A 284,702-nucleotide genomic window follows, 5' to 3' on the forward strand; every position below is an offset into this window, starting at 1 on the left:
TACTCAATCTTTTGTTGTTGGGCAACTTGTTTTGGGAACTTGTAAATTATGAAATTCGTTGGATTTGTGAAGAAAATTTCTTTCCGCAATGGTGCTGGATGAAGCAATACTCTTTTCTATTTCCTTGAAAACTTAACGATTATTGCTTCAAAATCGATAATTGATATCCAAAAATTCAAAGAAAACCGACGTGAGTTTGCAACTGCTGTAACTTCCTCAGTTTTGGGAACTTCACTCAGACACCGTTGGATTCGCGAAGAAAATCTCTTTCCGTAGTTGTGCTGCATAAAGCGATACTGTAAAGGTTGCTATCAAAAACATAGGAAAAACCAATTTATTTTGGGCGTAAAAATTCAAAGTCGTTTTCAAAGCCAACAACGCTGTAACTCCTACATTTTTTCGAATTTCGAAAATTTTTAAGCACTCGGCAGTTCGAAATTCGTAGACGATTCGTAAAAAAAACAATTTTACTTAAAATTTCACATTTTATTTTTTGCATTTTTTTTTAGCAAAGGCTAACCCCTTACGAAAATGTTCAATTTTTGATGCGAAAAAATTTTTCGAGTTGAGTATACAGTATTGAAAATTATGGCAAAAAATTCGGTTTAGTGCAAGCCCTTTGTTTTTGCTTCAAGAAACAAGCTCAAAATCGCATAATCAATATCCGAAAAATCTAAAAAAAAATCAACGTGAGTTTGAAATTGCTGTAACATCCTTAGTTTTGCGAACTTCAAAATTCTGAGCACACCGTTGGATTCGTGAAGAAAATCTCTTTCCGTAGAGGTGCTGCATAAAGCTATACTGTAAAGGTTGCTATGAAAAACCAATTTATTTTGGGCGTAAAAATTCAAAGTCGTTTTCAAGGCCAACAACGCTGTAAATCCTAAATTTTTTCGAATTTCGAAAATTTTTAAGCATTCCGCAGTTCGAAATTCGAAGCCGATTCGTAAAGTAAGCAGTATTACTTGAAATTTCACATTTTATTTTTTTTGCATTTTTTTAGCAAAGGCTAACCCCTTACGAAAATTTACAATTTTTGATGCGAGAAAATTTTTCGAGTTGAGTATAAAGTATTGGAGATAATGGCAAAAAATTCGGTTTAGTGCAAGCCCTATGTTTTTCTTTCAAGAAACAAGCTTAAAATCACATAACCAATATCCGAAAAATCTAAAAAAAAATCAACGTGAGTTTGAAATTGCTGTAACATCCTTAGTTTTGCGAACTTCAAAATTCTGAGCACACCGTTGGATTCTTGAAGAAAATCTCTTTCCGTAGAGGTGCTGCATAAAGCGATACTGTAATAGTTGCTGTGCAAAACATAGCAAAAACCAATTTATTTTGGGCGTAAAAATTCAAAGTCGTTTTCAAGGTCAACAACGCTGTAACTCCTTCATTTTTTTGAATGTCGAAAATTTTTAAGCATTCCGCAGTTCGAAATTCGAAGACGATTCGTAAAATAAACAGAATTACTTGGAATTTCACATTTTATTTTTTGCATTTTTTAGCAAAGGCTAACCCCTTATGAAAATTTTCAATTTTTGATGCGAAAAAATTTTTCGAGTTGAGTATACAGTATTGAATATAATCGCAAAAAAATCGCTTTAGTGCAACTCCTATGTTTTTCCTTCAAAAAACGAGCTCAAAATCGCATAATCAATATCCGAAAAATGCAAAAAAAAATCAACGTGAGTTTGAAAATTCTGTAACATCCTTAGTTTTGCGAACTTCAAAATTCTGAGCACACCGTTGATTTCGTGAAGAAAATTTCTTTCCGTAATGGTGCTGGATGAAGCAATACTCTCTTCTATTTCCTTGAAAACTTTACGAGTATTGCTTCAAAATCGCATAATTGATATCAAAAAATTTAAAAAAACCAACGTGAGTTTGCAACTGCTGTAACTTCCCCAGTTTTACGAACCTGACAATTTTTCAGGCACCGTTGGATTCGTGACAAAAATCCCTTTCCGTAGATGTGCTACATGAAGCGATACTGTTAAGGTTGCTATGGAAAACATAGCAAAAACCAATTTATTTTGGGCGTAAAAATTCAAAGTCGTTTTCAAGGCCAACAACGCTGTAACTCCTTCATTTTTTCGAATTTCGAAAATTTTTAGGCATTCCGTAGGTCGAAATTCGAAGACGATTCGAAAAGTGAACAGAACTACTTGGAATTTCACATTTTATTTTTTTTGCATTTTTTTAGCAAAGGCTAACCCCTTATGAAAATTTTCAATTTTTGATGCGAAAAAATTTTTCGAGTTGAGTATACAGTTTTGAAGATAATGGCAAAAAATTCGGTTTAGTGCAAGCCCTTTGTTTTTCCTTCAAAAACAAAACCAAAATCGTCTATTTCATGCAAATTTTGCTGTCATTTGATACAGTTAGCTACATTAGGCCCCTCGATACCTGTGCCGAGTATGGTCAATATCGCATTATACTTAGAGAGTCATATATGGTGTGTTGTATTATACCCTAAGTGTGTTGTATTAGATCCATATATGGCTATGAGCTCAAAACGGCCTCTATTATTTCCGGAAACTGACAAAATTAGGAAAAGTGAGTATATTTGATTCCCTCAAAATCCCTCTACCCGAAAAAGACCAATTGCGTGTATTTTGATTTAATTAACAATAGGTCTGTTCGCGTAATTTTCCTGTAAAAATGTGCAGCTGGGCAAGAGCCATTTTACTCTCTTTGAAAAATTTGCAAGCAAAAGTACGCGAACGACTTCCAGTGAATGACTTCCAATAAAAAACAGCTGATCTTTGTTTTGATTGGTTTTTTATTTGCTTGATTACGAAAACATTTTTTTTTTTAATATATTTAAAATGCTGGCGATACTTGTGAGGTATTTTCCTTAGACAAGGCTAGAAGGGGAGTCATTCGTCGTATCCATGATCTCTGTGCTACTGGACAGCCATCACAAATTACCATAAATCTAGATATGCCTGGAGTCGAGTACCTTACAACTGTCCTCAGCCTGTCTGAGTATTATAGTACCCGTTGCTTGGAAGATGGGTATTGTGACCTCGCTACTGATACCTGGAAAGGAAACGAGCAAGGGGGAGTCATACAGACCGATATCCCTTCTCTCATCAGAAGCCAAGACGCATGAGGGCGAATTTCCATTCGCCGAGCATCAGTATGTATATTTCAAAGGATGCATAGGACTACAATTTCTTTACATTCCATCACCGTATACAAAAGTAGAAACAATGTTCTCAAGTCACTTGCTGACAAAGAAACCTAGGACTAACCATCTAATGCTACTGGATATTTTTGCTAGACAATATGCTATGACCACTGATGTGAGGCTAAGGAAGCTTTCAATTTGGCCATGTAGCTGCTACGGATACTTTGTTATCATTGAATATATCTGTATTTGTTCATAATTGCCAGACTAATTTGCACTCATATTTTCTAGTCCCACTGTGTGTCACCTTTTTAACTGCCCAGCCAGATCCACTCAATCCCATTGCATCATCTTCCCTTCTTAACAAATTCAAAGGAACGGTGTTGGATACAATGTTTTAATTTTTCAAGATTTTCTAAATAATTACGTACATTTTACACTTACCTTCTATTGTATGACAACCGATTTGATGTAAAATTACATCATTTGGCGTGTTTTCTGTACCTGAACACTAGCTGCTGCCTTGAAACTTAATTAAAAGAAAATAAAAATTTAACAAACAAATGAAAACATTGTTTATAGGTAATTTTTAAGACCTATAAACAATATTTTTATTTTTTTACTTACCTCTCCCTTTTTTATCTATTTTGGTATTAGCTTTTTTATTTTCATGTAACGGCTGCTTTTAATAAAACAGCTGATCTCTACAAAACATCTGTTCAAAGTTGTAAATATCTGTTGGCAAAAAAGTCCAGTAGAAATTTGCAGGTTCTTTGCTCTCTCTCGCGCTCTCTTTTGTTGGCAAATAAAGTAGGCGAACGACTTCCAGTAAAAATTTGTGCAAATTTGCACAATTTTTTGAGTTCCCGAACACAGCTAATTTTTGTCGGCTGGGAGAGAATTTGACATAGCGAAACAATTAAAGGTGGTCTGTCTCATTTGTACAACAACCACAAATCATATGGTGCAATTCGCCATCTTACCATCAAGCTGATCGACGTTTGGCCAACACAGGTAAAGAAATTTTTTGCTTGTGTGTATACGTGTGCATACATGAGCAGAGAATATGCGAGAAAGAAGATAACAACAAAGAGAATCGAAACAAAAATCTGACATCTTAATACTGTCAAACCTGGCCAGCTGTTCGCGTGAGACCAACTTTTTAAATCCGCCTTGATTTAAATATAGCGGTCATATAAACCGATTGATTTGAGGTTTAGAGCCCATAGAAGTATATTTCATGCCCAATTTTGCTGGCATTTGGTGCAGTTAGCAACTTAAGGCCCTCGATACCTGTATGGTCAATGTCGGTTTATAGTTAGATAAACATATATGGTGTGTTGTATTAGACCCTTATATGGCTATAAGCTCAAAACGACCTCTGCTATTTCCCGATACTGACAAAATTAGGAAAAGGGAGTATATTTGATCCCCTCAAAATTGCTTGTATTTTGATTTACTTTACAATATTGGCCGGCTGGGAAAGAATTTGGTATGAAAAATTTTGTTTGGATTTTTTTTGTAGTGGCAACGCTGCTGCAGAGTTACCCTGTTTTTTTGTATTCTTAGCCTCAGTAGCACTACTGTTTGTGCCAGGGGTTTTATTTTGCATTTTCTACAGTGCGGCCTATGCTTTGCCGTTATTGGGATAAAGAGTGCTTTGTTCAAGCAGATGGGTCAGTTCAGTGGGCCATGTCGATGGTGTTTGTTATGTCTGCAGTTCAAGGACGACTAGCTAAAATGCTAAAAGAAGCTCATAATAAAATTTTCACAGTGATGTCAATTCAAAGTAATTTAATAGAGCACTCGATTTTCACTTACCTCACTTGCATTCTAGCTACCATTCGTTTATATCTAAATTAATTTAAGAATTTCCCCATTAACAACTCTTTCCATACAAATAAGCCATGTTCCAGAATGAGTTATCCATGTATACGGGAAATGAGAACAAATATTACGCACAAAAATGTATTCCAAAGATATTAAATTAATTTCAACGTACAAATTATTATGTTTATTATATATAAATATATATTAAGTTGTTCATTTACAAAGAAAGATATTTAAAAATATATATATACATTAAAAATAAAAAAAAAAATATTTTTAACTATGTAATTTTATTTAAACCGGAAGGTGGTATAAATGCATTTCTTATACAACACAACAAAAGCAAGCCATAATAAGTAAACACAACGTTTTTGGGCATTATGGGAAACATGGAGAAAAACAAAGAAACGAAAACTACACAAGAAACGTTAAGATAATATGAAATGATTAATTTTTCCTTCCCTCCTCCTTACCCCTCAAACTTAACTTCAAAAGATTTTGGCTCAATTCTTTCTAATTTAGACTGAACTTCTAATAAAACATACAATAAATCTTTGTCTTTCAAAATAAACCAACGAATTATTACTGAAAAAAACCAAGTAATTATATATATATATAAATATATTAGTTAAAAAAAATAATAAACAATTTACTTTTTTTGCTAAAAACAAACAATAAAATAAATTGAAAAGTAACAAAAATAAATAAAAAAAACCAACTTAACTGAAGAACAAAAAAAAGTATTTATTTTTCAATATTTAGTACCTTAAAATAATTTTAAAGCTAAATAAAATAATAAAATTCAAACAAAAAAATAAATATTCAAATTTTATTTTATTTAAAAGAAATTTAAACCAAAACAAGATTATTAAAACCTTATGCGAAAATATATACAACATTTAAAACAAAGAAAAAAAAACAGAAACAAGTATATATATATATATGCGAGTATATATATATTATCTAATTATATGTAGTTAATATGTTCTAATAACATAAACCTTAAAACAAAAAAAACACAAAATTTAAAACGAAAAAATGAATAAATATAAATACATATATATGTATATACCACCCTGATGATATTGTAAATCTCATTTGATTTAAACGCAAAGTGAAAAATCAAGAAAAAAATTTAAATCACGGTGAATACACAAAAACAGAGAGAAATATATACATATATACATACATAAAATTGACATTAAATTAAAAGCAAAAAAAAAATTTAAAACCATTTATTGTTTTATTAAACAAAACAAAAAATATAATTTAAGAAAAATAAGTGGAATAAACTAAAATAAAAATAAAAAAAAAACAACAAATTTGTGTTTAATTTTTTATTGGGTATTGACTCCCGGCACGAAAAATAAGCAAAATACCGTTTTTATTAACATGACAATTCGAAAACATCCCTGCTGACTTCGACTTTTCGCCCGAACAACCAAAATATATTCATTTACACGTTCGCGCTATCTTTCGCTGTTTGTATGTGTTATGGTTCTTAACTATAATACACACACACACAACCAAAACTGGTTGACAGATAGTGCACTTCACGAAAAAAATTGTACTCTGCTGTTTACGTTACACTACCTGTTATTTATGTCATGCGAACAACTGTCAAAACGCATTAAGGCTAGTACTGACTTCGTCTTTTCGCCCGAACAAATGTCAAAATGCATTATGAAAAAATGGTGATAATAAAAACACGAACACATTCCGCAGAAGTGGTACTGACTTCTATGAGCAAAATAGTAGCGACATGGCACTGCGTCAGTATAAATTTCGTTTCAATTTATTGCAAATGTAAATAAATGGGAATTAATCAACCCTACTTGAAGGCCGTTGTCTATGTTTGTGTTGTTGTTGGTTGACTTTTATTTAGGATCTGGCGAAGAATAATGTCTATTGGATTTCGCAATAGTTTAATAGGCATTTTCGCTGCAATGGAGCTAGTAGAAGGAATACTCACAATCAACGTTGCCGTTTTTGGTAGTTTCCTATCAAAATTTGTAGGTTTTTATTTTCTTGGTAGGTTGGTAGGCTAACTTCAATTTTTGGTAGGTTTTTCCCATCATATAAATAAAAAGTTAATTACTAAAAAAATCGCTGATGATAACTCAAAATTAGTTTCTGTGTAATCGTTAAGAGTGCAGAACAAAACCATGGATGTTGAGGGGCCAAATTCTGTTACAAGGGTTCCCATTTCAAAAAATTTCGGTAAAAACGTCGTAAGTTCTCATATTGACTGTAACTGGTACGAATGTTAAAGGATTTTTCCCAAACTTCGCAAACTCTGGGCAGAAAATGAGGCTTGTGCGTTGAATGCCTTTAATCGGAAATCAGGGCTATGTGGCAGCTGCATACAGATAAGGTCAGATTTAGTCCATGCTCAGACGTTTAGTAGTCCATGCAACTTACTGTAACAGCAAATATGGTTAGCAAAAGGACTTTTTGGGCTCAACTTTTAAATCGGAAGATCGCTTTATGAAATTCGGCGCGGTTTTTCCAATGAAATCGGGGTAAAACTACGACTTTCTGAAGATTTCTTATAAGGAGATCGCTATGAAGGATAATATATCAAGATATAGGCCATCTTTGAACGTAACGCTGTAGAGTGATTTGGACAAAAAGGCGAACGGACATGTCTAGATCCTATATGAATAACGATGATCTAGTACTTTGTAGCCTTGAAAATGTATAATTTGATGTGTTCCAAATGGAATGGAAAATGGCTAACTCTTCGGTGGTAGGTATAAAAACATATGTCACATTTTTGGCTTGTAAAATATTTGGTAGGTTTTGGTAGGGTTTAGTAGGATTTTCTTAAATTTTGGTAGGAAACAATTTCTTAAGTGGCAACACTATTCACAATTTTCTTTAGAAAAATATTCACGAAAATTATTTTTTTTTTCGAGTTAATAATCGAAGCATTTTTTAAGGTCGGAAACGCTGTAACTTCTTCATATTTTCCAATTTCGACACTCAAAATATTCCGCGATTTGAAGCCTTATAAATTTTATTAATTTTTGATGCACAAAATCTTACTGGCTGAGTATAATAACGTGAAGTTGGTGGTGAGAAATAGTGGTTAACCACAATTCCTGTGTTTTTTCTGCAAAAAACAAGCTCAAAATCGCATAATTGTTGTCAAAAATGCAAAAAAAAATTCTTGGGAAGGGAGTAATAAAACCATTCTTTCCTGGGAAAGGGTACCAAAACTACCCTTTCCTTGGGAAAACGGTTCTAAAGCGACCCTTTCCTTGGGAAAGCTACCCTATGCTTGGAGAAAGGGTACAAAACTAACCTCTTCTTGGGCAAATGGTATTTAAACTACACTTTTCTTGGAAAAAGGGTACTAAAACCACCCTCTCCTTGGGAAGAGTGTACTAAAACTACCGTTTCCTTAGGGATGTTGTACCAGAACTACCCTTTCCTTGGGAAAAGGGTTCTACAACTACTGTTTTCCTTTGGAAAGTGATATTTGAACTACCCTTAATTTGAGAAATGGTTAATTAAACTAACCTTTCCTTCTGAAAGGGGCACTAAATTTACCCTTTCCTTAGGTACAGGGTACTAAAACTACCCTTTTCTTGGGAAAAGGGTACTAAGCTACCCTTTCCTTCGGAAAAGGGTACTAAGCTACCCTTTCCTTCGGAAAAGGGTACTAAGCTACCCTTTCCTTCGGAAAAGGGTACTAAAACTACTCTTTCCTTGGAGAAAGCGTAATTAAACTTTCTTTTCCGTGGGGAAAGGGTACTAAAATTACACTTTAGTTGAGGAAATGGTACCAAAACAAACCTTTCCTTGTATAAAGGGTACTAAAACTACACTTTTTTTTGGAAAAGGCTACTAAAACTACCATTTCCTTCGGAAAAGGGTACTAAAACTTTCATTTCCTTGGGAAAGGGTCCTAAAATTACTATTTCCGTGGGGAAAGTGTATTAAAACTACACCTCAGTTGGGGAAAGTGTACTAAAACTAACCTTTCCTTGTATAAAAGTTACTAAAGCTACACATTCCTTCGGAAATGAGTACTAAAACTACACTTTAGTTGAGGAAAGGTTACCAAATCTAGCCTCTCCTTGGGAAAAGGGTACTAAAAATACCATTTCCTTGGGAAAAGGGTACTAAAACTACCCTTTCCTTGGGAAAAGTGTACTAAAAGTACCCTATCTTTGGGAAAATGTTACTAAAACTATCCTTTCCTTGGGAAGAGGGTACTAACGTCACCCAATTCTTGGGAAAATGGTACTAACACTACCCCTTTCTTGCGAACTAAGGGCACTAAGACTACCCCTTTCTGTGGAAGAGGGTTCTTTGCTTGGTGAAAGGGTACTAAAACTACATTACCTTTTCCTTGGGACTAAAACTACATTACCTTTTCCTTGGAAAAATGGAATTTAAACAACCCTTTTCTCGGGAAAAGGGTACTAAAACTACCCTCTCCTTGAGGAACAGGTACTAAAACTACCTTTTCCTTGGGTAAAACCCCGAATATGTTGCAATTCCCTCGTATTTTTGAATTTCGAAAGTATCCCTGTATTACAGAACAAATATACTTTCCACAATGTTGCTGGTAGAAACAATAATTCACTGTATTCTTTGGAACAAATTCGCAAAAATCATTCAACCAATGACAATATGGGGTTTAAATAAATGGTATTTGAGCACGATGCTGATATTTTTTTCAGGGCAAAGTATCTAGGGGATATTTAAAGCCATTTTCAAGGTCGAAAACGCTATAACTCCTTAATTTTTTCATATTACGACAATCCCAAAGCATTCCGCGATTTGGAATTCGAAGAGGAATCGCTAAATAAACTGAATTTCTTAAAATTTCATTTTTGATTTTTTTTTATTGCTAATTTCGAGGAAAGGGGATAGCCTTTCCAAAATTTTTTTAATTTTTGATGTAAAAAATTTTTTTGAGCTGAGTATACAGCAGTGAAGTTTATGGTTACAAATGCGGTGTAGATCAATACCTGAATGTTTTCTTTAAAAAACAAGCTCAAATTGCATAATAAATATCCACAAAATTCAAAAAAATATTTGTAACTTCTCTAACTTCCTTCTATTATGGATCTCCAAAATTCTGAAAACATCATAAGTTTGGAGAAGTAAAGCTCTTTGTATAATGGCGCTAACATGCGAAGCTCCTAATTGGCTTGGATTTTTGAAAAAACTAAATTATTCCCGGATTAAGGCTTTAATTGCAGTTATATCTGTTTTACTTGAGAAAGGGGTACCTAAACGACCCTTTCCTTGGAAGAAGTGTACTCAACCTACCCTTTCCTTGGAATACGGGGTACTTAAACTACCCTTCTCTTGGAGAAATTGTACTAAAACTACCCTTTTGCTTAGGAAAAATGTACTAAAGCTACCATTGCATTGCGGATATGGTTCCTAAACAACCCTCCCCTCGTTCTTTCGGTGGTTTGACAAGGTTGCCACATTTGATTTTTTTTTTGGGTTTCTTTGACCAAAATGTTTCCATTTACATAAAGGGTGATTTTTTTGAGGTTAGGATTTTCATGCATTAGTATTTGACAGATCACGTGGGATTTCAGACATGGTGTCAAAGAGAAAGATGCTCAGTATGCTTTGACATTTCATCATGAATAGACTTACTAACGAGCAACGCTTGCAAATCATTGAATTTTATTACCAAAATCAGTGTTCGGTTCGAAATGTGTTCATTCACCGTAACGTTGCGTCCAACAGCATTTTTGAAAAAATACGGTCCAATGATTCCACCAGCGTACAAACCACACCAAACAGCGCATTTTTCGGGATGCATGGGCAGTTCTTAAACGGCTTCTGGTTGCTCTTCACTCCAAATGCGGCAATTTTGCTTATTTACGTAGCTCATTCATCGATGAGCCTCATCGCTGAACAAAATTTGTCAAAATTTGAACACATTTCGAACCGAACACTGATTTTGGTAATAAAATTCAATGATTTGAAGCTTTGCTCGTTAGTAAGTCTATTCATGATGAAATGTCAAAGCATACTGAGCATCTTTCTCTTTGACACCATGTCTGAAATCCCACGTGATCTGTCAAATACTAATGCATGAAAATCCTAACCTCAAAAAAATCACCCTTTATAAAAATGAATATGGCATCAAACAATTTATCAGCTGCTTACGTGGATGCGTACACACAAATGAGAGTGTGTGGGTCGTACTGAAGTTCATGTATGTGTTGTAATTTCAACCAAAACCCACCCCTTCCTAATTAATAAATAATGAAGCACAAAAAATTTAAAAAGAGACAAATGCAGCATTTATTTGTAAAAATAATACGATTTTTATAGTATTTTCACTGTTATAAATAAAATAAGCACAACTTTCCAAAAGCCTTTGTCAGCATCTTCCAATTTTATTGTTGTTCCAATTTCAAGACCAAAAGCACAACATATTATTTTACAAACCTTATTATTTTGTGCTTGTTGTGAAAGAAATATTAATTTTTCTTTCGAGTATATTATTTACAAAATACTGTCTTATTTATGCATACACAAACACTTTATTTTTTTCCACCCAGAGTAAATACATGTGTGCAACACCACAAACACTAACAAACACTCAGTTACAATTAGAAGTTTGGCGATCGCGTTTATTTTGCGTAAGAAAATGAATTTTTGCACAGCGACTGTGGTTGTGAATAAAATGGTGCTAGTAAAAGCAATAATTCACGGTCTTTGGAAAAAAATCGCAAAAAAACAATTTTTTGGGCGTAAATATTCAAAGCCATTTTCAAGGTCGAAAACGCTGTAACTACTTAATTTTTTCGAATTTCGACAACTTCAAAGCATTCTGTGACTTGAAATTCGAAGAGGAATCGTTATATAAACAGCATTTCTTAAAATTTAATTTTTGATTTTTTTTTTGCTATTTTCGAGAGAAGGGGGTAACCTTTCTAAAATTTTTTTAATTTTTGATGAAAAATTTTTTTTGGAGTTGAGTATACAGCATTGAAGCTTATGGTTAAAAATACGGTTTAGAACAAAACCTGAGTGTTTTCTTCAAAAACAAGCTTGAATTGTATAATGAATAACCACAAAATTAAAAAAAATATTGTGAGTTTGAAATTGCTGTAACTTCCTGGTATTATCGATCTCAAAAATTCTGAAAACATTATAAGTTTAGAGAAATAAAGCTCTTTTCATAATGGTGCTAACATGCAAATCTTTTAATTTTTTTAAAATAGCAAAATTCCAAATTTTAATGACAAACGATGTTTCAAAATTCTACAACTAAATACTTCGAGGTTTAGCATATTGGAATATTTTATTCCCTCTTAAACTGCGGCTATATCTGTTTCCTTGTACCTTAAAAAAAGGTTTAGGTACCCTTTTTTAAGGTACAAGACCATTTCCTTGGGAAAAGGGTGCTAAACCTACCCATTCCTTGGAATAAGGGTACTCAACCAACACATCCCTTGGAAAACTACCCTATGCTAGGAAAAGGGGTACTAAAACTACTCTTGCTTTGGAAAAGGCTACTCAAACTTCCATATGCTTGTGAAAAGGGTACTGAAACTATCCTTTTCTTGGAAAAAGCGGACTAAAACTTTCTTATGCTTGGAAAAGGGTACTAAAACTACCCTGTCTTTGGGAAAAAAGTTCTAAAACTACCCTTTCCTTAGGAAAAGGGTACTTACACTACCCTTTGCTTGGGGAAATTGTACTAAAACTGCCATTGCATTGCGGATAGGGTACCTCAATGACCCTCCCCTTGGCAAAAGGGTACCCTTTTCTTAGGGAAAAGGACATATCGAAACCGAAAATGTTACAATTCCCTCATATTTTCGAATTCCGAAGATCCGAAAGTATCCCTGTATTACAGAGAAAGTATTCTTTGCGCAATGGCGCTGATAAAATCTATAATTCACGGTCTTTGGGAAAAATTCCCAAAAAACAATTTTTTTTTGCGCGTAAGGAGAAAGGATTTACAGGGAAAACGCTGTAATTCCTTAATTTTTTCTAATTTCGATAGTCCCAAAGCATTCCGCGATTTGAAATTCGAAGAGGAATCGTTAAGTAAACAGCATTTCTTAAAATTTAATTTTTAATTTTTTTTGTTATTTTCGAGGAAAGACTACCCCGTCTTTTTAAATTTTTTTAATTATTGATGTAAAAATTTTTTTGGGTTGAGTATACAGCAGTGAAGTTTATAGTTAAAAATGCGATTTAGAACGATACCTTCAAAAACAAGCTCTAATTGTATAATGAATATCCACAAAATTCAAAAAATTATTGTGAGTATGAAACTGCTGTAACTTCCTGGTATTATAGATCTCCAAAATTCTGAAAACATCATAAGTTTGGAGAACAAAAGTTCATTCCACATTCCATTCCAAAATAAGCTAATTTCAAAAACCATGTTCCAAAATTCTACAACTACTAAAGCTACTAATCCTTACCTTTCCTTCGGAAATGGGTACTAAAGCTACCATTCCATCGGGAAAAGGGTACTAAAACTACCCAATACTTGGGAAAATGGTACTTTATCTACACTTTTCCATGGAAATGGCTACTAAAGCTACCCTTTCCTTTCCGTTCCCTTGGGAAAATTGTGCTAATCAAAAAGGGTACTACAACTACCACTTTCTTAGAAAAAGTGTACTAAAACTAGCGTTCCTTTGGAAAGAGTACGAAAAATACCGTTTCCTTGGGAAAATTGTATTAAAAGTACCCTTTCCTTGGAAAATGCTTCTAAAACTACACTTTCATTGGGAAAATGAAGTTTAAATTACCCTTTCTTTGGGAAAAAGGTACTAAAGCTACCCTTTTATTGAGAAATGGGTACTAAACCTACCCTTTTCCTCGAAAATGGGTACTAAAACTACCCTTTCCTTGGGAAAAGGGTACGTTGAGTACCCTTTTCCCAAGGAAAGGGTAGTTTTCCCAAGGAAAGGGTAGTTTTGGGGAAACGGTTCTAAAGCTACCCTTTCATTGGGGAAAGGGTATTGAAACTACCTTATGCTTGGGAAAAGGGTACTAAAACTACCCTTTCCTTGGGAAAAGGCTACTAAACCTGCCCTTTCCTTGGGAAAATTAATGGCCGTGACGTTCACGCGGTGATCCCCCTAAGCTCTTAAATAGTCGCTTGTCAAGCTTTTAAATAGTCGCTCATCCTAAGCAACCTTCCAAACGGCATCTAGACCGATAGGGACACTTTGGTATGAAAGTAAAGAATTGCTAAATTGACATTATTTTTTTATTCACATAAATATGTGAAAATTAATTTCTAAAATTGTTTAGAACACACAGACAGAATGTGTGCCATTACACAAAAATAAATGCATTGGAAAAGGTACAACTAATAAGCAGTGTGGTCGAGCTTGGTTATTGTGGTAATTGTATCATAGATGCGTTTTCGCAATAAAATACGATTTAAATACAACATACCAACGCACGGCCCTTGAAGCCATCACACCTAATATGGTTGAAAAGTCTTCTTACCAAAGACGAAACGCGTCCCATAGTGGTTGGTGTGTGTTGCTACCTTTGACTTTACTTTTCCATTTGCATCTTCCATCATTCAGCTCGCCTCGAAAGAGAAACAAACAAAAATTGTTTAGAACTTTTGCAAGGTTGTTTAAGGATGGTCGACTCTTTAAAAAAGGTCACTCTGATATTAAAGTAAAAAATTGAGAAATTGACATACATTTTTTATCCACATAAATATTTTTGAAATTGTTTAGATTTTTTTTTATTATGAAAATGAAGAGCAGTTGGGGTCTTAAAAAACTCAACCATTTTTGTTGAATTAATCCACCATGCTTTTTTTGTTCCTGTAGCCGCATATATGAGATAATGGAGCATTTTTTTGATCACAAATGATTTTATTCTGATCCCCATACGTATACCCCCCCCCCATGTCTGTGAGAATCAAACGAATATTCTGCTCAAGGTTGCCCATTTAAAACAAAAAAAGTGTGATTATGAATAAAAACACAGTTGAAAATTCCATTTTTTCCAAGTGAAATTAATCCAATTTATTGCGTGAAAATTTGCAATATCAAAAAAAACAAACAGTCGAAATCAAAACTCAATAATAATAAACAAAGAGCGAGAGATAGAGAGAGAGAGAGAGAGAAATAGTGAATTGGAAAATATCAAATTACGACTAAATATGGTTTAACTTTAACAACTAAATACGTATATTGTATAAATGTTACCTTACACGTAAATATTTTAATATAATAATAATAAATTGCTTAAAGTCAAAAGTCTTCAAAATCTTAAGTATAATTGCGTGCAAGTCTATATATGTATAAAGAGAGAGAGAGAGAGAGAGTGAGATAAAGAGTTATGGGTAGGGGTGTGTGTGTTGGAGTGTTGGAAATTCGGCACTTGATATTCCCGTTACAGAAGGATAGAAACACAAATAATAAAATTTGCCAAAGATAACATCAATCCGGTCCATTCAGGTTCAAAAATATTATAATTGTTTTACCCTATAAATATACTTTAGAGTATACTTGGAGATATACAGCATATTATTAAAAAATACAAAAATTAAATGTACAAGTCTTATGCAGTCATAAAAAAATGTGTGACTGCTTTCAGGAGCTGCGACTGAGTGCGAGGAGGTGTTTGAAAATAGTTCAACACTTTAGAGAAACCAAGGGCGAAAGGACAAAAGTCACATTGGCAGATTCTAAGCACTAATAAACTATAAGGATTGAGAGAACCTAGCATTATAACTTTGATCTTGAAGAAAGTTAAGGTTTATATGGTTAATATTCTTTAGAGGAGATTTGGGTGTGTGTGTGTGTTTGATGTCTCTCAGCTATTTTTCGTTCAACGGAAATCTGTTAAATGAAATCTTAAATATCTTAAGTTAAGCTTTTATAAATATTGTTATTCATGTAAATTGTTTTCATGTATGAGGGGGTGCTGAGGGGCGGGCGTACTGAGGGGAATTTCTTTAAGAATTGTTTAATTATTTGGTTTTTTCTTTTGTTCTATGTTCGTTTCTTTTTCTTGTCTCAATGTATATGTGTAAATACATGTATGTACGTACGCATGTTCTGCTTTGCTGTCTGTTATCTGTCCATTTTTGTTACAATAAAACATTAATAAATTACTAATATATGTATGTTTCTATTTCTGCTTGTTGTTGTTGCTGCTGTTGTGGTTGATTCTACTTCTTCTTCTTCTTTTGCTTCTGCTGCTGCTGCTGCTGCTGCTGCCTCTCTTAAATTCATTATTTTTAACACAAATTTTGTGCAATACATATTTTTGTTTGTATTATTCTTATTATTTTAGATTACAATATTAAATATGTTATTTATTTATTTTGTGTATGTTCGCAATAGCTTCTTCTTTGTTTTGTTTTAAATAACTTTAATTTGTTCCATAGCAAATGTCCTCCTGTATTGGTGACACTTAAAATATGTGAACAATTCCAATGGAAGGAGAAAAAACAAGAAATTATCTGAAACGATATAAAGGCAGAAAAAAATATTAAATAAATATGTTCATTCAACAAATGACAAATGTTATGTTAGATTGGAAAGGGAGTTGAGAAAACTAAAGAACTATTATAAGAACACGTATCCAGGAGACAAAGCTGACCAACACCTGCAGCTTGCCCAGTTGTTACGGATACAATTTGCTACTTAAGGATCGCTCAAGGAATGGAGGTGGGGGATTGGCCTTCGTGATACACAATTCCGTGCAATATAGACCCATCTCGGCTGCGCCTGGTGCTAGTGACCCCTACATGAAGTGCATGGGGATAGCAGTCAGGTCCGGAACAGCCGAGATAGAGCTATACAACGTCTACATACCGCCGGTTGGTAGCTGTATCCCGATCAATGGCCAGGCTTACAACCCCGACATAAGTGGGTTACTATCTGGCCATAATCGTCTGGTTCTATTCTCCCCTAGGTAACGACTAGCGTGGCATAGCTTTGGCAGAGTAGATTGAAAGCTCCACGTTTTGCAGTTTGAATGAGGATGACCCCACTAGGATTACGAGTAGGTGCAGCAGCTCGCCAGACATTTCCATTGCATCCCCTGATCTCTTGATTGAAGTATCCTGGCAAGCCGTCATTTCTTTGGGGTCAGACCACCTCTCCATAATTCCCACCATCGACCGACCACCAGACTTCATAACTTCTGAGCGGCGGACTTTTATCAATCAGAAAAAGGCTGATTGGGCTGGTTTCAGAGAGTATACCAGTGAACTGCCTCCCCCCTCGAATGTGCTAGTGGCCGAGAGGAAATTCCGAGACATTATTAACGCAGCAGCCGCTCACTTTATACCAGCCGGTCGAACACCCCACGTGCGGATCAATTTCCCAGCGCAGGCAGTGGTACTCGCAGACGAGCGTGATGGGATGAGTTTTATGGACCCCACTAACCCCAGAATCAGCGAGCTGAATCTGGAAATAAAGAGGGTAGTCAATGTACTTAAGCGAAATTTGTGGCTGGAACACTTGGAGCAATGTAACTCAGGCACCGTTGTAGGCAAGCTGTGGTCTACTGTTAAATCACTCTCAAACCCCGGTAGACGGGATGTTACTTTTGGCGAAATAACCGTGACTGATCCGAAGAGATGCGCCAGGTTGTTCAACCGTCAATTAATTGTGCATCCCGAGAATGACAGGGCAAGGAGGAGAGCCATTCGCCGTATTCGTGGTCTCCGAGGCGATGAACAGCCATCACAATTTACCGTGGGCGAAGTTACGAATGTCATCCGTGGCGCCAAATCATCTAAGGCGTTGGGCCCCGACGGAATCTCTACATTGATGTTGAAGAATCTGAAGTTGAGTATCTTACTTCTGTCCTCAACTTGTCTTTGAACACTCTTATAGTCTGGAAAATGGGCAGAGTGATCCCTCTACTGAAGTCAGGAAAGGACACGAGTTTGGGGGAGTCGTACAGACCGATCTGCCTTCTCTCACCAGTAGCAAAGACGCTTGAGGCATTACTCCTCCCATGGATTTCGAATACTGCATAGCACAACAACAGCTTTGCATGCCATCACCGCGCACATTTGCCGTGGCATCAATCAGTCCAGGCCATGCGATAGGACGGTCCTCGTGGCACTGGACCTATCGAAGCCATTCGACATGGTCAACAATGACAAATTATTTGAGGACATCGCCAACACGTCGCTCCAGCCAGGCCTGAAACGCTGAGTCGCGTATTATCTGTGTGGTTGCCAGTCATTTGTGGAATTTAGGGATAAGAAGTCGAAGCACCGTAGAGTAAAACAGGGAGTTTCCCAAGGTGGGTGATATCTCCGGCATTGTTTAACCTCTACCTATCCTCCATTCCACCCCCTCCAGACGGCATAGAGATCCTATCATATGCGGACGATTGTACGATCATGGCATCAGGCCCCCCACTCATTGTTGACATCTGCGATAGGTTGAACGTCTACCTTAACGAACTTGCCTCATATTTCGCTGCAAGAAATCTCAAGATATCTGCCACCAAATCTTCAGCCACATTGTTCACTACAAATACGCGTGAGGTGAATACTGAGTTGACTGTGATGGTCGATAGAGAAATGATTCCAACCATCAAGTGTCCCAAAATACTTGGCGTCACATTTGAAAGCTCTTACATATTCTCCCCTGATGCCACACCAATTTGCAATAAAGTTAAAAGTAGAAACAAGGTCCTCAAGTCACTTACTGGCAGCACTTGGGGTGCAGACAACGAAACCTTGTTGACCACGTACAAAGCAATTGTCCGGTCTGTGGTAAGTTATGCAGCGCCAGTGTGGTCTCGAAAGATAGAACACAATAACACGCTAAGGACTGCCAGACAATAATATGGGCCTGCAGGCAGAGATCCAAACGATCATGAATGCGTGAGGTGATATAATTTTAACGCGACAACGACGTAGAATGTGAACCAGAGACGCAAAATGTGACACTCAATAACCACTTGTGTTAAAGCAGTTGTTTGTTACGCCTGCTACCTAAAAATTACAGCCGCTACATGGTACAATTAGGAGGTAGCGTCATTACCACAACAACAAAAATCTACTCCCAGCGAAACTACCTTGAGTGGTTATTATAACTCCACTACTATATCCGTAGTTATATCTTAATAGGGGCTGGTCTCGATCATATTTTATTCAGGTCCCGAGAACTAATCTACAAGTTAAATTTTCAGACAATAAATCTACTTCTTATGGGATTAAGTAATCGAAATGGTCTATATGACAGCTATATCTAAATATATTCCGATATTTACTAAACTCTATCGACAGATCGGTCTATATGAAAGCTATATCTAAATATAGTCCGACCTGAACCATATTTAGGTCGGATGTCGGGATGCTTAAAATAAGCCAAAAACCATTTTCTATATTTTCACAATAAATCAGCTTACCTTTCCACCTTAAACATGAATTCTATGTCACGATACCGATGAGGCAAAAAATTCCTGTAATCGTTGAACTGTGCCCCTATCCAATTTGCACAAATCGAAATCAAATGTTTTTGTTGTAATTTCATAACAACCAGTTGCAGCTATCATTTCAACAACGTGCTGCAGATCTTCATTGTCTTGCAATGTCATTATTTTGTGATGTAACTCCTGCAGCTCACTTAGATAATCTGAGGGCAATGGATGTGATGCCAGTGAATTGGTAGTGGATGCATTGGCAGTGGCACTAGTCGCATTACCCACCGCCTCAGTCGCACTTAAGGCAGGAGAGTGGGCAGCCGAGGGTGCCACCAACGAAGGAGGTGGAAGTGGTGCTGCCGCCGCCGTGCTAGAAGGCGATGCTCCAGGCTGTAAAAATGTTGATGTGGCTTCAGAGATGCTTGCCCTGCTGCCCGTATTGCGAAGGGAAGGTGATTTGGATTTTTCGCGCACCGATTTTGTTTCTTTTTTCATTTGTTTCAGCGGCGGTTCTATAAAAGTATTGGCTGCTTGAGAATTTCGTCGACGCTTTTTTTCCTTTTCTTCGTCGTTTTTGGATGGTTTATCCGATGAGATCTTCTCCTTAGAAGACTTACTGCTGAACTTCGAGGGAGCATCTTTCACAGGGGGTGGTGTGGGATTTACAGGCTTTGCTGGTTCTTGTGATGTTGGCTTTTGTGTTTTGGTTATGCTTAAATCCGGAAAACTGCTGTTTGAGCTGTCAGAATGGGTGATGATTTGTGGTGGCTTTGACGCATTGCTGTTTGCTGCTTGATTGGAGGCAGGTATTGCGGTTGTTGTGGCGATTCCAGCTGCTGGCGGTTCCATTGGTGCAGACGATGCACTGTCATTATCGCTTAGGTCAAAATGTGTACTATTTGTCGAAGTCACATTTGGCGCTGTTGGTGCAATGGGAGGCGGAGGAAAAGCTGAATTTGAAGAATTTGCCGTTATGCTGTTGGCATTGGGGGTGTTACTGCTGTTGCTGCTTGAGTTGGAAGATGACAACTTAGCTTGTTTGGCTTTGCTTTCGGACGATGCTTCGGCATCATTCGATTTGTGTTTCAGTTTGTCCTCTTTTGATGACTTATCTTTGGATTTTTTCTCTTTATTTTTGGATGATTTCGATGACGAGCTGCTTGTTGTAGTCGAAGAAGTTGTTGAAGAAGGTGTGGTATTGATACCAGTTGAATCTTCGGCACTGTTGATACGAGGACTATTGACGGGCACTGTTGCTAGCGATATGCTGCCTGACGATGATGAGAGATTCAATTGCTGCAGTGGATTTGGGGCTGAAAAGTTTTCCAAATTCTTCTCCTCCACCACCTTCTCTTTTACTTCCTTATCCCTCTTGTTATCCTTCTCTTTGTCCTTTTCTCGATCTTTGTCTTTATCTTTATCACGATCCTTGTCTCTTTCGCGATCTTTATCCTTGTCCTTGTTTTTTTCCTTCTTTTTATGCTTATGCGACCGCTTGTCTTTCTCAGGTGGCGGAGCTGACGTTGAAGAAACAGTGCTAGAAGATACCTTTTTATCATTTGTTGCCGGCGCTGCAGGAATGCTTGTAGGCGCCAATGAAGTCGTCAACGCTGTGATATTTCCCGCAGTCTTTTCCGCAATCTTCCCAACTTCTGGCTTTGTCGACTTCTCAAGCTTCTTTGACACATCCTGTTGTAAGGCTGGGTTTATGTTATTTTTTGAATGTTTGTTGTCAGCTACTGGGGCTGGTGCATTGGCAATGGAATTTGAGTTTCCATTGTTTGTGGGTTGCACTTGCTTTTGCTCATCTTTTGGTGGAGCGATTATTTTGGAGGATGATTCCGAAACCTTTTGTTTCTCTTTTTCTTCGTGCCGTCGCTCCTTGTCTTTGTCTTTGTCCTTCTCTTTATCTTTATCTTTATCCTTGTCTTTTTTTTCCTTTTTCGACTTCTTGCCACTTGACGAAGAAGAGGATTCTTTTGTTTTCGACTCTTTGGAGGATGAATCTTTAGAAGATTTGGATGATGGTTTAATATCGTCCAACTTTCCACTTTGCGAAGATGATGGACGAGCCGTTGCATTTAAATTATTTGAAGATGCTGCAGTGGCAGTTGTTGCTGCTGCCATCACAGGCCCAGATTTTTGAGGACTAAGTTCCCTGGGAACCTTGGGACTTGAAGGTTTCTTGTTATTGCTATTTGCAAGGTTTACATTGCTCCCTGTTGATGATGATGTTTTTTCTCTATCACGATCCCGATCTTTGTCACGATTTTTATCCTTCTTTGATTTTTCTTCGCCTTTATCCCTTTTATCATGCTTACCCTCGGATTTCTTCGAATCACTTCGGCCATCTTTGTGAGGACTTGTTCCAGATTGTTTGTGATGTTTCTCCTTTCTTTCGGAACGCTCTTTAGATCTTTCTGAAGTTGATTTCTCTTTATCTTTCGATTTTTCTTTAGCAGTGGAGGGTAAACTAATGCCAGCGTTCGAAGCTTGCTGTGAAACTTTATTCTCTGGCGAATGCTTCGTGTTGGCTCCCAAAGCATATGAACTGCCCACAGCTACCGTACCTGTTGCACCACTTGCTGCTTTACTGGATGACGCTTTTGTTATGGGGGGACCAAAGAGGTCAGCGAACGCATCCAGTTTCGATTCATCGGGAGGCCGATTCTTGTGTTTCTTTTCAGCAGACATACTTTTGTGCATTTCCCCAGGGAGATTTGTTACCGTCGGTACTGAGCTATTCTGCATTGGATTCGACGAAACTACTCCGGAAACCGGAACGCCGCCACCTCTTAAAAGTTTCTGGCGAAATTCCTCCGATGGATTTTCGAAAATGTGTTTTTTCACCTCAAAAGAATGCGTGGGCGGACCAGTTTGTTGTAGAAACAAATCATATTGATATAATACCCTTTTCGGCTCATCCCGGTTGCGAAAGAAGATCTCTACTAAGACTGTAAAACCTGCATAACCAGACTCTTGAATTTGATATGGTGGATCTTTGCACACTGCAATGGGTAGAAGAATAAAATCGAACATTAATAATTTATTTTTCACTTTTTTTAAAGGCAGCCGCCACTTACCTCTTTTGGGTTTTGGGAATGAATCGTGCAAGACAAAAACTATTTTCTCAACGAAAGCACTAATGTCGCCCTGTTGACTACCCTTGACGTACAGCTCCCAATCATGAGTAAAGCCTTCAACGGTCTTCTTACTCCTCAGCCTAGAGGTATGGCCTATTACGAATTCCACTTTAACCGCCATCATTGCCCTATTATTTTACGGGTAAACACCGTCCCAGTCAAACGACCTCAGCTGAAATATGCAAAACAAAAAAAAAAACAGACAGGCGCGCGGGGGTACACAAATTATCATCATCATCATGCACACAACATCAATCAATGCGCTGGAATAAGCACAAGTGTAAAAAAAAGAGAGGGAAAAGTGGGGGATAGGCACCGCGAAGAGAATATCCTCTACCCATTGGCTGGCCCAATATGTGTTGGATCACTTTCGCAAATTTGGAGTAGTCAAAAATAGAATACTATGAAAAAACGTAAATAATTGACATTATTGATTTATTTTGAACGCTTCAAATAAGATTTTTTAAACTTTCTTTTCTTCAACTTTGAGGTACATTTCCACTGACACTCCACACACCCGCTCACCCCTCACAATATTTTTTTTTTTACACTTTGATTTCCTAATTGTTTTCAATTAGAAAATGACATATGTTATCCTCACTTTAATTGCTGCTTGATAAATTGTCTACTCTTTCACTTTATATATCGTTCTGACTGCTTTAGTCCTTTATAAACTTGTATTTTAGGAATTAGTTCTTCGGCAATATGTTTTTCCATTTCATTTTTCCATTATTAATTTCACATCCATCTACTAGAGATCAGACTTTCGACTAATCGGTTAATCGACTTTTTGTGTGAGAAAGTCGATAAGAAATCGAATGAAAGAATCGAACTTTCGATAATACCGTTGATGGCAGCAGCACAAGGTGACACAACATTTTGCTTCATTACTTTATACTCTTTTTAGAAAGGACAAAGATGCATTTTATTTTAGATCTATATAGCACAGATGTTGAATATATGTGGCTATATTATGCGATTTATGACTTTACCTTGTTCACAGTTCTTTTAAAATGTCCTTTTTGTTTGGTTGGTTTGGACCAAGGTCATGAAACGATAATTTAAAACTGGTGTTTTTGAAGCTTTTTAAATTTGTTTAATTTTGAAAACTCCAATATTGTGAACACCGCCGGTGTTATTTTTCATGTAAATTAAAATTTTAACAATTACAAATGACTTTCTTATGACGATTTGACATATCGGATCAAAGAGAACATCTTTTTAAGATTTTAGAAAACATCACAGCTGTGTTATCAAGCCTTTGCTATTTAGATTTACTGCAAAATCAAAATAAAAACAAAAAAATTGTACTCAGCTGTTCGCATGACATCTCCTTATAAGTGCATCCTGTTAAAAAACTCAGGGTAGTTTCGTTGGGGGTAGATTTTTGTTGTTGTGCTAATGACACTCCTCTTAATTGTACCATGATTTGACATTTAGATTTATTGCAAAATCAAAACAATAATAAAAAAATTGTACCCGTGATCTCACCTTATAAATGCATCCAGCATACTTCCTGGAAAAATCCTTCCAGCAAAAATTTGCAGCTCTCAATTTCACCTACTTTGGCAAATGAAGTAGGTGAATGACTTCTAGTAAAAACTTGTGCATATCTTCACTATGGCTTTGGCAGTTTGACTCTAGTTGATTTCAAATTCCACCATTTAGTCACCAAAAATCGACTTCGACTTTTGGTGGTTTGTTTATGGTAAATAACCATGCTTTAATAGAACACATTACATTTCCACATTTCGTACAAAGTTAAACTTAAACTGTTGAACTGTTGGTTTATTATAAATTTGTTAACACAAATACTATAGTTTTACAATGCAAACAATACGAGAGTTTACTCGGAAAACTAAAAGGGGCAACATATTAAAAGTAACCAATCCCAAAGTGAAAGTAAATTTCATATTAATATTTGAGTCTTCTTCATTCCATTAGATTGTCCGTGAGCATTATTTGCGTATTGACTTGGGATGCGGCTCCGATATATGTCACCGTTGCCAGCAAGAGGAGGATGGTATTCCACTCCGTAGTGATCGCATGAATCGTAGTAGCCTTTTTGATTTCCCTCACTATGTTGTGCTTGATACTAATGTGGTACTGCAGCAGATCGATGTTCTGGAGGAAGATGCTATACGCAATGTTATAGTTCTGTCAACCGTCATGCAAGAAGTAAAACATTGCAGCACTGTGATCTATAAAAGGTTTCACGAAGTTGTCCAGCATAAACCACGTGGTTTCTTTGTGTTTGTCAATGAACATCACAAGTAAGTGAAGTAATATATTCCTAATCCTAAGTCATGCGAAGTGAAAACCGAATGCTTAAGCTTTTCATTTCATTAAATATTATTTTGTCCTCTACAGGGACACCTATGTTGAGAGGAAACCTGGTGAAACTTCCAATGACCGCAATGATCGTGCTATACGTTTTGCCACCTCATGGTACGATGGCCATATTTTGGATGTGCAACAATCATCAACGAAAAAGCTGAAAGATAAGCAAATGACAAGAGTAGTATTAATCACTGATGATGCTGCTAACAAAGAAATGGCCGAAAAAGAAGGTATCCTAGTAGCCACAGCTGAGGAATACATTAAATCCCTTATTGACTATCCCTTGTTAATTGACAAGTATGCTCGTAAGGATATTGAAAAGGATCGTGATTCACAAATGCCTATGTTCCCGGTGCATTTAAGTATGAATGAAATCATCGAAGGTGTACGAAATCAAAGACTTTTACAAGGCCAATTTCAAGCATCCAGGGAAAATTATCTAGAAGGTTCCGTCTTCATAGAGGGATATGAAAATCCAGTAAGTCAAGAAATATTACATTATAAAGATTTATCTGAAGCTATAAAAAGCTTTATATTCTTAATAGATACTCTTACAAGGCCGAGAGTCTTTAAATCGAGCAGTAGATGGTGATCTGGTGGCTATTGAATTATTTCCGGAATCCAAGTGGTCGGCACCTAGTGAAATTGTTTTGGAGGAAGCTGAAACTATTGATGTGGGAGAAGAGGCCGAAAATGAACAACCCGAAGATATCTTGGCCGTTGCTGCATTAAAAGCTGCAGCTGGCAATGAAAAACGTCCTACTGGCAAAGTTGTGGGCATAATCAGACGTAAACGTCGCCAATATTGCGGAATATTGCAGCCGGCACAATTACAGGGTGCAACGAAGCATATATTCATACCAGCGGACCGTAAAATACCTCGTGTACGCATTGAAACCAGACAAGCTGATAAGCTACAAAATCAGCGCATCATAGTTGCCATTGATACCTGGCCACGTTCCTCTAGATATCCGCATGGCCACTTTGTGCGCTCACTGGGAGCTTTGGGTGATGTGGAGACTGAGAATGAGGTCATTCTGTTGGAACACGATGTGCCACATAGCAAATTCTCGGAAGAAGTTCTAAGTTTCTTACCCAAAATGCCTTGGACTATAACGCCCGATGTCAGTATTTAAAAGTTTTTGTTTTTCCAATTATTGAAAATGAAAATATGTATATTTTTTAGGATTATGCTGCACGTGTCGATTTAAGAGATATTGACATTTGTTCTGTCGATCCACCTGGTTGCACAGATATTGATGATGCCTTACATTGTCGTGATTTACCCAACGGCAATTTGGAGGTGGGAGTTCATATAGCCGATGTTAGTCATTTTATTCGTCCCGGCAATGCTTTGGATAAAGAGGCTGCATCTCGCGGCACTACTGTCTATTTGGTTGGCAAGCGCATAGATATGGTACCAGAACTGCTAAGCTCAAATCTTTGCTCCTTGCTAGGGGGTGTGGAAAGATTTGCCTTTTCCTGCATTTGGGAAATGGATCATGAGGCGAATATAATTAGCAAAAAATTCCATAAGAGTGTCATTAAATCCAAATCAGCTATGACATATGAAATGGCACAAATCATCATAGATGATAAAACGCAGAACAATGCAATAGCAAGATCTTTGCGCAATTTAAATAAGTTGGCAAAGATATTAAAAAAGCGGAGAATGGACAATGGGTTGGTAACAATGACTTGCATAAATCACTTTTTTTTTTTAATAACCCATTCTATTTCCTAGAGCTTTGGTTTTGGCTTCTCCTGAAATACGTTTCCAGGTGGACAGTGAGACTCATGAGCCCTTGGAGGTAGAAGCAAAACAAATGCGTGATACCAACTCAATGGTAGAGGAATTCATGTTGCTGGCCAATATAACAGTGGCCGAACATATTGCCAATGAATTTCCCGAATGTGCTATGCTGAGAAGACATCCAAGGCCAGCACCTAGCAATTTTGAGCCGCTTATAAAAGCCGCCCGTCATCAAAACTTTGAAATTTGTTGCGATACTGGATTAGAGTTTTCCAAGTCATTGGATTTGTGTGTTAAACCGGACAATCCATACTTTAATACAATGATACGTATTCTGGCTACTCGTTGCATGATGCAGGCCTTGTACTTTATAAGCGGTACATTGCAAAAGGATCAATTTGAACATTACGGTTTGGCTGCTTCCATATATACGCATTTTACTTCACCCATCAGAAGGTAAGAGGTAACATTTTTTAAAATGCGAAAATAATAAAAAACGTTCTTGCATTTTTAGATACTCTGACATTATTGTACATCGTTTACTGGCTGCTTCTATAGGTGCTGATAGCACTTATGCACAATTGCTGGATAAAAATGCCAATGCAGAATTATGTCACAACCTAAACTACCGTCACAAAATGGCTCAATATGCCGGCAGAGCTTCAGTGGCTCTTAATACTCATCTGTTCTTTAAGGGCAAGGTGCAGGATGAGGAGGGGTATGTTCAAATGAAATCATATTTTCCCTAACGTTCTAATTTTATTCCTTCTACAATCCCTTTCACAGTTATGTTCTATTTGTGCGCAAAAATGCTTTACAAGTTCTTATACCCAAATTTGGTTTGGAAGGCACCATATTCTTGAATGCTTTAAAAGAGGACCAGAAGAAATCCCCAAATGGTGTTGTCTTTACATTTAATGAAGAGGTTTAGTGGATACATTCTTCTATTCTATGCATTTTTATTACTTAGTTTTCTCTTTGCTTTGTAGGATTATACTCAACGTTGTGGTGATGTTGTTTTCCATGCTTTTGATCCTGTTACCGTTCGTTTGAGTTTAGACTCGTCCAATGTTCAACATGAAAAATTAGTGTTTCAATTGGTAAAACCTTACATCAAAGGTTTTAGTGTTGAAGAGAATACGAATGATGACAAGAATACTTTAGTCGATGTCGAGATGGCAACTGCAGCTCCTCCGCAAAAGAAAATGAAAAAATCAAAACAAAATAAGAATAAATAACAACAAGAACACCATACCTATGTATTTATATAACTGGTGTAGGCGCCATCGTTGGGGTGGGTGGATCTAGGTTAGAGCTGGCCTAATATAGATGGCAATATCGATATTTTATATTTTGTCTGATTATCGATTGTTATTTTTCCTATCGCTAGTGTCGGCAAAGTTCAATATTTCGTAAAATTGAACAAAAATAAGAGATCAGACACTGAATGTATCCTGTAAGAAACATTGCGCCAATAGAGGGCGCAATTTTCATCGGATTGGGCTCACATTTTTTTACAATGATTTCTCTCATGACTTAAAACTGATTGGTTTTTTTTCTTCTTTGATTCTCATTTTGTTTGAAATATAGGTGATGAGAAATTGACGATAGTATCGATATTTATTTTTAGAAATATCGAATGTTGGGATTATCAATAGTTTGCCAGCTCCACTAGGATGAGAGCCATTTGTTGTATCCGTGGTCTCCGAGCCGATGGATAGCCATCACAATACCGTGGACAATGTTACGAATGTCATCCGTGGCGCAAAGTCTTACAAAGCTTTGGGACCCGTCTGAATCTCTACATTAATGCTGAAGAATCTGGATCTACCTGCAGTCGAGAACCTTAGAACTCTCGTCAAACTTTGTCAAACACTTATAGTACCCGATGTCTGGAAGATGGGCAGAGTTATCCCTCTACTGAAGCCTGGAAAATATCTAAGTAAGATGGAGTCGTACAGATCGATCTCCCTTCTCTCAACCAAGGCGTCGCCAAGATGCTTGAGGATCTTCTCTTCCCGAGTCTCGTAAGAGAATTTCCATTCGCCGAGCATTAGCATTGTTTTCGAAAACTACATAGCACAACTGCTTTGCTTGCCATCACCGCTCACATTTGCTGTGGCTTCAATCAGTCCAGGCCCTGTGATTGGACTGTCCTCGTGACACTGGACCTATCCAAGGCATTCGACCCGGTCAGCCATGCCAAAATTTTTGAGGAAATCGCCAACACGTCTCGCCAGCCAGACCTGAAACGTTGGGTCGTGAATTATCTGTGGGTCACCAGTCATTTGTGGAATTTAGGGATAAGAAGTCGAACCCCCGTAGAGTAAAACAGGAAATTCCCCAAGACGGGGTGATATCTCTGGCACTGTTTAACCTCTACCTATCCTCCATTCCAACCCCTCCAGACGACATAAAGATCGTATCATATGCGGATGATTGTACGATAATGACATGAGGCCCCCCACTCATTGCAGACATCTGCGATAGTTTGAACTGCAAGAAATCTGAAGATATCTGCCACCAAATCTTCAGCCACAATGTTAACTACAAATACGCGTGAGGTGAATGTCGAGCTGACTATGATGGTGGATGGAGAAATGATTCCTACCATCAATTGTCCCAAAATACTTGGCGTCACATTTGACAACTCTTACACATTCTCCACATATGCCGCAGAATTTTGCGATAAAGCCAAAGGTAGAAACAAGGTCCTTAAGTCACTTGCCGGCAGCACTTGGGATGAAGACAATGAAACCTAGTTGACCACGTACAAAGCAATTGTCCGGTCTGTGGTAAGTTATGTAGCGCCAGTGTGGTCTCGTCGGCTCTGTGACACGCAGTGGAATAATATTCAGATCTGTCAGAATGCCGCCCTCCGAAATGAGACGGGCTGTCTCCTCAGTTCTCATGTGGACCACCTCCATCAGGAGACAAAGATCCTACCAGTGCGAAGACATAACTATATGGTGTCTAAGCAATACGTTTTGGGCAGAGACCAACCAAATCATCATCTTGTGTATAGGTATCCATCGCCCGGAAGTCTTTAGGTAGATTCACATGATCTATTCATATGACCCAGCCACCTCAACTCCTACAGAGCAAGGATTGATGCCAACGTGCATCAATCGAGACGTATGTCTCGATTGTGACCAGAAGACCATATGATATACGTTACCTGTTTAACAGTCCAGCCAGACCCAGATCCCTCTGGACGCACCCCATCTTAGTCGCAGAGCTCCTGTATCTTGACACTCAACAGAATCAAGCAGACGAAAGATAGAACACAACCAACTGCCGCAACAACAACTTAGGGCGCGTGCAAAGCAATTGGCCGGTCTGTGGTAAGTTATTCAGCCCCATTATGGTCTTGTCAGCTATATCGAACTGCGATGGCTGTCTTCTCAGATCTCAAGTGGACCACCTCTATCAGCAGACAAAGATTCTACCCGTGCGAAGATGCTACCCATGCTGTTTAAGCAAAACATTTTTGGATGTTATCGCATGGATCATCCAAATCATCATCTTGTGGATAGGTATCCACTGCCCAGAAGCCTTAAGGTGGATCTTCATGATCTAAAGCGTGATGTTCAGCGCTACAAGAGAGAATCTCTAGATCAAGCGGCATATCAATTGGGTCTAGACAGCGTTCATGCAGACACGTTAGCAGATGAGGTGAATAAGTACCGGGTGGATGTGGTCCTTGGGGAACGACCGCATCCCATTGCATCTGAAAAAATTGACCTCCCTCGGCAAACCAAAGTAGTACTGGCTCAATTTCAAACCTGCAGATGCAGCTGCCTCAACTCCTACAGAGCAAGGATTGATGCCAACGTGCAGGATGTGTATACCGGTCTGGATATTCAATAGAACCAAGCTGACGAAAGATAGAACACAAGGCACTGCTACAACAACAACAACCTCAGATTCCAGTTACCCTGGAATACATAAGGTAGCCCCCCATCTAGCAAACTCGCCTGCTCTACATTGCATTTGGAACAGTTCAGGTCTGGATATTCAATAGAACCAAGCAGACGAAAGATAGAACAAAAGACACTGCTGCGACAACAACAACAACCCTCAGGTTCCAGTTACCCTAGATGCATAAGGTAGCCCCCATCTAGCAAACTCGTCTGCTCCACATTGCATTTGTAACAGTTCAGCTATCTCGTTGAGAGATGTGTTCAAAGTTTCAACTCAATATTTCTATTTTTAAAGGGTCGGAAATGCATATTTCAGTTTGTTGTTGTTGTTGTTGTAGCAGTGTGTTGTACACTGAGGCGGCAGCCCTTGCCGATGGAGAACTCCATCGGTTCAATCTGGTACGTACAACCGGCTGCCATGGGATTGTTTGTTTGTTCAGTTTGTTGTAAACGGAATGGCAAAATGATTATACTCCCATCCTTGGGTGGTGGTTATAATTACGTGGTCAACCTGCACTCTTCGCTTTTTTTTAGAGGATTATGTGGCAAACAAGTTCATCGTACAAAGTCATAATGGTTTTAAAAGGGGGGTATAGAATGCAACTAATTTACCAATGAAAATTTTAAATTAGTTTTCGGTTAATGGATTTCTTCCGTTTAAGGTATTTAAGATTAATTAAAGTAATTGAAAATAATTGTTATGTATGTAGATCTTGTTTAATTAAATATATGAAAAATTATAAAAGTTTAAATCGACTAACTAATTCATGTTACCGCGTGAATTGGTGGGAATATTGGCAACAAAAAACTGTTAAAAGTGCATGCACCCAAACACAAAACAGCTTGACGCTTATCCCAATGCTTTGCAAGTTTGGTGAATACAGTGGGCAAGACCATCAGCAATGAAGGACTTCTTCAAGACTTCCTAAAGTATTTTAAGCTAAGTTAATATGTGTGAATTTTTAGCAGAATCCATGGTGGTGAGTGCCTAAGATTCGTTCCGTGGCTTCCGAACTTACTTGTTATTGTTAAACCCTACGCCACTACAGGATATTATAAATTTTTGCATTTGTTATCAACTCTAAGAAGGAGAAAAGCTAGACCTAGTGTTAAGTATATCGATCAGCTTAGAATCGATTTAGCTTTGTCCGCCTGTCCAGGCCACATTTCTTGTCCGATTACTTTTTAGAACATACCTTTTTATTGGCCCAAGGACGAATGCCACTAATTTTGGAAAAATATAGGTCCCGCACACAAGAAAGGAGACCAGACGGAATGTGCCAACTACAGCGGAATAAGTCTCCTCCCCATCGCATAAAAGATATTCTCGAGCGTACTGTGTGAAAGATTAAAACCTAAAGCCAATGAGATAATTGGGCCCTATCAGATATTCACACTGCGCCAAGCTGATGCATACGCCTTATCAGCGTGTCGCCTACGTTCTTTAATAGTTCAGCGGGTAACCCGTCGGCTCCTGCTGCCTTGTTGTTCTTCAGTCGGGTCGAATAAAGATATCCACATGAAATTTTGTAGAGAGACTTCTTATTAATATAGGTCTTTGGGGATTGGAAATGGATCATATCGGTTCAGAATTGGATATAGCTTCCATATAAGGTGGGCCTTCGATTTGACATCTTGAATCCCTGGAAGTGGTAATTATTATCCGATTTGGCACATAAAGTCTGAATCGGTCGATAACCTAACATAGATTCCATATAAACCTACTCAGTGTTGTGTTAAGAATTCCAACCTGCTATATAACCTAATATAGCTCCCAAAAAAACCCGATTAACGGAGTATAATAGGGTTAATTTGTGAACTATACACTGCAGTTTAAATCCAGATTTTTTTTTATCAACCAACACGCATGGGATGTCCCCTATGGATGCAGTGCATTGCGTTGGAAAATAGGAATTGGAGGGTGGGAGGATGGTTTGTTTACTGACATTTGCCTCAAATCTCTGGATGTCATAGTGGGTGGGAAAACCTTTAGCCGGAAGACGATTCCACATACGAACGGTTCGGGCGAAATAAGAATTCTCTCTATAATGCATTGTGCGGTCCGCTGGCCAATCAATTACAAACGGGTGTGAGTTCCTGGAATGTCTAGTATCCCTGACGAACACACACCAATTTGCAAAAGAAAATCTCCGATCATTGAGCTCGTCTCGAAAGAGAAACAAACAGAAGTGGTGAAATTTAATAATCTTCGCCCTAACAGGCAAAAAACTTGAAAATGAAATAAAAATTCGGCAGATCCCGGCCGCGATTCGAACCTGGGCACACGTAGGAACAGCGAGAGCCGTTACCGTTGTCAGTCTTGGTTCTTTTTTTCTCTGGGTGTATGTATGTAACTGTAGTGACATAATTATACCCTACACCACTACTGTGGTAAAAAATGCAAATTTTGCCCATGAATAGTGATGGGCGATGGGTAGATACCCAAAAAGTATATACCCGGTAAATTGGGTAAATATCCGGGTATTTACCCATTTATAACCAAAAGCTAAGTATTTATAATTTTTCAAAGATCTTGGTCATAAAAACATTTTTCAAAAAAATGTTAATGATTTCGTATTCTTTGTATATAAGCCTGACCTTCTGATCTCATAAAATCGGATTTTAGTTATATATAGCCGCTATATAGACCGATCTCCAAACTTAAAGTCTTGAGGCAATAAATTGGTAATTTTTCATCTGATTCCGAGTAAATTTGGCACAGTGAGTTCTGGTAGACCCTTATTAATTTTTGTGAGGTGCAGTTCAGATCGGACTATATTTGGATAAAGCTGCCCTTAGACCCGATCTCCCGATGTAGGGTATAGAGGCCATAAAAGATCCATTTATTACCCGAATTCTATGAAATTCGGCACAGTGTGTTCTGGTAGACCCGTATTCATTCCTGTCAAATGTGGTACATATCGGACCATATTTTGATATAGCTGCCATATATATCGATGTCCCAATATTGTGTAATGAACCCATAAAACGAGAATTTTCATCCTATTTCATTGAAATTTGGCACAGCGAGTTCCGGTACCCCTCTTAATCTTTTTGTTGAATATCGTCTAGATCGGACTATATTTGGATATAGCTGCCATATAGACCGATCTCCCGATATTGAGTATTGAGCCCATAAAAAGAGCATTTTTCATCCGATTTTGATGATATTTGAAACAGTGAATTTGATACACCTGTTTCATCGAAATAGAATAGGCTCATTGCACAATATCGGGAGATCGGTATATATGGCAGATATATCTAAATATGGTCCGATCTGTACCACATTTGACAGGAATGGGTAGGGGTCTACCAGAACACACTGTGCCAAATTTCATCGAATTCGGATAATAAAGCGATTTTTATGGCCTTAATAACCTATATCGTGAGATCGGGTGGTCGGTCTAAGGGCAGCTATATCCAAATATAGTCCGATCTGAACCGCACTTCGCAAAAATTAATAGGGGTCTACCAGATCTCACTGTGCGAAACTTCATCGAAATCGGATGAAAAATTACTAATTTATTGCCTCAAGACTTTAGGTCTGGAGAACGGTCTATACAGCGGCTATATATTGCAAAAATCCGACTTTATGAGATAAGAAGGTCAGGTTTATATACAAAGAATAGGAAATCATCAAAAATTTTTTGAAAAATTTAGTTATACCCACGATATCTACAAAGTTATAAATACCCCAATAAATACCCAAGCGTTGGGTATTTAACCGGTAGAAACCCATCTCTAGCCATGAACATTTCACTAAGGAACAGGGGCAAACTTCTCACATATTAATGAGTGCAGTCCGATTCAAGTTCATCCTCAATGATAAGGGGCCTCCTTTTTATAGCCGAGTCCGAACGGCGTGCCGCAGTGCGACACCTCTTTGTAGAGAAGTTTTACATGGCATAGTACCTAACAAATGTTGCCAGCATTAGGAGGGGAAAACTACAGCTGAAAATTTTTTCTGATGGTCTCGCCAGGATTCGAACCCAGGCATTCAGCGCATATGCGTATATGCTTACCTCTGCGCTACGTTGGCCTGTCACTACTGTGGTACAGGGTATTATAACTTGTGCATTTGTTTGTAACACTCAGAAGGAAGAAAGAAAGGTACCATTGACAAGTATACCAATCGACACAGAATCATTTTCTGATTCGTTTTAGCTGTTAATTTGTGTACAAAGTACAGGTCACAGTTTTCATCCGATCGTCTCAAACATGCCTGTATGGTTTTCGGCCCAGAGACGAAGCCTATTGAAATTGGAAAAAATCGGTTCAGATTTCTATATAGCTCCCTTATATATTTGGTTGCCCAAAAAGTAATTGCGGATTTTTTAAAAGAAAGTAAATGCATATTTAATAAAACTTAGAATAAAATTTAATCAAATATACTTTTTTACACTTTTTTTCTAAAGCAAGCTAAAAGTAACAGCTGATAACTGACAGAAGAAAGAATGCAATTACAGAGTCACAAGCTGTGAAAAAATTTGTCAACGCCGACTATATGAAAAATCCGCAATTACTTTTTGGGCAACCAATATATGTTCATCCGATTTGCAGTAATAATGCAATAAAATGATCATTTGTTAGCCGATTCTCGCGAAATTTAGCAGAAAAGATTTTCTAATAGCTCTCGACATTTCATGGAAATCGGTTAGGATTTAGATATAGCTGCCATATATGTATATTGCCAGATTTTCACTCCAAGAGCCACTGCAAGCGCATTTATTGACCAATCTTGGCAAAATTTTTGCACAAAACTTTCCTCGACGACTACCACAAGATCTAAGAAGTTTGGTCAAAATCGATTTAGATTTAGATATAGCTCCCATATATATGTTCATCCGATTCGCAGTAATAATGCAATAAAATGGTCATTTGTTATCCGATTCTCGCGAAATTTAGCAGGAAAGATTTTCTAATGACTCTCGACATTACCGGTGAATTTCATGGAAATCGGTTAGGATTTAGATATAGCTGCCATATATGTATATTGCCCGATTTTCACTTCTAAAGCCACTGCAAGCGCATTTACTGACCAATCTTGGCAAAATTGTGCACAAAGGTTTTCTAGACGACTACCACAAGATCTAAGAAGTTTGGTCAAAATCGATTTAGATTTAGATATAGCTCCCATATATATGTTCGTCCGATTTTGAGAAATATTGCAATAAAATGGTCATTTGTTATCCGATTCTCTCGAAATTTGGCAGGAAGGGTTTTCTCATGACTCTCGACATTACAGTTGAATTTCCTAGAAATCGGCCCTTATTTAGATATAGTTGTCATATATTGGGTTGCCCAAAAAGTAATTGCGAATTTTTTAAAACAAAGTAAATGCATTTTTAATAAAACTTAGAAGCAAGCAAAAAGTAACAGCTGATAACTGACAGAAGAAAGAATGCAATTACAGAGTCACAAGCTGTTAAAAAAATTTGTCAACGCCGACTATATGAAAAATCCGCAATTACTTTTTGGGCAACCCAATATGTATATTGCCCGATTTTCACTCCAAGAACCACTGCAAGCGCATTTATTGACCAATCTTGGCAAAATTTTGCACAACGCTTTCCTCGGGATAGGGATTGTTTAATAACCCATCTGAAAACATCTGCCGACGTCCATCAAAATTGGTTCAGAATTGGATATAGCTCCCACATTGCACTTATAGGGTAGGTGTTGGGAATTATACAGACTTTTGCCCTTCCTTACTGGGTTTTGAAATGCTTTTGCAAGGTTTTCCTGCAATTGAATTTTTGATTTATAAACACATAACACACTTTCTACTTGAATTAATGAAAGAAACAAAAAAAGAAAACATTTTTGTTTCATATATCCACATAACTAAATATTTACATTTTTTTTTTTTACCAACTATAGTTTAACTCGTAATTCTGTTGAGGTTTTCCTAGGCAAAGTGAATGCTCATTATACATGGCTTTTGTCAAAGAATAGATAGAGGTTGCCGCTCTCCGCTACACTTGTCTGATGGATTGATTGATTTAAGAGGTAATTTTGAATTATTTTAATTTTTAGCAAATATTGAGAGGGCTTACCTTTGGACTATTGCCACCAGCATATGTATAGAGAGAAAACCCATGGATAGAGAAAAACCCATGGCTCTGAATACCATGCCAAACATTGTATACCACCATACCCGAATATATATATAAATGTCTATAGGGTATATCGTATCGAAATTGTTTATATTTGCATATATAGAGCCGTACTTTAATTGTATTTCAAATGCTTGAAATTTCAAATAAAGTTTTCAGTTCAATTCCTCCATTGAAGTGCGACGGTTGTGTGATAGTGAAATAAACGAGGGCAAAACATTTGTTACTTAAAAAAATTTTAACGGAGACGTTCCAACGTTGTTTAAGAAATATTTTGTTGGTGCCTGCAACCTATGGATATGGATAACTATATAGTTCAAGAAAACGGCAATTACAGTGGTACTTATTCATATTCCATACTGCTAATTGGATTTATATACCAAAAACAAAAACAAAAAAAAAAAACCATTTGAAATGAACCTGAACTCGTCGGTGCTTTTGTTAAATAACAATTAAATTAATATGAAAAATATTTTTTATGACAATATCTGGAAAAAAATATAATTGTATATGAAAAATCTTCACCAAACTTAAAGTAGTCAAGACAAATATTAATGGTGATAGATGGTATCCATTCAATGCCAATTTTTCATTACCTAACCGCATAAAGGACTTTTCAATACATTTTTATAATGATCCAACATACAGCGGAGCTACTGTCTCATTTCGCATTTAACGAGTAATGAAAGGCTAAAGTTAGGCAGTTTTCGACTTTTTTTGTTGTTACTATGATGTTATAAGTTGTACATCATGCGGTGCTTAATCCAAATATAAACCGGGAGAAGCCGTTGTACGAAATTTCAGCCAAATCGAATTGCGCCCTCTAGTGGCTCAAGAAGTTAAGATCCACGATCAGTTTATATGGCAGCTATGTCAGGTTATGAACCGATTTAGACCATATTTACCACAAATGTTTTAAGTCACAACAAAACACTTCATGCACAATTTCATCCAAATCGGATAAGAATTGCGTCCTCTAGTGGCTCAATAAGTCAAGATCCAAGATCGGTTTATATGGCAGCTATATCAGGTTATGGACCGATTTGAACCATACTTAGTACAGTTGTTGGAAGTCATAACAAAACACTTCATGCACAATTTCAGCCAAATCGGAGAAGAATTGCGTCCTCTACTGGTTCAATAAATCAAGATCCAAGTTCAGTTTATATGGCATCTATGTCAGGTTATAAACCAGTTTGGACCATATTTACCACAAATGTTGTAAGTCATAACAAAATTCTTCATGCAAAATTTCAGCCAAATCGGATAAGAATTGCGCCCTCCAGAGACATAAGAAGTCAAGATCTGGGTTCGTTTTATATGGCAGCTTTATAAGGCTATGTATCAATTTGAATAATACTTAGCACAGTTGTTGGAAGTTATAATAAACGACTCATGGAAAATTTTGGCAAAATCGGATGAGAATTTCGTCCTCTAATGGCTCAAAAAGTCAAGATCCCAGATCGGTTTATATGGCAGCTACAGTTGGTTATATACCAATTTGAACCATACTTTGCACAGAAGTCATAATAAACCACTTGGTGCAAAATTTCAGCCAAATTGGATAAGAATTGCGCCCTCTAGTGGCTCAAAAGCCAAGATCCAAAATCCTAACAAAACAATTCATGCAAAATTTCAGCCAAATCGGATATGAATTGCGCCATCTAGAGGCCTAAGAAGTCAAGATCCAAGATGGGTTTATATAACAGTTATATCAGATTATGATCCGATTTGGACCATCCTTGGTACAATTATTAAAAGTCAAAACAAAATACCTTATGCAAAATATCAACCAAGTCGAATAAGAATAGCGCCCTCTAGAGGCACAAGAAGTCAAGATCCGAGATCGGTATATATGACAGCTGTAGTAGGTTATAGACCAAAATTTGAACCGTACTAAACACAGTTGTTGAAAGTCATAAGAAAACACCTCATGCAAAATTTCAGCCAAATCGGATAAAAACTGCACCCTTTAGAGGCTCAAGAAGTCAAGATTCGAGATCGGTTTATATTGCAAAAATATCAAGTTATTATCCGAATTGGACCTTTCTTGGTAAAGTAGTTGCATAGAACACCTCGTGCGTAATGTCAGCCAAGTCGTATAAGGGTTGCGCTCTCTAGAGGCTCAAGAAGTCAAGATCCGAGATCGATTTATATGGCAGCTATATAAGGTTATGGAACAATTTGGTCCATACATACCACAGTTGTTGAAAGTCATTAAATTTGGCGTAAGTTGCTTTTTTATGACTTCCAACAAATGTGCTAAGTATGGTTCAAATCGGTCCATAACCTGATATAGCTGCCATATAAACCGATCTTGACTTCTTAAGCCACTAGAGGTCGCAATTCTCATCCGACTTGGCTCAAATTTAGCATGAAGTAGTTTATTGCGACTTCCGACAATTGTGATAAGTTTGGCCCAATCGGTCTATAACCTGATATAGCTGCCATATAAACCGATATCGGAATTTGATTTTTTTTAACCTCTAGAGGGCGTAATTCTTATCCGATTTTGTCAACATTTTGTTCGAGGTGTATTGTTGTGACTTCCAACAACTGTTGTAAGTATGGTCGATTTCGGTTCATAACTTGATATAGCTGCCATGTAAACCAATCTCGGATCTTGACTTCTTGATCCTCTAGAGGGCGTATTTCTAGTCTGATTTGGCTGAAAATGCACGAAATGTTTTGGTTTGACCATCAGCAACTGTGCCAAGTATTGTTCAATTCGGTGGATAACCTGATCTTGTGCCGCTAGAGGGCGCAATTATTATCCGATTTGGCTGAAATTTAGCACGAAGTGTTTTCGTTAGACCATTAAACACTGCGCCAAGTATGGCTCAAATCGGTTAACAACGTCATTTTGCTCAAATATTGTATAAACCGATCTCCCGATTATACTCCTTGAGCCTCTAGAGGGAGCAATTCTTATACGATTTGGCTGAAATTTTGAACAACGACCTGTATGACGTTTAACAAAGTGTAATATATGGCTTGAATCGGTCGACAACCTGATATAGCCCCCATATAAACAGATCTCCTAATTTTATGTTTTTCAAGCCGCTATAAGGCACAATTCTTATCCAATTTGACTGAAATTTTGCACAATGAATTCCTCTTTGGTCTCCAACAGCCAAACCAAGTATGACCCCAATCGATTCATAACTTGGTATAGCTGAAATAAAGGGTGATTTTTTTGAGGTTAGGATTTTCATGCATTAGTATTTGACAGATCACGTGGGATTTCAGACATGGTGTCAAAGAGAAAGATGCTCAGTATGCTTTGACATTTCATCATGAATAGACTTACTAACGAGCAACGCTTGCAAATCATTGAATTTTATTACCAAAATCAGTGTTCGGTTCGAAATGTGTTCAAATTTTGACAAATTTTGTTCAGCGATGAGGCTCATTTCTGGTTGAATGGCTACGTAAATAAGCAAAATTGCCGCATTTGGAGTGAAGAGCAACCAGAAGCCGTTCAAGAACTGCCCATGCATCCCGAAAAATGCACTGTTTGGTGTGGTTTGTACGCTGGTGGAATCATTGGACCGTATTTTTTCAAAGATGTTGTTGGACGCAACGTTACGGTGAATGAACACATTTCGAACCGAACACTGATTTTGGTAATAAAATTCAATGATTTGCAAGCGTTGCTCGTTAGTAAGTCTATTCATGATGAAATGTCAAAGCATACTGAGCATCTTTCTCTTTGACACCATGTCTGAAATCCCACGTGATCTGTCAAATACTAATGCATGAAAATCCTAACCTCAAAAAAATCACCCTTTAGCATAGCAATTCTTATCCGTTATCCTTTGTTCGTCTATAACGAGATATCGGCCAAACAACTTGACAAATTCGATCCATGGTGAAGGGTATATAAGATTCGGCCCGGCCGAACTTAACACGCTTTTACTTCTTAAAGGCTAAATTTCAATAAATTTATTTTATAAAGACATAATTTTGATCAAATATTCTCCAAAGAATAAAATATCGATCAAACTTTGTCTAAAGACAAAATTTTAAAAAAATTTTTTCTAAAGACTAAATTTTAATACATTTTTTCTAAAGACAAAATTTTAATAAATTTCTTTTTTAATATATTTTTTTATCGTTAAAACATTTTTTTCTATTTCGTCCGGAGTCGAGGGGATATTCGTGACTCCAACCCCAGGGAAAATTGTACAAGTCATTGTTCAAATTTGTAGAAGAAAATATTGGTCTTGTTGGTAGCTATATCCAAATCTCGACCATATACGTCACGGATGTCGAAAAGCCTAACATAAGTCACTGTGTCAAATTTCTGCGAACTCGAATTATAAATGCGCCTTTTAGGGAGCCAAGACTTTAAATCGAAAGATCGGTCAATATGGCAGCTATATCCAAATCTGAACCGAACTGAGCCAAATTGAAGAGAGATGTCAAAGGACCCAACACAACTCACTGTCCCAAATTTAGGCGAGATCGGACAATAAATGCGCCTTTTATGGACCTAAGACCTTAAATCGAGAGATGGTCTATACGGCAGCTATATTCAAAACTGGACAGATGTCGAAGGTCATTACACAACTTACTGTCCCAAATTTCGGTGACATCGGACAATAAATGCGCCTTTTATGGGTCCAAGACCTTAGATCGAGAGATCGGTCTATATGGCAGCTATATCCAAATCTGGACCGATCTGGGCCAAATTAAAGAAGGATGTCAAAAGGCCTAACAAAACTCCCTGTCCCAAATTTCAGCAAAATCGGATAATAAATGCGGCTTTTATGGGTCTTAGACCTAATCTATAGCTATATCAAGATATAGTCCGATATAGCTCATCTTCGAACTTAACTTGCCTATGGACAAAAAAAGTATATATGTGCAAAGTTTTAGCTCAATATCTCTTTTTTTAAAGACTGTAGCGTAATTTCAACAGACAAACGGACGGACAGATCGTCTAGATAGTCTCAGATTTTTACGAAGATCAAGAATATATATATTTTGTAGGGTCGGAAATGGATATTTCGATGTGTTGCAAACGGAATGAAAAAATGAATATACCCCCATCCTTTCGGTGGTGGGTATAAAACATGTTTTTTTAATCGTAAACAAAGTCCAGCGTTTCTGAGAACAGAAGTTTACTAGTCGAAAATTTCGTTTATGTGAAACGAATTAATTTTTATGCGTGTATGTACTGCAGTTGTTAAACCTTTGATGATATATGGTGCTGTGGTCTGGTGAATGGCATCTCAAAAATCCAAATACTATTGAAAAATCAGCCGAATCCAAAGGACTGACTTGTTTGTGTATCACATCTACACTGAAGACCAAATATAATCTCCATGAACCGACATAAAACGCCGTTTACACTGCTTTTTAAATCCGGATTTAATGGCTCGATCATATGTTTTTCCTTTATAAAATCAGCTGACAAGAGCCTTAAATTCGGATTTAACGAGCAGTGTAAACGGGGGTTTAGCCATTTGCAATGCACAACGACCTATTCCAATAAAAACTCTCTGGAGTTTTGGATCCGTGGGAGATCTAAGGGAACGTAAAAGTTACGTTCTAAGAAATTTCCAACATTTTAAACTTCTTGACCAAAAACTTACTGAGAAAAACTGATTTTTCTGTTGGTACATGAATATATATCTCTTAATTCATTGCTTATTTTCAGAAGGTTTACCCGATGGTGTTCATGATCCGGTATATATAGACTGTTATCGCAATTCCATTAATCATCCAGAAGATTTTTGGGCTAAGGCTGGTCAAATGATCGATTGGGTTATACCATGGAATCAAGTTTTGGATAATTCGAATCCTCCCTTTACGAAATGGTTTGTGGGTGGATATCTTAATGCGTGTTACAATGCCGTGGATCGTCATGTGCTAGCAGGGAAGTCCAATAAGGTGGCTGTAATACATGATAGTCCTTTAACAAATACCGTGAGACATGTCACATATGGTGAACTATATGAAAAGGTAAGATTTCAAAGCTATTGAAATAGACATAAGAAAACAAAAGAAGGTTCCACCTCAATTATTGGGTTGCCCAAAAAGTAATTGCGGATTTTTTAAAAGAAAGTAAATGCAATTTTAATAGAACTTAGAATGAACTTTAATCAAATATACTTTTTTACACTTTTTTTTCTAAAGCAAGCTAAAAGTAACAGCTGATAACTGACAGAAGAAAGAATGCAATTACAGAGTCACAAGCTGTGAAAAAATTTGTCAACGCCTACTATATGAAAAATCCGCAATTACTTTTTGGGCAACCCAATAAATTAGTATCTCGATTTTTATAACGAGTCCTTCATAAGCTTAACATTAAGTATTTATTTGACAAAATTCGTTTATTATTTTTTTTTCTCTTTAAACCCCGTTTACACTGCTTTTTAAATCCGGATTTAATGGCTCTATCATCTGTTTTCCCTTAATTAAATCAGCTGACGAGAGACTTATTTATTTGACAAAATTCGTCTATTATTTTTTTCTCTTTAAACCCCGTTTACACTGCTTTTTAAATCCGGATTTATTGGCTCAATCATCTGTTTTCCCTTAATTAAATCAGCTGACGAGAGACTTAAATCCGGATTTAATGAAATGCAGTGTAAACGGGGTTTTATTTCTTAATAATAGGTTAAGACTTATATTAGGGTACTCCTTAAAAAAGCTTCTCTAATTTTTCGAATATGTCCTACCACCAATTATCTCACAAAATAATAAAATTTTTTTTCCTTTTATTTCTTCTTACTTTAAAATTAAATTATTTAATTAGGAATAATTTATGGATGCTTCTCAGGAAACTTCTTCTCTTTAGCGCTTAGGAATATGCCAGTCGGTCCAAAAACTTCTGCCAACTTTTTGTCTACTTATGAATTGTTTCAAACACTGTTTGACTTCTTTGGCCGTTTGTAGACTTTAGTCATTGAACTTTTCCTTATAAGGAAACGGTCTTAAAAATCTTGCGAATTCAAATGCAATTTTTGACAAATCTATTATTTCTCCAATTTTTTTTTTTGATTAAAAAAAACAATCATTTGTGAGATTGATTTAATATTGGGTTGCCCAAAATGTAATTGCGGATTTTTCATGTAGTCGGCGTTGACAAATTTTTTTCACAGCTTGTGACTCTGTAATTGCATTCTTTCTTCTGTCAGTTATCAGCTGTTACTTTTAGCTTGCTTTAAAAAGAAGTGTAAAAAAAGTATATTTGATTAAAGTTCATTCCAAGTGTTATTAAAAATGCATTTACTTTCTTTTAAAAAATCCGCAATTACTTTTTGGGCAACCCAATATTTATAACAAATTATTTAGTTATAGTTTTTATGGAAATTATACTTATAGAGTAACATCGGTATTCACAAAACTTAATGCAGCCTTTGACTGATTTTCTTTACAGAATAGTCAAATATTCGTAAACCACGCTGCACAAAGTTGTGTGTATACGGTCGTAAAACTGTAAAATTTTTTTTTTATTATTTATTTTTTTGTTTTCACTTTTTTTCCAGATTTCTGTATTGGCTGGTGGCATGGCCAATTTAGGTGTAAGTCGTGGCGATAGGGTCGTCATTTATATGCCTCTGATTCCTGAAGCTATAATGGCCATGTTGGCTACAGCCCGCCTGGGAGCCGTCCATTCGGTGGTATTTGGTGGCTTTGCTGCCAATGAACTTTGCTCTAGGATAGAACATGCTAAGCCAAAAATTGTGATAGCTGCCAATTGTGGCATTGAACCGGGAAAAGTTATACCTTACTTGGACATACTACACAACGCTGTGGAGATGTCAAAATGGAAGCCCGATATGAATATAATATTTCAACGAACAACAGTAATGGAATCACCATTAGATCCAAAAACTGATATTTTGTGGAGCTCCGTAATGGCGCTGGGCAATCCCATCGATTGCATTCCCGTCGAAGCTAATGATCCACTATACATACTATATACATCGGGTACCACGCAAAATCCCAAGGGAGTGCAAAGACCCGTGGGGGGACATTTAGTGGCCCTTATGTACACAATGCAAACTTTATATGGTGTAAATACTGACGACGTTTGGTGGAATGCATCGGATTTGGGTTGGGTCGTCGGTCATTCGTATATATGTTATGGACCTTTGTTGTATGGTGCCACCAGTGTAATGTATGAAGGAAAGCCCGACAGAACTCCAGATCCTGCTCAATATTATCGGTTAGTATATTGATCGATTAGTGACATTATTGTTATCACTTAAAATGTTTTTTAAATCTTTTCAGTTTAATTGATCAGCACAAAGTATCCGCCCTTTTCTCAGTGCCAACTTCATTTCGTGTCCTGCGTCGTGTTGATCCTGAATGTACATTTGGTAAAAAATATTCGCTAAAATCATTGCGTGCTGTTTTTGTTGCCGGTGAACATTGTGATTTGGAAACAAAAAGTTGGATTGAGAAAATATTTAAGGTACCGGTCCTTAACAATTGGTGGCAAACGGAAACAGGTTCAGCCATAACAGCCACATGTTTGGGTTTCAATCATAGTTTGGATCTACCTCAGTTCACTACAGGACTTCCATTTATAGGATATAACAGTAAGTAAATGATATGCCAATTTATTGAATACAGTGTAAAATGGGTTAAGTTTGTAATTTAATAGGCACAGAGCAAACAGCCCTTAGCTGGTCTAAACTGAAATAGCAACGTGATATCCTACAAATTAAAAATATATGAAACAAATAGATACAATATCGTGGCAAGATAGGATTTGTGTTGCAAATGTAAATTTTGCCCATGATCATTCCATTAAAGAACAGGGGCAAACTTTAAACATATCAATGAGTGCTGTCCGATTCAAGTTTAAAGCTTAATAATAAGGCGCCTCCATTTTATAGCCGATTCTGAACGGCGTGCCGCAATGCGAAACCTCTTTTTGGAGTAGTTTATACATGGCTGCCACACCGAATGGTACAGTACCACACAAATGTCATCAGTATTATGGCTGGTAAATTGCAAATTTTGCCCATGAACATTCCACTGAGAAACAGGGGCAAACTTCTAACATATCAATGAGTGCAGTCCGATTCAAGTTTAAGCTCAATGATAAGGGCCCCCTTTTTATAGCCGAGTCCGAACGGCGTGCCGCAATGCGAAACCTCTTTGTGGAAAAGTTTATACATGGCTGCCACACCGAATGGTACAGTACTTCACAAATGTCGCCAGCATTATGGCTGGTAAATTGCAAATTTTGCCCATGAACATTCCACTAAGGAACAGGGTCAATTAGTGCAGTCCGATTCAAGTTTAAGCTGAATGATAAGGCGCCTCCTTTATATAGCCGAGTCTGAACGGCGTGCCGCAGTGCGACACCTCTTGGGAGAGAAGTTTTACATGGCATAGTACCTCACAAATGTTGCCAGCATTAGGAGGGGAAAACCACCGCCAAAAATTTTTTCTGATGGTCTCGCCTGGATTCGAACCCAGGCGTTCAGCGTCATAGGCGGAGATGCTAACCTTTGTTTGCTTTAAAATCTATTATCTAGAAAAAGTAATCGGCGAAAAAAGCGTATATAGTACCAGCCTTTAGGAGGGGAAATCCACCGCTGAAAATTTTTTCTGATGGTCTCTCCAGGAATCCAACCCTGGCTTTCAGCTTCATACGGGAACATGCTAAACTCTGCGCTACTGTGTATTTACGTTACGATCAATTCATTCATTTTAAATAGTCCTAGGTTTGAGGTAAAATTTTTTATAAAAATTTTTTTCCATTACTCTTCTCAAAAGCAAAATACAATTTTTTTCTTTTTACTTCTTAAGCCTAGTACTAAAGTCATTTCCACGTAAAGTGTTTATTAATTGATTGCGAGGTAACACAAAAATAAAACTTATACAACGACACCCAGCAAAGGCAACTACTATGAAACAAATTTGCTTGTGGCCCAGTTTGTGAGCAAATAATTACTATTGCAATTGCAATGAATTGAAGGGAAATATGTATTGACGCAGCGACATGTCGCTAAGATTTTTCTCAAAGAACTCAGTACCACTTCTACGGAATGTGTTTGTATTTTCTTCGTCGCCATTTTTTTACATAGCGTTTTGGCAGTTATTCAAGCGAAATGTCGAAGTCAGTACTAGGCTTATTATAGCACAAAATCCTACGATATCAATTTCATGACAAGACATTGAGTTGAGATATTTTTATACCCACCACCGAAGGTTGGGGGTATATTCAGTTCGTCATTCCGTTTGCAACACATCGAAATATCCATTTCCGACCCTACAAAGTATATACATTCTTGATCTTCGTAAAAATCTAAGACGATCTAGCCATGTCCGTCCGGCTGTCTGTTGAAATCACGCTACAGTCTTTAAAAATAGAGATATTGATCTAAAACTTTGCACATACTCTTTTTTTGTCCATAGGCAAGTTAAGTTGAACTAAATCGGACTATATATTGATATAGCCCCCATATAGACCGATCCGCCGATTTTAGGTCTAAGGCCCATAAAAGCCACATTTATTATCCGATTTTGCTGAAATTTGGGACAGGGAGTTTTGTTAGGCCCTTCGTCATCCTTCTTCAATTTGGCCCAGATCGGCTCAGATTTGGATATAGCTGCCATATAGACCGATCCGCCGATTAAGGGTCTTAGGCCCATAAAAGCCACATTTATTATCAGATTTTACTGAAACTTGGGACAGTGAGTTATGCTAGGCGCTTCGACATCCATAGTCAATTTGGCCCAGATCGGTTCAGATTTGGATACAGCTGCCATATAGACCGATCCGCCGTTTTAGGGTCTTAGGCGCATAAAAGCCACATTTATTATCCGATTTTGCTGAAATTTGGGACAGTAAGTTACTTTAGACTCTTCGACATCCTTTGTCAATTTGGCCCTGATCGGTTCAGATTTGGATATAGCTGCCATATAGACCGTTTCTCTCGATATAAGGTTTTTGGCCCATAAGAGACGCATTTATTGTCCGCATCCCCGAAATTTGGAAAAGTATGTTACGTTAAGCCCTTCGACATCCTTCTTCAATTTGGCCCAGATCGGTCCAGATTTGGATATAGCTGCCATATAGACCAATCCGCCGATTAAGGGTCTTATGTCCATAAAAGCCACATTTGACAGTGAGATGTGTTAGGCCCTTCGACATTCTTCTTTAATTTGGCTCAGGTCGGTACAGATTTGGATATAGCTGCCATATAGTCCGAGCTCTCGATTTTAGGTTTTGGGCCCAAAAAAGGCGCATTTATTGTCTGATTTCGCCGAAATTTGGGAGAGTGAGTTGTGTTAGGCTCTTCGACATATATCTGCGACTTGGCCCAAATCGGTCCAGATTTGGATAAAGCTGCCATATAGACCGATCTTTCGATTTAAAGTCTTGGCCCCATAAAAGGCGCATTTATAATCCGATTTCACTGAAATTTGACACAGTCACTAATGTTAGGCTTTTCGATATGCTTTTCGTATCGTATATGGTGCAGATCGGTTTATTTTTAGATATAGCTACTAAAAAGACCGATATTTTGTTATACACAATTGAACAATGACTTGTACTTATTAGTATTTGGTCCAAATCGGAACATATTTCGATATAGTTGCTATGGGGCATAAGGTATGCATTTTTCACACGAATTTGACGAAAGGTGATTTACATATATACCCGAGGTGGCGGGTATCCAAAGTTCGACCCTTTTACTTGTAATTATTAATTTATTTTCTTTTTCGATGTCACTTTTTAGTATTCATAGTGCACAACAAGCCGATTAATGGCTTAGGTGTATGTCCATAGTGGCATGGGGCGGATTAATATCCGTATCCTCTTTTCAACCTAACCTAATTTCATGTTGAATATAATTTTCCAATTAATGTTTCTATCCTAGAACAAGAATGTAGTTTAATTAAACTTACTGCACATTATAGTCTCTAAGGCTTCTCCGTATTACTATTTTTAAAAATAGCCACACAATTTGTTTTTTATTTCGTTTTACTTTTGTGATTTTACATAATTTCCTAGAACAAGAATGTAGTTTAATTAAACTTACTGAAACCTGCACATTACAGTCTCTAAGGCTTCTCCATATTATTCTTCTCAAAAATAGCCACAATATTTTTTCTTTTTATTGCGTTTTACTTTTGTAATTTAACATAATTTCTAACTATTATTTTCAGTTAAAATAGTCAAATCAGATGGAACTGAATGCAGCCCACTTGAGCTGGGACGTATTGTAATTAAACTACCCCTGCCACCTGGAAATATGAGCACACTCTATGAGAATGATGAGCTGTTTAAGAAACTATACTTCACCAAGTATCCGGTTTGTATTTGCAACATTTTGATTATGTGCAGAAAGTATAATGGTATTATTTTTTTTGTTTTAAACCTAGGGTTATTATGATACCATGGATGCCGGCTATAAGGATGAAAAGGGCTACATATTTGTTACAGCTCGAGCAGATGATATTATCAATGTGGCTGGCCATCGTATATCGACTTTGGCCTTAGAAGATGCTGTATTGAGACATGCCGATGTTGTAGATGCCGCAGTATTTGGTGCACCAGAGCCCACAAAGGGCCAAGTGCCAATATGTCTGTATGTGCCCAGGGACAATTGTCAGAAAGCCCCTACAAAACTTTCAGCAGAAATTATACAAAAAATTCGAGAAGTGGTTGGACCCATAGCGTCATTCCGCTTAGTGGCACCTGTGAAGGCATTACCACGCACCCGTTCGGGTAAAACAATGCGCAAAGCCATGGCTGATTTTGCCAAAAACGAGCTGGTCACATTGCCCGCCACAATTGAGGATCCCAGTGTCTTTGCAGACATACGAAGAGCCTTGCAATGCCTGGGCTATGCTATGCATACTCCCGATCCTGTATTGGCTAGTAAGAATATATGAAACGTTGTTCCCCCTAACTCTTAAGAGTTAAGTTGTGCTAATATTCGTACTTAAATATTTGTAGTAACTTTAATTTATATCAATTAAACATAAACCCTAATACTTTCAATTTTCTTATGAATTAGGTATGTATTCTCTGTAAGTGTATGTATGTATGTATGTATGTAATCTAAAACAATCAATCAATAAAATTTGTGTTTGATTAATCGACAATTACCACGGCCCACTCATAAAAAAGAAATTAAGCATTTTCGATATCGCAATTTCCGTTCGCATAGACCATCAAACGCAATTGATTTTTAATTTTAGCAATATGTTTATGGTCATGCCGCATATCTTTAAAATATTCAAAGCAATTTACATAGTATTCCTGTACTAAGCATACCCGGGGGATAAATGTGACACAAGTTCCTAAGTCTGTCCGCTCAACAAATTCCCCTATACACAGGCCCATGCGCCGCGTAGCAAAAAAAAAAGGGAATATATCACATAAAGTAATTTAGTTATTCAAATAGTATGTAAATAATAAATTACTTACAGGCAAATTTTGTCGTTATTCATATCCACTATAAGAATGTGTCGGTGCGTATGTATATGCAGACCTTAATGCAATGCAGTTTTTTGAACTTTCATTGTGAATCGTTCCTCTTACCCATGGGGCGTTTACGTAAAAGCAACATATGAACCGAAAACAAACAAACTGTTGAATTTCAATAGCAATTTCAAATTATATCACCAAATGACATTGTTTAAAATAATATGATATTTGTAATAAAAAGGGGAATTTTTCTCGACTATGCTAAAAATAGATACATTTATTTTTTTACCCATAGTTTAAGCATTTGAATTTCGATTTGAACAAAGCACGCCATCAATGCAAAGAAAATTTGATTAATAATCTTTAAAACAGCTTAAAATTCCGCTAGAGGGAGCAGAGTGCTCCTAGTTTAAAATAATATGATATTTGTAATAAAAAGGGGAATTTTTCTCGACTGTGCTAAAAATAGATAAATTTATTTTTTTATCCATAGTTTAAGCATTCGAATTTCGATTTGAACAAAGCACGCCATCAATGCAAAGAAAATTAGATTAATAATCTTTAAAACAGCTTAAAATTCCGCTAGAGGGAGCAGAGTGCTCCTAGCGTGATAGAACGAAGAATACATTGTCGGCAAGCAATACCGTTTTAAAGAGGCCAAAACTGGACCCTAAGCTAAATGGCTACATGAAGGCATTGTGGATGAATCAGATCTAACAAAAGGTTAAATGACGCGCAGTGGAAAGTAGTTGAAGGCAGACTGATATTTTCGGTGTCAGACTGCATAAGGAACGTTACGAAGGAGGTTTCCTTTTTTGGTAATATTGCCAGAAAAACCGCTAGAGGCTAGAAGATACACGTCTGCAAAATAAGTCAGACACTTGGTTGGTTGAAAAGTTGCGGGCAAGGTATGGAATTGTGGAATGTTTGTAAATTCCTAAATTGAGATTCATCCCGCAGGATGAACTTCTGAAGAAGGCAAGATTAAGAGTCTTTATAACAGTTTCAATCTTACCCACAGATTGGCTATAGGAATTTATAAGGGCCCAAAACTGCAAGATATAACCATCCTCAGGTTGGCAAATTCTAATAATGGATCTTTCATCGGAGGCTACTGGCGATAATTGACGAGACGGTCAGTATGCTGGAAGGCAACGGATATCGTATAAGCGTTAGAATTACAAACTTAATCGCAAGCCCCATTTGGATACGGAGAATAGGGGCTCGATGATGTGAATTATACTTTGATCTTTAAAAAGGTGAGACTTAATAGAACCTGCATCTAGGCAAAATCGGGTTCAGTTCTGCGACAAGGATCAGACCGCAGTGTCTATGTCTTGTGGTAGGAAAGAGCTCAATAATTCTCTTCCACACTTCCCTCACGAAGATTACCTGCTACCACCTCCTTTTGAAGTGAGGAACCTGGCCCGTTATGGTAACCATAGGAATGCTGACTTATTACTTGGTTGCAGTGCTTAGGCTCATCATGATCTTTGAAGCAGCACAGACACTAATGCTGGAAGGTAACGGATATCGTATAAGCGTTGAAATTACTAATTAATTCACCAGGCCCATTTGGATACGGAGGATAGAGGCTAGATGATGTGAATTATAGTTTGATTCTGAAAAAAGATGGCACTATATAAAGAATCTGCATCTGGGCAAAATAGGGCTAAACTTGTTTTATTTTAAATCAGTTCTGCAACAAGGATCAGATCGCAGTGTCCATGTCTTCAAGTTTAAGCTTAATGATAAGGGGCCTTCTTTTTACAGCCAAGTCCGAACGGAATGCCGCAGTGCGAAACTTCTTTGTTGAGACGTTTTTACATGGCTGCAAATGTCGCCACCATAAGAGGGGATAACCCGGATTCGAAACCAGACATTCAGCTTCATAAGCGGACATGCAAACCTCTGTGCTACAGTGGGTGTACATAAAAAAATTAAGGTCTAAAAAGGATTATGTCAAATTGATTGAAGAATTATCGAGCGTGAAGGATACTTTAAGACTGCCAGATGAAGAATTGGCGGAGTCTCCATACGAACGGTTCCATCATTTGTTGGAGACGAACTTTACTGGCTGCGAGTTAACGTTGTTGAGTTGATGAACGAGTTTGTGACTCGGGACAGCGTTCACTGGGCACTATACATCTTTGGCCTCACATGTCTCTGGGGCCCGATGGCTTTTACCCTAAGATGTTGCAGAAGGCTTTGGAGTCTTTTTCATACTGGCATGTCTGTTTGTTGTGGGCATGTCTAAGGCTATCCTATTTGTCCCAGTTTTGGAACAGGGTCAAGGTGGTTTTTATACCCAAGGATAGGAGGCTTAATATTTCAGGCCGTTATGTCTTTCTTTCCATTTCGTTAAGACGTGGGAGAGGATTCTGGATTTGCATTAAAGGAACAAGCTGGGAGTGTCAGGAGATTAACAGTCGTCCCCGCTTTACATAGCGTTGTTCGTCGTTTCTCGAAGACAAGGATATTATCTTGGCTTTCAATAATGTCCATTCGTCTGCCATAGAGGCGGCTTGAGGAGGGAGTAATGAATTGAATAATGTACATGCTTCTGAATAGGACTTGTTCCCTCGTTAGTAGGTATGGCTTCCATGAGGGGGACGCCTCAAGTTGGTGTCATTTCACCGCTCTAATGGATCATGTTGGTAGGCCAGAACTTGGAACTTGGCACAAAGTTTCACAAGAACTGCAGTGTGTATCACTCTGAGATCCTTGCAATTAAGGATGTGGTGGAATGGCTAAGATATAATGCCATAACAACGATTGGCATAAATATCTTCTCAGGCAACCAGGCAGCCATTAAATCCCTGGAGAACATATTTCTGTACACAAAAACCGCCCTCGACTGTCGCTCTCTCTCAACGAGTTGGCTGAAAATTCACCTGTTCTGGGTGCCACAGAGATATCCCAGGGAATTCTAAAGCAGACGAGCTTGCGAGACTAGGAACTACCTTACACACTCCAGAAACACTGGAATTTGTGGGTACATGCTGACAGACTGACTTTTCCAGAAGCTGTAGGGACATCGAGGAAGAAGAGACTATAGAACACCTTCTGTGTATACGTCCCGCACTAACAGTTAGAAGGAGTTACACTTTAGGTTCTCATTACATTGACAAACTGTCTGATTTAGGGGATGTGAACATTAGCAAGTTATTGGGCTTTTTAAAGCGATCTGGATGGTTCAACGGTAGGAACTAGAAGGTATCTTCCTTCTTCTGTTCCTGTGGTATTACAATGGACGAAAACGTCTAAATGAGTCTGATTGCAGATTGCCACTTAAACCTAACCTAGCTCTTCATTAAAGAGATCTATAGGAAAAATACGCTTTATTATGCTCAAAACTATAAATCGGGATATTGGTCTATACAGCGACGAAACCTTCCCCTTTGGGTGTAGTAAAAGAGTTGAAAGCATTTTAAGTTTTCAAATTTTAAATTTTGTATGTTATGAAGTTTTCCAAATGGACAAATAATAATCAATATGTGTTTATACGCACCACCATATGAAGTGGGTATACTAACCTAGATATTCCGTTTGTAAAATCTCGATATATTTATCCGCGACCCCATTAGGTATGTACATTCTTTTTAATATTTATCTATATTATGCTCAAAACTGTAAATCGGGATACAGGTCAATACAGCGAGGAAACGTCTAATTTTTTGCGTGTAGTTAGGGAGTTGCAAGCATTTTAAGTTTTCAAATTGTAAATTTTGAATGATATGAAGTTTTGCCAAATGAGGGAATAATAATCAATATGTTTTTATATCCACCACCATATGAAGTGGGTATATTAATCTAGTTATTCCGTTTGTAAAGCCTCGATATATTGATCTGCGACTCCATCCATAAACATTCTTGATGGTCTCCACATTGTGGAAAGATCTAGCTTTGTCCGTCCGTCCCTCCGTCTGTCAAAATCATGATAGCTGTCAAAGGCGTAAAGCTAGCCGCTCGTAATTTTGCACAGATGCTTCTTATTATTGTAGATCTTTGGGGATTGCAAATCATGCATATCGGATTTGGATATAGCTCCCAAGTAAATTGGTCCTTCGATTTGACTTCCTGACAATTGCTTTCCGAGTGGGCTGAACTTTTGCACGTAGTGTTCTGTTACAACTAATGCTCCTGCCAAATGTGGTTTAAATTGGTCTATGAACTGATTAAGCTCCCATATAAACCCGTTTCACGATTTGAGGTCTTGAGCCCCTGGAAGCCGCAGTTGTTCTAAAAATAATATCAGATATTTAAGTTCATTGGCTTTGAAATTTTGCCTTTAATCTTGTATTCATGAAGTATGAGAAATTTTATGCTTTTATATGAGCATGTTCTTTAAATGATAAAGTTAAACATTTCGCACTTCAAAAGAACAACAACTTGCATATACCGAAAGTAATAAAAATTTAATATGTCATTATTAGTTTTATTAAATATTTAAAATCGATTTGTTTTTGCTAAGGTTTATTTTGACAATTGTTCAAACAATTTGTTATTTATTAGAAAATATTTGAAAGCTTTTTGATACAATACAAATGCCCTGCATAGTCACCGGCAGTCAGCTCAAGTGTATATATAAAAAATTCTCTGAATCTAAGGTAAGACATAAGTGTGTACAAAAGAATAAAGAAAAGTTTAGAGATTGGTAAATAACCAGTCAGTAATTGGGGACTGAGTTCTTTCGGGAGTAGAGTCTCAGTGTGGGGCCAGGTGGCACTTGATAAATTGCAAAGCTGCAAATACTTAAAAACTGAGTGGCATCGAGGACACATGTGCGATCCCACAAAACCCATGCTTGGGGCTGTGGGCCAATAACTCGCCCCTGGAAAGCTATAAAGAAAGCCCTGAGAAACAAAAGAATATTAAAAACGGTCACCATGATTTGAGGACCTGCACCTGGAATATGCGGACTCTATAGGATAGAAAAAGTGCAGTATACGCATTGACGTATGTATTGGAGAATTATAAGGGAGATATTACCGGCTTATAGAAGGTGTGATGAAACGGGAATGGCGTCACAACAACACCAAACGTTGACGAACTATATAATAGCTGTCATAACGCAAGGCATGAATTTGGCTGTGGATTTGTGGTTAGTCAGAGACTGAAACACCTTCCAGCTTTACTCCGGTGGATGAGAGGCTAGTTACAATCCGCATTAAAGCCAAATTTTTCAACATCAGCCTTGTTTGTGTTCATGCTCCGACGAAAGACAAGGACGAGCAGATCAAGAATATTATCTACGAGCGTTTAGAGAGAGAATACGGCCGCTGTCCCGCCCATGGTATTAAAATCGTTCTGGGAGATTTTCATTTATCATCCCTGAGATAAAGTTTAATAAAGGGTTAAGGGTGATAGATTTCGCCGCGGCAAAAAAAAATGGTAATTAGCATTATCTGATTTCTATATAAAAACAATTACAAAGCTACATGATTGTCCTAAGATCAAGAAGTAAGAAACCAAATGGATCACGTTGGGGTAAATGGAAGGCATTCATCTGCGTGTGAGATGTACAATCAACCCGAGGAGCGAATAAAGATTCGAATCATTACCTTGTTGTAGTAAAGTTCCGCAACCGTTTGAGCATGGCGAGAAAATTTGATCTGACATTGAAGGGAAGCTGTACATTGCAAAGCTGCAAATACAACTGATGCCAACGGGATACTCATTGTCCCGATGATATGACAGCGCAGTGGCAGTCCAATGCCCACTCCATGGAAAATATTGCGAAATTCGTATTTGGGTACCAAAAGTCTCCCCCAAGAAACCCATGGTACGACCAAAAGTATCAAAATGCTAATGAATGAATGAATAAAGACCAACAGTAGCAACGCAAAAGATGAAGGAGAGGTATCGGGAGAAGAGAAACGTCTATTCTGCAGAAGTATGAGCAAATCGATATGTACAGGAGTCAGAATGAAGTCCGGAAGTTTTACCCAAGAATCAAACATCAAACCAATGGCTTTGATACAGCACTTCCTTCTTCAGAAACAAAGAAGGAAATCTGGTAACTGATACATATACTGTGCTTGGGATATGGAAAGAACATTTTTCCCAGTTTTATTATGATGAAATAGTATAAACATACTATTCCATCATAAGGGATAGGTTCTGCGGTCTCCTAGTCAGAATGAGGTCCAAGTAGCAGTGACCCGACTGAGGAACAACAAGGCAGCAGGAGCTGATGGGTTGCCCGCTGCCCGGGTTAAAGACCGGAGGTAACATGGTCATAAGGCGTACCTATCAACTGCGCGATCTCGTCCGATGATTAGAACCTCAGCATTCTATATCCCATAATTCCACAAAGGAGACAGGTAATGTGCAAATTCAGAGGAATAAGTTTCCTCCCTATCGCATACAAAATAATCTCGATTGTAATGTGTAAAAGATTAAAATCTAAAGTCAATGAGATAATTGGGCCTTATCGTTATGGCTTTTGACCTGGAAAATCCACCATAGATCAAATATTCTCACCGTGCCAAATCCTGGAAAAGACCAGATAAGGTCAAGTCAACTCTTACCCATCCACATCGACAGCCCTATACGTTCAAAGATATTTCAAGCCATGAGAGATTAGTATCCCTGCAAAATTTACAAGACTCTGCAGAATGACACTTGCTGATACACGTTCCACAGTAAGAATAGGAAAGAATCGTTTCGAACCATTTATATGATCTCTTTAGGATCCTGCTGGAGAAGATTATAGGAAATGCAAATGTGAATAGATATGACACAAGACAACACATGCTGATATCATGTGTCGGTCAGCGGAAGTAGTAACTGCAGCCTTTGAAAGTATCGAAAGGGAAACAGTGAAAGTGGGCCTGGCAGTAAATGAAGATACAACACCTTGTTCAGATGGAGAAAATTGAGAAAGTTGGTAACCACAACCTTGTGATAGTCAGCAACTTTGATTAAAGGGGATCACTTTGAAACATGCAAATCGGGACGACAAAAAGTTCGATGGAAAGGTCAAGTTGACTTTCACATCTCGAAACTTGGTATCCGAGATTTTATAAGGAGCACAGATGACCGAGGCGCTGGGAACGCTGACTGAGGAGGTATTGGTTCGGTATCCAATTCGACGCCAACGTCGGACACTAGCAGTTGGGTAAAATATTCTTTCCATATCCTCAGCATGCTATCTGTGTCAGTTATCAAATTTCCTTCTTTGTCTCTGCAGGAGGATGTGTCTGCATCAAAGCCATCGGTTTGATGTTTAATTTTTGGTAGAATTTTCGGACTTTATTCTGACTCCTGTACATCTCAATTCGCTCACACTCACGGCTTTCCATTTCTTTTTTCTTTCTGCGGAATAGACGTTTCTCCTCTCTCCTTCATCTGGCGCGTTGCTACTGATTGCAGGGTTGCTCTATACGCCGCATTCTTAGCTTCAGTAGCGTCTCGACACTCTTGGTCGTATCATGGGTTTCTTGGGGGAGGCTTTCGGTACCCAAGTATGGATTTCGCGGCATTTTCCATGGAGTGGGCAATAGTTTGCTACTGCGCCATTATATCATCAGAACAAGGAGTGCTTTCATCAAGCAGTTGGGTCAGTCAAGTGGAGTATGCCGCTGCCATCTATTGTGTTTGCAGCTTTTCAATGTCCAGCTACCAGTGTCAGATCAGATCGTCAGAAGCTTTTTACTCTCCTGCAAATTTTTACAGGCAGATTGTTACTGGATAAGTATGCGAACACACCCTTATATTATGCAGCAATCGGTAAGCAAAAATAAATAATTCTTTGGGCGGGTTTCTGGTAGAAAAAATAAAGTTCATGTTAGCTATCCGGAACATTAATTTATCATGAGATTAAACCTCCTGTTAACAAATTTGGTTTTCTCGTACACTTTTAAGGTAATTTAGACGATATGGCAACATTACGCAGCAATCAGCAATTGGAGTGTTCGCGTACTCAAAAATTTGCACAAACGTTTAGGGAAAGTCGTTCGTTTTATAGTAAAAGAGAGTGTGGGAGTGAAAAATATTTGCAGAGTTTTGTAAATGAGAGGTTGCAAATTTCTATTTGATGTTTTTCCCCCGCAAAAGTTTATTTCCCTTTCGAAAATTTTTATTGGCAAATTATTACTGGATAAGTACGCACACACCGAAGGCGGATTTTAAAAGGTGGTCTCACGCGAACAGCTGTTAACAGCCGACCAGGTTTGACGGTATTAAAATGTAAGGTTTTTGTTTGCATTCTCTTTGTGGTCATCTTCTTTCTCGTATGTTCTCTGCTCATGTATACACACTCGCACACAAATTTCTTTGTATGTGTTGGCAAAACATCGATCAGCTTGATAGCAAGATGGCGGATTGCTTGTAGTTGTTGTATAAATGAGACAACCTTTAATTGTTTCGCCATGGCATACACCGAACACCCCGTTATATTTTGCAGCAAAACAAAACACAGCTGTATATATTGGGACGATAAGTCACTAACCGTTTTATGGGCCCAAAACCTTAAAGCGAAAGATCGTCTTTATGGCAGCTATATCCAAATCTGTACCGATCTGAGCCTAAATGCAAAAAGTTGTCGAAGAGCCTGACGAAACTGACTGTCCAACACTTCGGCGAAATCGGATAATAAATGCGACTTTTATGGGCCCAAGACCTTAAATCAAGAGATCGGTCTATATGGCAGCTATATCCAAATCTGAACCGATATGAGCCATATTGCAGAAAGATGTCGAGGGGCCGAATTTAACTCACTGTCCAAAATTTCGACGATATCGGATAATAAATGCGCCTTTTATGGGCCATAAATCGAAAGATCAGTCAATATGGCAGCTATATCCAAACCTTGGCCGATCTGGGCCAATAGAAGAAGGATGTCGAATTTTGCCAAATTTTGGCAAAATCGGATAATAAATGCGCCTTTTATGGGCCATAAATCGAGAGATCGATCAATATGGCAGCTATATCCAAATCTGAACCGATCTGAGCCAAATTGAAAATGGATGTCGAGTGACCTAACGCAACTCACTGTCCCAAATTTCAGCAAAATCGGATAATAAATGTGGCTTTTATGGGCCTAAGACCCTAAATCGGCGGATCGGTCTATATGGGGTCTATACCAAGATATAGTCCGATATAGCCCATCTTCGAAAATAACCTGCTTATGGACAAAAAAAGAATCAGTGCAAATTTTCAGCTCAATATCGGTATTTTTAAAGACTGTAGCATGATTTCAACAGACAGACGGACGGACATGGCTTGATCGTCTTAGATTTTTACGCCGATCCGGAATATATATACTTTATAGGGTCGGAAATGGATATTTCGATGTGTTGCAAACGGAATGACAAAATAAATATACCCCCATCTTTCGGTGGTGGTATAAAATACGATAAAGAATATACAAACCTTATATGGTCGCCGATCGATATATCGAACGGTGTAAATTTTAATACAATTTTAAGGAAGTTATTTTTATTTATGTTTCGAAAAATTTTTGGAATTTTTTAGAATTTTTTTTATATAAAAATTCAACCAAAATCGCTCTAAATAAAGTAAAATGTCCTTAAAAATTTTTCAGAAAAATTTGAATTGTTAATTGTTCCTTTAGTGAAATATATTTGCTTTTCTTTACATTTATACAACCAAAACTCGAAAAAAAATTCAGATATAAGTGAATATGTCAACAATCTTACAAAATATGTGATTACAAACTAGATTAGCCATAATGGAAAGCATCACATTTAGACAAAATTCAATTATGTATGTGGACATATGTCTATTGAGGTACATATTTATAGACATCAAAGTCCGCCACCGCAACGACAATGAATAGTTGTCACAAAATATTATGTGAAACTTTATGCTTGAGATGAGAACTAAGTAGCCAACGTAGAGGGATGATATAACTACTTTAATATTGCCTTATCAAAACTCGAAATTATGTTATGCTATTCTTATTAAATAAAGTTTGGACATCTCACATAATACAAAAGTCAGGATCTTCAACAGTAGTATGAAATATATTGGGTTGCCCAAAAAGTAATTGCGGATTTTTCATATAGTCGGCGTTGACAAATTTTTTCACAGCTTGTGACTCTGTAATTGCATTCTTTCTTCTGTCAGTTATCAGCTGTTACTTTTAGCTTGCTTTAGAAAAAAAGTGTAAAAAAAGTATATTTGATTAAAGTTCATTCTAAGTTTTATTAAAAGTGCATTTACTTTCTTTTAAAAAATCCGCAATTACTTTTTGGGCAACCCAATATTTTATTATATGGTTGTACAACTTGGAGCTTGACACAAGCGACTACCCGTAAAGTCCAAGTTTCCATAAATCGCTGCCTACGACAAATACTTCTAATTTTCTAGCCAAACCGTTTTTCAAATGAAGAATTGCAAATAAGAATAAACACTTCTCCTGTGGATGTAGATATCCCTAAGGGGGAATGAACTTGGTTGGGTCATGCCCTACGCCAACCGCGCGATGATATAGCGAGAAATGTGCTAGACTGGAACCCGCAAGGACAGCGAGGGTGGGGGGAGGGATCCCAAAAAACACATGGATCCGCTGTACGAAAAGAGAGTTAGAATGAACCCATATATCGTGGAATCAAGCCAAGGCTTTGGCCAACGATAGAGCTCGATGGAGAGAGCTTGTTGATGTTCAAACTGAACACTTTAGCTTAGGTTGAAAAGAGGCCCCATGCCACTATGGACATACACCTAGGCCAGTAATCGGCTTGTTGTGCGCTATTTAAACCAAAAAAGTAAACTCGAAATAGAAAATTTAAGTCTAGAATTTCGTTCTACTTACAAACTCCTCAATAGTTATCCATACCAATTCCCTAAGTTGGTTCATGTCTGGTATCGTGTTCCCACCTAAGAAAATGCTTTAACGTTTCATCATCTTCCCCACATGCTATCACCTGTCGCATTGATTTTACATAGTCCTATGTGTTCCGTTACGACACCAAAAGCTATACTATACCTCCTTCTTACTTCCTTTCAGTAATAGCCTCGTCCTCTCACGATCCGGATCATCCCATAGGATTTTCGGCGTGTTACCGACGGTTTCGATGTTCCACAATCGCCCACGCCCTTAAATCAGAATGCGTCGACCCGAAAGGCTTCGGGTTAACCAAGTTTATCAACGGCAGTTCTCTGACCTTCACAGCCAAATCGTCTGCCCTTTCATCGGTTATGGCCCGGCACCCAAACGATGCGGATTGTGCCATCCTCAGAGAAGTCGTTAATCTCCTTCTTACACTGCAAGACTTGTCGTGACCTTACCTTTCTGAACAGTTTACTATTGGCCATATTTTATTGTAATATCCCTACGGGAAATGTGAGGTCAATTGCCCCAAATATACCGGTCCTAAATTGGAGAATTAGTTACCTGTCACAGGACATATCCTACAGGGAATAAAAAGTTTCAATTGCCATAACTCAGATTCTTAATTATTGGGTTGCCCAAAAAGTAATTGCGGATTTTTTAAAACAAAGTAAATGCATTTTTAATAAAACTTAGAATGAACTTTAATCAAATATACTTTTTTTACACTTTTTTTCTAAAGCAAGCTAAAAGTCACAGCTGATAACTGACAGAAGAAAGAATGCAATTACAGAGTCACAAGCTGTGAAAAAATTTGTCAGCGCCGACTATAGGAAAAATCCGCAATTACTTTTTGGGCAACCCAATTTTTATATACCCTCGACCATATATATGACGGGGGTATGCTAAATTCGTCATTCTGTTTGTAACTCCTTGAAATATTTTTCTCAGACCCCATAAAGTATATATATTTTTGATCGTGATGCCATTATTAGTCGATCTAGCCATGTCCGACCGTCTGTCTGTCGAAAGCACGCTAACATTCGAAGAAATAAAGCTAGCCGCTTGAAATTTTCCAGAAATACTTTTTATCCGTCCGTCCGTCTGTCTGTCGAAAGCACGTTAATTTCCAAAGGAGTAAAGCTAGCAGCTTGAAATTTTGCTCAAATACTTCTTATAAGTGTAGGTCGGTTGGGATTGTAAATGGGTCATATCGGTTCATGTTTTTATATAGCTGCCATAAAAACCGATCTTAGATCTTGACTTCTTGAGCCACTACAGGGCACAATTTTTATTCAATTTTGGCTGAAATTTTGCATGAGGTGTTTTGTTATGATTTCCAATAACTGTGCTAAGTATGCTTGAAATCGGTCTATAATCAGATATAGCTACCATATAAACCGACCTGAGGTCTTGACTTCTTGAGCCTCTAGAGGGCGCAATTCCTATCCGATTTGGCTGAAATTTTGCATGAAATGTTTCGTTATGACTTTCAACAACTATACAAAGTATGGTTCAAATCGGTCCATAACCTGATAGAGCTGCCATATAAACCGATCTGAGATCTTGACTTATAGAGCCTCTATAAAGAGCAATTATTATCTGATTTGGGTGAAATTTTGTACAACGGCTTCTCCCATGACCTTCATCATACGTGTCAAATATGGTCTGAATCGGTCTGTAACCTAATACAGCTTCCCTATAAAACGAGCTCCCTATTTTACTTTTTGAGCCCTTCAAGGGCGCAATTCTTAATCGATTTGGATGAAATTTTACACAATGACTTCTACAATGGTCTCCAACATTCATTCCATTATGATCCGAATCGGATCATAACTTGATATATCTCCAATAGCATAGCAATTTTTTCTTCTATCCTTTCCTTTTCTTTTGTTTGCCTAAAAAGAGACACCGGAAAAAGAACTCGACAAATGCGTTCCATGGTGGAGGGTATATAAGATTTGGCCCCGCCGAACTTAGCACGCTTTTACTTGTTTTAACTAATGTTATCTCCCCTAGAAATACTTGAAAAGTTTACTCACACTGTCCCAGGACCTATCCTACGGTGTTTGAATGGTGGCAATTCGTCACCTCAAGCGACAAACCTTAATAAAAGTGATAGGTTTTTTCCATGTAATGGGACGAGACCTTATCACCAGGGGACCTATCCAGTGCTGCATCTCTTCCTTACACTTTTAATACACGTTGTTTCTATTGTCTTGAAGCAATCAATGAGGATTGTGTAAGGCTCAAAGAAGGCGTTAATATCTTCCTAACATTCCGAGGCTGTACTTGACTTGGTTTTCGCACTTTATGATGTGGTCAGGCAGCCAGCCTGGTAATATGTAGGCGGGGGTTTCCCGAAAAAGAACAAACTTACGAATTCCAGGAAAACGGTACTCCATTCGGACTTTGCTATAAAAAGGACAGCTTATTACAAAACCAAACAAGTAATAAGGCGTTAAGTTCGGCCGGGACGAACTTTGGATACCCACCACCTCGGCTATATATGTAAACCACCTTTCGTCAAAATCCGGTGCAAAACTCATAACTTATGTACCATAGCAGAAATATGTGGAGGGGCTTAACTTAACTCTTTGTCCCAAATTTCGGCAACATCGGACAATAAATGCGCTTTTTATGGCCCCAAAACCTAAAACCGAGAGATCGGTCTATATGGCAGCTATATCCAAATCTGGACCGATCAGTGCGATAATGCAGAAGTATGTCAAGGGACTTAACTCACTGTCCCAAATTTCGGCGACATCGGACAATAAATGCGTGTTTTATGGGCCTAAGACCCCAAATCGGAGGATCGGTCTATATGGCAGCTATATCTAAATCTGGACCGATCTAAGCAAAATTCACAGAGGACGTCGGAGGGCCTAAGACAACGGACTGTCCCAAATTTTAGCAAAATCGGATAATAAATGTAGCTTTTATGGGCATATAACCCTAAATCGGAGGATCGGTCTATATGGCAGCTATATCCAAATGTGAACCGATCTGAGCCAAATTGACGAAGGACGTTGTAGGGCCTAACACAACTCACTGTCTCAAATCATAGCAAAATCGGCTAATAAATGTGGCTTTTTTGGGCCTAAGACCCTAAATTTGAGGATCGGTCTTTATGGCAGCTATATCCAAATCTGAACCGATCTGAGCCATATTGACGGAGGATGTCGAATGGCCTAATGCAACTCACTGTCCAAATTTCAGCAAAATCGGATAATAAATGTGGCTTTTATGGGCCTAAGACCCCAAATCGGAGGATCGGTCTATATGGCAGCTATATCCAAATCTAGACCGATCTAAGCCAAATTGACGGAGGATATCGAAGGGCCTAACACAACTCACAGTCCCAAATTTCAGCAAAATCGGATAATAAATGTGGCTTTTATGGGCCTAAGACCCCAAATCGGAGGATCGGTCTATATGGCAGCTATATCCAAATCTAGACCGATCTAAGCCAAATTGACGGAGGATGTCGAAGGGCCTAACACAACTCACAGTCCCAAATTTCAGCAAAATCGGATAATAAATGTGGCTTTTATGGGCCTAAGACCCTAAATCGGCTGATCGGTCTATATGGGGGCTATATCAAGATATGGTCCGATATAGCCCATCTTCGAACTTAACCTGCTTATGGACAAAAAAAGAATCTGTGCAAAGTTTCAGCTCAATATCTCAATTTTTAAAGGCTGTAGCGTGATTTCAACAGACAGACGGACAGACGGACGGACAAGTCTAGATCGTCTTAGATTTTTACGCTGATCAAGAATATATATACTTTATAGGGTCGGAAATGGATATTTCGATGTGTTGCAAACGGAATGACAAAATGAATATACCCCCATCCTTCGGTGGTGGGTATAAAAATTTAAACAGATATTACTCACTGATATGGGAAGAGTATTCCAGCCGTTCGTTAATGGTATTTTAATGGACAATGTTGCAATTGTGCTGTCTAAACACATAGAACATACCTCATACCCTCTTTCAATGTTATCTACACCCATGTCCGATTTTATTATAACATTAATATGAACTTTTCTAACTTCTTAGTACTGAAGCAGGAAAACCACGTTATGTTGGAGGGTGTAGAAATTTCTCAATTTTTTTATTTTTTACGCCACTAGGAATACCTGTTGTTTAACTACCAGATGATTTGATGACACAAAGTATAGAAAAGTTTGTTATTAATTATGTACTTCATAAAATAATAAAATTGGCAATATTGATAAACCAGAGTGAGAGGGGGAGGGGAAGAGAATTGCACATATGGTAGGTAATAGACTCGACAATAAAAAAAGCTACTCTTGTTCTGTTTAAAGAAGACATTTTTTTTTTTGAAAACTTTTAAATAATGGCCAAGAGCAAACTGAAATTATTTGGGATTATAAGCTCAAAAGGACATATAATGGTACATAAAACTAAACCTCTAGAAAACGTGTGCCCCACACGTAGATGGGATACATTTTAGCTAAAGGACATCACAAATTGAAGCATGACGACGCGTAGTTCGACGTCATCAATATCTTCCCACACACACACACACTCAACTATCTGTATGTGCAGTAAAAAAGTACTTGAATTGGGCTAACACACACACCCAGAGCACTTAGGGTCCTTTTTATGGGTGGTTGGGTTTGTTCAAAAAAAAAAAAAAAAAAACACCTTCTTCATAATCATTGCTCTCTTCCTCAATTTAAAGCAACATGTTGACAATTTTCTTTGATGACACGAACTGTGTCGTTCTATTCCCCACATGACATCGTCTATGCTCGTGAAAATTAAACGACCAATAAGAAGTTTGCATTTCATCTTTAAGGATTCGTAAATGAATAAAAGCGGATGTCCTCTCATTGAAAGTCATCAGAAGAGTTTTGCTATTCAACGACGATTATAGTTAACGGAAATTTATATTTGTGTTGACACATTCGCACTATTTGCCAAAAGAACATACAAATTTCAACTTTTCTACACAACCAAACGGAATTTTAAACAACAACAGAGGTAAGTTTTGGGAAATTCTAATATAAAAAAATCATTGTTAGAGAAGTGAGTTCTAAAAAAATATTTTTGTTAAAATAAATAAAAAAAAAAAATTAAAAAAAAAATTGAAATTAAATTTGTAAATAATTCTGCTATAATAATTTAATAAAACTTAATATCACATTTACGAAAAAAATTGTACAAAATTAAAGAAGCCTTTCTTGATATTATGACATTTGGCTTTAATTCAAAGCTAATTTTGGTGATTGTGCAAAAAAAAAATATTTTACAAAAATCAAACACCAGCATAACTGAAAAATTTAACTAAAATTAAAAAAAAAAAAATTATAATTTTTCAACAAAAAAAAAAACCTTTTTAAAAAGCTTAACATTTTGAACAAACAATAAATTCTTTATCTTTTTATCAAATTTCATCAAAATTGCTTATCATATTTCTGTAAAATCTGAAATTGTCTATGAAATTCGAATTTGAAAAAAATGTTTTCAAAAATATTCTTACAATAATATCTAAAAAGATGTATGCCAAAGATTTTGTACATAAGTTTTGACAAAAGACTTGAAATTATAACAAAACGATTTCGATATCCAACACAAGATCAAGTACCATAGACAAAGGAAATCTGCAAAACTGTAAACTTGCCCATGAACATTCCATTAAGGAACTAGGACAAACTTCCCACAAATCAATGAGTGCTGTCCGATTCAATTTTAAGCTCAATGATAAGGGACCTCCTTTTTATAGCCGAGTCCGAACGGCGTGCCGCAGAACGACACTTCTTTGGGAAGAAGGTTTTACATGGCAAAGTACCTCACAAATGTCGACAGCATTAGTAGGGGATAATCAATGCTGAAAATTTTTTTCTGATATTCCTGTCAGGATTCGAACCCAGGCGTTCAGCGTCATAGGCGGACATGGTAACCTATGCGCTACGGTGGCCTCCCAAAGGAGGACAAAGGAAATCTATAGACTCATTACATTATTTTCAAACCCGTAAGGACGGGCAAAAGTCGGGCGGTGCCGACTGTATAATACCCTATACCTACCCAATCAGTACAATGTGAGAGCTATATCCAATTTTGAACCAATTTTAATGGACCTCGACAGATGTTTTCAGATGGGTTATCACATTTCGAGCATATATGTTCAAATCGAAATACCTACAGTTGACAAATGACAACATTATTGCAAATAGCACAAAATCTCACGAAAATATATATGGGAGCTATATCTAACTCTGAACCGATTTCGGGCAAACTTCTCAGATATTGTAAAAGTCGTCGAGGAAAGCGTTGTTCGAAATTGTGGCAAGATTGGTAAATAAATGCGTCTGCAGTGGCTCCTGGAGTGAAAATCGAGCGATATACATATATGACAGCTATATCTAAATCTGGGCCGATATCTATGAAATTCACCAATAATGTCGAGAGTCATAAGAAAATCCTTTCTGCCAAATTTCGAGAGAATCCTTTAACAAATAAGTATTTTATTGAAATATTTCTCAATATCGGACGAACATATATATGGGAGCTATATCTAAATCTGTACCGATTTCAACCAAACTTCTCATATATTGTGGTAGTCACTGAGGAGAGTGTTGTACAAATTTTCGGCAAGATTGGTGAATAAATGCGCTTGTTGTGACTCTAGAAGTTAAAATCGGGCGATATATATATGTGAGAGCTACATCTAAATCTGAACCGATTTCTATGAAATTCACTAGTAACTTTAAGAGTCAAGATAAAATCTTTCTTGCAAAATTTCGAAAAAATCGGCTAACAAATGACCATTTTATTGCATTATTACTGCAAATCAGACGAACTAGGCCGAAAGACATGCCTGAAAACTGTGACCTGTAGTTTGTACACAAATTAACATGGACTGACGGACAGACAGTCAGATATAGCTAAATCGAAAGAAGGTGATTCTAAGATGATCGGTATACTTATCAATGGGTCTATCTCTCTTCCTTCTGGGTGTTACAAACAAATGCACTAAGTTATAATACACTGTACCACAGTAGTGGTGGAGGGTATAAAAAGCTCTAACAGATGGAAGAAATGTCAAATTCTCAATCGTTTATATGTGAATGCGCAAGGATCCGGGGCGACATGGCGTGGAGAACTTTTGAGTTATTTTATTAACATTTTGAGTTTAAAAATCTATACCTTTCCTTTGTCTATGATACTTAGTGTTCTAGGACAGCAAACCATAGACAATGGAAAGGTATAGACTTCAAAACTCAAAATGTTTGGTAAAATAATTTAAAAGTTCTTTGTTCCATGTTGCCCGGGATCCAAGCGCACTCACATATGAACGACTGAGAATTTCACACTTCTGCCATCTGTTAAAGGTTTTTATTACCTACACCACTACTGTGGTACAGGTTATTATACCTTAGTGCATTTTTGATTGTAACACCCAGAAAGAAGAGAGATAGACCCATTGATAAGTATACCGATCGACTTAGAATCAGAAATTGTTTGTGTTTCGACAAAGAAAAGAGTTCGACGGATTTCACAATAATTAAATAGGCATTTTCGCTGTGAATGAAGTCCGTACTAGGCTTTAGGGCGAAGATCATTAAATTTCACAATTTTTGTTTGTTTCTCTATCGAGACGAGCTCAATGATCGGAGATTTTCTTTGCAAATGGAAAAGGAAACGATTTGGCCCTGATCGATCAGAGGTCTTATTTTACTTCACTTTAATTGGCTATGACAAAACATTTATCCCATTAGCGTACCAAGCGCCTCGATGTTCTGCGCTCCTTCTTCAATCTCTGACACCAAGTTTTGAGATGTATTTCATCACATGATCTTTCCTTCAGACTTTTGGTCGTCCCGGTTTACGTGTACCACTGTGATTGCCCTCAAAAGACGTCTTCGCTTAAGCCTCTTTATTTATTACGACAACGTGGCGTAGCCAACGTAACTGTTGTATTTTCGTAAACTTTGGCCCGCAAAGTATTAGCAATTTTTTCCAAGTTCTTTCTCCATAGTCCCTTGAAGGTTGAAGAAGTGGAGGGTGGTCAGACAGAGAAGCCCCAGATACTTGGCACCTTATATTATTATCAGATTCGTACTATACTTCCAAGGCCATTCCTTACTGCCCCGGTCAACCTGCTGTGGGTTTTGGGGTTTCTTTTTTGGAGGAAAGTCAGCATTCCAGTAAATGGCTGCCAAGTTTAGATTTCATATTGTACTCAAACTTACAAACACCATTCATTAGAGTCTTATATTATCCTGATCGATCTAAACCAAACTACCCTCAAATGGATAGGGGGGAAGTTTTTTAGGGCGGGGCACTCCACAGAAGATCTGACCCCTAATTTAAGTATGATATTCGTATACTACTGCCCATTAACATTCATTTTAACCCCATATTATTCCGATTGGCCCACTTTTCAGTTTGGGCGGTATTGCTCGGGGTAAGGGGGAGGGACTGCCCCCTTTCAATATCAAATAAATAAAAGCGCCTTAAGTTCCTATAATCGTATATACCCTCTACCATTGATACCATCTGACAAGTTCTGTGAATAATTTTTGGTAATATCGCCCTATAGTAGCTTAAGAAGCCAAATCTGAAGATGGGTTTATATGGGAGCTATGACAGTGACGGACCGATTTGGATCATACTTAGTACGATCACTTGTATAACAAAACATCCCGTGCAAAATTTTAGCCAAATCGGATAATAATTGCCCCCACTTATGGCTTAAGAAGTATAATTCGGAGGTCGGTGTATACCAAAGCTATATACGATGATGAACCTATTTGAACCATACATGGCAAGCTTATTGAACATAGTTATAACAAAACATCAGGTGCAAAATTTCAGCCAAATCCGATAATAATTGCCATCTAGAAGCTCAAGATGTATATACGTGATATCGGTATATATGGGAGCTGCATTAAATCATTCTTCTGCTCTCCCAGGATTCGAATCCAGGCGTACAGCCATTTTAAGTGGACAAGCATTTATATCTACGGTGGCACTAATAGGAAGTATTTGTGGAAAATTTCAAATGCTTAGCTTTACTCCTTCGAAATGTAGCGGAAGCACGCTTTACTTTGTTGGGTTTCAGATAAATATTTTAATGTCTTATAAACGGAGTGACGAAATTAGTATATATTGGGTTGCCCAAAAAGTAATTGCGGATTTTTCATATAGTCAGCGTTGTCAAATTTTTTCACAGCTTGTGACTCTGTAATTGCATTCTTTCTTCTGTCAGTTATCAGCTGTTACTTTTAGCTTGCTTTAGAAAAAAAGTCTGAAAAATGTATATTTGATTAAAGTTTATTCTAAGTTTTATTAAAAATGCATTTACTTTCTTTTAAAAAATCCGCAATTACTTTTTGGGCAACCCAATACCTTCAGGGTATTGTAACCTAATGCACTTGAAAGGAAGATATACCCCGTTGGTTGGTATTAGTTCAAACATTTCTAGAAATGTTCACGTAACGTATACGTAACTGCTATACATCCTTTTTAAATAAGTTTCACATACGCCCCAATGAACCTTTAATAACGTGATTCATACGCACCAAGGGTATTTAACTATTAAATGTTTGTAAATTCCGTACCATGCTATTGTATATAAATTTCGGTCCTAACAATGAAAATGCCAGCTTTTACATCAACATTGGTTTTATTGCTTCTTAAAGTATCCTCCAGCATGATTTATAGACTTTTGCATGCGCTCAAACCAATTTTCGAAGCAAATTTTCCACTCCGATTGAGACACCTCGAAAATATGGTTATTGATCGCTTTAACATCGTCTTCTGGCGACAAAAATCATTGGACAAGCATTTTTATCTAAATGTACGGGAATAAAAAGAAGTCATTCGGTGCCAAGTCAGAGCTCTACGGCGGTTTATCCATCAATTAGACGCAAAGTGGGCCAAACGCCGAAAAATTTAAGTCCACAACTTTTTACCTATTGATCTGAGCGGTAAAAAATGTTCTAGACATTTGTAGAGGAGGACATAGGCTTTCAGAGAAATTGCGTTGACGTATGGCGGATTGCCCATCAATTTGACACACAGTGGGCCAAATGCCGAAAAATTGGAAATAAGTCAACAATTTTTTACCTGCTGTTTTGAACGGTAAAAAAAATGTTCTAGACATTTTCAGAGGAGGACATAGGCTTTCAGAAAAATTGCGTTGGCGTTGTTGGTCTATATTTTTAATACAGGCTGAGATACCGGATATCAAAGTTGACCACTTACCACTTCTCCAACCTTCAAGGGCCATAACTTTTGATGTACTCAGCCGATGATTAAATTTAAGACTCGGGAGAAAAAACTTGACGAGATCAAAAAACATGAATAATTTAAAATGCCATCGTGTACCATTAACGAGGTATGAATTTTTTAATTTCAAAATATCAAAACATTGCCTTGTTTTTTTTTCAGTGTTTTCTTAAAATTTTGAAAATGACCATTATTACAAAAAGGCCGTTGGGAATTCAATAAAAATATTACTTCATTATCTGCTTTTGAAATGATTTGATTTGAGATTCATATTGTCCAAACCGTCAAAACCTTTCCGCTTGGTGAAATTTTGGGGGCGGCACGGATCTATTGGGTTGCCCAAAAAGTAATTGCGGATTTTTCATATAGTCGGCGTTGACAATTTTTTTCACAGCTTGTGACTCTGTAATTGCATTCTTTCTTCTGTCAGTTATCAGCTGTAACTTTTAGCGCACTTTAGAAAAAAAGTGTAAAAAAAGTATATTTGATTAAAGTTCATTCTAAGTTTTATTAAAAATGCATTTACTTTCTTTTAAAAAATCCGCAATTACTTTTTGGGCAACTCAATAGCATTAGATTATGAATGCCGGACATAAATGCTGGTGACATAAATGACCCTAAATCGTTTAAGCCCGCTTTAGCCTGCCCTTAACGTCATTCAACACAATCTACTACCAATCCCCTCCAGTGTTACCACTCTAGAAAATTATTTTCTACAAAATTTAAAAAAAATCCCAACCAAACTCGACTAAACGTTCTACAAGCCAAAAATGGTGTATATGTTCTTATACCCACCACTGAAGAGTTGGCCATGTTGCATTCCATTTGGAACACATCACATTATACATTTTCAAGGCTACAAAGTACTAGATCGTCGTTATTCACATAGGATCTAGACATGTCCGTCTGTTAAAATCACTTTACAGCCTTCAGTTGATCTAGAAATGTCCGTCTGCTAAAATCACTCTACAGCCTTAAGTTCAAATATAGGCGACATCTTGATATAGCACGCTTTATACCGATCTTCCGATAAGAAATCTTAAGTTCATAAAGTTGTATTTTCCCCCGATTTCAATGAGCAACTGTGCCGAGTTTGGATAAAGCTTTCCACCGATTCAAGTGTTTGAGCGTTGAAATGCGCTTTTACTTCCCATTTTCGCTGTTACAGTGAAATGCATGTAACCTTCAACTTTTGAGTATAGACCAGATTTGACCATAATTGTATGCAGCTGCCACATATCCCTGTTTTTCCATTGAAGGCATTGAACGCACAAAAGTCGAATTTTCGAAGTTTGGAAGTTATTCCCTAACACTCGTACCAGCAGTCAAGATCAATATCGGCGCCCCGGTTGCCGAGTTGGTAGCGTGCTTTACTTACCAGAGCAGGGGTCATGGGTTCGATTCCCGCCAGAAGCCTTGGTCTGTCGCTACTGTGGTATCACAATGGACTTTTGCAAATTTTGCCCATGAACATTCCACTAAGGAACAGGGGCAAACTTCTCACATATCAATGAGTGCAGTCCGATTCAAGTTTAAGCTCAATGATAAAGGGGTTCCCTTTTATAGCCGAGTCCGAAATGCGTGCCGCAGTGTGACACCTCTTTGGAGAGAAGTTTTACATGGCTTAGAACCTCACAAATGTTGCCAGCATTAGGACATACTAACCTCTGCGCTACGGTGGCCTCCATCACAATGGACTTAAAATTGTCTATGTGAGTCTGCAAAGGACTGCCACTCTTGCCTAACCTAACCTAACCTACGGTCAATATCTGAACTTACGCCCTTTTTCTTGCAATTTTCAGCAATGAGACCCTTTGTAACCCCCTTCGGCCCTCGCTATCCTTGGCTTAAATCTGCATTGTTAACGAATCCACAGAAACGACACGAAGTGAATTAATTTCAAGTCATCCCCGTCGATTTTTTTGATAATTAACTTGGTATTTATATGTTGGAAAAACCTACCACAAAATTGAGGTCGGCCTACCAGCCTACTTAATATTGGGTTGCCCCAAAAGTAATTGCGGATTTTTTAAAAGAAAGTAAATGCATTTTTAATAAAACTTAGAATGAACTTTAATCAAATATACTTTTTTTACACTTTTTTTCTAAAGCAAGCAAAAAGTAACAGCTGATAACTGACAGAAGAAAGAATGCAATTACAGAGTCACAAGCTGTGAAAAAATTTTTCAACGCCGACTATATGAAAAATCCGCAATTACTTTTTGGGCAACCCAATATAATAAAAACCTACCAATTTTGGTAGGAACCTACCAATAATGGCAACACTGTTCCCCTCAACTACTGTAAAATTGCAAATTTTGCCCATGAACATTCCACTAAGGAACAGGGGAAACTTCTCACATATCAATGAGTGCAGTTCGATTCAATGATATGGGACCTCCTTTTTATAGCTGAGTCCGAATGGTGTATCGCAGTCCGAATGGATGTATCGCACACCTCTTTAGGGAGAAGTTTCTACATGGCTTCTATGCATGGCATTGTATCTCACAAATGTCACCAGCATTCGGAGGGGAAAACCACCGTTGAGAATTTTGTTCTGATGGCCTCGCCAGGATTCGAACCCAGGGGTTGAATGTCATCTGCGCTAGGAAGCCTCCTACACCACTACTATAAAAAGTCTGCTTTGTCCATACTTTCATACTTTTTACTTAAGTTTATTAAATTTTGCATATTCTCTGCACATCTCTGCCATAAACTATAGCAAAGCCAAAGTACGGAGGCATGATAATTGCAGTAATTATCATCAATCTGCTCTATTGACACTTTTGCTTCCTTTTCCTTTGGGCCATCTTAATTAAGCCTGCATAAAACAACCACATCACGTTGTAAACACATGAACGAATTGCAGATAATATCATGCCCAAGTTGTGTTTGACCTTAGCCAGAGGTGAGCATGTATGGGGAGCGGCCATAACATTTTGTTTCGTTTTTTTTTTTCCTTTTTTTTGGGTGCTCACCTGCATGGGGAGATAATTGAGGCATTTCAAATTTCAAATGGAAATGATATACGAACTGTGATATATTTCTTTGTGTTTTGAATGCATTTGCATGGGATTTTAAATTCTAACCGCAATGATTAGGTAATTTGGCAGACCATCCGATACTAGGGTATGTGTGGCAAAGTGGCTTAATCTAATATGCGGCTTGCTTCCTGGTGTTTGTTATAGATTTTAGACTATGGGCTGAAATATCATGACACGCGAACCTTAATTATAAATGTGATTAATTGCCTACAATATGTTTTCATTTGGCCTGCCATTAAAGGAAGATGATGATGATGATGGAAACGAATGAAGCATAGACAGACAGGTAAGGTAATGTCGTCAAGCATTCATACATTCACACTTCAATATCAACAGGTTTGTTTTTTTTTCATTTGTTCACTGTGGAATGTAGAGAAGTAAAAGGATGCTAGACAGAATAAGGGACTCATGACACATTGCCATCAGATTGTTAAACAGCAAATGACACTCACACACACATGAAAGATGTGTTCTTGTGAAACTTGGCAGAGAAAAGTATAGAATGCACTAATACTCCTTGCTCACACACACACACACACATTCCGTCAATCAATGTTAATCAGCCTTAAAGTCCTTTTTATCAACGATTTTGTGCTTACTTAACACACATAATAGATAAAAATGTCGACAATATGTTGCAATAAGTGGTGGCAGGACTTTGTGCATACCTTCAAGCATTTCGTTTCGCTTACCTCTAGTCCTCCCTCTTCTGTTGTAGTAGTAGATATGGCCAAAGCTACAGCCAGGATTGTGATTTATAAGGATCAGAGTAAATTGTTCAGAATGCCTAAGGTGTGAATAAAGATTACAATGGTGACACTGTCAAGGTAATGTAGAGTAATTGTACTTGATGCTTAAGCATTATTACACAATACATTCGTAAATACTTGCAAGGAGAGTGTGCACATTATTACCTTGCTTATAGAAGGATATTACGTTATTGCCATTTGACATTTTTACCAATGGAATTTTTGCAATGAATTTCATTTAAAGGATTTCAAAGAAAAAAACTAACAAAATCTCATATTGAGTCCAAAAAGCGGATTATGGAAAAATATTGGGTTGCCCAAAAAGTAATTGCGGATTTTTCATATAGTCGGCATTGACAAATTTTTTCACAGCTTGTGACACTGTAATTGCATTCTTTCTTCTGTCAGTTATCAGCTGTTACTTTTAGCTTGCTTTAGAAAAAAAGTGTAAAAAAAGTATATTTGATTAAAGTTCATTCTAAGTTTTATTAAAAATGCATTTACTTTCTTTTAAAAAATCCGCAATTACTTTTTGGGCAACCCAATATTATTGACAATATTCAAAAAAATTCTATGAAGCCTTCAAAAAGGTTTATTTGACAGTTCTATAATGGAAATCGTAGGCCACCGCAGCGCGGAGGTTAGCAAGTCTGCCTATGACGCTGAAAACCTAGGTTCAAATGCTGGCGAGAACATCGAAAACGTTTTCAACGGTGATTGCAAATGCCAATTTGCCCATGAACATTCCATTTAGGAAAATGGGCAAACTTTTCACATATCAATGAGTACTGTTCGTTTCAAGTTTTTAAGCTCAATGATAAGGGACCTCCTTCGTATAGCCGAATCCGAACGGCGTGCCGCAGTGCGACACCTCTTTGGGGAGAAATTTTTACATGCCATAGTACCTTACAAATGTCGCCAGCATTAGGAGGGGATAACCATCGCTTAAAATTTTTTTCTGATATTCTCGCCAGGATTTGAACCCAGGCGTTCAGCGTCATAGGCGGACATGCTAACCTCTGTGCTACGATAGCCTTTCAATGGTTATTCCCCCCCTCTAACGCCATTTGTGAGATACTATACTATTTGGTATGGCAGCCATGTAGGAACTTCTCCTGAAAGAGGTGTCGCACTGCGGCTCGCCGTTCGGACTCGGCTATAAAAAGAAACTCATTGATATGTGAAAAGTTTGCCCCTGTTCCTTTATGTAATGTTCATGGGCAAAATTTGCATTTGCATAAAGGAAATCTTTCGAATAAACCTATTAGACCTGACCTATAATAACCTGATATAGTCTGAACGGCGGGCCGCAATGCGACAGCTCTTTGGGGGGAAGTTTTTACATAGCTTCTATGCATGGCATAGTACCTCACAAATATCGCCAGCATTCGGAAAAATTTTCTGATGTTCTCGCCAGGATTCGAACCCAAGCGTTTAGCGTCATAGGCGGACATGCCAACCTCTGCGCTACGTTGGCCTCCATTGCGCCTATAGAGGGCGCAATTTACATCCGATTAGGCAAACATTTTGATAGGGCTAGATCGACTTACAAAGTCGAGACTATTAAAAATATATATACTTTATGGGGTCGCAGATCAATATTTCTAGGTGCTACAAACAGAATGACTAGATTAGTATACCACCCTTCCTACAGTGTTAGATATAACAAGTAAAAGTGTGCTAAGTTCGGCCAGGCCGAATCTTATGTAACCTGCACCATGGATCGCATTTACCGAGTTCTTTTCCCGCTCTATCTTTTTAGGCAAACAAAGGATAATGGATAAGAATTGCTATTGGAGGTATATCAAATTATAGTCCCATTCGGACCATAATTGAACTGAATGTTGGAGACCATAGTAAAAGTGATTGTGTAAAATGTTTATATTTTAAAGATTTGCAACCTTTGGGGGCCCAAGAAGTAAAATCGGGAGATCAGTTTATATGGAAGCTGTCAGACTATAGACCGAAACAGTCCATATATGACACGTATGTTGAAGGTCATGGGAGAAGCCTTTGTACAAAATTTCAGCCAAATCGGATAAAAATTGCGCCCTCTAGAGACTTAAGAAGTAAAGGGTGATTTTTCAGCTATTATCTTTTTGGCAATACTAATTTAAACAGCTGACGCACGTTTCCTGTTTTGTTTCTTTGTCAAACATCTTTAGATTGGTCTGTAACTTAGTCATGAATCATCTTACAAACGAACAATGCTTGCAAATTATTGAATTTCATTATCAAAATGCGTGCTCGGTTAAGAAAATTCATCGCACGCTTCTTCCACTGACCGATGAAGCTCACATTTGTCTCAATGGGTACGTAAATAAGCAAAATTGTCGATTTTGGATTGAGGATCAGCCTAAAGCATTGCAAGAGCTACCAATGCATTCAGAAAAAGTCACAGTATGGTGTGGTTTATAGGCTGGTGGCATCATTGGACCGTACTTTTTCAAAGATGAGGCGAATCGTAACATAACTGTGAATGGTGAGCGCTACCGTGAGATGATATGCACCTTTTTTTGTCCAAAGAGCTTGTCTAGCATGACACGTGGTTTCAACAAGACTATGCCACATGCCACACAGCACGCGTAACAATGGACTTTTTAAGAGGCGATTTCGGTGAACATTATATTTCACGTTCAGGACCAGTCAATTGGTCACCTAGATGGTGCAATTTAACGACTTTAGATTATTTTTTTCTGGAGCTATGTTAAAGCTCACGTCTCTACAGACAAGCGCGCTTCAATTGACGCATGGGAAGACAACATTGAAGCATCTATTGGTGAGATACCGGCCGAAATGTTGGAAAAAGTATGCCATAAATTGAACTAAGCGGATGGATCATTTGAGGCGCCATCATGGTCAACATTTTTATGAACTACCGTCTATATAATTTATAAACATTAAATTATATGGACGATACTATCGATTCATATTTTTTTTTTTTTTGAAAAACTTTGCTATAGCTCTTAAAAAATCACTTTTTATAATCGGGAGATCGGTTTAAAAGGAAGCTATATCAAGTTATGAACCATACTTGGCATAGTTGTTGCGAGACAAAATAAAACCCTTTAGGCAAAATTTCAGCCAAATCGAATAAGAATTGCGCTCTCCAGAAGTCAAGACCTAGATCGGTTTATATGACAGCTATATCAAAACATGGACCGATATGGACCATTTACAATTTCAACCGACCTATACTTATAGAAAGTATGTATGTAAAATTTCAAGCGCCTATCTTTACTCTTTCGAAAGTTAGCATGCTTCTTATAGGCAGACGGACGGACAGACAGACGGGCGAACACGACTAGGTCGACTTAAAATATCATGACGATCAAGAATATATATGATTTATGGGGTCTTAGACGAATATTTCCCGGTATGGGCCATTTACAATCCCAACCGTCCTATACTAATAGGAAGTATTTGTGCATAATTTCAAGTGCCTGGCTTTACTCCTTCGAAAGTTAGCGTGCTTTCGACAGGCAGATGGACGGACGGACGGCCGAACATGGCTAAGTCGACTTAAAATAGCATGACGATCAAAAATATATATTCTTAATGGGGTCTTAGACGAATATTTCCCGATATGACCCATTTACAATCCCAACCGGCCTATACTAATAGGAAATATTTATGCATAATTTCAAGCGCCTAGCTTTACTCAATTGAAAGTTAACGTGTTTTTGACAGGCAGACGGACGGACATGGATGAATCGACTTAAAATGTTATAACGATCAAGAAGATATATACTTTATGGGGTCTTAGACGAATATTTCCCGATATGACCCATTTACAATCCCAACCGGCCTATACTAATAGGAAGTATTTATTCATAATTTCAAGCGCATAGCTTTATTCCTTCGAAAGTTAGCGGGATTTCGACAGACAGATGGACAAACATGGATGGATCGACTTAAAATGTTATGACGATCAAGAATATATATACTTTATGGGGTTTTAGACGAATATTTCCCGATATGGCTCATTTACAATCCCAACCGGCCTATACTAATAGGAAGTATATGTACATAATTTCAAGCACCTAGCTTTACTCCTTCGAAAGTTAGCGGGATTTCGACAGACAAATGGACGGACATGGATGGATCGACTTAAAATGTTATGACGATCAAGAATATATATATACTTTATGGGGTCTTAGACGAATATTTCCCGATATGGCCCATTTACAATCCTAACCGGCCTATACTAATAGGAAGTATTTGTGCATAATTTCCAGCGCATAGCTTTACTTATTCGAAAGTAAGCGTGCTTTCGACAGGCAGACGGACGGACATGGCTATATGGACTTAAAATTTTATGACGACAAGGACGTTATGTGACCCTAGACGAATCTTTCCAGTTATTACAAACGGAATGAGGGAATTGGTATACTCCCATCCTATGGTGAAGGGTTTAAAAGGATATCCTTTATCATCGAATAGAATAGCGCTCATTGATATGTGAAAAGTTTGCCTCCTGTTCGATCGAACTTTCGAATTTCTAGCAACATATTTTGAAATATCTCCCTTCACTTGATCTTTACCTCAATATTTCGGTGTTTACTGTTTGCATAAACCATCGATTTAGATTTCTTTATGGCAGCAGCTTTATCTTCCATTTGTTTCACTGCAACTTAATCAATGTAGTCGTTCTATTTGAAAACCTTTCACTACTGCATGTATAAATATTTTAAGTTGTTTAAAAGGCAACTATTTCTTACATTGTAACACTACGTTTTTTTATTCTGTAAGGAATGTCTATACAAGTGTTTTTACTACAAATGACTTTGTGTAAGTGAGAAGTTTGGAAACAATGCAACGAAAGCAACACGTACAACACGGTTTAGTTTTCATTTGTTCCAATTCCCTTTGGGGGAAAAGAGGGAAAATGAAAAATGGGTTATGCATTTTGATATCTTGCTGGTAATTTCCATGGCAACTCCCTATTGTTAAAGAGATATAAAAATTGCAAATCAAAACCAAACACAAAAGGACAGACTATTACAAGGTGATTGAAGACCAAAAAATTAGTTTGAAAGTGGATTAATGGTGAGGTAATTTAAGAAAATACTTAGTCAATTTATTTAAAGGCCAAGTAGAACTCAAAACAAGCTGAATGAAGAAGAATTGAACCGAACCCTGATGATTGGAGCAAATTTGTCTAATGCTTGAAAAAAAATTCCAGTATGCAATTTTTATACCCTACACCACCACTGTGGTACAGTGTATTATAAGTTTGCATTTGCAACGCTAAGAAGGAGAAGAGCTAGACCCATCGATAAGTATACCGATCGGCTTAGAATCACTTCCTGATTAGATTTAGCTATGTCCGTCTGTCTGTCTATCCATGTATTCTTGTAATCAAGGTACAGGTTGCACTTGTTGTCCGATTTTCAAAAAATTTTGCATAATGGTGAGGTTTGGATTAATGGTGAGGTAATTTAAGAAAATACTTAGTAAATTTATTTAAAGGCCAAGTAAAACTCAAAACAAGCTGAATGAAGAAGAATTGAACCGAACCCTGATGATTGGAGCAAATTTCTCTAATGCTTAAAAAAAATTCCAGTATGAAATTTTTATACCCTACACCACCACTGTGGTACAGGGCATTATAAGTTAGACCCATCGATAAGTATACCGATCGGCTTAGAATCACTTCCTGATTAGATTTAGCTATGTCCTTCTGTCTGTCTGTCCATGTATTATTGTAATCAAGCTACAGGTCGCACTTGTTGTCCGATTTCCACAACATTTAGCATAAATCTCTTTTTTGGTCCAAGAACCTCTATTGACGAACGCTATTGATTTTGAAAGAAGCCACAATTTTGCTCCGATCCTTACAAAATTTGGCACAAAGTATTTTTTTTTGACGTCCCAATATATGTGCAATATTTCATTAGATTCGGATCAGATTTAGATATAGCTGTCATATATATCTTTCATCCGATTTGACCTATTAAGGCTGTAGAAGCCACAATTTTGGTCCGATATTTACCAAATTTGGTATGAAGTGGTTTTGTGTAATAACAGACATTCTATCTGTAACAAATTACACTTCTTCCGCACTATACATGATTTTGTTCATCTGTTGGAAGTTGTATTGATGGCTTCGAACGCTAAGACAACGACAATGGCTCTCGCTGTTGTCTTAGCGTTCGAAGCCATCAATACAACTTCCAACAGATGAACAAAATCATGTGTAGTGCGGAAGAAGTGTAATTTGTTACAGATAGAATGTCTGTTATTACACAAAAATATTGGGTTGCCCAAAAAGTAATTGCGGATTTTTTAAAAGAAAGTAAATGCATTTTTAATAAAACTTAGAATGAACTTTAATCAAATATACTTTTTTACACTTTTTTTCTAAAGCAAGCTAAAAGTTACAGCTGATAACTGACAGAAGAAAGAATGCAATTACAGAGTCACAAGCTGTGAAAAAATTTGTCAACGCCGACTATATGAAAAATCCGCAATTACTTTTTGGGCAACCCAATACATGCATTGGTAAAAGTACAGCTAATAAGCAGGGTTGTCGAGCTTGCATAAAATGCTAATTATATCATATATGCATTTTCGCTATTAATACGATTCAAATATTACATACCAACGCAAGGCCCTTGAAGCCATCACACCTAATATGGTTGAAAAGTCTTCTAACCAAAGACGAAACGCGTCCCATAGTGGTTGGTGTGTGTTGCTATCTTTGGCTTTCCTTTGCATCTGCGATCATTCAGCTCGTCTGGAAAGAGAAACAAACAAAAATTTCATCAGATTCGGAACAGATTTAGATATAGCTTCCATATACATCTATCAGCTGATATGGCTTTTAAGGCTGTAGAAACTGCAATTTTGGTCCGATCTTTACAAACTTTTGCAAGAGCTGTTTTATTTAGCGCTCCAATACGATTGCAAAATGTCATTAAAATCGGGTCAGATTTAGATATAGCTTCCATATATATATTATTCAGCCAATATGGCATTTTAAGACTGTAAAAGCCACAGTTTTGGTCCAATCTTTACACAATTTTGCATGATGTGTTTTATTTATGTTTTCATGAAAATTGGTTCAAATTGAGATATGGGTTCCATCCCTCTCATCCCATATGGCCTGCTAAGGCTGTAGTCGCCACAATTTTGGTTTGATCTTTATAAAATTTAGAGTGAGATGTTTAACGTCCTAGCACGTGTGCTAAATTTGAGATATGGGTTTCATATATATATATCTCTCATCACATACGGAGCGCACCGTAGCGCAGAGGTTAGCAAGTCCGCCTACGACGGACATAACATAAAAAATCTTCAGTGGTGGTTTTCCCCTCCTAATGCTGACAACATTTGTGAGGTATTATGCCATGTAAAACTTCTCTCCAAAGAGTTGTCGCACTGCGGCACGCCGTTCGGACTCGGCTATAAAAGGAAGGCCCCTTATCATTGAGCTTAAACTTGAATCGGACTGCACTCATTGATATGTGAGAAGTTTGCCCCTGTTCCTTAGTGGAATGTTCCTTGGCAAAATTTGCAATTTGCTTATATCTCTCATCCTGTTAAGGCTGTAGTCGCCACAATTTTGGTTTGAACTTTATAAAATTTAGCGTGAGGTGTTTAACGTCCTAGCTCGTGTGCTAAATTTCATTAAAGTTGGTCAAGATTTAGATAAATATCCGATACATCTTTCATCCGATATGGCCCTTAAAGTCTCTAGTAGCGACCTTTTAAGTCCCATCTAAAAGAATTTTGCCTTTTCTCACTGGTTATTTAGAAAACAGTTCTATCTAGAAGTACGTTCACATTGGCCACTAAATCCACATTTTAATACATTTTTGATATTTTGCCCTTTCCTCATAACACCTATTTCACATATAACTACCAGAAACAATTGACATTGAGTATCGTCATTCAAAATAATGAGATTCAGCTTTCCTTATTTTTTCTGTAAGTTTATTACGTCTTTTTCTACTGCTACATGCTATGTCACGAATTTTCTTTTTTTTACGCTTGGGGGAATACTAACGTCGTCATTCCGTTTGCAACTCCTCGAAAAATTGGTCTAAGACCATATAAAGTATACACAGTTGCACAGAAAAGTCTACATACGCTACTCAAAAAACATGTTTTTTACAAAATAAAAATTTTTTAGGAAAGTTTTTATTGCCAAATGTTTTTTGTTGCTAAAATTGTTCAGGATGGTTCCCAGTATTATAATTAGTTAAAATTTTTAGAATGTCACCTTATCGATTTACTTACTTATAATTTTTTGTTGCTGGTGTCATGACTAAAGAACCACATGACAGCAGGAGCCGATGGGTTGCCCGCTGAACTATTTAAGACCGGAGGCGATATGCTAATAAGGAGGCGACACGCGCATACCCGTGATTGGAGAAATAAGTCTCCTCCCCATCACATACAAGACACTGGCGAGCGTACTGTATGAAATAATAAAACCTAAAGTCAATGAGATAATTGGGCCCTATCATTGCAGTTTTTGACTTGGTAAATTCACCAAAGACCAGATATGAAATTGCAAATTTTGCCCATTAACATCCACATTAATCCACTAAGGAACAGGGGCAAACTTCTCACATATCAATGAGTGCAGTCCGATTCAAGTTATAAATTCAATGATAAGGGGCCTCCTTTTTATAGCCAAGTCCGAACGGTGTGCCGCAGTGCGACACCTCTTTGGAGGGAAGTTTTACATGGCATTGTACCTCACAAATGTTGCCAGCATTAGGAGGGGAAAAGCACCGCTGAAAATTTTTTTCTGATGGTCTCGCCAGGATACGAACCCAGGCTTTCAGCGTCATAGGCGGACATGCTAACCTCTGCGCTACGGTTGCCTCCAACCAGACCAGATATTCACACTGCACCAAATCCTAGAAAAGACCCGAAAACGACAGGCCATCTTCGTTGACTACAAAGCCACTTTCGACAACCCTATACATTGAAAGCTATTTCAAGCCATGTCTGAGTTTGGTATTCCCACCAAAATAATAAGACTCTGCAGGATGACGCTTGCTGATGATACACGTTACTTAGTTAGACTAGGAAAGAGTCTATCTGAACCATTCAATACCAAACGTGGTTTCAGACAAGGAGACTATTCATCGTGTGATCTCTTTATTATACTGCTGAAGAAGATTATACGAGATGCAGATGCAAATAGATATGGCACACACTCACCTATTCCGACCAAATCGATACTATGGGTCGGTCAGCGGAAGAAGCAATTGCAGCCTTTGAAAATATCGAAAGAGAATCAACGAAAGTGGATCTGGGGATAATACAAAGTGGTGGATATCAATTCGCACAAAGCCCTGTCAACCCGAGCAGATGCAGAAAGTTGGGAACCATACCTGTGATATAGTCAACAACTTTTTCTGCTTCGACATCACCGTAGCCGAAACGAATAACACCAGTTTTGAAACAAACCGAAGGATAATGTTGACAAAAAGATGATAGTTTGGATTAAGCAAGCAGTTTAGAAACAAGGCCACCTCTCGACAGACGAAAATTACACCATACAAGACACTGATGCTACACGTGTTGTAAAATAGGTCCAAGATATGGAAACGAAAGCAGACGAGGCATTACTTAGAGTGTTTGAGGGGAACGTGTGATAGTACGTACAGATGATAGTTTGGATTAAGCAAGCAGTTTAGAAACAAGGCCACCTCTCGACAGACGAAAATTACACCATACAAGACACTGATGCTACACGTGTTGTAAAATAGGTCCAAGATATGGGAACGAAAGCAGACGAGGCATTACTTAGAGTGTTTGAGGGAAAGATTTTTCTTAAAATTTATGAACCAGTTTGCATTGATGGAGAATATCGCCATCTTATGAACCACGAAAATTATGACGAAGTTAAAGTACAACGATTGTGTTGGCTAGATTATGTTGCCAGAATTAATGAAGAAGCTCCAGCGAAGAATTTTTTTTTTAAAGTGATCAAAAATTCTTATGGAAAGATCAAGTAATGAAGTATCGAAAATTCGTGTCAGAGATTGGAAAAGGAGCGCGAAAGTTCGAGGCTCTTCGAAAGATATTCTAAGTTCGGCTTATGGCACAAATGTTCTGTCACAGCCAATTAAAGTAAAAATAAGCAAAAGCCTGCTAAATTTGGCCGGGCCAAATCTTATATAACCTGACAAATCACATTTACAATCCTAAACGACCTACACTTACAAGAAGTATTTGTGCAAAATTCTAAGAGCGTCGCTTTGTTCCTTGGAAAGTTAGAGTGTTTTCAACAGACAGACGGATGGGCATGACTAAATCGCCTTAGATTATCAAGACGGTTTAGAATATATAGGGTTTTTCAATAAGAGCGCTACAACAGTTATTTTTTTAACAAAAGAAAAACGGTTGTGGATATCGTTGAAATTCTTTATTTATGTGATAGTACGTACTATCGTTGCCATTATGTATGGAACTCGATTTCTTTTTCATGGCCACCACGGGCACGATTGCAGAAGTCCAGACGTTGAATCCAATTTTCGACGGGTTTCAAGCATAAATCGGCCGATACTGCTGCGATTTCGCGTTGGGTATTCGTACGAAGTTCATTAATCGTCGCTGGCTTATTGGCATTGATTTTTACATACGCTGTGTGGCTTATTGCGCCGTTCTGTTTGAACCACATGTCCTCCAAGTCCATATCATCCAATTGTGCCCTAAAATATTCTGTTATCATTGAACGGTACCGATTCCTAATCACAGTAACGTGCCAGCCTTGAACATCACGGAAGAAGTACGGCCCAATGACGCCGCCGGCCCATTAACCTTACCAAACCGTAATTTTTTCGGAATGCAATGATGACTCATGGAGTACGTGTGGATTGCTATCTGACCACAACGCATATTTTGCTTATTGACGAAGCCATTTAGCCTGAAATAAGTAAGCACCACTTAAGTTGATTTTTTCCATGAAAATGATGAGGCCACTGACTCTGAATTTCGGTAGTAAATTTTACTAATGTCGTTGTTCCATTATGAAATGGCAAACCTTGCGAAAGGGAAATGGCAAAGCAGCGGCAAAAAATATGGCGTTGTTTGCTGTTCCCATCGGTCTATTATTGTAACATAGCTGAAAAAACCCGTGTATATACATTGTTAGGTATCAGATCACTATTTCGAAGTGTTACAAGCGAAATGACGAAATTAGTATACTCCCATCCTATGGTGGAGGATATAATAAACTAATTTTTCGATTTGAGATCTTGAACACCTACATGAAGTTATTCTAGCAAAATATTTAAAAATCGTTGTGAATTTTTCATTATGACCTCCAATTATCTCTCTACCTGTAAGGAGAAACCTTGTAAACAACGCGATGGTGTAGGGTATACAAGATTCGGCCCAGTCTAACTTTACTTGCGTTCACTTGCTTTTTTAATGGAACTTGTTCGTTGTACAGATTTAATAGATTATATAACAGGAAAGATGATCTGTCGTCAACCGATTGAAGGTGAGAAATTGAATCCCAGTTGAAAGTTAACAGGCGGTATTCCAACAAATCGAGATTAAGTCGCGGTATGAAAAATTTGGTATGAATAAAAGTGTCAATAGATCAATATACTTAATCAGTTTTCATAACACTGGAGCCGATATTTGCTTTTTGATATTTGCCTGTTTATAAAAGACCTAGCTGTAAAATAAGAAAGGGAGGAATAATAGGGAGGAAAAATAGTTAAATTGCAACACCTCCTACATGCCCTCTTCTTCTTCAGATATGTAGGGGCTCAAATCGTTTAATATAACCTAATAAAGCTCCCACATAAACCAATTTGACTGATTATCCTTTGGAGGCCCTTATTTCTCATTTGATTCGAATAAAATTTTGGACGAGAACTTCTGTTATTATTTCGCACTTTTATGTGTAATATGGTCTAAGCGAGGCCATATCGAATAAAATCGTCCTGAGACTATCAACGATGTTCCAGTTTTCGAATCTGCAAAAAAAATGTTTTGCTTATATTTGCTAAATCCTCTACTTTAATGTTTTGAAATCACTTAAGTTTCCCCTTATTATACGAGTATAGGGATTTGATTAGAGTATGCATTCAAACCTCGACATTTTCAAGAAATAAGGCTAAGAAAATCTTTCAGTTTGTTTTTTCGAAAATCGAAACAGGAGTATCACATAAGATTCCCTCCGGCCAAACCTAGCCTGCTTTTTCTTATTCATTTTAAGCATAAGCGCCATTTTTTTTTAATTTGTTTTTCATTTTATCTCACTTCTAAATCTTGTTGTTTCTTTGCAGTAAAATGTCAAACCAAATCGTTGCCATCCTTGTCTGCTCCCTCGTCTTCGTCAGCGTTTTGACCACATGCTATGCCTCCACAGTGGCACCTTTGTGCCAACCTGGCATTATCGAAGAGATGCCACCACACATCAAGAAAGTCTGCATGGCTTTGGAGAACTCCGACCAATTGACATCGGCCCTTAAAACCTACATCAACAATGAGGCAGCAAGTAAGTTCAATACCAAATCAAAACATATGTAGAAAGTTGTTGGACAAAATTAAAAAACAATAGCCATATAATAAATCTATGAACCTCTTTCTAATATGATGGTCACAATACAACTGACCTCCCTACAGTATTATCAGTTTAGACGCGAAAGATAAATAATTATTGTAAAAAATTGAAGTTCATATCAGCATACAGTGTTTGCTAATAACAGCAAATTTTTTCCATCCCACACAAAACGTTTACGAAAAATTAAAGATTTTTTTCCCGATCGAAGGATTTTAATAATAATGTCGAAGCAAGAGGGAGGCTCAATAAGTCGACATGCGAAGTCGGTTTGTATAGCAGCTATATTAATTTATGAACCGATTAAGACCATACATGGCAAAGTTGTTGGAAATCAATACAAAATACCTGGTGAAAATTTCAGCCCAGGCAGATAAGAATTGCGCCTCTAGCGGACGAAATATCAGAAATCGGTTTGCATGGCAGCTATATCAGGTTGTGAACAGATATGGACTATTCTTGGCATGACGCCCTCTAGAGGCTCAATAAATAAGATCCGAGATGGGTTTGTATAAATAAATTAAGATCCGAGATCGGTTTGTATGGCACCTACGTATATTAGGTTATGAACAGATTTAGACCATACTTGGCACAGTTGTTGGAAATCAAAACAAAAGACCTTGTGCAAAACTTCAGCCAAGTCGGATAAGAATTGCGCCCTCTAGAGGTTCAATAAGTCAAGATCCGCGAACGGTTTATATGGTAGCTATATTAGATTACGGGCCGATTTGGACCATTCTTGGCATAGTTATTGGAAGTTAGAACAGAACACCATTTACAAATCGGATTAGATTTGCGCCTTCTAGAGGCTAAAGTAGTCCAGATCCGAGATCGGTTTATAAGGCATCTATATCAGGTAATGAACCGATTCAGACCATACAGTTATTGGAAGTCAAAACAAAACACCTCATGGAAGATGTCACCCAAATCGAATAAGAATTGCTCCCTCTAGAGCCACAGGAAGTCAAAATCCGAGATCGATTTATATGGCAGCCATTTCAGGTTATGAACTAGAATGAACCATTCTAGGCGCAGTAGTTCAAAGTCAGAACACCTCTTGAAAAAATTAAGCCAAATAAGATAAGAATTGCGCCCTTTAGAGGCTCAAGATGTCAAAATCCCAGATCGGTTTATATGGCAGCTATATCAAAACATGCGCCGATATGGCCCATTTTCAATCCCAACCGATTTATACTAATAAAGAACTTTTTTTAAATTGGCTTTGACAGAACATTTGTTCCACTAGCCGAAGCGCCTCGATCTTCTTCACTCATTCTAAAAACTCTGACACCAAGTTTCGTGGTGTCTCCCATCACTTGATCTTTCCATCGGGCTTGTGGTCTTCCCGGTTTGCGTGTACCACCGTGTTTGCCTTCAAAAGACTTCTTTACTGGAGCTTCTTCATCCATTCGTCGTCATTCAGCTCGTGGTTCATACGTCGCTTATATTCTCCATTGATATATTTTAAGAAGAATTTTTTCTCTCAAATACTCCAAGCAGGAGCCGAGGTAGATACAGTTGCCGACTATCTCAAAGTTTTTCTTATTCTCCATTTTCTTTATTTGCTCGGCTGTACAAGGCGTTTTGGGAGTTGAAACCATCCATTTCGTCTTACTCCATTTCACAGACTCTCTTTCAATTTTTTCAAAGCCTGCAGTTACTACTTCCGTTGACTGACCTATGACGTCGATGTCGTCGGCATAGGCGAGTAGCATGTGTTCTCTTGTGATTAGTGTGCCATATCTATTCACATCTGCATCTCGTATACTCTTCTCCAGCAGGATATTAAAGAGATGACACGATAGGCTGTCTCCTTGTCTGAAACCTCGCTTGGTATTAAATGGTTCCGACAGTTTGTTTCCTATTCTTACTGAGGAACGTGTATCAGTAAGTGTCATCCTTATTCATTTTGCAGGGATACCAAACTCAGATATGGCTTGCAATACCTTCGAACGTGAAGGGGTATCGAAAGCGGCTTTGTAGTCAACAAAGAGATGGTAGGTGTTGATTTGTCCTTCTCGGGTCTTTTCCAGGATTTTGCACAGTGTGAATATCTGGTCTTGGGTGGATTTACCAGGTCTAAATCCGCATTGATAGGGCCCAATTATCTCATTGACTTTAGGTTTTCGTCTTTCACACAGTACGCTCGGGAGTATCTTGTATGCGATGGTGAGGAGACTTATTCCTCTGTAGTTGGCACATTCCGTCTTGTCTCCTTTCTTTTGTACGGAACATATTATGCTAAGGTTCTAATCATCAGTTATGCGTTCTCCTAGCCAGATTGCGAAGACAAGCTGATGCATACGCCTTATCAGCGCGTCGCCTCCGATCTTAAATAGTTCAGTGGATAACCCGTCGGCTCCTGCTGCCTTTTTGTTCTTCAGTCAGTTCAGTCGAAGGTAAACATTCTATACCATCATCATTGGTTGTGCAGTATCCGCTTTACCGCCAACGTCGGACACTAGCAGTTGGGTAAAATGTTCTTTCCATATCTCAGCATGCCATCTGTGTCAGTTACCAGGTTTCCTTCTTTGTCTCTGTAGGAGGATGTGCCTGCATAAAAGCCATCGGTTTAATTCTTTGGTCGAATTTCCGGACTTCATTTTGACTCCTGTACATCTCAATTCGCTCAAACTCACGTCTGTTACCTTTTTCCATTTTTCCATTTCTTTTTTCCCGATACCTCTCCTTCATCTGGCGCGCTGCTACTAATTGCAGGATTGCTCTATATGCCTCATTCTTGGCTTCAGTAGCATCTCGACACTCTTGGTCGTACCATGGGTTTCTTGAGGGAGGCTTCCGGTATCCAAGAACGATTTTCGCGACATTTTCCATGGAGTGGGCAATGGTTTATCACTGCGCCATTATATCATCGGGACAAGGAGTGTTTTCATCAAGCAGTTGGGTCAGTCGAGAGGAGTATGCCGCTGCCATCTATTGTGTTTGCAGCTGATAGAGAGCATTCGTGCAAAATTAAAAGCGCCTAGCTTTACCCCTTCGAATGTTTGTGTGCTTTCGACAGACAGACAGACGGACGGGCATGACTTAATCGACTCAGATGTCAAGAGGATCAAGATTATACATATACTTCGATGGGTCTCAGAACAGTATTCCGAAGTGTTACAAATGGAAAGAAGAAATTAGTATACCCCCATACTATGGCGGAGGATATAGTAAAAATACTTTCACAAAAGGAAATTTTTCCTTAAAAAATTTGGGCATTCTTAATTTTAGTTCTTAAACTTTGGTTAAAAAAGTGTGGATTTTTATTCGCTCAATCTCCATACTAAACTCAAAGAAGGAAAAATAATGTTAAGGAAAACTATAATAGCAAGAATATGTGCATATTAATAACTTAAAACTTTTGTGTTTTCCTTCTCTTTTCCTAGCTTTAGTTTCAAAATCTGAAGATTTTACCAACAACTTGGGCAAGCGTACCGATGTGGATCATGTTTTCTTGCGTTTTGGCAAAAGGCGTTAAATTCTTTGCATTGATGGCCTAGGAAAAAAAACCCACATGGAATATGCTTCAACGACTTCATACCTGGACTACATGAATCATGATGCGAACTGGACCACCACATAAAATAAAACCAACAAGCGCCCTCTTCTACTACAACAAAATCTTTACAAAAATTAAATTATTTAATTTTCTTTCAAAATTGTATTCAATGTCTCAACTACTATGTATACTAAAACTTCCCTCAAAAAAACCCCAATTTAGCATTGTAAGACTAACAAAAATTAAGCAAACCAACAAATAGGAAAAAAATTAAAGTTGATCTCTTTGTAATATTACATTTACACCATTTCCCATGTAACAATAATCAGTATTGAAAAATAAAAACAAAAACAAAAAACTTGCACACATCTCTCTTAAGAGTTTAGCGGATGCCTAGCACAACCAAATTCCGCATTGCACGTCTTCTTAAAAAAACATAAAAACAATTAAATCTTAAATGTGTATATAGAAAAAATAAAATGTCTCTTTTTTTAATAAAAACTAAATCACAATACTTCTTAATTTCCAAAGAACCTAAGTACATACAAATATATTCATACGTAATTAATGTACTTAACAATGGGGCTAAGCGGTATAGACTGCATGCGTTTGATTTTTCTATTGTTTCCAACTTGTCTTTTGGTTTATTTTGACAACGTTTTGGATTTTTGTAGTGCATAAGTCATACCAATTGTAGTGTATCAATTCCAAATGATCAATTTCAGAATAAAAGCATTTTAAATAATAAAAATAAAATAAATCATACCATATTCCTCTCAAATTATTTATTGATGTTATTTGATCGATTCTTGCTTTAACCCTTAAGCCTAGTACTGACTTCGATTGTGCGGAAAATGTTGCTAAAGATCAATTAAATTTTATGAAATCTCACAATATTTACAACGGTGTTGCTAATTTATTTAATTGTAATTAAACTTTTTTATTTGGCGTGTAAAGCGTTGTTTTGGTAGAAAACAGTTTTATGTTGGCATCATTGTTATCATATGACTGTCAGCCTAGCTAAAAACAAATTTTTCTACAAACTGGTAGTTTTAAGTACAAAGCCATCCGTGTAGAAGTCTATGCTACTTTTATTGCCAGTGATATTGTATTGGGTTGCCCAAAAAGTAATTGCGGATTTTTCATAAAGTCGGCGTTGACAAATTTTTTCACAGCTTGTGACTCTGTAATTGCATTCTTTCTTCTGTCAGTTATCAGCTGTTACTTTTAGCTTGCTTTAGAAAAAAAGTGTAAAAAATGTATATTTGATTAAAGTTCATTCTAAGTTTTATTAAAAATGCATTTACATTTTAAAAAATCCGCAATTACTTTTTGGGCAACCCAATAGTTCCAATAGATTCTATCAGGAATAGAATACAGTGTTTTTTTACCAATAAGCTGCTCAGGCAGTGTGTAATCCATAATGCCTGGGAAATCGGGCTTTGTATCAATAATAACACCACCGTAGCGCAGAGGTTAGCATGTCCGCCTATGACGCTGAACGCCTGGCTTCGAATCCTGGCGAGACCATCAGAACAAATTTAAAGCAGTGGTTTTCCCCTCCTAATGCTGGCAACATTTGTGAGGTACTATGCCATGTAAAACTTCTCTCCAAAGAGGTGTCGCACTGCCGCACGCCGTTAGGACTCGGCTATAAAAAGGAGGCCCCTTATCATTGAGGATGAACTTGAATCGGACTGCACTCATTGATATGTGAGAAGTTTGCCCCTGTTCCTTAGTGGAATGTTCATGGGCAAAATTTGCATTTTGCATCAATAATAACACAGTGTCCATAGGCGCAGCATCACTAAAGAGAAAGCTCCCTTAGCCTCACAGCAGTGGTCGTAGAAATTTGTCTAGCCACGATGTCCAAAGGCATTGAAGCGCGCGTCCAACAGACCACAACACCACATAACTTTATAGGTATGACAACTACAGTATATACCCAGTGCATGGCACGGGGTTTACACCCCTAACACCTGCCTGCCAAAGAGCTGCAGGTGTATGTGGCAAGAGTTGACTTTTTTGCCTTTTCCAAAATGTTGGATTTGAAGTTAAATTTCCTGTCTAGCCAAACACTCAGGTATTTTGCGCTTTCAGTAAATAGAACATTCTCTCCCCCCAAGGAGACAGACACCACTGTAACTTGTAACTTCTGCTGAAAAGACCTACTGCTGTCGTGTACGGATTTACGCCTACACCACTTTCGATAGCCGATTTCGCTGTCGCACGTAGAGCTTCCTGAAGTATATCTCTTATAGTGCAGGGAAACTTTCCCCTAACCGCAATTGCCACGTCATCACCATACGTCATAGACAATAATATATTGTTAATGGCTATATTCCAAAGTAGAGGAGACAGTACACCTCCTTGAGGTGTTCCTCTGCTGACCCATGTTTTTAGATCCACAGATCCCAAGCCTACCGTAATGCATCTTTTAGTAAGTTATTAATAAACGTAGTCCGCAGATTGTTAAACGCCCCCTCTATGTCAATGCATACCGTCAGGGTCTACGTTTTAGCATCGAAGAATTCTTCTATTTTATACACAACCTCGTACAGGGCAGTCTTCGCCGACATTCCCTTGACATAGGCATGCTGTTTGTATTTGAGCCGTTCGCTGCCCTACTCCTTATAATGGTGTCCACAATGAGTTTCATGGTTTGGAGTAGAAGGGACGTAAGGCTTATAGACCTGTAGGCCTTTGGTGTCGCATAACTTGCCTTGCCGGGCTTTGGTATAAATACCACCCTTGCCTCGTGCCAGGATTTCAGAGTATATAAGTCCCGGGCACGCTGTGAGTAAGTAAGTTATTAATAAACTGTCTTACGATTGTGTTGATGATGGAGAAAGTACAGGGTATTGTGACGGTGCTGATATAGGGGGCGACGAGAAGTGCTCCAAGAGTAGCACTGAATACGATACTTGATCTGAGACCTTTGCACTTGTACGTGGAGGACGTTGCGTTGAGTACAGTCTTCTGACCGAGAGTGTCAGGAACTCGAGCTCCTCGGATTTCGGGCATTCTTTTGTTGAGCGGTAGGTCGATGGCTTTGTTGGGCGACTACATGGCTTTGGCATTGCCAAACTGATCTAGTGGACGGCGCTTCAAAGGTCCACCTACTGTTCAATAATCAAGCGGATCCAAGGGATGGCTTTTTTGTGCATCACAGCCGCAATGAGGAAGACACCATCTGATGCTCTGATTTTAATTATACATTTAATTTAATGCTCTCGTTGAGAGATCTGTAACAGTCCGGTGGGGTTTATCCGAAATATCCAGGGAAACTGAAATCTAACATGTCCATAGAGGAATAACCGCAGCCTCTGGCGACATATTAGCAAAGTCTTCAGAATTAGGACCTAAGGGCAACGGTCACAAAGTGGAAATTGTGAACATTCCAAAATTATGTGGCTCAATCTAGACTTGAAGAGGACTACCTCTTTGCTGTCGCTGGCTCAAACAGACGTTTCAGTCATTGTGTCCGTCATGAAGGGTCACTGTTTGATGGGAAAACATGACAAATGCGATCCATGGTGGAGGGTATATAAGATTCGGCCCGCCTGAACTAAGCATGCTTTTACTTCACTCATAGAAAAAAGTTTGCTGAAAATAGCAAACACTGTCTGCTGAATATTAGTAAATAATAAGTAGTAATATTTCACAAATTAAAATCATCTCTTCCAACAAAATTTCTAAAAAATGCCTAAATTAATAAAAACAAGTAACAGGCAAATTTAAGAAACAGCATAACATTTTTTTTTTTTTCAGCAGGTTTTTTTACTTAACACAGCAGATTTTGGTTACTGATTTAGCTGGCCGAAATGTTTGCTAATACAGCAGCCCTGTGTTTGCTGAAACAGCGGTAATGTCTGCTGTCCCATTTTCAGCAGACAAAAACTGCTGTTTTAGAAAGCATTTTTGCTGTTTTCTATAACAAATTTGCTTGAGTGTTGTTTTTGACTTTATTCGATTTTTGTTTGACCAAACAAAATGTGTCAAATAAATCTGTTTAATGTGAAACCAAAATCAAACCTTTGTGGAATTGACATTTTTTGGACAAATAACATAAAACCAAATTGAGTGAAATATTTACCTTGTGTGGCCATAGTTTAAACGTAAAGGATGCTGTATGTTTAATTTCTCAAATTAATTTAAAAAATAGTTAAAAATAACTACACTTATTTTAATATTCGTTCAAAACTACAAATGAATACTCACCCATTTATTATCCTTGACAATATTCAATTTTGTTTTCAACTACAACCTGGCAAAGTAAAACTCTACGTGACATAGAAATATTTGAAAGACTTTTCTGTTTTGAGTTTAGCTTTCAAAAGCTTCTTTATTTACTTCATGTTGTTCATCACAAATTTTTTTCTAATATCATTTCACTTAACAAAAAATTCAAGAAATAAGAACAAAAAAAAAATGTAAAACATATGGCAGAAAATTCAAAGAAATTAAATGCAAATAACTTAAAACAAAAATAAGTTAGGTAAACATATTTTAAACAAGGATCATCTTTTAAGATGGCTTTGGCAATTTTTGTGTGTCGTTTATATTTTCTTTTTTTTTTTTTTTTTTTTGCAAAGGCATCTCTTTTTCATTCGAGACTTGAGGTATTGGTTCGTTATATATTGATAGTTATGGATTAATTCAAATTGGTTTTGAATGCTCTTGTAAAATATTTGTAGCTAGGTTTTTTGTTTGATTTCCTTTGCAATATACCTTTACCCTTTTGTATTGGGTGCAGAGCATTTTTTTTGACTAATTTTAGATTTTTGTATGTAGGAAAACAACACTTGTGTCAATATGATGGTATAATTTCTATTTGCTTCTGTTTAATTTAGTAATTAATAGCTTTCTAAAGTATTTTTCAGGGTGAAGGTATAGACTATTTACTCCCGGTGTTGAATCTTTTTTTATTTATTATTATTTTTTTTTTTTTTTCATTTTGTGTATCAAACGATTTTTTGATATTTTTCTTTAGTAAATATATGGTTTTTTTGTCTTTTAAAAAATTAAAACATTAATAGAAAACAAAAAAAACTTTAAACAAAAACATAGAAAAAAATCAAAAGTATTATTTTTTTTATTCGTATAAGTTTTTTTGTTTCGCTTTATACGAAAACTCTATCTAATTTTGTTTTTAAAATGATTTCAAATGTTATTTTATACCAAATCATCAAAAGTTATTGATGGGTTAAGTGGGCGCACAGAAAATATTCCTTAACAAACTTTTGTGTTTGCTATCGTGGTACCTATTATGTGATTCTAATTTCATTTTCTATGAAAATCTAACTCTAAAAAATAATAATTTAATTGCAACCAAAATCAAATTCTTAGGAGTTTATTTTAAAAATATTTTTTTTATAGATTTTCCAATTGTGTACATTAAAAAAATATGAACAATTTGTAAGGAAAATTAAATTTTCAAAAATCGTTTTGGAAACATAATTTTTGATAAAAAGGTGATTTTTTTTTGAGTTAATGTTTTCAGGGTGGCACCACTGGTTGATAATTGTCATAGATAAATTATATATGTATAGATAAACAATTTGAACCTCGCACATAGATTGGTTGGTGGCGCTTGTGAGTATAGATAAATGAGAATTTTCTAAGAACATGCTGCCAGCAGAATTCTGCTCTCAATGGTATGCTGTTTGCATTTTCTAAATATGGATTATTTCCTTTCCCATGAAGGAAACTATGGCGTAGAACAAATTACGGTGCTTTGCCAATACCGCCTGGTATTATTTTGTTCGCGTCATTGGCAAAGATTTTTAATACCATTTGGTATAAATTCATTACCAGACAAAGGAGGATATTAAGAATTGACGGCGTCACATTTGTATTATTTTCATTCCGCCAGTTGTGTTGTTAAGCTTTGTACTTAAAATATTGACGCCATTGTAAAATACTTGTTAAAGAAATAAATAAATTGTTGTAATACCATTAGAGTGCGTAAAAACGTGTTCAAATACTCGAAAGCAATGAAAATTGAAACAGTACAAAATCTAAAACGATGCTGTGTTGGTGAATTCATATGAAAACCACTTCTGGGAATCAATGGATAAGGAATCAATTGCTGAATAAAAAGAAATAAGGTTGGTGGTGTAACATTACTCTTTGTAATTATTTTCAATTGTTTTTTTTTTTCGTTCAATAGGAGGAAGTACATTCAATAACGGTTTGGTACTTAAAGCAAAAACGGTCTGGTGCTAAGACCAATAACAGATTGGTATTAAAACCAATACTAGTTTGGTAATAAGGCTAGTATCTAACGGTACTAATCATTTTATGTTTCATCCGTACCATCCGGTATTGTTTTTGTATACCGTATGGTACTGAAGTGAGCGCGTTTGGTATCAACTTTTCTCTGGGTGCAATACTATACTAGGAATTCCTGACTTCGATTTTTTTAGGATACTTTACTTTAGTATTATGAGTGCTCAACAAGACGAAATACAATTAGATTAAAATTATTTTCAATGGTTTTCGTACTAAAATGTTTGGTACTAAACCCAATGACGGTCTGGTGCTAAAGCCAATAACAGATTGGTGTTAAAACCTATACCAGTTCGGTAATAAGGCTAGTACGAAACTGTACTAATCATTTTATGTTTCGTCCAATACCAATACGGTATTGTTTTTGTATACCGTATGGTACTGAAATAAGCACGTTTGGTATCAACTTTTCTCTGGGTGCAATACTATACTAGGAATTCCTAACTTCGATTTTTTTTTGATACTTTACTTTAGTATAAGGAGTGCTCAACAAGACGTTCACTGAATAAAGGTGTATATCCAAAGTGGCGTGGGGCGAATTAATATCCACATCCTCTTTTCAACCTAACCCAATCTAGGATGAACGATCGAAGCGAAAAAAGCGATAATCTACTATTAATGGAAAGAATACAAATATGACTTTACATAGGCATTAGGAATGATGATAACTGTCCTTGGTTTCATTGAACTAACACCATAATCCTGTCATAATCTTGGTACGCAAGGGTGCATCGATGAAGCCTATTCAAACCTCAGAGAGAAAGTAGATTGTGGAAACAAACTGAGACATGGAGACCTCTGAGGTTACCTCGCCTGCTCATGTCTGGTAACTATCTTAATTTAATCTGATCTAACCTTAATTACTGTTCTAGTATTGTTAAGTCTATAACAACGAAATAACCAATACATGTATAAAACACTTATCGTATTACAAAATTAACGACATAAGAAGTATATTAGCAACTGTGTTAGACATTAAAAGCAACAACTCTGTTAACACATGCATTTTATGTATTACTAGCTGGACAGATCCCGCTCAGCTCCGCTGGGGACACTTCGCCCTGAATGTGAATAACGTGCTACTGTAGCTTATGTCCGCCTATGACGCTGAACGCCTGCATTCGAATCCTGGCGAAACTTTGGACAAAATTTAAAGCGGTGGTTATCCCCTCTTAATGCTGGCGACATTTGCGAGGTACCATGCCATGCGTGGTCATGTAAAAAATTCTCCCCAAAGAGGTGTCGCACTACCGCATTTTTCATTAGAGTCCCATATTGATAGGAACGTCGAATATATCTGTTTAGAGGAGTTTTGGGATTGGGGCGGCCCGCTGGGTACTTGGACCCAAAATTTAATACGACATTCATTTTCTAGTCTCCAATACCTTTTATTTGATTCCCATATTGTGCCTATCAGTCCTCTTTTGGTTTTGGGTGGCGTTTTTGGAGTAAGGGGTGGGTTAGCCACCATCCGATATCTACAAATTATATAACCTCTGTTTCCTTTTTTGATTCTACGGAACAGACAAACAAACCGAGTCTCATGTATTGATGATGGGTCATATACCCATTTGAGGCGTTTTTGGGAGGTGGGGTGACTCCCTACACTTCGATCTGATTTTGTATGCCAGATTCGTAATCTACTCCCAAATACCTTTCATTAATATGGGCGACCAATTTGTCTGCTTTTAGACATTTTGGGGTTAGGGCGACTTCCTGGGTACTTGGACCCAATTTTTAATACCATATTCGAATTTTACTCTTCAACACCTTTCATTTGATATCCATTTTGGGGTAAGGGTTGATTAAAATTTTGGGGTTAGGGCGACTTCCTGGGTACTTGGACCCAATGTTTAATACCATATTCGAATTTTACTCTTCAACAACTTTCATTTGATATCCATATTGTCTTTATCGGTCCACTTGTGATTTTGGGCGGTATTTTTGGGGTAACGGAGGAGGTTCCGCCCCCTTCCGATATCAACAAATTATAAAGCCTATTTCTTCTTTCTGTCCATATTCGTAATCTACTCCCGAATACCTTTCATTAGAGTCCCATATTGTCATGCTCGTCCAATGAACCTATTTTAGGGGGTTTTGGAGTTTGGGCCTCCCCCAGTTATTTGGACTCAATTTTTAATATGAAATTCGTATTCTATTCCTGAATATCTTTCAATTGAATCCCATACTATCCTGATCGGTACACTTTTATCTTTGGGTGGTACTTTTGGGATAAGGGGAGAGTCAGCCCCCTTCCGATATCAAAAAAATTATATAGCCTATATTTCCTTCCAGACCAACCTACACAATCTGTGAAAATTTTAAGATATTCAGATTTATAAACACAATTTTATGTTTATATATGTGATATACTGGCGTTACCATGCATATGTAAAGATTGCTCTTGTGTTCTCTTTAATTCTTAGGCTGGCAAGTCCATTCAACAAAAACAAATCATAGTGAGTACCGTTACTAAATGAACGTATGCTTGGGCTTCCCATCACAAAACACAAAAGTCAGTCTCACTCATCATTTGTTAGGCAGAGTCATAAGTTGTAAGCAGATAAAGCACTTATAAAAAACCAAAAGACCTGCGTTTGTATAGTTGTAAAGAATAAATACTGAAGTTTTAGATCTTTATCTTAATATTTAACCCATGATGCGTTGATGTTGTTGTTTTCAATTTCTTTGTAGATGATGCTGAACAACCAAATCTCTATTATCCACAGCAGCGGGCAACTCTGCCGCAAAAATTAAAAATATCAAAGAAAATAAATAAAAGAAAGAAAGATATACATATTGGAACGTAACACTGCGGAAACCCTATATACGTGCATTAAGCCATAGTTTCCTTCACGGGAAAGGAAATAATGTATATTTAGAAAACGCAAACATCAACATTGAGACCAGAATTCCTCTTGCGGCATGTTCTTACATAACTCCCATTTATCTATAATCACAAGCGCCACCAACCAAGGGTCGAATTACCGCAAACGTCAACGAGTAAAATCTTTCAAAATCCCTCTATTGTGAATTATGCGTTTCTTTATTGAATGACAACTTTTGAAATTTAGGAATGCGATTATAATTTATAAACAAATTTAAATTAAAATGTGTATAAAAGTGGTATAACATTCATTAAACACGAGATGAAATTGCATTCGAAATGAAAGCGCACTCGATTACGTATGCGGCAATTTGGCCGCAGTATACATCTATGATATTTATTTAAGTGGTGGCGTAGCCAGTTGAAAAATCAGCTTAAGTTGAAAAAAAATTAAATTTTGTTCATATACACGATAAAGCATATAATCATATTTTATACGATTTTAAAAACATATAACTGATATTTATCCTGGACGTAATGTCACAATATTCTGTTTATCCCACTTTAGAGCTCAAAAATATTTTTTTTTTAACTTTATATAAAAACTTTTGATAATTCATTATAAAATATGTACATTTTGAAATCATCAATTACCGAATATGATGTAGAGTTATAGATGTGTGTAATTCATTTCATCATTTTGTTATCATGTGATTTTCATTTTAAAAAATTGTTCAGCTGAAATAGAATAATCAGATCAGTATTATTATGGTATGGTTTGTATATATATAAAAATAAATGGGAAAATATATATAAAGCTATTAAAAGTCTTTCATGTAAAATAGTTGTGGTATAGGTGTTTGTCATAATTTGTTATCCTTTTTGTTGGTTTTCTCTGGATTTTTATTTTTAGATTATCACTTACCACTTGAAAAATGTTTGCAACTTCTGTTTGTCTTATTTCTTCTCTTATATGTTTAGTTTGTTTGTTTTGCAGTCATGCGAATTATTTGGTTTTTTTCTTCAACTATATTGATGGCATAAGTTTTTTGTCGTTTAACTTTTTTCATAGTTTTCTTTTATGGTTTACTCGTTTTGTTTAGTTTTTTTTTATAAAGAAAGAATTAAAATAAAAATATAATTTATGAATTATAAAAATTATTTTATATCTTTTTGACTTTTCAAGCCCAATTTTTTAAAGAAAATTAAAAAAATTATTTTTTTTTTGTAAAATGAAATGTGAATTAAAGCAATAACAAATTAATTATTTTTTGTCTCTTTTTTGTTTGTTTAATAATTTTTAATTCTATGGACTTTCCACTTTTGTTTTTTCTCTTATTCTCGTTTTTTTTATATTTTGGGTAATTTAAATAAAATAAATAATAAACAAAAAACATTAAAACTATATATAAAAAATTATTTATTTTTTTAACATTTTATTTTTGTAATTGTCTTTTTGCAGACGTTTTCATGTTTATGAGTCTTTTGTCTAGTTCAAGTATATTTTTGTTCTTTGTTTTAATTAACCTTTTTTGTTTTATGTATTTATAAATTTGTTTTTTTCGTTTGTTTTTAAATTCGTTTTTCTTTTTTTCGTGTATAAAAAAAACACCAACGTTCATTTAACTTACTTGTGTCTTAGGCACCTTACCTTAATGCAGTTCTAAAGAATCGAAATTAGAACATGTTATAGCGTATTTTTTTACGTATTCCTTCTTTGTTCCGATATTTAAAAATCGATGTTTTGTTTTTTAATGTTTTTCTAGATTAAAAAATGGTATAGGTAGTAAAAAATATAAGCATTTTATAAACCGTAAACGGGATCCACTCTATCGATTTTTGTGTTATAATACCATATATAATTTCATTTTATTTTTATATATCATCCTTATGGTCATGATGCAGCATTTTTGTTTTCTCATTGTATAGTAAAATTTATATATTTACGATATTTGTTAGAAAAATTTATTTAATTTTAATAAAAAAAGGAACTCCAGATTAAGTCGCGTTCCGTTTTAGTTATACTATAAAGCCTAAAGGGAGGAGCGTTGCGTTAAAAAAAAAACAAAACTCTGCAAACATTTCATACAAAAGCAACCTGCAAAAGTTCAACTTTGACGACTGGAATCGAGCGTCATTCTGTATTGCCATGCGTGAAGTAGTGTTTTAAGGCGTCAAAGATAAAAATTGGTCAACTTTTGCGCTGTTGCTTTTTTGATTGTTTGCAGAGTTGCATTTTCAACGCAACGCGCCTTGAATGCCAAAAAAGAATGAGCTTAGTTTTTGAGCATTGGGTTGAAAAACGCAACTCTACAAACAATTGTCAAAAAAGCAACCTTAAACAAATTTTTAACTCTCACTCCTAAATCCTAAAAATACTGCTTCACGTATGGAAACACAGAAAGACGCTCGATTTTAGTCGTCAAAGTTGAAATTTCTTTAATTTTGCGCATTGCTTTTGTGGCATTTTTTTGCAGTGTTGCATTTCTCAACGCGACTTTCAGAAAGCTCTCTCTTTGGCCTTAACAGCTCTCTGTTTGGTTATTGCATAAAGGTGGTAGGTGTTAAATAATATTAAGTGACCCATTTATTGATTACTTTATAAATTAAGCCTACTTTACAGTCTAACAAGTAAAAGCGTGCTAAGTTCGGCCGGGCCGAATCTTATATACCCTCCACCATGAATCGCATCTGTGAAGTTTTTTTCCGGTATCTCTTTTTAGGCAAACAAAGCATTAAGGAAAAGATTTGCTATGCTATTGGAGCTATATCAAGTTATGGTCCGATTATAATGCAATTGAATGTTGGAGAACATAGCAGAAGTCATTGTGTCAAATTTCGGCCAATTCGAGTATAAATTGCGGCCTTAAGGAGCTTAAGAAGTAAAATGGAGAGATCGGTTTATATGGGAGCCGTATCAGGCTATTGACCGTTTCGGACCATGTTTGACATGTATGTTGAAGGTTATGGGAGACGCCGTTATACACAATTTCAGACAAATCGGATAATAATAACGCCCTCTGAAGGCTCAAGAATTTAAGATCCCAGATCGGGTTTCAAATGGCAACTGTGTTTAAGTTTATGGATCGATTTAAACCATACTTAGCACAGTTGTTGGAAGTCATAAAGAAACATGTCATGCAAATTTTCACCAAATCGGATATGAATTGTGCCCTCTAGTGGCTCAAGAAGTCAAGATCTAAGATCGGTTTATATAGCAGCTATATCAAAACATGGATCGATATAGCCCATTTACAATCCCAAGTATTTGTGAAAAATTTCACTTTTACTCTTTCAAAAGTTAGCGTGCTTTCGACAGACAGACGGACAAAGGCTAGATCGATTTAAAATGTCATGACGATCAAGAATATATATAGTTTATGGGTTCTTAGGCATATATTTCGAGGAGTTACAGACGAAATTAGTATACCCCCATTCTATGGTGGAGGCTATAAAAAACTTTGTTAATATTTTTGCAGCACATGAATGAAAAGAAATTTCATGACGGCAAAATCATGGAAAAAATTTATCAGTGTTAAAATGCAATATGTATCTTACATATTGTAGTGTCACTTTCTTTCCAATATCAATTTTTCATATCAAATGTTTCGTAAGTATCACACGATGTGTACAACTTTCATAGTTGCTATATTCGAAAATACATATCGTCTAATAGCACCTTAACTTTTTAGCATTTTTAAACCACAACTTTTCGTGGGCCATTAAGTATAATCTTAATCTTAATTTAACGACATATTACCAAAGAGAATAAAGTCAGAAATTGGTAGGCAACGGAATTATATGCAAAATTAAAAGAACAAAGTGATTATATCAATTTTCTTAGATACTTAAAAATTTTATACAGCCTAATTCTGAAAACTACCTGCGAATAAACTCCCTGAGAATTAATTTTTCCCTCGAATAAAATTCTCCTATTCTGATTAAACGGGGAGAGGAAAATTTTGAGAGAGAAAATTTTGAATTTTCGAAAACAGCTGTTTTGCTTCTGCGGTTTTGTTTTGGCTTTACACTTGACCATTATTTTTTGGTGAAAACAACAATAAAGGGAAAAACAAACAAAAAGCAGTTATAAAAGTTGTTAAAATAGTTTACAAACATGTTAAGTATTGCTTTGTAATGTTTATTTTACTTTTCGTATTTTAATAGTGCACACTTATAGCCTACAGCTTGTCACGATATTTCTTCATCCAACAATTGTTGGCCAAAATGAGATGCTGCCAGAGTGGTCTGGTGGAGAGACAGATAAATTGTGCAGTTTGTTGGCTACGAGGACGACGTTTTAATCTTGGTGTGCGTCCGCTCGGAGTGCATATAGTATGCAGCCAAGTTTGGCCAATGGGCGTGGCCTAAACCGCCGAAAGATACAGATGGTGCTATTCAGGGGACCGCTCCTACATGTGGTGGAGCTGCCGCTCTCACTACTGACAGGGGTCCTTACAAGCCATTGCAATGTCAGAACTGGAACGTCGCGCTGAACCCATGACGGATTTTCGCATGATTTGTGTGGATGAGGAGGAGTTATAGACGGCCGAGCACCTATTATGACACTGTCCCGAAATTGCGGGAGTGGGCGCAGGACACCTGGCTAATGAACAACTTTTTTCTTGTCTAAATTATGTCCAGGCACATGGTACTTTTGCCATTCTTGACTACAATAGGGGCTTGAAACAGCAGATAGGAAGGAACTTTTCCAGCACGCTGGTCTCCATTAATATCATGCATGTTGGTTCCTTATCTTCTTCATTCTAATGTCTGGCATTACACTCCCGTAAATTTTGTGTGTTCTTCAGCGCTTTTTAAATCTTTTTCGGGGGCGACAAATGGGCCTAGTTCCCTAAGTTCCACCTAGTTCCACCTAACTTTATAAATAACAATTTAATTGTTGAACTTTCATTACAACTAAAAAGTTTTTTGAATTGATTTGTTTGTTTACATTTTATGGCTGATGCCAAAACACCGTTATCGACATCAAATTACCAGAGTTACCATACGAGGTAATAATAATAGGTATTTCAAAACTATAACTCAAGTACAGCTACAAGTACAAGTACAGTTGCAACTTTAATAATCTATCCATAAATATTTGTAATATTTATGCATATATAAAAACAATAAAAAATAAAGTAAAATAATGAAATAAATAAATGAAAAACTTCAGCGGACCAATTATTATTTTCTAGTTTCAAATTTAAAATATTGTCTTTGTTATGCTTGGTGACCTATTGATTAACAAGCCACACATACGAAGTTTTGTTGTAAAGGCGGTATTCGTTTAGCGTAAAAAAGCCATTCCTATATTATTCGTTTTTTCCAATGTTCTCCGCAAAGAAAATAATTATCTTTATCTTAACTAAATAAGCTTTTCAAATTCTATTAATATGGCACAGTGCCCGTACGCAACTATACTTATAATTTTCTTTAGAATAAAAATTTTCTCGCATGACTTTTGTATCGTAAGAGAAGGGGGTTAGTAGTATTTTGTGTTCGATAACACTGACAGGATGGTGACATCCAAAAAGTTGCATGGCAAGTGGTGTGATTTTACAATTTTTCTTTTCGTTTTGTATAGAAAACTTTAAAAAATATGTATATAAATTAAATTACAAAAAAAAAACGATAAATTAAAATTATAAACAATAATCAATTGTTGGAATTTCACATTGCATAGCAATATTATTTTGTTTTTGCTGTAGTCTTTTTATAAAAAGAACATTGAAATTTCATTTTCTGCTAGGTATAATAGGAATTTTAGTTATTCTTTGAAAACGTTTACTTTCTTTGAAAGGGAGTTTTTTATTTTTTTTGGATAATCTTCCTTAGGAAGTAATAAATACATTTGAAATAAACATTAAAAAAATTATAATGGAAAAAAATATTTTTCTGAAAAATAATGTAAAATATCTCAAATTATGTGCTAAAAGCACGAGTTTTGGGCTTTCTATAACTTCAGTCTTTGGAATATTTTTGGTAAAGTTGAATAACACATTTCAGTTAGTTTATAAAAATTTTCAGTTCATTTGGGTTTTATGCTTGGGCAAGCATTTTTATGATTTTTTTTTTTCAAACTATCACTATATCACAGTCTTGGGTTGAACTTTTAAAGTCTTTGGTTTTTTAGCCAGGATGGTTTTATCATATTCGATTGCTTTTAGCAGAATAATATCATCAATAAAATTCTTTTTTTGTTTTGTTTTTTGGTATCTTTACTTTTTAATATTTTATATTTTTATTTTTTTCTTCATGAGTAAATTGATAATAAGAAAAAAAAATATTAAAATGTTTTTAGCATTTTATGTGTTTGGTATATTGTTTTAAATCATTATTATCGTTTAACATTCATATTTTTGCATTGTCTCTGAAAATATAGAAATTTATATTTGTTATTATGCTTACTTTTTACCTGTTTGATCTTAAAGGTATCTTTCTCTTTAACATACATAAATCGTTTTTTATGCCTTTATTTATTGTTTTTTTTTTTTATTTAAAGAGAGATATTTTTTTATTAACTTAAAGCTATATATAAGAAATACAAAGGAGTTTTTAAGATTGACTTTTATAATAGCTAAAAGAGGGAACATCTAGTTAAATATGAAATATGCATATATACACAGAGAGAAATATCACAAAAAGTTTTACTTTAATCAGCCAATATATTATTTGTGTAAAACATTAAGAGTGTCTGCCTGGTATGATTAGTCATGCTCGTACTTTATTATCCAGCAGAAGAGAACGTGAGAGCGAGAAAATTTTCAAAGTTTGGCAATTGCGAGCTTGCAAATTTCTGCTGGAGGTTTTTTTCCAGCAGCAATTTGCAGAGCATTGAACAAACGTTTTTTTGAAAATCAGTTTTATTAAAATAAATAGCAAAATAATGTAAAGAGAAACAAGCAAACAAGAATTTAAAAGTTGTTCTTACTCTCTTGCAAATTTTTACTGGAAAAGTACGCGAACATAGATATACTTTACTGTTGTTCGCTTTTGCTAACTACTAATGGTTGTTGTACACATACCTGATTTTACCTTTAATTAAATCTAGGTATAATTTTTGCTCATTTTCTGATTTGAAATTTCTTTAAGCAAACGGCATTGTCAATTTTTCCAAATTTGCCAGATAAATCTAAAAATGTGAAATAATAGCACTCTCTCACACTTTTCTCTTATTTGTAATATTTGCTAAACTTTTTTAAACACACTTTAACATTTATAAAGTTCATTGGAACTATTCCATTTTTTGACAAGTTATGTTGACCTTTTCTGCTGTATCCTGGTAATAATTAGTATACAATTGCCATTGTATATTTACCGCCAGAAAAAAAACACATGTCAACAGAGATTAAGGGTGTTACCAGACTTGTAGTTTATGTGTAGTCAAATTTTGCATCTGTGAGAGCTGATACATGTGAGGCATTGAATGTGGATTTAAAAAGCAATTTTTTCGATCAGTACAAATGCAAATGTATATGAATAAAAATAAAATACAGCATATATCGAGCTCTGAACCACCAAAAAGGTGAACAAAGAGTCAAAGTGGTGGAATTTCTGTTTTAGAATAAAATCAATAACTGTGTCCTGGTAAGTCCAGTACACAATTGCCGTTATATATTTATATATCGTCAGAAAAAAAACATTTCCACAGAAATTAAGGGTGTTACCAGACTTGTTCTTTATGTGTAGTCATATTTTGCATCTAGGAGAGTTGTATACATCTTCTGATACATGTGAGGCATTGAATGTGGATTTAAAAAGCAGTACAAATGCAAATGTATATGAATAAAAATAAAAATACAGCATATGTCGAGCTCCGAACCAACAAAAAGATGAACTAAGTGGCAAAGTGGTGGAATAAAATTAATAACCCAGTTAAGATTTTTGCAGTTCGGCCTGTTTGATTAAATCAGATTATTTCGATTGAAACTCCAAGCTCTAGGCAAATTGGTAAAATCAATAAGATTTGACTACCACACCCGTTTATACCACTAATGCACATCGTTATGATTTTATACTACATGCAAAATTTGCATTTTCGGTGTCTTTAAGTTATTTACGCTGCTCAATAAATCGGGATTTATGACTCACGTCAGCTGATTTTATAAAGGGAAACCAGATGACTGTGTTATTTATTATTGTAGACGTACTTTAAGCTTGATTTTTTACATACATACATCTTTCTGATGAAAAGCGGATGATATGTAGCAAAAGGCGCTTTATTCTTATCTGGCATATAGATAAAAAAACCGACAGCACATATCTCAATCCCAACTCCTATGAGATAGCATTTTAAAAAACTAACATCAAAGAATATTGAAAATTAGGCCCTTAACATTTCAGGTGACAATGCAGTTTAATTGTTTTTAAGGCCGATAATTAAAATGTTTGTTTAACCATTTAGGCTGTATATATTAAACTGTTAGTTATAATTAGTTATATATCAAAAAATATTTATAATCTCTTTAATCTTTGCATTATTCCATAATTAAATGATGGTCCATCTTTTAAGTATTGCCATACTTAACAAAAACTCCCTAGGTATATATTTAAGAGAAAAAAATATAAGATTTTCATATTCTTATATATATAAATTATGATTATATATATTTGTGTATATATGATGCAAATGTCGGGGGATGCGAAAATAAAACAGTAAACATAGTTTTTAGTCTTAAATTTACAAAAAAAAAAATAGTTTTTATGATTTTCCTTTTTCTTTCTTGTTGTATACAACAATAAGCTATTATTTTTAATTTATTGATGTCAAAAAAATTACATAATATATGTATTTGTAGATATAGTATTGCAAGGCGAAAGAATTAAAAAAAAAAGAAAAAAAGTTGCATACAAGTGTTAGAAAAGAAAAGGGGGAAACTAAAGGCAAGAAAGTAAAAAAAAAAAACAGAACATCATTGATTTTGTCAAAAAGTAAAAAATACAAATTTTTACAGTATATATAGTATAGAAAAACAAATATCGATATCGATTGTGTGCAGAAATGCACTGCTTTGTCCGTTACTTCTATATGTGGGAGAGGGGAAAAAGAGAGAAATGGACGTTTTAGCTTCCCATAGCTTGTGTTAAAGGGTCAATTTTAAATTATAAACAAATGTGCTATTTTGTCATTGGTTCTTCTTTTTTCTTGTATAATAGATAAGTTGATGGTATAGAATAATTTAGACATTTTATGCTTATATATATATATATTAAGAGAAAAAAAGCTGAATTCCACTTAAATAAAAAGTGTGACAAAATATATATGCAATTGTTGCTGGATGTTGTTGGTGTTGTTGCTGTAGTTGTTATATAGTATACTGCTACTAATCTCTAATATCTTTATATATATTTAAAGTTTTACTCTTTCATTTAGCATTTTTCTTTCAATAATGATTTTGTTGTTGCCGTTTCATTTTGTTAATTTTATTAAGTATGTTTATTTGGTATGCAGCAACAGACAGACGATGGACGACGATGTTGTCTCTTATTCCTTGGTTGTTTTGGCTTGATCATAATTGTTTCGCAGCAAATATTTATATATCATCGGCACGCACAGCGTAATGAAAAGAGGTTTAATTTAAGATCTAAATTTATATTTTATGAATATGGTATTTTTTTTTTTAATTTCCTTTATTTTTGGTTTACTTAATAGTATCCTGCATTCGAGTAGCTTTGCTGATATGACTGTGTGTCTGATTAGGGGGGAATAGATAAAGAGTTTTTGGCACAATGGTGCAAGATATTTATATGTTAATACGATAACAATATAATTTTAAAATATATTTTAAATAAGACTATTTGTTTTGACAAAGTAATATATATAAATGTAGATATGTGTATATGTTGAAATAGAAAAATAAAAAATCGTTAAAATGTGTATATCTTCTCTATAGTACTTTCCACAATAACGGATTGAATTTATTTGTTATGCGTAACAAGTTACCCTCAATCCTAGTTCGACACATGCCTCAATCCTAACTTTGAGCTCATACAAAGTATTATCAAGTATATTGTTTGGTATATGAGAAATAAAGTCAACCAGATATTTAACCCCTATCACTGTGATTGATTGACTTGACAAATCCACAGTTGATCAGAAAGAGACCATGGGAATGATTATATAAGAAACAGCTTGGCAACTTTCACAACTTTTTGTTGAATTGCGGCAGCTTCCAAAAGTCATGACATGACATGACAATTTTGCAAAATTGCCCATTAACTTTCCATTATGGAGCATATGTATATTCAAAGGTATTTGAAGTTTAGTCTGATATCAACATTATGGTTGGATTAAAGACACCAATTGCTAGCAGCCTTTTAAAAGTATGTGAAGTAATCTATTCAAGTGTTTCTGGGTCTGGGTTTGGAGTTAAAGCGCCCACTACATCCAAGGCACGCTGATGAAGTAAACATTTCAATCCAAGAACCACCTATTTACTATACAACAGGGTAGATGACACGAAGTTTTATCAAGTTCAAACTGTTTTCATATCTGTTAAACTAGAAATGATAGCTACGCGAAATTTATTTTATTTACAGCTCATTATATTGTTTAAAAAGAGTGTGATGGAGTTCAAACGCAATTGTGTAATTGCCTTATATATGGCTAGCAAATCACAACCGGCTATTGTTGCCGATCTCTATCTAAACACTTCGAATTTAACAAAATGTTTGTGTATTGAACAATAAATCGTTATAATGATATAAGTAATAGAACTGGCAAACTATAGATAATCGCAACATTCAATATTTTCGATAGTTTTAATAATAAATATCGATAGTATCGATACTATCGTTAATTTATTTAAAACGAAAATGGGAAGTAACCAGATAGGAAAGGCAAAAGGCGGACGGAGCCGACTATATAATAACCTGCACCACCGAGTCAACATACATACTACATTCAATATATGAAAACTACTTTGAAATCTAGCCAGACTTTCATTTTGTATACCTATTGAAAAACTGATTTAGATATGTATGAAATGATTTAGATATGTATGGAATGTATATCTAAATCTGAACCATTTTTCATAAAAACATAAATAAAACATTTCATGGCAAATTTTGTAACAACCGGACCAAAATTGTGGGTACGACAGCCTTAAAAGATGATATCGGACGAAAGATATATATGGGAGCTATTTCTAAATCTGATCAGATTCTTATGAAATATTGCACACATATTGGGACGTCAAAAAAGCACTTCATTTTGAATTTGGTAACGATCAGACAAAAATTATGGCTTCTTCGGCTTTAAAAGGCAAATCGGATGAAAGATATATATATGGCAGCTATATCTAAATGTGATCCGATTTTGATGAACTATTAAGATTAAAAAAAAAAAAAAAAAAGATTTTTACAAAATTTAAAATTTTCAAATTTCGAGGAAAATTTTGATTATATTTTAATGAAAAATTTTTCTTAAACAAATTTTTTTAACAGACTTTTTTTTTAAATCTTCTCAGTCGAATAAATTCGATAACATAATTAAAAAAAAATTTATAAACGTTTTCCAATAAAAATATTTTAATTAAATTTTCTATATAGACAAAAATTTAAAATCCGAAAAATGGCAATATTCAAGAAACCAATTAGTATTGGGTTGCCGGATTTTTTAAAAGAAAGTAAATGCATTTTTAATAAAACTTAGAATGAACTTTAATCAAATATACTTTTTTTACACTTTTTTTCTAAAGCAAGCTAAAAGTAACAGCTGATAACTGACAGAAGAAAGAATGCAATTACAGAGTCACAAGCTGTGAAAAATTTTTCAACGCCGATTATATGAAAAATCCGCAATTACTTTTTGGGCAACCCAATATATTGAGATTGAGCCCAGAAGGAGATGGGCGGGACGCCCCCATGCCAAGACTCCCCCCCGTGAAGACAAACTTCAGGTTCGCCCCAGAACATAGTTCGGCGCTTCGTCAATGCCACGTTGTTGTTGTACTGTGTTGTACACAGGTGGCAGCTCTTGCCGATCGAGTCAATTCGGTACGTACAACCGCCTGCTATGGGCCGGTCGTACGTACCGAATTGGCCCGATGGAGTCTTTCATCGTCAAGGGCTGCAGCCTCAGTGTACAATAAACTGCTAGAACAACAACAACTCCTGGTTTAAGTCCCCATTTCCACCCTGTCGAGTAGCGACATGAGTAGAACGCTTTCAGCACTCGTTTGGCAAAAGAGTGCCAACTCCACTCTATCCAGGACCGAAACTCGCCATACATCCTTCTTCTGATGAGTCAAGTCATTGGCCCTCACTCATCATGACACAGCTTCCTCAGCGTACCCTGAAGGAAATCCGTGATGGTAGAGAGAAAACGGCTGGCAACCAAAACAAAGACGTCATCAGCATAGGCAACCACCTTCACTCTCTCTTCTTCGAAGAACCTGAGGATCCCTTTGTTGTTGTTATAGCAGTGTGTTGTACACTGAGAATCCCTTTGATTAGTAATCCACAGAGCCACAGGAAATGCAACTAATTATCTGGAAAACATTTTGGAATCTGCTTAGGAGCCGAGAGCCAAGGCAAAGTGTGGTCATATCGAGCAAGAGATTGGATTTCCAGCACTCCTAGAAATATACTTTAGGAAGCTCCAAGTGCGTCAGCAGTGGGCCTCCAAAAGTGGTCTAGGTGTAAATCCATGTAAGACGGAAGTAGTTCTTTTCAGCGGGAGACACAGCTTATATACAGTGGCACCTGTCTCCTTCTGAGAGGACAATGTTCCATTTACTGAAAGCGCAAAATACCTGGGTTTTTTGCTGGACAGGAAATTTAACTTCAATTCTCTTCAAAGAGGAGTCGCACTGCGGCATGCCGTTCGGACTCGTCTGTAAAAAGAAGGTCCCATATCATTGAGCTTAAACTTGAATCGGACAGCACTGATTTATATGTGAGAAGTTTGCCTCTGTTCCTTAGTGCAATGTTCATGGGCAAAATTTGCAATTTGCAAACCGCTTGCTATGCAATGGGTATATATTGCAGCTGTCAGACCCATAAAGCGAACCTCGTCTAGCTCCTGTAGTTGAGCAAGCTCCGTCTGGTCCAAAGGACCGATCGCCGCGGGAACAGGGTGGCATTGTTTGAAGTTAAGGGATGTTTCTCTTTAGTGGCGGCTGTGAAAGCATAAACTTTTAAAAACGGGCATATCTAGCCAATGAGACACGTTAATCCCATATATATAATATGTAGGCTACACAAAAATAATCATTGATATAAACCGATTAAGATATCAAATTCACACGATCGACCATTTTTTGGCAAAGTGTCCATGTAGAACTTCACAATAACTTTATTTTAAAATCTTAAAAAAGCAGAGGTGAGCCTTGTGGAAAGTACTTCAGCATAGAGAAATAATAAAAATATATGAAGAAAAAAATCATAAAGGTTTTTCGAACTCACCATAACCAGCGTATGCACGCTCATCGTATGTTTGGGCATGTTGAGAGTAATCTGCTTGCGATGTATTGTAATCAACAGCTGGCGCTCCATACTGTTGTGTATAATCTTGGCCATATGTTTGATAGCGGGTATCTTGTTGGGCATACGTAGAACTGAAGAAACAAAGAAAATGTTACAAGTCAATGAAAATCAATAATGAAAATATTGATAGTATTTATTTTAAGAATATTGAAATAAAATTAAAAGGGTATTCGTTTATTACTAAATTATTTTCGTTTGTTGTTTGTTAATTAAATGATTATTTACGTTTAGGTACAAATAAAAAAAAAATTATCTCGTTTGAGTGATATTCCATCATCTCACTAGTTTTTTCCTAAGAAATTTTATAGCAACGTTTTAAAAATTTATGGTACTATATTCACCACTTGGCTAAGTAATGACCAAAAACAATTGAATATGAAATGAAAATTTATTTGTCTTTTTACGTTACCTATATCCTTGATATTGGCTTTGATCATATTCGCTACCGGTATAAGCTGTATTTGCTTGATGTGTAGTCGAATGAGCCGGAGCTGTATGCGCATATGTTGCTGTTTGACCATATCCATTGTATGCGGTTTGCGTCTGTGGTGCAGCATAGGACTGTGCATAGGGATCCATCGTTTGAGCGGGAACATGTGGGGGATAACCATGGTGGCTATTGTACAAAAATAAAAATAAAGAGAGGCTTTAAATATAAATCACTTTAGATTTTTCACATTGCATTATTACCTTTGAGGTGGTGGTGGTGCTGGCTGATGTGTTACACCATAACTAGATGTCTGTTGTGTCATATGTGGTGGCTGGTGATATTTAGGTGCTGGTGCTCTTTGTGAATATGGACCAGTTTCATAACGTCCACGTTTAGGACCAGGAGGTCCACCAGGAGCACCTCTCTTCAGTGACACCGGTGCAACCTGTGTATTGGGCACATGGGGTGATGGATGCTGATGTTGATGCATGGGAGGACGCGTCATACCTGTACCTTGGTAGGAACCACGTCCCCGTGGTGGTCCACCGCGACGCACCATTCCGTGTTCTTGCATAGGTGCACCGCCATGCATTGACATCATGCCTCCAGCACTGCCATTGTGGGGATTATATGCACCACGACCACCTCCTCTTGGTCCACCGCGGCCACGACCCCTGTAGTTGGGCGACGTCCCTATTAGAGGGGGTTTGCTGACCAACGGCGCTGTAGGTGCGGCCACTACAGTACCATTGGGATCAGCACTTTCCTGAGCCACTGCAGCGACATCCGTTGTACTGGCTGCAGAATTATCCTCTTTGATGGCCACAACTTGGTTATTGGCTGAAGCTTGTACAGGTGAGATAGTTTTATTATTATCCACTCCAGTATGTTGTTTAGGTTCTGCAGCGTCCAAAGGCAGCTCTAATCAAATCAGTAGTTTTCAATTATTCTAATAGATTATACTTACGTTGGGTATACAGCGGCATACGTCCTGTTCCTCTCATGGGTGGACCGCCACGGGGAGCTCCTTGATAACCACCCCTGCCCATGTATCCACCTGGACCCCCACCTACCCCAGGTCCACCGCGCATGGGTGGTGCCCCTCTAGGTGCAAAACCCCCCCGACTTGGATATCCCATGGGTGCTCCTCCCATACCACCCCCACGTGGTCCATAGCCACCTCTACTGGAAAAACCACCAGGAGCTCCCATACCAGAGTACTGACCTCTGCCCATTCCCCTGCCACGTCCGCGTTCAAATGACCCACGCATACCGCCTCCACGGCCACGTGTGGGAGCTACACCGCCAGTTATTGGCACCGTATCTACTGTTGTAGGAGCTTCCATATTCTTGATACACACTATTTCCTCTCACAATTTAATTTCAACTGCGGCTTTTATCCGTCAATTGATTTTCCCCAAATTATTTATTGATCAATGCGTTTATTGTCTGAGACTTAAGTTTTCATTCACTTTTATCAATTGAATAACATTATTTTCCTCCTATACAATGAGAAATTATCAACTTTATTTTAACTTTTTCTCTACACGGCTTTTTTTGATGGCAAAGCAAAATGAATGAAGAAAAGTACTTGGTAATCATACACTCAATAACGATAACAACCTATGCACTTATTTCGTACCTGGGCACATTTATACAAGGTAAACCATTAGTTTTTTATTTTTGTATTTTCATCATTATAACACTGTTTTGGTCCTGTTGTGTGGAATATGGGATGTAATAGAATATTTTTTTTAAGATTTAAGAAAAAATTTAAATTAAAAAAACAGCTGTGTTTTTAAGCCTTAGACATTTAGATTGACAGCAAAATCAAAACAAACTCAGCTGTTCGCATTATCTCACCTTATAAGTGGATCCTGGCCATATCATTAAAAACTCAGTTGAGAAATACCGGGTGCGTCCCCAGGATGCGTATAATGGAATTTCACATCGATACAGTGCAAAACCCGTTTTTTTTTGACCATTAGTTATTTAAAGGCGCCATAACTCGCTTTGTCATATCAAGCATCAAAGTGCCGGTGCCACCCGACCTTTCAGTAAGACTCTCCGCTCGACACCGCTGATTGTCCGCGACTGCCGTTGCAATATACCACTATCCGCAACCTGTGGACGCGCCCGGTAGCTCGCAGCTAATTTTTTCGTGAAACCAATGAACACCTTACAGATCGGACCTCAATGTTCCAACCTGTGTTGTGCACACAGCTATCCCATGCCGGGCCCAGGGCAACATGACAGCCATTGGTTACTTAAAGACGCCAATTACTCGCCATGTCTGATTGAGCATTATTAAGCAAGAATAGGTGCTGCCCGATATCTCACTAAGAATCTCCACTCGGTACCGCTGGTTGTCCGACTGCAATGGCATCTACTCCATATGGATCATTCCTCTATCCACAAACTGTGGATGCGCTCGGTAACTCCCAGCTAAACTGCTCGTGATAATTAACAACACTACCATCAAAGTTCCATCTTGTATGGTGCTTATAGTTATCTCGTGACGGGCAAGTGTAAAGTCCTACTTGTAAGCTTTCGATCACTACATAGTACTAAAATAAAACACAGCAAGTGTTATCAGCTTTAATCGTTTTATATCCGAGCAGCAATAAAAAACAGTGCTATTATCACGACCAGCTGTTTCGCTTATCGATTAATATTTCCATTTTACTTGTCATCAATACACAGTGAATCAGTAACGATTAAATTGATGTTGTTTTGTGGACTCGGGGCTCGAAAATGCCAGGAAAAGTCGGTGTAAAGATTAAAGCTGGGCGAAATTTGCCCATTATGGACAAAAGTTCGGACACAACAGATGCTTATGTTGAAATAAAATTGGGAAATGTGACGCACAAAACGGATGTATGTAGGAAAAGTTTGAATCCAGTTTGGAATTCAGATTGGTAAGTTGCTGGTCAAACCTTATCTTCGTTGGGTATAATCTTAAAGAGATAAACGAAGTAAAAGACTATCTAAAGTTGTCTAGTTTAATATAAAGTGGTCAATTGCGTGAATATTGAAGAGCTGCTTACGACACCCAATCAAATAGTTTTGCACCCTACACACCACGTTAGTGGCATATTTGATATGACCTTGGATGAGGATACCACAGAAATATATTTAAGCTAATTTCGCAAAATATCCGTTAGATCCATTTGTTTACTTTTTCTTATTAAGCGTTTCCTATTTTCGTTATTAAAGGTTTCGTTTCGAACTGGATGATGCTGAACTGCAAGATGAGATACTTCAAATACGTCTTATGGACTATGACACCTATTCAGCCAATGATGCCATTGGCAAGGTGAATATTGGCTTGAATCCTTTATGCTTGGAAACTTCTGGACAAATTTCCGGGTGGATACCAGTATTCGATACTATGCATGGAATCCGCGGTGAAGTCCATGTTATTGTCAAAGTAGATTTATTCTCAGATGTCAACAAATTTAGACAGAGTTCTTGTGGCATACCCTTCTTTCATTGTAAGTCTTGTCTTTAAAATTGAAATTTGCCTGACACGAATGTGTTTAAATATACGTGCTCTTTCTATTTTCTTAGCTCCCTGCATTCCCAATGGATATCGAGCTCAAGTCATACATGGCTTTGTAGAAGAGTTGGTTGTGAATGATGATCCCGAATACCAATGGATTGATAAAATTCGAACTCCCCGAGCTTCCAATGAGGCTCGCCAGCTTGTTTTTCAAAAACTATCTGGTCAAGTAAGTCCTATGAGAGCTTAAGGGTTTCTTAAAACCTGAATCTTATCTTACATGTATGTGTATTGCTTTCATAGGTCCAAAGAAAAATGGGCCTAAAGGCCATAAATATGGGTGCCAATGCAGTTATAGCATATACACAATGCTTTGATTTGGAAGGTGATGTAGGAGTTGTTGCTCGAGGAGTTGGAACGGCAGTATCACTAATAAAAGATACAACCAATCAACCGACCTCAGCCGACAGTGCTCTCATCGAAGAGTGAGTATCGTTGCTTAAATGTCTTTCTTGTCTTTTTTTTTGCGTTGGAAATGAAAATTTTATATTAGATCTTAAATTGGCTTGCAATGGAAAAAAGTTTTGGGAAAAAATCCTTAGTACGGACGTGGCATAAATTCTACTGATTTTTACAAGACCCTTTGTTTGCCACCGCACTTCCGATCTGACAAGCTTGGGACCTTTTCAGGAAATGCAGTAGGCTGCATTTCTGGATGGTCAAAGTCAATTATTTAGCTACTAAATCCGTAATTCCAAATTTTTTGTCAAATGCTTCCGCTACCTATGTTCAGATCTACTACTAAATACTGCCAATTTGTGTTTGTAATTCGTCGTTTGTTATAGTTTTGAATACGAATTTCATGATAACAAATTATTTCTAATATAGTTTTAAGTGCCTTTAGGTGTGGGTGAAAAAGTTTTTTCAAACTCACAGTGTTCCTCTAATTGCAATTTTGTAAATATTAAAAGAACATTTGAAAATACTGTTTGCACCACATGCCTGCAAATAGTTAACAACTATCCCACCAAAAAGATTTCCCGCCCTGTTCGCATTAATTAGCTATGCTGTCAATTAGGAAATAAGAAGCAAACATCCTGTCAAACAAATTCTAAATAATCTTTTTCCATTTATCTTTTCGATCGTCTTAACTCCGCGTAACACCAAACTGTATAATACAATTTTCCCCCTAATATTTTCATGATCGTTGCTTTTATGCGTTTCACCCCTTTCAAACTAAAATTACTTTTTCATTTGTATGCTGTTTATATGTTTTAATAATTTATTTATGTCGCTGTAACACCCCTCTGTAGACGTACTCTCAAATATTTAGAATTTCTAAGAGGAGGAAATTTTGTGACACGACCCCCTCAATCTTGTTCCACACCTTCCTTAAATAGGTTGAACTTTGAAAATTATACGCTTGGCGTTGATGAGATCACTGATTCTGAATCCGAGTTCGGTTCGAATGTTATGCTTGATCTAATAAAGCAAGAAGAGGGTCGCGGCGATAGGCCATTGAAAAAATTCACCTATAAAATGCTTAATATCACCAACTCGTCGCGTAATGTATTCAACGACAAATGCGCCACATTGATGCGTAAAATCGACGAAAATTCATCTTCCAGTGGTTCTCGATCATTAAGCAGTGCTGGCATATATTTTCCGGGTAAAAATCTTAAAATTCGTTCTGAATCCAATTCTATGTTGGATGTACGTAAGATATCGCCTCGTAACAGATGGACCATCAATAGGTATATGAGAGAAGAAGACAACCTTCAAGAGCATCACAAAGGATTGCAGCGTACCATGCATCCCATTGTGCGCTCAGTTAGCGATGATTCGGCCATGAAGCAAACATCATCTTGTGCAGCCAAACGAAATCAACATGAAATTAAAAACTCATTTTGCATTGAATCGGAGTCTGCGCTAAATTCTCTTCAAACACAGCAGTACTGTATGTGTAAGGCTAAGCAAGAGGATTGTTTGGCCACAATAGACAGTGAGGTGTCTGATGAAAATGAAAGGACTGCAACTAATAACGATGAGGTTTATTTATACTTCGATGCAAAAATATTTACAGCAGGTAGTGGCAGGTGGTCAAATTCAAATTATTGCGAATTTTGATTTTCATGAAAAAGATTAGCAAATTTCGAGTTCGGTTATTAAAATTTTATTATTCAAAACAACAACAAAAACATGATCCGATTTGAACCATACTCGGAACGAACGTCGTAGGGCCTAACAATCTGTAATAAATAAGTTTGTTGTTGTTGTTCTAGCAGTGAGTTATACACTGAGGCAGCAGCCCTTGCCGAAGAAGAACTCCATCGGGTCAATCCGGAACTTACAACCGGTTGCCATGGGATGGAAAGTTTTGTTGTTGTTGTAGGAGTGTGTTATACACTGAGGCGGCAGCCCTTGCCGATGAAGAACTCCATCGGGTCAATCCGGTACGTACAACCGGCTGCCATGGGATTGAACGTTTTTTGTGATTCCACGAAGCTAAGTCGGGTGATCGCTACATATGATAACTATATTCAATTTATGAATTTCCAAAGCGCAAAAAATTGTTTTGCCTACATTTTCCAAGTTCTTTTATTTTAAGATTTAAAATCACTTGAGGTTCCTATCACTATATAGATTGGGTATACATTCAAATACCGACGTTTCAAGGTTTGCTAGAAATAAGGCAAATAAATTCTTTCGTTTTGAAAACTGGAACAGGCCGAAACGCCCAGTACAACTCATTGTGCCAAAATTCAGAGAAATCGGAAAATGGAAATATGACTTAGATGGCACCAAGATCTTCAAAATTCATAGAAATCGGAAAATCGAATTTTACCAAGATCTTCCATCGGGAAATCGGTATATATGGAAGATATATTCAATCAGGAGATCGGTATACATGGCAGGTATATCTAAGTATTGTCCGATGTAGACCATATCCCGAACGGATATCGCGCAGGCTAACACAACCCGTTGAGCCGAAATTCAGAGAAATCGGGTAAGAATGCGCTTTTATGGCCCATGACCACAAATCGGAGGATCACAATATATGACAGCTTTATACAAATAAAGGAAAAGTGTAGTTTTAGAACACTTTCTTTGGGGAAGGGTTGTTTTTAAAACCTTCTATTTGGGAAAGTGTAGTTTAAGAAACCTTTCCTTTGGCAAAGGGTAATTTTAGAGCTTTTTCCTTTGGGAAAGGGTAGCTTTAGAACCTTCCTTTGGGAAAGGGTAGTTTTAGTACACTTTCATTTAGAAAAGAGTAGTTTAGTACAATTTCCTTTGGGAAACGGTAGTTTCCGTACCCTTTCATTTGGGAAAGGGTAGCTGTAGTACCTATTCCTTAGGCAAAGGGTAGTTTAAGTACCCTTTCCTTTGGTAAGGGTAGCTTTGGTACCATTTCCTTTGGCAAAGTGTAACTTTAGCACCTTTTCCTTTGGAAGAAGGTAGCTTTAGCACCTTTTCCTTTGGAAAAAGGTAGCTTTAGCACCTTTTCCTTTGGAAAAAGGTAGCTTTAGCACCCTTTCCTTTGGCAAAGGGTAACTTTATTACCCTTCCCTTAAAAAAGGTAGCTGTAGTACCCTTTTCTTTGGCAAAGGGTAGCTTAAGTACTCTTTCCTTGTGTAAGTGGAGCTTTAGTACCCTCTCCTTTGGCAAAGGGTGGCATTAGCACCTGTCCCTTGACAAAGGGTAGCTTTAGCATCCTTTCCTTTGGAAAAGGGCAGCATTAGTACCCTTTCTTTTGGGTAAGTGCAGGTTTAGTACCCTTTACTTTGGGAGGGGTAGTTTTAATACCCAATCCTTTGGCAAAGGGTAGCTTTAGTACCCTTTCTTTTGGCAAAGGGTTGCTTAGTACCCTTTCCTTTGGCAAAGGGTTGCTTTAGTACCCTTTCTTTTTCGTTTTAGAAAGGGTCATTTCTATAGACCTGAGATGGACAGCAGCACACAACCGCACATACTTTCCCATGCCCACGGGCATAGCACAAGCACAGTGTTAACAACTTCGTGCGCCTTTGTCCGGCCGACTTAGTGTTTCTATCTTACATAGCATTGTTTGTTATTTAAGACTTGGTTGACTGTTCAGCAGGGACCAAATTTTTAGAAGAAAAATATTCTCAAGCTAATCTTCTATAACCATTATTTTTATACAACACTATTCAGAGAATTAATCGGCCTGGCCAGCTGTCACTACCTGTATATACGGCACCATGAAACATTTCATGTGTGTGTTTTTTGTGTGATTTAAATTACGCACAGAAGAGTTACAGTCACATATTCTATTTCAGATTGAAAACGATTTCGACTTAAGTCCTTCAACATCCATAACCATAGAAAATGTCGATGGAGATGATGGCCATGCTTGTTGTCCTAAGCGCTTTTCGATTTCACAAACAGATTTAGTTAATTTTAAAAATAATCCCAACTACAATCCCATAATACACTCGCAATCGTTTAGCAATGTAAATGCTTCATCAACTGCCCTAACAGCTAGCGCCAGCAATCGTCCATACAGTCGCCCAGCGTCCATAACTTTAGTAACAACTACGTTTTCCAATAGTACATATCCAAATCCGCAACTTAGATTATGCCCCTCTACCCCTACACCTTCGGAATCCCACGAAGTTGTCATCGAAGAACAAAATTCTAAAAGCGCAAGCGATATTTTTACCTTTCCAACCGTTAGTGGTGGAGTTGGCAATCCCCTGTATCCGCCAGGATTTGTAAGCACTGATAGTAAATTATTATCTCCTACAAACTTGGATTCAAACTTTGTAGCCGTCCCCCCAAATACGAATCGTTGTTGTACTAGTACTAATAGTAATGCCAAAAATTCATTGCTTGTTGTCCCATTCATTTCTAACGCTGGATTCACCATCACCAACACCAAAAATCATCGTCAGCACAGGTCTTTAAGCGAAATCACTGGCAGCAATAATCATTCGAATAATGGCAGCCCGCATCTAAAAGCAGGAGGCCATGTTTCGCCTGGCGTAGCTATGCATGCCGATGAGGACATTTCTGCAGCTAAACCGACAGCTTCTAGTGCCACCATAAATCCTGCTTTAGCAAAACTCACCCCAAGTCCAACGCGATCAGGTGTGACATCTGCAACGCCAGCCAGCATACAATCCCAATCGGATAGTTTATCATCAGCCACCACCATATCAACAGCCACAACCATTATTCCCAAAGAAATTGGAGAAATGTGCAGACGTTCTTCCGACTCGGATTTAAGTGTTACACCCAAAGGTATGTATGAATTTTTAGTAATTAAAAAACTTGGCATAGCGTTATTTCTACCAAAGCGACACATTTCCAGCATTTAGCCCAAATGTGGACAAAATATCGAAAAAAAAATTCCTCGTAACTTTTGTGTATGAAAAACGGATGGTTCTTGTGAAAAAAGACTTCTTGCATAGATCATTTATTATGGCCATTTGAGTCTTATCATGATCGGGCTTAACGTTTGGGATTTTATGGAAGAGAAGGGTAACCCCAACTCTTCACTTAATTTTTTTTATTTTATGTTTCTTTTTTTTTGGATTAAAATAAATAAATAACCTTTTTGAAAATTTGGTAGGTGCTGATTTCGGGTGAAAGTTTTTGTGCGAATAATAACTTTTTTGGCGGGTCAAAAATTGCAAATTTGCCCCTGAACATTCCACTAAGGAACAGGGGCTAACTTCTCACATATCAGATTACTGTCCGATTCAAGTTTTAAGCTGAATGATAAGGACCTCCGATGTTTTTTTTTATATTCTCGCCAGGATTCGAACCCATGCGTTTAGCGTCATAGGCGGACACGCTAACCTTTGCGCTACGGTGGTCTCCAACAGTACCGCCTAAAAATCTACACTCTCTCACCTCGAGGGATTAATTCCACCACCATACCGCTTTCGCATTACTTCGAGATGGACTCCATATCTGGTGGTTATCCAAATCATCTTCATTGTGCCTGCATTCAGGTCTAGGTTCGGCGTATCTCATCACAGATTCCCAGTTCCTCTCGTTCTCCTACATAATATGGACCATTGTCCCAAGCGAAACGTCACCAATCGCTGTATTCAATTCCCTCAGTCTTTTGACTCAGCGCTCGCTACATCGTCTGCAACTTCCAGCGCCTCATAAATGCATTTGCTAGAAGAGCATTTTCCCATTCCATTCCATGGCCCATAGATCTATCAGAACCAATGCAGCTATTATAAGGGCCACGGCTTCAATTTTGTCAGGTCAGATAATATGATCCTTACAACCGCCGTTCTCTACACCGAAAGCAGGGATTTTCGCTTGGCATGCTGTATATATAGGAGGGCTGCATCTGCTGCAGAGAAGCCCACATATGTTTGAAATCAGCCGATTGAGTTGTGCCGTTGTTCTGACCAGGAAAATAACCATGGGCTATCATCATCTGTTTAACGTATAGTTGACTTGGGAGTGTTTTACTATCTCTCCCCATTCTTACATCGGAGATAAGTCGTCGCGTCTACATGCCCCGGCTCGAATCCTTCCACATTTGTTGCCATCTTTCAACAGTCTCGTGGCCCGTGTATGATTCGTTTGAATTTCACTCTTTTCACCCCACTTCCACTGGGGCTTTTTTATCGTTAGGAGTAGCAACACCGTCTTATGCATAGCAAGTTGCAAACTGTGGGAGTTCAGTAGTCCTTTGCTCCTAGCATCACCTGCCGCAGTTTGCACTCTGCCATTTGCGTGTCTCCTGCCGTCATAACTTCAGCAATATATATAATATTTCCGTCTGGGATATCTGTTCTCAGTATTCTATTATAATTGGCATTCCAGATATCCGACCCAAGTATGAAGACCTGCGCAGCGCCTGATGTGACCTCATATTCACTCGTTCTTTTGTGTTAGTTATAGATCAGTACCCTGTTATGCAGTTAAATTCTCATTATTCTAATTAGATACTATCTCCACCATATCTCTTAAGAGTTCCGATGGTGGACGTTCGTGTCCTGAAGCTATGTTGCCCAATTGACAGTCAACATCCATCAATGATGGCGTTCGGTAGCAGTGGCATTATGAGTCGCTCCATACAGAGTGTCTTGCATGGGAATGTGGGAGCACCTTTGCCTTATTTATGAGCACTAACTTTTGTTTCTTCCGGTTAAAAATTCTCAAAAAAAAAATTGCGGCCTGTTTCCAGTTATCTACCCAATGACCTCGACCAGTATTCCGCCTTCGTACCGGAGGTTTTCTGCTCAGGAGGCTTTGAGCCGCATTCCTTAACTTCTCTATCGTGTACGGGCTTATGTTGTCAATGGGCTCTTCATAACTTTCATCTTCTCTACGGTCGTATTGGGGGAAGAGTATGTGAACTATGTATATTTTCCATTGTTCTTCCGTCCATCACCGCCGTTGGCTCCGTGTGCAGAGTTTTTCTCATCCCTATTTTGTTTGCTAGGCCCCAAAGGATTCGCTGTATGTCTTCTCTTAATTTCTCCTAGTTTTCTTTCTTGCTCTTTACTCTTACTTTTGCCTTATTGCATAGAGCTACCTAAAACCTAAGTGTAATGCAAAATGCTAATTTGTCCATGAACATTCCATTTAGGAACATTAAGGGATAAACTTCTCATTATTAAGGGACAAAATTCTTATATATCAATTATTGCTGTCCGATTCAAATTTAAAGATCAATGATAAGGGTCCTCCTTTTTATAGTCGAACACGAACGCCGTACCACAGTGTGACACCTCTTTGGCATAGTACTTTCCAAATGTCGCCAGCATTAAGAAGGACATTTTTGTTATGTTCAGGCATTCAGCGTCATAAGCGGACATGCTTACCTCTGCGCTACGGTGGCCTTTGCCATTGTCATTAACATTTTGGGAGGTCTGCAAATGGAAAGTCATTTGAGACATTCTGTTTTCTCATGAAAATTCATAAATATTTGAAAAATCCCTTGTTTTGGGTTAAATGACATGTTGTTCGGTTTAAAATAACGCTACGCCGCCGCCTTTAAAAATTTACCAATGAATTATTTTATAATCCTATACAAATCTCAATCGAACATATGTAAATACATATTTAGAATTTTTTATTTCTCTACATTCATAATCTCTTTAACGATAGTATGAACCACTCATCCCAAAAGGTCTTAGGGACTACTAGCTTTGCAGTTAATAACTATTGTCTCTGTCCCGATTATAGGTTTAGGCAAGGAACAACAGAACAAATAAAAATTTGCAATAGAATAGAATTTTCTACAAATATCTATTACATGTTTTTTTACTCTTTCTGTTATTATTATTGTTATTATTGTGTGTTCTAATATTCTGTCATGCTCTCCTCGTCGTCTTCGTCTTTCGTTCGTTGTCATCGTCTTGAACTGATCCTCACAAAAGTTATACAACGTAAAAGTAAGTAGAGTTTTGTACGTAAAACTAGATTCAGTGTGCTGATGTGCCTTCTATACATATTCTATATATTTTTGCCGTTTTTTTTATTAAAACAAATTTTAACAAACACAACTCCTAAATGTTATCTTATTGTGTAATTTTTGTGTCTACATATAACTTCGTCGTTCTTAATTTTTCTATCTCTCACTATTAGGATAAGAGAAGGCAGTGAAGTGAAACAATTGATGTCATAATCGTATTTTCTCTTTTCTAATAAGTAAACGTAAAAACTATCCTCCTTTTTGAAAAAACTATCAATTTTATATACACATAGCCCATAAAGTCTGCGTTCACCTGACAAACTTTTATGATTGGTTAAAGAACACAAAATAAAATTATAAATCAAATCAACTCTTTTACATATATTTTTTCTTCATTTCACTCTAGAGCGATTTAAATATGATAACAATTAAATATAAGCACAACGAAATCTGCGTTCAGTAATTAAAAATAAACAAAAGTTATTTAAACACAAAATAAAAACATATAGAAGCCAAAGCCTAACAACCTCCGATGTATGCTTGGGATCGTTATCTTGTTGGAACCAAAATGTCGTTGCTAACCCTAGTTTAGCAGCACTTGGTTCCAAATTTTTTTTTTTTCAAAATATTTAGATAACCCCATTTATCCATTTTGAACTCAATAAATTCGAATTGACCCACTCCACTAGCAGCCATACACCCCCACACCATAACTCCACCACCACCGTGCTTCACCGTTCCAACTAAATTTTGTGTTTCCAGCTCAGTCCCGGACTTGCGCCACACTATTTGCCGACCTTTAATGCCAAAAATACAGAATTTGCTCTCGTCGGAGAAAATAATTTGTTTCCAGAATTCAGGAGGCTTATTGATGAAGGTATTAGCGAATGCAATCCGCTTTTGTCTGTTTATGACTGAAATATACGGCTTTCTTCGAGCAACTCTTCCATGAAATCCAGCTCTATGTAATATTTTTCTGGCAGTTTCGGCACAGATGCTTTTTTTAAACATTGTTTTAATATTTTCAACAATTTTGGTTGATGTTATACGAGGGTTGTTGATTGCCATAATTAGCACTTTGAGCTCTTCTCTAACGGATAATTTTTTTGGACGCCCAGGCCGAGACTTTGAAGTTATAATGCCGGTTTCTTTGTAATTATTAATTACGCGCTGGACAGAAGAATACGTTCTTCCAACTGTTCCACCAATATTTCTAAAGCTTTGTCCTTCTTTCCACAATTTAATTATTATTTTTCTTTCAGATATGCATATTTCCTTTCCTTTAGTTTCCATGTTTCCAAATTTATTAATTAAAAAAAAAACACGTGGAATTATCACTTGTTATGATAATGAACTGAAACTGATCAAAAATAAGAACAAGCATCAGTAAAAGTAACGGTACCTTCGAAGTAAACAAAGTGAACGCAAACTTTTTGGTTGTCATAATTTCTTCTTATGAGACAAAAGTACCGTTAGAACAAAAAAGCAAAAGCATACTTGTATTTTTGTTTTTGTTTTCTAATTTAAGAAATATAAAGAAGCAACATATACAACAAAACTTAACTTAATTTATTTTTTTGTTTTGTTTTTTAATCATTAAAAAAGAAATTGCCATATGAACGCAGACTTTATGGACTACGTGTATATAAGTACGACCTACCAATGTATGGCCCTTAAAATCTCCACACCTGATATGGCCGCTGAGTTATTCTAACCAAATGACGAAACGCGTCTTTACTCGTTGGTGTGTGTTATCACCAGTGTTGCCACTAAAAAAATTTATTTCATACCAAAACTTAGGAAAAATCCTACCTACCAAACCCACCAAATGTTCTGCAAACCAAAAATGCGGTCATCGACCGATGAAGTCCTTCACAACAAAGCTTACGGTTTTTTTCCAAGAAGTGAAATAATTTTAGTTATCAGTAAATAACTTGGCATTTTATGGGAAAACCTACCAAAAAATGAGTTCAGCCTACCAACCTAGCAAGAGAATAAAAACATAAAAATTTTGGTAGAAACCTACCAAAAACGGCAACCTTGGATGTGATTTCCGGCTTTCCTGTTCCATTGCAAAAATCTCCGATCATTGAGCTCGTCTCGAAAGAGAATCAAACGAAAAATCATCGAAATAAATTTGTTTCTTACATGTTTCAATGTAACCACAAAGCATTAACCAATTAGCAATGTTTATTCTTTCGAATTTTACTGATTTCCTTTTATTTTGTTAAATCTTTATTCATTTTCTGAGAGCGCGAAATTCTTAGCAGCTGATAATGCCGACGTTACCAGATCGTCTAAAACAATTTATACTAAGGGCTCACAGATGCAAATTATGTTAAAAATATCAAATTTTAGAAAAATCGCTCAAAAAGATTGGGTCCATTTTGACCAACGACAACTGTTGACCGCTACTGGTAACTAAAATATAACTGAAAGATGGTGCCTATATTTTACTAACTGAAAGATGGTGCCTATTTTTACTAACGACATGTGTCATCGAAAAGGCGCAATTGAAATACTGTCTCTTTACGTATTGTTTGTCTTTGATTTATCTATATCCCCCTGGAAGTGAGTAACAGACATCGATATTTCAATTCCGATAACATGTATAATTTTCCATTTACTTTTCGAGTTAATCGAAGAACCAAATTTGCTGAACTAGTTTTCAGTTTTCGCAGCATTTCGGCAAAACTGTATTTTACAGGGCAGTTCGGAAAAAAATCTAATACGCAAAAAATCAGGAACCCGGATATGAAATCTGTTTTTGGGGCTCGGGCTTATGGACTACCCTAGGGGACCAACCCCCCCCCCCCCCCACCCCTTTGGGGAAGTAATCCAACCTAAGCAATATGGGTATCAAATAAAAGGTATTGATTAGTAGATAACGAATATGCAATCAAATGTCCATAATTTTGACCCCTATTTGAAAAATTTACGAAATTCGTATTTTAAATAAAAATTTATTTGCCTTCCCAACTTAAAAAATTTGGAGGCCTTCGGCCGGATTTGAGATTTTCTCCTCCTCCATATGTTCAACAGTGGGAAATAGCAAAAGTATTTTAAATAAAACTATTTGCCTTCCAAAGTTTTTTGTAAAAAAAACCCCTTTTTTTTTTAAAAAATTTAAAAATTTTTTTTAAATAAGTATTTTTTTTTTTTAATTTACAGTCCTCCTAGAGCATATTCGTAATGTACTCGTTCATACCTTTAATTTGAACCCATATTGCCTGTTTGCATATTCCAAGCCCCAAAAACGAACTTCACATTCGGGTTCCTAGGGTCAAAATTAAGGGGTATGTAAAAAATTAGATTTTTCTGCGAACTACCCCGTAAAATACAGTTCAACCTATAAAATAATTAATAATGAAAACAAATTAGGCCCCAGATGACTACATCGTGGAACTCCAGATACAACCTTAATAGTTAAAGAAACAGAATTATGAAAGAAAAATACGAATATATTGATAATGGAGAGGTCATCATCAGCTTTAATGGATCTAAATTTAGAAACCTTTGAAAATATATTTGATTGACTTTTGAAATTTAGAAATTAATAAAAAAGAATTAGGGTTAATCTGTTGTTGGCTTCTTATATTTGATAAATATGATTTCTACGAACTCCTATTCAGAATATGCAACAATCCCAAGGTAGCCGGTTGTACGTACCAGATTGGCCCGATAATACACACTGCTATAATAACAACAGATACAGGGATACATAGCAAGCAAAGCAAAAATGCATCGCCTTGAAATATATATATTTTTAAAATTGATAAATAGAAAATTATTTTTATTCTGCAAATACTTTGAGGCAAAATCGATAATGTGGATATTGATATTCTAAAACATCTTCTAGTTTTATTTCTTTCCTTTTGCTTCTGTAGACACTTATGTCCGTTTATTGAGTAAGGTCATAGCTATAGTTATATTCCTTAACTATTTGAATAAGGGTAAAACAAAGAACACACATTCCAATCCACAATATATGCTTGAATATGGAATATCTACTCCCGCATGGAAGAATCGTTTTTTGATTTTTGTCTACCTACCTACATGTTAACATAAAAAACGAGGCACGGAGCCTCATATGCTTGATCTATATTCCCTTCCTAATTGTTTCCTTTTATTGTAAAAATTTCAAATAGATCATTTCCTTCTTTAAGACTTTATCTAGCTAGTAGTCATCATAATGCATACATTCATCCATCCATTTTTTTATCTTTGTACGTAGTACGTACGCCAAAAAGCCATTTTTTATGACGAATATTTAGTGATATATTATTATTTTTTGACCTCAAACACTTTCTCAAACATTTCTCACGTTGAATGCAATGTCAAATAATACGCATCAAAGCAAGGTCCAAACAGAGGTGACTTACGATGTAACTCTAGGTCTACATTAAGTAACTTGAGTAGATGTTTTTTTTTTCGAATGTCATGAGACAACGACCAATAAGGATATTTGGCCTGGCCCGGCCAATGACAAGGCGAGTTTTTGGCGCCTTTAAATAACTAATGGACACTCTGTTCCCGTGGCGATTAGTCCTTTGGACCGAGGATCGCCAACAAAATGTGGCTACAACAACAACAATAATAAAAACTTAAGCTGCCACCAGGAAAATCACTCGAATTTTCAACTCACTAAGCTGGAACCGCCTCCGAGACATATTAGGAAGAGTAACAGGATGCTGAAGGACGCAATCCGACACATTACATCCTCATACAGTACAGGCTTGCAGAATAAGCACAAATTTACTTCTCGCCATATAAAAAATGAGAAAAAATCTTCGTATAATTTAGGCACCAATCAGCATTGATGGACAATTGTGGACATTGAATTAAAATTGAGTAATGTTTGGAATGTTGTTGAGAAAAATTTTTCGAAAATGGTCACGTATACTTTCCCTAGTATGTTTACACGTACACCAACTACCCAAAAGGACACTCTTAAATACAACAGGTTGTGATTTTATGTTTCCTCTTTCATGTCATAACTTGCTCGTCTCTTTATTCCAATCACGTATTGTATATGGCAATAAAATCAATAAAACAAATTTAAAATAATTTTCCATGTCTTTTTCAGGAAATTCATTTTGTGTGACTAGTGATCGTTTAATGGCAGCCACGGCAATGATGCGTTTGGGTCAACCAACAGTGGGAGGCAAAAATGCCACAGCAGAGGGCTTGGATATGTTGGAATATCCTTTTCTTACAATGACAAAATATCCGGCAGGATTAATACTTCACATAGGCGCCACGGTGGCGGCAAGATCTGTGAAGTTATTGGAACGAGTACCAAATCCAGATGAACCAGAAATCAGAGACTCATGGTGGACCGAACTGCGTATGGAAATAAGATCACATGCACGCTCACTAGGATGTAATGTGGTTCTGGGATATTCCGAGTCGACAACCATTTCGTATGTATTCTTTAAAACTTTCCTGGATATTGTAACGCCATGTGATATAGAGAGGTTAAAAACTTATTTAAAAAATAACCGAAATAAATTTTTTAATTAAACAAAAAGCAATAAAAGATGGATTCAGTAAGCGCCATATAAGTGTTAACCTCTTTTGCGTATCACATTGTAATGTCGACCTTAATTTGGTTGTCACGGAACCCTATTCAAAAAAAAAGCAACTTTTTTTAATATATCCTTTATTTACCTTTATCATAAAACTTTTTAAGTGATGACGTTTGCGTCCTTTCTGCCACTGGCACTGCAGCTATAATTAATATGGGCTACAATCGTTCAGTATCACAAAGTGATATTTTTAATATTGCGAAAAGCACAGGTGTAAATGCTATGTCCGCTTCACTGGAAGAGAGAATGGCGGGCAATAATGAAGGTTCCATCAAGGATTCGGTTGGCATATCAAATGGATCAGTGGGTAAAAAGTATGGCCTTTCCTCGCTAATGATGGTAACGAAAACATCATGCACCATATGTCATGTCCCCTATAATGCAAGCTCCATACCATTCAGTGTGAAAATGCGAAAATGTGCAATATGTTGTAAAGGTCGAGTTCCGGATGTATTGTTAGCTACCCTTGAGGTACCTGATTGTGTTCAAGTAACAGGTTGAAGACTACCCCTTAACTCTGTGTAAAGTTTAGTGTAAAACATAAATTTTTTCTTGTATTTTTTAACTAGGCCGTGGTTGTTTTCTTCAAGCTCAAGTTGTAAGAGCCAAAAAAGATTTACGCTCCGAGCTAAATGCTAAGGAAATTTCAGATGGTCTACCATTTTTGGAATATGAACTACACCGTGTACTCATCAATAAACTCAAAGCCAAGGGCATGAATGCAATATTTGGTCTGAGGGTTCAGGTCTCAATAGGAGAACGTATGCTTGCCCTGGTGGCCACCGGAACGGCTTTGTTTATAACAGCTTTGCCCGTACCACAGGTACCGAAAATAGTTGCCGGCAATTCGTGGACTGACAAACAAAAACTCAATGAACTACAAAAGAAACTGCAAGAAACGTTTGAACGTTACCAAGATGTATATCAGTTACGACCTTTGGATCATGATATGTTGGACAAAAGTTCAGATACCGATGATTCGGATGAGGAGGGCGTTGATATCGATTTGAATTGTGGCAATAAAGATACCTGTGTTCTGGAGGTAGACGATATTGAAGATTTAGAAATTATTTCGCTATTAATGGAGCAACAACCGCCTGAGGGCTTTCATGTAGTGAGCACCGAAAAAGTGCCGGGCATGGTAGACATGGAAGCAGTAAAGAATTTACAAATGTTTACACAAGTGTGGAGAGCGAAAGCAGACGGTGGCCAAAGTGTAAGTGGCTTTCCAAAACATTTTCAAAGGTAAGTATTTTTGGAGACAATGTTTTTCAGGAATTTTTTGTAATATTTATTTGGTTTTGCTCTTTAAGACTGTTGCAGACAATATACTTTAAGCTGCGTACCATGATTCCCTGTGCCATTTGTGATTTAAGATTTAAGCTGGACTTTCCAGAAAGTGTAAGTACTAAAAAAACTATTCTACAAAGTAAAATGCTTTCTTTAAGCAGAAGTAAAATCTCCATTTAATTTAATTTTCCATACGGAGTAGCTGCAATTGCAGTCGCGAACAATCAGCGATATCGAATGGAGAGTCTCAGTGAGAAACCGTGCAGCACTGGCCTAAAGGCGAGTTGTTTTCGACTTTAAATAACCAATGGCCATAATGTTCCCACTGTGATCGGTTCTGTGGACCAAAATGTGCTTGCTTACCTATGGAGCTTGACAAGGATTGCTTTCTCTACATAAAAAAAAGAATATTCTGAACCAGCTACCATCTCCAGATCTGGCTCTAGGAATATGGCCGATTCGATTGGAGCAGCCCATAGTGATTCTGGAGTCAGATTAGTAGGTTTCACCGTGCATATAAATATGTTGTTGTTGTACACTGAGGAGGCAACCGATGAATTACTCTATCAGGTCAGTCCGGTACGTACAACCGGCTGCCATGTGATTGATTGTTGTTGTTGTAGTAGCCACATTTGCATGTGTGGCTAGCGATCCCCGTCAAGCTCTTCTAGGAGCTAGTTTATTTCGGTCTATTCGATCATTTATTTAAAGGCGCCAATAACTCGACTTGTCATATCAAGCATCACAGGCACTCAGTATTTTAGCAAGAGCTGGTGCCGCCCGTCCTCTGACTGAGGCTCTTTATGCGATACCGCTGATTGTCCGCGATGTACTTTCTAATGGCGTCCCAAACTCCCCCGGACATGTCTTGCAGGGGGTTCTAGCTTAGTGAGTTGGAAATTCGGATGATTCTACCGGTGGGAATTCAGGAAATACTGTTTTCAGAGCAGCTTACTATGATGTTTAACTGTAAGGTTCTTGGACTTCTTGTGTCAATGGTCGATGTTTGTCATCTGTGGGCAGCCAGTGATTGTACTTAGGGCTGCGTTATGACAGGTCTGTAGGTTTTTGTTGTCCACGTTGGCGATGCATCTGCCAACTGCCTTATAAGTGGTTAATAATGTCTCTTTGGCCACCGTGGAGCAGAGTTTAGCATGTCCGCCTTTGATGACGAACCCCTGGGTTCGAATCCCAGCGTGAATATCAGAAAAATTTTCCCCCTTACTAATGCTGGCTATATATGTGAGGTATTCTACCTTGTTAAAACTTCTCTACCTAGTGGTGTCACCCCTGGAATGTTCGGGTGATTTTTGTCGAAATTCTTTACAAACGAACAAGTTCAATTGAAACCTCTTTCATCCAGATGGTGAATAGTGTGGCTGACGATTTCGTGGGAGAGATTTTCGAGTTGCGAATGCAGGTCTTGGAGATAAATTTATATTCGTTCACAAAGCTCATTGATTTTATTCACCTGCACTAGGGGATTTGATATTACCTTCACGCCAGCCTGTGCTGGGGGATTTTTGGAAGGTATGGTTTAATTAAGAACGGGGTGACTCGAAGGGGTTTTGACTTGGTGTTTCTAACCCAACGAATGACTGGCGACCGCACATGTAGTTCGCAGTCCACCTCTTAGTCGTGTTGGGGATATAAGAATCGATGGTGTGATTAAAAAGTTTGGTGTGGCTGACCATATCAAATGGCTATGAAAAATCAAGGGACACGAGTACGGCTTATTCACAAGGCATTTTCTGGTACAGGCCGTGGCCGATATATGTGGTAAACCGTTGTAGTGCTGGCACGAATTTAAACCGAATAAGAGTATCGCCTCAAGTGTCTTTGCAACCGAGGATGGGAGAGAGATCGGTCTGTATGACTCTCCTTGCCCTGCATATTTCACTGGTTTGAGAATGGGACCACCCGACCTATTTTTCACACCTAAGGTATTACTAATGTGGAGATAGATAGATTGAGGGTGTTCGTCATGTATTTGACTCCTTATTCGCCTAGTTGTTTGAGCATTAGCATTGATATTCCTTCAGGGCCCTTAATCCTCGATGATTTGGCCCTCGTTATGGCTTCGTCTAACTGAACAAATTGGTAGGGATAGCCAGTACAGAGACAGTTGTAACATGAATATCGATATATGAATGGTAGATTGCTTATTTTCGATAAGAGGAGCGAGCACGGCTTGAACTTCGATCTTGGATCTTCATAACGAGATGCTCAAAAAGGAGCTTCGTGGCCATCCTAAGGTTACGCATGGTGGGATGCTTTGTATACGGAGTAGCTTCAATGAGAAGTTGGGCGGCACAAAAATGACAAAAAATTAATTAGTGGCACCTTTAAATAACCAATGACCACGATTTTACCGCGGCGCGAGCTTATTCACATTGAATCTTGACGAGGATCGCTAACTCCACATGCGGAAATGTGGCTACAACAACAACTATGACAGTATTCATAACAGGGCACTGTGCAGTGCCACAAACTCTCCGGTGTCTTAAAATTTGGCATATACATCGACAACATGGGAGGCGATAAAATCCTCCACCTACATAATCATGTATGTAGAGGCGCGAGGCTCCTGATCAGCACATACTTAGTGGATGTGGAAACGTGCTCTACCATGAGACTGACATATATGTGGGCATATGGGATAGGCATTAAACACTAGGGATTCCCATCTGTTTATTTCTCACCTTGACTTATCTCGCCAGAGTATTACAATGGCGAGTGAAATCACGTTCACCCATAAATTTGCGCAATGAGATTTTTGTGCGTGTTTGTGGCCGTTCTTGGTCAGGGAATGCTAAAATGTTTGCTCAAATTTAAACATATTCAGTTTAAAGTTATAAAGGCATAGCTAAAAACCAATTTTAACATCCCATAAACTTGTTTTCTTTCAGGATCAAATTCAAATTTTAGTTACTGGCATGGCCTTAGGTTTGGGTGATCCAAGCAAATCTAAATATAAACGTAAAATGCAGGCTAACGGACAATTAGATAGCAATAATACTGATAATCATCATCACTCTAATGATGGCCATAAGAAAGCAACAAGCGATGAGGACTATATATTTCCCCTGGATGAAGATCAAATGGTGGAGACCCCAACGCCAGCCACAAATATGCCACTGTTTGGTGCTCAACTCTTTAAGAACCGCAAATCTTCGCCAATTCAATTAACAACAGCACCCGGTTTAATAAGGCAGCGATATGTATGTATAATCGATGAAAACATTTCAAATATGTCATATATTCTAAATTCTGCAGAATCGTTTGTGCGAACGCAATGGCGTTGATATAACACCGATGAGTTTTATTCCTGGTGGAAGAATTGAAAAATATTTGGGAAATTTAAATTTCTTTTTCATTCGCGAAAGCACCTCTGTTAGGGAAAATGGTGGCATAAGTGGTTTTGTGCATGGTTTTATAACAGAGGTATGGAAAATATCATTAAACGCAAATCTACTTGATTGATTTTTCTTTTTTCTTCGAATTTAAACCTATATCAGTTGCTGGCTGTGGTACGAGCACATATAGCTTCATTGGGTGGCAATGCAATGGTGTCCTATTACATCAATGAATTAATCCTATACGATAATCAACACAAAAACCAGGTAATTTTTTTTTAATTTATATATAAAAACAAATTGCTCAAATAAATTACTTTGACAGGGCCAATGTTTAATAAGTATTGGAGGTGATGCTGTATACGTATCATACCACAACGACGACTGATACGTCACCAAATGTCTATAACGCATGTCAATCATCACAATAAGACCTAAAAATTGTTACAATTAAACGAAACCTTTGCAATATTTCCTTAGCTAATTTATTCTCTTGTTCTCTCTATCTATAATTAACAAATCTACCTAGCTATCTACCTTGTGTCTCTCTATTTTAACTATTTACCTTTATGTTTTGTTTTTGACCTTTTTATACCTATATACTCGTATGATGTACTACTACTTAAAACTACAACAATTTTGTTGATTCTTTTCACAAATGTGTAACAACTTTCTGTTTGGTCCTTTACGGCTATTAATCTGTGACTTTACATAGAATGTACTTGAAGTTTTGAATTCTAAAACCCAAAACTTAATTTTTATTATTTTTTAATGCTGAAATACAATTTAAAATTGAAAGCTCCAAAATGTTTTCTTTAACTTTTACCTTATAGTTAAGAGCCCAACTGGTACTTCCTGTGTCCACTTTATCCCAAATTTGGGAATAAGATTCGTACAATGGCACATAGAATCCACTCAGGATACTGAGGAACTTACGCACTTGTAACATAATTGACCTCAAACGTTATCGAGATCGACCTTCTTATACGCATAAGAATTTTTTTCTGAGTGCGGCGAATATGCCATCCGTGAAATCGTCGCTATTTGCTGGCAAAATCCTATTTTAAAAAAGGATATTAATGGCATGGAATACCAAGTTACATATTTATAAAGTCGCCAAATAAAACGTTCCAATAAAATCCTGAAATCCCTTTGTTAACGTCGTATTTTTATGCCAAAAATACGTTTTAAAATAGGTTCGGTTTAACATCATGATGTCATCTGTTATCAATTCTCGTGGATTGCTACCATAACTAAGAAGAAGACAAAGTGAGTAATATTTATTATTTTTTTTCTTTAAGACCTAAAACCTTATGATCCAAATTAAGGCTCCACAATAATAGTGTTTTTGGATCAATTGATTACAAGTTTTCCTGTTCAACGAAAAAAAAAAAATAACTAAATAAACATGGATTGGTTATTTGGTAAGAAAATCTCACCCGATGAGATGCTGAGGAAAAACCAAAGAGCGCTTAACAAAGCTATGCGCGACTTGGATCGGGAACGTATGAAAATGGAGCAGCAGGAGAAGAAGATTATAGCCGATATTAAAAAAATGGCCAAAGAGGGTCAAATGGATGCCGTAAAAATAATGGCTAAGGATTTGGTGCGCACAAGACGATATGTGAAGAAATTCATGCTAATGAAAGCTAACATACAAGCGGTCTCACTGAAGATACAAACTTTGAAATCTCAGAATACTATGGCTGAAGCCATGAAGGGTATGTCGGCAAAAATTATAGGCTGAGCTAAATATTACAATTTTCCTTTTTGACATTTTCCATGCACAGGAGTCACCAAGGCCATGCAGAATATGAATAGACAAATGAATTTACCTCAAATACAGAAAATTTTACACGACTTTGAAAAGCAATCCGAAATTATGGACATGAAAGAAGAGATGATCAATGATGCCATGGATGATGCTATGGAAGATGAGGGCGATGAGGAGGAAACTGATGCCGTTGTTTCTCAAGTATTAGATGAGCTAGGCTTGCAATTGGGAGAACAGCTAGGTGATTTGCCCACAGCCTCCGGTTCTTTGTCCATTGCTGGTGGCAACAAAACTACTCCCACAGCTATTGCTGCTGGTGCGGCCGGCGGAACTGGTAACTCAGGAGGAAATGGTGGGGCCGCAGGCGGCAGTGGTCCATCATCTCCTATGTCCGATGCAGATGCCGACTTACAAGCTCGTCTGGATAAACTAAGACGAGATTAAGTTCATTTTCACGTTGTAAAGATAGATAATTAACAAACTTTTTTTGAGAATTTTAACTGTGTTTTGATATTGATCACCTGCATATAACCAATAAATATATAAACCGCTAAGCATAGGGCAACTACACCACATGTACACGATGCGTTTATTTTTGTATCATCCCCCATAAACAAAAGTGTGAATATGTATTTTAAAATGGATGAGTATACGTTTTGGGACTTCTTTTATTGCAATATACCATAATTATTTCATTTTTTAAAAATCTCCTCGTCCACAAATTTGAACTAACTTTACAGCGATAGGATAAATTCTAAGCATATCAGCAATAATTTAAGACTTAAGGTTCATAATGCAGCAAAAACAAACAGTAGCAACTGTTTCTATATTTAACTATAATAGCTTAAAATCCACTTTGGGTAAACACCTCCTCGACCTTGGAGAAAACTTCATCCGAACTGGGACTGGCATCGATTTGTTTCACTTTTCCAATCTCTTCAAAATGCTTTATAATGGGAAGTGAATCGTTGTTATAGGTTTGTATACGCTTTTTCAAACTCTCCATATTATCATCAGAACGTCCAGAACCACTCTGTCCACGACTCAAACAGCGATTAACACATACTTCTTCGGAGCAGTTGAAGAACAAAACAAATTGAAAATCCACTTTATCCGACATTTGCCTATTCCAACCATCCAAATTGTCTTGGTTACGGGGAAAACCATCGATGAGGAATTTATTTTTATCCGATTTTTTCATAGCCGCTTCTAGTAAGGAACACGTCACCTCAACCGGTACAATTTTTCCATTACGTATATAGTCTTCGATTAAAGCTCCAACCTCAGACCCCTTACGAGCCCTTTCCTCCCTGAGTAAGTCACCAGCTGACAGATGTACGAACTGGAAACGTTCAACGATTTTCGAACATTGTGTTCCTTTTCCAGCTCCTGGACCACCCAACACAAAAACAATTTTTGGTTTTTCCTCAGACATTTTTAATTTAGTTAACGTTGGAATTGTACTTAAGAGATTTGTAGATGTGTGGGTGGAATGTTTACTTTGAACTAGGAAAAGATTACACGACCTTGCGAGAACTTTGTACATTAAAAGAATAGCACGAGGGATGAGTAGCTTATATACTTTTTATGTATTCATTGAGTGGCCTTTTGCTACCACAAATTAAATAATTGCCGATGCTTCTTCTAGTTTGTAAACGGAACTCACTACAAAGTGATTACACTTTAAGAAGCCAGATTGTGAAAAATCGCTATGCATCCCCGGAACATTTGAGATTAAAAACATAACATTGTCCCTTTGCCAAATGTTAAAAAAATTGTTCAAATTACAGACCACAAATTCCTTGAAAGTCTAAACTCTGAAGCGTTTACATATTTAATTAAAACTGCATTTTAAGAATCCTAAAATGCCCATCTCCTTTCTGAGATCATATCAAAGGTCTGGCATCTCAAACACCGGGCCACATGGCCACATTTTTATTTATATATTTTGTTATTTTGTTTTGGTACCTTCTTTAATAAGACTTGAGAAAACAATTAAAAATGAGTTTCCTTATACCCAAGGATGTTATAGATGAGGGCGATACAGTTATCTTATATATAAGTGTTAATTCAATGCATGTTATAGAGGCCACTCCCACCATAGTTAATAAAAAAGGGGAAACGATAGAACACATATTCCAAACCTCATTCGGCGCTTTAAAGGTTCGCAATATTATCGGTGTTAAGTATGGAAGCCGCGTGGAATTATCTAAGGGCTATGCATTTGTTCTCCTTCCCAATCCTGAGCTATGGACACAAACCCTACCTCACCGAACGCAAATTATATATACCCCTGACATAAGTATGATTCTACATCAACTCGAGGTTAGGCCAGGCTCGATTGTGGTGGAGTCGGGAACAGGATCGGGTTCATTATCACATTACTTACTTAGAGCCGTCAAACCACATGGTCATTTGCATACATTTGATTTTCATGAAGCCCGAGCGAATCAGGCTCGTGATGAGTTCCAACATCATGGTTTGGGAGACTTTGTGACTGTCTATCATAGAGATGTTTGCGAAAACGGATTTGGCGAGGAACTCGATGGTAAAGCTGATGCTGTGTTTTTAGATTTGCCAGCTCCCCAATTGGCGGTACCACATGCCTTCAAGGCATTAAAAGCTAGTGGCAAGTAAAAGAAGCATTTATAATGTATACAAAGATATTTTAATGTTCAATATATTTAGGTGGACGTTTCTGTTCTTTCTCCCCTTGCATTGAACAATCGCAACGCGTCTGCGTTGCTCTACAAGAACTTGGTTTCACGGAAATACAATCTTATGAAATTCTGCAACAGGAAGATATAGTTAAAACAAAAACATTTCCCATTATGGATTTAGAGTTTCTTAAAACAAAGGTCATTATTACTGGGCTTTCGATTTGAATTGGAATGGCGTTCATTGTTCTCAATTTTGTTTTGTTTTTTTTTTCAGAAAACTGCATCTTCCGAGGAAGAAAACAGTGAAAAGGACCTCACAAAAATTTTGAAACAACCAAGAGATACAATAAAGGTATTAACATCATCAGCACCACCTACCCAACCGGGACATACAGGATTTTTAACATTTGCCACTCTACAACCAGCGTTTGCAAGATAATTTTTTACGATCTGCATTTTCCCACAAATAATAATTGCATTGCATAGATGGTAGTTACGTATACTTTTTTTTTAGAAACTTCGAGAATAAGTATGTAACATTGGTTACTGTACAAATCTAAGCCGATTTGAAGCTTTCCTTTGTAATATTCTATTAGGGAACATGAGCATTCCATTAAGGAACAGCGGGGATACTACTTTCATATCATAAGTACTGTCTGATTCAAGTTAAAGCTCAATTATAAGGGATTCCCTTTTCGTTGATAAGTGGGAACGGCATATCGCAGAGTGGCACCACTTTGTAGATAAGTTTAACACGGCTAACTGCAGAAATGTAGCCAACATTATGGGGTGGGGGGACAACTACTGGTGATTTTTTTCTAATGTTCTCCCCTGGATTTAAAACCTGGCGGACATTCAAACCATATGGTGGGCTCCAGCTTTCCCTAAACATCTCTAGAATGAAAATATTGAGTTGTAACTAGGTTGGAGTAAGATTTCTTCTGATGACCATTTTACCAACCAGGTAGGCTTGGCGGGGCAATTAAAAATCTTACACTATTCCATTCATTTTAGGCGTCTGATTTAGGCAATAATGGCAGTGCTTGACGTGATAAAGTTTCTTTCTCTGAAGACACAGATAGAAATTAGACTCCTAACAGGGATTTTAATGTATACGAAATCTGTAGAAGGCTCCCTTCGCAACAATGGTATTCCGTTCAGAACTGCCTGATATGCAAGCTGATTTAGAGTTTACCTTTTGTATTTTTGGACCCCCGCTCTATATTGTGAAGATCCTTCCGGACATGGGTGAGCGGTGGCTATGACGGCAACAATTCAGTACATACTACTTTGGCACTTCAAATTCGCTCGGTTGTACTGTTAACGTCTTTCATGTCTTATTAAAATGTGCAGTCGAAACTTTAGAAGGTACCGTGTTTTGGTTTTCAGGTCACGTGCTTTCCGTTATAAACTCTTAAGTGTTTCCTGGTTATAAGCTTTATAGACCACATATACTTAGATTCACTTACAAAAGACCTTATTTTGTTCCTTAATGTCTGAAGGAAACTTTTTAAATATTTAAGCCGGGATTTACTATTTGTGTTCCCTGTGTTATACCTTTTATTTTGTATATTTCAGGACAAAGTGTGCCTATGTAGAAACCTGAAATAAAATTTTTCCGAACGCCGAAATGGTTTAACGAAAAATTCCAATTTAGCACAATTAAAATGGCAACACCCAATGTCATATAAATCGGTGCAATGTGGCAACTTTTTAACGTCAGCTGAAAGTTGTATAAGCCGAATAAATAGGTGAAAAACATTAAACATTGTAGAATATCTGAAACATGGCTGTGCATCTCAAAGGAGTCCGATACGTTTTATTCGTGGGTGCAATCGTTGGAGTTATTGGAGCTGCTCTCTATCCCATTGTACTCAAGCCTATGATGGGAGTTGACGAGTACAAAAACATAAGAAAACAAGTGTCTGGTAGTGCGAGCAAGCAATAGTGAAGCGCAAATCAATTGGTTTTATCTTGTTCCAAATATTACCAAATGTAAAATAAGCTAATGTAGTTTTAGCAAACATTTGCGAGTGCATATTAGAATAGTCAAGCATTTTAAAGAATTGTTGACTATGGAGATGTATTTTGTTTCGTACATGATTGAATTTTTATGTTATTTAAACTTTGTCGGAATTAATAAACAATTTTAATATTTCTTATAAAGAATATATATACACTTACATCTTGATCTCCTCAGTCCATATAAGCTCTAAGAACATTTCGTCACAAAGAAGTACAGAGGCAAGAATATTGTATTCTAAGGTGAAGTTTGAGTGGCTGAAATTATTAGAAATGTAAACAGTATTAGCAAGGCGATTAAAATATATCTTCGCCAGGATTTTTATTCACGAGTTTTGGATAGTTGGGTATGTGCTTGATAGCATATATACTGTATGCATATTTTTAATAAATTATTTTTATAAAACAAGTTAAAGATCATGGCTCAAGGATTGATTAGTGGTTCAGCCATGGGTTAAAGTTCAAAGGCGAACACCGAAAGCGAACATAGTTTGACCTCAATGTTTGTTTTCCACTGGCGTCATTTTATTTTATAAGAAATAATGAATGAAAACTATCATATTTCTGTAGACTGTATACCTTGTGGTATGCCCACGTCTAAAACCAAATTGAAAAGAGCTTACGAATATGAGGACGTCAAAATGTTCATACGATTTCTAAACGTGGGAATATTATTCATTATATGGTCGTGTTGTTGTAGCCATATTTTTTCTTATTTAAGCTCCTATAGGGAAACCAGGTCGTTCATGTCCAGAGGACCACTTCTCGTGGGAACGCGATAGTCATTATTTATTTAGAAGCTTTAATAACTTCTCTAGTCCTATCGAGTATCATAGGCACCCATAATTACGCAAGAGCCGGTGCCGCCTGACTTATCACTGAGACTTTCCACTCGACATCATTGATTGTCATCGACTGCATTTACGAAGCATCTTACTAACCGCAACCTGTGGACGTGTTCGGTAGCTCTCTGCTGAGCTTCTCGTGAAGACGATGAACACCACATAAATCGGAGCTCAGAATTCCAACATATCTGGTGCTCACAGCCATTCCATGCCGGGGGTTGTTGCCATAGCCACATGATTTCATGGTAGCCATCGATGGCAAGCTCTCTTTGGGAAGCAAGGTCATTCCGAGCATAGAACCAATTGCATTATATGTTTGGAGGATATGCATGTTGTTTTAAACTGAGAAGCTTCATTCTTTATTGTTGTTATTGTTGTTGTAACCACATTTTCATGTGGATGTGGGGATCCTCGTCAAGCTCCTATAGGTGAGCAAGATCGTTCCGGTCCAAAGGACCAGCGGTACGTAAATCCGGCTGCCATGGAATTGCATCTTTCGCTTGTGACACAAAAATGCTAAGTTGCGTTATACATATGGCATTTTCTATTTCATCAGCGTTATTCGACAATAAGTCAAATTTTTGGATCGCAACCACCTAGTGAAATGATCCCTTTATGCAAATCTACCGCTACAACAACGAAGTTGATTCAAGGCCAGTTTGACTTTGTTGACTGTCATCGACGCTGTAATTCTTATTTTAGCTACAGGCCTAAAGAACGTTGTCAATGTGACAGTTGACATGGTCGCTTTTGTTTAATTTTTCTTCCCTATTGACATTTATTAAATATTTTGTCGGATTATAATGTAACATTTGGTGGTCGAGGAAGCCGATTATTTTACAACATTAAATAATACAACAAATTGGCAAATGTGGTTTTTATAAATTCCCTTTAGTAAGTAATAGGGAAAGGGACTTCCGCTTACAACTTCCAGCATTGCAACGAAAGCTATATTCTCTATATAGAAAATTTCTGGCATCGGGGAAAGAAAATAAAAAAGCGATTTCTTTAATAAAATTCCAATCAAATGGGAGTCCTGGAAAAAATCTTGCACATACGGAACGTTTCCCCCGCCATAATCAATTCCAATTGTATTTTAAGGAGGACAATCAAAAAGCCTGCATCGCAAACCAGGTATGTAGTTCCTATTGGATACGTATTTTAGATGTGTTAACACGTAATTGACTTTTGGGCGAACAGCGAGCAAGGAATACTATATTCTAGAAATTTGGCGCCCATCACAAAATACACTTGCAATTATGGCTATTATTGCAGTTGCATAACAAACACAACTTTCATACGTATACATACATACATACGTTGTTGGCAAATTTTGAATATATTGTCTTTATTATAGACTTGCCGAAGTGGGACGCTTGGAGCCAACAAAATTAGACAGTAAATATGAAACTGGTCAATTGTTCCTGCATCGTATCTTCGGCTATCGCGGCGTAGTATTGTTTCCGTGGACTGCAAGGGTCTATGATCGAGATGTCCACAGTACAAACAAGCCAAAGTCTGTGGCTCCACAAACAACTTCATCTAATTCAGGTACTAGCAGCGGTGCGACGAAAGGAAAACCATCCTCCACTGAATCTTCAAATAATTTGGGATCTAGTAAGCTTAATAGAGTAACAATCACTATTCAATCTCACCTAAATGATGCTGTTAAAACATTGAATATAGCAACTACGGTAAAGGGTTCACTTGAGGATGCTCAGGCTCCAGCAAAATCCCCTTCAGCAGACAATTCGAATACGAAAAACGCTAGTTCGTCAAGTGGAGGAGAAGCAGGCGAATCAAATACCAAAGAAGTTAAGGGAAAAGTCCACACGTTTTATCAAGTTCTAATAGATTCAAGGGATTGCCCGTATATTGTGGGTATTTGTTAACTGAGTACTTTAACAGTTTAATTTACATGTTTGTTATTTTATTACAGCGCGCCCAAACAGAAGCTGTTACCTTTTTGGGTAATCAAGATTCAAATCGAAGTCTTTATGCAATTCCCGGTTTGGATTATGTATCTCATGACGACATCATGCCCTATTCAACGGGAGAGAAGATGCCTTTGCAACATGAACTATTTGAAAAATTCCTATCGTATTCCGCTGATAGGGACCCACCCTTCGAAGCAAAAGATACATTGAAAACGTGGCAGGAAAAAAATCATCAGTGGCTGGAATTAAGTGATGTTCATAAGGAGACCACGGAAAATATACGTGTAACTGTGATACCATTCTACATGGGCTGTCGAGAGACTCCAGCCTCTTCTGTATATTGGGTATGTACCGCAACTAATTATATACTTTCAAGTAATTAAAACAAATTGTTTACTTATAGTGGCGGTACTCCATACGCTTGGAAAACCTGGGATCCCTTACAGTTCAATTGCGAGAACGACACTGGCGTATATTTTCACTCTCAGGAACTTTGGAGACAGTACGTGGGCGCGGAGTTGTTGGCCAAGAGCCCATATTAAGCCCCCGATTGCCGGCTTTTCAGTACAGCAGTCACGTCAGTCTCCAAGCACCTAGCGGCCATATGTGGGGAACTTTCCGTTTGGAGCGCGAGGATGGTCACATGTTTGACTGTAAAATTCCCCCATTCTCCCTGGAAAGTAAACCTGAGGAAACCTCCTCCCCTGGCCAAACGAAAAATACAGACGAATAGTTTTATATGAGACAAGTAGTTATATGGGCTTAACGTATATTTTTTGATAAAGGCGGTAAATTCAGTGTAGAGGAGATATTGACAATGCTTTAATAAATATGTAGCATAATTTATGAACTCAACACAATAAGTAGGTAATGATAATTTTAAAATTGTAAATTAATAAAAATTAACGTTTAAACATACTCACGTTTCAAAGAAGAAAAAAAAAATGCAATTGCAATTCAAATCGATCGGACTGTAGCGTTTATTTGTTAATTTTAGCAGTTTTATTTTCAACTTGTATTTTAAAATTTAATGGTTTCATATTATCGTGTATGCCAAACAAAGTTTGCAACGCATCCAATGAAGCAGTTTTAACAGCAGTGGGAATATCCTCGCCAAAGCCTAAAATTAAATTTGTATAAAATATGCACATTTTCAACATATGTCTATCCAGCTCACCTTTGCCGATTAACTTTTTATCACAATATAAACCAACGTGGTAAGCGGCCAGCACTGTGTTTTTACCGCAATCTCCCAAAAGGCGAGGTTCGGGTGCAGCTAATTTTCTAGCTTTACATTGTTGTTGCAATAAATCTTCCGGGTTTTCTATGTTCCATAAATCCAGAATATCTCGTTGATTCAATAGCGTGCATATAAAATCCCTTACAAACATATAGGACCTTTCAATGCCTGAGGATTTTTCTAATGCACCTATAACAGCTTTAAGGGATTCTGCCATGGACTCATTAGAAGGTGGATAGTCGGCATCCAAAAGTAATTCCTTCATACCCAAATGTAAGGCTACATGTGATAGGGTATCAGTACTCATTAAATAAGAAACGATAGCTTTGTGACCTTCGGCCGGCAATTTAGGCAATGAATGGACTACAAATGCTTCAACATACTCTTTGACAATACGGTCACCTACAGCAGCTAGTTCATTATTATGCGACATTTTAATGTCGACATCTTCTATACCAAGCTCTCTCTGTTTTGCCTCTTCTTTGGCGATATACGACTGTTGTGTGAAAGCAGTTTGAAGCAGGGGTAATTGAAAGTCTTCTTGCAGTCTCTTGCCAAAAGCAAATAATTCAGCTCGATAATTCCATTCAACAAATCCCGACCTTGGTTCTGGTTTTTGAGGTCCAAGCTTTTTTGCTCTTCTATTCAATTCACGAAGTGTTGGTGCCACCCATCTTTTGATTGTGCGACAGCCCACTGGAAAAGCAGCAGGTTTAAAGTCACATGTGGGTATAGTAAATATCGCTTTGAACTTACCCAGATTTTGAGTTGGAACTAACGTTTTACTCAAAGCAAGAAGAGTAACAGACGTTCTTAATATAGACATATTGAAAATTTTCATTAACAACTTAATAAATTACTTTAGTAAAACCGCAACACAAGCAGCATATTAAATAACGAAAAAACAGCTGACTATTCTGCACCCATTGACTTTTGAGGCTGCCCCCTAAATTGGAACTTACAGCTGTCATATTGTTATACGCTGACAATAAAGCCAAGCAATATTTTTTCGGCAGTCTGTTATATATTTTGTAAATCGTAATAAAAATTATATAATAAGAAACTTAAACTTACTGAATATTTTAACAAAATCTTTGGTGCCGCTTCGCACATTTACATGCCATGACAACCCTAGAGAGAGAGAGAGACGTTCTGCATAATCCTGCACTAGAACAAAACTGGGCTATGAACTATATACAAAATAACCGCAACGGGCTCATTATTAGTGAATCCTGGCCTGAATACAAGCCACTTCAACTGGCAATAAACGTTTATTTGCAGAAACCGCTAAGTTTTATAAATGACGTACTCGATACTTGATTTTTGAGGAAATTCGATTTTTCATTTATAATCGATTTGCAGAAGTCGACTAATCGATTAGTCCAAAATCGACTTTTAGATCCCTAATACATAAAGACGCCACCAGAGAAAGGCAAAATTATTAAATTATTTTATTTAATTAATTTAGACATTTAAAATATTAAAAATGTCTCTGCAAACATATGGTGATAAGCCCGTTGCCTTCCAATTGGAAGAAGGAGGAGAGTATTATTATGTTGGCTCAGAGGTTGGGAACTATTTGAGACTATTTCGTGGCATTCTCTATAAAAAATATCCGGGCATGACAAGGATTGTATTATCAAACGAGGAACGAAAAAGATTAGCTGACTCTGGCCTAAGTCCACACATTCTGGCAAGCTCGGTTTCCTTGCTAAGAGCATGTGAGGTTGATGATATCATGTCCGGTAATGATGAGAAGTAAGTTTTAAAAAGCCGGTTGCATTCCATATTCTACGCTTTGTTTGGAATGGTCTTCAGTTTTTTTTGCTTTAAAAAAGACAAGTCTGTTTTTTTCATATACATATTCATAATAAAATCTACGATGTATTTTATCGTTTTCATCTTATGTTTTTAGATATCGTGCTATATCAGTAAATACATCAGATGCCCCCTTGCCGCGAGAAAGCAAATCGAAAAAACAACCACAATATGTACCCACTATGCCCAATTCAAGTCATTTGGATGCAGTACCGCAGGCGACCCCAATAAACAGAAACCGAGTACACACAAAGAAAATTCGTACATTCCCCATGTGTTTTGACGATACCGATCCAACGGCAAATCTAGAAAATGCCGCCCAAAAAGAGTGTTTGGTTCCCATACGGCTTGATATGGAGCTGGAGGGGCAAAAGTTACGAGACACTTTTACATGGAATAAGAACGAGAGTATGATTACCCCCGAGCAATTTGCCGAAGTTCTTTGCGACGACTTGGATTTGAATCCCATACCTTTTGTTCCTGCAATTTCGCAGGCCATTCGTCAACAAATCGAAGCCTTTCCCAGTGAACCACCCATTATTGAGGAAAGTTGTGATCAAAGGGTTATTGTGAAATTGAATATACATGTGGGAAACACCTCTCTCGTCGATCAAGTAGAATGGGACATGTCCGAGAAGAACAATAACCCAGAAGAATTTGCCATCAAACTTTGCGCTGAGTTAGGTTTGGGTGGAGAATTTGTGACGGCTATAGCCTACAGCATTCGGGGTCAGCTGTCTTGGCACTGTCGCACATATGCCTTCAGCGAAGCTCCCTTATCTACAATTGATGTACCATTCCGTAATCCCAGTGATGCAGATGCTTGGGCACCATTTTTGGAAACTCTAACAGATGCTGAAATGGAAAAGAAAATACGCGATCAGGATAGAAATACCAGACGTATGCGACGATTGGCAAATACAACAACGGGATGGTAAAAATTTGAAAGAAACAACTCCTAACTTAAGGCAATTTTATAAGATATCAAAATAGATGTAAATTAATCTTCTGGAAATTTCATGAAGTAAAGAAAAAAAATACAATTTTGAGACATAAAACAAAGCAAGAGATGACTACATTCAAGTCTTATAGAATTTTTAATTTGTATAATTTTCTTATCAATAGTTACAAGATGCATTTTAATCATAAAAACTATCACTACATATAAAAAGACGAACTTAGCTTTCTGTGTTTGTTTCTGCCCGATCATGATCCTGATCTCCGTCGTAAAACTCATTTTTAGGCTCTACTAACTTATCCTCCTCGGCTTGTGTTGCACGGTTATCAGGATCTTCCTTTTCCTCTTTGATATTGCGCAGTTCCTCCATGTCAACCACATCTGGTGGTACTTGTACCATCTGTACACTGGGAGAATGCTGACAAAGTTTAAGATTCTCATAAACATGCTTCACTATGGCTTCCAAATATTGTTTTGAGTTGGCGTTTTCTTGCCGGGAATTAATATCGGGATGCAATGTAAAATCAGGAGCAAAAAATTCCAAATATTCAGTCATTGGTAATTCATTGTTTATTGGCTCATCAACCAATAGGGATGTTTCATGTGTCCAGCATCTAGCAACATTTCGCAGTGTGTATCCTCCCCCACCAACAACCAAAGTGGGTACGTTAAATCCTTTAACAAATTCTACACACGCTCCATGACCCCTGGTGCTTAAAGAGAAACAACCCAGCCTGTCGCCAGCCAGTGAGTCTGCTCCACATTGCAGCACTATTGCAGTCGGACGATAAAAGTCCATGACGGCCGATATTATGGGTTTGAAAACTTGAAAGTAACTTTGATCATCTATACCCTCTTTTAGTGGAACATTGACACTATAGTATCTACCAGATTCGGAACCGATTTCGTACATATCTCCAGTTCCGGGGAAAAAGTAATTACCATACTTATGGAATGAAACCGTCATAACTCGATCGGTAAGGTAAAAAGCTTCTTGAACGCCATCGCCATGGTGAACATCAATATCAATGTACAAAACCCGCGGATGGTATTTTAAAAGTTCTAAAATTCCTATAACAATATCGTTGACATAACAAAAACCCGATGCTTCGAATTTCTTGGCATGATGCAAGCCTCCGGACCAATTTATGCAGATATCGCTGTGATTATGATTTAGTTTTTGCGCTCCTTCCAATGAAGCTCCTGTGTACATAGCACAAAATTCGAAGAGGCCATCAAAAACAGGACAATCTTCACCCACACTGAAATGTGATAAATATTTGGTGTATCCCACGGCTGTAAATAGATGTTAGATATATGTAGGTACTTGGCAATCGACTATAAACATGGATATTGCATGTACTAACTTACAGTTGCAGTGAATATTTTGTGGTGTAACCTGTTGCAAAAATTCTATGTATTCTTCGCTGTGGAATCTCAGCATATCTTGGGCGCTAGCTCTGTAAAGGTACGACTCAGTTCATAAACTCAACTAAAATTGTTTACAAAATGTAAATGCCTACTTGTAAGGTCTGTATATTTTCATCTTCTTGTGCAATCCATAGTTCATTACCAGACTGTGAGTCACTGAGAGCCGATGTGGTTTCATGGGGTGCCCCGGGCCATAATGGAAGTTGCCCACATCCGGATTATAGAAATAGGAAACACGTCTTTTACTTGTACTCGTCATTTTAGTGCTTCAAAAACGTTTCGTTTCTATTCCGCTGACAATTTTTGTTTAATAAACAATACAATGACTAAAACAACAACCAATAATAATAATTTTCGTGTGAGTGAAAAATCCAAATCACCACTCATGCTACGAGTCAATATTGGAGGCACCGGAACGAGTAGTAACTTAATGTTTAGAAATTTATTATATCAACAGGAAGAAATAAAATTATATTCCATTTGTTCATAAACTAGTATTGTAAATAATATAGGCCGAATAGGGATGGAATCTTATAAGCCGATTCTCGACTAATCGATTATTTGAAAAAGTGAGTTGCTAAAAATATCGAAAAATCGATTTTAGTTTTCCGGTTTTGTTTTGGTTTACATGTTTTTCGTCAAGTGAAGTGATATCATTCACCAAAATTAGCGTCAAGCTTAGCTGGGAGCTATCGGGCGCGTCCACAAGTTGCGGATAGTGGAATGCTCCATACAGTGAGATGCTGGACGCCACGGACTCTTGCTTAAATACTAATTGCCAATGATGCTCGGAGTAACCAATGGCTATCATTTTCCCCCGGCGATCTTGAAACGAGCTTGCTCATCTATGGAGCTTGACGAGGATCGCCATCTCCACATGCAGAGGTGGCTACCACAACAACAACAGAATATCATATATATGTTAGCATGTCTGCTTAAGACGCTAAACGCCTAAACTCGAATCCTGACGCGAACAAAAAAAAATTTTCAGAGGTGGTTATCCCCTCCTGGCTGGCAACATTTTTGCAGTACTTTGCTATGTAAAAACGTATTCTCAAAGAGTTATCGCATTGCGGCACAGGTTACTATAGGAGAGCACACAAAATTTCTCTTAAAACGCACCACTCATCTCCCAGATCCGGCGTTTCTGAAAATTAGGGTAAGCATGAGCGTCCGCCTCCCCTCCAGATATCAACAAATGTAGTACCCTATTTTTAGGATTATTATGCACCATCTGCGAAAATTTCAAAAAAATCGGTTTAGCCGTTTTCAAGTCTATACGGAACAGACAAACAAACACAAACTGATCTTTGTATGTAAGAAGACTAGTTAGATAGGGCCCGCTCCGCTGCGCCTTTCATTCTCTTATTTTATCTAAGCCCTATATTGGCACCGTCAGGAAATAAGTCCAGTTTGGGGGTGCTCATACGGCCGTTCAGATATTTCGCCCCAATGTGGATATCATATTGATGCTCTACTCCCAAATACCTTTCATTTTATCCTTATATTGCCCCTTGGTAATTACACCCAATTTTTAATACTCGATAATCATATTCGTACTCTTCTCTCGAATACCTTCCATTGGAGTCCAATGTGGTCCCGGTCGGTCTACTTTTAATTTGGACTGTGATTTTGATGCGGTTTTGTGCTTGGGTCGATGCCCTTGGTACTTGGATCTTGGACACCATATTCGTATTCTACTCCCGAGTTCCTTTCATAAGAATCCCATACTGTCCCTAGATACTTACAGTTTCATACTCTACTCTTAAATACCTTTCTTTGGGGTCCTATATTGTCCCGATCGGTACACGTTCTATTTTGGGCGGTACTCGTGGGGGACAACCTAGGTATTTTCATCCAATGTTTGACACCATATTCGTATTCTACTTCTGAAAGCCTTTCATTTGAAATCCATATTGTCACAATCGCCCCCCGGTGATTTTTGGCGGTACTTTTGTGGTGGTTTGGGCTTGTCACTGCTCGCTAAGTACATGGACCCAATTGTAAATATCATAATTCTATTCTACTCCCAAATACCTTTTAATTTGAGTCCCATATTTTCCCCATCGGTTCACTTTTGAATTTTGGCACTACTTATGGGGTAGTTTTGGTCCTAGGGCGGCCCCCTAGGTACTTGGAAAAGTGAAAATCGATATAAAAACATCATCGTCAAAACATTGACTATTGTGCGAAATATTTTGCCAAAAAAGAATTGTTTATATCAAGTTCGGTAACATATTCTTTTGTCAGAAAATTTATTAGGTTAGGTTAGGTTTAAGTGGCAGTCTGCCATCAGACTCGCTTAGACGTTTTCGTCCATTGTGAACAGAAGAAGGAAGATGCCTTCTAGTTCTTACCGTTGAACCATTCAGATCCCTTTAAAAATCCCAATAACTTGCCAATGTTTACATCCGCTAAATCAGATAGGTTCTCAAAGAAATGAGAACCTAAAGTGGAACTCCTTCTAACTGCTAGTGCGGGTCTCTGTAGTCTCTTCTTCCTCGATGTCCCTACAGCTTCTGCAAAAGTCGTTGCTGGCAACTTTCAGTCTGTCAGCATCTTTTCCGATTAGACAGTGACCTGTCATGACGGACACAATGACTGAGATATCTGTTCTAGCCAATGACAGCAAAGCAATAGACCTCTTCAAGTATAGAAGATACCACATAGTTTTGGAATGCTCACAGCCCCCTCTTTGTGACCATCTACATTGGTTGCCCTTTGGGCCTGGTCCTGAAAACATAGCTTACATGTCGCAAGAGGCATACCCACAGATTCCAGTGTCCCCCGGAGTGTGTAAGGTAGTTCCTAGTCTCGCAAGCTCGTCTGCTTGAGAATTCCCTGGGATATCTCTATGGCCCGGCACCCAGAAGAGGTGAATTTTGAACTGTTCAACCATCTCGTTGAGTGATCTGCGACAGTCGAATTAATTACTTTACTAAACTTTCAATTTGTGCAATTTATATATTTTTGAAAAGATTTTTTTTGTTTTGTTCAGCTTCAATGAATTCAAATTTTTCATATGGGTTAAAATTGAAATAGTAAAACCAAAATCTGTTGTAATACTGCGAGCTTACAGTTTTGTCAATAACTTTATCCATGAACGTATTGGGGCATACGACAAACGAGTGTATACTCCTGGATAGTACGGATCGGCACAACCAACACCCCAAGAAACCAAACCAATTAAAGTGCCATTACGTTGTATGGGTCCGCCACTGTCTCCCTGACAGGCATCTGTATTTCGTGCAGCGGCACAAAACATTCTAAAAGGAAAATTCAACACGATATGATAAGCCGCCGGTAAATTTCAAAGTTATCCACTTACGCATTCGTAATGCCACCATGTGCTGATAAGCTCTTGTTACAAGCTGTTTGATCGACCGTGTACACCGTTGTGTATTTTAATTCCGCTGATAAAATATGAAGGGATGAACTCTGATGGCCCCAACCAGAAACTATGGCAGCCATATTATCCGACATAGTTGCCGAGAAGGTAGGTAGTTTGATAGGCTTTACAGGCAAGTCATTTCGACGAAAAGATCTAGCGCTCACTTTCAATAAAGCCACATCGAAATTCATGGTTTCCGCATTATAACTAGGATGGTTATAAATTTGTATAACAGGTACTATTAAGCCCCCCTTAGTTCGATATCTACTGCCAATGCGTAAAGTTATCATTTTGGGCTTCAGCTCTACATCATGAACACAATGTGCTGCAGTAATGGCCCAGGCATCGTTTAAAACTGAGGCACCACATATGTGTATGGTTCGTATTCGCAGTGAAAGCTTTGGATTTTGAATTAGAAGTGAAACCATACAATTTAAATATTCCAATTTGTTATACATTTCAACTTACCTGAAACGGAAAGTCTTTGATTAAAGCATTTTTGCCATTAACTATGCGATAAGTTTTGGCTGTTGTACCCGAAATATGTAATAGATAGACACATATAAGCGTAACGGCACAAAACTTCTGCATTTTTTCGCTTAAAACCAAGGAATGAATCAAAATATCATCTTGGTCTTTTTACTTACACATAGGCTAATATGAAAATACATGATCTGTTTTTCTTATCTTTGAATACATATTTTAACGTAAACACGTAACCAATTTGTGAGATATCATTCATTGGCTTGAGGAAGATTTCGTAGAAATGTAGATAATATAGAGGAATACAAATTTTAATTTATCAAAGATAGTCATTCAAACGTTATTCTTGTAAAGACATTGTCGCAGTGCTTCTAGTTGCCGGCCAGGATTCTGATGCCGTCATTTGCCATACCTTTCTTTTTCGAATGCAATCGCAGATGTGTGTCGAAATGTCAGGTCGCGACTTTTATAACCATCAAAGCTTTTGACTGTAACAATGGAATGATTTGGAATGGACTCCGTGGAATTATAATAGACTTGAGTGCCCAAGCAAATCTGTTCAAGAGGTATTTCGGCGTAAGGTATTGACTGTAACAATGGCATGATTTGAAATGAACTCCGTGGAATTACAATAGACTTAAGTTGGCTAAGGCTAAGGACACTACCTTACAATGACACCTTGTAACAAGCCTTGATGTTCCATGTAGTGTGGAATACGAATTGCCTGAGCCGCTTTTTGATAAAAAGTACTGTACCACCAAACCTGATAGAACCGATTGAAACTACAAATGCAAATTTTGCCCATGAACATTCCATTAAGAAACAGGAGCAAACTTCTCACATATCAATGAGTGCACTTCGATTTAAGTTAAAGCTTAATGATAAGGGGCCTCCTTTTTATAGCCGAAGCATGGCATAGTACCTCACAAATGTTACCAGCATTAGGAGGGGAAAATCACCGCTGAATATTTTTTCTAGTTCAAAATTAATATAGCTTACCAGAATAGGAACTGCTCTACACATTACCGTGAACTGGAATCAAAACTTAGCTAGAGGCATACCCACCTCTAGCTAAGTTTTTAGGATGAGCCCCGAAGGGCAACGAATGACAAACCGATGGCCAGGTACGGTAAAACTATGAGAACCACACAGTCTGGAAACATGAGTTCCTGTTTGTGTGGTGGTCAACGTTATCACGAGAGGCTAAGCTGAGAGCTACCAGGAGCGTCACAGATTGCGAATAGTGGGATTGCTCCACTGAGTAACTTCAGCTGCAGTCGCGGACAACCAGGGGTATCCAATGGAGAGTCTCATTGAGAAATTGAGCGGCACCGGCTATTGCTTAAATACTGAGTGCCTGTGATACACGATATGACAAGGGGAGTTAATGGCGCCTTTAAACAACCAATGGCCGACATATTCCCGGAATAGCAGTGAGCTGCACACAGTCTGGAACATTGAGGTCCGATCTGTGTGTTCATTGCTGTCACGAGAAGCGAGCTACGGGGCGCGTCCACAGGTTGCGAGTAGTGGCATGCTTCACGGAGAACTTCAGCTGCAGTCGCGGACAACCAGTGGTATCGAGTGCAGAGATGAACACTCCAATATGGGCCAATCTAGACTAGAAGTGGTTTATTGCTTTGCTGTCGTTGACTAGAACAAAAGTATCAGTTATTGTGTCACTGTCTGATCGAAAAACATGCTGATAGGCTAAAGGTTGCAAGTAATGACTTCTGCAGAAGCTGTGAGGGTCATGAGGAAGACCCTTTTAGTAGCTGAACTTTAAAAATGCTGATATTAAATGAAATTGACAAAATATTTCAACTTTATAAAAATGTTTACCTTTTTGTTTTGTCTTCTGGGAACTCAACTGTAGTCGAGTTGCATTGCATAATCGACCCATAAATAAGTCTGATTGCAGATTGCTTATTAAACCTAGCCAACCAAATTGAAAATTGTATGATCAACGAAGTGAATTTTTTCCAAACGCTTCGGCATTGTAATTATCTTCTCCATTTAAGCTTTCCATTGAGTGTTTCGACTGGAGCTTCTTCCAATCTAACCACAATAACTAGACAAACTGAGCGTTGCATAGGCTTAACTATTGAGGCATATCAAGTCACTATGCCAGATACAGCATGGGAAAACAGATCCCTATGTCTATGTCTGACATATCTGTAGATACACAGAAAAGCTTGAAGCTTACAAGGCTTACAAGTTTTCCGTGTGCCTATTTTATATTAAGGACTTCTTGGAAATTGAAATTAATTTACGAAATTTTAATATAAAATTGTTAAGTTGTATATATTTTTAAAAAATTTCTTTGGATTTAGAATTTTTGCAATTAATATAAGGCGAAAAACGCAAAAACAAAATGCATAAAATTATATGGAAAATACCAAACATGTCATAAAGACATTAATACATAGCATACAGTTTAAAAATGTTATAAAGGAATATTTAGTGTGTACATCTAGTCATTTAATGTACAAGGCTTGTAAATTTGTATCTAATTTAGTTAGTAAGTCAGTAACATGACGATGTATGTATGTTACCCAAGTACTGTTTTTCTTTCATAATACTATGACAGTACTATGACAATCATTCCATTTTCTCTTTGGCACAGTTTCGAACAACACGTTCAAAGTGTAAATGCAATATATAACCAATGACGCGTAGAGGTCCCAAAATTATAGCATGGATAATATTTTGAAAAATGCCGCTCCAACGAAAGAGTGCTCCACCTAATAGTGTTATGAGCCATGATTCAAAACCCAGGATGGAGATAAAGTTCCCTTTCTGCAATAGAGTAAAAAGGGCATTTTGATTAATGATTTTATAGATGTAAATTATTGGTTAAAGGCATTCAATGTATGAAATTACTAGAGAACTCATCAGTAAGACAACTATACAATTAATAATATTTTATTTTCATGTATATATTTTGAGCTTACCAAAGCATCATTTAAAATTTGTTTTGCCACTGCATCGGGATCTGCTAGTCCTCCACCGCCTGAGATGATCTTTGTTTCTTGAGGTTTTGTTTTTTGTTCATTTTCAAAACCAGGTGTATTTGTATCGGCTGGCAGTGCCAAAGTTACTGAAACACCCAAATGTTTGCTTTCCATAGCTATGGTTTCTGCCATTGCACGCAAGGCATACTTAGAAGCGGCATATGGCCCATAGCCGTATATACCAAAAAGTGCGGCTTGCGATGCTGTTATAACTATTATGCCTTCTTTGGCTTTTTTCATTTTTGGTAGCACATACCGAGAACAATTGTATGTTCCCCAATAATTGACATCCATAAGTTTTCGGGCATCTTCCACGGCCACTTCTTCAAACACACCACAGATTGCCAGACCAGCGCAATTTATCAACATGTATATATCTCCAAAATCTTTTTCGATATCAGTTAGACATTTTTCTACTTGGTCATAGCTGGATGATATATCAAGACTGCGATATTGGAATTTTTGTTCAGGCCTTTGTCGAATAACTTCCATAAGAGCTATGGCGCCACCTAATTAACAAAAACATACAAACATTATCATTAAAACACACATGTTCGCATATACCTATATGAACATAAAATAAACAAAATTCTATGATAGATATAATCGGCCGCACGTACTTAAATTGAAGGTGCGGCCAAACATACCAAATTGCTACTACTTACTTAACATTTTCTCATCCCGTGCTATAACCGTTACATTCGCACCCCTAAGGGCGCACTCAACTGCTAGACACAAACCAATTCCTTTGCTTCCTCCAGTAATGACCACATGTTTGTTAACGATACTTTTAGCCCTTTTGCGGGTGACAAACACGAAAACCAATATATGTGCCAATACAGCTAGGAATACGTACATGGCTATCTCCCATGTAAGCGATGACATTATGTTGAGCACAGTATGCAATCTAGAAAATTAGGTAGATTGTAGTTTCCAGGTTGTAGAAAGTTAATGAGATCTTGCAAATCTACTTTCATTTAAATCGATCCACTTTCTTTTAATGCACTCATCTTTGTCCAAGCAAATTCTTTCATTGATAAGAATCGAACTTAATACTTACATCTAACAATAATAGTTCTGAATTAAATATTTTGTGGTTTTACTATTATTTATTAATGTTTTATGTGGACTAGACCCTGTTATTGTTGTTGCCTTTTTAAATCTTAAGCCACGACTTACACGAAGCGCAAACACGCGGGAAAGAGGATTAACCCAATTAAACAGTCAGCGCCAACGTGTAGTAAAGTTGCTATTACACGATATGTGCGTTACAAATATGCTACTAGTTTCTGTATCCAGAAGAATTTTCTTATGTACGTCAAAAACGAATAGAGCGCGCTCTATTTGGCGTGTATTCTCATATGTATTATACTTTTTTTGCATACAAGTGTCTACATGTATCTTCCATGAAATTAGAGCTCGATATAATCGAAAGGGTTGCGATTGTGATAGAAGCTTAAAAATGAGGAATCGTATCGTAGGCTTAAGCCTAGTAGTGAAATCCGACGGACTCTTCTTTGTCAGAACACCAGGTGGATTAATAAAGGTGATCTCACGCGAACAGCTGAAAACAGACGGTCAGTTTGACGGTATTAAGATGTCAGTTCTCTGCTTAAATTCGAAGCAAACCCCCCATCTTTTTGCACGTTCTCTTTGTTTTTTTTTTCTTTCACTCGTTTCTTTAGTTGTGTTGAGAACAATGTCATTTTTGAAATAACATCTTGGTGACGGATTGCACCATATGATTTGTTGTTGCTGTACAAATGAGACCACCTTTAATTGTCTCACCATGGTCAGAACACAAGTCAAACAACAACACACAACAAAGGCAATAGTATGGAAGCAGAGTTGATTCGGCCCATTACAACTGTAATTAAATGCTCACGAAATTTATCCTGATGCAGCGACATGTCGCTACTTTTGCTCCTAAAACCCCGTTTACACTTCTCCATGGCGAAACAATTAAAGGTGATCTCATTTGTACAACAAACACAAATCATATGGTGCAAGATATATTCATGTCCAGGTAGTGGCAGTTGCCCAACAACAAAATATTGAGTTCACTATCTGTCAAAATCAGTGATTAGTGCAACTCTGATTTTGTGTATGTTACTAGTTCGCGCCATTTTTCGTTGTTTGTGTGTGGCATGGTTTTTAACTTTAATACACACACAACCAAAACTCGTTGACAGAGAAAAAATTGTATTTAGCTGTTTACGGTACACTACCTGGTAATTATGTCATGATATGGTGCAATCTTCTCATCAAGCCGACCGACGTTTTGCCTACACGCACAAAGAATTGTGTGTGTGTATACGCGTGCGTGCATTAGCAGAGAAAATTTGCGAGAAAGAAGATCACAACAAAGAGAATGCAAAACTGTCTAGCTTTGTCGACTGTTAACAGCTGCTCTCATGAGAGCACCTTTTCAAATCCACCTTGACATTGCTCATTAAATTCGGATTTAAGGCTCTCATCAACTGATTTTATAAAGGGAAAACAGATGAGAGCCATTAAATTCGGATTTAAAGAGCACTGTAAAGAGGATTTAGAACTCAGTACCACTTGTACGGAATTTGTGCACATTATCTTCGTCACCATTTTTTATAGAGCTTTTGACAGTTGTTCGTGTGAAAATCGAATTCAGTACTAAGATTTAAAGCCAAAACTAAGGTGTTGCAGCGTGACGACGCTGCGATTTTATTCAAATCTATAACCAAATCCGTCGACAAATGTAATTTTTTTAGGTAGTGGCCTCTGGCATTCTCTGTAATGGATATCCCTGAGCTTGCAAGAAAAAACCCAAACAAACCAATAAAATGAGTTAAAATTTGAGGCGAATCGGGAATCTAATTAACAATTACTGCTCAATTTGTAGTAAAAGTTTCTTAATAAATTGTCCAACAATCAAACGAAATTGTTTTGGCCTGACCGCATTAAATATTACTTCTCCATAAGAAATTGTAAGGTGTACATATCGACGAAGGACTTCAAGGAACATTGTGTATTGGGAGGCAACATAGAAATCTTGCTTAAGTTTTATGAAAATCAGCAATGCAAATGAACTCGAATATATCTATAGAGCGTAAGAGAATAGATTGCAATGCTCTACCCAAAGGATGGCAAAGAGAAGAAGTCTTGCGAAAATCTGGAATCTCAGCTGGAAAAGTTGATGTCTACTACTACAGGTAAGAGATAAAAAAGTTATATACCTTAAATTGCAACAGCATAAAGTGTAGTAACTCCAAATTTTGTGATTTTGAACACCTTAATCGCTTTATCAAATAGGTCAATCATATGTCTAAGACTGTAGCTTCGCAGCTACAGAAAACTTACAATTTTGAGTTACTGGGCTATAATGTAACAGTTGCAATAGGGTCAATTTACGAGTAAATATCAGAAAGCACGTCACGCATTAAAAACCAAACAATAATTCCTCATAATTACACATACAAACACACCCACCAAAAGCCTTCATTCACCCTTTTGTACAAATAAATCATCATGTACAACTTACCACCTTTTTTGATTCCCCTACCCCTCAGTCCTACTGGAAAACGTATTGATAGTAAGCCTCAATTAGCTCGACATTTGGGAGATGCCATAGATCTAAGCAGTTTTGATTTTCAAAAGGGAAAGTTTATACTGCATTTACCAGCACCGTCAATATCTTTATATCGTTGTTTGCCAGGATCCGGAACGGGTGCTAGTGCAAGCACCTCTGGTAGTAGTGGTAGTGGTGGTGGCAGCAGTATTACTATAGTACCGCAAACCGGAAACTCATTAAAGCGTAAACACAACGTTTTAAGTTCTGGTACAACGACGTCATCGTCGTCGTCTTCGTCGAATGTCTCCGCATCTAATACCAAGCAACAACAACATTTAGAATTCAGGTAGAAAGGAGCCTAGAGGCTAATTGTGTTGCATGCCAATAAAGAAAAAACAAAATCATCATATTAGTGTTGAAGAAATACATACCATTTACAAAAAACGATAACTTATCTTCATTTATGTTAAAAAAATATATTGGCATTTCTGTTCTTTTTAACGGTTAGCCCATATTTTTGTTTTTGCACTTTTTCGTTTACAAGTTGCATGATGTGTTCTCTTTTATTGATACAATGATGCAAAGACACACAAATTGGCTATAAAAAATCTATGCAGTTTATTAAGTCTTTGCAACATTATGTATTAATACAAATTTAAGTCGCTGTGTTTGTAATAATTAACTTAATATTTCGAATATTTTTATGGTTTTTTTTCTAATAACTTCCATTATCATTATTAATAGCCGAGCAATGAGGACAGATGTATCATTGGTGCCACCAATACGACAAACAGCATCCATCTTCAAACAACCTGTCACAGTGATACGCAATCATGAGGGAAATAAGGTGAAACATGACGCGAAACATGGTGCCCAAGACAAACCAAAACAGTTGTTTTGGGAAAAACGCTTAGAAAACATGCGTGCATGTCATGCCACCGGCGAACAATTCGATGATATTGTTCTTCCTAAAAGTCTTAAACCTCTGGGGCCAAACATTCACGAACAGACGGTAATGCAATCGTTGGCTACAGCCTTGCACGTGCTTAATACACCTGTGACTGGACAAACTGCCGCAAAGACTGATTTTCAAAAAAACGCAGCAGCTTTTATTAATCCTGACCAACCTCTTATGCAGGGTATACTTATTTCAGAGGATGATATACGTCGACAAGAGGATCGGGTGACAATGGCACGAAGAAAGTTACAGGAAGCTTTAAAGGCTTGAAATGACTTTTGGATAAAATGCCTACTTATAGTTTAAATATTAAATTACAAATAGTTTCATTTTCGTTTTAAGTTACATTTTTTATATTGAAATCACCTTTGTATTGGGCAAGTAAAGTAATTTGCTCTTTCGTTCTTAAATGAATAAGTTTTTCCTGTGGCAAAAAATTTCAATGAAACATAGTTTAATTTTCGTTAAGTAACATTTTTTATTGAAATCATCTTTTGTATGGGGAAAGTAAAGTAATTTCCTCTTTCGTATTGCTAAATTTATATAATTGGATTCGATTTTGCTATGGCAAACAATTAAAAAAAAAGTTTTAGAAACCAACATTTCAAGAACAGCATAAAACAAATTTAATAATTAAGGCTTAATTTAAACCAAAAAAATGTGGTTATGTTTTCTGTCTTTTTTTGAAGAAAAAAGAAAAATTGTGATATAAGTTGTATGTATAATATAACAAAAGCACAACTAACTATACCTATCACTTCAAAAACAACATTGCGCGACTCAACAACTCCTCATTCCTGAGTGTGGACTAGTTTTACTTGTCCCCCACTTCATTTTCAATAAATGCAATTTTCCCTCATACAAAAAAAAAAAAAAAAAACATTTTTAAATTATAATAGTAACAGGATTTCTAATGATAAAACACGCCACATATAAAAAATGAAGGCAGTTTATTTTTTTAAGACGGATTTGCTTGTTTAGTCCATATCTTCTTCATCTATATCATCGTCATCATATTGTATGGGGCCATCGTAGTAATCATTTGAACTGGAAAACTAAACGAACAAAAATAAATTACAATAAAGTTTCTGTATAGCCCAACAAGTTTACCTTTTTGTAAAATATTTTCAGTGCTGCAAATGTACCCATGGCCAAAACAGCGCCTATACCCGCCAGTATTTTTGTTTTCTTCTCAGACTCTAGGAACTTGCGTTCTGTTGCCGTCAACATGGGATCGTTAGGTGATGCATTGTCTTTGCTGGTGTTTATAGAATTGAATGCTTCTCGTTTAAAGATATCCCTCGATATCCGATTTATGAAATTTACCAAATTTGGACAGCCTTTTATATGATTTTGAATGGGATTAGTGGGTAGATTGATTTTAAAAAGTATTGATAAATATGAAAATACGATGGCATCAAATTCGCTGTAATGGTCTCCAAAGAACCACATATTCCTGCCCAAACGTTTTGAGAGAACATTTATACATTTTTTTGCATTGTTTGTTATCTGAAAATAGAAAAATAATGTACATTGACATCGATATAGGCAAGGGATAGTTGGTACGAGATATAAGCCAAATAATTTTTTAATAAAAACAAGTAAGAGTGTGCCAAGTTCGGCCGGGCCGAATCTTATATGCCCTCCACCACGGATTGCATTTGTCGAGTTCTTTGCGCGGTATCTCTTTTTAGGCAAACAAAGAATAGTGAATAAGAACTTTTATGCTATTGGAGCTATATCAAGTTACAGTACGATTCGGACCATAAATGAAATAAATGCTGGACATTGTAGAGGTCATTGTGTAATATTTCAGTCCATTAGTATGAGAATTGCGCATGTAGAGGCTCAAGGAGCAAAATCGGGTGATCGGTTTATATGCAAGCTGTATCAAGCTGTATTGGACACGTATGTTGAAGGTCATGGGAGAAGCCGGTGTACAAAATTTCTACCAAATCGGATGAGAAATGCGCCCTCTAGAGACTCAAGAAATCAAAATCCCAGATCGGTTTATGTAGTAGCTATATCAGGATATGCACCGATCTGCGCCATACTAAGCACAGTTGTTGGAAGTCAAAACAAAACACCTCACGCTAAATTTCAGCCGAATCGGATGAAAATTGCGCAGTCTAGCGACTCAAGAAGTCAAGACCCAAGATCGGTTTATATGGCAGCTATACCAGGTTATGAACCGAATTGAACCATAGTTGGAAGTGATACTAAAACACATTTGCGCCAAATTACAGCCAAATCGGATGAGAATTGCGCCCTCCAAAAACTGAAGATGTCAAGACCTAAGATCGGTTTATATGGCAGCTATATCAGGTTATGAACCGGTTTGAACCATATTTAGCGCAATTTATAGAAATGATACCAGAGGACCACTTGCAAAATTTCGCTGAAATCGGAAAAGAATTGTGCCCCCTAGAGGCTTAAGAAGTCAAGACCCAAGTTTGGTTTATATGGCAGCTATATCCCAACCGACCTACACTAATAAAATTATTTGTTCAAAATTTCAAGCGCTTTGCTTAACTCCTTTGAAAGTTAGCATGCTTCGACAGACAGGCGGACGGACATGGCTAGATGGACTTAATATGTCATGAAGATCAAGAATAAATCCCATGGCAGCCGGTTGTACGTACCGGATTGACCCGATGGATTTCTTCATCAGCAAGGGCTGCCTCCTCAGTGTTTAACACACTGCTACAAGAAGCTGAATTTTTAGAAATAACGGACTTTCTTAGTAAAATGAACGTTAAAATATCGGAATAGCGTTTTTATTCAACAAAGCTCTTCACAATTCTCTTTCCCGGCGAGGGATAACTGTGAAACACTGAGGTCCCATCTGTGTGGTGTTCATTGCTCTCACGAGAAGCTTAGGTGCGAGCTACCTTGCACACGTGGCGGATAGAGGAATGCTCCATATGGAGTAATTGTAACGGCACTCGCGAACAAACAGCGATATCGAGCGGAGTCTCAGTGAAAGGACGTGCGGCAACGGCTCTTGCACAAATACTGAGTTCCTAAAATGCTCGATACGACAAGATGATTTATTGGCGCCTTTAAATAACCAATGGCCAAACCATTCCCGAGGCGATCGGATTTGGACCAGAACGAATTTGCTTCCCTACAGGAGCTTGACGATGATCGCTACCTCGGCATGAAAATGGGGCTACAACAACAACGTTGTACGTACCGTATTGTCCCGATGGAGTCCTTCATCAGCAAGGACTGTCACCTCAGTGTACTGCTACAACAACAAATTTTGCACACTGGAAGATGCACTATTGGTGAAATTATGGGGTGGTTGCAACCACAGTGGCTTCGCACGACAATATCCCATAAGACAATTAGACAGGCTGTCCCGTCTAACTGCCATGTTATGCTTAATATAGAATTATCTTAGTTTGAAACTTTAAGGAATATAACTTACATAATCTACATTATGGTGTTCCAATTTGTCATCTAAATCAAAGCCACCCATTACGGATATAATATCGTGGGCATCCTTTTGGTATGTTGATGGGTAGTAAAAATTAAATGGAAATGGAGTTCGTTTTGCGTATAACGCTCGAGTGACGTCGAAATTGTTTGGTTCTCCATACAGATAATAGTGGTAATAAACATGTAGATTTGTAAATACCCAATTAGCAAAACATTCTGATAGGTGACGATCTTTCAGTCGCAATTCATGATCTATGGGATAACCCTATAAGGAGGAGAAAAAAGACAAAAATAATTGTAAACAGTTCATTGTACGAGATACGACATAATGCAATGAGCGCAATATTCGATGATATCTATATATGGTTGTCTGTGTATAGGCCACATGCCGACGACTCACCTCTCTGTCTAGTAACTTCTTTATTTGTCGATATCCTACAAATTTCTCATCGCCAATTTGTAGATACGGTAATTTGCCGGCTCCAGAGCGTAAGGGGTTTGAATTGGTTTCAATTTCCACAGGGCAACGGGTGAATTTGATCAAACACTAATTTGCAAAAGAAAATATGAAATAAAAAAAATAATAAATTTAACGTTATAATCGAGTGAATGAAATCATGCCCTGAAACAAACTTTTATCTTATGTGTTATGTTAAATTAACTAAAGGATGGATGATGAGGCATGATGCAACTTTAACGAAAATTCATGTTATTCAGTAGCACATACCAAAACTCGACAACATTCGAAATCTATTGAAGGCAGGCCAAATTCCCCTTTATATACATATAAAACAGCACCTAATTTCATATTCCTTTATTGTTTTCAATTAAAAATGTGCTTCTTTTGTAAAAACATTTATATTTATTCCTTGTTTACACAAAAAAAACCACAGGTCTAGATTACACTTAATTTTGTGAATTTTTTGTTATCAACTGAGATTTTACCCCTCAATGTATGTGAGGTTATGACCATGGATTTTATGTCAAAATAAATGCTTCTTCTTTTTAAGCAAAGGAAATCAATGCGGCCGTCATCAGCTGTTGTGTGTACTAGTAGGTGTTGCGCTTTCATTTGTGTTGGGTTCGAACAGCAAATAAATATTGAAAAATGTTGGTAGATTATAGCAGCTCTTCCGATTCCGAAACTGAGGATGATAAAAAAAGTTCAATGCGTCAGAAAATGGAAACTAATTTGGAAACACAAACGTAAGTGCATTTCTTTATATCATTTGCCGGTATAACTGCATAGTGTTTTGTGTGCATACAAATTATAAACATAGGCTTTCATATAGAAAAGGGTGGAACGAAATTTGGAGGGAAAAATTATATATCTACTGTTTAAAATTCATACATTTTTGTAAATGCTAACTTTGGTGTTCCGCCTTTTGCTTTTAACCAGTGACCTCACGACATACATATATATGTTAATATAATGGAACAATTAAGGGATGAACATATAGCTATAGGTTCTAAAATCCGGCTATTAAAGAGATCCTCTTTTATTGAACTAAAACTTGAATCGACCAGCATTTTTTAATGCGAGAAAATAGTTCCCCACAGTAACTTAGTAACCTAAACTAACTTAGTTGTATATTTGGATGTATTTTTATACTCACCAACATAGGATAAGAGGTTGGCAGTTTTGTAATTCCAACTGCATTACATCTAAATATGTACTCTTTTTTTTCTACGTATAATTCAAGATTTATCTAAACATTTTTGTTTGTCTGCCCTTGGTTATTGTGTTTCCACATATTTTATGTGGGGGTAGCGATCCTTGTCAAGTTCCAAAGATTAGTAAGCTGGTTCCTCTTTATAGAACCGATCGATGCTGGGACGTTATGGTCATTAGTAATTTAAACAAGCAAAAAAATCTCCTTCTCATATCGAGTATAACAGGTTCTTAGTATTTTAGTGAGAGCCCGTGCCGCCCGGACTTTCATTGAGACTCTCCACTCGAAATCGCCGATTGTCCACGACTGTAGTTGCAGTTACTCTGTATACGGAGCATTCCACTATCTCCATGGGGACGCTCCCGGTAACTCTCAGCTGAGCTTCTCATGATGCTGATGAACACAACACAAATCGGATTTTAGTGTTTCAAAACGTGTGCCGAGACTTGTAGTTATCCTGTGATGTCTGTCCGTGGTAATAACGCTACAATCTCTAAAAATTAAGATATAGAACTAAAATTTTGTGAAGAATCCTTTGGTCATAAGTAGGTGGGGGATTGGCCTTCGTGATACATCATTCCATGCCAATTCGATGGCAGCTGGTTGTACGTAACGGATTGACCCGATGGAGTCCATCATCGGAAAGGGCTTCCGCCTCCGTGTACAACATACTGCTACAACAACCACCATTCCATGCAGTAATGACCAATATCGCCTGGTTTTAGGAGACTTTAATACGCGCGTTTCTTGGAATTCTCTCCTAGGTAACGACCAGCGGCCATACCTTTGGTAGAGCATATTGAAGGCTTCACATTTTGCACGTGATGAGAATGTCCCCCCAGTATTACAAGGAGTTGCAGCAGCTCCCCAGTTATTTCCAATGTATCTCCTGAACTCCTGAGTGATGTATCATGTCAAGCCGTAATTTCTTTGGGATCAGAGCACCTTCCCATAATACTCATCATCTAACAAACGCGGAATCTTTACACTGATATTGAGGATATCGCCAACACCTCGTGCATCCAGGCCTGAAATGTTGGGTCACGAATTATCTGTGATCGCCAGTCATTTGTGGAATTTAGGGATAAGAATTTGAAATACCGTAGAGTCAAAAAGAGAGTTCACCAAGGGGGGTGATATCTCCGCCACTTTGTAATCTCTACCTATCCTCTATTCCACCCTCTCCAGACGCCAAAGAGATCGTTTCAAATGCAGGGAATTTTACGATTATGGCATAAAACCCCCACCCATTGTTGACATATGCGATAGGTTAAACGTCTATTTCTATGAACTTGCCGCATATTTCGCAACAAGGGATCTTAAGATATCTGCCACCAAATCTTCAGCCACATTGTTCACTACATACACACATATGATGATGGTGGGTAAACAGCTGAATGTGATAGTCGATGGAGTAACGAATCTGACCATCAAGCATCACAAAGTACTTGGTATCACAATTGACAGCTCTAACACATTCTTCTTATATACCACTACAATTTGCAATAAGCCCAGAAAAAGAAACAAGGCCCTCAAGTTACTTGCCGGCGGCACTTGACAAAAGTGCTGACAAAGAAACCCTTAATCCCATGACAGTCGGTTGTACGTACCGGATTGACCCGTTGGAGTCCTTCATCGGCGAGGACTGTCGCCTTAGAGTACACACACTGCTACAGCAGCAGCAACACTCAGCATGGGATAGCTGTGAACACCACACAGGCTGGAACAATGAGGTCCAATCTGTATGGTGTTCATTGCTGTCACGAGAAGCTTATCTGCGAGTTACCGGGCGCGTCCACAGGTTGCGAATAGTGGAATGCTCCATACGGAGTAGTTGCTATGGCAGTCGCGGACAATCAGCGGTATCGAGCGGAGAGTCTCAGTGAGAGGTCGGGCGGCACCGGCTCTTGCACAAATACTGACTGCCTATGATGCTCGATATGACAAGGCGAGTTATTGGCGCCTCGTCTCGTCAGCTATGTCACACGCAATGGAATAATATTCAGATTTGTCAGAATGCCGCTCTTTGAATGGGACGGGCTGTTTCCTCAGTTCTCACGAGGACCATCTCCATTAGAAACAAAGATCCTGCCCGTGTGAACCCATAACTACATGCTGACTAAGTAATTTCTTCTGGGCTGTTAACGAAGGGACCATTCAAATCATCATTTTGTGAAAAGGTATCTTCCGCCCAGAAGCCTCAAGGTGGATCTTCACGATCTATAGCGAGAGAGAAACTCTAGATCAAGCGGCATACCCTATGAATCTAGTCCTTGGAGAACGACCCAAACCCTTCGCACCTGAGAAAATTGACTCCACCGGCAAACCAGAGTTGTTCTGGCTCAATTACAACTCTGGTTTGCTGGCTCAACCGACAGATGCAGCCATCTAAACTCTTACCGAGCAAGGATTGATGCTTAAGTGCAGGATGTGGATCCCGATTGTGACCATACGGCACATACCACATTGTTTAATTGCTCAGCCAGGCCCAGTCGACTCAGATCCAGATCCCTCTGAACACACCCTAGCTTAGCCGCAGAGTTCCTGGGTCTGATTATTCAACAGAACAAAGCAGACAAAAGATAGAACACAACACACTGTTACAGCCACAATAACATCTCCAACATACGTGCCAATGTCTGAATCGGTCTATAATCTGATTTAGTTCCCATATAAACCTATTTATTTCTTGATTTGACTTCTTACACATTGACAAAAAGCAATTCATGTTATTGCAAGACTTCCGATTGAGAAACTGTATAAAGAACTTGATATATGTCATCCCTGGTGGAGGGTATATAAAATTCGGCCTGGCTGAACTTAGCACATTTTTATATGCTTAGTGAACCGATATCTTAGAAATTAAAGGATTATTAAAGTATATAATCTTACAGTTATATCCCTATTGATGTAAAGTCGAAAATGTCTTCTTTCATCGTTCTTACTTCCTTAAAATTCCGATTGCTATCTACACAGATCTATTTTGCCAAAAGCCACCACCTTACTTGGAAAACGAAAATTGTACTCTTGCGAAGATCCCTTGGCGGATGATTCGTCACTTCATCAAGGACGTATACGAAGTTTTAAACATGAACGTGGCAATTGGGCCACATATGTGTTTATTGGTGTGCCCCTTTATATTTTGGAAGATGTACAGGATGTATGCCTGACACATTTTAAGGATATCTATGATATAAAATCGACCCCAGATCTGCATATAAGTCTTAGTAAGACTGTGGTTTTACAATATCATTTCATAGAGTCGTTTGTAAAAAGTCTGGAAGAGATTATTACACCTATATCCAGGTAATTATCGAATTGGCAGTATTGTTCCACCCTTAAAAGTATAATGTTTAACATTTACCTTCCAGTTTAACAGTCTCGCTCAATAAACTGAAGGTTTACACAAATGCTGAACGCACTCGAACTTTTTTAGCTGTTAAAGTTGATGACATACATTTAAAGCAGATGTTCGATATTTTACATAAAGTCGACAATGTAATGCTGAATTTTAAACTGCCGGAATTTTATGAGGTTTGGGTTGCATTTGCTCTAAAACTTGTATTGTTCTCAATTGCTTTTGTTTATTTCAGGATCCATCATTTCATATAAGCATATTATGGTGTGTTGGCGATCACGCCAATGGGATGAATGAGAGATTAGCCGAACTAATGGCAATTTTAAAAGATCATTTTCCTATTGAGTTAAGAATCGATAAAATTTATTGCAAAAGTGGTTTCAAAGAATTCTCTTTTCAACTTAAATAATAAAAATACTTTTTTAGACTTTTTTCTTTCCATTGCCTTGTTTAGCTGCTTGCGCTTGTTCTTCTAGACGGGCTTCTTCCTCCATTTCTAGTAGTTTTTGTCGTCTACGTCCCAATGGTGTCTTGGTCCACCAAGACTCAAAGGCCTCCTCTTCTTCTCGATAGACGGGATCCCTGGTGCTATAAATAATTAATGTTTTAATGGTTTTATTGTTGCAGTGGGAATTATGGGGGTCGATTATGGTTAGCAACCCAACCTCAGTTGCGTTGCCAACGGGCAAACTTATAAAAACTTCAATTTCTTTATTGCATACTTTTTTACAATTTTCGAAGTAAAATTGCAAATTTTGCCCACTAAGGAACAGGGGCAAACTTCTCACATATCAATGAGTGCAGTCCGATTCAAGTTTTAAGCTCAATGATAAGGGGCCTCCTTTTTATAGCCGAGTCCGAACGGCGTGCCGCAGTGCGACGCCTTTTTCGAGAGAAGTTTTACATGGCATAGTACCTCACATATGTTGCCAGCATTAGGAGGGGAAAACCACCGTTGAAAAGTTTTTCTGATGGTCTTGCCAGGATTCGAACCCAGGCGTTCAGCGTCATAGGCGGACATGCTAACCTCTGCGCTACGGTGGACAATTTTCTAAGTAGCTGATGTAAAATCGGTGCGGCAAGTGATAGCATGTGTAGGGCATGCGGGGAAGATGATGAAACGTTGGAGCATTTCGTTTGTCATTGCTCGGCTTTCGCGTCTAACAGATAGCGGTACTTAGGTGGGGACACAATACCAAACATGAACCAACTAAGGGGAGTAGTATTGAAAACAATTAAGGATTTTGTAAGTAGCACGGAATTTCTAACTTAAAATTTTCTTTTAGGGGTTCTTTATAGTTTTTAGAGCGCACAACAAGCCGATTCCTGGCGTAGGTGTATGTCCATAGTGGCATGGGGCGGATTAATTAATAGCTTCTAATCTAACCAAACCAAACCTAAGAATCTTCAAAAAACGCTGATATTGACTGAACTGAAAAAAATTTCCAACGTTATACTAATTTTTATTTCAAGGTATTATCTCTTGCTAACACAACTTGAGTTGAGTTGCAATCCATGACCGACCCAAAAGTTTTGTTAAAACTACAAAATAAAATTACGATGACGTTTTCAATCCCATGGCAGCCGGTTGTATGTACCGGATTGACCCGATGAATACCTTCATCGGCAAGGGCGGCCGCCTCAGTGTACCACACACTGCTACTACAACAACAACAACGATGACGTTTTGCTAAAACAAATTGAAATTGGCTGTGCAAATGAAAATTTGCCAAAAGGCAAACTTCTCACATATTAAAGAGTGCTCTCCGACTCAAGTTTTAAGCCTCCTTTTTATAGCCAAGTCCAAACGGCGTGCCGCAGTGCGACACCGCTTTGGGAGGAAGTTTTTATATGGCTGCCAGACCATTTTTTCAAATGGCATAGTTCCTCACTAATGTCGCTAGCGTGGAGGAGGGGATAACCACCGCTGAAAATTTTTTCTTATGTTCTCGCCAGGATTCGAAACCAGGCGATCAGCGTCATTGGTGGACATGCTAAAATTTGTATTTGTTTGCCAGTTAGGTCGAGGATCATTTTTTCATGATGTGTTTATTTCTCTTTCGGGACGAGCTCAATAGTCGAACATTTTTTTAATGTAAAGCAAAATGAAAACCAGAGAATACCACAAACCACCGAGATATGGCGCGTTTCGACCACTTGGTAAATGAGGCCATCATCAGTTGCCGTTTTGGTGTGGGGTCTTCAAAGGCCGTACACTGGTAGGTTGTACTTATATCGAAGTCATTGCGAGAAAGACTTTTACGAAATGAATGCAACAACAACCAAGTTCGACTCTTTGTCACACTAGCTGTCTCTTTCCAAAGAGCAAAAATTGAGCGGAAGAGCAAAAGTGGGGCGGTCCCGAATGTGTAATACCCTAAACCTACCCTATCAGTGCAATGTGGTAGCTATATCCAATTCTAAACCAATTTTGATGGACTCGGCGGATGTTTTCAGAGGGGTTATTAAACCATACATATCAAATTTTTCCAGCAAATATGTTGAAACTGTAATTTACGTTTGACAAATGACAACAAAATTACCCAAAACCTGACGAACATATATATGAGAGCTATATCTAAATCTGAACCGATTTAGAGCAAACTTCTCAGATATTGTGGTAGTCATCGAGGAAGGCCACCGTAGCGCAGAGGTTAGCATGTCCGCCTATGACGCTGAACGCCTGGGTTCGAATCCTGGCGAGACCATCTGAAAAAATTTTCAGCGGTGGTTTTCCCCTCCTAATGCTGGCAACATTTGTGAGGTACTATGCCATGTAAAACTTCTCTCCAAAGAGGTGTCGCCCTGTGGCACGCCGTTCGGACTCGGCTATAAAGGAGGCCCCTTATCATTGAGCTTAAAAAACTTGAATCGGACTGCACTCATTGATATGTGAGAAGTTTGCCCCTGTTCCTTAGTGGAATGTTCATGGCCAAAATTTGCATTTGCATCGAGGAAAGTGATTGAGTCTGTAATAGTTTTTACAGACTTTTTGATCCGAAAAAATAAAACACAACAACAAACTTTCAAACTAATTTAAGTTCCGAATTGAACCACTTTATTGACTTGCTTGTTGCTAACGAGAAAGACTAGTAATTATATGCAAAGCTAAAAATGCAATTGCAACCAAAAATGCAACTGCTTATATGTATAAAAAAAGGCTTCATGTACAAAAAAGGTTTATGTACACACACGCACACATACATTAACGTGCATCCCCAATCTAATGGAACAGACAGCGGCTAGACAGCGACCAGACAGACATGCGTAGGCGTGTGTGTGAAAGTGCATGCGAACTTAGATTCTTAGGCAGGTAGTAAAATTGAGATGATGCACAAAACAGCAACAATAACTTGCAAACAATTTTTGGGCATGAGCAACAGCCAAACTAACAGGGCCGGACTTGCAGTTAACATCCTCCCCCCGTTGAAGGTCTTGGGGCTTCAACTGATTCACTTATCGGCAGTACGGCTAGTTTGGTTATGGCTCGCTTAAAGATTCCGCTACTTGTTCGAACATTCACCACTCGAACTATTCCGTCTTCGCCCTTTATAGTTTCCTCCACTCGTCCCATTTGCCACTTTAGTGGAGCAAATTTTCATCTTTTATTACGACCATGGCACCAACAGATATATTGTCACTTTGAGCCTGCCATTTGGATCTCTCTTGTAGCAGCGTTAGGTAGGACGTACTCCACTTTCTCCAAAAAATCTGTTGCAATTCCGATACCTTTTGCCAACTGTTGAGACGACCGAAATTTATCCATGACATATTCGGCTCGGGTATTGAAATAAGTGGACCACCCACTAAAAAATGGCCAGGCGTCAATACATCTAGGTCCTCAGGGTCCTCGGAGAGCGGGCACAATGGACGAGAGTTTAAGATTGCAGAAATTTGGCAGACTAGTGTGCGTAGCTCGTCGAAAGTAAGTTTGTTTAGGCCAACTGCTCGATAAAAATGGAATTTAGCAGACTTTACAGCCGCTTCCCAGAGGCCACCAAAATGTGGGGATCTGGGTGGAATAAATTTCCAATCAATGCCATCATCAAGACATTGATCATGAATGGCATTTAGATGTGATTGCCTCGAAAACATCTGCTTTAATTCATCCAACTCATTTTTTGCGCCCACAAAATTTGATGCATTGTCTGACCAAATCGTTTTGGGTTTGCCTCTCGTGGCAACGAAGCGTCGAAGCGAGCACAAAAATGAAGGTGTTGATAAATCCTGGACAACCTCGAGATGGGTTGCCTTTGTTGAAAAGCAAATAAATATGCAAATATAGCATTTCACAGGAGGGCGGCTCTTCACCTCCGACTTGTAAAAGAATGGCCCACAAAAATCGATTCCAGTTGTATGAAAGGCTCTATTTGGCCTTACTCGGTCTGAAGGCAAATTTCCCATGACGTTTTGGAGCAATTTCGGCTTCATTCTAAAACATCGGACACACTTCGAAATAATGGAAGCTATCAGCTTTCGTCCTCCAATTGGCCAAAATTGCTGTCGAATTGCAGCCAGCAAACACTGAGCTCCGGCATGAAGTAGCTTGTGATGAAAATGCATCACCATTGATGCAGTAAACGGATGCTTTTTGGGCAGAATAATGGGGTGACGAGCATCAAAGTCCAGGGTTGAGTTTTGGAGACGCCCACCAACTCGAATTAACCCAAACTCATCAATAATAGGTGCCAACGAATACAACTTGCTAGACGATGCAATTTCCTTATCTGATTTCAACGCCTTGTATTCCTCAGAAAAATGTACAAGCTGAATGTTTTTAACCAGGAGGCGAGTACCAGCTCTAATGTCGTCAGGGGTTAATACTTCGGTATGGGCACTCAATTTGGAATATACAAATTTAGAAACATACGCAAAAATTCGTTGCATTTTCAAAAAAGAATTGCGATACTTACACTGTATCGACAAATCAGTAAGAGAGGTCGTCAACAATACATGTCTTCTACGCTCAGGTAAGTCATCCACATAACTTGCAGTATCAGGCCAGTTTGATGCTTCATTCAGCAGGAAGTTTGGACCACCTTTCCACAGTGATGAATGGAGTAGCTCCCCAGGTGTCGCACCTCTCGACAAGATGTCTGCTGGATTGAGTTTTGTTGGAACGTAGTGCCAGGTAATTCGAGTCCCATATGACTGAATTCGAGAAATTCGATTGGCAACGAAAACGTTGAAGTTGGATGGCAGCTCTCGAAGCCAGGACAACACCACCATCGAATCGGACCAACAATGGATTTCACAATGAAAATCTAGAGATTTCACCACAGTATCAATCAGCTCAGCTAGAAGGCATGCAGCTGAAAGTTCGAGTTTTGGTACAGTGAGCGTCTTCAATGGGGCAACTCTCGATTTAGAGCACAGAAGTTCAGATTTAATGACGCTGTTGAATTGGGACCTCACATAGACACATGCGCCGTAAGCAGCCAAGCTGGCATCGCAGAAACCATGAATCTGCAATGATGCCGACGCCATTGAAACATGCCGTGGAAATGTGAAACGGTGCATCAGATCGAATTTCGAAATATATTCAATCCACAATGAATGTAGTGATTGAGGCAAGCTTTCATCCCATTGAAGATTGAGTTTCCACAGATGCTGCATAAACATTTTTGCCTTTGTAATGACTGGACCAATCAAACCCAATGGATCGTAAAGGCGGGCAATCGAAGATAAAATGGACCGCTTTGTCACCACCTTCCAGTCATCAATGGGGGTAAAAGAGAAAATGAAATTATCACTCTGGGGATCCCAAGTGAGCCCAAGAGTTTTGGTGACATCTGTACCGTCATGAAATTTTAACAATGTTTCACAGTCTTCTGCAGGAACATCCCGTAGGGCATCTGGATCATTGGAGCACCACTTGCGAATCAAGAATTCGCCCTTTTTAAGCAAAGCTGTTACTTGATGCCTTATCTCTTCGACCTCTGCTATGGTATTGCCACCAGAAAGCATGTCATCTACGTAGAAGTCACGTCGAACCACTTTGGAACCCAGTGGAAAGTTCTCTTCTTCATCGATTGCAAGTTGATGCATTGCACGGATAGCCAGGAATGCAGCGGGTTTTGTACCATAGGTGACTGTGTTCAGTTTATAGGTTTTGATATCATCCGCCTCGTTCTCTCGCCACAGAATGCATTGGAGGTAATCGTCAGGGTGTGACACTCGAACGCACCTGTACATTTTACAAATGTCTCCACTAAGGGCCACCTTAAAGAACCTGTACCTCACCAAGGTATTGAACAGCTTTGGTTGTATGGTAGGGCCGGAATGCAAAATATCGTTTAATGATAGCCCAGTTGCGGTTTTTGCCGATCCATCAAAAACCACTCTAAGTTTGGTCGATGTGCTGTCCAACTTGTGGACACAGTGGTGTGGCAAGTAGTACTTCGATTCGGGTACCTGTGGCGAGATTAACGACATATGGCTTAATGTGGCATACTCACGCATAAAAGTTGTATATTGAGCCTTTATTTCTGGACTCCGACGAAACTTTCTTTCCAAAGACATTAGACGTTGTAATGCACGCTGATATGAACCACCAAGTGATGAGACACCCCTGCTTTCGATTTGCGGCAGCCGAACAGAATATGACCCAGAAGGCAAACGAACGAAGTTGGTTAGAAAATGATTTTCGCAGTAGAGTTCATTGTCAGATCTGGATTCATCATAAACAAAGTTGGTCTCGATTTCCCAAAAGGATTTGACGACGGTTGAAAGCTTCTCTTCTTCTTCCTCAAGCTCGGAATACGACACAGCAAGTGACCAGGATTTACATGGCTGAAAACTACCACCTGCTACGACCCAGCCGAATAATGTTTTTTGTAAAACAGGGAGGTTGACACCAATTTTTATTTGCCCCACTGACATCAGATTGAAAAACAATTCGGCACCAATTAACATGTCGATATGATCCGGCTTGTTAAATGCAGGGTCTGCTAATTGAATGTTCTTGGGCATATTCCAGTTGGAGGCATCGAGATTTATTTTTGGCTTGTAGTCAGTGATGCTTGGTACCACCATGGCAGCGAACGAAGTGGTGAAATCACTATGGCATGATTTCACAACCAAATCAACAGATTTTTCAACCAGCATACTTCCATCACCTATGCCGTAAACTGTGGCTGAGACTCGATTACAATTTAAGCCAAGAGTCTTTGCAAAACGATTTGCAATCATGTTCAACTGGGATGCAGAATCCAAAATTGCTCGACACGGCACAAAATTCCCAAACTTGTTTTTGGCGAGGACAATAGCTGTTGCCAACAGGACGGTTCCACCCGTGGTTGCTGACCTTCCAGATGAATCAGCTGACGAAACAAGAACTGATTGGGATATAGATGGTTCCACTACAACAGATGGCTGGGCTGACGGCGTTTGGTCCATATGCAACATTGTGTGGTGTTTTGAAGAGCATTGCCTGCAAGAGCCCGAATTGCACTTTTTTAACACATGGCCCTTCCGAAGACAATTGAGGCACAATTTCAAACGCTTTGCCTCTTTGAAACGAAGAGATGGGGAGAGATTGCTGAAAGGTGGACAATTGACAATGTAGTGGTCCATTGAATCACAAAAAGCACACAAAGGAGAAGAGCTTCCAGAGGCCACATGTACGTGGCGATTTTTAAATGATTGCTTTTTGTTGTTTTGCTGAATAGAGCCGGCACAAACCACGGAATTCTCCAAGTTCTCCAGCATACGACATCTTTGCTCTAAAAAACTTGACATGGACTGCCACGACGGCAATTCATTCACAGCCAGACTCTCCTCCCACTTAATTTGGGAATCTCTATCCATTTTAGTGGCAGCTAAATATACTAAGAGCCCATCTGCAATTTGGTCTCTACTGGCAATCGTCTGCATGGCTCGCAGGTGCGAATTAAATTTGTCACTAAGCTGGCGCAAACCAATGGCTGGGGAAACTTCCACAGCTTTCAGCGAAAAAATGGCCTTTATATGGGTCTGAAAATTTAACAATTTATTATCAAAACGATTCTTCAACAATTTTACCGCTTCCATATAATTTCTTTCGTTTAGCTCCAACGATGAAATTGTGTCCAAGGCGGCACCTGTTAAGCTTGAGCGCAGATGATGGAATTTTTCCAGGTCACTTAGTTCTGCGCTGCTGTCGACAATTGTTGAGAACAGTGAAAAGAAATTCGGCCAATCAGCATAAGCTCCACCAAACTTTGGCAACTGGATCTCTGGTAGGCGTGTTTTGCGTGTCGAGGATGAATTTTCAGAAAATGGACCTCCATCAACAGAAAATTGGCGCACAGTCGAAGACCGGGGATTTGATTCCAATCTACGGATGGAATTCATCTGTCGAGTCAATTTGGCCTTGACATCCAAATACAAGGCGGTAAATTTCATCCTTTCTTCACTTTCCATTTCGGCCGTTACCATCTCTTCCAATGCTGACTGAGCCTCTTCGAATGAGGCGCCTATCTGCTCTACATAGTCAAGACGGACGGACAAATCTGCCTCATCATATTCACTAAGCTGCGCCGTTGCAAGGGATTTTTTCAACATTCCCAACTGTTTCAGCATTGATGCAATTTTTGTCATGTAGGGCAATAAATTTTTTGAATTTCCGCCATCACTTGTATTGTTGGTAGGCTCTGTGTCTGGCATATTTTTTCGTGGCAATTTAAACTTTTTCACAAACAACTTTTGAATATAAAACAAATATTATCCGAGTTGATAATATTTTTCTAGTGATCACCAAGTAGATCACGTCGGGGTCACCAATGTTTGAGTCTGTAATAGTTTTTACAGACTTTTTGATCCGAAAAAATAAAACACAACAACAAACTTTCAAACTAATTTAAGTTCCGAATTGAACCACTTTATTGACTTGCTTGTTGCTAACGAGAAAGACTAGTAATTATATGCAAAGCTAAAAATGCAATTGCAACCAAAAATGCAACTGCTTATATGTATAAAAAAAGGCTTCATGTACAAAAAAGGTTTATGTACACACACGCACACATACATTAACGTGCATCCCCAATCTAATGGAACAGACAGCGGCTAGACAGCGACCAGACAGACATGCGTAGGCGTGTGTGTGAAAGTGCATGCGAACTTAGATTCTTAGGCAGGTAGTAAAATTGAGATGATGCACAAAACAGCAACAATAACTTGCAAACAATTTTTGGGCATGAGCAACAGCCAAACTAACAGGGCCGGACTTGCAGTTAACAGAAAGCGTTGTGGAAAATTTTGGCAAGATTGGTCAATAAATGCGCTTGCAGTGGCTTTTGGAGTGAAAATCGGGCAATATGCCAGTCATGTCGAGAGTCATAAGAAAACCCTTCCAGCCAAATTTCGAGAGAATCGGTTAACAAATGGGCACTTTATTGCAATATTTCTCAAAAACGGACGAACATATATATAGGAGGTATATCTAAATCTGAACCGATTTCCATGAAATTCACCAGTAATGCCGAGAGCCAAGAAAAAATCCTTTCTGCTCAAATTTTTGAGAATCGGTTAACAAATGACAATTTTATTGCATTTTTACTGCAAATCGGACGAACATATATATGAGAGCTATATCCAAATCTTAACCGATTTTTTAAAATTTCAATAGGTTTCATCCCTAGGTCGAAAAACATGCCTGTACCAAATTCTAAGATGATGGGATGAAAACTGCGACCTGTACTTTGTACAAAAATTAACATGGACAGACAGACAGACGGACATAGCTAAATCGAATCAGAAAGTGATTCTGAATCGATCGGTATACTTATCTATGGGTCTATCTCTCTTCCTTTTGGGTGTTACAAACAAATTCAAATTATAATACCATGTACCATAGTAGTGGTGTAGTTAGTTTCTTTTTTAGACTTACCACAATACATTGATTAATTCCGCATGAGTTAAGGGTTGCGAACGTAATTGCAGCTTACGTTTGCAGGTCAAAACTTCTTTGAGAGTAGCATTAACCGATCCTATTGTATAGCCATCTGATATTTTAGCCATTACACTGCAATCCAAATTTGACAAACCACCAGAGTATTCACTGAGAGTATAAATAGCAAGAGGAACCTTATATTGGAGCATATTTTTATAATAGCTTTTTTTTTTGCTTACCACAATAACGTTTTCCAAGCATGTGATAAAGCTCCATAGTCTGGCCGTGGTATGTATATGAAACGATTATAGGTTTGTTGCAATAGTTTTTGATCTGCCTCCCATGGTAAACTGGAGGTACCTATAAAGAGCACACGATCTTCGGGTGCTATGTTTCTGATTAGTTTTGGTAAATCTTTTTTCAGACGTTTGGGATCTGTTCGATCTGTTTTCGGTATTTTCTTCATGAAAGGTTTCTCCGCATCGTCCATAAATATAACCGCAGGCTGCAGCAGACGTGATACTTTTAACACCAAGTGAATAAGCATAATCAAGCCTGATTTGCCTGGATATTTACCCACAATATTCGCTGGAGTAAGATCAAATAGAACTGCTCCAACTTCAGTGCAGATGGCGTGCAACAATGCTTTTTTGCCTGACCCCTTTGGCCCGGTGAACAATACAGATCGTATTAAGGGGCAAGTGTTGTGTATTTGCTCCGAACCCAGTGGCAGTATACAATATTCTATCAAAAGTTGTCTTATATCTCCGGGAGAAGGATTTATGCCTGAACGCGTGGTCAAAGCTTTATCGCCCAGAAAATGACTTAAACGTATTTCAGGGTATTTCCTTATAATGCCATTCGTTACAAGTTCTTCGTACAGCGATTCTGTGGTGCGATCTGGTGTTAAATCTTTTTCTTTTTTCTTTTTATTCTTTTTGCCCGACCTGCGAGCCTTTTTGTTGTTTTTCTTTGCCTTTTTACCTATGGCCGTCTACGAATGTAAAACAAGCGATGGCGTTTTAGATATTAGAGAAGCAAAAGAATTTCTATGGGTTTTAGTTATATGTACCTGTAGTAATTCCAATTCTTGTCTCATAACATCATCGACTACTCTTCGAAATTCTTTTTCCACTTCATCATATTTTTCGGCGTATATCATGTCATCATATTGATGTTGCAGTAAATTACCAGTCTCGTCCTTTTCGCGCCAGATTTCATTGAAACTAGCAAAGTGAAATGTAAAATTTATAGAAATTTCATTATTTTGTTAAGTTAAGTTGGACTGCATCTAATAAACCCTTCACCATGTATTGCAGTTGCCATGGTCTTTAGAGGTTTTTATTCTCCTAAGATGGGGTCATACTAAAATCAATTTATTCCGTTTGGGATCTACGACCCCATAAAGTATAAATGTATATTCTTGATCGTCTTGACATTCGACCTCCGTCTGTCGAAATCACGATAGCGGTCGAATGAAAAAAGGTATCCGCTTGAAATTTTGCACACATACTTCTTTTGGATGTAGGTTGTTATTGTTGTAGCAGCGTGTTGTATTCTATATTTCGTCTGCTTGATTCTCTCGAGTATCCAGATCCAGGAGCTCCGCGACTAATGTGGGGTGCGTAGATAGGGATTTGGGTCTGAGACGAGTTGGTCTGGCTGGGCAGGTGACGTGTGTCGTGTGATCCCAATCGGGACACACGCCCTGCACCTTGGCATCAATCCTTGCTCTATAGGATATGAGGTGGCCGAACCTGCCGTATCGTAATTGAGCCAGAACTACGCTGGTTTGCCGGGATTCTTCAGGTGCAATGGACCTCATTGACCCGGTGGCTGTTCACCTCGTTTGCATGAATGTCGCACAGACCCGCTTGATCTATAGGTTCTCTTTTGTAGCGCTGAACCTCACGATCTAGATCGTGTAGATTCACCTTAAGGCTTCTGGGCGGTTGATATCTATTCACAAGATGATGATTTGGATGGTCCTTCCGATAACAGCCCAGAAGGTATTGCTTAGACAGAATGTAGTTATGTCTTCGCACCTACGAATTGGAAGACAACCCGTCACAGTTCGAAGAGCGGCATTCTGACAGATTTGAATATTATTCCACTGCGCGTTACAAGGCTGACGAGACCAGACTGGTGTTGCATATCTCACCACAGATCGGCCAATTTCTTTGCAAGTGGTCAACAAGGTTTCTTTTTCAGTGCTGCCTTGTGACTTGAGGACCTTGTTTCTACCTTTTACTTTATCGCGAACTGCGATAAAGCGAATTGCTGTAAATGTAACACCAAGTATTTTAGGACACTTGATGGTCGGAATCATTTTACCATCGACTATCATATTCAGCTCATTATTCACCTCATGCGTATCTGTAGTGAACAATGTGACTGAAGATTTGGTGGCAGATATCTTCAAATCTCTTGCAGCGAAATAGGCGGCAATTCGTAGAGGTAAACGTTTAACCTATCACAAATGTCAACAATGGGTGGGTGGCATGTTGCCATGATCATACAATCATCCGCATATCATACGATATCTATGCCGTCTGGAGGGGTTGGAATGGAGGATAGGCAGAGGTTAAACAGAGCAGGGGATATCACTCCGCCTTGGGGTACACCCAGTTTCACTCTACGGTGTTTCGATTTCCTATCCCTAAATTCCACAAAAGACTGGCGACCACACATATAGTTCGCCATCCGGCGTTGTAGGCCTGGCTGGAGGGTCGTGTTGACGATGTTCTCTAATAGTTTGGAATGGTGTCGAAGGCCTTCGATAGGTCCAGTATTACGAGAACCGTCCTTTCACATGGCCTTTGAGGCGATAGCAGAGCAGAGAAGTTGTTGTGCTATGCAGTCTTCAATATCCATGCTGATGTTCGGCGAATGGAAATTTTCCAACGTGGATCGGTAGGGGTAATCCCTCAAGCATCTTGGCTACTGGTGAGAGAAGAGAGATTGGTCTGTACAACTCGCCCTTACCCTGTTCCTTTCCAGCGTATAGATGCGGGATCACTCTGCAACTTCCAGACATCGGGTACTAAAAGTGTGTTCAAAGACAGGTTGAGGTACTCGACTCTAGGTGAATCCAGATTCTTTAGCATCAATGTAGAGATTCCGTTGGGTCTCAACGCCTTGGATGCCTTGGCGCCATGAATGTAGTTCGTAAGGAATTTCAAATGGGTCAATTGCAAATTTTCCCATAAATATACCATTAAGGAACAGTGACAAACTTCTCACATAACAATGAGTGCTGTATGATTCAAGCTTTAGCTCAATGAACGGGGGGGCCTTCTTTTTATAGCAGCGTCCCCAAAAGGCGAGCCGCAGCACAACACCTCATTCGGGAGAAGTTTTTACACGGCATAATACCTCATAAATATTGCCAGCATTACAAGGAAATAGCTGCCGCTAAACATTTTTTTGGGGTTCTCGCCAGGATTCGAACCCTGTCGCTCAGCTTCGTAGGCGGACTTGCTAACCTCTGCGCTATGGTCGATTTGCCTTCTTGAGCCTCTATTTTTATCCGATATGGCTGAAATTTTGTACGGAATGTTTTGTTATGACTGTAAGCGGCCGTGGTAAGTGTGATCACAATTGGTCTACAATCTCCTGTAGCTCCCACATAAACCGATATACCGATTTTACTTCTTAAGACCTCAGCCGCAATTGTTTTCCGATTTGGATGACGTTTTACACGAGGAGTTCTGTTAAGACTTTTACCAACCTAGCCAAGTACGGTTCTATAACCTTATATAGCTCCTATATAAGCAGATCTACCGATTTGCCACCTAGAGCCCCCTAAAGCCCCCTAAAGCCGTAATTGTTATCCAATTTGGTTGGAAATTCGTTGTAAGTATTGTCCAAATCGGTGCATAATCTGATATAGCAGCAATTGGAAATGGTCTCTACGACCTTATAAAGCTTTAAATTTAGCCTCAGTGTGGGGTCTGGGGTTCGATTGTTCTGGCCTTGATGACGAAACACAATGGACAAAATATGTCCACTATAACCTAATCATACCCATATTAGATCAAAGACCAATTTGGACCATACTTAACATGAGAGTTGAAGTTTTAATGGAAGTCATTGTGCAAAATTTTGGATAAGTCGGATAAAATTTAAGGTATGAAATATGTGGGGCGCCGTTTTGATCCATTAATGTTTACAATATTATATATATGCTCCACGGTGGCCATTGTATCTTTAACATACTTACATATGAGAGAAATTAAAACTCACCGCTCAATTTCAATACGTATATCGGGCAAACAAACAGACTGTGCCGGTTGTAGGCCATTGCCATCTTCATCTTGATTTTCATTGACATTAAGATCTCCGCTACGAGCTGGTGATTTGGATTTATCTTTTGTTTTACGTGATTCCTTGGAAGATCTAGCCGATGATCTGCTCATTTCACTTTCTGTGCCAGGTCTACTGAAAATATGCAATGAGCCTCCCTGATCTTCTGAAGGAAAATCTGGCAATTTGCCAGTTTTGTCGTAGTAATCTTTTATCCAAGCACGAATTTCATCAGCAATGTCTTCGGTCATATTTGCCCCATGCTTCGTCCTAATTTCCTCACGTACTAATTCCAAGGTGGCTTCAAACTTTTGCTTAAAAGCATCTTGGGTAGCATAACGTCTTTCATATATCTGTATCGATTTAAACAATGACAACAAAACACTCAGTGATTTTTCTTAACTAAATTCTTATCTGGTAAAAGTACCTGATTTAAGGCATTTGCCTTTTCTGCTCGTGCCTTCACCACCGTTGCTGGGGGTGGCAACATGCCTATCAATATCATTTCATCCAATTTTCTTCTCCTGGTTTTTCTACGGTCTGTGTGACCACGCCAAATTTTTTGAATCTTTAAGGCCGCCACTAGTCCCGAGTCATTGCGATCCTTGTCTTTTTCTTCACATTTTCCCTTCTCTTTCAGCATGCGTATCTCCTTCATAAAATGTGCCCTCAATCGGCCCTGACGAGCCCTTTCATGCATTTGTATGAGCCGTATGGCCTCAATTTCAGTGATTTTTTCTCTCACTGGGTTCTCCTCAACCCATCCTAATTTTACCAAAATCTCATGCATTGTCTTGTTGCGATGTTCAATTTCCGCTCGCCTATCTCTGAGAAAGTAACGTGGTATCTTCAGTTCAGTTTCTATGGGTGTTAGTTTCAAACGTTCCACAACTCCATCATTATAGCTGAATTCCATGAGATCGATATTGACAAGATCATGTTTGAGTTCCACAATGCGACCCAAGCAGGCATTTAAAATATTTCGTATCAGCTGTCTCTTCTGGGGTTGTATCATTTTATCGTGTACCTCTTCCAAACGATTGGCAATGCATATATATTTGAGATAGAACTCATAAGTGCTGGCTTGGACAAGAGCTTTGCGAGTGGCCTCATCACAAGTTAAATCCGAAGTCTGTGTCGCTATGGTAGTATCGACTTCCTGATTCTGTCTTTCGAAATCTTCAATGGCCAATAATTCGATTTCGTGTTGAGATAAATGCCATAAATCATTGTAATAATTGTTGGACATCTGGGCGAGAGTAAGAAACCAAGGTCATGTGCCTTTGATTTGTTGGTTAGAACTGTTGGAAGTTGTTTAGTCTTTAGTTAAAGTATTATTCTGGACATTGCAATATGTTACCATGGCAGTTTGTTTATTTTTTAACAACAAACTAAAGTTAGCCAGCTGGCCCGTTTGTAATGACAACAGGTGCAGTAGGACCAGCTGCTATCAGTGATGATTTGAGTGGGCTAATTTTTGCCGGTCGCCAAAACCGTAAGCTAAGAAAAATTTTAAGAAGTTTGGTCCAAGAAGTCATAGGTTTAAAACCAAAACACAGTTTTGATTTTTGTTTTGGTTGACCTCATCTAGCGTGTTGAGAGATATCAAACAAGTAAAAGCGGCCGAGCCGAATCTTATATACCTCGCAATGGATCGCATTTGTGTAATTATTTGCGCGAAATCTTTTTATAGGCAATCAAAGGATAATGGATAAGAATTGATATGCTATTGCAGTTAGCTATATCAGGTTATGGACCGATTCGGGCTGTACTTGGTTTGGATGTTGGCGATAATAGTAGAAGTCATTGTGCACAATTTCACCCAAATAGGATAAGAATTGCACCCTTAAGGGGCTTAAGAAGTAACATCGGAGATCGGTTTATGAGGGAGCTATATTAGGTTATAAACCGATTCAGAATTTGGCACGTATGTTAAATGTCATAGGAGAAGCTTAGGTTAGGTTAGAGTGGCAGTCCTTTACAGACTCACTAAGACTGTTTTAAATCCATTGTGATACCACAGTAGTGACAGACCAAGGCTTCTGACTGGAATCGAACCCACGACCCCTGCACTGATAATCTAAGCACGCAACCAACTCGGCTACCGGGGCGCCCACATCGGTTTATGTGGGAGCTATATTAGGTTATAGGAGAAGTCGTGGTGTGAAATTTCAGCCAAATGGGATAAGAACTTCTCTAGACGCTCAATAATTATAATCGGGTGATGGTTTTATATGGGAGTTGTATTGGGTTTTGAACATATTCGGACCATACTTGCCACATCTGTTGAGTGTCATCGAAAACGTCATAGTACAAACTTTCATCCAAATCGGATAAGAATTGGGCTCTCTAGAGGCTCAAGAAATATAATCGGGAGATCGGCAGGTATAGGAGTTATATCTAAATATGGACCGATACCCCAACCGACCTGTACTAATAAGAGGTATTTGTGCAAAATTTCAAGCACCCAGTTTTACTTCTTCGAAAGTTAGCGTTCTTTCTACACACGGGCAGACTTAGAATGTCAAGATGGTCAGTGTGTGTTGCGTTGAAAAATGCAACTCTGCAAACAAATGTCAAAAAAGCATAGCGCAAAAGTTAATCAATTTTAACTTTGAAGCCTAAAAACACTACTTCACTTATGGCAACACAGAATGACGTTCGATTTCAACCGTCAAACTTGAAAATTCTTAACGTTTTGCGAAATGGAAAAAGTTTATTGTAATTTAACCTTAGAAAAACTATTGGGTTGCCCAAAAAGTTATTGCGGATTTTTCATATAGTCGGTGTTGACAAATTTTTTCACAGCTTGTGACTCTGTAATTGCATTATTTCTTCTGTCAGTTATCAGCTGTTACTTTTAGCTTGCTTTAGAAAAAAAGTGTAAAAAAAGTATATTTGATTAAAGTTCATTCTAAGTTTTATTAAAAATGCATTTACTTTCTTTTAAAAAATCCGCAATTACTTTTTGGGCAACCCAATAGTTGCCATCAAGACCGATCTTCAGCTTTAGGGTCTAAAAGCCATAAAAGGCGCATTTACGTATTCTCCGATTTTTGCTGAAATTTAAAACAAAACAAATTTGTCAACTGACAACACAATGGAACTAAGTTTGCCATCCATAATCGACCCATTAATAAGACCTCAACTGGGATTTATTGAATAATACACAAGTATATATTTTTTGGTTTTACACTAATATTTTATTTTGTTGTTGTTTTTTTCTGTTTGTTAAGTGTTATTTTTGTTTATAATTCATAATCGATTTCATGCTCCCGGGTAAGGAGTATTGCAATATGTTATTTTGTTGTTGTTAATTTTCTTTTCCAAAATGGTAGTGTTTTTTTAGTCGTTTGCAAGTTAATGTCGAATAGTTTTATTATTATTTTTTTTTTGTTTTAAATGAATTTCCGAAAAAGTTAATTTATACTTTTTTTTTATACATGTTTTAATGTTTTGATGTTAATCTTGTCTGTAAATATTGTAATAAAAAACGGATGAAAAATACCATTGCAATCAGAATTAGTAAACGGTTCAAATCAAGTATGTATGTATGTTAGTATGTATGTTTGAATGTAGGAAAGGAGGGATAGGGGAAAGGATTGTTATAATTAAAGCTGTGTCAAACAATATGATGTTTTTTTTCTGTTTGGCAACTCCTCTCAACGTTGGCAATTGAAATTGAACTTTGTTTTAAATGTATAGACAGAAAAATTGTTATGTATTTTTATTTGGTTTAAATTGGTTTAGGAGGGCCGTAGAAGTTTAGGGTATGTATGTACTTGTATGTATGTTTTATCATCTTGTTACTAGTGTAGGCTATATTTATAAATGGTTTACATTGTTTATGTTTTTTTTCGTTTCGTTTGTTTTCAATTTATTAAAGAATGAACTTAAATACGCTTAGAACTAAACATAAAGAGACAATTATTTTATGTTATTTATATTAACAACAAATAAATATAAAATCAACATTTTAAAAAAAGGTGCTTTTTAATGTTTAAAACGACGAAAAAATAAGGCTTGAAGCTTTAAAATTAGAGATTCTTATATGAAAAAAAAAACATCCGTTAAAAATATAAAATGTACAATCAATAAGTTTGCTACAAAATATTATTTTTTGTTTTGTTATCTAAAAAAAAATGATCTAAATTAATATTTGCATTTGCAAGTCGAGAACAACACTTAATAAAAAATAAGTGTTTTTGCCTTTTTGTTTTTGTTAGTCAAAATTTTGTTTTAAGGATACAGTCATGTTTGCAATTAAAAGATTTTTTGTTTTTTATGTTTTATGTTTTTGTATTTGTTTTGTTACAGCATTAATTTCAAAATGAACAAAAGACTGGATATAAAGCAAAAACGAATTAGATAAGCATGTCCTTTATCCTCTCTGTAGATTTTAGAGAAGTTTACCAAATGGTTTTAACTAAAATCATGTGCCATATTTTTTAAAGATTTGTTTATTGTACACTTTTTTCACATACCTATATAATATGTCATTGTTATGATTAGAAAGCAGTTATATTTTCTTGATGATCTAAATATGAAGTTCAATGCGATTCCCTTTGGTCAAAAAATGTATTAGAAGTGTCGAAAGCAGTTTTTTTTTTTTTCTGTAAACGGTTACAGAAATATTTAGTTTTGTATTGAATGATTCTTGATCGATCGAAGCTGGTGCGTAAACCCGGGCGATTCGGTAGTAGAAATAGAAAAATGTAACTTTTCCCTTGATGAGTGGGCATAATTCCACTCATTTCAATGAGTGCGGCCCATGAACATTCCACTAAGGAACTGGGGCAAACTTCTCACATATCAATGAGTGTTGTCCGATTCAATTTTAAGCTCAATGATAAGAGACCTTCTTTTTTATAGACGAGTCCGAAAGGCGTGCCGCAGTGCGAAAAGTTTTTGCATGGCATAGTACCTCACAAATGTCAACAGCATTACGAGGGCATAATCACCGCTGAATTTTTTTTCTGATGCTCTCGATAGAATTTGAACCAAGGCATTCAGCGTCATAGTCGAACATGATAACTTCTGCGCTACTGTGACCTTAGACTGTCTGACCATAATCCGCTAATGCAGGCGGAGATACGGGCGATCACGGAATGTGTGAGGGGTATGGCGTTAACGCGAAATAGTCAATCATGAACACCTTTAGCGACAATCAGCGTTACCGTTGTGCCACTTTAGTATCAAATTTGACACTTTTTTGGACGATGCCACATGTGTGCCATTTTTTTTGTTGTGCTACTTAATATCATACATTTTGAGTTTTTGGGCCACTTTTCCACATTTCAAAAATTATTTCGCTATTGTTTGTTTTCACCATTAAATAACCATGGTACATAGTTCAAATCTTGACGTGAGTGTCTAAAGTTTATCCAGCGGTGGTACTCACCTCATCATTGCTGACGACACATCATCAAATAGAAGATTTTTACAAAGAGGTGTCGCGTAGCAGCAATCAGTTCAGAGTAGAAATTGAGGGTTATTGGGTTAAATCATGAATATTTATAGGAAAATTTCCATGTGCAACTATTCAGACCTTCCCATTGGGGTCATTCTCACTTCATCATTTACCATGTAGCTAATCGAAATAATGATCGTGTGTATACTATGTCGACCGTTCTGAGTATGCTTAGAGATTGAGTATGCCGCTCGAGATTTTCCAATCATTGATATTTTAAAAGCTTGCTCTCCGTATCTTGATGCAAATTTGCAAATTCACATTCTTGTCGAGTATGGTTGAACAAAGAAATTCATTCAGAAATTCTGTTGCTGTCCGTCCGTCTGCCAAAGACCTATTTTCCGAATCTGCATCGCTTTTTTTACCCTCCACCACAGAATTGGGTATACCAATTTTGTTATTCCATTAGTAACCCCACGAGATATTCGTCCAAGACCCCATAAAGTATATATATTCTTGATCGTCATGACGTTCTAAGTTGATCTAAGCATGCCCGTCTGTATGTCGAAAGCACGCTAACACTCGAAGGAGTAAAGCTAGTCGCTTGAAATTTTGAACATATACTTCTTATATATGTTCACGGTTGGGATTGTAAACGGGCTATATCGGTCAATGTTTTGATATAGCTGCCATATAAACCGATCTGGGATCTTGACTTCTTGAGCCACTAAAGGACGCAATTCTTATCCGATTTGGCTGAAATTTAGCATGTTTCTAATAACTGTGCAATGTGTGGTCCATAACCTGATATAGGTGCCACATAAACCGATCTGGGATCTTGACTTCTTGAGCCACTAGAGGACGGTTTAAGTCTTAAGCTGCTGGAGACCAAATCCTTATTAATTTGGCTGAAATTGTCTATATGATTATTGAAGTACATCTACTACTATGGCCTTCAATAATCATGGCATGGTCTGCAGAGAACTTGGAGTACATAGTGGAGGGCATATACGAATAGGCTTAACCGAACTTTACGCTCCTTTTTTGTGCCCCTTTTTGAAATATTTCAACGGTAACGCTGGCGACAATAGATAGCCTTTTATAAAATGCAGAAAGGTGAGGTCACAGATGGTCATAGAGTGTAAAAAGAAGAGTAATGCCTTTTTTGAGCAGTGAAACAGTCGGTTGAACGACGAAACTAATTTGGCGAAATCGGGATCATTTAAAGACGAGGCTAATACTGAAAGGATGTAAGAAGAAGATCAGTATAGCTTCCATTATCATTACAGGGATCATTTATGCAGAATACGAGGGCTGCTGTATATATTTCTGGCCTAGGCAACGCTAAGTGTTGCCAGGTGCAAATTGAGATTTGTATTGGAAAGCTTGTCATTTTGACGTACGAATGTTCCCAAAAAAGTTCACGGATGGTCTTGGAGTGTAAAAAAGGAGATTAACGACTTTTTTTAGGGTGGCACGATTCGCATCGTTTGGTTGCCGTGTCACAGAGGATTGAGGAAAAAATCAAAGGACAGACGAATTGGCCGAAAGTGGCACCAGAGGACTGTCATCAGTAAACATGGTGAATGCAAAAATTTTCAGGGCGACGAACGCGCTTGTAGTACTGCGGTACAATGAAACAGTCGGTTGGATCACGAAATTCCTATGGCGAAATCGGGATCGTGTGAAGACGAGGCTAATACTGAAATGATGTAAGAAGATCAGTATAGCTTCCGTTATCATTACGGAACACATAGGACTAAGGGTTCATTTATACAGAATACGAGGGCTGCTGTATATATTTCTGGCCTAGTCACCGCTAAGTGTTGCCAGTTGAAATATGAGATTCCCATTGGAAAGTTTGACATTTTCCAGCATAATCGTACTTAGAACGTTTTGACGTATGAACGTTCCCAAAAACATTCGCACACGGCATCAATGCTCTTTGCTACTATTGCCGTTTTCGGCGGCCTTCACCGAATTCGTCTTTGAGCACGATTGAATTCATTAAGTCAATTTTTCAAATTGTATAAGATGGATGCCACCGTAGACATAGGCGTGTCCGTCTATGACGCTGAATGATCTTCGCCCTTAAGCCTAGTACTGCCTTCGACTTTTCACACGAACAACTGTCAAAACACACTTTAAAAAAATGATGACGAAGATAATGCCAACACATTCCGTACAAGTGGTACTGAGTTGTATGGGCAAAATAGTAGCGACATGTCGCTGCATCAGGATAAATTTCGCACAATTTTAATTGCAATATAATTAAATGCTCACGAAATGGACCGAATTAACTCTGCTTCAGTACAGTTGTCTTTGTTGTGTGTTGTTGTTTGACTTTTTTTGTGATCTGACCAAGAAAAGAGCCCTTCGGATTTCACAATAATTTAATAGGTATTCTCGGAGTGAATGAAGCCAGTATTAGGCTTAGAAGGCAAAAAAAAACTTGAAAATAAATACTGTTATGTACTTTTTTTTAATTTTTGATGATGAAGAAACGACAAAGGGGTAATTGATTGGAATTACATTCTGCAAAATTTTTTTTTGTTAAAATTAATACGTTTGAACACAAACGGAGGGGAAGAATCTCAAAAAAAAATGTTTAAAAAAAATGTTGAAAATGTATCCACATTCTCTATCATTTTTATGAAATATTTGCTGGCGGGCCACAAATGTTTCATGGGTCGATTACGGATAGCAACCAACGTTGAGTTGAGGGGTTGTCGGAGAAGTCAACAAAAATAAAAACGTATACTATGTATGGCAACTTTTGTCAATTGAAGTTGGTAATAGTGTTTTGGCAGTCCCGCAGCAAAAAAATGTGTAAAAAATAAATAAACCACCACAAACTATGCTTGTGAAATACCATGAATAAACATTTTTGCCCATATTTACAAAATATAAAGTAGCTTTAAAGTAGGATGACGGATTTTCTTTATAGAACTGTCAAATAAACCTACTATGAAACTCTTAAGTTATGTGAATACCGCTAATTTTGACAGATAGTGCACTTAATATTTTGTTGTTAGCCAACTGCCAATACCTGTAAATGAATATATAATGGGTTTGCCTCAATTTTTTCTAAAATCAAAAATTTTTAATTTCTGGAAATTTTAACCATGGTGAAGTACACCAACATATTTGTAATAAACAAACAAATGAACAATTTGAAAACAAAAAAAATATTAATTTCCTTTTAAATGCACTGCTTATTTTTACTAATAAAAACAACAGAGCAACTACAAAACAAAGGTTGCTGAAAATCCCATTTTTAGCAACTGGCATTAGCAACTTCAGTTGAAAGTTGCCATCCGTAATGCAAATTTGTCAACTGACAAAGTAAGTGAACTATTGTTACCATCCATAAACGAGACATTCATTTTCCGTGATTCCCTTCCAAACTGCATCTAACTTGGGGTTAGTTCTATTGTGTCGATTAAAATCTCAAATTGGTAATTGTAATTGTTTTGTGGTAATTGTATCCTTCCTGAAGCCAGCGTTTACCTATAATTAACCAAAAAGGAAAATCAATGTTAATTTGCATATTTGTTTCAAAAACTACACAGCAATCAAAATCAGCTGATTGACGAAAAATTCTTTTTTTTGCCAACTGACAGCTTCAGCCGGTTGTGTAGTTGCCACTTATAATATAACATGCAATGCAATTTTACTAGGGTTGCCATCAGCAAACAACCCACCCATATGTTCAATTAATTTCAATGCATCAAAGAGACAGTAGTACACTACGATAAAGGACAAGTTTTCCATTTGGTTTATAAATTTGTGTGGCTGGCTTTTTATCTGCTTAGAAATGTTGCTACTCAATAAAGAACAAAAAAATGGGATTTATAAATAACGCTCATGATACACATAATTATAATTGTAATAGTAATAATTATAATAATTTGTTTTAATAGCTTAAAACTAGAGGAAATTTGTGTGTTTAGAGTTAAGTTTTTTTTTTGTCATTTAAAGAAAAACCAAACAAAACAAAAAAAAAAGATTATTATTGTTGCGTTAAGTAGTTTCTTTTATGTAGCCTTTTCTTTTCTTTTTATGTTTATAATAAAACATTACAAAAACGTTTTTTTTGTATAGGGGAGGTTGTCTATTTATGATTGATTGATTACTCGAATTTATGTTTTTTTTTTATACATAACTTTGTCGTCTTAATATTAAATTATGCTTTTTTATGTTATTTTTATCTTCTTAATAGTAGTATATAAAGAATAATTATTATTGTGTTTTGTTGTTGTAATATTTTGTTTTATATGTTACTTGTAAATACATTCACTTTTTTCCATTGGATATTTCTTTATGGTATAAATGGTGTTGTTTTTAGATGTTATTTGTTTTTTGGGGAGGATTTGTTGTTGTTGAATCCCCCGTTTATATTTAGTTTTTTTTTGTTTTTATTAATTATCAAGTTTATATTTAAATGTTAACAGCTGATGCAAGGTTATTAAAGGTGGTGGTGTTTTTTGTTTTATTTTGTGGCTGTGTTTGATTGCCAAATTTTCACGCTGTATTATTTTTCAAATGTAAAAGTTTCACTTTAAGTTCAGCAAATGTTGGTCGTTTGGCAGGATTTAGGTCCCATGCTTGTCTCATCATTTCATAGATTTCTGGAGGACAGCCTTCAGGTGCTTCCATTTTGTAACCAACTTCAACATGTTTCACCACATCGGTTAAAGGCTTGTAAAAAAAGGAAACAATGGAAGGAAAAATATTTAAATATGTTAAAATAAAAAAAGCGTAAAAGCGTTAGGCGTTAGGTTTGCCCCAGCCGATTAACCCACTATGACCCAATTCATCACTATGTGCAAATATTTTTGCAAACTAAATCAGAAATAAGGCTGTCAGGGTTTCGAAAAATCAGATGGAGTGTCGGCCTATTTTGGGGGTTTATTTATTATGGACCTTTGGAAGTTTATTTATCAACGCTGAAAAAATTGTCTGATGTGTTCGCTAGAATTCGAACTTAGGCTTTCAGCGTCATAGACGGAATACTAATCTCTGTGATACGGTGGCCTCACTCCATAGGAGCGGCGATAAAATTGCGCACGCTGTGCCACTATGCCCTTTTTTGCTTTTGTCAAAGGTTTCAAGATTTTAAATAGAAAAGGGTTACGGGGCTTTGGCATAAAGACCAAATTCTAATTGTGGTCAAGTATGGGGTAATGTCAGAAGAAGAGTTCACCACTTAATGTATTAGTATCACAATTTTTCCAGTACTTACAATTCTAGGATAAGGAACACGACCAAAAGAATATATCTCCCACAACAGTATACCAAAACTCCACATGTCGGATTTATTGGAAAATCGCTAAAAGAGAAAAAAAGCATAATGTTAAATTTCTAAAAGAAAACGAGGTAATATATTATCTTACCCAATTTTTCAAGGCCTCGGGCGCTGTCCATTTTATTGGCAATTTTCCAACATCTAAGTTATAGCACTCTTCACGTGCCAAACCAAAATCGGATACTTTGGCCACACAATCTTCGGAAATTAGAACATTACGAGCGGCCAAATCACGATGAACAACCTTTTTAGCTTCCAAATATTCCATACCCGAAGCCGTGTCACTAAAAAATTGCAACAAAAGAAATGTTAAATGCAAAGAAAAAGAAAAGAGAAAAGACAGCGTAGACTTACTAAGCAAAATTTATTTGATCTTTCTTAGTTATGTGCTGTCGTCCCCGCGATCTTAAATAATCAACCAGTGATCCTTTGCTCATATATTCAGTAACCAGATAAATGTGTTTGCTAGTAAATACTAAGCCAATGAACTTTACAAGATTTTCATGTTCCAATGTTCTATAATTAACACAAAAAAAAAATAGAAATGAAAGTCCACCTTCATATATGTATCTCAGGGAGATATTCAACTTACGTCATAACAGAAGCCTCGGCCAAAAACTTTTGTACAGCTCCCTCATCCTTCAACATTTTAACAGCCACTTTTTCATTGCGTAAAATACCCAACATAACATCACCGAATTCACCTTTACCTATACTCTCACGCAATTGCAGATCCGCTTCGGGTATAACCCAACCCTTATCGATAAAATCTTTTGAATTGATGCAATACTCCTGTTTTCCCTGTTTCGGTAGACATTTTATCAGTTGGGTGCACAGACCATCAGCATCTGCTTCATAATGCTGGCATAATAAACAATTAATTAAAAAAATTCAATTTAATCCTTTTTGGGTGTTTTTTGTTTTTCAATAAACACTTACCGCTACTAGTTGACCCAAATTCTCGAAATATTCTTCATCGTCAATGGTCAATTTATTCTCCAAATATTTCACACGATAATGCTCAACTTTACCCTGAAAACACACACAAAGTGTATAGTCTCCGGGAAAATTTGTGGATTCCCGCACCAGAAAGAGTCCATCTTCACGGGGCTGCAATAAGTGTTCGGCTTCGTCTCTTGTTATGCTGCCATGAAACCATCTGCAAAGGTATTTTGTAAGTTTCACAAAATAAATTAGCAAAAATGCAGGTCAACCATGAGTATAAATCATCAGAATTCCTATGCAAAATATGTTTTCAATGGATTATGAATATGGAAAAATTAATAAAAGTGACTTTCTAGACCTTATTCGTTTATTATTTTGGTAATTACCTAGGCCTTCGTTTAGTTAATCTTTTTTTATAGTACCGTTAGAGATCATGTGTTTTGATTGGCAGTTACATAGTTGCCAACTTAGTTAATATTAGTTGAGTTGGCAATTTCAACGTTTGATAAAGTCGTTTGTTTTTGCATAATCAACAAACATTTCTCTTCTCTTCTTTCTATTTGAGAGATTAAAATATCAAAATGTTTTAAGATTTAAGGTCAGATAATTTGTTCGATTATTGATTAATTGATCTATCTATGACAGTGTGTTCATACTAGGAGTTTAACACTCATTTTTAGCTGAAGTATTTTCATACCCACCACCATAGGATAGGGGGTATATATAAAGGGTGATTTTTTTGAGGTTAGGATTTTCATGCATTAGTATTTGACAGATCACGTGGGATTTCAGACATGGTGTCAAAGAGAAAGATGCTCAGTATGCTTTGACATTTCATCATGAATAGACTTACTAACGAGCAACGCTTGCAAATCATTGAATTTTATTACCAAAATCAGTGTTCGGTTCGAAATGTGTTCATTCACCGTAACGTTGCGTCCAACAGCATCTTTGAAAAAATACGGTCCAATGATTCCACCAGCGTACAAACCACACCAAACAGTGCATTTTTCGGGATGCATGGGCAGTTCTTGAACGGCTTCTGGTTGCTCTTCACTCCAAGTGCGGCAATTTTGCTTATTTACGTAGCCATTCAACCAGAAATGAGCCTCATCGCTGAACAAAATTTGTCAAAATTTGAACACATTTCGAACCGAACACTGATTTTGGTAATAAAATTCAATGATTTGCAAGCGTTGCTCGTTAGTAAGTCTATTCATGATGAAATGTCAAAGCATACTGAGCATCTTTCTCTTTGACACCATGTCTGAAATCCCACGTGATCTGTCAAATACTAATGCATGAAAATCCTAACCTCAAAAAAATCACCCTTTACTTCATTATTCATCGTCCTGTAATTCAAAGACGATCTAATGATGTCCGTGTGTCTGTCTTTCTGTCCGTCTGGCTGTCTGTAAGTTATAACCTGATTTCGACCGATATGGCGATTTAGGAACTTAAGCCGACAAAAGCCTCATCTATTGGACGATTTCGCTGTAACTTGGAATAGTGAGTTAAATGAGACCCTTTGTCATTTAGACCAAACTCCCGGTAAAGGGTCTTAAAGCCATAAAAGGTTCATTTATTGCCCTTTATGGCCTTAAGACCATAAAGGGCAAATAACGGTAGTCCTCGGCCGAGTACCAATGTTAGCATAGAATAAATGGTAGTTGATATGGTTCCGTAGAAATGCTTGGAATATCAGTTCTATCCCTTCCCTGTCTCCTTCGTCGTGCACCGGATCTCTGTTTTGGTGCCAAGGCACCCACACCTATAGAAGGGGAGGACAACATGCTAGGGTCTGACGCCACCACCGCAGCTGTTGATTCTTTGTATCTTTGTTTGAGTTAATTTCTAGCCTACTCCAAAAAGCTTTAAAATTTCTTCGTAATAGGTAGTACCTATTCCGATATACGGATATTTTTTTTTTTTTGTTTTTCTTTAAGGAACGAAATAAAAACACGTCCGCTCCACTGTTATTAACCGATTTCGCTGAAACTTGGAAAACTGAGTTCTATTAAACCTCTTGACATCCATGCCAAATAAAGTCCCGATCGGAATATATTCAGATATAGCTGCCATAGACCTATGTGCTGATATAGGGTCATAGAACCATAACAGGCGCATTTATAACCCGATTTCGCTGAATTTTTTGTAACTGTGAGTTGTATTGAGCCGCCAGATATCCAAACCAAATATGGTTCAGATCGGAACGTATTCAGATATAGCTGCCATATAGAAGGATCTGCTAATTCAGGGTAATTAGACTATTAAATTTGCATTTTTACCCGATTTCGCTGAAACTGTGACTTTTATAAGGATTCTCGACATCTAAACCAAATAGGTTCAAATCGGCGCATATTTGGATATAACTATGGACATGGTAGTGGAGTTGTAATAAAATAGGCAAATAATTTTATCCATGGTGGTGGGTATCCGGAGTTCGGCACGGCCGAAATTTATACCTTTTACTTATTTTTTTTCATTCATTAATTTTTTTATTAATCAAACATCGCTCACCCGGGCTTTACATTGATATTTACACTAATTTTGTTGGAATGCAAGTGTTAACTCGATTTGGAACCAATGTTTTTAAAGCAGACGTACTAAGTAAAGTAGCTTGGTGGATAAGTAAGGATAGTATGCAGATCTAAACGTAAGATACCATCTCTTATATAGAGTTATGTTGAGGAACATGAGCGTGTTTTATTTTAGTACTATACAATGCAAATCACGGTTTATCGTTTTTTTATCTGTTATCGCATGATATCGATAACTATGCAGTACAACATTGCACCGAAATCCTATCCAGAACATAATTTTACTGGTTAGTAAAAATAAATCAATTGAACCCAAACTGGGTTGTTCTACATGCTCGATACAATTATGTTGAAACGCTGTATCTTGGGTACAATAGAAGCATAGTAAAAAATTAATTGGGTTGTCCTACATGCTCGATACAGCTTAACAATTATGTAGAAATGCTGTATCTTGAGTACAATAGAAGCATAGTAAAAAATTAACCCTTGTTAACCCTAGTCTGTTACAATTGTACCGAAATCACGGTTTATCGTTTTTTTTATCTGTTATCGCATGATATCGATAACTATGCAGTACGGCATTGCACTGAAATCCTATCCAGAATATAATTTTACTGGTTAGTAAAAATAAATCAATTGAACCCAAACTGGGTTGTCCTACATGCTCGATACAGCTTAACAAATATGTTGAAAGGCTTTAACTTGGGTACAATAAAAGCATAGTAAAAATTCATTAGGTTGTCCTACATGGAACTCGATATAACTTAACAATTATTTTGAAAGGCTGTATCTTGGAAACATTAGAAGCATAGAAGAAATTAAACCCTTGTTAACCATAGTCTATTACAATAATAAGTGGTTTTAGTTCATCCATTTTCACTTACGGCATTGCATTGAGTTTAACTTCACATTTTTTGTGCGCCAGTTGTTGATGACCGCCACTGCCAGCATGCAGCGATGAGGCCCCATGATGGTTAGGCGCCATACCAGTCGTTGGCGACAATGATGGTGTGGTCCAGGATTGTGTTGTTGCAGCTGGATTGTTAGTCACTGCGCCATTTATGTCAAAACTATGCAAGGACGTTGTCATACCCGCAGCTGCATTTGTTGTTGGATTCACTAACGATGACGCTTGGCTAGGATGATGTTGTTGGGCAGGGTGTTGCGTATGAAGTAACATGTTACTACCGCCGCCAGCATTTGCCGTTAGGCCCATGCCTTTGGGTGGTAGACCACGTTCGTGCAGCGAAAGTGCACTGTGAGCAGCGTTTAATGAAGACGACATTAGATTGTTGTTGCAATTGTTGGCCGCCACTGCAGCTGAAAGTAATTGCATGTGCTGTTGTTGTTGTTGCTGTGTAACACTGGCTACTGCGGCTGCGGTGACTGAAGATGTTGCCGATGATCCGATAGGAGCAAATGTTGACATTAGAGAGTGTGGCTGTTGTGGATGTTGATTTGGCGATTTGGGTGAATGATTGGCAGCGGCACTTATAACACCACCACCACCGCCGCCGCTGCCAACACCGGTTGCATTTGTTATTAAATTATGACTATTAAGTGCATGCGAGGACAAGTGAATCGCATTGTGATGTTGATTCTAGAATTGAAAAAAAAAGAAAATGATTGGATAACAAGTATGAAATGAGTTGAAAGGTGGGAGCGAATAGAGAGAAATTTTTTTGAAACCAAAAAGTTGTAATTCCCTTTAAATTTAAGATCAAAATTCAATGCATAGCAGTTGTGGTGCTATGCAGTCTTTGAAATCCCAGCTGATGCCCGGCGAATGGAAATTCTCCATTGAGGCTCGGGTGGAGTAGTGCCTCAAACGTCTTGGATACTGGCGAGAGAAGGGAGATCGGTCTGTACGGCCTCTACAATGTCGGGTCCTTTCCAGGGATCATTAGCGAGATCACTCTGCCAATCTTCCAGACATCGGGAACTATTGGGTTGCCCAAAAAGTAATTGCGGATTTTTTTAAAGAAAGTAAATGCATTTTTATTAGAATGAACTTTAATCAAATATACTTTTTTTACACTTTTTTTTCTAAAGCAAGCTAAAAGTAACAGCTGATAACTGACAGAAGAAAGAATGCAATTACAGAGTCACAAGCTGTGAAAAAATTTGTCAACGCCGACTATATGAAAAATCCGCAATTACTTTTTGGGCAACCCAAGAGTGCTCAAAGACAGGTTGAGGACAGTTGTAAGGTACTCAACTCCAGATAGATCCAGATACTTCAGCATCAGTGTAGAGATTCCGTCGGGGTCTAACGCCTTGGATGATTTGGCGCCACGGATGACATTCGTAACTTCGCCCACGGTAAATTGTGATGGTTGTCCATCACAGTTGAAAAGACTCAACTGTTTTTTTATGAGGCACAGTAAAACCCGGACAGCAATGCGTTAACCGAACGAAGCCAGACGAATATGCTTACACTGTTCCTATGCTTCTGTTCGTTTGTCCAATGCCCTTGGGTATAGGAAATTATGTGAGAATGTATGTTGGTGCCCATCTTTTAATAAATGGTGGCGAAAATAAATATTAATAGATGGGGCTTAAATAAATGGTCATTGGGAGAAGATTGACATCGAAATTTAGGGTCACATATTTGGGAAGCTTTCCCAATCCTAAAAATACCCACGAGGTAACATGAGCACCCATAATAGGAATATGGATCACAATATAAATACAGTGGTTATCCCCTCCTAATGCTGGTGACATTTGGGAGGTATTTTGCCATGTAAAAACTTTTCGCCAAAGAGATGTCGCTCTGGTTTGGACTCGGCTATAAAAAGGAGGTCCCTTGTCATTAAGCTTAAAATAGAATCGGACAGCACTTGATTTTTAAAAAGTTTGCCCCAGTTCCTTAATGGATTGTTCATGGGCAAATTTGCATTTGCATAGAAATGTGGTCTAGTGTCATAAGGGGCCGTTTAAAAAGAAAGTAAAGCGGCGCGGGTCGATCCCCGAACTAGGCTTATTAAAGTCATAGCTCCTATTTATACTGATCTTTAGGCACCAATACCATGGTAGCCGGTTGTACGTAGCGGATTGGTCCGGTTGAGTGTTTCATCGACAAGTGCTGCCGCCTCAGTGTACAATACACTGCTACAAGAACAACAGCAACATCTCCAGGCAAAGAATGACTATTAGCACCACACGGGCTGATCTTTATCACGAGAAATATAGCTGGCATCTACTGTTGCGTCCACAGGTTAGGTTAGGTTAAAGTGACAGTCTGCCATCAGACTCACTTAGACGTTATCGTCCATTGTAAAACAACAGGAACATGGGAATGAATAAGCCTTCCAGTTCCTACTATTGAACCATGCAGATCGCTTTAAAAAGCCCTATAACTTGCAAGTGTTCACATCCGTTGAATCAGAAAAGTTCTCAAAGAAATGAGATTCTTAAGTAGAACATCTTCTGTCTGCCAGTACGGGACGCACACACAGCAGATGTTTTATATTTTCTACTTCCTCTATTTCCTCACAACTTCTGCAAAAGTCGTTACTTACAACCTTCAGTCTGTCAAGTATATCTCTAAGAGTGCTTGGAGACTTTCCCTAATCAAAATAGCCAGGTCATCAGCATATGCGATCACTTTTACACCTTTTTATTCTCTAGAGAATAATAAATTGTTGATGGCTATATTCCAAAGAAGAGGAGACAGTGCACTTCCTTGAGTTGTTACTCCACTGACCCGTCTTTTTAGATCCACAAATCCCAGTCGTAATGCATCTTTTAGTAAGTTATTTATAAACATTTTTACGGTAGCGTTGATACCTAGAACCTCCAGCTCCGTCAAGATTGACGTCCGTACATTATTCAAAGCACTTGCAATGTCAAGAAATGGTACCATTGTATATTCCTTGGCAGCGAGAGCATCCTTTATGAAGGCAACCAGGTCGTGAAGGGCTGTTTACTAATACTTAATTTCCAATGAACATTCCATTAAGGAACAGGGGATATTTTCTCATATCAATGAGTGCAGTCCGATGAAAGTTTAAGCTCAATGAAAAACGTCCTCCTTTTTTATGCCGAGTCCGAACGGTGTGTCGCATAGCGACAACACTTGGCAGAGAAGTTTAACATGGCGGAATACCTAACAAAAAGCCAGCATTAGTAAAGGGATAACCACCGCTGAACATTTTGTTGAAGTTCTCGCCGGGATTTGAACCTAGGCGTTCGCCGTCATAGGCGGACATGATCACCTCTGCGCCACGGTAGCCTCCAAAAATAGTTTGAATGTAAAATACAAATTTGGGCGAAGTGTCTAGAGGGACCAACCCACCCTAAGGACATTAGGACTCTGGCCTCTACATTTGGGGCAAGTGTCATAAGATGCCGTTTAAATAGAAATAGCAGCGGTGTGGACCGATTCCCAGTTAGCATTCCTGAATTCATAGCTGTCATTTAGACCGATCTCCCGGTTTAAAGTCTTAAGTCCATAATATAGGCAGTTATGTATGTTATTACCCGATTTCGCCTTCTTTTGAATCAAGATTTGTATATTACCCCTCGATATCTGTGCCAAATATGGTCTATAACCCACAAAAGGTCCATTTATAACCCGATTTCGTTGACATTTTTGAATTGTGTGGTCTAGATTAAACCATATTTGGATTCATATATGACCGGGCGAACATAAACTCCATTTGGCTTGTTCATTAACAGAATATTAAAAATTGTAAAGTTAAAAATGCTTAAAAAAACTGCACTATAAAAAATTAAAAATTATATAATGGCTTAGCAGGTAATAAAAAGAGAGAGAGAGCGAGATTGTATTTATTTCATATAATTTGCATTATTACCACGTTGTTATGATGCGATGTCGTTGATAAATTGGCTGATTGTGCTACAATATGGGGCTGGGATTGGCTAAATTGTTGCTGTAGGGTAATATTGCTGGTGATGATACCACCGCTGCTGCCGCCGCCACCACCGCCAACTCCACTACCACTGCCAACACCGCTGTTGTTAATTAGCAAATTGTTGGGATTTGTTGTTCCAGCCGCTGTTGCTGGCTGCGGTGCTGGTCTCTTATTATGACGCAAGGGAGCTGTAGGTGGCATTTGATGCCCTGTTGATTGTAAAAACCATGGATCACCGCCCGTACTTGATGTTGCTACTGTTACTGTTGGCTGAGAGAAACCGCGATGATGACCAACCACTGTTGTTTGTCCGTTCTGTGTAGCAGTTGCGTGACTATTCATAACGGTCGTATTTGCATTACAATGCGCAGCAGAGGGCTGCGATAGGATATCGTTGTTGCTGCTACTACTGCTGCTGTTATGGCAGCTATTCCCTGTGAGCTCTTTTACTCCGGAAGTTTGTTGTACAACTGCAGCGTCCTTGGTTGTCGTAGTCGTCGTTAATGCAGTTTCGTTGGTGTCAACTTTTGTTGTCTCCTTCGACACTGTGTATGTGGAGTATTTGGCTTCTAGATTCTTCTTATCTACATCAGTTGCATTTAGTTTGGCAATGTCCTTATAAGTACGACTATTACTATGTGTTGAATTGGTAGTTGGTTTATTGTTGATGCCTGCTGCCGTTTTATCATGGATGGATTGGGTTTGGTCTTGTGATTTTATATCTATTTGCTTTGTGTGTGAGCTATCTACAACGTCAGATGATATTAATCTGTCACTGAGAGGATTTGCATTTTCCTTGCTATCGGCAATTGCGTCTTCATCTGAAATAAAAGCAGAAAAGAGTAAAAAAAATAATTAGTAAAATTTTTTTCAGCATTTTTCTGAAGTGTTTGGTTAGCAGCAATGAAGGGTTTTTGGTAAAAAAGTGGATTGAAAGTTTATCAAACAAACTAATATCAATTAAAAAAATCCAAATAAATTACCAATCGATGACACCGAAATTTGACTTGTCAGAAAATATCATACCGAATTCTTTCCCCAAAAATAATGCAGCGAAATTTTTCGATTTTTTTAAGGATATCGATTAAAAAATTCTTGTTTACCCCACCTCTCCAAATATCGAAGCTGTAGCATAGAACCGTTATAAAATGAGAGAAAACATGATTTTGGTGTAAACATCATTTAATATGTCCTATTCATGTAAGTACGTACATACACACAACAAATCAATTGTAAATAAAAATCTTGGGAAGTCTATACTAGGAATTTCTTGTTGTAACCTCATTTGTATGTGGAGGTGGCAATCCTAGTCAAGCTCCATATGTGAGCAAGCTCGTTCCGTACATAAATATATTCTTGAGCGCCATTACATTCTAAGTTAATCTGATAATGTCTGCTCGTCCATCAGTCAGTATGATGTCGTACATTCATGTTTTGTTTGATAAGAATCGGTCCATAACCGTATATGACTCCTTTAAGCTCTAGTATTCCGTTCAGTTTTTCGAGCGGAATGCTGTCAAATTTCATATTAAAAAAAACCTTCGGCGAAAGGTTGACTGAAATTGGCAGAAAAGTAGTACTCTGTTTATAGTGAGGAAAATGGCAAAAAACTATTATAGTGGCAACACTTACAACTATTGGCGGCATCATTTTAGTTTGTTTCATTGTTTTCAATGGCACGAATTTCTATATTGATTTGAAAAAAAAAAATATAAAATAGAGAAAACAATAAGTGCAGATAAAGAAACGTTTGTTGGTATGGAAACAAAAACATTTGATTTCTGTCAAATTTCGCTCGCGAAACAATTAAAAATTTTAGCGGCTATTCCGAAAGCAGAATAGAATAGCAACCCTTAAACCGGATCGCCCTGGTGTTGCCATATGACAATGCAAAAGTACACGCAGCTTCTTAACTGTAAAAATGTAACAAATTTTCGTTATTGTATGTATGTTGTTGTTTCTGAAAAGTGCGTCTTTCTAACAAGTGGTCGATTGGTTTTCATATAACAGGGTTGCAAAATTGAAGTTGCTTTAAATGTTGTGTTAAAATACTGCATTGTGTAGAGTAAGCGTTGATCATCCCTTTGAGTACTTTCCGCACAACTGTCGCTCTCATGTTAGCAATTCAATGCATTCTGTGTAGAGATGTGAGCGTGAGTTATATTTCACTTACTCTCGCGTACATAAATTTATATTCTTCACACGATATGACATTCTAAGTCAGTCTGATTATATCTGTTCGTCTGTACGTACGTCTGTATGATTTTATCCATGTATAAACCGATCCATAAACATATATGAGCCGATCCTTTATATGACTTATTTAATTGAGAAATTTCGGATATTGTGAACTTTTTATGGCAATAAAACTGAGCCTTGCCATATGACAACACGAGGGCTGTTAGGGTACAGTATTTTTATCACTGCCACCAAAGCATAATCTGTCTGTCTAAAATTTTTCGAAATTTCGAAATTGTTCAAACATATGCAAAGAGGTCAAATCGATCCACGTTCAGATGTACCTCTTATAAAAACTGATCTCCCGATTTGACTTCTTCAGTCCTTAGGGGTGCAATTTTAGTCCTATTAGGCTAAAATTTTACACATTGTCTTCTAATATGACTTTATCTCATCGTATTTGATAAATTTGGTTCTAATCGGTATATAATCTGATATGGCACCCATTTAAACCCATTTTTACATTTGACTTCTTGAGCCCCTTTACTTTACTTTCATTTTTGAGCCCCTAGAGGACGCAATTCTTAGCCGATTAGGCATTTGCACAATATCTTCTGTCCGTGTCAAATATAATCCAAATCTATCAATAAGCTAATACAGCTCCCAGATTAACCCGCTCATGACTCTCATCGTATTTGATAAATTTGGTTCTAATCGGTCTATATTCTGATATGGCCCCCATTTCAATCCATTTTTAGATTTGACTTCTTGAGGCCTAAGAGGACGCAATTCTTAACCGATTTGGCATTTGCACAATATCTTCATTTCGTGTCAAATATAATCCAAATCTATCAATAAGCCCCATATTTAACCGCTCACAAGTTGGCTTTTTGAGCCCCTACAAGGCGCAATTCCATTCCGATTTAGCAAAAGCGATTATTGGTGAAATGCTCAAAAAATTTTGTTTTCAGTGAATTTTATATATTTCAAAAACCTTTTGCTATAAAATGCAGCAATCTGAAAATTTCTTAAATAAAAAATCTGTACCCTAACAGCCCTGGTGTTGCCATATCGCAACAGGATATTTCTCCTTCAAAGGACACCTAGGGTTTCAATCAAACTATTAGACAAAGCTGAAAAATAAATCGTCCAAAAATATTCAATAAAAAGCATTGGCGAATTTATTTGTGCAACTACGACTGAAATGTGTGTTTTAATAGTTCCATGCAACATGAAATAAAGTTATTTCCAAATAAAAACGATTAATTACAGCACATATGTACTTTATTAACCAAAAATGATTAAAATTAAGGCAAAATTATAAATCGATTGTTGTCGCCATCTTGTATTCTTCACCAATATTTTTCAGTGGCGACGTAAATGTCTTGGCTGCAACTGCAAATTTCGCTAGAGGTGCTTACTCAGCTTAGCCTTAAGAAAAGAATTCGGCCTCTGAATTTATCATAAAATGGACAAATATCATTATTGTCGGCTCAAATTAAAAACAGTTTTGTAAAAAGGAATACAATTTCCCCTTTGAAACCCAAATTAGTAGATTGCCCATTTAGCAGCTCCCTCGTTGCGGAATTACATACATACATATGTATGTAGGCTGGCTGATATTTTTAGTTTTCTCTTTTGTTTTCTTTTCGGTGCAATGATCCGCTGTGGTCTTATTTTTCTATATAGGTATTTGCACATTTTGCACATCTTCAAATGGAATTCACTTTCTATTCGGTACGCTTTGGTTCCAACCTAATTTATTGAATGAGGCGTTGTTAGTTTTTTTATTCCCACCAGCTCATATGGTTGGTTAACAAGAGTATTTCGATTTAAGTTTGTGGGAAATATGGTAGGTTGCCTTTTCATACAATTTTATATACAGTACGTTCCATTATATATATACATTTATACATATATGTATATGTTTGTATGCATAAATTCATACTTCCACGGGAAATAATAAACAATCCAAACTCAATTCCGGTCATATACCGTGTACAATGTCACAGGTGGCAAAGGGTTGCCATTTGTATTCATTTTTTTTTTTGTATGGTTCAGTGACGGTATTTGGCAATCTGTTCAAATAGCATGAATGTAATGCTTGTAATTGAGGCGTGGTAAGCAAAGGAAAAAGAGACAAAATACAGAATTCACAAAGAAAGTATGTAACAAAGTACATATGTATGTTTGACGTTTAAAAGCGAAGAGATCATAACACGCGCTAGAAAACAAACAAATAATTTCTACATATTATAATATATCCATAAACTTAGTCACTAAATAAATAATATAACTAAAACTATATATACCTATGAACAATACGCAAAACCACAAAATACTTCAAATACCAAGAAAAAGTATTGTAAACAAAAGAAAGAATAATAATGTTATACACCTGTAAAAATAATGTTACTATTAAGGTGGGTATTAACTTAATTTTTCAGTGAAACTCCATATTAAACAAAATAGTGAAAAAATCTGTGAAACATTTTCATTTGTGGTACTAAGTTCTCTATTGAATGGAAATTTGGCATTCATTAAAAGCGTGGACGAAACGTTTTTCAACTTGGGCCAACATGATAAAAAAAAATAAATTATCGTCGCATTGCATTTTCGTTAATTTTATTTTAAATAAATAACAATTGTTAGCAGATATAGCTTTTTCAATTTTATTTTTCGGGATATCACTACGCAAACAACAAAATTTACCAAAATAATTCATATGGCAAAACACGCAATGTACACTACTTTTTGACATGCCTGTGACCTCATCTTGAGCAGGAACTTTCAATCGACGGTCATTCAATACTATCACATCTATTTTGAGGATTTTTTACCATCGCATACTACTACCGCCATCTATATGTCTGGTCGGCTACATTTGGGACCGCCCTCGTATAAACCACACATGCTAGTATCTTGTGCTGCGTCATCAACATCGTTGGCAACAGCAACTGCAACTTTTGAAAAAGTCTGAAGAGAATATGCCATAGTGAGATCTGTTTTAAAATATTGGTGCCACCACTCCAGATGTCCTAAACAAAAATGTAAGTCCGGTCGGGCCCAATCTTACATACCATCCACAATGGATCGAATTTGTAATGTTCTTTGAATGACATTTTTAAATAGAAAAATACCAGTCATACCAAAATACCACCACTACCAAAATTTCAGGAAAATCGAGTAATAATTGCGTCCTCCAGAGGCTCAAAAGTCAAACTGGGTGATCGTTTTATATGGCAGCTATACCAGGTTATGTACCGACCATAGACAATACTTGGAACAGTTGTTGGAAGTCATACCAAAACGACATATGCAAAATTTCAACCATATTGGATAAGAATTGCACCCTTTAGAAGCCCAAGAAGTCTAACAAAGCGGCTATATCAGGATATGGACTGATTTGGACCATACTTGGCATACATGTTGTAATTCAAAACAAAACACTTCATGCAAAAAATCGGATAAGAATTGCGCCCTTTAAAAGCTCAAGAAATCAAGACCCAAGATCGGTTTTTATGGCAGCTATATCAAAACATGGACCGATTTTTACTCCTTCGAAGGTAAGCGTGCTTTCGAAAGATGGACGGACATGGCTAGATCGACTTAATATGCCATGACGATAAATAATATATATACTTTATGGGGTCTTAGACGCATATTTCGAGGAATGACGAAATTAGTATACCCCCATCCTGTGGTGGAGTGTATAAAATGGTTACTTGGAGGTATTGGGAATGTAAATTTTTTGTGCAATATATGATCCATTATATCCATCTCTTGTATGGTAGTCCTCGGAGTGAAGTATTCGGTTACAAAATTCTTTTGGGAGTATATGGACCAATCTCTGTCGATATAATGTTTATAGTCATTTGCAAGAATAAAAGATCTTCAATAAGAAAGTCATTTGAATTCACGCAGAAAAATCAAGTAGATGTAAATCTCATCAAAAACTGGGTGTCAAAGATTGAAGAAGGAGTCAGCTTAGAAGTCTATTCTATGTTCTGCTTGTGAAACAAATGTTCTGCAATGGCCACCTTAGAAAGAAGTAGGGTTCTAATGAAACCATGAAATCACGAGGAACGTATAATAAAAAAATCAGGCAATATATATTTTATTAATCTTTTCATATAAATGAATTTTTTGTTTGTTTTCTAAAGTATTCTTTAAATTGCGTAGTAAAAAAATATAAAAAAAATCACATAAAACAACCACAAATAAAAAAAGTGACTAAAAACAAAACAAATAAAAAATAAGGAAGAATGACTGATACATGCATGATTCACGATCAGTTTGCTGTGGATATTGTTGCTGTTGTTTATTTTTTTTTTTTGTTTATTTCATTTTTGATGTTCGTATTCACATTGCAAGTGATGTGTTCTCGTTGTTGAAAAATTAATTTGCATTTCATTAAAAAAAAGGAAAACATTGCTACCGTTTTTTTAATGTCTTGTTGGGAGTGTGGATAATAGAATTATAAAAGAGTTAGGTATGTTAATTAGGGGTTGGATAAAAAAGGTAGCGTCACTTGCTAAAACCAAAAGTGGGAAGGTCCCATTAGAAAATACCCCAATTAATAGACGAACTAAAAATAATAGAGCAGAAGCTATTGCTTTGCCGGCTGAGCTTTTTATTATTCGAGGCGCCACAGGGATAAGCGTAGGATTCTGATTGTTCATACAATCTGGCGAATGAACGCATACCAGACTAATAAAACATCAGCTTAGCATGCCAAGTTAAAGAAGGAAGCCAAATCCAAATGTGCCAACGAACAATCGTGTGTGAAAAATGGTTATATAAAGTCAATGAGATAAATTTAGTCTTAACTTTGTGGTTGCAGACCTGATAAGCCATCATCGACCGGTAGTGCGATTTTCTTAATCCTTACCGACAGAATTTGCGATTTTTGTCGGAAGTTAACGATATCTGTCGGTTAGTGATATTCTGTATAAAAATGTTACCGAAATTTGCCAGTATGAACTTTCGGTAACTAACAAAAATTATTTAATCCACGAAAGAATCTAATAACAGCCAGGAGTGAGTCTGTGAGGAGGACATTCAAAGCGTAGCAACAAGTGAGAGACCGGTAGAAAAGAAGCTCTCGACGGCGAAGGCCCGCTGCACCCTAGACCAGAGCATGATGACAACTGACTGTAGAGAGTAACAAGCTTGTTGATTTCCTCTCCAGGTGCGCTCCCTCTCGATCACCTTGCCACTCAACTCCACGCTCGGGAGTTTTTCCAAATAAGTAAGTTTCTCTGGCGCACCCTGTATATTTAGAAGCCATTCAAAGCACATATCACATGCGATCCATTTTGGAGATTATATAAGACGATGCCTGGCCGAACTTATCGCGTTTGTACTTGTTTCTTGTTAACATGTGTTCACGTAGATTATCATAACTCACGTGAAAATATTTAATTTTTTATTTAGCCGAAGATTGATAACAAAGCTTACATGGAGAAAGAATTTTGTTTATAAATGAAATTAATGACGTTGATTACGTTGCTGATTCAAAATCATGAAGTCTAGAATCCACAAAGAAAACGTAAATGGTCGCAGTACCTATTGTGTTAAATATTTCAGGCGCAATGCTGTCAGAATCCATATAAGAAAAAGTCGATGGAGGAAAATAGGCGAAAAAGTAGTACTCTGTTTATAGTGAGTAAAATGGCAAAAAGAAATTTTAGTGGCAACGCTTGACATCATTGTCGGCATCATTTTTGTTGGTTTCAATGGTTCGTTTTTTCTTTTTGTTATTTGATTTATTTACGAAAAGAAATTAACAAAACTATAAGGGCAGATAAAAAACGTCTTTTGGTATGAAAATAAAAACAAAACAACTGTCATATTCCGCTCGTGGAACAATTAAAGATTTCCGCGCCTATTCCGAAAGCAGAATAGAATACCAAACCTAAGGACGGGTTTCTCGTAGAAAAAATAAAGTTCGTGTCAGCTAACCAGAACACTAATTTATCTCGGGGATAAACTTCCTGTTTACAAATGTTGGTTTTATCGTACACTTTTAAGGTAATATAGAAGATATGGCAACCCGTTTACACTGCTCTTTAAATCCGGATTTAATGGCTCAATCATCTGTTTTTCCTTTATAAAATCAGCTGACAAGAGCCTTAAATTCGGATTTGATGAGCAGTGTAAACGGGGTTTTATATTATGCAGCAATCGGTAAACAAAACACAGCTGCCGGTTAAGGTTTATCATTAGGATAAGCAATAACCATATATTCAGAAAACCAAATTTCTTTAACCAGAAGAATATCGATACGATAAATTGTAACCGGAGAATGAGAAACTCGGCATAAATGTTATAGCACATCATTAAAAATCGCGTTTTCCACCTTTGATGGGACTTGAGAGAGGGCGTATATAAATGTATGAAATTATTGGGATGACGCTAACCGAAACAAAGTTACTCGAGCTGCAACTGTACGTAAAACACACAAATAGGTCACAGAGTTGATACAAACATAACAATCATAGAAGATTGTCGATAGACATCTGTTTAAATGTAAGCAATCATCTGTTTTCCCTTTATAAAATCAGCTGACACGAGCCTTAAATCCGGATTTAATGAACAGTATAAACGGGGTTTTATATTATGCAGCGTTCGGTAAGCAACACACAGCTATATTCATCTGCCGGTTAAGGTTTATCGTTAGGATAAGCAATAACCATATATTCAGAAAACCAAATTTCTTTAACCAGAAGAATATCGATACGATAAATTGTAACCGGAGAATGAGAAACTCGGCATAAATGTTATAGCACATCATTAAAAATCGCGTTTTCCACCTTTGATGGGACTTGAGAGAGGGCGTATGTAAATGTATGAAATTATTGGGATGACGCTAACCGAAACAACGTTACTCGAGCTGCAACTGTACGTAAAACACACAAATAGGTCACAGAGTTGATACAAACATAACAATCATAGAAGATTGTCGATAGACATCTGTTTAAATGCAAGCAGCATTCATTAATTATTTATTTTTGCATAAAAACTAAGCGTAAATTAAATTAAAATTGGTTGTGAAAAATGAAGCGTCTTCTCAAATTCTTAACAGAAAAAAGGAATGTTGTAAACATCTTTTCCTAAGATGTTCCACGAGTAAATGCACATTGCAAATTCGTACGTACATATCTGCTGTAAGTAGTTGTCTGCCAGGCCTAGCATTTGTTGGGGTTGAGTAATCACCGATGAAGTCATTCATCCATTGAGCTTGAGCAAAGACCCCATCGGCCGCAGCAACAGCAGCAACAAACACACCATAAACTTAAATTAATTTCATTCAGACGGCGGCGTAAATTTTTTTTAATCATTCAACTTTTAAAATAAGTTTTAATACTTGTATGAAATGATGTATGATGATATGACCATTGAACATACATGTACAGGCGAAAAAGTGTGATGGTGTTATGTCCCTTGGAACAATTCGTGCCCTTAGTTAAAAGCATTGTTAAATTTTTATATACTTTTTTAAAAATGGTGGGTGTCTTAAGGTGACTCATCAGTCGTGGCGATTTGTAAATAAAGGAAACAGAAGATGCAGTTTAGTATTATGGGAACTATGAGCTCATTTTTGAAAAAAACTCTAAAAATTTACATACTTTCCAAAAATATTCCTAATAACACCTCATTTAGGGATAGCGGCAGATTACCCTCATATCAATGATAAAGAAGGCCGCTATTTATAGCCAAGTCCTTCGGCTTAGCTATCTGCAAGAAAATCGTTGAAGGCATTTGATATTTTACTCTAATCTAATCAAACCCAGGGCAATACCACAGATTACAAATTCAAGATACTGGTAACACTAATAACCTAACTTCCGGGATGTTTTGTTAAAAGGGATAAATGTGTGAAATACTCCTACCCTGAGGGGTGTAACTACATAACATCTTATACCTATTGTATATCATCCACATCCTTTGCATATAACACTTTATTACTAAAATTAGAGCATGATTCAAATCAATTACTTTGTTGTTGCCATTGTTCTGGTATTGTGTTACGTATTTTGCATATTATGATACTACCTTAGATGAAATAACTGCGGAAGCGAATATTAATTAAAGTGAAATAAGGAAAATGTGCATTACTTTGTCTTGATGTGCATCAATATTTGATACAATGACCCAAAAAAGCATGTCAATACTAATTATTCAACAAAAGTTGTCGAAGAAAATTAATGGCGGAAATGCGATGTGCAATTCTATTATGGCGAGAAGAAATAACTAGCTTTAGACGACGCCACACATATTGGCGACTTATAGCAGGGACAAATAAGTAAGTCAAAGGTGATACAAAAATTTAACTCGATTCTATTTTCGGAAACTAATTTTGTATCTTTTTCACTTGCAACAAACATGATTACAGAAACACCAACAAGAAATAATGGAAGTGACAACCCTCCATGACGACATAGAACACGGATCAGAACACAATTAATGAATGGAAAATGGAACGTCCGAACTTTGAGAATCATCGATATTTTACCAAGGCCAGAACGAAATGTCAATCTACAATCTAGACGTAAGTGAAGTGCGAAAGCCGAAATGTACCGAAACAAGTAAAATTGTGCTAAGTATCTTGGGAACCTAGGACCATGAATTCTGCTAAAAATTTATGCAAAATAAATTAAGTTGACGGGCATTATTTTTATTCTACATACCAAACTTCTGTCAACCAGCAAAAATTAAAGCTTCTACGAACCGAACAGGTTCGTAGGAGAGCTTTATCAGGTTATAGACTGATTTGGACCGTAATTGTCACAGTTCTTAAAAGTCGTAACAAAATACCGCATGCAAAATTTCAGCCAAATCGGACAAAAATTGCGGCTTCCAGGAGTCAAATCGGGAGATCGGTATATATGGCAGGTTATAGACCGATTTGGGCCGTATTTGGCGTAGTGGTTGGAAGTCTCAACAGAACACTATGTACAAAATTTTTGGCGAAATCGGACAAAAATTGCGGCTTCCATGGGCTCAAGTCAATTCGGGAGATTGGTTTATATAGGAGCTATATCAGGTTAAAGACCCATTTATAACGTACTTTGCACAGTTGTTGGAAGTCTTAAAAAAAACTTCAGGCAGTGCAGTGACAGGAAAGTCAATGCAGTCTAAGAAGATGCCCATTTACTGGAGGGCCAATGATTGAGGTAATCCAGATAAACCTCTACCGGAGCGAGACTGCTACACACGCTCTGATGGAGAAAATCAGCAAGGGCAAGATTCACATTGCCTTAATACAGGAGCCATGGACGACCAGGAATTATTTATTCTATGCTAACACTGGTACTCGGCCGAGGACCTGCGTTATTTGTCATAAAAATTTGAATTATATATTTTCTCCACAGTTGTCAACGTCGGATCCAACAGTGGTGAGATAGGGAGGCGGTGGAGCATACCTTGCATCGGCCTTTCGACTCTCAGACACCGCCACCCACGTCAGAGCTGCAACGGCTGGTGAGGAAAGCAAAACAGACAGGAAACGAGGTACTAATAGGGTGCGATGCGAACTCTCACCACATTTCGTGGGGAAGTACCAACACTAATAAGCGGGGCCAAGCCCTGGCAGAGTTCTTGAATACTAACGACCTAATAACACTTAATATTGGTAACACCTTTGTTAATAGGATTAGGGAGGAGGTATTAGATGTGACGATATGTTCGGAAAATCTAATCGATGTGGTTCAGGATTGGAGGGTCTCCATGCAACACTCTTTCTCTGACCATCGCTACATTAGGTTTAGAATAGCACGACCAGCGCCGAATCCGATAAGCTTCCGGAATAATTTGAAAACCAACTGGACAAAATTCGGAAGGCTACTCAGAAGAAGACTTGGGCAAGATAATTTAGATTGTCCAAGTATAGAAGACATTAACGAAAATGTCAACAGGATTACGACTACACTGGTGGGGTCCTTCGAAGATAGTTGTCCCCTTCGGGAAAGGAAATCAGCCCAAGAAAACCCTGGGAGATTCGCAATATTAGGAAAGAGGTCCGCACACTTTTTAACAGAGCACGTCGTAAAACTTCGGAATTTTATTGGGATGTGTATTACACACGGCACAAGGAATGCAATAAGATAACCAGAGTTGCAGAACGTGCCTCCTGTTAGGTTTTCTACGAACAGGTCGATAGCGTTAATGACGCCGTCAAGATAAAAAAAGTTTCTCGCAAAAACCCATGTCGAAACCCTGAAACTTTAGTAGATGACATGGGAGTGAGAGCAGAGACAACGGAGGACATGTTAAGGCTTTTGATGAAACCCCATTTTCCACAGGATATAACGGGACTCACGAAGACACCGGAAACTTGGTATAATGATGTTGATAGAAGGTTTATCATAACGGAATGTATGGTCAAGGAAGCCTTGAAGAGCTTCAAATCATTTCAGTCACCCGGATCTGATGGAATATTTCCGGCGCTACTACAGAAGGAGGCCTACTGTCTGGAGCCTCAACTGGCCACTATTTTCTCACCGTGCCTACGACTTGCAAATACTCCTCCGTCCTTTCTACTCAAACCCATGGAACTTATTGTGGACACCATGATAAAGAGTAGGACATCCAGCGAAATGCTCAAATACAATAAGCATGCCTATGTCAAGGGAAGGTCGGTGGAGTCTGCCCTATACGAGGTTGTGCATAAAATAGAAGAATCCTTCGATGCCAAGTCTGCGGCTATGAGACTGAAGGAGATGGGAGCAGCTCATGCCATCGCGGTATAATCGATGCGACGATAGGAAACCTAGAAGGAAAGGAAGGGCGGTGAAGGCCGAAAGATTGCCGTCAATAAACTTGGTTAACCCGAAGCCTTTCGGGTGGACGCAGTCCGAGTTTAGGGCGTGGGCGACGAATGCGCATGCACCACTGGAACAGCGAAACGGTCGGTGGGACGGCGAAAATCTTATGGGGGATCCAGATAGGACTACGAGCTCACTTATGTAAAATCACTGCGGCAAGTGATAACATGTGTAGGGCATGCGGGGAAGATGATGAGATGTTGGAGCATTTCCTTTGTCATTGCCCGGCTTTCGCGTCTAACAGATACCGCCGTCCCCGTGGTGGGGACACTATTCCAGCCATGAACCAACTTAGGGGAGTGGCATGGAAAACAATTAAGTATTTTGTAAGTAGCACGGAATTCCTAACTTCGATTTTCTTTTTCGAGGTTACTTTTTTTGTAGTTAGAGCGCACAACAAGCCGATTACTGGTTTAGGTGTATGTCCATAGTGGCATGGGGCGGATTAATATCTGCACCTTTTTTCAACCTAACCTTAACTATGGTTAAGCAACAAAACTATAGAGGAAAAAAGTAAAAGCGTGCTAAGTTCGGCCAGGCCAGATCTTATATACCCTCCAACATGGATCGCATTCACCAGGTTTTTTGCCCGGTATATCTTTATTCGCAAACAAAAGTTAATGGACAACAAGTGCTATGGTATTGGAGCTATGCCCGGTTTGGACATGTGGTCCCACATTTGGATGTCAGATTCGTATTCTACTCGCAAATACCTTTCATTTGAGTCCCATATTGCCATGGTCGGTAAATATGTCCGATTTAGGGGTGTTTAGGGGTGTACAAACAAACACAAATTGATTTTTAAATATAAGATAAGATCAGACTTTCTTCATAGACACGGAAATTTTAGTTCAGTTAGTGTATTTATAAAAAAAGGTTTTATTTATTTTTTTTCAAAACAATAAGAATATATTTCCATTAAAATTAGAAGCCAATCCTGTTTTCCTACAATAACTTTCCCATTTTCATTAATAAACTACTATACACTATGTTTAATATCTTTTTCTTGTATGGGGAAAATCATACTGCGCTTTAAACAATTGAATTTGCAAGTAATTATCTATCTATTGCCAATTTCCACACCCAATCTAAAGGGCGTTTACACGATGGGGTCAATCGATTCAAATATATACATATGTATATGAACCTGCCCAGTACACTCAATTGATTAAGGGAAACAGATTTAAGAGATTTCCCTACAGTTCATTTTGTTTAAATGTCTAGTATCTAGCTTATAGCGTTTGCCTGTTCACTATGTTCACATGCTAACTACTGTTTGTATTACTATCTCTCTAAACAAATTCAATAAAAAATTTAAATTCCCATCCTCATCTGACAGCGTAGCTATAACATTAGCTAAATTGTTAGCCATTGTCAGTCATTCGTGTAGCCACAGATAGCACTTGTGTAATTTTATTACTCGATTATTGCAAATGCAAACACCATCGACAAGGGGTTATTCAGCGGGCACCAGGCAGCTCATTTCGTAAATGTTTGTAGGTAGAATTAGGCATATGGAATTGTATTGTGGCTTTTCCCTCTTAACGAAAGTGTGCATTGTGTATGGCGGTTGTGGACGCGTGTGTGTTTCAGACGATAATAAAACAGAAAATCATTGCCTGTTTTATGTGCTAATCGAATACTGATGATTAGCTCAAGTTTTATATATGTATGCAGTAGCTACTACACACATAAATGTGCTCTTACATTTGGCCATGTGTAAAATAGATATGGTCATGCTGATGATGATAAAACACTCCTATATTTGGCATTTCAATTTGTTTGTGCTTAGACAACAGATTTTTTTTGTGTGGATTTTAGTTTTTTGCATGCTATCCTAAAAGCGACAAATTGTTACTTACACAAAGTCAATGCAATAACAATGCAAACATAGGGAGAGCATATATGGTAAATATTGTATCGGAAAGTGAAAATTATAAAGAGTGAAACTCATGTTTACTAAAGGGAAAAGAATGAGAATGGCTTAAATTTATATTTGGAGAAGAGACAAAAACGAATGAATTTCTAGCAACAATATAACGAAAGTAAGAAAGCAATGGCAATATTTTAGATTGTTACTATGTACTAGTAAATACTGGTGCAAGATCAAGATTGTCGAAGTCAATGATGCAGCATACATAGCAACCCAGCAGTCAGTAGCAACGCACAAGGCGAAGGTGAGAGAGCATAGAGAGGTATATTGCACAGAGTAAAAAGAGAAATGAAAAGACATATTCAGGATTAAGAAAGGAGTTCGCAAATTATACCGAAAAATTAAACATAAATCGATGATGTTTGGCACCGGCACATTCTCCTGCAGAGACAAAGATGGAAATCTGGTAACAGATACAAAGAGTGTGCTAAGACTATTTTTTGAGTTCGCTCCAGTTTGAGAGAACTTAAATATAATAAATAAAAGCATGCTAAGTTCCGTCGGGCCGAATCTTGGGAACCCACCACCATGGATTCTGCTAAAATATGGGATCTATATCTAGTTATAGACCGAATTGGACCGTTCTTGGCGCAGTTGTTGAGAGTCATAACAGAACACTATATGCAAAATGTCAGCCAAATCGGAAAAAATCGCGGCTTGTAAGGGCTCAAGAAATCAAATCGGGAGATCGTTTTATATGGGGCTATATCATGCTCTTGACCGATTTGAACCGTACTTGGCTCCGTTGTTGGGGGTCATATCAGAGCACCATGTACAAAATTTCAGCCAAATCGGATGAAAATTTAGGCTTCTAGGGGCTCAAGAAATCAAATCGGGAGATTGGTTTATATGGGATATACAATATATCAGGTTATACACAGATTTAAACCGTACTTGGCAAAGTTATTGGAAGTCAACATAGAACAATATGCAAGATTTCAGCCAAATCGGACAAAAATTGTGGCTTCCATGGGCTCAAGAAGTCAAATCGGGAGATCGGTTTATATGGGAGCTATTATATCCAAATTTGAAGCGAAATGGCCCATTTACAAACCTCAACGAGCTAAATACATCAATATAAAGTACCTGTGCCAAATTTCAATTGGCTCTACGCGTTCGACCGCTATCGTAATTTCGACAGACGGTTCCTATATCAATATTTCGAGGTGTTACAAACGGAATGACTAGATTAGTATACCACCATCCGATGGTGGTGAGTATAATAAAACAAAAATAGTATTTTTTTGCTTAATTTATTTTCCTGTTTTAAAGGACAGACCGATTGGAGAATTTTATTAAGAGTAACTAATCAGCTGAATGTTGGTGCAATCACAATCAGATCACAATGCAATCACAATCAGATCACAGCTGTGCTGTGCCGATTGATATGTGATGTTGTTTCATATCAACTTATAGATGACGCTGTAAGTTTTTTTTGTTGTTGAAGGGCAGTTGTTATCGCTTCAACAAAAATGAAAAATTAATTTTTCCAGCTGCTGCTATCCGACAGTTCCAGCTACAAGGATACAATAGAACCATTCCATGGTGACGTTATAAAGTGTATTAATGAGGTCTGCGGAGAAGTAATCCTGCCGATTAATAACAAGGCCGCGGTAGCCGATGTGTTGCCAGCTGAATAATTTAATACCGAAGCGACATGTTGGTAAGGCTTATGCATCATCTCGTCTGCGCAATCTGGCTAGATAAACGCATACCTCAGCATACTATGTCACGTACACAATAAAGGAGACAAGACTGTAATATATCAGCATTCACTAGAATAAAAATAAACCAATTGTAGAAACCATAAACAAAAAATTAATGTAAACAAAGGGAAGTTTGTCTGCTGAAACTTGGTAATATGGGGAAACGGTATAGTTGTATAACGCCTAGTGATAATAAGGTCAGCGGAGCAGTAACCTGGTTGAAGAACCACAAGGCAGAAGGAGTCGACGGTTTGCAAGGTGAACTATTTAAGACCGGAAGCGACACGTCGATAACTGAATTGAAGCGAAATTTCTATTGACGCAGCGACATGTCGCTATTATTTTGAACATAGAACTCAGTACCACTTCTACGCAATGTATCGCATTTTCTTCGTCCCATTTTTTCAATGCGTTTTGACAGTTGCTAGGCTTTAGGTATGAATGGTATAAAACGTTTAATACCATTTGGCATTGAAAAATTTAGCAGATATTTTCTGTCGATGTGGAATCGCATATCGCGAAAATCGGGCGGTATAAATATTGGAAATACATCGAAATCTGCATCGATTTTAATGAAATTATACACTGAGGCGGCAGCCCTTGCCGGTGAAGATCTTCATCGGGTCAATCTGGTTAGTACAACCGGCTGCCATAGGATTGCAGAAGATTGGTCTTTGGAGATTGCAAATGGACTATACCAGTTCAAATTTGGTTACAGCCCCCACACAAATAATAAATAATTCATTAGCCATAAACGAACTTTTCGACAACCAAACTTCTTTTACGAAAAATATTAGGACTTTGTTGACGACAAAATTTCAAGAATTTGTCGCAAAATATTATTAAACAATCTATGCGCTATAGAAATTCTTGTTCCCTCCAGCCGGGCGGCGTTTGGTGTGAGGTTTCTTTGTTCACCTAAAGTAAGATTTGATAAACTACCAAATTCACAATCAACATTCAATGGTGGAGAGAAATGTTGCGCATTTTATATAAAAATAGGACTTCCCCAATAAAATGGGATGAATAGGATGGTGGTATAATAATTTCGTCATTCTGTTTGTAACACCTCGAAATATCTGCCTAAGACCACATAAAGTATATATATTCTTGATCGTCATGTCATTTAAGTCGATCTGGCCATGTCCGACCGTCTGTCCGTCCGTCTGTCTGTCGAAAGCACGCTAACATTCCAAGAAGTAAAGCTAGCCGCTTGAAATTTTGCACAAATACTTTTTATTAGTGTAGTTCGGTTGGGATTGTAAATGGGCCAAATCGGCCCATGTTTTGATATAGCTGCCATAAAAACCGATCTTGGGTCTTGACTGCTTGAGCCTCTAGAGTGCGCAATTCTCGTCCGATTTGACTGAAATTTTGCACGTGTTGTTTTAGTATCACTTCCAACAAATGTGCTAAGTATGGTTGAAGTCGGTTAGTAACCTGATATAGCTGCCATATGAACCGATCTGGGGTTTTGACTTCTTCAGCTTTTAGAGGACGCAATTCTTATCCGATTTGGCTGTAATTTTGCACGTGGTGTTTGGTATCACTTTTAACCCCATATAAACATATCACCGGATTTGACTTTTAGCACGTTTTTACTTGATTGTTTTATATACATATATTTTTGTTTTTTATTATAATTTTTCATTGCTTACCTTGAATTATTAACAACTTCTAAGTCTCTAGGGGCGTTTTACCCAAAGCATGTATTTTAACTTTTCACTCAATTATTCAACAGTTTTTGACAGAGTTCTAATAAAACACGAACTCTAAACGTTTGGCACTAAATGTGAATCTTAGTTGAACAAAGCAAAATCATTTCATTAAGCTTCTTTGTTGTTTCAAAAGAAAAATTTCTAATGATAGTGGGAAAAGTTAAAAGACACGTCTGCTCTTAATAAAAACATGGTGACACGTAAGGCTTTGTATTAAAAATAGTATTTGTATTAAACACAAGACCAAAAAGTTGAATTAAAAAATATTTCAATATACTAACCAAACCATTCCTCAGCTAAAGTTGCCTTTTTTTCATTGTTCTCGTTGCTGGAGAAATTTTTGATGCCATATATGTAGGACTGTCTTAAGGTGTCTCGCTTTAAAGGTGACAAAGAATCGTTTGCATTACAGCTCTCATTGTCATTAACCGCTTGTTGTCGTTGTTTTGGTGATTTTTTACTTGTTGCCGAATCGATCTCATCCTTGGTTGTAATATCATTTTGATGGGGTTTTAGGTTTGATGAAGCATGGCTCAATCGAATACTGTTGCGATATAATTTGCGCGCAGATCGTAGAAAACTCAATAGTCTAGTGTCCGCAGTTGTGTTCTTGTTGGACGAGTTATAGGCCGAGGAACTGATGCTGAAGCCACCACCATTTACCAAAAATATTGAGGTACCTCCTGATATAGTTTTAGGAGTTGCCACATATTTGGCATTGCGACTATTATTATAAATAGCATTAGTACTATTTTTACTATTGTTATGGATGTTGCTTAATATGGCGGGATTATTAAGTTTACTGTTGAATGTGTAAAATTCTTTTAAATTGAATTTGGATCCATTATTATTGGCTATAACAGCATTTAAACTATTGCTGGCTGATAGTAGTTTATGAGACCTTACTGCCCGACCAATACCAGCATTACTATTTGATTTTGCAGACCTTTGATGTTGTAATTCTTTGTCTGTTACAGAACTAGCACTGCGTGTTAGACTAACACGATGTCTAGGGGGCGCAACTGTCAAGTTGGTCGCCTCAATATTACCATTATCAAGCTCGTTTATTGGCGATGTCGCCGCAGCAGTTAATAATGCTTGTTTACACCAATATACTTTATTGCTACCGAAATAGTAACGTCGGCGGTTATCTGTTTTAGGAGTACGTGGGCGTTTTTGCCTTAAGCCGGGACTGCCCGTTAAATTGCGTGTTGTTAAAGTTGATATAACTGACGAGGCAGATCCTGATGAACCCGATTTTGTTGTATTTATTCTATCACATTCCTCTGTTTTATTTGGATATTGTGTTTCCCCCTTTAGTTTTGCATCATAATCTAAACTGCTACTTTCCGAACGATCTTTATCGCTGATGGCAGGCGTTAACGTGTTATCGATATCATTTGAAGATGTAGTGGTAGATGCTATATTGCTATCTGATGATGTTGTTGTTGTTGTCGATGTTGTTGTAGCCGCAGATGACGAAGTTAGAAATGAATTGGATTGTATGAATACACCATCACAGGTTATTCTGATTGTTGTCACCATGGTTTTTATTACACAACATATTTGCTTGTCATCACAATGGGAATTTCACGATTATAATTAAAGAACTGTGCTACATGCTAAGAACAAAAAAACAAAGCTCAGAGTGTTACTTAACGTTACAATTGTTGCCACATTTTTAAAGCTTCCTCCGATAAGTCAACTTGTCTGTACTATTGGCAGTTGTGCTTTTCAAATTATATTCAAATTATTATACCCACCGCCATAGGATGGGGGTATACTAAATTCGTCATTCTGTTTGTAACTCCTCGAAATATTCGTCTAAGACCCCATAAAATATATATATTCTTGATCGTCATGACATTTTAAGTCGATTTAGCCATGTCCATCCATCTGTCTGTCGAAAGCACGCTAACTTTCGAAGGAGTAAAGCTAGCCCCTTGAAATTTTGCACAAATACTTCTTATTAGTCCAGGTCGGTTGGGTTTGTAAATGGGCCATATCGGTCCATAACCCGATATAGCTGCCATTTAAACCGATCTTGCTTCTTGAGTTATCAGATTTGGATCAAAAATTAGCATGACGTATTTTGTTACGACTTTTAACAACTCAAAAATGGTTGAAGCCGGTCCATAACCTGATATAGCTGCCATATAAACCGTTCTGGGATCTTGACTTCTTGAGCCTCTGGAGGGTGCAATTATTATCCGATTTGGTTGAAATTTTGCACAAATACTTCTTATTAGTCCAGGTCGGTTGGGTTTGTAAATGGGCCATATCGGTCCATAACCCGATATAGCTGCCATTTAAACCGATCTTGTTTCTTGAGTTACTACAGAGCGCAATTCTTATCAGATTTGGATCAAAAATTAGCATGACGTATTTTGTTATGACTTTTAACAACTCAAAAATGGTTGAAGCCGGTCCATAACCTGATATAGCTGCCAAATAAACCGTTCTGGGATCTTGACTTCTTGAGCCTCTGGAGGGTGCAATTATTATCCGATTTGATTGAAATTTTGTACAACGGCTTCTCCCATGACCTTCAACATGTTTATGTTCAATATGGCTAAAGCGGTCTATAGCCTGATGCAGCTGCCATATAAACATATCTCCTGATTATGCTTCTTGAGCCCCTAAAGGGCGGAATTCTTATTAGAATTGGTTGAAATTTTACATAATGGCTTCTACTATGGTCTCCTACATTCACCCTAATTATGGCCCGAATCGGAGCATAACGTGATATATCTTTAATAGCATAACAATTCTTTTCTTTATTCTTTTTTTGCCTAAAAAAGAGATATCGGGAAAAGAACTCGAAAAATACGATTCATGGTGGAGGGTATATAAGATTCGGTCCGGCCGAACTTAGCACGCTTTTACTTGTTTTCTTATTACAACCATGCTTTCACAAACTCAAACAATCTCTAAACACTACATTTTAAGAATTAATTTTATCGTTATAACTCAATCACTGTTCTCCAAGTTGAAACACCATAAAGGCATCTCCCAATTTTCCAAACGGTATCAAAGATTGCCTCTACCATTCAATTAACAAAAAAAAGACTACGAAGACGACCTAGCCAATTTGTGATGAGTTTTATCTTCTTATGTTTTTTTCCGGTTAAGTCAGCTGCAGATAGACATGCTCTAAATCACATCTCATTTCATCCATATGACATGACAGAGGAGGGAATCCAAAAAAGTTCAAAGAACACCCACCCTTTGAGTTTTTATGCCGAAATCAAGTTTCCACTGAATGGCGAATGCGCCAATTTAGTTCAGTATGTGTCTTTCTTTGTAGTTGTTGTTAGTGTTTTTTCTGTTGCTTGTACCGCCAACCATTGTCGGTCGATGTTCATTAACTTTGTACTACTTTCGGGTTAATAAACTTTCACACAAACACCCAAAGCTACAGTTCAGTCAGTCAGTCAGTCACATCAGCTGAGAAGACATGAAATGAAATTACAGAAGAAAAAAAATAAATAATGTACTTAGGTTTTGGTGTTAAAATTACAAATGAAAACAGAATAAGATGTTCGTTCATTGTTACCAATAATAAAAGAGACTGACTCACTAACCACAATGCCAGGCGTATTAAAAGTAATGTGAACAAATGAAACACGGTGTTCATTTTTTTTTTACACAGGTTGCCCCACCGGACGACGATGCCTGTGATTGACTGTCTGCTGGCTTTGTTGGCTAGAGCAAATTAACTGCTAGCTGCCGGTTTTGCTTTAAGTTTGGTGTGGAAATACATGTTGTTGTTGTTGATTTTTAAGTTTTCTTTATTTGTGTCACCTTTTCACTACTTGTCACCAAAACCTCTGCTGCCAAACAGACAGACAGACCCAATCAGCCAGCAGGCAATCTGCCATCACCAACAACAACCAAGCAACAATCCCACAGTGCTTCATTGCAATAAGGGTATATTGTTATGAGGGCCCAACAATTTGTTGAACATTTCTTTTGAAATTCAATTGAACTCTTCTTTGTCATAGCGGGGGAGGGAAAAAAGAGTACAAATCTTTATTTAGCCTGCAAAGTTGACGAAAATTACAAATAAATTTAATTATGTACTAATTCTTTTGTTATAAACTACGTTTTCTGAAGTTCCACTGTGCTGCCTGATCGGCATGAACAAGTAAAATTAACGATCGTCACACATTCATACATGCATGCATTACACAGGTGACAAACGTACATATATGTATGTATGTGTAAATGGCAAACTCACGCTGCCATTCGTTTTAGATTGTGTTTAATCGATGTGGCTGTAAACAAGACTAACAATTGCGCCAATGAGCCAATGGATACAATAACGATGGGGCAGACGCAACACTAAATTGAATATGTACTTCTTTGATTTTATTTCAAGTCTAAGTGTAGCAGGTATTCGATATGTAAGAAATTCAAGTCAAGTAGTTATTTACGGTAAAAAAAGGCAAACAAAAAGAACAACAAAAGAGCAACCGCCGCAAACACATACTCGTATACAGGCATGCATATATCCGTCATATGTTTCTTGTGATGTTGTACGCCTTCCTATTATGTTGTGAAACCCGTAGAGATTGTATGTGTGCTCTAATTTTCCCCTTTGTATTCAACAAACTTACAGTTATAGTACCAACACAGAAATATAATTCTGCGATATAAAGAATCAAAAGATAGGCTATATATCGATAACACATCAATAATATATTGATAGCATGCCAAAAATGTTGGACTTTAATATCTCTAACAACCATAGACTCTTACATTGTATAGATGTCTCATTTCCATTTTTCTCTGAGAATGGTTCTCGGTGAAAAATGGGAATGAGTTGCAATGACGTTTTCTTTTAATTCTTTCTTTAGAGAAATGAGAGAACACAAAAACGTTGAAAAACACAAGTAAATTAACAAACAAAAATTTAACAGCAAGGCGCAAACAAAATACCGATCTATGAGAGCTATCTCAAGATATATTTCGACGTAGCATCCATATATACCGAACTCAAGATTTTATTTTTTGGGGATGTATTTTTCATCCGATTTTAATATAATAATGAGTCTCATTCATTCGATTTCCATGAACATGCTGGGTATGGCTCGCCGAGGTCCAAACCAATCCTAAATTTGGAGTCAATATAAGAAGGTGTTACCAAAGGCAAATGCCTATTATTAAATCCTCCCAATTTCTAGGTTTATATCTTTAATGATATTTATAAAATGCTTAAGCAATGAGAGATGAAATTTTCATGGACATATTTGCAATTTAGCGATAATTAATGCCAATGTCGATCATAGAATTAAAACTCTCTTCCCTTGAGATTTCGTACACATTTAATAAAGTATGGTTATTGCCGAAAAAGTACCAAATGATTTCTCTCAAAATTTGACGAAAAATGTCAAGCTTATGGGTTTTGTTAATTATTTTTCTTCAAAGCAAGCAGCTCTGCCGAAAAAATTAAAAAAATAAATTTACAGGAAAAAGAAAAGAACGAAAAATACGCATTTTGAAAGGTAAGAATGCCGAAATCCTATATACGTGCTCTACACCATATTTTCCTTGAAGGGAAACGAAATAATGGATATTAAGAAAATGGGCACGACGCAATCAGCATGCCATTGAGAGCAGAATTCTGCTGGCGGGATGCTCTCATTCACTAAATGCACAAGGTGTTAACTTCAAATTCTTTATCTAAATAGGGTAAGTGCTCCTAAGTACCAGTAGTCGGTACTTTTGTTTTTATACCCACTACCATAAGATGGGGGTATACTAATCTAGTCATACCGTTTGTAACACCTTGAAATGTTGATCTGCGGCCCCATTAAGTTTATATATTCTGGATCTTCTCGACATGCTGAGTCGATCAAGCCATGTCCGTCCATCCATCCGTCGAAATCAAGATAGCGTTCGAACGCGTAGAGCTAGCCGCTTGAAGTTTTGCACAAATGCTTCTTATTGATGTAGGTCGTTGGGGATTGAGCCCCTAGAAGCCTCAATTTTCATCCGATTTGGCTGGAACACATACTCGAGCTATAATTTTCATCATTAATGCCAAGTATGATCCCAATCGATCTATAATCCAACATGGCCGCCATATAAACCGATCCCTCTTTTGACTTCTTCGGCTTTAGAAGGCTGAATTTTCATCCGATTTGGCTTAAATTTGGAACAAAGACATGAGTTATGACTTCCAACATACATGCCAAGTATGATACGAATCGGTCTATAAACAGAATTTTATATAAAATGCATGTAAAACAACTTGACTCTTTGATTGGGTTTAGATTCTATAGGTTTCGGTAATTATTTAATTTTTCCTCGAAGCAAACAGCTCTGCCGAAAAAATTAAAAAAATCAAATATACAGCAAAAAGGAAAGAAATAAACCCTATATACATGCATTACGCCATTTCCTTCACGGGAAGGGAAATAATACATATTTAGAAAATACAAACGAGGCAAACTGCATGCCATTGAGAGCAGAATTCAGCTTGCGGCATGTTCTTAGTTAATTGTTAGAATATTTGGTTTTGTTCTTATGTTTTACCCTTATTTCAACTCAAATTCATTTGATCAATACAAACTCTCAATTACTCAAGTAACGGGACACTTCTATTTTCTTTAATATGCTTCTTTAAAATTTTGCCACCTGCTACTACTTTGTAATTCATCTACGTTTATGTTGTTAATTCCAATAACGAATTCCATTACGTTTAACGTATCCGTTTTTCATTGCGCTGAGATCAATTCTCATTCATCTATTTTCACAAGCGCCACCAACCAGTCTATGTAAGAAGTTCAAATTTATTACCTATATATAATTAATCTATGTACTCTGCAAGTACCCGTGTGGGTCACCACACTACATTAATATTTTCAAAAGCCGTGTTTCATCAATCACTGTGAGAAAGTTTGATGCACTTGCACCACTCATCTCAAATTGAAAATAAAAAATAATAATAAAGACATAAATAGCAAAGTAACACATTCAAAAAAATCCCATATAAACCACACAACTCACATCTGGGGAAAAAGTCAATGTCTCGCGTATTTCAAGAATGTGAATCTTCAGCAGTTCACGATTTGAATTGTAACCTCCAAATGAATCACCGCTGCAGCAGACAGCAAGAATATTTATCATCGAGACAAACAAATATTGTTATAAGGTGGCTGAATTAGCATTTTTATAATTTGTTTTTGTTAATTTCATTTCTTTTGTAGGTAGTTATTTTTGTGTTTTTTTTTTTATTTTCCGTTCGCATCGTGCTTCAGACAGACAGAAAGGCAGCGAGCAGGCAAATCGACAAACATTCACCTGTACGTCGTCTCATTTTTTTAAATGGAGTTCCTCCTCTATTTGAAATTAATTTATTATGGCTTTTTTACCCTTACGAAAAACAAATACAGCGACTAACAACAAAACAAAAATAACGTCATTCATAAAACGGAGCATTCACGGCGAGCATGAATATCATTGGTAAGTAGGTAGGTATGCAGCAAGAGATTTAAGCAATCTCGGTTTCATTTTCGTTTGTTTTTGTTTTCGTTGTTGTTTGTTTTTCTCACTCTATTATTGCCATTGTTCAGTTGGGATTTTTTTTCTCTCGCTATTTGTTTATTCGCATTTGCATTTGTTTATAATAACATGACATGTCATGGTAGTGGCTATAGCGTTAGTATTGTGCTTTGGTGGTGTGGCGCTGCCGTTGATTGACGATTGTTGCTGTGTCCATTTAAAATAATTAATCGTTGACTCGCCTCTCTGCCTGCTGCTAAGTTGTTAACTTTAACATCTTTGACTTAAGTCCAGCTAGCCAGCCAGCCTAACCAAGACGGAAGGACGGACGGATGGACGCACGTTCATTACCCCGACGCGATTACGTCAAAAATCCAACATCCATGTATGTTTTTTGCCTTTCTTACTTAATTACTTTGTCTGGCAAGTGTGTGGTGTCTTATGGTGTTTTTCGCCATATACCTTCTCGCGTGGACTATGCATTAATTTGCTGCATATGTTTGGAATATGCCATAAAGTCATATATTTCCTAGACATATTATCGGTTTATTAGCGGTGTGTAATTTGCCTTTCATAATGCTCCAGAGGGATCATTGCGACACTTCTACATCTTGCGTTACGTTGGGATGGGTACGCTCTTAACTAATTGGCTTTTATCAATTAAGTCGTCAGGTGCAAATGAGACAAATTTAGTTTGCAAAACGTATACAAGTTTGAGGCATTTCTACCAGTTGCACTACATATATAGGCTTGTAGATCTGTGTAAATTACTTGATAAGAAAATGCCCAATTCCAAAAATTTTGGGAGAAAGTCTTTTTGGACCTTTTTCACACATCAGCGTAATGATAATTAGCGAGTTTTCGTTGAAGGTGGCTGAAGGAAAACTATAATGACACAGATATATAAGTGCCCCAAAGTGGGCACTGGGATATAAAAATATCCGATATATGAAGTGAGCGGCCTCTCCCCCTTCCCTAATTTTGAATAATGAAGGATATTTGGTAAAACAAATCAGATATCAACATTATGCGCCAAAGCTAAGGCGTCCGACCCTCCATAAGACCTTTTTTGTTACGCCCGTTTCTGGTTCTTTGGTACCCTCAACTTTGTTTAAAGCCTCTGCTTTTCCATTAGCTGTACTCTCTATGCATACACAATTTTGATTTTTAGCAAATGTCTCTTCCAACATTTCATACAAAGTTGAAGGTGGGGATTTACTTGCGTACTGTAACACCGACAATGATGATGATTTTGACTAGGATTGACCTGTGCTCAGTCAAGCTTTTATGGCGATGTGGTAATAATACATAAACCTGACTAAAATCACATAGCCCAGCTGCGGCTGATCGGCCTACCAGACTAAAGACAATGAATAAATAGTGAAAGTGATATGAAATATGAAGCCGCAAATAACAATCGAAAAAAATGTGCTTTACGGCAATATGAAGAAGCGTCAATGGCTTTTTTGATTAAATACAAAATACCAAACAAAAAAAAAATCAACAACAACGAAAATAGCCAAAACATGTTTTAAGCATAAAAATCAAAAACAAAAAACCCAAACATGTTTAATATTTTGGCAGCTTCAAAGTTAAATGAAACCCTAAAACAAGTTGCGCTTGCGCACAAGTTACCAACAAGCGATGCGTAGTAATATTTATTACCATGCAAGGGGGAGGTTAGTTAGTGATGCGTGCAATTGTGTACTTAAAAGTTACGACGGATCTAGCACGCAAATATTATAAAAGGTGGGGAATTTTGGTATATGAGGGTGGAGTGCAAAGAAGAAACGCAAAACTTAAAAATGAAATATAAATCTTGTTCGCAATCTAAATTAAAAATTTTATATCTAAATAGATTTTTCGTAATTTTGTTGTGGCAATGTTGTCAAAATTTCAATCCATAGTAAATTTTTGTCAAAATTTCATTTCCATAGAAATTTTTGTCCAAATTTCATTTCTATAGGAAATTTTATTAAAATTTTAATCTACAGTAAATTTTTGTCAAAATTTCATTTCTATAGGAAATTTTGTCAAAATTTCATTTCTATAGGAAATTTTCTCCAAATTTCATTTCTATAGGAAATTTTCTCCAAATTTCATTTACATAGGAAATTTTCTCCAAATTTCATTTCTACAGGAAATTTTCTCAAAATTTCATTTCTATAGGAAATTTTGTCAAAATTTCATTTCTATAGGAAATTTTCTCCAAATTTCATTTCTATAGGAAATTTTCTCCAAATTTCATTTCTATAGAAAATTTTCTCCAAATTTCATTTACATAGGAAATTTTCTCCAAATTTCATTTCTACAGGAAATTTTCTCAAAATTTCATTTCTATAGGAAATTTTGTCAAAATTTTATTTATATAGGAAATTTTGTCAAAATTTCATTTCTAAAGAAATTTTCTCCAAATTTCATTTCTATAGGAAATTTTGTCAAAATTTCATTTCTATGGGAAATTTTCTCCAAATTTCATTTCTATAGGAAATTTTGTCAAAATTTCATTTCTATAGGAAATTTTCTCCAAATTTCATTTTTAAGGGAAACTTTGTCGAAACTGTCGAAATCACGAAAGGGGTCCAACGCGTAGAGCCAGCCGCTTGAAATTTTGCACAGCTACTTTATATTGATGCAGGTCGTTGGGGATTGCAAATGGGTCATATAGGGTCATATAGCTCCCATATAAACCGAACTCATAATTTGACTTCTTGAGCCCCTGGAAGCCGAAATTTTTGTACGACTTGGCTGCAATTTCCTTAACGCCGGAATTTTTGTACGATTTGGCTGGATTTTGCATGTAGTGTTCTGTTATGATTCCTAACAACTGTGCCAAGTACGGTCTAAATCGGCAAAGAACCTGATATAGCTCCCATATAAACCGATCTCCCGATTTGACTTCTTGAGCTCCTGGAAGCAGTAAATTTAGTTTGATTTGGCTGAAATTTTACACATAGTATTTATTATGTTATGACTTTCAGCAACTGTACCAAGTACGATTCAAATCGGTCAAGAACCTAATATAGCTCCCATATAAACCGATCTCCCGATTTGACTTTTTGAGCGCCTAAAAGCCGCAATTTTTGTCCGATTTGGTTGAAATTTTGCGGGTAGTGTTTTGTAATAACTTTCAACAACTACGTTAGGTACGCTCCAAATCAATCAAGAACATGAAACAGCTCCCATATAAACCGATCTCCCGATTTGATATCTTGAGCCCTTACAAGCAACGATTTTTATCCCATTTTGCTGAAATTTTGCATATAGTGTTCTGTTATAACTCACAACAACTGCGCAAACGGTCCAATTCAGACTATAACCAGATATAACTCCCATATTTTAGCAGAATCCATGGTGGTTGGTTCCCAGGATTCGGCCCGGCCCGGCTTTTGCTTGTTTTTATAGGAAATTTTGTCTAAATTTTATTTCTATAGAAAATTTTGTCAAAAGTTCATTTCTAATGGAAATTTTGTCATAAATTCATTGGGCTATAGGAAATTTGGTTAAAATTTACTTTCTATAAGAAATTTTGTCAAAATTTGTTTTCTATAGGAAATTTTGTCGAAATTTCATGTCTATGAGAAATATACTCAAATTTTAATTTCTAAAGAAATTTTGTCCAATTTTCATTTTTGTAAATGGTTTTGTCATAATTTTGTTTCTCTATCATTCATTCGTTTCCCTACGGTCCTGATCCTGAAAACTTAGCTTACCCACAGATTCCATTTCCCCTGGAATGTGTAAGGTAGTTCGGCACACCGTTCGGGCTCGGCTACTGCATTTATTGAAGTTTGTCCCTGTTTCTTAATGGAATGTTCATGGCAAATTTTGATAATTTTGGCCACGAATTTGGATGCAAAATTCGTACTCTCATTGCATATACCAATCATTTGAGTAACATATTGCCCTGATTATTTACGGCGCCCCCTGGAAGGGTTTTAGACGGCATGGGGCGGCCGCCAGAAAATTGGGCTCAAATGAATTGAGATTCATGCTATTTTCCCAAATATCTCGAGGATGGGTTGACCCCTAAAACTATTGGGTCACCTTACTTTCATTTAAGTCCCATATTGCCATGACCTTTGGCGGGCTTTGGGGATCTGATGGCCACTTTTACACACATTTTGAATATTCAAAGACCCTATGACCAAGTTTTGCAGCAAACTTGTTCTAAAAAAAAACCCTTCAAATCAATTCCTCTAGTTTATTAGCCAGCCTCGTACAAAAGCAGTAGTCGTATCTTCATTTCCAGCAACTCACACAGCGAGAGGTAAAGAAAATTTATTTTCTATACAAATCAAAACAACAACACCAATGAAATAAATGAAAACAACATTGGCGAAACGTGAAGATCCAAACCATATGGATTTATTCATGAAACGTCCACTTTCACTTAAATCAACAGTCGCAAGCAGCAGCGGCAACAGCAACTCAACTCAAGCAGGGAGGAAGAAGGCAGTAAGTGAAAAATAAAACGTTTTTCTTGCATTTAACGCTACAGAGCAAAAACCAAAAACAGAAAAAACATGGGTTAACAGTGGAAAAACGGCGATGACAATGACGACGACGAAGACGTCCAAAATGACTCCAAAGAAAAGCAAACGAAATGAAAAAGAAAATTGCGGTGGTAAAAATAGGTTTCCATTTCGAATAAATGATGATAATGTCTTTCTCATTGTCTGGCAAATGCATCAAAGATTGATCTTAGGCCAAAGTAGTCAAGCGTCAGTAGTGGTAATGATGGCGATGATGATGATGATGATAATGATGACAATTGAAAAGCAACAAGCAAACAAAAAAAAAAAAAGAAAACTTGTGAAAACTAGTTTTTTGTATTAATCTTAAGATTTTCATTTTATATTGGTGTTTACTCTTTGTGTGGTTTTGCAATGTCTAGTTTTTGTCACCAAGAAAAGCGAGGTGGCGGTAACACTAGTATCCCCAGCCTAGTTTCGTGATGACTAATCGCCGCTCTAAAGAAGCCTGAAACCCACAAACAACAACACCACAAAAACTAGATAAACAATTGCAAAACTCCGCTTACTACTGAGTATTATTACAGCAGGCGTTGGTTGGGGTGGCTATGGTGTCAAATAACCCCTGTGCCGAAAGATTCCCTTAACAGACAACAAATTGTCTCGTATTTCACTGAGCTTTGTTTTTATTTTTCTTTATGTTATTCCATACTTTATATTTGCATTATTTCTAAAAATTGTGTTAATGATGCCGCTTTGCTTTGATTTTAAACATTTTCCATTTTTTTTGTTTATGTTTTTCTCCACTATAATTGTTTAAATACAATATTAAGGTAGGTGTAGGTATTTTGTTTTAAGTCAATCACTTCATTAATCATTAAAAAACCAAAACAACGGCGCTTTAAAATACGTTGAACAATAACAACAAGCTCTTTAAGCGCGATAAACCGTAATACCGATGTTGTTAACGCGAAGTTTTAATGTTAACTGTCTGTTGCCGTTAAAACTCTGTTGCTGCTGTCGCAACAATTGAAATTGGCTACTGCCATATGAAGAGCAACTCACAATAATAATGCTCTCTCACTATCGCTCTCTGTGTTGGTTTATCTCCCTGTTAAAATATCTGATGAAGGCAAAAACATTGTATACTGTGCTATGTAATGGCCGCTGTAATGTCTGTGTGTGTTTTTTTAATAGGCAGACCGGAGAGAGAGAGAATAGGTTAGGTATAAATGAAAGAAATGTAATTACAAATTGATAGAAACATAAAGATGGGCCATTTTAAGCTTATTGAATAGAAAATTTCAATTTAACGTAAAGCAATTTAGCAGTAACTTGTTAAAGGATTGGTTTTTTTGTTCATAGACTGGTTGTTGTTAATGTTTATTAAATTAAAATGACATTAAGTTTGGCCTGGCTCATCCATTAATCATGGATATTCCGCCAACCTGATGAAATATGACTTAGGTCAATTTATCATATCAAAAAGACGTAACTAATATTACGATCGGAGTAAATACAAGTAGGTATAAAAAGTTCTCAAATCGGAATATCGATCTAAATGTATACTACATACAAAAGCCGAAAAGGATGACTAGTAAAAATCCCCTTAAGGTGGGTATTAAGTTCGTGTTTCACAGTAAAAATGAATATTTTTTCTCGATTACTTTTTTCGATAATAGATTTTGAAGCAAAAAACTTGTTGATTTCATACATTAGAGCATTCTCTCATTATTTATGGTACATTTTCAACAATGATATCAGTGAGATTTTTGCAAGGTTTCAAACAAGTAATCGTGAATAACATGGATATTTCACTGGGAAATAGAAACTTTATACCCACGGTCAGTCTTATCGAACATCAGATGTAGTGAAACATAATCAACACTTATTTATGTAAAGGTTGATTTTTTAGCAACACTGGTTTAAACAGCTCACGCACGTTTCGTGTTTTGTTTCACCGTCAAACATCTTCAGTTTGGTCTATAATTTAACCATGAATCGTCTTACAAACGAACAACGCTTGCAAATTATTGAATTTTATTATAAAAATGCGTGCTGTGTTAAGAATGCTCTTCGCGTGCTTTATATTCTTCATCGACGAAGCACAATTTTGGCTCAATGGGTACGTAAATAAGCAGAATTGTCGATTTTGGAGTGAAGATCAGTCAGAAGCATTGTAAGAGCTAACAATGCATTCAGAAAAAGTCACATTTTGGCGCGGTTTATGGGCTGCTGGCATCATTGGACCGTACTTCTTCAAAGATGATGCGAATCGTAACGTAATTGTGAATGGTGAGCTCTACCGTGAGATGATATCCAATTTTTTTTTGCCAAAAATACTTGTGGATTCAACAAGACGATAGCACATTCCACAAAGCATGCGTAACAATGGACTTATTAAAAGGCGAGTTCAGTGAAAATTTTATTTCACGTTCGGAACCGGTCAATTGGCCGCCTAGATCGTGCGATTTAACGCCTTTATTCTATTTTTTGTGGGGCTTTTTAAAGCTCTCGTCTCTACAGACAAGCGCGCTTCAATTAACGCATGGAAAGACAATATTGAAGCATTTATTCGTGAGATACCGGCCGAAATGTTGGAAAGAATATGCCAAAACTGGACTAAGCGGTTGGACCATTCGAGGCGGAGTCACGGTCAATATTTGTATAAAATAATCTATAAATATTAAATTATGTGGACCGTACTATCGATTCAAATAAAGATTTCATGACTTTTTCTGGATTTTATGTTTTTTTTTTACCTTCCTATTGCTCTTAAAATCGCCCTTGAATCTTAAATGAAATTTTCTTCTTACATTTATGTATTTTCACGTCATTAATTATAAAGGAACTTGAAATAGAACACTTACCATGTTAAATAGTTTTGTTGAAACATTGTGAGCGATGTGTCCACAAAATCTGAAAAATATAAATAAAAAAATTTAAATTAATTTTTTATTAATTTGCTGGTAGCTTAATAAAGAACTCTGAAATATAACAGAGCGCTGTGATCCTTTGAGTCTGTTAGATAATGCTAAACAGTGTTGCCACATCAGAAAATCAACTGCACTGATAGTCGCTTGCGCGATTTGGCTAGAACAACGCATAACCAAAGATTGCAACATCAGCATACTATGTCCCGTACACAATAAAAGAGACAAGACAATATGTGCAGTTCAAACGCCAATCTTTGAATATCTTAGGAGTCAAAATACAATGTGGTGGTTTGTCTTTGGAGTATACATTCCCAATCTGAAAGTTTTGTCGTCGGATGACGGGTTTGAGGTCAGTGAAACTTAAATCTTCACAGATGGCTTTAAGATGGAGCCGGAAAATTTAAGATACCTTTGATGCTCAAGGCATATGTTAGGATATTTTAGAGGGCACGGGACTAGCAACCTCGGTAACTAGTCGCTCCACTCGAAGACCTTAGGTCCATTGTGTTCACCCTTGAAGAGAAGTAGAGGGAGAAACAGTTCATAAACATACACACAGAACGATACAAGACAACAAATAAGGACAGAAAAACGAAAATAACGCATAAGGCAAACAAACTCATCGTCGATAGTATGGCCTAGTCTGTCAATTCAGGCATATACAGAATTCTAGAATGACAAGAGCCTGTTGGGATTCCAGGCTCAGAAAGAGCTGTTCACACTTATCCCGCATCTTGCCTGCGCAATTGTGGGGCAGTGACACAATGGGTGCTCGACCGTGTTCAACTTCCCATCTCTATCGCACATCCTGCAGAAGTCTGCCTCTCACTGCTCCCAGCGCGATGTCAAAGACCTGACTTTACAGGATTCTTATTAGGAGTCTTATTTCATGCTTTCTCAGCCTCAGGATAAGTGACGTCCTGTTTCAAGAAATACTCGGCCACAGGGCCTTTGACACTCTACAACCTACAGCCCCATCCTACGCCTTATTGGTGTAGTCATCATAGAAGGCTTCCACCTACTAAGAAGTTCGCACCGTGAAGGCCTCATTGATTCCATAGCTAGACCTGCGACACTCGGCGATACATTCCTGGCCAGCTCGTCTGCCGCTTCGTTCCCACACTTTGATGACCTGGAAACCAGCAGAGCCTTTCCCATGGTTCGAAGAAGATCTTTGCATTTTCTATCCAGTTTAAATCTCACACTGCACGACGCCAGAACCTCCAGCGACGCCTAACTTTACACCTATATCGTGACAGTCTAATCTGGCCGCCGTTCCCGCATCAATATCTTCTCAAATGCCTTCAGGATCGCGAAGACCTCGGCTTGAAAGACTGCTGCACTTGTGTAGAAGAATATAAGATTCCCAGATTTTTTTCTATCGTTAAGGCGCGCATCTTTCAAGCGGATGCCTGTAACGGTATCAGCATTCAAAACCCAAGGAAGATATTTTCCACAAAAAAAATTTTGGTTCTGTCTGGATAAGCAACACTTAAGGCCTTGAATTCAAGAATGGTGAGATGAGTATCGTAGTGGAATGTAGAGAATCCCACCACACTAACCAAAATTTCGCAAGGTCTCACTTTATTTGTGGATTACCCAATCAAAATATGTATAAAAAGTTTTGAACTTTTTGTTCCTTAGTGTTTCATTTCGTTCACTGAAGTCATCTCTCACTTTATCTCTCTGTGTTACCTTGCGAACTAACTATACGTACTAGTTCAATGAGCAGAAATGAACTTAAGTGAGAGGTCATTTAAGTGAACGAAGTTATTCGCTTTTTCTTAAAGATCAGCTTCATGCTTGCCAAGGAAAACCCTATCTATTGCGCAAAACTATTATTTACCTCAATTAAGCACAATATTGGCATTAGGTGGATGGCAAATCATAGAAGTGGTAATAATGTCAATCGCATTAATATTTTTTTAATTAAAATTTTTAATATGACAATTATGGGAATGGCTTATTGATGAGAGAACAGAGTGAATGAAACAAAATTAAGGCAACGAGTGATGCGAACTAGTTCAGTTAGTTCATTTGAGTGACCCATTAATGTGAACTAGTACGTTTGCGAACATTAACTTTATTCACCTTTTTAAATGAACTATAGTCCCAGTGAATCAAATTTCGAATGTAAGACATTTCTGTATAAATTCTGAACTCTTCCGACAAGATTTTACCGAAATCGTTTCAAATTCTGTTCGGTTTTCTGAGGGATTTTTTTCCGCCGATTCTGAACAATCTCTGAACGTCTTGTCGTAGGTGTTTTTTTTTTTACTTTTCCGTCTGACAGTTCAAAAGAAATTCTAAACGAATTCTGGAGTGCTTGTCCGTAAGAATTTTGTCTTCCGAGGCATAGGAAAGAATTCTGAACGATTTCTGGACTGTTTGTCGGTTGGATTTTTTTTCAATAGTTCTGTAAAAATTCTGAAAGTTTTTTTTTTTAATTTTGTTCTGAAAGTTCGGTAGGAATTCTGAACGATGTCTAAACTCTGTCTCTGATGTTTTTGTACTTGCTTGTTTCCATATTTTTGTTTATGAAGCATTGGGCGCTACTGTAGCACAGAGGTTAGCATGCTAGCCTATGACACTGAGTGCCAGAGTTCGAATCCTGGCGAGACCATAAAAAAAATTTTCAGTCGTGGGTCTTCAGTTCGTTCAGTTCGTTCATTTCAGACCTGTTCGAGTGAAATAGTTCATTCGTGAAATACACAATTTTTTATACCTTGCTTAGGGCACCATGGTTTTACTCTTTTTTCGCTTTTAATTCAATAAAAACTTGCTGGGAAAACTAATTAAGTTTTATACGCCGATTCGTTTTCAAACTCTTCGAAATCTGCAGTTTTCCTTTATATCATCAGCTGATTTCGAGGATTTGATGGATGACAAAAAGTTAATGGTTTTGAAGTTAAATTTTAAACAATTTTTCCTTAAAAATAAATGGAGTTTCTTAAATCCGTTCATGAAGTCTTTTCTTAAACTCATATACAAATAGCCAATGTTTAAGGAATATGCTTAGCCCATGTGTCTAGCACAATTCCCTTTACATAAATAGAAACTGCAAGAAAATTCTTAAATTTCACAAAAACAAGTCACATATTTGTTGCCGGAAAGTCTTACAATCTTACGAAAACCATCCAGACTTCTTTAGCTGCTTATGTTTTGTGAACAGTGTCTGTGACCAGGGTAGCATAGAAGCAGAACCTTAAGCAGCCAACCATTTGAGCTGGCAACATTTGCTATTCTTATGTTACACTTCTATTTTTAGTCTACTACCATTGTCGTTCTTTGGGATTTCAGTTGAATGGTATTCATATTACTTCATTTGTATAAACATTTCAGCATAAAAATGCCCATTTGCTGTAGTTGCAAATGTTGGTTGGTCGTATGGACGGACAGACAGCATATGATGTCTGCTACTAGCAATGATGGATTGGAATCGCTGTTTTGTTTTTGCTTCAAATTCTTGCGTATATTTCATACTTACTTGCAAACTTAAAAGTCTCTTAATGTGTGTGTGTTTGTGCATGTATTCTAACAGTACATTAGTACAAGGGGCATTTCTTCTTCAATTTAATACGTGATCGCCCCAAGAGTATGGAAATTCATTTGAACATGGTTATAAAACAAATCTATTCCAAGAATGAGAAATAATCACCAATCACATTGTTAGTTGTAAGAATTCCATATCTTTTTTTTGCTCTTGGCTTTGTATAGACGCAGTGAACAAAATGTAACAGCATGTACCGTTAAAATTTCTCTCAATATTTTCAGATGTTGCAAGCACTTCAATGGCTGCGAGCGATTGAAGTGCGATTTATTTGCATTCAATTCTTTAATCAGGTGATATGAAGCTTTTATGAGCCTCAGACCCTTAATCGGTACATCGGTCTATATAACAGCTATATCTAAATACAGTCCGATCTTTACCATATTTGCGTCGGATGGAGGATGGCCTAAAACTACTTACTGTTTCAAATTCCAACGAAATTGGATAAAAAATAAAGTTTTTATTCGCTTCAGACCCTTTATCGGGTGATTGGTCCTTATTATTATATCTAAATATAGTCCGATCCGAACCATATTTGGGTCCTATGTTAGGAGGCATAAAACTACTTAACGTTTCAAATTTCAGCGAAATCGGTTAAAAAATAAAGCTTTTCTGGACTTTAGACCCTTTATGGGGAGATCGGTCTATATGGCAGCTGTACCTAAATATAGTCGGATTTGATTCATATTAATGTCAGATGTCAGGAGGGAGTAAATAAAGCTTGTATGGGCTTCAGACCCTTTATCGGCAGATCGGTATATATGGCAGTTATATATAAATATAGTCCGATCTGAACCATATTTGAGTCAGATGTCGGGAGGCCTAAAACTATTCACTGTTTTAAATTTCAGCGAAATCGGATCTATATAGCAGATCGGTCTATATAGCAGGTATATACAAATATGGTCCGATTTGGCCCGTTCAATAACTTAACCAGCGTGCATCAAAAAGACGTATCTGTGCCAAATTTCAGCTCAATATCTCAATTTTTGAAGGCTGTAGAGTGATTACAACAGACGGATAGACGGACAGACACACGGTCATCGTTAAATCGTCTTAGAATTTTACGACGATCCGAAATATATATACTTTATAGGGTCGGAAATTGATATTTCGATGTGTTGCAAACGGAATGACTAAATGAATATAACCTCTCCCTATCCTATGGTAGTGGGTATAAAAATGGATTTTGGAATAAATAGGCAACTTTTTCGATTAAATCGTGCTTATATTTCATCGAACATACACGTATACACATAACTATAAAAAAGTACAATACATATGAGAATACATGCCGATAAGAGGGCGTTCTATTCGTATTCGACGTACATAAGACAAGTCTTATGAATACAGAAAGTGACAGCCCATATAACATGTCTTACCTTCTAATGGCAGCTTTATATGCCTATTTTCGTATGACATAAACTAAAAATGCAAGCAAATTTGTTTTTTTTTTATGCGTAAAATTGTAAAAGTTGTGTGAAAATCATAAATTTGTGAAAACTATTCAATTTAGGGTTGCTTTCATTCGACTGAAAACAAAAGCAGCTGATTTTTTATTCTTTTGTCAGAAGGAATTTTGGTCACCAAAATTTCATTAAAACATATACATACAGCGGTCAAAAAAAGTATTCATCATTCAATGTTTTTTTTTTAATAAGTCTACAAAAGACAATTGGAATGAAAACATATTAAACTAATGATGCAGTAGTGCTTGTGTGATATATATGTACACAATTTCATTGTTTTTAAAGAAAAAAATAGTATTTATTGGAACAAAAAGGGCCATTTTACAGCTGAACACAAAAAATTAAACAAAAAAAGTATTCATCATTGCAAAAAACCAAAAAAATAAATAACATAATTTAAAAAAATTAATACTTTGTTATTCGACCACCGCGTCTTAAAGCTTCTTTTAAACGGTTTGACATCGATTGGACTAATTTAGCGGTTATATTTTGGTCTATATTAGTCCATTCCTCCATTATCACCTGTTGCATTTGACTCTTGGTCGAAAAATTGCGCGTTCTCAATTTGCGTTCGAGATGTTCCCAAAGATGTTCAATTGGGTTCAAGTCGGGACTTTGAGGAGGAGTTTTAATGACTTTGGGGCAGTTATACAGCCTCCACATCTTGGTATTTAAAGCAGAATGTTTGGGGTCATTATCTTGATAATATTGAAAGTTATTACCAAGCCCAAGTTTTACAGCACTATCTTTTAAATTCCTCTTTAAAATGTCAATGTAATACTTATGATCCATTACTCCATTAATAATTTCAAGATTTCCCGCTCCTGAAGCCGCCATACACCCCCAAACCATTAAACCACCTCCACCATGTTTTACAGTAGCAACTGTGTTTCGTTCTTCAAGCTCTGTATTTGGTTTTCTGTACACTATGACCTTTCCATCGCACCCAAAAAGATTAAACTTGCTCTCGTCTGCAAAAATGACTGTTTTCCAAAATGATTCGGGCTGTTTTACATACATTTTTGCGAAGTATAGTCTTTTCACTCGGTTTATTTTATTTATAAAGGGCTTCTTACGTGCAGTTCTTCCTCTGTAACTATGCCTTTTGAGTGTATTTCGAATTGTTTGTGTAGTAACTTCCTTCCCTAAATATTCCATAGTGTTTTTACGAAGAATGGTCGCATTTGTCTTCGGAGTTTTCTGAACTTGCCGCACTAGCCAACGCACATCTCCAACTGAAAGTGCTTTTGGTCGACCAGATCTTGGTTTATTGTCAACAGTTTTCGTTTCTGTCCACTTTCTGATGATGGATTGTATAGTAGATCGTGGTCTATTTAATATTTCACTGATAGTTTTTTGAGTTAAACCATTCCTGTGGTGTTTTATTATCAAAACTTTTACCTCATCAGAAACCTCGTTTTGCTTACGACCCATTTTGACAAAAACTATATTTTCAATGAAATTAAATATTTGCTGTCAAGGGCAAAGCCTCCTTTACTAAATAAAACAGAAAAGGGGGATTCCCAAATAATATTTGAATTTGACTTTGATGATAGCACATCAATGATGAATACTTTTTTTGTTCTGTTTTTGGTGTTATTATATAAAATTGCATTTTTTGCGCTAATTAAATTTATTTTTTGAATTTATTTTAAAACATATTACGAAAAATAAACTATTGCATAAAACTGCATTATTTGTTTACTTTAAATTTTCTTCAATTACCCAAAATAAGTGAATTTATTATCAATTTTGCTAATGATGAATACTTTTTTTGACCGCTGTACATATTATATTCAAAAGTAAACTCCTTGCTGGCCTTCACTCTTTGATTTTTTTTCCTTTGGTAAATTAATTCTGTTAACAATGTTGCAAAACAAAAATAGTCAAAGAAATGCGCAATTGTAAAGCATTTTCATTACTCTGTACGCAATATATTGTAGTACACTTTATAAGTGTATGTATGTATGTATGTGCTTGTACTGTTAATCGAACACATTCCTATGCTGGGAAATGAACAGATTTCTCTTGCAAAATGCACATAAAACCAACAACACACTTAAAAACGTCCATACCGTCATGCATACTAATTATGTATGTACCTAGGGGCGTATGACGTCACAGTAAACAAAAGAAACCCTAATGATGATGCCTACTGCTTAATGAGATCAAACTATCCCAATACCCACAACTTCTACTATGATTGCCAATACAACAACCATTACTACTATTATTACCTTCATACATCCAAGCGGTTCAATGAAAAATACTTGTAGATAAGAAGAGAGCGAGCATGAAATCAAGTGAATATAACAAAAACAAAAACTAGTACTATCTCACGCCCAAACAATGCAATGCGCACGTAAACGAGGGCCTGACGGAAAGCATACGCGACCGACAATCACATTTATTTCTGAAAGCAAGAACATACAAAAAATACAGGAATTTCGCAGCATAAAAATTCCAAAGTCTTTCGGAAAAACACAATGGTGACGACGCCAAAGAAAAAGACGCAAGAATCTAGCAAAATCCAAAAACTAGAATAACTGAAGCAAGAAAACTAAACAAACAAAAAAAACGAGAACATGCCAAGCTCGCAACAGCATGTTCTTGCAAGTAGGGATGGCCAAATGGGTAATAATTGAGTTAAAATTTTTGGTAGGTACGTTAGTATGGTACTTTTGGTACCAAAACGCGAATATTACATTTCTCAAAGAGGGCCTAATTTTACATTTTTATACGAAAAGGATGAAACAAACCCTATAAAAACGTGCTAAGTTCGGCCAGTCAGAATCTTTGGGAACCATGACCATGTCAGTTGCTGTATTCATAAGACTTATCTTATCTACTTAAAATTCGAATAGATGTTCGATGAAATAAAAGCTTGATTTAGCCGAAAAAGTTGCATATTTATTCCAAAATTCATTTCTCATATTAAATTTTTCTTTCGTATCACACGGTTTCGTGTACAACTTTCAGAGAAGCTATTTGCTATTTTTCAAATTACATATGACACGTCTGATCGTGTAGTAGCAGTTTTACAATATACGATTGAAATCATAATAGCCGTGTTTTAATTAAGTACTGGATAGACAAGCAGTAAAGGTCAAAAAAGTTTCCAGAAGTCATGTGTAGTACGGAAGAAGTGTAATTTGACACAGAAATTTCAGTTCAATATCTCAATTTTTGACGGCTGTAGCGTGATTACAACAGACGAACGGACGGACAGACACATGGACATCCTTAGATCGTGTTAGAATTTTACGATGATCAAGATTCTATATAATTTATAGGGACGGAAATAGATATTAGGATATCCTATGGTGGTGGTTATAAAAAGACAAGCAAATGACTTTTTGTCTTATTTACACATCGCTGCTTCTAATACATTTAAATTTCAATTGAAAATATAGTAGTACAATTTATCGTAACTTTATGTCAATTGACATCCCTGCTGATGCTCATATACGAGTAGTAGTAGTAGTAGTAAAATGGAAACCGTTCGTACATTGCATTAAGCCGGTGGCTGTGCAGCATGCACGAGGAGGGTACGAACGAGTGGCGTATTTTTTTTACGAATTTGGCCGCCCCTTGCGCCGACAATATGCGAATCTACCAAAACACATGTGACGCATTCCCTCAATGATTGGCGTTATGAAGGTATGAAAGCAGCAAGCATGTTGTTGTTATTGTTACTATGCCATGTTTTGGTGTGCATGCAATGCATATTTTGTTGTTGTAATGCAATACAGAGTGCGAAGCAGAGCATAGTGAGTGCAATGCTTCTGCTGTAATGTGCGCAATGAGCTCAGCTTTTTTGCAGATAATGCATTCCATTGTTGTTGGTTACCACGTTCTTGTTGGTGGTGTTGTTATCTTTTTTTATGTGAGTATTTGCAGCATGCTGGGCTTTGTAAAGTAGTTGTTATTCGTTCGTTTCAAACTAAATATAGAATACCCGATTTTCACAAAAATTGTTGACTGGCGATGTGGATTGAGGAGTCGGCAAGGGTTGAGGAAATTGTAAATTGGTGTATGTGTATGCGTATAGAAGTATTCAAATAAACTTTTGTATGTCTTTTTTTTATAGAGGAAGTTTTTAGCAGCAGGTGATGCCAGAGGGTGGATGATTACCACAAAAATGACGCTACATAGTTAGTACAGTGGTACAAGAGATAATATTATGTTAGCATAAGTTGGCCTGGGATCTATGGCAGAGATTGAATCAACATATAACAGTCTGTTGGTATTTTTGTAGAGATCAGGTAATGCCAAAGGGTGATAACCACAAAGTCGACGCTATATAGCAAGTATAGCTGCTACAGAAATTGTATTATCCTTCCATTTATTGACCTATAACCTTTGCGAAGATTGAATCAACTGAACGTGCGGGTCTATTTTTGACTTAACATTTTAGCAAATCTCCTGAGTGAACTCTTCAAGACTATTTTCTTCGGCATGCATAATATCTGTTCGCGTACTTTTTCAGTAAAAATTTTTAGGAGAATAAGAGCCATTTTACTCTCTTTAAAAATTTGCAAGCAAAAGTACACGAACGATTTCCAGTAAAAATTTGCAGAAAAACAGCTGATTTTTGTTTTGGTTGATTTTTCATTTGTTTGCTTGGAAAACATTTTTTAAATTAAAAAATTCTGGCGGTACTTGTGTGGTATTTTCCTTAGATAAACGCCAATTTATTGACCCGAAAGTGAAAAGGTTAAAAGGGTAGCCATTCGTATATCCGTGATCTCCGTGCCACTGGACAGCCATCACAAATTACCGTGCAATCCCATGACAGCCGTTAGTATCTACCGCATTCACCCGATAGTCTTCCAGTATACAAAACACTGTTACAACAACAACAACCGGGCACGTAGCCGCGCAAGGCGCTGTTTCCAGACAGAATCTCTACACTGATACTGAAGAATCTGGATCTGCCTGGAGTCGCTAACCTTGCAACTGTCCTCAGACTATCTGAGCACTATTATAGTACCCGATGTTTGGAAGATGGGCAGTCTGATCCCGCTACTGAAGCCTGAAAAGGATACTAGCAAGGGGAAGTCGTACAGAACGATCTCCCTTCTCTCATCCGTAGTCGAGACACATGAGAGACTTTTTTACATTTGTTTGTTTGGCGTCAATTTTAGTATGGGTACCACATGTATTGAAAGAAATTCATTTAACAAACCGAATCAAGACCCACTCAATTCCATGGCAGCATCTTCCCTCCTTAACAAATTCAAAAGAACGGTGTTGGTTTTTATTATAGCTTTCCGATGAGGATGCAAATTTGCACACATTTTTGAGTTCCCGAGCACAGCTATATGTAGTAAAAATAAGACATGTAGAAATCCTGCTAACGCCGATAACAATAGTCAACTGAGCCAGTTGTCATTATAGCGGCCAATAACGTAGTCATATAGTGGCTGTAGCATATACAGCGGTCAAAAAAAGTATTCATCATTAGCAAAATTGATAATAAATTCACTTATTTTGGGTAATTGAAGAAAATTTAAAGTAAACAAATAATGCAGTTTTATGCAATAGTTTATTTTTCGTAATATGTTTTAAAATAAATTCAAAAAATAAATTTAATTAGCGCAAAAAATGCAATTTTATATAATAACACCAAAAACAGAACAAAAAAAGTATTCATCATTGATGTGCTATCATCAAAGTCAAATTCAAATATTATTTGGGAATCCCCCTTTTCTGTTTTATTTAGTAAAGGAGGCTTTGCCCTTGACAGCAAATATTTAATTTCATTGAAAATATAGTTTTTGTCAAAATGGGTCGTAAGCAAAACGAGGTTTCTGATGAGGTAAAAGTTTTGATAATAAAACACTACAGGAATGGTTTAACTCAAAAAACTATCAGTGAAATATTAAATAGACCACGATCTACTATACAATCCATCATCAGAAAGTGGACAGAAACGAAAACTGTTGACAATAAACCAAGATCTGGTCGACCAAAAGCACTTTCAGTTGGAGATGTGCGTTGGCTAGTGCGGCAAGTTCAGAAAACTCCGAAGACAAATGCGACCATTCTTCGTAAAAACACTATGGAATATTTAGGGAAGGAAGTTACTACACAAACAATTCGAAATACACTCAAAAGGCATAGTTACAGAGGAAGAACTGCACGTAAGAAGCCCTTTATAAATAAAATAAACCGAGTGAAAAGGCTAAACTTCGCAAAAATTTATGTAAAACAGCCCGAATCATTTTGGAAAACAGTCATTTTTGCAGACGAGAGCAAGTTTAATCTTTTTGGGTGCGATGGAAAGGTCATAGTGTACAGAAAACCAAATACAGAGCTTGAAGAACGAAACACAGTTGCTACTGTAAAACATGGTGGAGGTGGTTTAATGGTTTGGGGGTGTATGGCGGCTTCAGGAGCGGGAAATCTTGAAATTATTAATGGAGTAATGGATCATAAGTATTACATTGACATTTTAAAGAGGAATTTAAAAGATAGTGCTGTAAAACTTGGGCTTGGTAATAACTTTCAATATTATCAAGATAATGACCCCAAACATTCTGCTTTAAATACCAAGATGTGGATGCTGTATAACTGCCCCAAAGTCATTAAAACTCCTCCTCAAAGTCCCGACTTTAACCCAATTGAACATCTTTGGGAACATCTCGAACGCAAATTGAGAACGCGCAATTTTTCGAGCAAGAGTCAAATGCAACAGGTGATAATGGAGGAATGGACTAATATAGACCAAAATATAACCGCTAAATTAGTCCAATCGATGTCAAACCGTTTAAAAGAAGTTATAAGACGCGGTGGTCGAATAACAAAGTATTAATTTTTTTAAATTATGTTATTTATTTTTTTGTTTTTTTGCAATGATGAATACTTTTTTTGTTTAATTTTTTGTGTTCAGCTGTAAAATGGCCCTTTTTGTTCCAATAAATACTATTTTTTTCTTTAAAAACAATGAAATTGTGTACATATATATCACACAAGCACTACTGCATCATTAGTTTAATATGTTTTTATTCCAATTGTCTTTACTTATTAAAAAAAAAGACTTATTAAAAAAAAAACATTGAATGATGAATACTTTTTTTGACCGCTGTATACAGATCTTCAAGATTTTTAATTGAATTTCTGTGAAGTATATGGACTTTGCTAGATTCTCGTAAATGACATTTCTAAAAACGGTATATTAGTTTCTCTCCTCTCTCTCTCTTTCTCTCGTCAAATCTTGGTTGGTTGGCAAAAGCATACCTGGTAAATTTGTGGGTTTTTACTTGTTACAAGAGTAAATAGGTACCTATCCATTGGACAAAAATCCCCAAAATATATTTTAGCAATTTCGTATTGGTAAAAATTCAATTGGAATTATTTATGTATATGTCTTTGATTCTGATTCCTTACTTATATTACGTGAATTATTCCTAAAACACTGTCTCGTTTCATGCAATATTTTTAGATGAGATACTTGTGTGTTTGTTATTTAGTTTTAAATCCCCATCACCAATTGGTGCTGCGGCCGTCATCCTTGAAATAACCAACACTACAATCACCACCATTTGTGACCAATTCCCAGGCGTTGTCTTGCTTCAGTGCAAAAATGTGAAGCAACAAAGTGACATAAAAACAAAAAAAAAAAACTCTTGCTATAGCTGAAACAATTAAAAATGTATCACTTGCTCTGGTTACACAAATATCAGTGTCAGGTGAGAATAGTCTGTCTGTCTGTATCGGGCTGTGTGTTTGTGTTTGAACCCGAAAAATAAATTAAAGGCGAATCGGCGATGTCGGTCGAACTCAGATCACTCAACACACTGCTTATATTCAATTCTGTACACATCATAGTAGCTAGAGAGCGATAGCGTAGCAATTGATAAACAAATATTTGCTCATATTTTATGTGCGATTTAACGTTTGCAGCAAACGACGACGATAAGGCCAATCTTCATTGAATACCTGTGCACGATGATATTGCGATGGTAGAGTAGAGTAAAGTAGAATTGCTTTTGTTTGCTGGTACTCTTATTTGTATAGGTTGCTAGAGTCGAAGACAAATAGATATATCTACACTTATATAAGAGTTTGTTTGTGGGTTTTTGTTGTTTTATTTTTTTTTTTAATTATTTTTGCGAAGCCAAACAAATACCAATGGATATGGGGCAATATAATCAACAATTTTTATTTCAAAGAAGGATTGCTTTAAAAGGGCGGTGTATTGCTTAACATCTACCAACAAACTACAGATGGTAACTTTGATGTTAAAAAATATTCAAATATTGGCTAAAAAGGCTACAAAATATAACAAATGCTTATCTATTACCTATGAATTCTGGCTAACTTTAAACAGCAAATATGGGTGGTAAAAAATTCTAAGTTAGGGTGAAGGCAGACATTTTTTAAACCCTCCTTCGAAGAGGAAGGCATCGCACTCTTTACAGCTAAGAGAAGTTTACCCCATCAATGTAGTGTTTATTAAGATTTTTCTTCTTAAATTGGAAGGATATTTAAAGAAAAGGTGGAAGTATGTTTTTGTATTCTGGTGTTTTCTGTAATACACTTTCACTTTTCCTTTCCTTCTACTTTATTTGTTGTAGGATCCTTTTTGGTTTTATCTAAGGAATCATAAATGCAAATTTTGCCCATGAACAATGCATTAAGGAACAGGGGCAAACTTCTCACATTTCAATGAGTGCAGTCCGATTCAAGTTTAAGATCAATGATAAGGGGCCTCCTTTTTTTAGCCGAGTCCGAACGCATGGCATAGTACTTCACAAATGTTGCCAGCATTAGGAGAGGAAAACCACCGCTGAAATTTTTTTCTGATAGTCTCGCCAGGATTCGAACCCAGGCGTTTAGCGTCATAGGTGGACATACCAATCTCTGCGCTGCGGTGGCCTTCTTATCTAGGAAATCTCATGATGAAAATTTGGGAAATATTTGTAAGTGATCATAAGCAGTTCATTTTAGGGGAAAAGTGAAACCCAGAACACACATGAGTGTTGACTCTTTTTATACCCTCCACCATAGGAATGCAACACACAATGACTTCACTGTGGTCTCCAACATTCATTCCATTATGGTCCGAATCAGATCATAACTTGTTATAGCTCCAATATCATAGCAATTCTTTTCTTTTATCCTTTCCTTTCCTTTGTTTGCCTAAAAAGAGACACCGCGAAAAGAACTCGACAAATGCGATCCATGTGGTATATAAGATTCGGCACGGCTGAACTTAGCACGCATTTACTGTTAATTTTTGCAATTTATTTTATAAATAGTTTCAAGAAACGCCAAAAAAATGTTTTAATGAACATATGTATAGCCGAAAATATAAAATAAATTGCAGAAAAGGAGGAATGACAATGTCATAACGATGATTGGAATAAATATCTGAAAAACTTTTTGTGAGCTCAAAAACCGCCCTCGACAATTGAAGATCTCTCCACAAGATGGCTACATAGTTCAAAATTCAAAATTCTGTGCGAGAAGATCATAGGGATTTCGCAGGAATTGTTGTTATGGTTTTGGCCACATTTCCAGGAAAGGCGAAGTATAGTAGCCTTTTCTGTAATAAAGGGAAGTTTTAGTAGACTTTCCTTAAAGAGAGATCGGTTTTAGTATCCGTTCCTTTGGAAAAGTTATAGTTGTATTAGCCGTTCCTTTGTAAAATTTTAGTTTTACCAGTTTTTCTTTAGGGAAAAAGCAGTGTTAGTATAATTTTCCTTGGGAAAGTTTAATTTTAGTTCCCTTTACTTTGGAAAAAGGCTACATATTGTACCTTTTTCAACGGGAAAATGTGGTTTTAGTACCCTATTCCAAAAGAGAGAGAGTAGTTTTATAACCATTTACATTTCCAAAAATATAGCTTTTGAACCATTTTCTTTAAGAAATGCTGGTTTTAGCGCCTTTTCCTTTGGGAAAGTTTAGTTTCAGTACCGTTTTCTAAACCCTTTTTTTGGAAAGGGATGGATTAGCAAACTTTTCTTTGGGAAAAGGGAACCTTTCTTTGGAAAACTATAATTTTATTAGCCATCGCTTTGCGAAAGTGTAACTTTACTAGCTTTTGTTTTAGAAAAGGGTAGTCTTAGTACACTTTAGATTGGCAAAAGTGCAGTTTTGGTACTTTTTACCTTGAGAAATTATGGTTTTAGAACACTTTCGTGCGGAAAAGCACAATTCTCTACTATGAAGAACGGCAATTTAGTACCCATTCTTATAGAAAAGTTTAATTGAATGAGCTTTTACTACCCTTTCCTTTGGGAATGACTAGTTTTAGTACTCTTTCCTTTGGGAAACGGTAATTTTAGAACCCTTTTGCTATGTGATTGAGTGGTTTTAGTAGACTTTCCTTTGGGAACGTGTAGTTTTTGCACCCATTCCTATTGAAAAGGTTTGTTTTATTAGCCTATGTCGGAGGTAAAATCAATTTCTACACCCTTTTAATTTACCGGATCTTCTCCAAAGAATGGCAACTTCAGTGTGCAAATTTTCCCATGAACATTCCATTTAGAAACAGCGAGGATACTTCACTCATATCAATGACACCACTAAGTAGAGAAAGTTACACGGCTTATTCACTAAGGTAAGTACCTCACAAATGTCGCCAGCACTAGGAGGGGATAAACACCGCTGAAAATTTGTTAATTTTCTTCCCAACTTCATTATAGACGCATCAAACCATATGATGTACATAAAAACGGATTTGACCCCTTTTAAAAAATCTCAATGGTATCTCTGAGTCTCATCCTAATGAAATAATTTCGTAAGAAAGTCCTTGTTTGCTTTCGACATAGTCAGGTTCCTATGTGGTCGGCAGTTGTAAGTGGAATTTAAATTTAAGAAACTTAACAGAGTAAAATGGTGTTATCCACTAGGTATATTGATATCTTAGACTATTTAACCTCAATTTAATCTAAACCCTCTACAAAGGGCTTGGAGGTCGTATCATATACGGACGTTTGTTCGAGCGTGTCTTCAGGTCACTACATAGATGATATCTGCAATAGGTTTAAAATCAGTCCCAGAGTTCTTATTCAAGAGATTATAAGAAACTTGAAGATATTTTTTTTTTCAAATATGCAGCCACTTTGTTCACATACACAACAAAAGTATGCCGGCTATTGATTGTTGGTCGACGTTGTCATAGTTCCTAACACTGACTATCTAAAAAAAACTTGGCTTCAAAATTGATAAGAACAAGGTCCTTGTTGACTAAAGAAAAGATATTCAAACGGCAAGCGGTAAACTATGGATTGCCAGTATTGGCTCCCCTGTTGAGCAACAATCAGTGGAAAAAGATTTAGAAGTGTCAGAAAGCTGTCCCGCGAATACCACCCTCAGGAGATGATTACTGTGCGAACACAAAATAATGTTTTGCCTAAGCAGTATCTACTGAGCTTTTTTCGCAACAGAAAAATGGGTTTAGTAGGCTACCAAGTAGGCTACCAGAAATTCATAAGCATACTAGTGGAGGCGGTAAACTACAGACATTTTTTGCAAACTCTCACTTACGCCAGACGTGCTTTGCGAAGTCTCCGGGTTTTTGAAGTTTTCTGCAGTGAATAAGGCTCGTTGGACGATCCCCATAGCGGGTAAGCGAAATCATACCAACATTTGTTAAACAAATTTTGCTTATAAAGCCAAATTCACCAGAAGTAGTTTGAAAAGCCAAAACTACTATTAATACAACATAAACTATCAGCTGATCCGTTCTATCAAACCTATAGAGGTGGACAAGTAGTGAACGAAAGTGCTTGCTCGACTACAAGAGAAATGTCATGAGAGAAATCATTGTACAAAATTTTAGCCTAATCGGATGAAAATTGCGCCCTCTATAGGCGCAATTTATCTTCAAGAATGCATTCAGTGCCGGATTGCTTATTTCTGTTTAATTTTGCAAAAAAAATGAACTTTTGCGATAGTATCCATTGGAAACATATCAATCGATATTCAGTCAAAAATCGATATTTTGCAAGTCACAGCACGCCATAACTATGAGCACCACATAGGCCGGAACTTTGAGCTCCATTCGTCGTGGTGTTCTTCGTTATCAGGAGCTTACTTGAGCTACTGGGCGCGTCCACGGGTTGCGGATAATGGAATGTTCCATACGGAGTAGGTGCAACTACAAACGCAGACAATCAGCGGTATCGAGCGGATAGTCTCAGTGAGAAGCCGGGCGGCACCGACTATTGCTTAAATGCTGAGTGGCTATAATGCACGATGTGACAAGGTAGGCAATTTGGGCCCTTAAATACTCAATGGCCATAATGTCGGCACAAGCATCTATTAGAGCATGGCGAGGATCGCCACCTCCACATGCAAATATGGCTACAACAACAACAAAGGAAGCTGTCGATACTGGTTAACATGTCCACCCACAACGTTGCAAAGCTAGGTTAGAACACCGGAAAATGAATTCAGCAAGGGTTATGTTTACCCTTTCTAATTAATGCCAGCGACATCTGTAAGGCCTTTAGCGAAATAAAACTGCTCTGCGCTCGTTGGCACGCCTTATCATTAATCTTAAACATGAATAAGATTAGAATCACTGGTATGAGAGAAGTCTCCCCCCAATTTCTAAATGAATAATGGGAACACCTTATATTACTTCCATTTATTCGCTTTCATCCAATCCCATGGCAGCCGGTTGTACGTATTGGCTCAACCCGATGGAATCATTCATCGGCAATGGCTGCCGCCTCAGTGTACAACACACTGCTGCAACAACAACATTCGGTTCCATCCTAATTGCAAAAGTTTACACCTATTTACGAATTGAAAAAGTCTCATTTCATAAGCCTTCAAATATCCATACACCTACATACATAAAAATAACCCTTGACTCTTCTTATGGCCAATTCTTATTTGGGCCAAAAACACCCTTGGGGAGTAAGTCAAACCAAAAAAAGTGTGCAAAACAAAAACTCCTTTAGATTATTATGCAAGATTATGGCTCCAAGAATTATGGCGGCAGATTAATTGTTTTTAGAATCAAGGTCATCTTGCAAAATAAAATTCACAAACCTTTTCATGTAGGGAGGAGGGGAGGGCGCATAAGATAAATATATAAATATAATAAGATAAATAAGACAACGAATGGCATAGAATTATTGTTTACATTAAAGCAGCATCTTTTGTATACATGTTTCAACATTGGGTGCGCCCTGTCATGGGGGATAGAAAAAATAAAAAAAAAATATATAATCATACAGTCAAGAAGGATAAAGAAACAAGAAAGCAAAGAGAGCGAGAGTCAAAGTCTAAGCGAATACAACAAACTTTACAACAACAGCAATACCAAGAAGAAAAATGTCCTTCAAATTAAGATGTACTGCTATGTGGTGGGTGTTGCAAGTTCGTTCGTTGTTGCAAAAGTTCGTCTCCAACAGACAGGCGTGTAAACACAAAAGTACTACCCAACACACTAAGAAAAACACAGTCACACATACTTACATAATTTCAAACAGAATCAAAAACAGAGGAACAAAAAACAACGCAAGAGGAAGTAAGTGATAACAAAACCAAAAATAGCAACAAAAACCAGATGCAAACTTAACAGCAAACCAAAAACAAAAAATGAAAACAGAGCAATCGCAACGACAAAAGCCAGAAATAACACATACACACACATAGGCGAAATATTTGTCTGGGGGACCATCATCATCATCATCTCCATCACCATCATCAACATTATCTACACTCGTCGCTCGCATATGTAGCATCAGTATCTGTGTGTAAAATTGCTGCTCTGCAAAGCTACAAAAACAACTTTGTATGCAACCCAAAAAAAAAAAATAAACAAATGTTTAAAAAGAGAACACACAAACACACACATGCATATACTAAATACAACTGACCATATTTAAATTAACAATTAATAACCAAAGAAAAAAGTAGACGAAGCTCGAAATACGCAATACCAGTCCACTTCTCACACACATGCTTACTTAATATTCATCCATTTTACCGGCCGCGGTGGTGGTGGCGGCGGGCAATGTTATAAAATGTCACCTCCTAAAGTCTGTTGAGCACAGGTGTAAAAATAAATATTTTATTGCGATAAGCCTGACAAAGCTCAGAACAATAACGAACGAATGGATATAAGCTGAAATAAGTACAAATCGATCGTTGGTATTTTGTACGTCTGGCAAGGAAGATAAGAACATGGAGTCTGGCGAGTCTCGTTGAGTCGTCCGCCAAGAACCACTAAAACTATCCATCCATACCTACACCTGATTTTTATTTTAGCACACCCTATTTTTGTCAAAGCCTGTTCGAGCGGTTGCCAAACAGTCAAACTATATGAATTCCGTCTTGTTATTAAGGTTGCAAGATAGGCATGTAAGATAACGTAGCATGGACTGCTGCTATTTGTCCATCAACTGCAACCACCACTCTTCTTAGCAGCATGGACAAATACTACTGCTGCTGCACTTACCTTTTGCAATTTGTCGCTCCCAGTACTCCTTGTTAGTTTATCGAATAGTCTGGTTTTCTCTCTGCCACTTTTCTTTATCGTCGTCGTCGTCTTTCCGTTCACTCAATTTGGGGATACTTGAATGAAATCGTTTCGATTATGGTGGTGTTCAGATATTTTTTAATTTGAACATATCTTGCAAGATTTTTTTCTTTTGTTGTTATTCACTTAATTTGTTTTCTTATTTTGTTTTGCGCATTTTTCTCACATGACTCTTTGTGTAATTTTTTGATTGGGGAATTTTAACAAACAAAAAAAAAACTATTAGCTCCAACAATATTGTTTTATTTTCGTCGTTTGTTTTCTCAAATTTTTTATCTTCACATACTTTATCACGCTCCCTACTCACTCACACACACACTCGCAAGCAAATACAAAAATTCCTTCCTATTTTGCTTTGCCTCACTTTTCATATGGCAAGATTTTTTTATGCATTTTTCACATCGTAATTTCAACTTTGCACATAAGATTTGTTTCAATTCATTCACTCCATATCTTTATCTCGCGTTTTATCATAAAATAAAAGTGACAAAAGTTGCAAAAGTGATATTTATTGCTTCACTGTTTCACAAGATAATGTTTCACGAATGGACGAATGGACGTTTTGACGTTTTAACATTGAGGAGCCAAATAAAAAATGATTGCTATAGCCATCTCGCTTTGTCGCTCTCCTGTTGTCTCTATTTTATTACGAATTAAATAGATTGAAGGAATGGTTGACCAGGGGCAATAGGGAATGGTCGTGTATAAAGCCTAGTACTGAGTTCGACTTTTTGTCCGAACAACTGCCAAACGGCATTATCAGGCCTGTACCGATTTTCATGGAAGTTTGCGACTACACATCGTAAAGGTGGAGTTACATACCATGCGTGCGCATTAAAAATGCAACTCTGCAAATAAAATCCCACAAAAGCGACGGGCAAAAGTTAAGGAATTGTCAACATTGACGATTGAAATCGAGCGTCATTCTGTGTTGCCATACGTGAAGTAGTGTTTTTAGGCGTCAAACTTAAAAATTGTTCATGGTACAACTAAGAGGTACCGTCATTGAGTGGCAAATGCTGTAAATTGAAATGTCAAGTGGTTTTAGAAATAAACTTTGTTTTACACTTATCTTTTACAATGTGTATTATATTTGTATTTTCATCATTGTAACACTGTTATGTTGCTTATGTGTGGAAAACACAAATAAAAAAATTGTACTCAGCTGCTCACATGACCTCGCCTTATTAGTGCATCCTGAAAATTGTTTAACTTTTGCGCTATGCTTTTTTGACATTTGTTTCCAAGGATGCTTTTTAACGCTTTTTTAATACGCGCGCATAGTATATAACTCCACCTTTAGCAATTCCTGCTATGCATAGGTTGATTCTCAGAAATGAGCTAAATGTTTTGTCTAAAGCCTGGAACTGAATTCATTAACCACGAAAATGCCTATTAAATTATTGCGAAATCCGACGAACTCCAGAACACAAACAAAAGTCAAACAACAACACATAACAAAGACAACATCATTGTAACAGAGTTGATTGGTAACCATTTCGTGAGCATTTAATTACATTGGCAATTAATTGAAGCAAAATTTGTATTGGCGCAGCGACATGTCGCTACTATTTTGCTTATATAAAGGGAAGGCGGATTTAATAAAGTGGCCTTACGGCTGTTAACAGCCGGCCAGGTTTGACGGTATTAAGATGTCAGTTTTTTTATATATTCTCTGCTCATTTGCACACACGTATACACACACAAATTTCTTTGTGTGCGTTGGCAAAACGTCGATCAGCTCGATAACAAGATGGCGGATTGCACCATATGATTTGTGGTTGTTGTACAAATGAAGCTGACGAAAATTTTTTCTCGCGAAGTGCACTATCTGTCAACGAGTTTTTGTTGTGCGTGTGTGTGTATTATTGTTAAGAACCATAACACACACAAACAACGAAAAATGGTGCGAACTTGTAACATGCACAAAATCAGAGTTGCACTAATCACTGATTTTGACAGCTAGTGCACTCAATATTTCGTTGTTGGGCACCTGCCTCTACCTGCAAATGAATATATCTTGGATTTACACCAAATACTTTTTTGACAGATTTCAAGTCATAACTTAATCAAATTTTAGCGACGATACAACGAAACACCTGATAAACGGCAACGTGTCCCAAGTTCCCAAAATTTGAATCCAGGATTCACTGAATAAGGTCAAGCCAAGCGATAGGGCCTATCCACTTGTTGTTTCGCAAGTGACCTTACCTTCTATTAGTAAATCCTGTTTTGAATCCTTCAAAAAACAAACCAAACTGCTTTGAAGGGGCATATTCTGGGGATATGGCATGAGTTGCGAGATAGGGCAAAACCAGGTCCGGGACGGAGTTGAGTTATAAAACGTCACTACCGATGATAACTGCATACAGATTTGAAATTGGCATTTTAATCTTATAAATGCATCATTAAAAACGTTGAAAATCTTTGACCAATACTGTAAACACCCCCTTTTGTACGTCCTCAAATGCAAATTTTGAATGACTTAATTTTAAATAGTCACCTTTTTGAACCACTCCTCAATTTTAAGATCTTGTGCCTACAGAGCATGAGAACAATTATTGCCAACTGTTCTCAGGCAAGTAACTGGATTTTTGCTTTGCTCCTCATTCGTAAATAGATGAAATGTTGGAGTTGGCAACTCGTACCCCACCAAGCGATGATTGTATCGCAATTGCACGTGCGATTCGCTTAAAATTTGTTAGAAAACCGGAGAAAAATCTAAGTTAGCATGCGTAATTTAAAACTAAAATATTGTCAATCCTTTAAGGAGACCGTAAAGCAACCAAAATTTATTTTAATTAATCCAAACGTGCCGAAAAGTGCATCAGAAACGCGATATATTGTCACAGACTCGCAGCTGTTTTCCTTTGTTCCAGGCTCTGAAGAGCAGGAGCCCAAAGTCTTAGCTGAAGTTCCTGACATAGTTGCGGCCGAGTATTTAGCTTTGGACAACGAAATATGTTTGGCAACAGCTGCGGGTGAAGTTCTGCTTATCAATCCTGATACAAAGCAGGTAAATGAGGGCACATTTTGTGATGTGGGCATTGAATGCATGGCTTGGTCACCAGACCAAGAGGTGGTGGTATTTGTGACCAAGCAGCACAATGTTGTGGTGATGACATGTACATACGATCCGCTGACTGAACATGCACTGGCCGAAGAAAATTCCGAGTTGGAGGGAGAATTTGTCAATGTGGGTTGGGGTAAAAAGGAGACACAGTTTCACGGCTCTGAAGGTAAAGAAGCTGCTAAAAGGAAACAAATGGAAGATACAGCGGTTAATGTGGAAGAAATACCCAAGGTGAGCTATTGCAATTAGGGGGTAGCTGGTGTACCTAATTATGAAGATTTTGTTTCTTAGGATATTGTGATTAGCTGGCGAGCCGATGGAGCTTACTTTGTGGTGTCCTATGTTAGCCTATCGCGAGGACGCACATTCAAAGTATTCGATATAGAGGGTAAATTGCAATTTGTTGGAGAGAAACAAACTAAACTCGGTCATGCGACTGCTTGGAGGCCTTCGGGAACCTGGATAGCCATTCCTCAGCGATTACCCAATAAAAGCACTGTGGCGTTGTTTGAGAAAAATGGCCTAAGGCACCGAGAAATAGTATTGCCATTTGATTTACAACAAGAACCAGTAGAGGATATCAAATGGAGCTCCGATTCGGAAATCTTAAGCATAAAAACCGCACAGAAAATATATCTGTATACCATAGGCAATTATCATTGGTATTTGAAGCAGGTTTTGGACATTGAACACCAAGAGAAAGTGGCCTTTTTATATTGGGACAATCGCATAGGCGAAGAGAAAACCTTGCATATCATATTCGAATCGGGTAAATATCTGGTCTACAAATGGTACTGGGCCATTGACCGGCTGGAGCGCACCGGTCTGGTAGGTGTTATCGATGGTAAACGTTTGCTTTTCACCGACTTCTCCAAGGCCATTATACCTCCACCCATGTGTACCCAAGCCTTGGAGTTGGAGTCCCCAAGCGGGGGAGAAAAAGGAGATTCCTACATAATTGCTCTCACCTGTACTAAGGCCCAAGATGAAATACACTTGTGTGTGTATGACTCCAAGCATAGGCTCCACCACTACAAGTCACGTCTGGCAAATCCAGCAGTATTCTCAGCCATTGGTTGCCTGCAGTTGAATCCAATGGATGAGAGTCTAATTCCCTTGAAGTATGGCAATTTGCAATGGTTTGAAAGTTTCGAGGACACATATTTGGTAACCAGCTTCACACAGGACAACAATAGCCACATTCATTTCATAGCTGTTGATGTGCTAGTGACAATTGATGTGCCCATAGCTGGCAGCACCATATCGTCTTTGGTGCCGTCGGGCAAGGAACAGCCCTGTGAACTGTTTTATCAAACGTTGGAGGACAATCGTATAACTCAATTGGTATACGATGTGGACTCGGAGCGCGAAACTTCAAGACGTCTGCACATAGAACTCCAACAAAACGCTGACCAGATGGAAACCTTTATAAAACCCAATGATGCTGAAACCTATACCATATGTTTGAGCAACAATCAATGTCTCTATGTGAATCATGAACGTGTGGCCACCGATGTCACCTCCTTTTGTATGGCAGGCAATTATTTGGCCTTCACAAAACTGACATCACTACATTTCTTACGTTTATCCGATATGCGTTTAGTAGACGAACGTCGACTGGAGCGTGGTGCCAAATTGGTAACAACTGTGGCCGAATCAGATCGCACGGTTATGCAAATGCCACGTGGTAATCTGGAAGTTATTTCTCCCAGAGTTTTGTCTTTGGAGTTGATGGGAGCCCTACTGGAGGCCCAAAAATACGGTGAGGCCTTTTCCATACTGCGCAAGCAACGTATTAACCTTAACATAATATGTGATCACAATATGTGTGACTTTGTGGATAGGCTGGATGTGTTTTTGCAACAAATTGAAAATCCAAATTGGCTCAATCTGTTTCTCAGCGATTTGCAGAATGAGGTAAGCTATAGCAGTTCCATCTTTACAAAAAATTTTGTCTAAATTTTTTTTTTTTTTTAAATTTTTGTCTACATTTAATTTTGTAAAAAGCATTGTCGACATTTTATTTTTAGAGGGAGTTATGTCAAAATTTAATTTCTATGGGAAATTTTTTTAAAATTTCATGTTATGGGAACTTTTATCAAAATTTCCATAGGAATATTATCAACATTTTTTTCTATGGGAATTTCCCACTTTTCTTTTCAATGAAAAAAAAATAAATTTTGAAAAAATTTCGCGTTGAAAAGAAATTTTGAAAAATTTCCCATTGAAAGGAAATGTTGACAAAATTTCCCATTGAAAAGAAATTTTGACAAAATTTCCCATAGAAAAGAAATTTTGGAAAAAATTTCTCATAGAAATGGAATTTTGTAAAAATTTTCCATAGAAAACTAATTTTGATAACATTTCCCAAAGAAAAGAATTTTTGACAAAATTTCCAAAAGGAACGAAATTTCCCATAGAAATGGAATTTTGACAAAATTTCCTATAGAAATGAAATTTTGGCAATATTTCCCATAGAGATTAAATTATAGCCAAAATTGCAAAATTTCCGAAAAAATGTTAAAAATTTCCATAGAACAGAAATTTTTTGGGAAATTTTGCAAAAAAATTAATTTTTATGGGAATTGAAAGGGAAATCTGAAAATTTAATTTTTATGGCAAAAATGTTAAAAAAATTTCCCACATAAAAGAATTTGGAAAGTATGAAAAAAAAATTATTTTTATGGGTAATTTAGGAGGCCACCGCAGCGCAGAGGTTAGCATGTCCGCCTATGACGCTGAACGCCTGGGTTCGAATCCTGGCGAGACCATCAGAAAACATTTTCAGCGGTGGCTTTCCCCTCCTTATGTTGGCAATATTTGTGAGGTAATATGCCATGTAAAACTTCTCTCCAAAGAGGTGTCGCACTGCGACACGCCGTTCGGACTCGTTCGGAGGCCCCTTATCATTGAGCTTAAACTTGAATCGGACTGCACTCATTGATAGGTGAGAAATTTGCCCCTGTTCCTTAGCGGAATGTTCATGGGCAAAAATGTACAAAAAATTTACAATTTACAATTTAAAAGGAAATGTTGTCAAAATTTCATTTTTATGGGAAATTTTTGTCAAAATGTTTTTTTTTATCTTTAAATTTCCCTTCAAAAATATTTTTTTTTCAAAATTTTTTCAAAAAATTTCTTTTCCCATAGAAATTAAATTTTTTTGGAAAATTTTGCAAAAAATCAATTTTATAGGAAATTTAAAGGAAAATTTTGCAAAAAGTTAATTTTTATGGGAAATTTTGTCAGTACTTCTTTGCAACTTTTCTTTCTCTTGGGAAATTTATTCACAAGTCCTTTTCTGCAGAAATCTTGTCTTTTCTATAGGAATTTTTTTCAAATTTTGTTCCCATGGGGAATTTGGTCAGAATTTCCTTTCTATGGGAAATTAGGTCGAAAACTTTTTTGTGGAAAATTTTATCAAAATTTCTTTTCGATGTGAATTTTTTTAAAAATTTATTCAAAAGGGACTTTTTGTAAACATTTCATTTTTTGGGAAATATAGTCGAAATTGTATTGAATATAGGACACATCTAAAATTACCAATTACTAAAATACCCAAGAGACTCTTGTTTTATCAAAATTTTGAATGACTTTCTCTTTTTTAGGATTTCACCAAAACCATGTACGCCAGTAATTACAAGGAAAACTCACAACGTTATCCAGAAGGCTTTAAGATCGAGGAAAAAATTACCTATGTCTGCAAAGCTATGTGCATTCGCATGGAACAGTCAAGTGAAAAACGTTTCCGCCTACCCATAATCACGGCCTATGTTAAATTGAAACAATTGGAAAAAGCTTTGGAGCTGATATGGGAGGACAAAAAGAAAGAAAATGCCCAAAATGACCCCTCCGATGCGGGAGGGGGCGCTGAAGAGGCTTTGAAGTATTTACTTTATCTGGTGGATGTAAACGAATTGTATAATGTAGCTCTGGGCACATATGATTTCGGTTTGGTGCTGTTCGTGGCCCAAAAGTCTCAAAAGGATCCCAAAGAATTTTTGGCTTTCCTCAATGAATTAAAGGGCTATGAGTTGAATTATCGTAAATTCAAAATTGATGAACATCTGAAACGTTATGAAAAGGCTTTGTATCATATTGTCAATTGTGGCAAAGAAAAATTCGAGGAGGCTTTAGCATTTATAAAACGCCATGAATATTATGCCAAAGCCTTGGCAGCTTTCAAGAACGATGTGGAGTGTTATCAACAGGTTTGCCTGGCGTTTGCCGATCATCTTAGGGCCAATGGTAAATTGGATAATGCCAGCATACTCTACGAGCGAGGTGGTAACATACAGCAGGCCTTGTTAAGTGCCAAACATATTTTGGATTGGCAGAGGGCTTTGATGTTGGCCAGGCGTTGTGAACAGGATGTGGCTCAAGTGGCCATGTAAGTGATTTAAAAATACTACAAAATCCTAATATCAATTTTTTGTTTTTTTTTCTATTTCAAGGTCCTTAGTAATGCCCTTGCAGGAACAGGGTAGATTTGAGGAGGCTTATGAGTTATCTAAAAACTATGGTGGCATTACCAAAGACTCCTTGCAATGTCTTATCAAGGGCCATTTATTCCTTAAGACAATTTTCGAAGCCCAATTAACAGCACAAAATACAGAGGAAGATGTTTTAAAGGAGTTCGTAATGCCCGAGTTAATTGCCTATCACAATGTTTTGAAATCCTCAATACAGGGCGACCAAGAGCTATTCAATTCACACAAACAACGCCTGCTACAGGTTCGCCTTAATCGTGCAAAGCAATCTCAGTTCTCCGGTGAAGCTGGCGAGCAAATGGACATAGATGAATGTGATTTGTTATCGGATACCACAAGTCTACATTCATCACGCTACACAGCCAGTTCCAGAGGCACAGGGTAACCAAATTCTTTTAAAAATATCTTAGCCCTGATTAACACTTTTTCCCTTTTGATTTTAGCAAAACATTCCGTTCCAGCAAAAATCGGCGCAAGCATGAACGCAAATTGCTTAGTCTCAAGCCTGGCAATCCATTCGAAGATATTGCCCTTATCGATGCCTTGTATAATCAAATCACCCGCTGTTTTGGTCAACAACAGCATGTGCGTGACACCTGCAAAGCTCTCTTGCAAATGGAACAGGACTGCCTGGCTAGTGATTTGCAAAATTGTTATAAACATTTGTTGAGCTCTATGCAGAACGCATTGGATGACATCTGGATAGAAGAGATGCTACAAAGTTGTGCTCAGCAATTTTTGCAAGGACCAAATATTGATTACACCCAGTTGCAGAATGAGCAGCGATATGCTATGATAAGTAAGTTTAAGAAATTTTAATTCTTTAATTCGATAAGTGTGGAACATGGGCCACAACAACTATCTACACGATATTGTAGTCAGCGTTGCCGTTGGAAATTTGCTATTGGGTGGCACAACGGCTGCGGTAACTAACCTTACTTTTTGTTCGCTCTACAAATCTTTTAGAAAACTCGTTAAACCAGATATTTAGAAAACGGTGGTCAATTACTTACTAATCCATATGTTCAAGTACCATTCAATATGGACTTATAACTTGAAAACAATGACACTTTTTAACAAACATAATTTTTTTTGCCCTGTTACTCCCGCTCAGCTGAAAAATTTAAAATGTTTCCATGATTCGAACATTTATATGCAATTTGTTGGACGACAAACAATAGCTACATAGCTGTATTTTTGAACAGGTGGTACACTTAAGCCGAGTACTCTGTTCAGCTTTTCAAGCGGAATGCTGTCAAACTCCATACACAAAAAAACGTTGGCTAAAAATAGGCGGAAAAGTAGTACTCTGTTTAGGATAAGAATTGCACCTTGTATGGGGGGCTTAAGAAGCAAAATCGAAAGATCAGTTTATATGGGAGCTGTATTAATATAAGGATCGATTCAGACCATATTTCACATGTATGTTGAAGGACGTGGGAGAAGCCGTTGTACAAAATTTCAGCCAAATTGGATAATAACTGCGCCCTCCATAGGCTCAAGATGTCAAGATGCCAGATCGGTTTATATGGCAGCTTATACCAGGTTATTGACCGATTTAAACCGTACTAAGCACAGTGGTTGGAATTCATAGCCAAACACCTCATCCAAAATTTCTAGCAGCTCAAGAAGTCAATCGGTTTGTATGGCAGCTATACCAGGTTATTGACCGATTTAAACCGTACTAAGCACAGTGGTTGGAAGTGACACCAAAACAACACGTGCAAAATTACAGCCAAATCGGATAAGAATTGCGCCCTCTAAATGCTGAAGAAGTCAAGACCCAAGATTGGTTTATATGGCAGCTATATCAGATAATGTACCGATTTGCGCCATAATAGGCACAATTGTTGGAAGTCATAGAAAAACACCTCATGTTTAATTTCAGCCAAATCGGATGAAAATTGCACCCTCTAGCGGCTTAAGAAATCAAGATCCAAAATTGGTTTATATGGCAGCTCAAGATCAATTTTATGGCAGCTATATCGAAACATGGACCGATTTGGCCCATTTACAATCCCAACCGACCTACACCAAAAAAAAAGTATTCCGAAAGCAGAATAGAATACCAACCCATAGATGGAAAGTGGCGCAAAACTGTTAAAAGTAGGGCATTTAGTATCAGAATTAAAAAAGTGGCACACAAGTGGCATCGTCGAAAAATAGTGTCAAATTTGATACTAAAGTGGCAAAACGGTAACGCTAATTGCAGTAGAACTGGCAAGATATCGATATTTTTTTTTTTTTTGTCTGAATATCGATTGACATTTTTCCTATTGATATAAAAATAATCGATCCGACACTGAATGTATGTTTTAAGACACATTGCGCCTATAGAGGGCGCCAATTTCATTCGATTAGGCTAAAATTTTGTACATGATTTTTCTCATGACTTCCAACTGGCTTTATTAAATTTGGTCTAACTCGGTCAGCGCATTGATATTGCTTCTATATAAAAATATCTCCTGGTTTTAAATTCTCATTTTCGTTTGAAATAAAGGTAATTGATGGGATATTAACGATAGTATTGAAACTATCGATATTTATTATTAGAAATATCGAATGTTGCGTTTATCAATAGTTTGCCAGCTTTAAATTGTAGTCACATAATTGCAAGAGGGGGTAGCGATCCGTGGTATTGCCGCTGCATAGATCCGATTGCCTCCTGGGGTTTAAAGCTGGTGCTTATACTTGAAATCTTAAATAATGGTTTTTGTTTTTTTTTTTTTTTTGTCTTTCAGGTCCCATCAAACGCTTTAAACCCCAATTGAATATGATGGATTGGGAACATGATATATTGCAGTAAATGCAACAAAAATATAAATTTCTTTAAATTGGTAATCACCCCATAATGTTTAGTTAAACTTTAATAAAAACCACAAATTTAATTTTAAAAAAATTTGCTATTGAAATAACTTAAAAAAAAATTTAACTATTCATGCATTTAAGAAGTGCACGAAAACTCGATGTTAACTTTCATTTTCAATGCATATTTTAATCCAATATGCAAATATTTTGATTTTCCTTTCTAGGTATGCTTTTAAAATAAAGGCAAAAACCACACATGTTTGAATGAAACATTTCAATTCAAATTTTCCTTTTTTTTCATTCCATTACAAAACTCCATCCAACCATAGCGCAGTGTGGTATCGGCCATCCCACAACTCTAAACTGCTAACGTTTATTGATCATGCAATGGACTTGGAGTTTTTCTTAATTTGTTTTTTACATTTTTCCATCCACCTTCACTATCATTGACTGTTGTGACTACAGTTTAAACTTATAAAGTTATTTTATAATAGATTTTGTGTTTTTACTTTCACTGTTTTTTTTTATTTTTAATGAATTCATTAAGATTTATGAACACAATTAACTAATCAAAGTGATTTGTAATTGATCATGTCTATGAAACGCTAACGCATGGGAGTGATGATGTACAACAAGCCAGGCTCATGTGGCTTAAGAAAATAAGAAATCGTGATAAAACTGTCTCAGACTTAAGGTAAGCAAATGTTTTGAATATGTTCACTATTTCCCTCAGACTTAAGGTAAGGAAATATTTCGAATAAGTTCACTATTTCCCTTAGATTTTCATAAAAAAATTACTTTTTTTGAAAAAATTCTGTGAAATCGGATTTTTTTTTTTAAATTTTAGTTGAGATTTTGTTTTCTCCGAAAATTGTAGTGTGGCAACCATGGCTGAGTTATTTAAAGGTTGTCTTATTTATACAACAACATAAAAACCAAATGCGGAAACCGCCATCTTGCCATTAGGCTGATCAACATTTTGCCAACGCAGCAAAAAAAATTTTGAGCGTGTGTGTGTGGAAGTGTGCGTACAGGAGCAAAGAATATGCGAGAAAGAAGATAACAACAAAGAGAATGCAAACAAAAATCTGGTATCTAAATACCATAACAGCCATTTTAAGGTTTTAAGTCCCCTTCAGCCGGGTTCAAATCCCCGCCAGCCGGTTTTAAGACCTTATATAAAATATTTCTTCGAAAATTTGGTTCTATAGAAGAAGAGTGAAAAGTGTTGAGACGAAGTACGACAATTTACTAAAGAATAAAACATCACACAGTTAGCTTTAGTAAAATGAACGTAACAGAAAGTGTGCTGAGGATGTGGAGATACAATTATTCGATACTCTTGTTATTCAGTTGTAACGGCGACGAGGATACTTTGGCAACCATCGCTAACGTTTTTCTCGCCACTGTTATTATTACAAAGGAAAATTCAAGAATGATTTTATTTGATGAAAATGGGAAATGTGTGCACAATGGACATATTTTCAAAGGGTAATGCAAATTTGCCCGTGAACATTCCATTAAGGAGCAGGGGCAAACTTCTCACATATCAAAGATAAGGGGCCTTCTTTATATAGCCGAGTGCTAACGGTCTGCCGCAGTGCGACACCTTTTGAGGAGAAGTTTTTACATGGCATAGTACCTCACAAATATCGCCAGCATTAGGCGGGGATAACCACCGCTGAAAATTTTATGATAGTCTCGGCAGGATTCGAACCCAGGCGTTCAGCGCCATATGCGGACAAGCTAACTTCTGCGCTACCTAACCTACCTTTTCAAAAAGTAGGGCTTCCCCGTCAGCCATCCCAGAACCTTGAAGAAGTCCGGAATGACTTGGGTGTCGAAAGACTGTAGAGAGCTCAGTGAAGAGAAGAGGTGTTCAGCCATAATCCTACGCCTTCTCCCCGTCATCGTGCTGGCACAGCAGATGATCAACCGTCTGCAACTCCTGCTCATCCCCACAGACCCTTCAGAAATCCTTATCTTCCTGAACCCATGTCAGAGACCTAACCTTGCAGTGACCAATTCACTGCAAGGTTATGAGCACCTAACAGATTGAAATTCTGAGCTCCAATATGTGTGGTGTTACTCGTCATGACGAGAAACTCAGCTAAGAGCTACCGGGCGTGTCCACAGGCTGTGGATAGTGCATTTGCTGCTGCAGACAATCATCGGTGTCGAGTGGAGGGTCTCAGTGGAACATAATTTTTTACTAAATACTGAGTGCCTGTGATACTCAATATGACAAGGTGAGTTATTGGCGCCTTCAAATAACCAATGGTCATGACGTTGGTGCGGCGATCGGTTCTATGGACCGGAACGAGCTTGTTCTTCTATAGTGCTTGACGAGGATTGCTACCTTCACATACCAATGTGGCTACAAAAACAGCAACAACCAAAAATTCTAGGTCATGCTTTACCAGCTCGAGAACAATCGACTTATTCGTTCCGGAGAACCTCGGCCACAGGGCTTTGTCAACCATTCAGTCAACAACGACAGCCCACGCCGAGACAGTACATTAATTATGGTAGGAATCTCACCATCCACCAACAGGCAACACAGAGTAGGGTTCAACATCGGCTTCGCACTCCTAGCTCGTCCGCCGCTTCGTTAACCAGCTGCACTAAGTGGTCCGGAATTCAAACCAATCTGAAAACAGCCTTAAACGTGCGAGACGCTCCTTGCATCTACCGACAAGCCTCGACCTTACGTGACCTTCAACCAGGGCATTCGGCGCCACCTGAGGGTCCTCATAAATCGTGACAATCTGAGAGGGCCACCGCTCCCGTCGTCCCACGCCAGCGGTCTTCCGGAGAACAAATGAATGCGTAATCTGAAGAGCGCTATGTCCCTGATTCCCTCAGTCTGAGGGTAGTCTTCAACGCCAAGGACTCCACGTACAAGGTTTCAAATCAAGTATCGCATTCAGCGCTGCTCTCGGAGCACTCCTCCTCGCCCCTAAATCAGCACCTACCGCAATACCCTTACCTTCTCCAAACATTCTGCGAAGACACAATTTTTCGAGGGCCCAATGCCACACCAGATACCTTTTAGACAGAGGGACCCAAAAATGGCAGGACACCTCCAGACCAAAGCTCCCTCCCCGAGAAGACAACCTCCAGGTCGTCATCGAAAAAGATCCGCCGCCCGACACGTATTCAGTCGCGTCGCCAATGTCAAGTAGTCGTCCCACGACAGCGGCCAGCTGCGGAACAAACGAATGCCCGTGTTCCTAAGAGCGCCATCTCTCTAACTTCCTCAGTCTGAGGGCAGTCTTCAACGTCGCGCACTCCACGTACAGGTGCAAAGGTTTCAGATCAAGTATTGCATTCAGCGCTGCTCTCGAAGCACTCCTCCTCGCCCCCAAATCAGCACCGCCGCAATACCCTTACCTTCTCCAAACATTCTGCGAAGACACAATTTTTCGAGGGCTCAATGCCACACCAGATAACCATAGGTGAGGTTCGGTCGAACCACGTCAGTGTAAATCCAGTGGACTGTACTCGACCTAAGTTCCCGATCCCCAATGCCCACTGAGTTGCGACATGAGTAGAACCCATTCAGACCCTGTTTGACACTCTGCTCAACGTTTCTTCTCCAGTTCAATTTCTGGGCAAGAATAACGCTCAGGTATTTAGCCTTTCAAAACACCGGCAGCTCCTTTCCGTTGCGTCAGGAGCAGAATGCATTCAGCCTCCGTTTGACGCTCTGCTCAACGTTTCTTCTCTAGTTCAATTTCTGGGCAAGAATAACACTTAGGTATTAAGCCTCTCGAAGGAGGCCAAACTCCATCAAGAACCGGAACCCTGAACTCGCCATATCTCCTCCTTCTTGTGAACAACACCAGCTATGTTTTCCTGGAGTTAATGCCAAGCCCAAGGTTAATGCTTTTGAGCCTAACCCGACAGCTTCCTCAGCCAGCCTTGAAGGATATCCGAGACAGTAGAGAGAAAGCGACCGCCATTCAAAAGGACGGTGTCTTCAGCATGGGCAACCACTTTCATCCTTGCTTCCTCGAAGGACCTGAAAATCCCATTGATAACCAAGAGCCGAAAGAGTGGGAAAACACACTCCCCCACCCCGCGGCGCTCCTTTGGACACAACCTTCCCCACCGAACGCTCAGCATGGATATTTCTGCCCTTGAGCACAACATCAATAAAGTTCACCAGAAGAGGTGGGCTCTCCCATATCAACCACACAATGACGAATGGTTCCCACCTGCACGTTATTAAATGCCCCTTCTACATCCAAGAAAGCCCCCAAAAATGAAGTCGCTTGTCCTCAAGTTCCCCTCATGTCATGAAGAGCACTATCAAATGACATGCTGGTTGCAGATTACCAACGATGAATCAAGAATATCCCTGATGTACGCATCCAACAGTCTCTCAAGTGTCTTCAAGATGAAAGTCGACAGACTGATCAACCTTAAGTTCTTGGGCCGGGTGTGACCCGTTTTCGCCGCCTTGGAAATAAACACAACCTTAACCTACCGCCACACAGTCGGCACAATGCCAAGCAAAACGCAAGCCCTAAATATTCCCTTCAGAAGCCTAATGACATACGGTCCTGCTCTTCGAAAGTCAGCACAAAGCCAAGCGAAACACATGCCCCAAAAAATATCCCCTTCAAAAGCCTCTTGACATATAGCCCTGCTCTTCGAAAGTCAGCACAAAGCCAAGCAAAACACAAGTCCTCAATATCCCCTTCAGAAGCCTCATGACATACAGTTCCGCTCATCAAAAGGTAACTACCCTTCAAACATTTTTGATTCCCAAACAATCTTCCGCGAATCTTCTAGATGAAGGTTACGATCACGGGCGAGCTCGTGTAAGAGTCGTAGACGATTCCCTTCCGTACGGAGTTGTGCCAAGTCGAATCTTCTGGAAGATTGTTCCGGAAATCTTCCATATGAGTTGCTAAAGAGTAAGTCAGAATAATCTTAGAGAAGATCTTAGAATCGCGTAAGAATCGTGCAGACGAGTAACAAATGAGTGTTTTGTAAGATTTATAAAATACTCTTCTAGATATTTTATTTTTCTAATTTCGTCAAAAATTTATTTTAAAAATTTTCCTTTTCTTTTTATCTTAGTTTAAACTTTTGGTTGTTTTTAATCAAATTATTGGTTATTTCCTTAAACAGTGGGTGTTCACACATGACTAATAAAACAAAATTCAATGATAAACACCAATGGATTTTGTAAGGCATAATACGTACATATATTTCGAGTCAGCTAAAGGGGCGTTTTTTTTATTTCAAATGAAATTATCATAAAAATGGTAATGACGAGTATCCTCAGTAACTAGCAGAAGAACACAGAATCAATGTGTGTATGTTCCACCATGGATTGTATGCAACTTTGTTGGTATTTTGTAAACGCCTTTCATTTAGCATTCGATTTGATCATTGGTAAAATAATGTGACAATTCAGGGGGTATATAATATACATTATCATCAGAGTGTGTACCATTGCATATTGAATGATATATTTTTTTTTTAGAGAGTTTCCAATTCTTTCAAGAAGATAAACTGACTTCTTTGGATCACCACCACCAGTGATGCCACCCAAGAAAATTATTTCCTATCAAAATTTAAGAAAAATCCTACCAAATCCAACCAATACCTACCAAAAGTTCTACAAGCCAAAAATGTTGTATGTGTGATGTTTCTATACACACCACTAAAGATTTGGCCATTTTGCTATTCCATTGGCGACACATACAAATTATACATGTCAGATCGTCGTTCTATTTATAGACGATATAGGCATGTCCGTCCGTCCGTTTGTTGAAATCACTCTATTGTCTATTGTCCAAAGTGGAAAGATGGCCTATATATTGATATAACACCATTTATACCGAACTCCCGATAAGAAATCTTGAGATCATTTAAGTCGTATATATTTTTGCACCGATTTAAGGGGTTTTTCCCCCAGAAATACGATTTTACTACCCATTTTCGAACGTTACATACACCCCACAACATCTGAGTATGTACCAGATCTGAACATATTTGTATGCATCTGCCATATAGCCCTATTTTACGATTGAAGGCATTGAACAGTTAAATTTCGAACGTACGAAAGCCGAAATTTCGAAAAGATCTTTTTAACACTCGTACCTGTTACTGTCAATATCAGGAAATGACGCCCTTTAGGAAATTTTGAAGCAGTGAGACGCCATGTAACAGTATTTGGCCCCTCAAATTCCGCGGTTTTATTCTGCACTCTTAAAGATTAGACGCACAGATAAAAATAATTTTGAAAAACAACAACTTTTGTCGAAAAAACTACGACAAAATTTGTTAATTCTCCTGCAACAATTTATTTTGAATTTGAACGACCCAAAGTACAAATTTGTTGTTGAAAGGTACTCCTTGCAAGCCAACATATAACAACAAGAATATATCCATAAGCAAGACAAAAACCGTTTAACCAGCCGCTTCATGTGCTTTGCTGCACAGCTTCGGTGTGGTGGTGCTTTTATAATCTTTGTTCGGCTTGCGCTGCGTGTCTCGTTCGTTTACTGCTTTGCCCTCGGGATGTTTTCTCTGTCACTCTCTCTACTAATACTCGAAAATCCAATTTTATTAATTTTGCCACCGCGTGATTTGAGAACTCATGATTTCATGTTCGGTAGTTTTGCACCCATTCTCTAACCTACCGACATCGCTTTATTCATGATGAAATAACTCAATAAGCATTATTATACAGTATTAAATGTCTCAATAAAATTCAATTTAAAAATAACTTAACAACCATTTTTAGCCGAATTTTCTAAAATGAGTCTAAAGAAAAAATAAAAAATGTTTGCAAGTACTTAATGGCATGTGAGTCTTGTGTGCAACATGGCAGTACGCGTATTTTAACAACTAACTCAACAAAATAAATTGATGAAAATCCACAAAATTTCAATTATTTTGTCTGTCAAGTCTCTACAAACCTACTTCAACAAATACAGCTTCAATTCAATGCTAAACATCGTTGAGAATTTAATGTTTCAAAGGTAGGAACCTACCAAAAACGGCAACGGCAACAAATCTGAGTCATATTGCTTCTTCTACGGAACATTTGAGGCATATTATTCATATTCATTTCCTTCATTTTCAACTAAATTTTTCTTGTTTTCTCAGTTTAATTTCCTCACTAAAATAAATACTTCACCTCTTAAGAATTTGTTTATAATATAAATCTAGTAAATCTAACCTCAAAATATTAACAATAATTTTTATTAGTGTGTTGTACATGGGCTTGCTACTGTTCTGCCAAGAACTGGAGAAAACAAATTCTTTTGATATATTCACCACACTCTCTGCATCTATCATCAGATTTCCATTCTCTGCATTGCCAGTATAATATAGTTAGATTTAACTTGCACATTTTGCGCTACATTTATTCGGTCATGAATAAAAGGATGTCGGCAAAAGATTTTAACAAGTTTTATAGTTACGTGCTAATAATACAAACCGTTATGATTTTATACGTTCAACTCATTAGAAGGCTTCAATTGCAAAGTTTGTTTGACCTTTGACTTTTTATATATGTATATATATTTTACTCAAATTCTATATATTTAATTCAAAAAGAATAATTTAACCATTCCCCACCATTTATTTTGGCAGTTTCCTTTTGTAACAGTCGAGTTTATGTTTAAAATTCAGTTTATCATAACGCTTTGACTTAGTTTTAAAATAACTGGACAGCTATGGTTTTCTCTTTAATTGTAACACTCTTTACTATCCTCTATTCTATTTCTCTTTAGCACATTAATAGAACCCCCCCACACTACGGGTCTCATAGGAGCAGTAGGCTAGTATGCATTCTCTCTCAAGATCAAATGGATTATTGCTATAGCATCTCTCTCTCTCTCTCTCTTCCCTTTGAACGTGATATGCACATACCCATACATACTTATGCATATATGAAAAAATATTCCTTGTTTTTTGTGCGGAAAATATAGGCATTTTCAATTTATTGCAAATCATTGAAGTGTTGAAAAGCATACAACAGACATTACATATTGATCTTTTACTATATTTACTTCGGCAAGTGATTGACCGTGTGTGGTGGGTGTTTGTATAGACTGCTACGTAGCAGTCAGCTGCATTGATTGAAATGTTTGTTCTCGTTTCGATTGCCTGCTGCAACAATCCAACATGTATGGCTGACACGACAGACAGACATGTACACTTTGTTGACTCTGAGGACAAACTGGTTTGTGGGTACTATTTGTTTGGCTGTTTTCGGTTTTTTGTTTTCAATATTTACCGGATGTCAAAGGCAGCCAAGTAAAATTGCCTTGTGAGAGAGTCAGAGAGCTGAGAGTTGTTATTTTAATCTCATCAAGTAGGCCGTACTCCATAGGGAGATATCGGTGAGCATACATACATATGTACAAACCTTATTAAGGCTGGATCAAATTTCCTTCGTCTTGTTACAAAGCCAACACATGTTTCTATGTTTCTTTTGTTGTTGTTTCGTTGAGTTGTGCATGCAAGTGTTTGCGACAAAAAGTACCAATTAGAAATGTGAAGAAATTGAAATTTGGCAGAAAATTTCGTTGACATTTGTTTTCGGCAAAATTTGACCATTTTATTATACCTACATAATTGATTTTTATAGAAATTTAGAATAACAAGTAAAAGCTCCAGAGAAAGTCTACTCTAGAGGCCTCAAATCACAGAAACGATAACACGCTCATCAAAATTATTCTTCAATAAAACAATTGTAACCTGTGATGTGTGGCTTGTGGCTCCGTCTTGTTCAAACCACATGTCGTCCAGTTCCATGTTCAGGCCAAAAAAAATCAGTGAGTATGGTGTAGCGTTGTGCATTCAAGGTAAGGTAACGATTGGCATCGTCGACGAAGAAGTATAACCCAATGACGTCGTCGGCATGCAAACCGCACCAAACGGTACTTTTTTTATGGATGAAATGTTGTTTCGTGAAGCACACATGGATTTTCACCTAAAGCAGAGTATTCTGTTCAGCTTTCGGAATAGTTGCGAAAAACTTTTAACAAATTATCATAATTTTCTTAAACATAATTACATGAAGGTGGGTACGTTTCCACTGCTTAGAGCAAGCGAACTATTTCTTAGGGGAATGTCAATGGCATTATAATGATCCCAATCCCATTCGCGATAATATGCCATTTGCTTAAACAATATTTTCCAAATATTACCTAGGAAAAAAAGGAATAGGTCAAGCACCGTTATTAATATCATGGAAGTCCTCTATTGAAAGGATTAAGTCATCGACCTACACAATGCATATTCTTTTGTCATAGATACGTATGCCATGTAATTTAAATCACATAACATGGGAAGGGTTTCCTATGCTGTCCTGCATATGGTTCTTCAATGTTATGCTATTGTTGACCATTTCATGCCACAAACTCATTCCACACCCTATATCACCAACAGAGGGATATGAATCTTAATGTTGCTAACCTTATTTTCCGCATAATTAATATGTTTTTTTTTTTATAAATGTTACATGGCAAATTGTTCTTAGATCATTCATGCTATTATCTATTTTATTCATTTCTAACATCCACCAACCAACACCACTCCTCTATGTTTGGCCAATTTTATCTGCATGGAAAAATACCAAAAGTTGTAAATCAAAAATTTGTATCTACTCTCCGCGCACGCCATAAAACAAATCAAAGTTGGTATAATATTCGTGTGAGGAACATAAAATTGACATGAAATAGAAGATTTATCGCAGTTTACTAATCTGATGTGGTTAAAATTCTAAGGACGGCAAGCGGAGAGACTAAATAAAGAAATTAAAATTTGGAAATTAATTTGGAATATCTAATAATGTTATAATACCAAGGCCATACCCTCATACGCTTAGATAATGCATGGGGAAGGATATAAGAAGGGCATTCAATTTGGCAAGTGGTAGTGGTGATAGAGACTTATAGCCACATTCTGAAGACTTAGCTTACATGTCGCTAGAGGCATTCCCATACCTTCCAGTCGGACTGGAAGGTGTAAGGTAGTTTCTGGTCTCGCAAGCTCGTCCGCTCTACAATTCCCTGGGATATTTCTGCGACCCGGCATCCAGAACAGGTGAATTTCAAACTGTTCAGCCATTTCGTTGAGAGACCTGCGACAATTTGCATTTCCACATTAGGAGTAAACATGGGGTGTCCAACTTCTCTAGATAACACCACAAGTATACTAAGGGCAGATCAGTGGTCTGTACTCTACACAACGTGGTGCATCACTTTGAGAGGATAATGGATTATAAGCAAATCACCTTGGCGGCATTTTTGGATATTAAAGGAGCCCTTAATAATGTCCATGTGTGGTCCTGTTTCTTAATGGTTTCTTTTTTTGCAAAATTTGCAAAAAAAAAATTTTGAAAAATGTGTGATAAAGAGTCCCTCTATGCTAGAGCTGGCAAACTATCGGTAATCGCAACATTTGATATCTTCGATATTTCTAATAATAAATATCGATAGTATGGTTAATTTCCCATCACCTTTTGCCGGTAGTATTGATAGGAAAAATATCAATCGATATTCAGACAAAAACTAAAATATCGATAGTGCTATCGATATTTTGCTAGCTCTGCTCTACGCCCTGTTATGGGATGCAGATGTGGATAGAGAGATGTTGTTATTGTTGTTGCAATGTGTGGTGTGTTCTATCTTTCGTCTGCTTGGTTCTGTTGAATATCCAGAACCAGGAATTCTGCGACTAAGGTGGGTTGCGGTTCAGAGGGCACTGAGTCGAATGGGTCTGGCGGGGCAGTTAAACAGGTGACGTGTGTCGTGTGGTCCCAGGTCACAATCGGGACACACTGCACGTTGGCATCAATTCTTACTCTGCAGAAGTTGAGGAGACTGCAACTCTGTTTTGTCGGGAGTGGTCAATTTCTTCAGGTGCAATGGGTGGCTGTCGTTCTCCAGGGACTACATTCACCCGGTATCTATTCACCGCATCTGCTACCGTGTCTGCATGATTGTTGTCAAGACCCGCTTGGTTTGCCGCTTGATCTAGAGGTTCTCTCTTGTAACGCTGAACCTCACGCTCTAGATCATGTAGAGCCACTTTAAGGCATCTGGGTGATGAATACCTATCCACAAGACGATAATTGAATGTTCCCTCCGATAACAACCCAGAAGGCAGTGTTCAGAGACAGGTTGAGGACAGTTGTTAGATGCTCGACTCCAGATAGATTCAGATTCTTAAGCTTCAGTGTAGAGATTTTGTCGGGGCCCAACGCCTTGAGTGAATTTGCGCCAGGGATGACATTCGAAACTTCGTCCACGGTAAATTGTGATGTCTGTCCATCGGCTCGAAGACCAACGAATGGCTCTCCTCTTAGCCTTGTCTCAACGGATCAGTCACAGTAACGTCACGAAAAGTGACTGAGGTCCTATCGTCCCTCTCCGTGGTTCGAGAGTGACTTATCAGTACACCGCAGCTTGCCTTTAAGGCATCTAAGTAACATTGCACTAAGTATTCCAGCCATAAAGACAGACTCGGCATGCTGATTCTGGTGTTAGTGGGGTCCGTGCAACGAATCCCATCACACACTTAGGGTTTTCGACCGGAAAGTATTAAGCAAGCGGCTGGTGCGTTAATGATTTAATTATGCCTCGGAATTTCCCGTCAGCAAATTTGAGGTGGTGTCAGCTCGGTCCACAACCTAATATAGCCCCAATAGCATAGACATACCTGGCAAAAACTTGTCTTTTATTTTTCTATTTTGTCTTTTATTATTACTATTTATTTTATTATTGTGTTTTTTACCATCTTATTTTGATTAAATAGCATACAAATTTTGATTTATATAATGTAAATTGTATTTTTATTATTAATTTTTTTTTTATTTTATATTATTTTATTTATTATTTTTTATGCTATTTATTTTATATTCATGTTACTTTTTTTATTTATTTATTTTTATTATTTTAATTAATTATATTATTATTTTTTGTATTTAATTTTATTATCTTTTTCATATTGTATTTTTTGTTTATTTTATTTTAATTACTTTTTATTTTATTCCCCTTTGGTTTATTTATTTCAAGTAGTATAATAACGTCATGCTTTTAATTCCTCCCTATACGAGTATCTATTCACATATCCACCACTGTTAAATACACTGTTCGGCAAGTCTTTCACATATAATGCAAGTGAACCAATCAGTTTTGCATGTTATTGCCATGCCAATACACTCACTCCCTTGCCAATGTGCATGACAAAAACATCTGTTGGAGGGTGGTTGTGGTGGTGAGAGAGAGGCAAACCATGAGCCTATCCCCCACAAAAAACGAGTTATTAGTGAGTTGCATATGTACACAGGTAAGTGTGGGTGTTTTTGGAGATATCCACTCATAACATGTATATTGTTGTTTATGCAAGTAAGATATGCTAGCAAGCTACCAGGACCAGGGTTGCCAATTAGTTTTGAATGTGAAGGGAATGTTAATAAAGGATGGCTAGTTAATTTCAAGTAAATCTTCATTTAAAAGTTACCTATATATATTTCTTAATAAATTAAAAAAAAATTAAAAACAAGTAAAAGAGCGTTAATTTCGGCCGGTCTAAATATTATACGCACTCAGAGAAATTTGTTGGTAAAAACAGCAAAAATGTTTGCTGTAACTGGAGAAAGCCTGCTAAAAGTGGGACAGCAGTAATTTTTTTTCTAAACAGCAAACATTTGTTAAAATACAAAAAGCGTGTGCAATAAACGAAAACAACAAAATGATATCGTCAGTGTTTGCAGTGTTTTCACATTTTCTTTCCAAAAATCTTTTTTGTTTCATTTTATTACTGCTAACAAACCCACAGTAATTAAGCAGCAGTCAATTTCAGCAAACAACTGACTTTTTAGCAGTCAGCTGAAATTGCAGAACTACTACTGTTATAGCGGAGGCCATCGTAGCGCTGAGGTAAGCATGTCCGCCTATAATACTGAACGCCTGGGTTCGAGTCCCGGCGAGACTATCACACAAAATTTTTCAGCGGTGGTTATCCCCTCCTAATGTTGGCGACATTTGTGAGGTATTGTACCATGGCAGCCATGTAAAAACTTCTCCACAAAGTGGTATCGCACTGCGGCACACCGTACGGATTCCGCTATAAAAAGAGCCCCCTTATCATTGAGCTTAAACTTGAATCGGACAGCACTCAGTGGTATGTGAGAAGTTTGTCCCTGTTTCTTAATGGAATGTTCATGGACAAATTTGCATTTGCATTGCTGTAATAGCAGTAAAATTAACTACTAACAGTCAGCAGACATTGTTTATTATTTTCAGCAGAGAGCAGCAGTAGGTCATAGGAAAAGTCATGGGGAAAAATATCAGCCAAATCGTATAAGTATTGCACTCTTTAAAGGCTCTAAAAGTTTTATCGGGAGTTCGGTTTATATGCTAGCTATACTCAAACATTTACAATCCCAACCGACCTACACTAATAAGAAATTTCAGGGGCCTAGATCAACTAGCATGGACGAACATGGCTAGATCGACTTAAAATGTCATAACAATTAAGAAATAAGAGATCTGCAGTGAATTGCATTTGCGGTGCACCGGAAAAAATAACGCAAACACCGCAAGTTTTTGTTTAACATAAAACAAGTTTGAAAATAACTCAAAAAAATGATGAAAATTCGTATTCAGGAACTAAATTATTCAAATTTATTATATTTTTATTAAAATAAATGGTCTTTCTCATTGTTGTTCGAATCAATTTGTTGTGTTGCTGCGGTTTTTGTAGTGTTTCCATTCTCGTCTTACGTTCATTCATAACACCGCCATGAACAAATACGATGTTAAAAGCGGTGGTACACGAAACACTCATATCAGTGTGTTGAGCATAACACCGTATCAATTGCGTTGGCGATATATGGCCAAAGTGAAGTTTATGGGGAAAATCGAAAAAATCAAATTTTTGCATACCTCCCAAAAATGACGCTAGAAACACGGGCCTTCCCCCCACCAAGTGAAATTGAAAGGAATATGGGGAATACGCGGCTCATACTTAAGGAAAAGTAGAACACGAAAATGCAAAAAAAAAATTAGAATTTTGAAGCCTTTTTGCGAAGAATTTGTAGAAAAGATTAAAAAATTGAGCAGAAAAGCCTTTTTTACATTATTAAAAATTTTTCGCCTTCGGCATTATTCTCAAAAAATTTTATTTTCTTTTAAAAAACCGCTCGACTTTTTATGCGGCGCTATATTTAAAAAAAGAAAAAGTCTTTCTGCTCTCTTACTGCGCTTGGGATGGCTAAGGGACTTATGGAGCCCTGTTTCAGCCCTGTGATCTACACAGTACTCAATAGTCGTTGGCTATTATCAATTAATCAATTTGACAAAGGTGTTGATGAAGATACATGGCGTATCAGAAATCGCGATCCACCATGTCACTCAAAGAATTCTGTTTCCGAATGTTGATAACAGATTCGTGCTCTACTCCCAAATATCTTTCATTTGAGGCCTGTGTTTCCAAAGTCGGCAAACATGTCCGGTTTGAGGGGGTCTTTTGGCGGATGGGGCGGCCACAGAGTGACTTGGCCCGGAAAATATATATCGCATTCCTGTTCTACTCTAAAATACCCTCCTATTTGAGGGTGTTATGGTGGTGGGGAGGTGTCACTTTCCCTAATGTTGATATCAGATTCGTGCTCTACTCCCATATACCTTTCATTTGAGCCCTATATTGCCATGGTCGATATGGTGTTTGGGGGGTGTTTTAGTGGAGGGGCAGCCCCCCAAACCCATGGTCCCAAATTTGGATATCAGATTCGTATTCTACTTTCAAATACCTTTTATTGGGGTCCATATTGCCATGGTCGATATTTATGTCCGATTTAGGGGTGTTTTAGGGTCTAGGCTGGTCCCATAAAACTTGGCCTAAAATTGGATGACGAATACCTTTTCTACTCATAAATACCTTTCATTTGAGTCCCATATTGTTGTGATTTTCTATATTTATATTTGGTCGGTTTTAGGGGTGGGGCAGGCCCCCTATGCACCTCACCCAAAATTTGGATGTTTTTAGATTACTATAAAAGGGCACACAAAATTTCGCTTAAATCGCACTACCCATCTCCGAGATCTGGCCTTTCTGAAAATTAGGGTAAGGGAGAGGGTTCGCCCCTCTAACGATATCAAAAAAATGTAGTACCCTATTTTCAACACGGAATTATTATGCGACATCTGTGAAACCAAACCAACACAAATTGATTTTTATATATAAGAAGATTGGCTAAACTAAATTTTTGCATGTGGCAACACTGTCCCCAGCTTCACTATGGTAAAAACAACAAACAAACAAATAACAATCTAGCTCTAGCTCTCTTGCTCTCACTCTCTCTCTCTCGTTGTTGCTGCTGCCAATAGGAGGTAGAATACTCTTACTATGGTAATGTGTTCTGCCTATGCGGTTTGGGGCGGCCAGCAACCATGTCAGATGGAATTTCTTCATTCGAGTAACAACTTTGATACAGGTTAGTCGTGGGGCGGAGATTTTTCGATTTTTTTTATTCGTGGTGAATTCGCGCCGATGATCGAAACATAACAGAAAACACCGAGATCATCAACATATATTAGCAGCGAGGAGACGGTGTCTTATTTCTTTTTATTATTTTCTGTGTTGTTCGTTATATGTGCAAAGAAAAACAAGTTTTGTTAAATAGTTTGTTGTTGTTAAATGTTTAAAATACCAATACAAAAGAGTGTGAGTGGTAGTGTAAATAAGAAATTTATTGAAAAATCTACCTACTACCTATATAATAATCAAATCAATTAAAAAATATAAATTGGAAGAGAAAAAAAATCGCACAACTAAAGTTAATTTTTTTGTTTAGCTGGCTTAATGAAAGTTTGAATAAAAAAAAAAAAAAGAGTGGTTTTGTTGGTGATGTCAAAATTTCCACCTCAGCCAATTTGGGGCTTTTGTGCAAAAGGCCGTGTTTGTTGTTGTTTTATATCGTAAGGCGGTGCGACGAAGGCGGCGTTGTTTTCCAAGTGTTATTTTAGTAGCCATCATGTTTGGCTGAATAGCTTGCTAGCTGACTGACTGACTGGCCGCATTGAAAGTGATACGATTTTTTGCAATAAACAAAAAAAAATAATATATAATACCCACAATAATAATAATACAAAAATAGCAATAACGACAACGGGTAGCAGGCAGCATTTATTTCCGCGAAACAAACAAATAACACAAAAGTTGTTGCGAATAAATTGAACTAAAAAATTGCAAAACCTAATTTTCCATTCAACCAAACAGAAAATAAAACATTAGCATATTTAATACGGAACTAAGGCCCCCTATTACGCTTTCAGTTCATTGATAAACCGGTAAAGAAATAGGTATAGTAAACGCGTTTTTGTTTGAAATGCCAATCAAGAGTACCACTACATAAATACCTTTATATAAATTGGGCTAACCGATCTATGCCCTGCATCACTTTGTGTTTGACCACCGAAACATACCAGAGAGAAGGAGAGAGAGAGGCAGAAACAAACAAAAGAAAACTTAAAAGAAACCCGTTTTAACAAAAGATTTGGATATTGCAGACATCATATCATAGTGGTGTAGCATCAATCACCTACCTTACCAATAACGCAATTACACCAACAACAACAACAATCGAAAACCTTCGAAAACAACGAAAAACTCCAAAATTAACGAAATACACACACGCACGCACGCAAACGCGCATCAAATAAATGAGGTAAAGGTTTTCCGTTTCATTTTGACAATAACAACAACAACAATATAGTGTAGCAATGAATGGCCGTTATATGTAAGGCGGCAGTCATTGCTAGCACATTCATATATAATATATTTTAAGTTTTTTGCAATAAATCGTGTAGGTACAGTGACAAGCAAAATGTTGGCTTAATTAAGTGTAACTCTTGGGGAAAAAAGAAAAAAAGTAATGAACAAAAGGATAAAAATAAAAAAATATTAAAAAAAACTCTAGAAAAATGGACTAGCGATATTTTGAAAAATATATTTCTTTAACTTAAAAAAATCTAAATTTGCAAAGTTTTTAAATTGTATCTTGGGAAATTTTTCTCGTCAGAGAACACAAGGTTTGGAAAATCACCACATTCGTTCGTGTAAGCGCAGTTACTTTTTTGCTCTTCGAGTTTAACTTTTTTTGCTTTGTTGTAAGATCTTGTGCGCTTTAGAACTTGTAAGCCTTTACCTTGAGCCCACCGAGTCGCAAAGGTCCACCTGTGATGCCGAACTCCAGGGTTCAAATCTTGACGTGAGCATCAGACAATTTTCCGGCTGAACTGTATTTTACGGGGTAGTTTGCAAAAAAATCAAATTTTTTGCATCCCCCCTAACTTTGACCCCAGGAACCCGCATATGAAGTCCGTTTTTAAGGCTCGGGCCCGTAGACCTCCCTAGGGTCCAAAAACCCCCCTTGGGGTCAAGAAGTCCAACCTAGGCAATATGGGTATCAAATGAAAGGTATTGATTAGTAGACTACAAATATGCAAACAAATGTCCAAAATGTTTTGACCCGGGAAGGACCTACGGGGAGAATTTGGAACCCTCTTAAACCTATGCAATATGGGTATTAAATCAAA

The 284,702-nt window shown here is 37.4% G+C and overlaps 23 protein-coding genes and 1 long non-coding RNA gene across 38 annotated transcripts in view; 14 read left to right on the plus strand and 10 right to left on the minus strand.

The window, feature by feature from the left end:
- Positions 1-15,267: 15,267 nt before the first annotated feature.
- LOC106089947 (protein AF-9) lies at positions 15,268-82,757 on the minus strand. 4 transcript variants are annotated; one of them, XM_013255952.2, is made up of 6 exons: positions 82,649-82,757; positions 81,505-81,639; positions 74,844-74,938; positions 22,432-22,663; positions 19,334-22,356; positions 15,268-16,415 (listed from the first exon to the last, which is right to left on the minus strand). In XM_013255952.2, exons 4-5 carry the CDS (start codon positions 22,613-22,615, stop codon positions 19,361-19,363), a joined length of 3,180 nt encoding a protein of 1,059 aa, XP_013111406.1. In that variant the 5' UTR covers positions 22,616-22,663; positions 74,844-74,938; positions 81,505-81,639; positions 82,649-82,757; the 3' UTR covers positions 15,268-16,415; positions 19,334-19,360. The 4 variants fall into 4 exon arrangements, with proteins under 4 accessions (XP_013111406.1, XP_059217723.1, XP_013111405.1 ...); XM_059361740.1 differs by lacking the exon at positions 74,844-74,938; XM_013255951.2 differs by lacking the exons at positions 74,844-74,938; positions 81,505-81,639; positions 82,649-82,757 and adding an exon at positions 23,093-23,632.
- Positions 24,183-27,836, plus strand: LOC106089948 (exosome complex exonuclease RRP44). Its single transcript, XM_013255954.2, has 9 exons — positions 24,183-24,372; positions 24,436-24,764; positions 24,862-25,309; positions 25,377-25,955; positions 26,018-26,514; positions 26,576-27,040; positions 27,099-27,302; positions 27,371-27,509; positions 27,574-27,836. The coding sequence occupies exons 1-9, from the start codon at positions 24,319-24,321 to the stop codon at positions 27,820-27,822; spliced, it is 2,964 nt and encodes a 987-aa protein (XP_013111408.1). The 5' UTR covers positions 24,183-24,318; the 3' UTR covers positions 27,823-27,836.
- On the plus strand, positions 36,760-49,712 carry LOC106089949 (acyl-CoA synthetase short-chain family member 3, mitochondrial). The gene is made up of 6 exons (XM_013255955.2): positions 36,760-36,962; positions 42,289-42,593; positions 44,123-44,805; positions 44,871-45,181; positions 48,771-48,916; positions 48,987-49,712. The coding sequence occupies exons 1-6, from the start codon at positions 36,917-36,919 to the stop codon at positions 49,497-49,499; spliced, it is 2,004 nt and encodes a 667-aa protein (XP_013111409.1). The 5' UTR covers positions 36,760-36,916; the 3' UTR covers positions 49,500-49,712.
- Positions 65,714-91,449, plus strand: LOC106089950 (dromyosuppressin). 2 transcript variants are annotated; one of them, XM_013255957.2, is made up of 3 exons: positions 65,714-65,854; positions 87,167-87,378; positions 90,831-91,449. In XM_013255957.2, the coding sequence occupies exons 2-3, from the start codon at positions 87,171-87,173 to the stop codon at positions 90,920-90,922; spliced, it is 300 nt and encodes a 99-aa protein (XP_013111411.2). In that variant the 5' UTR covers positions 65,714-65,854; positions 87,167-87,170; the 3' UTR covers positions 90,923-91,449. The 2 variants fall into 2 exon arrangements, with proteins under 2 accessions (XP_013111411.2, XP_013111412.2); XM_013255958.2 differs by lacking the exon at positions 65,714-65,854 and adding an exon at positions 86,350-86,435.
- Positions 91,450-99,949: 8,500 nt separating this feature from the next.
- Positions 99,950-115,546, minus strand: LOC106089961 (pro-resilin). 4 transcript variants are annotated; one of them, XM_013255973.2, is made up of 5 exons: positions 114,953-115,546; positions 114,246-114,885; positions 113,965-114,171; positions 113,475-113,626; positions 99,950-109,091 (listed from the first exon to the last, which is right to left on the minus strand). In XM_013255973.2, the coding sequence occupies exons 1-5, from the start codon at positions 115,329-115,331 to the stop codon at positions 108,820-108,822; spliced, it is 1,650 nt and encodes a 549-aa protein (XP_013111427.2). In that variant the 5' UTR covers positions 115,332-115,546; the 3' UTR covers positions 99,950-108,819. The 4 variants fall into 4 exon arrangements, with proteins under 4 accessions (XP_013111427.2, XP_013111426.2, XP_013111430.1 ...); XM_013255972.2 differs by having other exon boundaries at positions 114,246-114,906; XM_013255976.2 differs by lacking the exon at positions 99,950-109,091 and adding an exon at positions 109,692-109,759.
- Positions 115,547-116,680: 1,134 nt separating this feature from the next.
- On the plus strand, positions 116,681-137,531 carry LOC106089951 (C2 domain-containing protein 5). Of its 3 annotated transcripts, XM_013255959.2 has the most exons (15): positions 116,681-116,903; positions 117,202-117,479; positions 117,556-117,716; positions 117,791-117,972; positions 118,801-119,536; positions 121,783-122,746; positions 125,860-125,874; positions 130,981-131,317; positions 131,587-131,978; positions 132,052-132,727; positions 132,796-132,883; positions 135,682-135,993; positions 136,049-136,216; positions 136,291-136,395; positions 136,454-137,531. In XM_013255959.2, the coding sequence occupies exons 1-15, from the start codon at positions 116,740-116,742 to the stop codon at positions 136,514-136,516; spliced, it is 4,641 nt and encodes a 1,546-aa protein (XP_013111413.2). In that variant the 5' UTR covers positions 116,681-116,739; the 3' UTR covers positions 136,517-137,531. The 3 variants fall into 3 exon arrangements, with proteins under 3 accessions (XP_013111413.2, XP_013111414.2, XP_013111415.2); XM_013255960.2 differs by lacking the exon at positions 125,860-125,874; XM_013255961.2 differs by lacking the exon at positions 118,801-119,536 and having other exon boundaries at positions 116,686-116,903; positions 122,403-122,746.
- On the plus strand, positions 137,429-138,481 carry LOC106089954 (charged multivesicular body protein 2a). Its single transcript, XM_013255964.2, has 2 exons — positions 137,429-137,849; positions 137,919-138,481. The coding sequence occupies exons 1-2, from the start codon at positions 137,537-137,539 to the stop codon at positions 138,344-138,346; spliced, it is 741 nt and encodes a 246-aa protein (XP_013111418.1). The 5' UTR covers positions 137,429-137,536; the 3' UTR covers positions 138,347-138,481.
- A 71-nt stretch (positions 138,482-138,552) lies between these two features.
- Positions 138,553-139,559, minus strand: LOC106089955 (UMP-CMP kinase). The gene has a single exon (XM_013255965.2). It carries the CDS (start codon positions 139,446-139,448, stop codon positions 138,747-138,749), a length of 702 nt encoding a protein of 233 aa, XP_013111419.2. The 5' UTR covers positions 139,449-139,559; the 3' UTR covers positions 138,553-138,746.
- Positions 139,560-139,824: 265 nt separating this feature from the next.
- Positions 139,825-141,122, plus strand: LOC106089953 (tRNA (adenine(58)-N(1))-methyltransferase catalytic subunit TRMT61A). The gene is made up of 3 exons (XM_013255963.2): positions 139,825-140,531; positions 140,591-140,760; positions 140,837-141,122. Exons 1-3 carry the CDS (start codon positions 139,904-139,906, stop codon positions 140,999-141,001), a joined length of 963 nt encoding a protein of 320 aa, XP_013111417.2. The 5' UTR covers positions 139,825-139,903; the 3' UTR covers positions 141,002-141,122.
- Positions 141,123-142,322: 1,200 nt separating this feature from the next.
- Positions 142,323-142,999, plus strand: LOC106089960 (small integral membrane protein 20). Its single transcript, XM_013255971.2, has one exon. It carries the CDS (start codon positions 142,349-142,351, stop codon positions 142,508-142,510), a length of 162 nt encoding a protein of 53 aa, XP_013111425.1. The 5' UTR covers positions 142,323-142,348; the 3' UTR covers positions 142,511-142,999.
- Positions 143,000-144,167: 1,168 nt separating this feature from the next.
- Positions 144,168-146,284, plus strand: LOC106089957 (polymerase delta-interacting protein 2). The gene is made up of 5 exons (XM_013255968.2): positions 144,168-144,563; positions 144,787-145,046; positions 145,116-145,306; positions 145,369-145,710; positions 145,770-146,284. The coding sequence occupies exons 1-5, from the start codon at positions 144,457-144,459 to the stop codon at positions 146,097-146,099; spliced, it is 1,230 nt and encodes a 409-aa protein (XP_013111422.2). The 5' UTR covers positions 144,168-144,456; the 3' UTR covers positions 146,100-146,284.
- Positions 146,285-146,345: 61 nt separating this feature from the next.
- Positions 146,346-147,760, minus strand: LOC106089959 (large ribosomal subunit protein mL44). Its single transcript, XM_013255970.2, has 4 exons — positions 147,681-147,760; positions 147,363-147,623; positions 146,544-147,302; positions 146,346-146,486 (listed from the first exon to the last, which is right to left on the minus strand). The coding sequence occupies exons 2-4, from the start codon at positions 147,445-147,447 to the stop codon at positions 146,347-146,349; spliced, it is 984 nt and encodes a 327-aa protein (XP_013111424.2). The 5' UTR covers positions 147,448-147,623; positions 147,681-147,760; the 3' UTR covers position 146,346.
- LOC106089958 (SWI/SNF-related matrix-associated actin-dependent regulator of chromatin subfamily B member 1) lies at positions 147,618-149,486 on the plus strand. Its single transcript, XM_013255969.2, has 2 exons — positions 147,618-148,364; positions 148,522-149,486. The coding sequence occupies exons 1-2, from the start codon at positions 148,093-148,095 to the stop codon at positions 149,360-149,362; spliced, it is 1,113 nt and encodes a 370-aa protein (XP_013111423.1). The 5' UTR covers positions 147,618-148,092; the 3' UTR covers positions 149,363-149,486.
- A 12-nt stretch (positions 149,487-149,498) lies between these two features.
- LOC106089956 (histone deacetylase 3) lies at positions 149,499-151,312 on the minus strand. Of its 2 annotated transcripts, XM_013255967.2 has the most exons (4): positions 151,194-151,312; positions 150,906-151,139; positions 150,754-150,842; positions 149,499-150,678 (listed from the first exon to the last, which is right to left on the minus strand). In XM_013255967.2, exons 2-4 carry the CDS (start codon positions 151,070-151,072, stop codon positions 149,603-149,605), a joined length of 1,332 nt encoding a protein of 443 aa, XP_013111421.1. In that variant the 5' UTR covers positions 151,073-151,139; positions 151,194-151,312; the 3' UTR covers positions 149,499-149,602. The 2 variants fall into 2 exon arrangements, with proteins under 2 accessions (XP_013111421.1, XP_059218497.1); XM_059362514.1 differs by having other exon boundaries at positions 150,906-151,312.
- Positions 151,313-153,774: 2,462 nt separating this feature from the next.
- Positions 153,775-154,950, minus strand: LOC106089945 (trypsin-3). Its single transcript, XM_013255947.2, has 3 exons — positions 154,673-154,950; positions 154,142-154,602; positions 153,775-154,079 (listed from the first exon to the last, which is right to left on the minus strand). The coding sequence occupies exons 1-3, from the start codon at positions 154,793-154,795 to the stop codon at positions 153,887-153,889; spliced, it is 777 nt and encodes a 258-aa protein (XP_013111401.2). The 5' UTR covers positions 154,796-154,950; the 3' UTR covers positions 153,775-153,886.
- Positions 154,951-157,281: 2,331 nt separating this feature from the next.
- LOC106089941 (3-ketodihydrosphingosine reductase) lies at positions 157,282-158,874 on the minus strand. 2 transcript variants are annotated; one of them, XM_013255940.2, is made up of 4 exons: positions 158,762-158,874; positions 158,367-158,608; positions 157,642-158,210; positions 157,282-157,486 (listed from the first exon to the last, which is right to left on the minus strand). In XM_013255940.2, exons 2-4 carry the CDS (start codon positions 158,584-158,586, stop codon positions 157,289-157,291), a joined length of 987 nt encoding a protein of 328 aa, XP_013111394.1. In that variant the 5' UTR covers positions 158,587-158,608; positions 158,762-158,874; the 3' UTR covers positions 157,282-157,288. The 2 variants fall into 2 exon arrangements, with proteins under 2 accessions (XP_013111394.1, XP_013111395.1); XM_013255941.2 differs by lacking the exon at positions 158,762-158,874 and adding an exon at positions 158,673-158,760.
- Positions 158,875-160,444: 1,570 nt separating this feature from the next.
- Positions 160,445-163,310, plus strand: LOC106089944 (methyl-CpG-binding domain protein 2). Of its 2 annotated transcripts, XM_013255943.2 has the most exons (3): positions 160,445-160,889; positions 161,247-161,594; positions 161,993-163,310. In XM_013255943.2, exons 1-3 carry the CDS (start codon positions 160,756-160,758, stop codon positions 162,474-162,476), a joined length of 966 nt encoding a protein of 321 aa, XP_013111397.2. In that variant the 5' UTR covers positions 160,445-160,755; the 3' UTR covers positions 162,477-163,310. The 2 variants fall into 2 exon arrangements, with proteins under 2 accessions (XP_013111397.2, XP_013111398.1); XM_013255944.2 differs by lacking the exon at positions 161,247-161,594 and having other exon boundaries at positions 160,448-160,889.
- On the minus strand, positions 162,907-166,624 carry LOC106089943 (metaxin-1 homolog). The gene is made up of 5 exons (XM_013255942.2): positions 166,378-166,624; positions 166,051-166,197; positions 165,640-165,915; positions 163,317-163,715; positions 162,907-163,261 (listed from the first exon to the last, which is right to left on the minus strand). The coding sequence occupies exons 1-5, from the start codon at positions 166,456-166,458 to the stop codon at positions 163,184-163,186; spliced, it is 981 nt and encodes a 326-aa protein (XP_013111396.1). The 5' UTR covers positions 166,459-166,624; the 3' UTR covers positions 162,907-163,183.
- A 62-nt stretch (positions 166,625-166,686) lies between these two features.
- LOC106089946 (U6 snRNA phosphodiesterase 1) lies at positions 166,687-171,115 on the plus strand. The gene is made up of 4 exons (XM_013255950.2): positions 166,687-166,856; positions 170,300-170,629; positions 170,695-170,857; positions 170,917-171,115. The coding sequence occupies exons 1-4, from the start codon at positions 166,759-166,761 to the stop codon at positions 171,088-171,090; spliced, it is 765 nt and encodes a 254-aa protein (XP_013111404.2). The 5' UTR covers positions 166,687-166,758; the 3' UTR covers positions 171,091-171,115.
- Positions 171,065-186,106, minus strand: LOC106089940 (dynein regulatory complex protein 11). Its single transcript, XM_013255939.2, has 6 exons — positions 185,285-186,106; positions 184,798-185,210; positions 181,625-181,778; positions 180,792-181,546; positions 180,550-180,720; positions 171,065-171,269 (listed from the first exon to the last, which is right to left on the minus strand). Exons 1-6 carry the CDS (start codon positions 186,104-186,106, stop codon positions 171,104-171,106), a joined length of 2,481 nt encoding a protein of 826 aa, XP_013111393.2. The 3' UTR covers positions 171,065-171,103.
- A 5,220-nt stretch (positions 186,107-191,326) lies between these two features.
- Positions 191,327-235,254, minus strand: LOC106089938 (serine-rich adhesin for platelets). 2 transcript variants are annotated; one of them, XM_013255935.2, is made up of 10 exons: positions 234,998-235,254; positions 222,583-223,870; positions 203,878-204,758; positions 199,945-200,660; positions 196,515-196,734; positions 196,168-196,436; positions 195,930-196,091; positions 195,664-195,859; positions 195,513-195,599; positions 191,327-194,968 (listed from the first exon to the last, which is right to left on the minus strand). In XM_013255935.2, exons 2-10 carry the CDS (start codon positions 223,844-223,846, stop codon positions 194,792-194,794), a joined length of 3,972 nt encoding a protein of 1,323 aa, XP_013111389.2. In that variant the 5' UTR covers positions 223,847-223,870; positions 234,998-235,254; the 3' UTR covers positions 191,327-194,791. The 2 variants fall into 2 exon arrangements, with proteins under 2 accessions (XP_013111389.2, XP_013111387.2); XM_013255933.2 differs by having other exon boundaries at positions 222,583-223,923.
- Positions 214,353-214,789, plus strand: LOC131995367 (uncharacterized). Its single transcript, XR_009397424.1, has 2 exons — positions 214,353-214,423; positions 214,514-214,789. It is a non-coding gene; the product is annotated as an uncharacterized LOC131995367 (long non-coding RNA).
- Positions 235,255-259,391: 24,137 nt separating the features above from the next.
- On the plus strand, positions 259,392-267,627 carry LOC106089939 (elongator complex protein 1). The gene is made up of 7 exons (XM_013255937.2): positions 259,392-260,053; positions 260,114-261,739; positions 263,431-264,212; positions 264,277-264,693; positions 264,756-265,111; positions 267,054-267,149; positions 267,450-267,627. Exons 1-6 carry the CDS (start codon positions 259,481-259,483, stop codon positions 267,116-267,118), a joined length of 3,819 nt encoding a protein of 1,272 aa, XP_013111391.2. The 5' UTR covers positions 259,392-259,480; the 3' UTR covers positions 267,119-267,149; positions 267,450-267,627.
- Positions 267,628-282,577: 14,950 nt separating this feature from the next.
- LOC106088803 (serine-rich adhesin for platelets) overlaps positions 282,578-284,702 on the plus strand; it is a 71,312-nt gene continuing 69,187 nt past the window's right edge. Inside the window, exons 1-2 of one of the 2 annotated variants that reach the window (XM_059364067.1) lie at positions 282,578-282,828; positions 282,959-283,831. The gene's annotated coding sequence lies outside the window, so the exon portion shown is untranslated. Of the gene's footprint in view, positions 283,832-284,702 lie in introns of both variants that reach the window. The other variant, XM_059364066.1, reaches the window with a different exon arrangement.

This window comes from Stomoxys calcitrans, chromosome 2, assembly GCF_963082655.1.
Source record: "Stomoxys calcitrans chromosome 2, idStoCalc2.1, whole genome shotgun sequence".
Lineage (NCBI taxonomy): Eukaryota > Metazoa > Arthropoda > Insecta > Diptera > Muscidae > Stomoxys > Stomoxys calcitrans.

Excerpts from the sequence above, each read along its gene's own strand:
- LOC106089947 (XM_059361740.1), bottom strand. The coding sequence starts at position 22,615 with ATGATGGCGGTTAAAGTGGAATTCGTAATAGGCCATACCTCTAGGCTG. Across the intron at positions 22,357-22,431 it reads ATTCCCAAAACCCAAAAGAG|TGTGCAAAGATCCACCATAT; the intron begins GTAAGTGGCGGC and ends TACCCATTGCAG.
- LOC106089948 (XM_013255954.2), top strand. The coding sequence starts at position 24,319 with ATGCAAACAATACGAGAGTTTACTCGGAAAACTAAAAGGGGCAACATA. Across the intron at positions 24,373-24,435 it reads AAAGGGGCAACATATTAAAA|ATTGTCCGTGAGCATTATTT; the intron begins GTAACCAATCCC and ends TCATTCCATTAG. Across the intron at positions 26,515-26,575 it reads AAGCGGAGAATGGACAATGG|AGCTTTGGTTTTGGCTTCTC; the intron begins GTTGGTAACAAT and ends TCTATTTCCTAG.
- LOC106089949 (XM_013255955.2), top strand. The coding sequence starts at position 36,917 with ATGGATATGGATAACTATATAGTTCAAGAAAACGGCAATTACAGTG. Across the intron at positions 36,963-42,288 it reads AGAAAACGGCAATTACAGTG|AAGGTTTACCCGATGGTGTT; the intron begins GTACTTATTCAT and ends GCTTATTTTCAG. Across the intron at positions 44,806-44,870 it reads GATCCTGCTCAATATTATCG|TTTAATTGATCAGCACAAAG; the intron begins GTTAGTATATTG and ends AAATCTTTTCAG.
- LOC106089950 (XM_013255957.2), top strand. The coding sequence starts at position 87,171 with ATGTCAAACCAAATCGTTGCCATCCTTGTCTGCTCCCTCGTCTTCGTC. Across the intron at positions 87,379-90,830 it reads CATCAACAATGAGGCAGCAA|CTTTAGTTTCAAAATCTGAA; the intron begins GTAAGTTCAATA and ends CTCTTTTCCTAG.
- LOC106089961 (XM_013255972.2), bottom strand. The coding sequence starts at position 115,331 with ATGGAAGCTCCTACAACAGTAGATACGGTGCCAATAACTGGCGGTGTA. Across the intron at positions 114,907-114,952 it reads TATGCCGCTGTATACCCAAC|AGCTGCCTTTGGACGCTGCA; the intron begins GTAAGTATAATC and ends TGATTTGATTAG. Across the intron at positions 114,172-114,245 it reads GCACCACCACCACCTCAAAG|CCACCATGGTTATCCCCCAC; the intron begins GTAATAATGCAA and ends TTTGTACAATAG.
- LOC106089951 (XM_013255959.2), top strand. The coding sequence starts at position 116,740 with ATGCCAGGAAAAGTCGGTGTAAAGATTAAAGCTGGGCGAAATTTGCCC. Across the intron at positions 117,717-117,790 it reads TTCAAAAACTATCTGGTCAA|GTCCAAAGAAAAATGGGCCT; the intron begins GTAAGTCCTATG and ends TTGCTTTCATAG. Across the intron at positions 136,217-136,290 it reads TGCATGGTTTTATAACAGAG|TTGCTGGCTGTGGTACGAGC; the intron begins GTATGGAAAATA and ends AACCTATATCAG.
- LOC106089954 (XM_013255964.2), top strand. The coding sequence starts at position 137,537 with ATGGATTGGTTATTTGGTAAGAAAATCTCACCCGATGAGATGCTGAGG. Across the intron at positions 137,850-137,918 it reads TATGGCTGAAGCCATGAAGG|GAGTCACCAAGGCCATGCAG; the intron begins GTATGTCGGCAA and ends TTCCATGCACAG.
- LOC106089955 (XM_013255965.2), bottom strand. The coding sequence starts at position 139,448 with ATGTACAAAGTTCTCGCAAGGTCGTGTAATCTTTTCCTAGTTCAAAGT.
- LOC106089953 (XM_013255963.2), top strand. The coding sequence starts at position 139,904 with ATGAGTTTCCTTATACCCAAGGATGTTATAGATGAGGGCGATACAGTT. Across the intron at positions 140,532-140,590 it reads CAAGGCATTAAAAGCTAGTG|GTGGACGTTTCTGTTCTTTC; the intron begins GCAAGTAAAAGA and ends CAATATATTTAG. Across the intron at positions 140,761-140,836 it reads TAGAGTTTCTTAAAACAAAG|AAAACTGCATCTTCCGAGGA; the intron begins GTCATTATTACT and ends TTTTTTTTTCAG.
- LOC106089960 (XM_013255971.2), top strand. The coding sequence starts at position 142,349 with ATGGCTGTGCATCTCAAAGGAGTCCGATACGTTTTATTCGTGGGTGCA.
- LOC106089957 (XM_013255968.2), top strand. The coding sequence starts at position 144,457 with ATGGGAGTCCTGGAAAAAATCTTGCACATACGGAACGTTTCCCCCGCC. Across the intron at positions 144,564-144,786 it reads AAGCCTGCATCGCAAACCAG|ACTTGCCGAAGTGGGACGCT; the intron begins GTATGTAGTTCC and ends TCTTTATTATAG. Across the intron at positions 145,711-145,769 it reads CAGCCTCTTCTGTATATTGG|TGGCGGTACTCCATACGCTT; the intron begins GTATGTACCGCA and ends GTTTACTTATAG.
- LOC106089959 (XM_013255970.2), bottom strand. The coding sequence starts at position 147,447 with ATGAAAATTTTCAATATGTCTATATTAAGAACGTCTGTTACTCTTCTT. Across the intron at positions 147,303-147,362 it reads AGTTCCAACTCAAAATCTGG|TGGGCTGTCGCACAATCAAA; the intron begins GTAAGTTCAAAG and ends CTGCTTTTCCAG. Across the intron at positions 146,487-146,543 it reads TAAAAAGTTAATCGGCAAAG|GCTTTGGCGAGGATATTCCC; the intron begins GTGAGCTGGATA and ends ATTTAATTTTAG.
- LOC106089958 (XM_013255969.2), top strand. The coding sequence starts at position 148,093 with ATGTCTCTGCAAACATATGGTGATAAGCCCGTTGCCTTCCAATTGGAA. Across the intron at positions 148,365-148,521 it reads ATGTCCGGTAATGATGAGAA|ATATCGTGCTATATCAGTAA; the intron begins GTAAGTTTTAAA and ends TTATGTTTTTAG.
- LOC106089956 (XM_013255967.2), bottom strand. The coding sequence starts at position 151,072 with ATGACGAGTACAAGTAAAAGACGTGTTTCCTATTTCTATAATCCGGAT. Across the intron at positions 150,843-150,905 it reads AAAATATACAGACCTTACAA|AGCTAGCGCCCAAGATATGC; the intron begins GTAGGCATTTAC and ends GTACCTTTACAG. Across the intron at positions 150,679-150,753 it reads ACAAAATATTCACTGCAACT|CCGTGGGATACACCAAATAT; the intron begins GTAAGTTAGTAC and ends ATCTATTTACAG.
- LOC106089945 (XM_013255947.2), bottom strand. The coding sequence starts at position 154,795 with ATGCAGAAGTTTTGTGCCGTTACGCTTATATGTGTCTATCTATTACAT. Across the intron at positions 154,603-154,672 it reads TCAAAGACTTTCCGTTTCAG|CTTTCACTGCGAATACGAAC; the intron begins GTAAGTTGAAAT and ends CAAAATCCAAAG. Across the intron at positions 154,080-154,141 it reads CATGGTGGCATTACGAATGC|AATGTTTTGTGCCGCTGCAC; the intron begins GTAAGTGGATAA and ends TTTTCCTTTTAG.
- LOC106089941 (XM_013255940.2), bottom strand. The coding sequence starts at position 158,586 with ATGTCATCGCTTACATGGGAGATAGCCATGTACGTATTCCTAGCTGTA. Across the intron at positions 158,211-158,366 it reads ACGGGATGAGAAAATGTTAA|GTGGCGCCATAGCTCTTATG; the intron begins GTAAGTAGTAGC and ends TTTGTTAATTAG. Across the intron at positions 157,487-157,641 it reads AAATTTTAAATGATGCTTTG|AAAGGGAACTTTATCTCCAT; the intron begins GTAAGCTCAAAA and ends ACTCTATTGCAG.
- LOC106089944 (XM_013255943.2), top strand. The coding sequence starts at position 160,756 with ATGCAAATGAACTCGAATATATCTATAGAGCGTAAGAGAATAGATTGC. Across the intron at positions 160,890-161,246 it reads GTTGATGTCTACTACTACAG|TCCTACTGGAAAACGTATTG; the intron begins GTAAGAGATAAA and ends CCTACCCCTCAG. Across the intron at positions 161,595-161,992 it reads CAACAACATTTAGAATTCAG|CCGAGCAATGAGGACAGATG; the intron begins GTAGAAAGGAGC and ends CATTATTAATAG.
- LOC106089943 (XM_013255942.2), bottom strand. The coding sequence starts at position 166,458 with ATGAAATTAGGTGCTGTTTTATATGTATATAAAGGGGAATTTGGCCTG. Across the intron at positions 166,198-166,377 it reads TCGAATGTTGTCGAGTTTTG|TGTTTGATCAAATTCACCCG; the intron begins GTATGTGCTACT and ends TTTGCAAATTAG. Across the intron at positions 165,916-166,050 it reads AGAAGTTACTAGACAGAGAG|GGTTATCCCATAGATCATGA; the intron begins GTGAGTCGTCGG and ends TCCTCCTTATAG.
- LOC106089946 (XM_013255950.2), top strand. The coding sequence starts at position 166,759 with ATGTTGGTAGATTATAGCAGCTCTTCCGATTCCGAAACTGAGGATGAT. Across the intron at positions 166,857-170,299 it reads ACTAATTTGGAAACACAAAC|ATCTATTTTGCCAAAAGCCA; the intron begins GTAAGTGCATTT and ends CTATCTACACAG. Across the intron at positions 170,630-170,694 it reads ATTATTACACCTATATCCAG|TTTAACAGTCTCGCTCAATA; the intron begins GTAATTATCGAA and ends TTTACCTTCCAG.
- LOC106089940 (XM_013255939.2), bottom strand. The coding sequence starts at position 186,106 with ATGTCCAACAATTATTACAATGATTTATGGCATTTATCTCAACACGAA. Across the intron at positions 185,211-185,284 it reads AGGCAAATGCCTTAAATCAG|ATATATGAAAGACGTTATGC; the intron begins GTACTTTTACCA and ends AAATCGATACAG. Across the intron at positions 181,547-181,624 it reads AAGAATTGGAATTACTACAG|ACGGCCATAGGTAAAAAGGC; the intron begins GTACATATAACT and ends TTACATTCGTAG.
- LOC106089938 (XM_013255935.2), bottom strand. The coding sequence starts at position 223,846 with ATGGTGACAACAATCAGAATAACCTGTGATGGTGTATTCATACAATCC. Across the intron at positions 196,437-196,514 it reads ATTTGGGTCAACTAGTAGCG|CATTATGAAGCAGATGCTGA; the intron begins GTAAGTGTTTAT and ends TTATTATGCCAG. Across the intron at positions 196,092-196,167 it reads GCCGAGGCTTCTGTTATGAC|AACATTGGAACATGAAAATC; the intron begins GTAAGTTGAATA and ends TGTTAATTATAG.
- LOC106089939 (XM_013255937.2), top strand. The coding sequence starts at position 259,481 with ATGCGTAATTTAAAACTAAAATATTGTCAATCCTTTAAGGAGACCGTA. Across the intron at positions 260,054-260,113 it reads ATGTGGAAGAAATACCCAAG|GATATTGTGATTAGCTGGCG; the intron begins GTGAGCTATTGC and ends TTTGTTTCTTAG. Across the intron at positions 264,694-264,755 it reads GCCAGTTCCAGAGGCACAGG|CAAAACATTCCGTTCCAGCA; the intron begins GTAACCAAATTC and ends TTTTGATTTTAG.